At 39.4% G+C, this 219,160-nt stretch overlaps 10 protein-coding genes, 1 long non-coding RNA gene and 3 other non-coding genes across 24 annotated transcripts in view; 9 read left to right on the plus strand and 5 right to left on the minus strand.

The window, feature by feature from the left end:
* crispld1a (cysteine-rich secretory protein LCCL domain containing 1a) overlaps window positions 1–3,060 on the minus strand; it is a 12,967-nt gene extending 9,907 nt beyond the window's left edge. Inside the window, exons 1-2 of the mRNA XM_067486929.1 lie at window positions 2,796–3,060; window positions 1,934–2,324 (exon numbers count right to left, since the gene is read on the minus strand). Coding sequence (XP_067343030.1) covers window positions 1,934–2,194 — 261 coding nt within the window. The 5' untranslated portion in view covers window positions 2,195–2,324; window positions 2,796–3,060. The remainder of the gene's footprint in view (window positions 1–1,933; window positions 2,325–2,795) is intronic.
* A 9,867-nt stretch (window positions 3,061–12,927) lies between these two features.
* Window positions 12,928–18,656, minus strand: pi15a (peptidase inhibitor 15a). Its single transcript, XM_067486980.1, has 6 exons — window positions 18,436–18,656; window positions 17,960–18,284; window positions 17,156–17,274; window positions 15,825–15,957; window positions 15,624–15,739; window positions 12,928–14,611 (listed from the first exon to the last, which is right to left on the minus strand). The coding sequence occupies exons 2-6, from the start codon at window positions 18,233–18,235 to the stop codon at window positions 14,476–14,478; spliced, it is 780 nt and encodes a 259-aa protein (XP_067343081.1). The 5' UTR covers window positions 18,236–18,284; window positions 18,436–18,656; the 3' UTR covers window positions 12,928–14,475.
* A 29,802-nt stretch (window positions 18,657–48,458) lies between these two features.
* Window positions 48,459–53,048, minus strand: gdap1 (ganglioside induced differentiation associated protein 1). 2 transcript variants are annotated; one of them, XM_067486902.1, is made up of 6 exons: window positions 52,832–53,048; window positions 51,792–51,981; window positions 51,117–51,290; window positions 50,767–50,861; window positions 49,824–49,938; window positions 48,459–49,733 (listed from the first exon to the last, which is right to left on the minus strand). In XM_067486902.1, exons 1-6 carry the CDS (start codon window positions 52,988–52,990, stop codon window positions 49,384–49,386), a joined length of 1,083 nt encoding a protein of 360 aa, XP_067343003.1. In that variant the 5' UTR covers window positions 52,991–53,048; the 3' UTR covers window positions 48,459–49,383. The 2 variants fall into 2 exon arrangements, with proteins under 2 accessions (XP_067343003.1, XP_067343002.1); XM_067486901.1 differs by having other exon boundaries at window positions 48,459–49,736; window positions 52,832–53,046.
* An 822-nt stretch (window positions 53,049–53,870) lies between these two features.
* jph1a (junctophilin 1a) lies at window positions 53,871–85,563 on the plus strand. Of its 2 annotated transcripts, XR_010911742.1 has the most exons (8): window positions 53,871–54,126; window positions 54,243–54,742; window positions 57,170–57,938; window positions 72,177–72,295; window positions 78,729–79,465; window positions 79,667–79,763; window positions 79,918–80,136; window positions 82,552–85,563. XR_010911742.1 is itself a non-coding variant. In XM_067486541.1 (7 exons), exons 2-6 carry the CDS (start codon window positions 54,364–54,366, stop codon window positions 79,745–79,747), a joined length of 2,085 nt encoding a protein of 694 aa, XP_067342642.1. In that variant the 5' UTR covers window positions 53,871–54,126; window positions 54,243–54,363; the 3' UTR covers window positions 79,748–79,763; window positions 79,918–82,323. The 2 variants fall into 2 exon arrangements, 1 of the variants encoding a protein (XP_067342642.1); XM_067486541.1 differs by lacking the exon at window positions 82,552–85,563 and having other exon boundaries at window positions 79,918–82,323.
* A 2,052-nt stretch (window positions 85,564–87,615) lies between these two features.
* eloca (elongin C paralog a) lies at window positions 87,616–89,791 on the plus strand. Its single transcript, XM_067486863.1, has 4 exons — window positions 87,616–87,747; window positions 88,350–88,377; window positions 88,611–88,754; window positions 89,282–89,791. The coding sequence occupies exons 2-4, from the start codon at window positions 88,374–88,376 to the stop codon at window positions 89,470–89,472; spliced, it is 339 nt and encodes a 112-aa protein (XP_067342964.1). The 5' UTR covers window positions 87,616–87,747; window positions 88,350–88,373; the 3' UTR covers window positions 89,473–89,791.
* Window positions 89,792–95,800: 6,009 nt separating this feature from the next.
* ube2wb (ubiquitin conjugating enzyme E2 Wb) lies at window positions 95,801–103,705 on the plus strand. Its single transcript, XM_067485335.1, has 6 exons — window positions 95,801–95,911; window positions 96,704–96,795; window positions 99,197–99,299; window positions 101,021–101,176; window positions 101,272–101,347; window positions 101,503–103,705. Exons 1-6 carry the CDS (start codon window positions 95,897–95,899, stop codon window positions 101,514–101,516), a joined length of 456 nt encoding a protein of 151 aa, XP_067341436.1. The 5' UTR covers window positions 95,801–95,896; the 3' UTR covers window positions 101,517–103,705.
* Window positions 103,706–104,739: 1,034 nt separating this feature from the next.
* Window positions 104,740–186,917, plus strand: stau2 (staufen double-stranded RNA binding protein 2). 3 transcript variants are annotated; one of them, XR_010911681.1, is made up of 16 exons: window positions 104,740–104,890; window positions 107,078–107,285; window positions 108,128–108,258; window positions 108,602–108,761; window positions 111,342–111,477; window positions 126,443–126,602; window positions 131,033–131,140; window positions 137,390–137,602; window positions 137,989–138,126; window positions 140,235–140,363; window positions 142,696–142,753; window positions 148,513–148,874; window positions 157,071–157,184; window positions 161,162–161,287; window positions 184,328–184,393; window positions 185,469–185,622. XR_010911681.1 is itself a non-coding variant. In XM_067485332.1 (15 exons), exons 2-15 carry the CDS (start codon window positions 107,087–107,089, stop codon window positions 185,502–185,504), a joined length of 2,010 nt encoding a protein of 669 aa, XP_067341433.1. In that variant the 5' UTR covers window positions 104,740–104,890; window positions 107,078–107,086; the 3' UTR covers window positions 185,505–186,917. The 3 variants fall into 3 exon arrangements, 2 of the variants coding, with proteins under 2 accessions (XP_067341433.1, XP_067341434.1); XM_067485332.1 differs by lacking the exon at window positions 161,162–161,287 and having other exon boundaries at window positions 185,469–186,917; XM_067485333.1 differs by lacking the exons at window positions 157,071–157,184; window positions 161,162–161,287 and having other exon boundaries at window positions 185,469–186,917.
* Window positions 140,370–159,396, minus strand: LOC137104348 (uncharacterized). 3 transcript variants are annotated; one of them, XR_010911684.1, is made up of 3 exons: window positions 157,976–159,396; window positions 142,669–143,016; window positions 140,370–140,963 (listed from the first exon to the last, which is right to left on the minus strand). It is a non-coding gene; the product is annotated as an uncharacterized lncRNA (long non-coding RNA). The 3 variants fall into 3 exon arrangements; XR_010911685.1 differs by lacking the exon at window positions 157,976–159,396 and adding an exon at window positions 157,766–157,972; XR_010911683.1 differs by lacking the exon at window positions 157,976–159,396 and adding an exon at window positions 147,515–147,945.
* A 3,599-nt stretch (window positions 186,918–190,516) lies between the features above and the next one.
* On the minus strand, window positions 190,517–202,003 carry rdh10a (retinol dehydrogenase 10a). Its single transcript, XM_067485334.1, has 6 exons — window positions 201,346–202,003; window positions 200,689–200,924; window positions 193,883–193,981; window positions 192,809–192,954; window positions 192,061–192,192; window positions 190,517–191,947 (listed from the first exon to the last, which is right to left on the minus strand). The coding sequence occupies exons 1-6, from the start codon at window positions 201,629–201,631 to the stop codon at window positions 191,824–191,826; spliced, it is 1,023 nt and encodes a 340-aa protein (XP_067341435.1). The 5' UTR covers window positions 201,632–202,003; the 3' UTR covers window positions 190,517–191,823.
* Window positions 202,004–205,209: 3,206 nt separating this feature from the next.
* rpl7 (ribosomal protein L7) lies at window positions 205,210–208,602 on the plus strand. The gene is made up of 7 exons (XM_067486723.1): window positions 205,210–205,358; window positions 205,839–205,938; window positions 206,067–206,233; window positions 206,538–206,675; window positions 207,617–207,726; window positions 208,112–208,327; window positions 208,556–208,602. The coding sequence occupies exons 1-6, from the start codon at window positions 205,300–205,302 to the stop codon at window positions 208,318–208,320; spliced, it is 783 nt and encodes a 260-aa protein (XP_067342824.1). The 5' UTR covers window positions 205,210–205,299; the 3' UTR covers window positions 208,321–208,327; window positions 208,556–208,602.
* On the plus strand, window positions 206,756–206,847 carry LOC137105104 (small nucleolar SNORD12/SNORD106). The gene has a single exon (XR_010911773.1). It is a non-coding gene; the product is annotated as a small nucleolar SNORD12/SNORD106 (small nucleolar RNA).
* LOC137105105 (small nucleolar SNORD12/SNORD106) lies at window positions 207,904–207,992 on the plus strand. The gene has a single exon (XR_010911774.1). It is a non-coding gene; the product is annotated as a small nucleolar SNORD12/SNORD106 (small nucleolar RNA).
* LOC137105106 (small nucleolar SNORD12/SNORD106) lies at window positions 208,369–208,460 on the plus strand. The gene has a single exon (XR_010911775.1). It is a non-coding gene; the product is annotated as a small nucleolar SNORD12/SNORD106 (small nucleolar RNA).
* Window positions 208,603–208,724: 122 nt separating the features above from the next.
* On the plus strand, window positions 208,725–212,859 carry si:ch211-171b20.3 (uncharacterized). 5 transcript variants are annotated; one of them, XM_067486721.1, is made up of 8 exons: window positions 208,965–208,983; window positions 209,633–209,832; window positions 209,946–209,991; window positions 210,360–210,454; window positions 210,790–210,928; window positions 211,490–211,597; window positions 211,687–211,742; window positions 212,219–212,859. In XM_067486721.1, the coding sequence occupies exons 2-8, from the start codon at window positions 209,643–209,645 to the stop codon at window positions 212,371–212,373; spliced, it is 789 nt and encodes a 262-aa protein (XP_067342822.1). In that variant the 5' UTR covers window positions 208,965–208,983; window positions 209,633–209,642; the 3' UTR covers window positions 212,374–212,859. The 5 variants fall into 5 exon arrangements, with proteins under 5 accessions (XP_067342820.1, XP_067342822.1, XP_067342819.1 ...); XM_067486718.1 differs by lacking the exon at window positions 208,965–208,983 and adding an exon at window positions 209,093–209,286; XM_067486719.1 differs by lacking the exon at window positions 209,946–209,991 and having other exon boundaries at window positions 208,725–208,983.
* Window positions 212,860–219,160: the final 6,301 nt, after the last annotated feature.

A 219,160-nucleotide genomic window follows, 5' to 3' on the forward strand; every position in this document is an offset into this window, starting at 1 on the left:
GAGCACTAAAGCAGTAACATCACTGCTACCTTAGACCTGAGTGCAGCCTAGCAAATTCAAGTTAAACATCCAAGCAGGTGGGGACATTTCTCACAGGATTCAACTTGGTTGTCTTGTAGCACTTCAAACGCTGTTACTCTAGTTAGAGGCAGAGCTGCTGTCCCCCTGAAGTGACTTTAAATCTGTGTAGTGTGTGGATGCTTATCCAGGGAATTCCTGGGGCCTCTGTGTTGGATAATGGCAGAATGGGAACGGAGCCATAGGGATACGAGACAGGGATACAAAGAGTGAAGGCAAAAAAACTAAACAAATGGCACGGGAGGAAAAATGGGGATTAGAATTGATATTATCAATTCAGCCTCTGTGATGATTGCCACAGTGGGTCACCCACGTTATGGTTTAACACAATAGCAGAGAATAACAGAGCTGATGGGCAAATAGCTATGTATATGTGCAAGGATTTGTGTAAGGGTGTGTATCTGCATGCATGAGTGTGCAGGGAGAGCAGGGGGAGCCTGTCTATGAAGTCTTCCAGTACAGTGAAGTTGTGAGGTTTCTCAAAGGTGACAGCAGTTGAACACAAACAGAAGGAAAATCGGAGAAATATGGAGTTGCTTTCAAAATAAAAGCTGGACATTGCTTTGCATTTGACTTAAAGAGTTTTGTGCTTCAAAGACACTGACATGTAGACAATTTCAAAGAAAACGTGAACACTGACTTCGACTAGCCATTGTTACTTTGTGTCCACTAGGTCTTTATTTTCTCATTACCTCTCGTCTCACTCTTATTCAACCATCCCATCTTCTTTTCAGTTACGTTTTACTCTTCTGTTTGCTATTTCTCACTGCCTCTCATTTCTCTTTGCAAATCTGCACCATCTTCACACCTTTAGTTTTATTTACCTACTCTATTCCCTGCTATCTTTCGCTCTCTTCTCTAATCTCACATCCTCTTGTAGCATGTCTCTCTGCATTTCACCCCTGGGTGCCCCTGCAGCTAAAAAAACAGCCAACTGTAACAGGAGCCAGTAGAATGGATCTGTGCACTGCTGGCTCAGCATTTCTCCACTACAGTGCGCCTCAACCAGAAGCCTGCCAGACAGAGCCTCACACACACAAACACACACACGCACACAAACATACAGAAGGGCTCCTTAAATCCAACCTCTCAATTATACAATTACACAGCCCGGCAATTGCCCCCAGCAGGAACTGTTTATTTGCCTTTACCATAGAATAATGCTGCCTTTGGTTCTGGAGCTCTTTAAGTTGAAATGTAAGAATGATAAAACCTCATTACTCGCTGCACACTGTATTGATTTTTAGCGTCCTTAGTGCCTTGGTGGCAGTGCGCTGTGGCGGTCAAGCACCATGTACAAATGTAGTGCATTTGGAAAAGTTCCAGGTCTGTTGAAGCACAAACTTGGAGAAGGTGCAACGTGCCTGTGTGTGTATGTGTGTTTAGTGCAGGAGGTGAGACAGCTGGTAAAACAAGCCCTGGTCCCGTGCTCTGATTCTAATTGCACTGTGAAATGTGATCTGGCGCTTTACCGACACGTGATAAAGGGATAAAAATCAAACAAATGTCTTAGCGTAGGTAAAAAAAACGCCTTATGATTGTGATCATTGGCATGTTGGTGGTAAGTAATTTCTTCTAGCAAAACAACCAAGTCACATGTGCACAGCCTTGTATGTATGTGTGTGTGTGTGTGTGTGTGAAGGTTCATGTGTAAAGGTGCTTAGACGCTGGCATGCTGTATGTGAGTACGCCAAGTGGGACAAGTGCCAGCTGGTCTGGTGACTGGGTCAGCTCACTAAGATATGGCCCACAAATGTGCACAACTCTTAGGGTGTTCAGCAAGGGGTCAAGATTAAGTATAAATTTACAAACTCATGGAAATCAGTCTCAAAGTTTAGCAAACAAATCCACCTACCATGTGTTCCATGTTGGAAGCAGGAGGGTAGACTTGTCCTCTGAGCTTGTTGTGAAGGTCCAGGATGAGCTGTGCATCACTGTCTGTGATTGCCCTCTTCCCCCTCTGCTTCGCCTGCCACCAGTCCCCATCTTCATCCAGATACTTGTCTAGAATCTCCTGCCAGCCTGTGGAATTAGGAAGCATCGTCATGGAAGTGGCTGTCTGGAGCAGCAGGAGCAGGGAGACACCAGTCATCCAGTGCAGGCACACGTGCTTCATTCTGGAAAGTGATGATGACAGTGAATGTGGCAATCCTCTCAAACTCAAGTGGGGTGGATTGGGTGGAAAAGGTTGTTCACCAGCACAACCAGTCACTCTTCTTCATTTACAATGTGAGCTGGCAATGGAGCTGAGAGGAAGGGCAAAACAGGTTTATTTGAAAGACTACAATGAGATTTCTGTATTAATTACGTTGCATAACTTGGTTCAGTATTGAATATGCTTTGATCTGCTTGGTCTAGTGCAATGCCATGGTTACCCTCATGGGGTTCACTAGGGGAAAGCAGGCAGGCTGGGAAAGACTAGTTCAAGTGTGAATGAAAGCAATCCTCAGAAGAGCCTCAAAGCTGTATAAAGACAGTGCTTTTCTAACCACAATAAGCTGTTCAGCTGGAATAAATGTAGTTAAAGTGCACAGAATGATATATTGTGCACCTAATGTATATGAATACTTTTAGTTTAGCTTTTTGGGATGCATGCTGCAGTGCTATCAGAGCCTGATAAAACGAGCCAATGCCTAATGATAAAATGTGAAGAGTAATGCATACTGAAATAGGAATGGAGTGGTGTGATTTAATGTAGACTTTGGAAATAAAATTACCTTTAATGACCTGGAATGGAGCCCGCTTCTTGAGATCCTGACGGATTTCTGGCTGTGGGAAAACTTCTGTAGCAAGAAAAAAAAAGTCCGTCTTCAAAGTTGCAGAGCTCAGGTGGAGCAGTGATAACTGTCGCTGGCCATGTGATATAAGTGAGATGAGATGCGGTCGCTTGGCTCATCAGCTTGAAAGAATGAGAGTCGTTCTTTCTTCCTGGAGGAGTTTTGCACCAAGGACGCTAAAGCATCACTTATCCACATTTTATCCTCAACTTGGCTGCGCTTCGACAGTCCGCCCCTGACCCCGCCTCTGCAAAGGTTGGAAACGTCCCACTTGTTCACGCCAAGAGTGCGCGTCCACGTGAGTGTGTGTGTGTGTGTGCGCGTGCATGTGCATACAGTGTAATATAAGCAGATCTTCCCTCTCTCCATCTTTCTGTGTGCCTCTCTATTGTTGTGCTCAGCAAGTTAAACTTTAGACCACGTGACTAAACAAGAGTTCAGAAAAAAGACAATTCAATAAACCCTCAGCATTGCAATTGCTGTACTCAGCAGTAAACTGACATCATTGTGCTTATTTTTAGTATCAGATTTTCAATATGCTTCTTTAATCTTCCCAAGTGTTTTTTGATGCTTATAGTTTTACTAACAAATGTTATAATTACCCATTGTTGCACAAAAGGGTTGTTTCAACGTTGACCTCTTACCAGGCAACTGGCTTTGGTCAAAAATACATTAACTTGAAGTAGATTTGCATCCTCTCATGAACAAAAGTGGCCACTGGGTACTGATCAGAGGTGATGGGGAGTGTAAAATATGAACCAAATCTCGGCTAATCCCTGAACCTGTTAGTGTTTCCCTGCAAATTCCAGGGTTTGTCTATTGTCACCAGGCTTTTTTTACTTGTAGCTATGGCACATGTGGAAACAGTAGCTAACCACCCAGTACACATGTACTTTCTACAGCAGGACACATTACCTGACAAACATGATAAATGTCAAATGCTCTACAGGAGGACTTTATGCTGGTAGTGAGTTTACTTGGTAGTCTTTTTTTGGTAGATTTTCTTGTTTCTATGACAACCTCATGTTTTTGACATGAAATGATAGACGATAAACCTGACATGACATAACTAATGGGATCTGATATTCAAAATCAATATATTTCCCTAAATATCTCATTTTTGGCATAAACCTAAATGGTATTGTCGTAGCATAATTCATATAAAATGCAAGTACAAGTATGACAGCTATAGTTAAATACACTGCTTGAGTTAATGTACAGTACTTGCTGACGTTCCATCACTGCCCCTATTTGAGATGCAACAGATCAGTGTGAACACTAAACAGATAAATGAAACCCTCTCTTCTCGGTTGCCCCTGCTGTCTAACTTACTTCTGTAAATGTGATACAAGAGCTCTCACACACTGGGGACCTACCACATTCTGAACTTCCATAAACCCTGGGTTTACTGTCTGCTCCCTGGGTCAGTGGCAGGGCCCACAGCCCCAGCCCCAGCAGTGGCCCTCTCTCTGCAGTCAGACCCGGAAGGCTCCCCTCTCCTTCACAACAGCTGAAATAGCAAATGCTCCCAACTCCCAGAAGGGAATCACCACCAAAAACACCCATTCATCTGCTTTAGAATTAATGCTGCTCTACATTCAGGTGTGTGTGTGTGTGTGTGTGTGTGTGTGTGTGAGAGAGAGAGAGAGAGAGAGAGAGACAGAGACAGAGACTGGGTGCATGTGCATTTGACAAGGAAGAGTGAGTAGACAGTGTGTGTGCTGGTACACCTTCATAACATAAATGCATGACACCGCATAAAACATGCAATTTTAAACATAAAAAAATGTTTTATGCATTTGAAGTTTGAAATGATTTAAATTACATAAAGGTAATAGCTGGGATGCACAAAGACTGACTTTAAGAGCCCATCTCTGACCCTCACTATGAAAAAGAAACTGTGTGGATAAAAGAAATATTTACCAACTGCTCTGGGACTTCTGTGATTTACAGCGTGGTAATTTAGGTCAGGCCATGTGTAACAGATGAGACATTCTCTGATTAATGTTTATTACAATGCCTGCCAGTAAATATACACAATTTACGCTTGTGGTGGAGCAATATAAATGATTTCATGCCTGGGCTTCTTGTGCTAGCAGCCTCTTATAAGATTTCTCTCTATCATCCATTCTTTTTTATTGCATCTGTTGTTTTCTACTACTTCTTACTGTGCTGTCTGTCATGGCATGTCAGATTTTTAATTTCTGTTACCATCTGACTCTACACACACACATACACACGCGCACACCCTTTCCCTTCTTATAGCTGTCACACACAACATTTTTTTTCCCATTCCTCTGCTTGTCCTCCTCTCTCTCTCTCTCTCTCTCTCTCTCTCTCTCTCTCTCACTCTGTGTCTCTCTCCTTGTGTTGCTATTTCCCTCCTTGCTCTTTCTATCTCACCCACACAGTCATTGTTAAGCCACAGGTCCAGATGTTCCATTCAGTACCTCCTCCAGTCAGCATGTGGTCGTGCGAGAAACCCCATGAACCCAACTGAATGCATGAGCCATGCCAAATGCCGCATCCACACACAACAGTAGCCTCTGGACACAACAGCAAACCACACAAGCACTCTCGAAGAACACTTTTTGTTGGCCCACGTTATCTGGCACATTGCTCCCTAATGGTTTTGGGTGAGCTGAATTGAGGTCAGAGCGTTGGAACCATGTTGGGGTGAAAATGGGAGTAAAGAGCATCAAGATCATTTGGCAGACGTTCTACATCATTGCCTTCGTGACATTATCAGCAGTGTTCAGCAGAATGCCGCCTCAGGTACACTTCGCTTCGCTTGTGAAGTTTGCCGGCCTTAACAGCCTAGTGGCAAAAAGACGTCAGTGCATCTGTGAGCAGTAAACCAAATGTTGTACAAGAGGTTGTTCTATTACCAGTTTACAGGCGTCACTGTGGTCAACCGTGTTTGGAATGACGTTTTGATGGATGGTCATGAAAGAAACACAAAACAGAAAACAGTACAGTCAAAAAACACCTAATAATCCAATGGCGTCTCACATTCATATGTTTCTCCATTATTTAACATATTTACAGATTATGTTAGATATTATCATTATTCCCTTACTGGCAAATAAATGCACTGCTTTGGCTTTCACCTCTGACTTCTATAATATTATTGCAGTTACAATTAATAGTTTTTTCTAATTGTTTTTCATTATGTAAGCCCTTTATCGCCCTCATGCATTATTGGTGAACTGCAAAATTATAAGGGTTCAATCCCAGTTCAGTGCTCATTTAATCGTACACCCCTTCTTGTTTCAGAAAACAACTCCACATATATTGTTTCATTATTTCTTTATTTGCGAGTGTGTGTGTCTGTGTGCATAAGACATAAGACATGAGTGATTGAATGGGATATGTTATTATATACAACTAGCTGCATAAGCATTAATTAAAAGTTCCTATATGCTACATGTCTTAATAATTAACAATATATTTTCTGAGTTTAGCTTTATTAACAAAACTCACATTAATTCATTATTGCAGACTAAAATGTCTTAAAAATTCAGCTATTTGTTAACATTAAGACACTGACTGTATGCCCCCGTGGGATCGTTTTACTTAATTGAATTATAGTAATGTTTTTCATCTTAAACAATAATGCGTTTACCTTTAATATATTGCCCACAAAATAGCTATAACAAAAGGCTTTGAAGGCAATCAGTCAGGAACTGTTAGAGGGAATAGGACACTCTTTTCATAACCAGCAGGTGTCAGTGTCCTTCAACATACAATCAGGATGCTAAGGATGATAAGTTAAACTGTCAGTAAAAGGGAGTAAAAAGCAAATATTTCTTCTTAGAATGTGAAGCATATAGCGAAAGTGAGATCTGGGAAACTGTATTTCTCCCAGGTTAGGAGGGTGTAGGAGGGCTGGGAGCCGAGTACCTGTGGGCACCTAAAACATTTTTGTTTAATGTCAAACTGTATGAAACTGTTAAACATATCCACCAGAAAGTCCTGCTACACTGTGCCAGATTATTTCTGCTCCAGTGTTCTGAATGTTTAATGACTTGCTCAGTTGAACCAATAAATTTTACAATAATACCAAATATAGTCTGGTCTAATGTCATCTAAATTATATTGAAGAGAGCATTTGTGGTGATATGTGGTTTGCCACACTGAATGTCGGCTGCTTATAAATATGAAAAAGAAGAAGATTAAGATGGTAAAATTGTAGTGCACAAAATCCATTAGAAGGATTCAAGTAACACTATATCATGAGAGTAAAGAGGTCATTGTGCTGTGAACTCATATCAGCATCAAAGCCTCAGTGAGCTTGTTGACATCAACCATAAAAGAGAGATTAGAGAGAAGGAGGAAAGCCCATCTGATTATGGAGCACTTTCCCAGCGCTGTGCTTCTGAGAGGACATTGATTTTGGCCTACGCTCGCAGCTGCAGGATGTCGCTCGTCTGGAGTTCCTGCAAGGCCCTGCAAGGAGGCTAATGTGGCCTACGCCAAGACAAAGACTGCAGTAGGATGTGAAGGGCGAACACAGAATACAGGCCACCTCTTTGCCTTACCTTGTGTTCTTAGACTGAACCAGAAGGGTGATTTCCAGTCTGTCACAGGTTTGGACATATTGTAAATTTCTTCTTTTTGTAGTGCAGCCCAACAGTGCCATAGTCTGACATGTTGGATGTGTAATATGTGATTACTTTTAATGTCATCCATGAGATGGGTATAGACTATACAGGTTTCTAACATAACACTAACATATCTCCTTTCATAAAATGGTATATCTATATTGACTTGTGCCAGATATGCTTATTTAAATTTAACTAGACTACGTTTTTCCGAAGATGAGAAATGTGACCGTAGTGTCTCATTTCATTCTGGCTGATTGCATGGAACCTTAGCACTTGCTTGCGTATTGCTAGAGAGAACATTGGACCATGAAAACCTGGGACAAATGAAACATTTTCCCACATGTTATGGTGAGACGGTCCTAAATAAACTAAATTAAAGACCAAAATAGGCATCTTAGACACCGCAAATGATTTGTGTACCTGAAAAGCTTTATTTTTTAGCCTTTGTTTGAAGTAATGGTAAATCCAACTGCAAAGAAGAAAGACTGCAAAAACACGGCCTGCGTTTAACTGTGGTGCCCTGAGAGATTTATTGTAGCGAAAGGTTTTTAACATGCATATGCCAACGTTTGAGCAGATTCCATAACATGTTTCAAGTAACTGACATCAGGCTTTGGGAAACACGTATGTCAACAGGCTCCAACCTGACCTATGGACATTTGTAGTTTAAAAGTGGTATTACAAATATCTGCAGAAGCTTTGAAAATGTGTTGGAGCGGACATAACATTGATTATTATGCAGATAAAATGTACAGTTTATCTGTTGCAATTTTATTTCACTTGTTTTCTGTCAAATGTCCTGCAAAAATGCGTACAATAACTTAATGTAAATATAATATAATTGCAATATAAATAAATCCCCCGTTGCATCACTTTGTTGAAGAATTTTACCCATAATTACTCCATTGGGCATTTTCAGGATTCGTTTAAAAGTGGTGGGAAAAGAAAGTAAGTGGTGATTTAAGATGATTTAGTTAAGTAGTGTTTTTAAGGTCAAGAAAACAAAAACAAACTAACCAAACAAAAAATGCCAAACTGGACTTTGGTCTACGATTGCTCCACCCCCATCTGCTGATGAAGACTATGTGATATGCTCAGAATCTGCACTACAGTTGCATTGTCAATTGCAATTCAGCTATATGCAATTTGTTATTTCATGTGGTCATATGTGGAGGGCAAACACACCCACCTCTTTGCCTTAGCTTGTGTTCTTAGACTGAACCAGAAGGGTTCAGCAATAATCCATCTACTAAAGTTAGAGATAGATGTTTATCTGGCACTCAGACTGTCTCTGTAGAACAAACCTGTCTAATCACTAATATTTTGTATTTTATTTTTCTATCCCGTGAGTTCATGGTTGCTACAGCAGTTCATTGTTCACATGTTGATTTGGCACAGTTTTTACACGGGATGCCCTTCCTGACGCAACCCTTCACAATTTCTACCACGACTGGGCACTGCACAATAGCCAGGACCAGGGATTGAACCACTGACCCTGTGGTCCATGGCTGATTGCATTTACCAACTGAGCTACAGCCGCCCCTAGTTTTACATAAACCATTATCTGTAACTGCTTATCCTGTTAAGGGTCATGGGGGGTGGGGGCTGGAGCCTATACTAGCTGTCATAGGGCAAGAAGCAGGGTCCACCCTAGACAGGTCGTTCATCCCATTCCATCTCAGGGCCAACACAGAGAGACAAATACAGTCAGACTCACATTCACACCTACGGGCAATTTGGAGTCACCAGTTCAACTAACATACATGTCTTTGGACTGTGAGAGTAAACCACGCAAGCACGGAGACACATGCAAATTCTACACAGAAAGGCCACAGGCCGAAGGTTACTAACCAAACCACATTTATAGTATTGTTAATACACTGAGCATCAATTCCAGCTACAGTTGGACGTCCTCAACTTGTTCGGGCAGAGGTAGTTTTTGGGACAGACCGAGACTTAGACTTAGCAAAGGCTGCATTTCCGATGGTGGAGCTGCAAGGGGAGCAAAATAAACATAGTTCTTCCAGGAGGGACAGAATACAAAAAATACAATGAAGAAGAAACCTCTCCCAGTATCCCCCTCGAGGTAGAGAGAAGCCAAGTTTTCAGCTATTCAGTGCTGAAAGTCATGGAGGGCAGAGAGGTTGTCGAGTACAGAGACAGTAAAGGAAGGAGTGAGAGCAGAGGTGATTGGAAATCTCCTGTAGTTGCACAACAAAAACAACAAACGTCCACACCATTACCAAGTTCCCTCCACAAAATATTACCTCGTTTTATTGGCACTGTGCTCCTCAAATGTTTTCATACCTCTCACCATGGAGTTGGGCAGCTGTTTGCACATTTGGAAACCGATTCGTTCAAACTCACCCACCTCCTGTTTATAATATATTACCATGTCTCTAAGAAGTCTCTATCTTCTTTCCAAATAAATGTTTCACCATCCTCACACTTCAGGGAGACAAAACTGTTTTAGCAATAACACTTTAGCTGACAGATCAGGAATTCACATGTGTTCTTAGAAAAAGTGGTGCACCTTCACATGAGCTTACAGATGCGTCATCATGGCCTCAGTAGATGTTGGCATAGGCTAATAACAAGAACCAGTTAAATTGGATTTATTGCTGCAGCAACTGGAGAATGAAAGTTCTGAAATGAAAACCTATTTCCTCTCTCTGTCTTTCTGATTGAGTTTCCCTCTAACCTCGTGGGCCTCAAGGATTTTATGCTTCTTGTCTAACTATCATAGGTTTTATGAGGAGTTCAGTGAAACAATATAAAATAATAAACCATCAGACCAAGCGAAATTAAAACCAATCAATGTTGAAACATGCTAACAGGTGAAACTTTGCCTCTGAAATGTCTAATTATTATATAATACAATATAAATATGTCTAGATATATCAAAGAATCAGTTGAAGTAGAGTCTCAAAGAAATTAGTGAAAGTTCAAGTGCATAAATTCAGATGAGTAACTTGGAGCAGTTGAAGTAAATTGTGTGGTAACAGTGGAAGTTGTGTAGGCTAGAAAGGCTGAAACAAAATGAAAGCAGACTGTTTAATCTCCTGTGAAGAGCAAAATTTCTGAATTGTCTCAACTAGTAAAGACCTTGAAATGTGTAAATCTATTGTGAGGCCAAAGCACTGTCCAATCAACAGCCAGGAAGCCACTGTATAGCATCACAATCTACCTGGCATAACTTTCAATAACTACAGTTTCAGTTGTCCAATTCTATGTACATTTTATGTCCCTATCTATGTCTGCACACGGTTCATGGAGAATTATGCATTTCAGAGTAAGAAGGCTTCATTTATAGGCTTCACTAATATATATATATAACTCTATAACTATAACATATAACTCATTTCATGAAACTGGTATAACATTCTGTAATTTAATGTATGCTGTGATCTTTTTGTGAAATTTACAAGGCTGACATGAGTATTTAAAAATAAAAATCTTCAAGTTTCAGGTCTGAAACTGTACTTGAGCACTGAGCAGGGAGATGGAGGGCTGGGTGAAGGGTGGAGTGGTTCTGTGTCTAATGCCAGCCCCTAGAATCAGTGCTGGGCTGTGAAGCAGTTTTGGTGTAGTGGCCAAATCACAGTACTGCAATATCTATGTTAATCACGTGATGCATGGTTTCCCAGAAAGGATTTTTCCCACAGAGAATCATGGCAAATAGAGTGGCTATAAAACAGTAAGTTAAGTGTTTGTCTGAGCATCACAAACTCTGAAAATTTAGTCATTAAAATTTAGAATTTCATTTATTAGAGCCATTTTGGAAAGTTTGGAAGAGCTGCTGTTGGTTTTGTTTTATTACCATTTATGTGTGCAGGGAGCCCTAAGGCTCACCTGGAGAAAGACGCTAGTGCACATGCTCTATGGGTCCAGAGACATGTAATTTTTATACCTAGGACCCAGAGTGCGAATGTTTTCAACTATTCGCCACTGGCCACCTTTTATAGGAGTGAATGGGCACCATGTTTTGATCCTGTATCCAGTTCTCATAATACATCCATGTTTTAATTCTACCACTTGTGCAACCTAAAAATTTGTGATGGGTTATAAAATAAACTGTAGACTTACATAAATGGAGAGACTGATAATTTAAAAATCAATGACATGAATGATTTGCACTTATATTGCGCTTTTCTACCTATTGGCTCTCAAAGCGCTTTGCACTGCTTCTTGTTTACCCATTCACACTCACAATCACACACACAGGTGGGGGAGCTGCTATGTCGCTGTCCAACACTCACCGGGAGCAACTAAGTTTGGGTTCAGTGTCTTGCTCAAAGACACTCCAACAACTGCATGATTGGTGGACGACCGCTCTACCTTCCAGCGCCACAGTCGCACAACATGAACGTCTCGATAAGAAGCACACTAGTCCTGAGGAGGCTGAAACTGAGCAGAGTAATTGGGAAATGACGGCCTTTCTATTTCACATTCCCTCTTAACTCATCATTGAATCAGAGGCTGCTTTCATTCTAGCCCAAATCCATATCCCGAACCTTTGCTCTGCCTATGCCACTGAGGAATAATCCAGGTACATGTTGACAGCACATTGTTGTCTAACTCCTCACAGAACCCTGCTCCTCACTCTGTTGATGTGCCTTTCAGTGTTTTTCGCTCCAGTTTCAGCATTTGCTCAGAGAAAAGGCTTTTTCTCATGCATACTGATGTATTCCTCGAAAACTGCTTCTTGCTTCCAGGGACTGTGCTGATGTGTTAGGGCTGGCTTCATTTTGCAGATGAAGCTTCCTAATAAAGAACAGGAAGTGGTTTGAAATCCTCATGCTATGCAGAGTTCAACATGGAAATGTAAGGATTTTTACTCTAGGCTGCAATCATGTTTGCATTTGTACCAACATTATTATATTCACTGATTTGTTTACTTGATAGGCTCTTGGTCTCATGCATTTTGTTTAGCTTTAATGCAGGCTGGCCCGCAACCACATTCTTCAATTCCCTACTGGAGAAAAGAGCAAAAACTGCAGCATCTGCCCGACACATCAGAGCATTTATGTCATTGCATCTCAAATTCCATCCCTCTATTAGTCATTCTTTGTTGCTTTATTTTCTCCTTGTTTCAGCTTTTCTCATACTAGTTGTCTCATCTTTTGAGTGAGGACAATAGCAACATTGGACAAGCTCAAACTAGGTCCCCCTATGTGTGCTCATTTTTTGTAGACAGGACATGGACAGACAGGGACAAATTCAGTTGTTGCTTGTTAGAATTCAGCTGATGCCTTTAGTGTGCAGGATGTGGGATGATGCAATGGCTCTTTAATTGAAAATGAAAACTCAGAATCCAAGACTGATACTTTAGGCAAAATCTCTAATCAATATCAGACACAAAGAAGAGCTCTGACATCTCCCACAATGGATAGTAATACTGTTTTAGCCAATTGCAAACATGGGTTGAATTAAACCAAAAAAAAAAAAAAAACACCATTAAAATAGACAATTTTATTACAAATACACAACACAAGGAAAACACAGTTCACCGTATAAATATGTTGTTGCTGATGTTGATTTAAATACAGTCAGTGCGGAAAATGTTACTTTCCTATTTTGTAATGTATCAAGTCCAACTAATTTCTTTTAATCAAAGTCAACATTTTGGTGTCATCCTGAATATGTTTTCATTTATAATGCAGATGTTTGCCAGAGTCCTTCTAAGTGTAGGAGAGCACAGAGAAACTGCCCTGATTTGAAAAGGAATTCTAATCCATTTGCCAAAATGTAAAAAGTATTTGCTTGCCAACATTGTGCTAGTGGTCAGTTCACTGAAATCTAGTTCAATTACATTCTGCTATATTTTTTTTGAATATTATAAAAGTTGTCATGCAAATGAACCATATCATAAACATTTATATAATACATTTATGTACAGTCCTTTTACAAAACAATGCAAAATATCAATTAAATATTTTTCATATAAAAATGAATAACTTATAGAATATTTGAAGTTTAAAGATAGTCAAGGTATAATGATTATCTACATGTACAAAACAATAATAATTTCATAGAATTTTGGAAATGCACAAACAATTAAGGTGCTTTGAGTGCGCAACACCAAAAATATATCATCTTTACTGCATTTGTCCTTTATAGGAAGACATTTATACTACAAATATTGGTATACAGTGTACCAATACACTCCGTAACATGAATGATTATAAAAAAGATATGCAGGTCAGATTGAGGATATGTTTTCACTCTAACATAAATACTTTATGAAATTTGAATGAAACCTGGTAAATGTCAGGAGGATGAGAAGTCTGCAATGAAAAAAAACCTAATCAGTGAAGGTTCAAACTGCAAATGCACCATGTAGATGAAGATTCAAACTTTTGACAACAGAGCCGTCCTCTTTGCTGACAGATCACCCTGATTGATGTGCTGTATGTTCCTTTTGAATACGGCTTTTGTATGCTGTTGGAAATCCTCTTTGACTTCAATATGAAGTTTGTAACTTCACTGCCGAGTCTAGAGCAGCTACAAAGCTGACACTGTCAGTGCAGGTCTTCCCTCTGAGGTCAAAAGCTTTGATCTTTATATCACAACATTCCTATGAAGGCATGCACACCACATGAAGGTGTGATGCCGCTAGCACCAAAGTGAGCAGGTATGAGCAGCTATGATGATGTTACTGTATGTCCTTAAATACCCCAATGTCAATGGTAAACAAAGTGTATGCAGCACCACATACAGTATATACTGTGTTTAAGGACCCATTATACATATAAATTATTATTATCCATTAAAATAGTTGTCAGTTACCAGCAATTCTGCTAAAAAATAATGTAACAAATTAATTTACATTCTATTTACAAATCATCAATGCGTAATCTTCTGCTGCCTTCAAATGTATGTTTGTATCTTTAAATAAGCCCATATATACAAAAATAGTGTGGTCCATGACTGTTGTGCAAATCCTTACGGGATTAAAATAATATCTCTGTGGTACTGTATGTTGTCAGCTTATGTCGAGAGGAAACCTGTGTTTATTTAAACCAGTGCAGATAGTTTGTCTTGAGAGCAGGGAAGCACATGTTGTTGCTGCAGGAGCCCCCGTAGCTGGGAGGGCAGGCGGAGCAGGGTACACCTACTTTGTAGGGAGCCTCTCCAATCCAGTTACCCCTGGAAGACAGAAACACATACTGTGAATGGGCCTGGGGATGACTACTAAGTATTTTAGGCTAAAACATGAATCTGTAAGCATGCACAGGGAGATGCTTAATGTGGCCATATTAAGTGAGAGCAATCAAACATTCATTTCTGCATAAACTACAAAATGTCTCAAATAATTCAATATTTACAAAATCCAACAGGTCCTCATGCACAGAAAACAAACAAGCAAAGCTGTGGAAAGCAGTAACAGTTGAGCTCATTCCTGACTAAACGGTCTTATTTCAATGTTTGTTTAGTGAGTGTTGGCTTTTGATCATATCACAAAGTCCTCAGTACAAGAAATATAATGGAATCTGGATATAGCCCATCTGCTGATAAAGATCACGTGGAATGAATGAATTTGAAGTTTCCTGAAGAAATGAGTTTCTTAGCAGACTGTATTTTGTGAGCCAATGAAAAATCATTCAAGTTCACATGATATTTCTGGCTGCCATCATTCACAGAACTCTTTCTGAAGACACTGACAACAGTGACCTCTGCAGACTTCAAAGCAGGATTGTACCACAACCCACAAGCTCGAGGGTCAAAGAATGGGGGCCACACATCCAATAAGCTAGATAAATAGGTCATCAGTGTCCTGATTCTGTTACTTGTACATATGCCTCAAGCCTGTGGGATTAATTCATGTGGGTCACGAGTCAGGCATGAGTCCAAACAGGTGATTATTCCATCAAGTTGTTTTTAGAGAATTTAAGTTTCATGGGCCTCTACAGCTTAGCTCATGCAGTGCGAGTTCACAGGCTTGTATTGGAGTTATCAGCATGGGTGGCATTTCACAACTTAGCACAGAACAGAGGGGACTGTGTCGGGATTAAACCTGTCGTCACCCCATCGTCATCAGGTTAACAGGTTCACCAGAATTATCAGGCCTCCTTACAGCATGGATTTTGCACTACACCATTTGGCATGGTCCAAGTAATCTTACAGTTAACTGTCAGTTTATTTGCATCGATATACTTACTTAGGGGAGTAGTTGCACACTAAATAGGTTGCACGTTTCCATACTGAACCCCACACATTCATATTGTGGCACGTGTGAACAGCACAGCCGACTTTGTTGGATGTCGCCCACACCATCTACAAAACCAGAATTCAGCTGTCACTTCATGTCACTGCTGCAGCAGTTCAGTGTCATTATGAGTAAGTCCAACAGTCTATGTACCTGTGTATAATGAGTACACATAGGCCCATAGCATCTGAGGGGGCAGCGAGGGTTGCAGTCACGGGGGTATGGAAAAGAGTAGTCTTTGACCTCATCGTACCACGGTTTTACCAGCTGAAGAATGGATCTGTAGCTGTGAACGAGATATTTATATTTAAAGACAAAACTTTATTGATAAAAATGCCAGGGACAAATAAGAAAACAGTGATAAACACAATAAGTCCTGGGTTCGAATCTGACCTCTTCCCCTGTTTCCCGATGCTCTTGTAGTTAAGAGTTTTTTTTAGGAGTGTGTGTGTGTGTGTGTCTGTTGCCTCCAGGTGCTTGAGTTTCTTTTCAATTTTTTTCAAATTACTAATGGGTTGAGATGACACAAAATCTTTTCTACATGAACGTTTGGTCACAGAGTTGACTTGGCCATCATAGACTATGTTACCATGAATGATTTTTGCTCTGATGCGTAGAACATCTGCTTGGTTTTTTCCAGGCACGTCTGGCCACAGTAGCCATTAAACAGCCTGAAGTTCAGCAACAGAATATGTGCTGCCTGTCAAGGTCATGCTGAAGATACTCCGCAATGTCGGTTTGTTGCCAAACAGCAACAATTTTAATACATGAAAAAAATTCTCCTGGCACTTTTTCTTTTTGTCAGCTGTCCAAGCATGCTCTGTGCTGTGTAACGCTGACTTGCAGTTTTGTTTCCATTCTGCACTGAGATGGACTTAAATTTGACAGAGCCAAAGCACTTCAGCCTCCCATGACTTTGAATGTGAATAAGTCAGAACAAAATCTGTATATAAGATTTTCTGGCCCCTGTTTAGTCTAATTCCACGTCAAAATCCCAGAGTAGGATATTCATCAAAGATATGAGCTCCAGCCAATGGAATTCCAAATATCAGAAAGGTTGTGCTTTTGTATTAAATAAATCTGTTTTTTCATTATTTAAAGGCACAGAATGGTTTTATTGTTAAAGCTAAAACTGTGGAAATCCCTCTGTGAAGTACCTCTGTGATTAGTTATCTGATTCTCATGTTGTTCCGCAATAAAATCTAAATGTGTAGGAAGATGTGAAGATGACCAGTGTTTCCAAGTGGTAAATCGTGACCCACTAAAGGGATGCGTCTATGTCCTCATGGGTCATGAAAACACAGCTCATGTTTATTTGAAGGGCCACAACAGCATTCCTCAAGCAGTCACTAGGTCACAGTGCAAAAAGCTTTAGGAGAAAGAGGATGGGGGCTGCAAGGCAACGACCAGGTTTGCTGAGAAAGTCGTCCCCGAGAGGAGCAGCAGATGTCTGGGAGGGGAAAGGGGAGTCAAAGGTCACTTACCGTCCTGTCCTGACAGAGAGGTTTTGACCCAGGAACCTGAGGAGGTGAGGTGGTCCATGCTCCCACAGGCAGGCATGAGCCCAGTCTTCAGCAGTCTTAGCCAGAGCGTCATCCCATACCTAAACACACAGACACACATGAGTGATGGAAGGTATCAACACCACATCTTCATACGCCTTTGAGTTTAAAGCACTGCTACAGGTGTCATCCATCAAATCTAAGAGGAGGAACGTTAGTCACCTGGTGTCCCCTGTAATGAAGAAGGGATAAAAGGTTCCACAACAGAGAGAAAGGCAGATATCCAAACACGTTGGACTTGTGTACATAGTTTCAGTGGGAATGGATTGTACTCAGTACTCTGATTCTATTTGTACAGTACATCCCTTTCTTGGGTGAAACAATGGTAATAGATAAGTTTTAAATAGCATTAAACCGTAAATTCAATGCATCTTAGCAGCCTTTGGATGTGCAACAATTTAAAATCACATCAGTCCAGTCAACGACTGATTACTACTCTTACCCCCATATTACACTGCTGCAGGCTACTGGCACCAGCTCCACTTCCTTTGGAGGTAACTATTTTGGTGATCGACTGCAGTGCAATCTACTGAACAACTGAATTTGCCAAGTAACACTTAGACATGTATCACTATAATTTAAAAACAAAAACACAAATCCGCCGAGGATTCTGATATTTATGTTTCACTTGATTCGTTTGTGATAAGCCAGTAAGTACAGAATATGACTGGAGCGTAATACTGCGCTGACAGGGCGTGTACATCATTTAAAAAAGGCTTCACTTACCATGTATTCCATATTGGATGCTGGGGGAAACACTTTCCCTCTCACTTTGTTGTGGTAATCAATAATGGCAAGCATGTCGTTCTGGCTAATGTAACGCTTCCTCCTGGTTTTCAGAAGAGCCATGCTCTCTGTTCCATAGCGGTGCGCTGCGCCGAGACTGGTGAAATTGGCAGCTAGCAAGGACGTGGACACTGTAGGAATATTCGTTGCCAATGCACTTGCTCCGCAAGATATGCACACGAGAATGAGGTCTATGGCAAAAAGCTGAGGTTTCATGTTTGATTTTAGGAAACTGCAGACAGAATATCCCGCGTCCTGGATTGCTCTGAAAAGAAACCAAGAAGAAAAACCTAAAGAATTCTGCGCATATACAAGGCAATTCACTTCAAACATGATTCCACCAAGCTCCAAACCTCTCTTGCTCTAAAGTACAGCGCAGAAACACCATGAACATCCATTCACACATTTGCTCCTACCTTTACTTGCGCAGCAGTACTTTGCGTCCGAGTCGCCAAGATAGTAAACCTCGGAAGCTTCTGCAATGAATTTACAAAGCGAGGGGGCTGCCTGGCTGTTAGTGAGGGGTTTTGCGCTTTGCAAACTTTGTGTAAACTTCTGGAGAAGTCCGTCTTAGTCGGTTTATATATTGCAGTGGGAGATGCAGGAAGTGCGCCTAACTCGGAGGTAGACGCACAGCCCCTCCTTGTTACCTGAAACACAGCATCATTTTGGAGACGTTGTGTTTGGTTTCCCCTAACCAGTTCCTGGCAGAACTTGACTAATTTCATCAAGGCATCATCTGCTTTAGGTTTGCACAGCTGCGAGACATGGAAGGACACAAGCAACTGATTAATAAAGTACACCAAGGAGGATGGAGCGGATCAAATGACTTTTAATGCTCTTTGCACCAATAACACAAATTAATTAGACAATTATGATATAGCTTTTTATAATACTTCACAAGTAATAAAGTATGTACGTTAATTGTAATAATGGACCTAATTATTTTTTTATCTGAATTGTTGTTTTTCCAAGGGAATTCTATCTGGCTATACTAACCAAAGTTCATTGCATTGACTTGATTCAAGTACTCAGGGGAAATTAACAAGTACTCAGGGGAAATTAACAAACCATCACATAAGCTCCATAAAATTTGCACATAGTCCACTGTTCACTGTCCAGGACATCCACATAAACTCATGAGTGCATGGAAAGCCGGCAGTTTTATGTTGTAAATCAGTATGAAAGATAGGTTCAAGTGCCCTATCAGTCTTTTTTTTTTTTTTTTGGTTGAATTCATTATACTATAAAGATTACACTTGACCAGTGTGTAGCTCCAGCTGTGGGCAGATGCGGAGCCAAGGAAGAGAAAAAAAAACAAAAACCTGTGCGTGTCATCATTTTCTTTGGCAGCTGGCAAACAAATTAAAGCAACGTGACACAGGAACAGTTTTCCTCCCTACTTTTCTTCTCTCTCACTCTCTTTCTCTTCTTCTCTCAGACAACAGATTCTTTCCCCCAAAAATGGAAGTAATGGACCTTTCAGGTGCTGGAATTGGTAGAAGGGATATATCACTCAAGGATAGTGTAAAGCAAAGATGTTCTGCTCTGTTTCACACAACCCATACCTCTAAGCTCCTACTGTAGTGTTTGTTGTGTTTTTACAGCATATTTAAGGTTTCCCAGGGATAAAAAAAAGTTGAGTTTGAGAATTAATCCCCATGTATTAGTAGAATATTACTGTCTTGTAAACCTGATCAAGAATTTAACTGAAAAATAAATGTCTTAAAAAATATTTTTAATTGGTTCACAGGAGGTTTGGGAATGGGATGTTTGAGTTGACGAGGATTCTCAGTCCTCCAGGTGAAGTAATCTGGATGTTGAGACACGGTAACTGGTTTTCTTTACTGTTATTCCCAAACATTTCAGTGGGCACCCAAGTAGCTTCTTACTAATGAAACAGTTGCCGTGGCCAACTTACAGATGACATTTCCAGACTAAATTTAAACGTAAGTTGGTCTGTATATATGTCATCCTTAACTCTGAAAACTTGTAGTCAAAGGTACGAGTCAAACAGCAACTACTGAACATGCATTTTATGAAAATCCTACCTGTCAATGCACATATTTTAAAATAATTTCCTAAAAAAATATCCAACAATCTATATATTCCAATATTATCCTTTCAATATCTAGCTATGAATTAATTTTGTTTATTTTTTTCCTGTTAAAGCTATGCATCATCACATCTGTTCACTATTTTGACTCATCCTCCCATCTGGTATCAATAGTCAGGTCACTCTGCAGCCAGCCCGAGCCACCAGCCAAAGATTCGGATTGACACGGTGCTGAGATCCTATCTCCTGCTTTATAGCCACATTATAATCCATATCATCAGATTAACATGTAACAGTTTCTCATAAGACTGCTCCACAGCACTTCACGCTATCTTCCTGTTTATTTGGCTGATCGGCTGATCTGAGTCAAAAGTTTAGTTTTATTGCAGAAAAGCTCGAACCACTATTCAATAGAACACTGTACATATAATTAAACATCTCTCTCTAGTTCCCCCTCTCTCTCTTGTACGGACACACACACACAGACAGTTCCTTTATGTGCAGACTTCCCAAGGCCCCAGATGATATTCCCTAAGTCTCAGAGCGCTGGTACTTGTTTGTCTGATGAACCTAGTGACCTCGAAAGAGGTCAAAGCGTTATTATCATATTATCAGAGAAGTAATTAGGGCATTATTAGAGGAGCATGCTGCTCTGAAGAGCTGTTGGTCTGTTTTGTAAAAGCATTCTTTTTCTGACAGAGCATTTATTTACCTACAATATATTGTTCCAAGTTTCCCCCATGCTTTCCCCCCTCTCGAGAGGCCTCTCAAAGCCCAGGGTTCATGCCAGTACAGCAGAGGGGATGAGAAGCAGCAGTGAGCAAAAGGAAAAGCAAGAAAAAGGAATAGTCTGCAAACCATAGACATACTCAACAAAATGTTGCATTTGGTACGCTGCTAGATTTTCAGACAGAAATAGAATTTTCATGAGTTTCATCAGGAATGCAGCAGCATGTGCAGCCATGCAGTGAATGTCCAAGACATCTACGTTTCTCTTTTTCATGTAGATTTAAGCAAGTAATTGTTGTTGGACAGTTTCTTAACCAAGGTCTGGATAAGAGTTCTGACCCACACAATTCAACAAGTAACACAATCTCTTAAGGATGGTTCTGTCTGCTATTCCCGAAATCAAAGCACATGCTGAAGACTTCAGCTTAGCTGTGCGCTCCACCCAAGGCTATTGTTACTGCACTGACCAACTCCACCATGCATGGGAAAGCCATTAAGTAATCGTCAGCATTTGAATGGACGGATGACGAAGAGGTTTAATGTGACTTGAATGACCAAAATGTTTTGGATTTGTCTTAAAAATTAGATAATAAGCTGTGGATCGTGTTTCTCACAGGGCCACTGTGAGCATTTATTCTGTGACTTCATATATGTGGCATAAATGGTATTTCTTTGGAAATAACTTTCTAGCTCTGCTAGAAAGTTAGAGCTAGTGTGCAGCTATCTACAATTGAAAAATAAAATCTACACACTTGTGCCTCAAAAGTTTAGTAATTGATTATTTAACTTAAAGTGTAAAAGAGTAAGAAGTTAGGTTAAGAGATGTTATGGGGAGAGTTTTTGGAAATAATCTCTTCCACTTGAAGTGCTTAGCTTAGCCAACTGTCTCCTGGCTGTAGCTTCATATTTTGTCTACTGATAGGAGAGTAAATATAAGTTATACAAGAGCATCCAAGTAGCTTAGTGCAAAGGCCAAAAACGAGGACAAAGCCATTCTGAGGCCATTCTGCAAGTACAAGACCTGTAAATATTCACACATATATCCAGCCTTTTTTAATTTTGTATTTTGTAACAATTAAAACATGAACATATAACACATTTATTAAGCATAACACATAAAAAAATGCCAACAATCCAAATAGGGAGTTTGAACCTGATTATCCCAGTAAATAGACATTTTATAAATTGTCTTTTGAAAAGGCAGTTGGGGCAGCTTAGGGGTTGTCAAGTTGTGATGTCATGAAAGGGTTTTTGTTGGCCGGTGGGCAAAAAGAAATAGTGACATTTCAAGAGTGGTTTACTTTGGGAAAAAGCCCAGTCTCTAACTTCAGTCTGTCCCTACTGCTTTCTTCCAGATGCAGCTGTTAAGCACTGTATCAGTGGAAGATACAGTTACATAGCAAATACTGTATGTTTCACACAGTCTGCTAACTTACAACAGGGTGACGGCTTGTTGACAGTGAAAAGCCAGTGGGTGAGAAAGCTTCAACTCCGTGTCCCCGTCAGAAGTTCAGGACTTGATTATTACTCCTCCTTTGTCTAAAGGGTAACAAGCACAGTAATTAAGTCAATAAATATCTTCTGATCAGTGCCCTCCCTGAGCTCCAACTTATTTCAAATTAAATTCCTACCTTGTTTAGACTTTATATACGCCAAGGGGGTAATATAATATCACTGATAAAGTAAACCAGTTTTTTCATAGAGTTTAAGACGCTACAGCCCCAGCTGGTACTGTAACTACAGTGTTTATTGCTTAAGGAAGACTTTGAAAAAAAGCAACCTCCACAAACAGACCCAGAGACAATCTATTCCACACTGGATGTTTCGCCCCGTTGTTGTCTAGATACAAGTCAGGCTGCTGTTTGACTGGTCAGTGGATTGTAAGGTGACTTTATCCCCAACCTCAGTCACAGAAATAAAACACTAGTAAAGGAATTTAAGGCAAATATAGAGAGTAAACAGCAGATGACAGTAAGATCGTCTGAGGTTTAGAATAGAAGTCAAAGAACAGTTTTATTCTGGTTGAGATGGAGCCTTCTAAGAATACAAAACAAATAGGGTTAGAAAAGCAGCATCAGAGATATGCAAATACTTATCAGGTGCTTCAGACTCTCCTAACACACCTTGCTATATGTCAGCTGTATATACACAATTAAACACCCCTTTTCTCGTAACAGTGTATAGAGTGTGGGAAAAACCTGAGGGATTCCTCGAGGTTGCACAAGTACCAATGCCAAGTGAGGGGACTTTTCTTCAGGACTAAGTCACTCATCTTGCACATCTATTTTTGACCTGTTACATTCCTTTCCCCTTGGATATTCTCACCCTTCTAGAAGATATTTACAGCCATCTTTGATGCTCAGGCCTTGTAGGCCCGGCCAGAGACGAGCTGTGGTCACACACAGACATTTCTCAAGAGGTTCAGATGTCAGCTGAGAGAGACAGACAAACATGAAAAATCCAGCAGGACCTAAAGTTAGAAGTGAAGTGTTTTTATGATGTATCTTCATGACAGCAGGTAACAAAAACTATCACCTGGGACTCAGGAGTTAGCTGCCAAAACCAAAACAACCCACCTGTTTGCAGAGTTTAACTTCTATGTCAGGAAATCAACTATAACTTCACAGTGTACATATATATATACATACATATATGTATGTGTGTATATATATATATATATATATATATATATATATATATATATATATATATATATATATATATATATATATATATATATATATATATATATATATATATATATATATATATATATATATATATATATATATATAATTATTATTATTTAGGCATTTTGGCTTCATCGCAGCTTTTGTGGTATTTACATTGTTCTTTGCCCACTGATTGAATGGGAGTACTTCGTCTTTTTGGTAAATATGCAAATGGGCTTTCTTGCTGTGAGTTAGGAAACAAAAGGAACTTAGATGTGTTCAGAGGTTGAGGAAACTAGCTAACCCACTAGTTACTGTTTGTGTCTTGCTTTGGCCTCCTGGTCTCCTTTTGCCTGGTATTTCTATTTGTTTGTCTTCTAGTGGCTCTTTCACTATTAGTTCACTATTTTCTTCAGGCATCATTGTCTCTCCTGGTCTCATCAGGCAAATAGGTTTATGATTGCCTCACCTCTGTACCCATCCTCACTGTCAATAGTTGCCACTTTGTGGTCAAGGTCAATGTCTCTGATGTCCAGGAAGGGGGCAGACCTCAGTGCAGCTTAGGACTAGCTATTTCACCTCTGTTTAATGTTCAACAGTTTTTTTTTCACCTGAGAAGAACTCAGTTATGGGACAAGGAGCAGCTGGTCATCAAGCTTGGGGACACACTGGTTGGAGGTGCTAAGTAAAAGACTGGTTCCTTCTACATAACAAAACTCTTTGGGACAACATTTTAGTTGCCCCACTTCACCTGCCTGGCCTGGCCTACATGCTGCTATAAAGATTAAAAAGATTCCAGGGTGAAAACAGATGATATTCAGGAGTGTTGTGAAGAACTGATCTACAGATAGCAAAAGCTCATTGAGGTCATAAGAAATAAGGTTTCTGAAGGAACCTCTTTTATTTCTATTAAAGCTAATACATTTTTGCCATTTTACTCCTAAGTAATAAAGGCAGATTTCTTGCGATCTCCCCCAGCCAATTGGGAGCAAGAGAGGATTTAGATGTTGCCCTGGCTGGTGGGTCAGGCTGTGGCTGAGTATGCCTGGAGGCAGACTTGACAGCAGATGAACTATGAGCTGGGCCTTGGCAGACAGACCCATGTGGCTGAAACTCTCTTGGGCAGCACAGGGCCTCTGAGACCACTGTCCTGGGCAGAAATAAAAATTAATGAACTGGACTGTTCTAAAATTAACCTGTTTTTTGTAATTCTAATACATGATGGAACTGATTTAGAGAAAACTGTTGCATTTTTATACCTCAGCCTTTTCATCTTTGTCCTGGAACCAACCATGATGTGCAAAAATCAGGTTTTCTAAAAATAATAATGTTGCTCAAGATTCATGTTTGGACTGAATCTAAAAACACAAAGTGGAGAAAGGGATTGATTTCTGAAGCATGTGTGAGTGGTTTAAGGCTTTAACCTTGCTTACTTGGCACCTGTTAACAGCTTTTGAGTGGCTGGGAAGCACAGGCAAGTTCGGCAACTAGCTGAATTCGTGTTCAGAGTGCAGCGGTGACATCTGGTGAACTGTACCATTCATCATTAAAGAATATGCAAATTGTTATGTCGGATTATTTTTCATGTCAGCTTTTCTTCCTTGATCCTATTAGAGCCAGTACCTGCTGGAAACCATGCAGCAAGTAGAATAAAACAAGGGATTCCATTGTTATACTCTTGGTTGTTACTTTTTATGATCTAACTACATGTTATTACTACAGAAAACATCGTTAGTGGATTCTTTTACTATGTCTTACAATATAGGTATAAGACATTCATCAAGATGCTAATGAAGCTTAGTTTTTGTAAAAAGTTATAAATTGATCAAACATATCAAACTTTTTTAAAATGAAATATGTTTGTTTCAGTACTTAGTTTGTTGGATGTGAGTCTGTATGCTTTTGTATTAGCTCAGAAGAAGATGAGGCCACGTAAACTTAGACCTGAAACAGACTTTTTTTGTTTCTACTATACTGCCATTTTTCGATTCTTGTTGTTTGCTCTCTTGATTTTGGCCTGGAGGATGATAGAAATCTGGAGCTCAAGCCACAACATCCAGGGAGAGTTCAGAAGGCTACGTACCACAACACTGGAACTGCACAGTCTCTCCAGTTCTCACATTACATGTGAGTAATACAATATCATAAAAGAAGGTCAATATGTACTATGTCGAACAGACTCTGCGTATTCTGAGCTTGGGTCAATGACGTCGCATGAATAGTCGTCAGTCTATCATTAGCAGGCTCTTGCCCAAGCAGTATTCAAAATGACATCAGTGTTTGTGTTGGATCCACCTTATCAGAAAAGCTTGAGTTTTCTTGTGCTCTGTCTTTTCGTGGAAATTATAGATGTTATGGTAAAATGAAGCAGAGTCTCTGTGGATTGCTGGGAGTCCCCCTCTTTTTTACCCTCTTGTTTTCGTGGTGCCCCTTTGTGCCATTTCTTTAGGCTTTCCCAAGTTCTCCTAAGTTGCACTTGTTACGGAGTCTCAAGGTTTGCTTGATATTTCCCATATTGCATGAAAGAATCCACTTGTTGTTTTGGAGCAAGGATGAAATGTTTATTAGATCTGTCAAAGTGTTTGAAAATGCATTTTGAGAAGTTTAGTTGTTGATTTGGTTTGACTCTTTTGAGCCAAACACATTAATCTTTGTTTATCTTCTCTGTTTCCCTTTTGTAATGCTTGAACCCGCTGCGGCAGGTGGCATACCTCGTAAGATTTTATGGCTTTATTCTTGGCTCAGAGAACACACACAAGTTATATGGAGCAAACACTGAGGGGTCATAGTTGATGCACTTTAGTTGTACCACCTGGAGGTACCTGAAGATGGTTTCAAAAAGTCATTCAATGAAAGTTAATCCAATTATGGGACATTTTGTACTGCATCAAATATGTAATTTTATGGTTATACCAGTGGGCATCCATGAGGTTGACATTTGTGATTTTAAGTGAAATTTGTAACTAACTACCAGAAGGACTGCCATGAAATTTGGAACATGCCTCCTTGAACTCGTCTGCCTATTTCATTATTACTAATGTCGGGGCGACTGTGGCGCAGGAAGGTAGAGCGGTTATCCATCAGTCTCACATCAATCTCAGTTGGTTCAATCCCCAGCTCCTCCGGTCACATGTCGATGTGTCCTTGAGCAAGACACTGCACCCCAACTTAGTTGCTCCCAGTGAGTGTTGGCTCATAGCAGCTCCCCCATCAGTGTCTGTGTGATTGTGAGTGTGAATGGGTGAATAAGAAGCAGTGTAAAGCGCTTTGAGTGCCAATAGGTAGAAAAGCACTATATAAGTGCAGAACATTTACCATTTAAATACTTACAAAACCAATACCATTCCCTTGGCCTTATCTGTACTTTGTCTTCAGTGCTATTTTGCAAATAATATCATTTTAATACAATGTTAGAAAGATCAGGTGTGGGATGTTGCAGATGTTGGCCATCTGCACACTTTCCACACTTTGCACACTTTGCACACTTTGCAAATCATTGCAAACTTTATATGTTAAAACATCACCATGTTGGTACAGTGATTTTGAGCATGTTAGCATGCTAATGTTAGCATTTTGTGTTGTTGTATTGCCACAAAACCTTTGAATCCTGCCAAAAAGATAAATCTTAAAAAAACAAGCCACAGACAGTCTTATCTTAATTTATTTCTCACCCCCCGAAAAAAAAGTCTTATACCTATTTTTTCAGGAATCACTTCCTAAACTGGATTAAATTGTGCAGTTGTTATGGTCTTTTTTTGGATGGGGATGAATACACATTTTGTGGTATAATCTGTTTAATTCCAGTACTGCACTACACGGCATTCTGCAGGGGTCACCAACCTTTTTGAAACTGAGAGCTACTTCTTGGGTACCGATTAATGCGAAGGGCTACCAGTTAAATACGCACTTTTGAAATAATAAATTTGCTCAATTTACCATTACTTATATGTTATTATGAATAATTAATTAAATTAATGATACACATCTATGTAAAGACACGGATCATATAAGTGATTTCTCACAATAACTATCAAATGTGATTTGATTGAAAAATTTGATGCAGGTCATTGGTAAGTGGCGCTACGGTGAGCTATTTTTAGAACAGGCCCACGGGCTACTCATGTGGTCCTCGTGGGCTACCTGGTGCCCAGGGCCCCGTGTTGGTGACCCCTGGCATACTGCATACAGTAAGTGATCTATGGCGCCCATGTCATATGGCACAGGGGTATAAACTGCTCCTTTAATGAAAGAACTACGAATTTTGATCACTTGCATGTCTGTAGCAGATTGATGAGAGCTCATCGGGTATTACTAGTTATTAGATTTTCCTAATAAAATATAAATCATTGGCTTCATTTGTCATGCTGGTGTAGAAAGGTTTTTGTTTTGCTGTGTATATGAACATTAACTAGACATGAATAAAAATCTTCATGAGCCCACATAAAAATTTCTAATATTAATGAGCTCTGTCAAACTTTCATTCAAACGTTACATCATATGAAGGACGTTTTGTAATGTTATCTTTTTCAGTCTTTCCACATAATGAACTTTCTTCTTGTTTTCATAAACCTGTGACCCATATGGCGTAAATATGCGCGTGTGTGTCTGGCTGCGTAGAGCATTAACCTGCTTTACATCAGCAAGTGTTTTGTCTCTTCTCTGAAACTTGGTTGGTTTCCCATTGGTTCTCATGCTAATCCTATCTGCCAAATAGTTTCACATACACACACTTGCACATGTTAGATTATCAAATGAGTAACCCCACTGCTGAATGCAGTCTGCGTTGTATGCAAATTACCGCTCAAACTCCACAACATCTCATTACTTCAGCTTGTGGTCTATTTATTATACTGGCAGTAGTTATTCACATGTTTTTCTGCAGTTGGACTAAACATCCAAAGTTCGTCATATCAGATGTAAAGAAAACAAAGCCAGGGTTCTAAGAGGACCATCCAAAGGTCACACTTATTTTTCACATCACCGTATAACTGAAACCGCTCATATAATTTAGCACTGTGGCTGACCTGAGCAGCGTGTTAGGGTATGCTAAATGTATCAGCTTTGCTTTTGATGTACTTGGAAAATAGCTTTGACCTTTTAATTTGTTACCACGGTTATATGAGAGTCCCAGGCAGAGTTTTATACTATCATATGTCTTCAGTACATAATGATCTATTATTTAACAGCAGTAAGAAAATGTTATTCTGCTTTTGTAACCACACGCTTTCATAAGTAGAAAGTACAGTAGGTGTGGAGCTCATAGCTGTAAAGTTCAAGTATATCAGTAAGCTACGGTTCCAAGCAGCTCATACTTCATATAGTTTTTTGTCACAGTTGTCTCACTAAAGACTAACCACAGACCTTGTGTGAAAGACTACTACAGTAAAGTGAATACAAATGCACTACAGATCATGATTGACTGTTTCACAGGAAGCATATTGGGAAATTGGATTGTGAAACTGCTCAAACTACAACACAGCTGATCAAATTTTTAAACATGCCAGAAAACAATGACAGATCATTTTACATGTGTGATCGTTTAAGCTTTTAATCAGGATCTGTGACTGACAATTCCTTCAAACTAAACATTACATGGCAACTGGTCTGGTGGAATTTGGGTCCAATTCTAAAAGCACGCATGGATAACAAGTGAGGGTTCAAATCTGGCTCAATCTGCAGTGTTTCTCTGCTATACTCTATTACTCCAACCTCACAAGATTATACAAACATATTCACTTTTATGTGCGTATCTTTTGCTTTTATTCTGACTTTGTTTGCAATAATTGACGCTGTGAATAATATTGTCATAACACTGGTGTGATGACTTTCCCTGCTGTCATACCGTCCAGTTAAATGTTGGTAACCCAACTGCACTGCACATTTCGCTTTGTTTGATTCAAATTTACAAATGTAATACAATGAACACATTTTATTGTACAGATTATTAAATAAGGAGTCATTTCATTTTTTTAAATTTAGTTTATTTGATAAGTTCTCAGTAAAGTAGTTCCTATGTGGTTAACTTCTGTCACACTTTTATTATTTTTGCTCAACAGCCCAGCTGCTGTGGGCTTCGGCACCTGGAGGGTCTTCTTGTTCAGCTGAGCAAAAGGATGCACCCCAGGAAGCAGAACATCTAAATAAAGGAAGTTATCAAATGGACCATACCAAGAGCTTGTTTCCTTAAGTGGGGGATTCTAATTTCTGTTTTAGGATTTGGGGTTATTTAGCTATGTTATGTTATTTAATATAGTTTTTTTGGATAATATCATATTTTTTCCATTCAGGATTTCAGTTAATTGTTATATTTTGTTCTGTGTACTTTGTGTCTGTTAGTAAGTTTGTTTAGAGATAATTTTGTTATATTCAGTTGAGTCCAGTTTGGTTTTGTTGATTCCTTTTATAGGCCCAATATTTTGGGATTTATTTTCATATTTTTGAGGTAAATCAAAATAATTTATTCTTAAACATCACCTGTTTCCTATTGTCTGCTTGCTTGGTCCGGCACAACTGGTTTGCAAAGTCTTTTGGCCAGCTAATTTATGCAACCACCAATGGTACATTTGTTCATTTGGAGTTAGTTCTGTGTCTGTCTGATGAATGTAAATTTTGTCTGGATGGAGGAGTTGGCTGACAATTATATGAGGGCACAAACTAAAGGATGAGCTGAAAGATGCTAAGATGTTCCAGATGTAAATATAAATATAAATGTTATGGATAAATGGGCTTTTCTTCCATACACCATTCTGTAAAGTTGACATAGAAATGCTCTGTTACCAAAGCTGCACTGCTTGTTGTGACAGAACTATTTTGTTATCAACCAGGAAATACATTGGACTCTCTCTAGGCCCTGGATCAGTCAGCCCAGGGCTTAAACAAATCCAAGCAGCTGCTTGGGTGATTGTATACGATGTATCCCAGCCTCTCCAAACCAGTGCACTATTCCTGTCCATGTTTCCTGTTTAATGTCAAAATGCTATCAAGACTTATCACGAGACAATGCTGCAATGCAAAGTGGCCAGTGTTCACACAAGCTGCACACGCTTACAATTAGAGCAAAGTCTTCCTTCATCTTAGGGAATGGTTTTATAGACTTTGAGATTAAAACCAAACCACCATAGTCTTATCTAACAATATAGGACTGAGGAAAAACAAATACTACAGATACAACCACTACAGATACTTTGCTTTTATGGGATTGGTGCCAAAGGACATAAAATAATTTGTTGGTGATGGAACAACAGCGTGGATGTATTAAAAAACCTACAGCTGTCAGTTTAAAGAGAGCAAATTGTTAGAGGGAGAATTGAATGATATAGGAAAAGGCAGCAAAGTTCAATTAACTGTACAGCAAAAAAGTAAAATAAAGAATTCTGATGATTTCATTACAATTTCAACATATCTAAAGACAACACACAAAACAAAACACACACACACGCAGGCACACTGACACACACACACACACACACATCCTGAAACATCCCTTTGAAGTTGGACTAGTCAAAATATCCAAACTTTCCAAAAACTGTCGTCACTTTGTTAAGCAAATACTTTTATTAGTCCTTATAGATCTTAAATCTTCTCTTTTATGTTCTTTAATTGCATTATTTGAATAACCTTTGAATTTGAACTCATTAACGGTACTCTCTATCCTATAAGCATTTGTAACCTTTTATTCTCACATAAACATAGCATCTGTCTGCCATGTGCTCTGCTAGCTCACTTTCCTCAGGTTGGAAGAGTCTGTGCAGCTCTCCGCAGTTTTTTTGAAGTGGCCTCCTCCATTTTTCAAATTTCCCTGCCCCCGACTTTAAGCCTCTTCTTCCAAAGTTCCACAGCTCATCACAGCTTCCTAGTGCACTAAACCTTCCTTCTAACCCCTACAACCACCTCCCTGGCACCTTGGACTTGTATGACGAAGCCCCTTATTCCACTGAACCTTTTCAAGTTTATGTAAGAATCACCTTTTTATTCTTTAATTTTGTTATTTCTTTTGTGTAAATGGAATTACTCACTTACACAAGACATGTTCATCTGAGAATGTGAGTTTCTCAGTGACTTTTCTGTTTTTGGGAACAGTTCTTTATTTCATTTTACCAGGATGATCAACTCAGTAGCAACTCTGCTTTCCACTATGATGTAAGCTTTTTTATGAGCTTCATTTTTTTAATTACTTCTGCCCAGTAGGCTTCTGGCATATAAATAAAAATAACATGATTTAAAATGCTGATATAAAGATTTTTCAAGTTATGTCTTTGCACGTAGACACTTGGGGACGGAGGCACTATCTTGTGAGGTATCCGCTCAGCTGGGTCAATGGTTAACTTACATACCTTTTGTGTTGTTTGGGTAAAAGGAAGAGGTGATACTTGCCTTTTTATGCCCTGTTCTGCCAACTTATCGGGGTGAGTCTTTACAGAGTCAGCAAAATATAGCCTCCAACGCCTTATCTCAAAGACCCAGGGTTCCTCACAATCCATAAATTCATATGTTTACACAGTCTGACATCAGCTTTGTGTTATTTCTAGATATGAATGAACATTTTTAAATTTTTACATTATCAGTGCAGAACAATCATTGATTGCCAGCAAAAGGTATTAGTTATGAAGTGGTGTTCATTATTATAAAGCAACAAAAATCCACACAGGGAAAGTCAGGGTGGATGTATCAGCATAACATCAGACTATGAAAGTTCATATTAGATAGATTACACTTCTATGAATTGTTCTATCGGGGTAAGTTTGAGGCCTTAAGTAGAAATATTACAAGACAGAAGTTTAATAAAGGTGAAAAAAATGATCTAAATTAAGCTCAAGGTAAGACTTTGCTCAAGGTTAAATTAATAAATGCTTTTTCAAAAAACTAGAGTTCAATGCAAATATGCTATTTGTCATAAAAGCCTGATTTTTAATTCACATCATTTTTTGAAATTGTAGATTTTTATTTCTCTCTTTTGTTAATTACATCCATGTTTTTATTGTAGCACATTTTTCCCAAATGACTGTCATTCCCATCATCTACTAGCATTACACCCTTTCCCTGATGTTAATTGTTATTATTGGATGAACTATACTTCAGCAGAGTAACAGTGGGTTTCTGAGGTATTTCTCAGCACTGTCGTGATGACAAACCTTTCACTGACCTCTGACCTAATGCGCTCAGCCCGCAGACACACAGTAGCAGAGTGATTCCAGATGGAGGGAGTCTGTGGTAGGAAAGGCATCACTGTTTGAGCGTCATCAACACAGTTTCAGGTTTAAATCACATTCAAAGGCTGCCAAATCCCAGTCAAACCAGTGACTTTAGGCGTGATGATTATGGATTCTGACTATTCAATTTTACAATAGGCCCCAGCTTGCCTGTAACCTTTTTTATAGAAAAAAATAAATAAAAGCTGTTTTCATATTTATTTTAACCTGTTAACCTTTTTAAAGCTTTATAGTTTCTGTAAAAGTCATTCCAATCAGTGATTGATAAACAGCATGTGTTTAAGGAAGGATAGTGAATCCACACTATCAAATGACTTCTCACCCAGTTACATTTTCCCTGTGCCAATAGCACAGCCTGCAAGCTTTCCCCTGAATCTAGTCCCACAAGTGTGGATGTGCTAATGGTATAAACAAGTCCATCAATAAGAAAAAAATCACAAACAAATCTCTTTCTCTCCATTCACATGTCAGAATTTACATGTCAGTTGCCATCGTTCTGGTTGAATTTGGTACCGGACCTGGTGATCTGTGGGAGGAGGAGACCCTGCCAAAACAGCTTCAGTTAGCATGAAATGAAAGAAAAAACAGGTTCAACAGTGACCATTCACTCTGGAAAAATATCACATGTTAGGCTGGAGAAATGGCTGGAAAAAGGTGATCTAGAATTCTTCAATTCTTCGATGAGATCCATTTGCAGAGTATCTTTTTCAATTTCTTAATGCTTGGTAAGTTCTCACTCCTAGGTAGGCTGAGCCATAGATTAGGTATATAAATTTCAACATAATCCAGGACCTTTGAACCTTTTGGACAGAGTCAAATTGCCACTCTCATGTATTGCTCTCATTTAATTTTGTGTAAGAAACCAAATAAGCAAATTTCCAATATGTCAAATTCCATTTAGGCTATAATGTGAATCTCATCCCTATTATCTCCAACCTGAAATTTCTGAGTACTTCAACTCCCCTAAAAGAGTGAGCCAGTACAGTGTGCTATTCCACCTGTTATATTATAATTGCAGTTAACCCGGGGCACTACATGTTCATTATTTTTACCACATTATTGTCAGTTGGGTTTATACAGTGTGAGAGATGATTTGGCAATTGAGTAGGAGGAGTATTGTGTGGAACTCTATAGCCATGCTCCTGTGTAGGACTTAGGCACAGTGATGCTTTGCGCTGAATTCAAGATTCCAGATTCAATTGTTGCATTGAATCTTGAATCTTGTTGTCAATGTTGCATGTCAGCGTGCTAATGTTGCACAAAGTTAGAAAGGTGTAATATTATAATGGTATTTGCTAGTAATAATGTCAGGTGTTTTGCATTTGAGTATAAACCAGTATGAATCTTTTACATATTAAGGGTTGTGGGGGTGTTGGATAGGAGTGCCATCATCCTGGGAAAGGCACCATACGCACCGATTTATAGAGACGTACAACCATCCATGCTCACATTCACACGGGCAATTCACATTCATATGGGCAATTTAGAGTTACCCGTTAACCTAACCTCATGTCTCTGGATTAGAAATGCATCAGTAGAATGGATAAAAATTAAAAATAAGTAAGTAAGAAGCACTGTCCCAAGGCTTAGAAACAGTTTTTTTAACTGCTTAAAACCATCCAGAAACACAGGTGAGTATTTCATGGCTGAAAGCATGATTCTGTATCTGCAAAGATATGATATAAAAAAAAAAAACATTTGCCAAGTTGTTCATTTGATACCAGCAAATATATATATTGGAACATTTACTCCTGATATTAGTTGATCCAACAAATGTGGTGAAAAATCTGGAAAGTGCAGACACCACAGAATGTAAACACAGGCCAACTGTACATAAATATCTCAATTTAACATTCAGCTGCATCCAAGTGGCATCTAAGTAGGAATCCACAGGCTGCTGTGCTCTGTTTTAACTGGAAGACTTTAAGCTCCAGATTCTATTCAAATTTCCTTCAGATGGACACAAAGGTGGGCTTTTACACCAAGCTCTACCAGGTGTGAAACTGATTATATAATGTAGAATTCTTTACTATTCATCTGCTAAGAAATAATGTTGTACGGGAAAGTATAGAGAAGAGTCATATTATGTTTAACAAAGTGTTGAGATTTGGTTTAAAGTACACTAAATTGGGGATTTCCAGCCTCCTGAAATTTGTGAGTTTTATTGTGTTAGTGTTGGCTGTTCTGGGAGATTCAGTCCTTTTTTCAGACTATGAGATATTCGTCATATGGAGTGAAGAAAAACGAGACAGCCAGCCAACAAAACTAAAGTCAGTCATCCTCCCAGCAGATGAGAAACCTGGCCTGGTCTCCTTCCATCACTCCCATTTATTGAATTGTCATGGAAAAAAACTGAAGTGGTAATCTTGTTTCTACCCAGAATCTCCAACACCGCTACTCTCACATCACTGCCCTGAAATGAAAAAAGTTTTGCTTTGGTTTTTTTTAGGTTGATTTGGGAGAGTAAAGAAATGGTTTGACATTGTCCAAATATATTTATCAATTTACTTAAAAAGCCAGAAGGATACAACTTCCTTAGAGAATCAAACTCATCAGGAAAGCCTCTCATTGACTAACTTGTATAGCTCACTACATTCTCATATTTAGTATTCCCTTCAAAAATACTGAAATATGTTCTCATGTTTTATTTCCATATTTTAATAGCTAGAGTTATTTTGTGATCATAAATTGTAATGTAGCTAAAATATATATATATAATTATATATATATAAAACATGGCAGCTCAGTTAGCCATCATGCATTTCTTGTCACATTACGTCTTCAAGCAAGTAAATATAATGTGCTACAGTTTGTATTATGATGTAAAAATTGTTATTATTATTATTATTAGAAGTAGTAGTATGTCTCTTATAATTATTTAATTTCAAGTCTTGTTGAGTCATGTAAGTGTGTAGTCATCAATCAGGAAATCACACCTTTTGGAAATTCAAGTTTATTATGCAATAATGAAAATAAAGGCCTGGAGTTGTCAGTCCATGTGTCAGTGAGGTGACCCATGTCATTAAGACCAGGCCAAGGAAACAAACTCTCGGAACTCAACCATATGTGAAGGAAAAGCAGTGGGTGGTAGTGACGTAAAACACACTCAAAGAACATACTATTAAGACCCGCCAAAACAGCATTCCCTTTTGTCGGCTTTCCCTTCCATCACATAGTTTCACGGGTCAACAGGACAAGTGCTGCACATACAGTGATCCTGAACATCATTTAGTTTTTGTCATGTTTCCAAAACAAAAGTACTTTCTGAAAGATGATACATAAAATATTTCTGTGCATGTAAGTTGACTTAACAACTGCTAGTTGGGCTTTAACTGAATCCATGACTGGTTCTTTCCCGAAATCTCTGTGATTCCCCATGGATGTAACTGACGTAACTCTGCCAGTGTTATTACAACAGGCCATTAGAAGGGTGACGCAGCCTGGCACAATGATCAGTTTAGTAAAAGAAGTGCACGAGAGGTTCACACAGACACAAACACACATGAACCATGGCTTGAAGAGATAGTTAAATACAGTAGTGTAAGGCCTGTGGAGATTGTTAAGGGAGGGAATAGGTGCATGTGCGCTGTGTGCCCATAAACAAAATACTATTCAGGTGTGGGAAACAAATTACACTTAATGAGTTAGTGGATAGTTGTCTTGTTCCTTCTCTTGTCTCTTGTAAGACTTTCCTTTGTAAATAGTTTTGAAAATTGCTAAATAAAGTGTTTTCATACTAATATGTATCCACAATTATTCAGATGTGCTTATACTACATTGCAACATTGCTTTACAGTATAAACCTGAAATTAAAAGTCATACGGAATGTGATTATTTTTAGGATCCCATTCCTTATTTGCATCATTTGTGTTTAAAGCAGCATGATTGTATTAGACAGATTCCTGATCATATTTGATTCATCTTTACAGTTTTGGTGTTTGGATTTTCTAAAAGCAAAAATACCTAAAAATACTTAGAGGAAATACTTGGATTTGGTCAGTTATGCAGTCTTTACTGCATGGTTTCTATCATGTGTCACAAACCCTTCACTGACAGTGACTACAGTGTAAGTTCATTTGGTAGGCTGTTTGCACAGGGCGACCTGTTCGACCTTTGCAATGAGAGTGAATAAAACTCAGGAAGCAGGATGCTGAGGACAGGGTTATATTTGTACACCAATAATCCCTTCACTAAACCAGTATACTTGAGAGGAATGGAAATAAAATTAGCCAGCACAAAATATCATCCAACTTAAAATCAAAATAATGGTTACCCACATTTTAGGCCAAGTAAAGCCAAACACCAATTTAACTGCCTGATATACAATCCCTCCCTTACCTCATTTTACCCTTTGGATGCTCGGTTTTACTTTCCTCACTAAGATGCGGATTCCCCCACCCACACCCCCTCCATGTAGGTGTTTCCTTTTGTTTATATGGAACGTTTCAGTTTCACCTCATTCAGCTCGTGATGGGATTTATTTTACTTTGGCTTGTGTCCCAGGACACTGCTATAGTGCTACAGTAGTTAGCCTGGCTGCAGCTGTCTAGGTGAGCTGCAGGACATGAGACCTGTGGTGGCTGGCTTGGGAACAGCGGTCACAGCCTATCTTGGGCTGAGTCTAGTCTGGATCGACACTGGGATAGACAGAACAGGGCAGGGCTGGGACAAGTAGTGGCCAAACACTGAATATCTCTGGCTGACTGAACATAAAAGTTAAAGCGCAGGGTGTGGGTGACAGTGACATTATGGGGAACGGTCCCTATTTCTTTTCTCATCTCCTGCCTGTCTACTTATGTTTTTCTTAGTTTGGCTTCCATGCACTAATGCTATTTATTCACATAATGTTCAGTTGTACATCCTTTCATTGCTGCCTTTAGGAACAACTATAGTGTGGCTCTCTTGGAATCTGAGGAGCCAAAGCCAAAAAAAATCCCATTGACAGCCAATGGGACCATTTTTAATGGCTGACGGTTGGAGCAGCCATCAAAAAAGCGGTGATAAGTTGTATCTCATCATTTTGAATTAGACATAGTTCCCAAGTGAAATGCATTCTTTAAGGGACGGGAGAAAAAATATAATGTCCATGAGACCTATTTTGAATTTGCTTGTCCCCTCTAACTTTCCTTACATTAATCTGTCCCAAGACAAATGTATAGAGAGAGCAAACATACATGATTGTTTAGAGTATGTTTGGTACCATCTGAACTTGATTGTACTACTTCTGAATAGTGGGCAGCTCGGGCGTGCGCATTCCTAATCAAACACACACACACACTGTAGTGTTAGGTATGTTTAAGCTTGCTGCCCATCAATACAAATTGCTTCATAGCACTGTTCTCATTTCATAACTGCAGACATCACAGTGCATTACATTTTCTGAATAATATCAAAGAGTGAGTATTAATTTTCAGTATTATTTTGGTCCCATTGATCAACCGAAACACTGAATAAATCGGCATTGGGAAGGAATGGCTTAGATGGCAGTGGTGTATCATTTTCTGAGAGGACTGACTCAGAGAACTGAAACACAGCACCTACAGATTGTTGGTTTGAGTGCAATTCCATATCAGTGCAAATGTTTGTTAGTATAGCAATGCCATCCAGGAGTGGAGCCCTAACACCAAACCTCCAAAAACATAAAGCCCCTGATGCAACCTCCTGTTTCTCACCTTGAATGCCATGGAGATAAAACAGAGGTAAACATGACTAATTCTCAGCAACATGTGTCATTGATTTCTATGAGACACTGCACCATTATTTGAACTTTTAAATCTGTTTTTTATCATTCTGGGACCTGAGCTAAAAAGTCAGGATCAACAAATGACGTATGACTGGAAACTCTGTAGGTTAATTTCTTTCCAGAGCTGCAATGAAACCCTTATTTTCATGAGTTAAAAAGTGTTATGCATGTTTGTGCCTCTAAACACTCTTCCCAAGAGCCAGTTATGCTCTCCATCTGTACTGTCTCCATCTAGTATCAAATGCTTCCTTCTGTCAGATATGAGTGGAAAATAGATACAGCAAGGTCTTTTTCTCTGAGGGAATAAAAAAGGAGGCTAATAACGAATGGAACCATTTAATGTTGAAGGAGTATGTTTTGATATTGCTCTGTTGGCTCTGCTGGATAAGGTGTGTGATAAGGTGTGTCTTGTGTGACCGTAACTCCTTTAGGACGCACACACCTCATTTACTTCTGATGCTTCCAACTTCGCATTCTTTTATGTTCATCATGCAATACAATACTGTTAAGTTGCTCTGAAGCCCTTTGAAGGTTCGATACAGGTATCTATAAATGTATTACATATTTAAATCATTTACTGTTGTATAAAACCATGTGAAACTAAAAATTATTTTAAAGACCACCTTTTTCCACAATGTTCATTTTATACAAGTAACTTTTTTAGAAAGTAGTACATTAAGTGCCAGTTTCTCTTTTGATGAAACAAAGCAGATCCTCATCGTCCACATGTTGATTTGGCACAGTTTTATTTTTACGCCGGATGCCCTTCCTGACGCAACCCTCCCCAATTTTTAACAGGCTTGGACTTGCACTGCACAGCTGGGGAGGGGAATGGGCTGTTAGGGGTTCAGTGTCCCAGAGACACTTCAACATATAGCTGGATGACTGCCTTTACCAACTGAGCTACAGCCGCCGCCCTTACAATACTCTAATAACTGCAATATACCGTGTTTTTTCTTTTTTTAGAAAAACTGAAATTGCATGAAGAAAACACCATATCAATATTTTTTCACACCCTTGCTCTCCTAATCCCAAATTGGAGTGGATGCCACTAAAAGTAGAAATCTTAAAACCTGCCTAAAATTGTGATCATCACCCAATTCAATTCGAGTACCTTTACAGAACCTGTAAACCTGCACATTATGGACAAACGTACCTACCTGTAGGTAGATATATTCAGTTTTTCATTTTTCCAAACACAGAAGTTGACTTGAGTAAAAATTGGCTCACTTATTCCTACTGTACAGTAGCTGAACGTTCTGAAGAACGCTGTTAAGGTAAACTTGGGTTGAGATTATTTTATTACACTGAGTTTGATCACAGGCTGGATCGATTTCCAACACAGCAGCAGTTGCTCCCATAAACGTGAATTAATGTCAGCTTCTGTGGTGGAAATCGGAATCGGCAGGCTTCAGTCCAGAGCAAACCACCATGTAGTTTGGCTTCAATGTCCTCTCCTCCTTAGGTTTGGCCAAGAACTACAACAGATACTGCCATCAACTACAACGTTATGTGTAAAACAAATTGATAAGGAGACTCATACGATTCATTTCTTGTCCATAAACCCTGATGAACAAGAAATGAATCTTGTGAGGAGGCCAAGTGGCTATAATATGCAACAAGGTCTTGATCTTACATATGCAATGTGCCTGATGACACCTTACAGGAAGGTGTTCAGAACAAATTCATTTGATCATTTCACTTGCCCTTGTACAGTCATGGTTAGCACCTAATTTCCCTGCCTGTGGACTTTAGATTGAGAACTCAGCAGCAGGAAAAAAACTTCTCTCCACTTGGCTGGTGTTAATGGGTTCAGGCTACTGAGAGAACACAGAGCGCTCTAATCCTCCATAGTTACAGCCATGTCAATAAAACCCTGTGCCATTTAATACCAGTCTTTGTAACAAAGAAATACTGCTGAGACACATAGCCAAATGAGAAACTTTAAAAGGCCTTTTTATTTTCAGTTGAGGCAGCATTTTCTAGTTTTTATTTTACAAGTCAACATAATTGGAATTGACGTCAAATAAACAAACGCAAAAGAAGTGTGTGTGGATCTCTTTGTTACTGGTAGTAGAGATGGCACAGTGCAGTTTTTCTTGTCTTTTGTCTTTTGTGTCTTTGCAATAACTTTAAACAACCAGAGTTGTAACTACAGAACTGTATTAGACATGTTAAGCGTAGCATTGACCTTTTCCATCGCACCAAATAAATAATGAAACAATTGGGCGTCTTTGATTTCTCGTTTTGTTTCAATACTCCAAGTGCAGGGAACATTAAGCTCTGGGATTGTTATGATTTTCTAATTTCTATTGATTTATGTATTACTTTGTCTTGGATAATAGTAGCTCACACAGAAACTTAATATTTGGTTGTTTGTTTCACAGCAGTAAGTCATTATGTGCATATCTACATGGACTACAGCTGGGTCCAGAAAAGAAAGGCTGCAAAATCCTGCAGCAGTAAAGAGAAGGATAGGTTTCCTGGGAGGCCGTTGTGAATGTGAATTGTATTGCAGTCGTCTCTCTTTTCATTTCCTTTGCTCCTCAAAATACTGCACAGCACACCTTCTGTTCTCCACTACTACAAGTTATAGTGCACCGCATCTATGAAGCAGATCTCGCTTTTTTATGGGAGGTGCTGTGCCGGGATGTTTCTGTGGCAATGAGCCAAGGCCACCAAACACAATCAATGTTAATGATATACAGTAAAATAGGAGCTCCTTCGGTTGCTTTTGAATGCTGTGTGGCTTGGTGGATAGTTCGTTTTGAAACAAGTGTTTCTCATTATGTCGAGTATTGTGCTTGGCAAGGAGGCTGCAAAAAATCCTGCCAATGCAAAATCTTGCTTTCCAGTGCCTGCTTAGAATACCATATATAATTTCACCTGTTATCCTGCTCAATTCTCAGACATAATCCACACAGTCAGCATGTTTTTTATGGTTTTTCAAGTTTTTTTTTTTTTTTTTTGGTTAAGTGTCTTATGGCTGATACCCTGTGAAAGAAAGTGCTTCATGCACGTACATCAGCATTGTTTTTGTCGCGGTTCAGAGCATAATATTAAGATGGTCTTTGTCCCCATGTGACCTCAGTCGTTTCAACTACTTTACCATAATGCACTTAGTATCAAAAACATCAAGTACAATGCTGAAAAACAGAAAAAGACCTACTGTAAGTCTCTCCTTTTGTTTGCAAAAGAGCATGACCAGTTTGGTATTGATCTTCAGTTGGTTTGGAAATGGTCTGAATATTTAAGCTTTGTTCCATCTCTGTTGTTACACTGTGTCTTAAATGGGTCTTCTATTTTAATAGCAGTTCAAGGGTAGCACTTTAAAACATAATACATAAATTTTACTGTTTACTGATACTGTTTCTCTCTCTCACACACACACACACACACATTTTGGGTGCATTGGTTTTTGAGTCTTCCCATTGCCATTGAATAGTACTATAATAGTACTAATAGTACTATAGTACGCTCTGTTGTATGGGACGAGCTGTGTTAACTGTATGACTCAGCTGATATTAATCAATTCCTGACTTCAGTTTTCTTTGCTGCCTTATGATGTTGAGTTTTTACATTTGTACAATGTTGTACGGTGTGTACGGTGTGTTTATGTGTTCAATTTAATAGAAGAAGGGAACAAACATTAATATGTCCTTGTAAAAAAATAACGTCTTAGTGCAATTAATAGCATTATTACAAAAGGAAACTGATTTTCCAATGAGATCAAGCAGCATTGTCTGCTTGCATGCGTCGTTTATGACTCGGGGCTTTGCTGCATTGATCTGGGGTTGCGTAGACTAAACTCAGCACAAATCAATACAGTCATTTTTTTCTCAGTTTCCACTTTGTACTGTATAGTCAGCAAAGACATACCAGATCGTCCTCACTGCACTTAAACGATTGAACCACTTACAGTAAGACTACACGGGTCTACATTTGAAGTTTTTCCCCCACTAACACGGCCTCATTTTGAAAATATATGCACTCAAAACAACACATATTTGTTTTGTGTTTTACCAGAAACGCATTGTCAGCAGGAATGTCACTAATGTTTTTCAGACCATATCAAGTGCTACTTTAGCAGTAAAGCTCTGTGCCAAGATAATATTATAGTTTGATAATAACTGGGCATATTGAAATAAATATTATAGTCCCCTGTCAGATTTTAAAGTTAGAATATAACTACAAGCTGTATGTGCTTTTATTTAGATCATTTCTTTTTAACCAGTAGTCTGTATATATCATTACATGCTGGAATGTCCTTGAGCAGTAGTGGTTAGTGCTGCTGGCTCCCAGCTAGACGGTCCCCTGTTCAAATCCCTGGCTGCCTGTGGACTTTCCGTGTGGAGATAGCGTGCTCTCCTCGTGCTTGTGTGGGTGTCTTCATGCTACTCCAGCATCCTCCTACAGACTTACATGTTAGGTCATTTGGTGAGTCTAAATTGCCCATAGCTGTGAATGGGAATGTGAATGGTTGTCGGTCTTTGTAAGTCTCTCTGTGTTGGCCCTAAAACAGAGTGCCGTTCTGTCCAGGGTGTACCCTGCCATCCGATGACAGCTGGGAAAAGCTCCAGCTCCCCCTCAACCCTTAAACGGATACAGTAAGAGGCTACAGATAATGGATGGATGGATGGAATGTCCTTAGTGACCAAATCAATTTATAAAGCAATGCTTCACTAAGAGTTCAGAGTCCTGGACAGCTCATAGGAAATTAAACTATATTGCTGATGTTTCCTTTGTCTGCCAAAAATCAAATATAATACCTGGGATAATCATTTCTGCTTAATGCAATCCCACAAAGCCTGTGCTGAACAGAGGGACAATTTAGACAGTTGTACTTGATATTTCCGTAAAGCCACGACAAAATCATTAAGTACTTAGTACACAAGCTAAAAACCTGTTGTACTAAAAACCTCTGCTACCAGCAGAAACAGTAGCACGTAAACACGTAATTCTTTTCTCCTGCCAGCAGGGCTTCACGTAATGATTCCATATTGTGCATTGATGTTTAGCGCTACCGCTGCACACAACAAACCAGTTTTTGGCAAGAGAAGAATCCGATCCCTTGCTGGCTTCCCCTACCAAATGGGAGCAGATTGAACCCAGGTCCTGCTATTGGTGGCCAGGTGCCTTTTACCAGAGTGACACTAATCAAGTGTCCTTGTGAGTGTGCAACTGCCTTACATGATTTATTTTCATGGGGTGATTAAAAGTTAGGCTGACTGGCACTGACACATTTTAACAGACGTTACCGTGTGACATACTCATTAGTGGCAGTTAGTTTACCTTCTGTCCTTGGCCTTTACATTGACTCTCGCAGCCTTAGCAGATGACAGGTGCCACATAACACTTTTGTTTATCTGTGAATGTCAAACCCTATTCGGGGGCATGTTAGAGGAAGTATTTTTAAAGCAATAGCTGGGCTCCTTATTTGCATCAGATGTGTCTATAGGCTTTCTGAACTGCCTGTACACTTTCTCCTTAATGATCCAAAATTTAACACCACCTGTCAAAGCTGTACACTTTCCTTGCAAGCAGAAATGAGCTTAAAGTCCTGGAAAAATTATTCCTCTCCTCATCTCAGATCTGCACTGGTATCGCTGTGGTTGATTTTCATGACAAACCCCCGGTGTACAAAAAATTCATTAACACAATAAAAACCCAGTGGTGTGTTTGACTCGGCCACATCTGGCCAATTGAACAGAGATTTATAATGCAGCAGGTTTGCGTTGGGTATCATCTCTCTTGTGCAGCAGTGTTTATGTAGGCCAAGTTTAAATATTTGAGGAGCACATGTGGGGATGAATGGTGGCACTGGATTTCATCATAAAGCTGTGAAGAGTGAGCCAGCGGGGGGTCGTTTTAACACCAGTGTCAACATCATGAGAGCCCACCTCGGTCGACTCAGCAAACACTATATCGCAGATGCTCTGAAAGGTGACGCTGCTTTCTGGAAAGGTCCGGTGGTTTTCTCAGAACACTTACGATGGTGCCAACAAACTTTGGCCATCCTAATTCTGAGTAGAGTGTCCAAAGTAACCTTAGTGGGAAAAATAGGAGAGAAAAGAGCCGGACAAAGGTCTGATACAGCAACAGTGCACATCAGACAATAAAGAGCATAACAGCTGCTGCTCCATTCACTGAGTTAGTCCACTCTGCCGTGTCATTTCTGTGTCTATTGTGTCATTATGTAATGTCACTGTAGACACAAGGAACAAATGAAACTCCTCATCTTCTCTAACAGCTTTTCCATTTGTCTTACCCAGCCAGAGGACAAGAGAAATTGCAGATGTGATGAAGAATATTGGATGATGCTTCGTTCCTCTGGTTTTTATTACAGTTTTCCCTCTGTCCATGACATTTCCTACAGTATATCCCTTCTTTCCTCAAATCTGCTAGCACTCACATCACTGTGTTTAATTGCATTGAGCATCTGTCGAAGTTTCCATGCTCCCCCTTACTCTGTTGCCGAAGTAAGAGCCACATCAGGCAGGGTTCTTTTTTTGCTACTGCTGTGTGGGTTTCTGTTTACCCAGCCTGCCTGTCTGTGGACGTCCAACGCAGCTCACACATCATCACCCTACTGTCCACCTGCCTCGCTCACTGCAAACAGAGAAGTTTCAGTCCAGCAACAAAAGCCCGCTCTGAGAAAATAACCATTTCATTTAAGAACAAAATGTATTGAATAGTAATGATAATTAGTCGTCTTTTGCATATTAGAGGTTTTAATTTCTTTCCATCTGTGGGTCATTTGCCTCAAAGATTCATGATTTTTTTTTTCTTTTACTTTGTTTCACTTGCCTTGACTAAGGTCCTCTCACCTGTCGCTGTCTTTTATCTACATAAATCATTTCAACTCAGTGTTTATGACTTCTTTGTCACTAAGCTTTTTTATTTCCGTCCATCACTCTCAGCCAACCACAAACACTCTACCACAAGCCATTATCTCTCTATATACTTTCTGATTGTCTGTCTAAGGGTGTGCATTTCTGCAGGGGGGGTTCTATGCAACGCTTCCTTTCCTAAAACATACATCTTACTACCCCACCCGTACCCCTGATGTAGACGCTTACTACTAGGAAAATCAAAAGAGAAGAGCACAGTTCATAAGAAAAGAAGGTTGAAATGGGAGAGGGAGAGGGAAAGAATTAGTGGAAGACAGTGACGTCCTCAGACGTGGTTGATTTTGTTTATTTAAATGGCGCAAAGACGTGGTGTACAGCTCTGTGTTAGTGGTCTGACCCATTGCCAGTCACCATCTCTAACGTACACCATGGGGGTTTAAAGACGCTCTAAATGGGAATACAAATAATCTACCAGTTGGGCTACAAATTATGGTTCAACAGAATCTTTGGTACTGTGCTGACTCAATGCTAATGCCACATCATCAACGATGTCAACTGCTGCATGGTGTCTCACTGGTATTGTAGAACCTCTCGCACTGTTTGGACCTGGCTGGCTGGGGGTCTCAAGGTACATTTTGAAGCTACTGTGCATGCACCTGGAAGCTGTCAAACTGTTGTCCATCTCACAAGTCCAGGTCATTGTTCATCTAAGTCAGCCCACAGTCCAAAAGACCACCATAACCCTTCAGGTGGGGGTCTTGTTTAAAATAAATCACCTCACCTTTTCAACTTTCCATTTGGTTAAGCAGGTGAACAGACAAAAAGGATCTCTATGATGACAGCAGGCTTATGGTTCCACCTTCAAACATGGTCTTACACTTTTGCCTTTTTGAGTCCTTCAGACAATCATCTAAAGCAGTATATCTCAATACCAGTCCTCAAAGACCCTACTTTGTTTTTTCTCCCAACCACACCTGTCCTGCCTTCCACAGATTACCTGGATCAGGTGTGTTCATTTAGACACAATTTTGGATGAGGGTGGAATGGGGAAAGACAAAGTGAATTGACATCTTTGAGCTGCTGACTGGCAGAACACACCTGATCCATGCACTGTAATGAAGAGTGGGTAGTTATAAGACAAACAGAGCAGGGGTCCTTCAGGATCTGCATTGAGAACCACTGCTCTACAGTATTGTGACCCATTGTTAGGCTTTTCCATAAAAGCATCATGATGGCTCTGCTTTCCTAAAACTTTGTAAAATTTGTTAAATTACAAGTTGTGACAACAGGCTCAGCACATTTCCAAGCTGAGTTCACTGTTGATCACATAATTGCAACTTACTGATACAGCTTGAAGGGCTCCAAATTAGAGATTTTTACAGTAGTTGCCATCACATCACCTATAATAAATGTAAACCTATCTTATTCAAACTCCCTTTATGAATCTGGCCCCCAAAAAATATTTAGTAGATGTGTCCAAGTCCCTAACTGATCTTAATCCTGCAGATTGCAATTTGGAGATGTCACAATTTAAACATTTCAAAACTTTGTTTTGCCCGGTGAATTATTATGATTGATAGTTCAAGTTCAATGAGGAAACTTGCCTCATATAATGGATTTAAGAGAACTGCTAAGGCCGGTATCCCCATATCAGTAAAGCCAAGCAAGTGAGCATTTTGTATAAACATTTGAAACATGTCCTTTAAATATCTTTCCGAATTTATCAAAAATGTCAGAGCCTCTTATAAACATGTGACGCAGTGTTTAGAGCAATTCAAATATTTTGTTGTAAGTTTTTGGCCAAGTTTTTGAGAACTGTTCAATGATACAGTAATAAGGTGACAGCTTTCTCTTATGTTACATGATATATTGACTCTGCAACAAAGAAATAAATCATTGTTGTTTTGCAATCTGTGTGCAAACAACTTTATCCAATTATTATGAACCACCTGTTGGATTTTAAACAACTGAATATCAAAATGTCAGGACCAATCATTTGTACAATACCTGAGCCTGTCCAGCTCCAACAAGAGGTTTATTTTGTCAGCTGGCTGGATCACTTTTGGCCGCTAATGTCACCCAACATGCAGCAGTCCACACAAAAATGCATTCATGCGAGTGACAGCAATGCTAAAATGATATGCATAACAGCCTGCATATTGTTAAAAGAAAAGCATTGGGTTTCAAAAAAAAAAAGGTCATTTGGAACCTGCAGACTCATAGTGTTCTTGCCCCATCACTCTTAACTATAATTCTCAGAGAGAGGACTGCTGTTTGGAGAAACACTGTCATCTAGTGGGAACTACCATGCATCTTTACTCCCCTTCTTTCACTGATATACAGCATATTGTCAAGTATAATTATCTATCACAGTTATTAGGCTTTGAAATCAATCTTATCATGTCCCATTATAGAGTTCCACTGGAATGTATTATACATATTAGCATACTGTGTTACTAAAAGTTATCTTTTTGTGGCGTTTCTGTGGTAAACTTACACCATGGATTCAGCAAACAGTCCTCAGTAAGGGATCTGTGGGAACAGAACCCAAGGATTTAAGATGACACTTGTCAAAACAGGTGGATTGGTTTATTTGTGTTTAAAGCATGGCAACAAAAAGATATATGCATTTAATCTTTATAAGTTTGATCATTTCTCCCTCAAAGTGACACCTGTGTGAAGTAATCCTGTAGCAACAATGATGTCATTTTGGTTGCTATTTACAAGGGAAAGATTTTCCAGAGCTAACACGCTAGTATGAGGTTGTGCTCCTTTTGACAGCTCAGCTCACATGTGGCTTTAACACGTGTAAGGCATTTCTTTGACAGCTACACTCCCCAGCCCTCTGACCACTAAAAACAAAGGCCAGACTTTGTTGAAAGGTCTAGCATGTGTCTGTTTTATGTGAGGCTGGAACCCATGTGAAGACGAGTAAAAATCAAAGCTTCCCATATGTTGAATGTCAGCCTTGGCCTGAACGTACTGACTGGGTAAACAAAGTACTGTAGATTCAAATTTGCACTGAGACTCCCATAACTGTGATTAGCTGTCTACATTTTTCTCCTGCATGTTTTGATGAGATCCTGAAATATTTGCCTTATATAATAGCGTGTTCAATGTTGAGTTGTGATTTTTGTTGCCATCCTCAATTATTTTTGATAGACAGGAAATACTGCAGATTGTTTGAGAGCTGTTTAATCTCAGTCAGATGTTGGATATTATGTTCTAGAGAAGGTGTAATTGAGATTGGATAAGCATTCATTCAGCTGTTTTTACACAGACAATGCTTCAAACTATTTTCCATCGGTCATACTGGAAAACATGAGGGCAGGTATGATAACACGAAGTTCCTACAGAGTCTCAAGTCAAATGTAGACACACAGTTTAACGTGCAGTATCTTAACTGTTGGCAAATCAGACAGAAAGCAGGCAGGATATCAAAGACATAATAAATGTAAAAGCTGTGATAAGATTAAACATACTAGACTGTTAATAATGGTTTAAGTACACATAAAGATGTCTGCAATGACCACACTGGTGTTTTTTGTGTCTGGTGTTTGTGTGTCACGCTACAATTATAAGAAAAGTTTATAGATATGTATTTTCAATTTGTGGCAAAGGAATGGTAAATGAAGCTGCTTTTGCATGGCTCATAAAATCCAAGTGCCCAACTGAACAGATAGTAAAACGATTTCATCTTTCAACATAATTTATCCACAGCTACATCAACTAGAATGCAATTCTATTGGGCAGCTGACTCTTGATTTATTGAGTTTGAAAAGCATATCAGATACCATATCTGGGATTCAAAATACACGTTAGAAACACTAGTATGGCCCTTTGTGTCAAACCTTTGGTGTGTAATGCAGCAGTCATTGAGGATTGAGGATTGCTAAAATTGGATTTTGTGCAACCAGCAACACATAAAACAATCAAGGTCTGAAAGTTAATCACATATTACTGATGTCTATTAATTGATCATATTCCGCTAAGTATTTTAATTTGAGAATATTTAAATTTGTTTGTTAATGTAGGTGACATTTTTCTTTTCCACTTTCTTTCTTACCCCCACCTAAATTGTGTTCCAATTCACCTCAACCTCCCTCAGCTGAAGGCAGTCAGCCTCTTCTTCATGTAAAGGAAACCAAGGTATGTCGCTCCTCCCAGAATGCCTATCAGCAGAGTGGTACCGGCAATAACCGGCGCGTTTTTCTTGGCCAGACGAAAGGCCACAGGCAGAACAGCTGAGATAAGGATGTTGTTGACGTGACCCAGAACTCTCCTGAAGGCTGGGCGCTCCACAACACGCTCATAGTATGTTTCCAGGTTGACACGGTTGCCGTTGCCCCAATAGCGACGGGAGAGGCCGAGGAACTTGAGGCGGTGTAAGGTGACTGCCAGGGAGACGTCGGCCATGCTGAAAAACTCTCCGCACAGCCAAGACTGACTGCCTTCTTCTTTAAGATAATGAGGACAGAGAAGCACACATCTTAATATTAGTGTCTTGTGTTGCTTTTAATGGTTTGCTGAGGTGCTGTGGTTACCTGGTGTTTCTTCCACCCTCCTCTGCAGCTCTGTCTCTACCTGGTCCATCACATTTTCCAATTCGTCCAGAAGCTTCTTCAGGTACTTCATGTTGTCATGATCAAACAACTTGGACTGCAAAAAAGATTTTAATGAATGTTAATTCCGATACACATTTTAGACAGAAATGTATGTTTAAACGGTTCAAGGATTTCAGGCTGGCCAGCAAAAAGGGAACAGATTTGTCTGTTTTGCTGCGTGTCTGTGCCTCTGTGCAGCTATTGTTTATACTGTAATCCACATACAGCAATATGTTAGTGGATGATTCAATACATTAAAATATGTGACTTACGTGTCAGAAACTGAGATATGGAAGCTTCTAATATTTTGCTATTTAAATCACAAGAGTTTAGATGTTTTTAGCCATTGCCTCATTTAGTTGTGTAGACCCAGACAGAAATACCAAGATGGTTGTTCATCAAAAGGTAATTTTTTTTCCTGTTTTTGCTAAAACAGCTAGGGGAAAATCTGGTAAGTCAATTTAGCTGCTAAATCTAGTTCTGGCCATTTCACCAGCTTTCACCGGTGTATTAAAGGTACCTGTAGCTGCTTTGTTTTAGTTTTCTTAACGTCTGTACGTGGCAGACAATGGTTTACAGATTACCAAACAGTCCAGCTCCTGCAGCTTCGGCAGTAACACAGAATCTGCTTTGGTTTTCAGCTCTGTTACTTACTGCAGATGGTACATGCTGGTTTAATGAAAAGTGCACTTCAATGGCTCTGATCCCAATTGTACGATGTAAAACAGAAGCCAGCTTCCAGGCTTTATTCAGTTTTCATCAAATATTATTTTATAGTGGTTTTTTGGAGGCAGCATTGGTGTTCCCAATCTTCAGTTATTGTTAGTCATTCAAAAAAGACTAGATTTGTATATTCAGCAGTCTGTAAACTTGAAAAACTCACTTTCAAGCGTCTCTGTTTTGCTATATAAGCGTCTTTTAGCTCTGGGTTCTGCTCGGCCAGTTTTTTCAGCTCAGACTCTGTGTTTCCAATCTGTGCTGTCACACAAAAACATACAAGTTTATTAGTCATGATGAGGCACTCTGTGGTTTTAGGTATTATGAACTTTACTGTGATCCTCAGATATGTAGTATATAGAAATATTCTCTAGATATGTTCTAGAGATATATTCTCTTCCTAACAGTAGCACATTAACAGTAAGAATAAAGCATGCAGTGTATGTGTCCATAAGTACATATTGTAAGAACACTAAGTGATATTTTACTACTGAAGTGCATCTCAGTCCGTCTTACTTCGTATGCATGTGGCAGCATACGCTGGTATGTGTGAGTCCACTGTGATCTCAGGGTGGAGAATGCAGCCATGGGTGTAGGCATCCATTTGCAGTGAATCCAGTAGCTCCCTGTAGTGCTGCACTCGGTGATAGTATGTGCTGCCCTCTTCAGGGACCAGCTTGGGAGTGCCTTCTGGAAATGAACAGTGCATGAAAAGGATGGTTTGTCTTTGTTTCCCTAAAAATCTCCCTGAGTAAACCAAAGCAGGTCGAAGTGAATTCTACCACAGACAAGAGACATATTTGTTTCATTAAACCCACAAAGGGGACTATAAAACACTGAGTCTTAAAACACATCAAATTTTATTATCTTAAATAGTTTCATGCTTACCAGATTTTCTTTCTCTTTAAGGTGACTGGATGAGACCGTTAGAAAAAAGCTATTATGGATCAGTGCATCCCAACAGAAAATGGAAAATGAAATAAAATAACTGAATGAACATGTGATTGAAAAAAAATCAGTCATGCACAATACCAAACAAATGTAACTAAAAGTTGCTTTTTTTAAAAAACAAAACAAGAAAAAAAAGAAAAGTATGAGAAAATGTAGCACACTCTATTCAGCTTATGCTATAGGGTATTGAAATCATTAGTTGACCTCTGGGGCTGTCAGTCATACTTTCTTTAGTCTCACCATTGAAGTTCTGCTCCAGGTAGTCCATGATCTGCGTTGGGTCGCATATGATGTTGTCATTGTGGACTAGAACTGGTACCTCACCTGTAGGATTCAGATGCATGAACCAGGGCTCATTGTGTTCACTGAGTGGTAGGCTCACATCGTACTCTTCACAGTGCAAACCTTTTTCTGCTATGGCCAGTCGCACCTGAATAACAAAAACAATTGCTTTGACTGTAGACATCTCATTGAATTCCCATATATGCCTATTAATTTTTATTAATTTATTAATTTTTAATTAATTTATTAATTTATTTTTTTCTCTTTAAAGGCATTTTGAATTGATGTACAAACAAATCTTTGTGCGCCACTTCTGCTTTTTGCTCATGTGAAATGTTGCACCTAAAATCTCATATAAATGCTCAGAGACGGTTTACATAACAGCCTAAGCAATGCTACTGGCTTCTCTGTTTCAAACTTAGCTGCTTGGGAATCTGACACCAGAGGTTTTATGCAGCCATTGCTAATTTTCTAAATTTGGTAAGGATCATGTTTACCTCACACTTTAATAGGACTAGGACAAGGTTTTCTTTTAAAACTAATGTAAAGACCCATTGAATCCATCAACAACAAGCGCAACTATACAAAGTATTAAATGAAGTAACAACACTGTGTGTTTCATTGCGTGTTCGTAGAAGTACTAAATGGTTTTACTATATGTTCTGTTATGGATATACTGACACAAATCATGACTGGAGGAAAAGTCCAGATCTTCACTAGAACCATCAACGTACGTTCAAGAGATAAGATCTAATGCGGAGCTGTCCAATAAACAGTGGTGCTGAAACGTTGATGGTGACAGTTAAACAAACTGACAGATTTCAAACAAACATAACTAACATAATGTGTTGTACATCAGGTTAGAATTAAGGCAAAGCATAAAAGTGTGGATGAAAAAAAACCTTCACAATAGCAAACATGTTTCACCAGCAACCTGATGAAGCCCATGATTAGGAGCTGTCTACTGGTCTGTGGTGCTGAACCGTTTTACCACCCACCTTCTGAGAATTGAAAGACTGAGTCCAGTGATAAAGCGTTAACTTTGATTCGCTTGGATTTTCAACTTTGTCACATTGCTGATGCGCATCTTTTTCTGATTCCTTCTCGACGAGAGCAGCTTTCTCATCTTGGTTTTCAGAGCTGATTTCCGACGCCATTTTATCTGCTGGTAGACTTCTGTGAGGGGACAAGTGAGGGCCGTGCAGCAATTCACAGTCAACATCATACACCCCCTACAGGCTCGGAGTGTCTATTGGTGTCTTTAGTACAAAAGAGCTGCAAAAAAATAAATAAATATATATATATGTATGTATGTATATATATATATATATATATATATATATATATATATATATATATATATATATATATATATATATATATATATATATATATATATATATATATATATATGTGTGTGTGTGTGTGTGTATATATGTGTATATATGTGTGTGTATATATATATATTTTACTTCAGATTAGCTTTAGGGCTCGAGTCGTTCGTGGTGGTGGTTCAACCACATACAGGAAGTATTTACTTATACTACAGTTTCTACACTACACACGTGACTGCATGCTGTGCAGTCTTCAGCAATGGGATACCAATATTTGCACAGCAGAGGTCGCTATCATCTATTTCTTTGATACGACACTTGGGGTTCCATCAAATATTACTGTCAAGGATGCAGATAATAACTATCATTTAAAATCCGGTGAATTGAAGATACCTTTGTTTTTTATTTGTGTGATTTTGATCAAACCTGATTTGATCCAATTAATGTCAATTGTTCTTCTCATCAGGTTAAGTCTCATTAATATCTCTAATAATAAGAAGATAATATTCAAAAAAACCTAATTTGATAAATATTTGGGTTAGAGTTTAGGCTTGTTGGTGCTAGATACTGGACAAATGCTTATGATCCATAAACCTACACAGGTGCATATCAGCAGTATCCATAATTACTTCACGGAACGTGCCCTATAAATATTATTGTAGCTAAAAACCACAGACAATAGACAATAATTCTGTAGATATTATGGGAAATTTTATTGTGGGACTTCATGAGGCGCGTCTTCTAAATGCTTAGCGGGTTTACCAGCGGGGAACAGACGTCCAGGCTCTTTAGTGAGGCGGGGGGAGAGAGGAGAGTGGGAGGTCCCTGTGATGTGACGTCGCCGTTGGCCCGGTGTCTTTCTTCTGTAGGGACTCAACGCCTGCCTCTCTCCCTCTGTGATCAGTGGGTGAGAGGGGGGAGAGAGCAACACACAACGGAGAACCCGACGTGCGCCTCCGGTAAATGACACCCACCATTCATACCTTTACACTTACGCATGCCTTTTGCATGACATGCCACTGTCTGGAAGTACCCATCCACTATTCTCACTCTTTTATTTTTTGTTCCTCTGCAGTCATCATCCTGTTGGCTCATCCTTTCATCACACCACCGGTCCTGGATCTTCCAACCTCGGTCCTGGAGAAGCCTGAGTCTGCAGCAGCGCAAGAACCGCTTTATTTCCAGCGTTTATCTGAATGACGGGCGGAAGGTTTGACTTCGACGACGGTGGCACTTACTGCGGAGGGTGGGAGGATGGCAAAGCCCACGGACACGGCATCTGCACCGGACCCAAGGGCCAGGGCGAGTACGCCGGGTCCTGGTCCCACGGTTTTGAGATAGTAGGGGTGTACACCTGGCCTAGCGGGAATACATACAAGGGCTACTGGTCCCAGGGGAAGCGACATGGGCTCGGCGTGGAGAATAAAGGAAAGTGGATCTACCGTGGAGAGTGGAGCCACGGTTTTAAGGGTCGGTACGGCATCCGGCAAAGCCACAACACACCTGCTAGATATGACGGCACCTGGAGCAATGGGCTGCAGGATGGATATGGGATCGAAACCTACGCTGATGGCGGTAAGAACCCCATGTCTTTTACATGTGGCCCGGGGTTTGTTTAACATGTGTCGCTTTAAGTGATGATGCGTATCAGCCTGCTGAGGACGCAAAGTGAAGCAGGCTAATAGAAACACATTGATGCATAAATCTACATCCGATATGAGCTGTGTAGAAGCTGAGATTGCGCACTGCGCACTATCACCTTCCTGAAAACTAACACTTAGAACCCTTGTAATGTTAACTTGTTGGATACCGTCCAAGTTAAAACTCTCCCTTCATTCCAAGGCACATCTAATTTGGCACGTCTCCTTTTGACAGTGGGAGGAGAGCGGTTCCTGTTGCCAGCTCAGTGGCACTATGCCGCATCTAGGAGAAGTTTGGAAATCAAATCAGACCAGTCCGTTTGGAGCTAGCTATAGACAGACTATCACCTACGTCTGTGTGATTTTCACATTTGAACCTCCATTGCAAAAATTTCCAGTGTTTCCAACCTTTTTTCTTACATACTGTTGAAAGTGTTTCTTTTTTTGTTTGTTTGTTTCTTTTTTTAGTTTTTTGTTAAAACTGGTACATGTCCGTTGGAAACAAGTGAAAATATTAATCCCTTTGGTGACAATTTGGACTCCTCATCTGTGTATTCAGCCATATTAATTCGCACATCGGACACAGTCTTTCTGATGAGTCAGCACAAGGCCTCTCCCAGAGCTTTTATCTCACTCATTGCATTCACAGATTGAATTTGTCTGCAGGCAAATGCAGCAAGGGATGAGCAAGACAATCACATCCCAATAGCTTAATACAACAGCCTAAAAGTATGGGCCTGTTGTCTTTTACAGACAGACCTTTCTGCTTATAAAGCATACAACTCATTGGGGGATTAGTGAGCATCGCCTCCCCTAACAGCTGCCTTATGGTGCAGAGTGAATGCCTCACATATGATGGTTACAGAGGGATGGGCTTGGGAAATCAGCTGATCCTAAAGGATCTACACAACATCTGGCTGTCTGACCCTGCAACATCCTGATAACTTGATCCGCAGGGTCGCCTAATTGAACTGCAGTGCAGAGGCAGCCTGTTAATCTAATGTTGTTTATCCATCTAAATTCCTTCCCAGGCTGCTGTATCATTTTCTCTTAGAATCTCACCATTATGGCTTATTTTACCCAATTGGTCAATGAAATTTGAGCACTGGATTAACAAGTCTTATTAGGATCACGATTGTAACATGGTGCTCTGAAGAAGCTACAGTAGGCCAGCACATACTCACTGGGCTCAGCAGCACCAAATGGGATTAATGAAGTATTCCTCTCATTATGTGACTCATAACAGTTCCCTGTTGTCAGAGACAAACTGATGGTTGGTGAATATGCCTACTGGCAGTGGGGGAGTTAGTAGCCGCCTGAAAATAGGCTCATAGCTGAGTGATTCACATTCATCCCAAGTGATCCTCAGTATCAGTATCTTAATCAAATCTCTGTGATTGACTTAGTTCATAGTCCCAGATCTGACGTGAAAGAGAGAAAACATTTTTATTAGCTGACGTACTCGGCACCCCTACAGCAAGGCGCCTCCATGTTCCCACATGTAATGCTGATTCAAGGACTCAGTGCTTATATAGAGAATATCAAGCCCACAAAATGCAAGGTGCACAACACGGAAAGACGCCTTTTTGTGGCCACATTTACTAAAAGAAGTACAGTCACTGTAGCTAAGAGGGAAAATGTCACCCAGGTATGACCTTAAAGCCTTTTCAAACAGTCAGACTGCCCATCTGAACCAACACTACAAATACATTTTTTTCCCATCCATTTTCATGCCAGAAGTCGTACAGTGGAAGTAAACCCTGTGAGACAAGACAGGCCTAATTTATTTTGTCCTAATGTTGGTATTAAACATAAGAGTCACAATCATGTAAAAATAGAAGAGACTGTAGCTTCTCATGTCTAGGGTCAAAGATCTTTCTGGAAAATGCTATTTATATCGGTCGACCACAAAGTTGGAGTTTCAAACTCATGTCAATTTACATTCTTTCGAAGAATTGGCTCTGTATGGTAAATACACTATGATCGACTTTAAATAGAGTTAAAACCTTTTTTAAGATGACACTTTACAATAATGTAAGATAAACTATGTAATCTGCAATTGTTTTAATCCTGTTTGAGTTTTCAAATACTGTATAACAGTATTCCCCAACATAGGGTTCAAGACCCTTAAACCGGTCACAGGATAAAGGTCTTGGGACTATTACCAGGATAGAAATAAGAACATAATATACTTCTGCTGCACAAGATTGTGTATTTTTTCTGTCTTATTACACTTGACCATGCGACATGTGATACAAAGTTACATATAGTAAATGCTTCATTTAAATTGTCCAATGACACTAAAAAGATTAGGAGACACTGCTTCTTAAGATCCCTTGACCTGTTTCTTTGTGTTCCTCAGGTACCTATCAAGGTCAGTGGATGGGTGGGATGCGGCATGGCTACGGCGTGCGACAGAGTGTTCCCTATGGCATGGCCACCGTCATCCGCTCTCCTCTTCGTACATCTCTGGCCTCGTTGCGCTCTGAGCAGAGTAATGGAGCCGTGCTCCAGGACCTGTCCTCCCCTGCAGACACGCCAACAGGCAGCCGTGGGGGCTTTGTCCTTAACTTCCACTCAGATAGTGAGGTTGTCACTGGCAAGAAGAAAGGCCTGTTCCGCCGAGGTTCACTCTTTGGGAGCCTCCGGCAGTTGCGCAAGTCTGACTCACGGACCTCAATCTCCAGCAAACGCAGCTCTGCACGCAGCGATGCCACCATGAGCCGCATAAGCTCCAGTGATGCCAACTCTACCATATCCATTGGTGACGGCGAGCTGCCAGATGAGGACCTACCTCAGGAGGACCATGTGGATGCCACCACAACTGAGACTTACATGGGTGAATGGAAGAATGACAAGCGTAATGGATTTGGTGTTTCAGAGAGATCCAATGGGATGAAGTATGAGGGAGAATGGCTTAACAACAAGCGCCATGGTTACGGATGCACTGTTTTCCCAGATGGCACCAAAGAAGAAGGGAAGTACAAAAATAACGTGCTGGTGCGTGGAATAAGGAAGCAGTTGATTCCTCTTAAGAACCCCAAAACCAAAGAGAAGGTAGATCGGGCTGTGGAAGGGGCACAAAGGGCTGCAGCCATTGCCAGGAGTAAAGTGGAAATAGCAGCTTCCAGGTACTGTGTTTATGAGTGTGTGTGTGTGTGTGTGTGTGTGTGTTCGTTCATGCCTCTGTATGTGTGTGTGGGTGTGTGCTGTGTAAACCCACCATTATTTGACTAGTGAAAGCAGTTGCCAGTTTGACAAATATCTCCTCATCTGATTGAAGACTCACTCTTGTGTAAGCGGAGTCCCATAACAGCTCCGACCTTTGTACTTCAACAACGGTCAAGGCTTTTGTGAAGCCAGTGTGATCATCCCTGGAAAGGGGTTCTGTTTCTATTCTCTGCCCATATCTTTCATTCCCAGGGAGAGGGGTCAGGCATCTTTTCTATGCGTGTGTATTCTTTGCCTCTCTGTGTGTGTGTGTGTGTGTGTGAGAGAGGGAATAACTTGTGTGTCTGTGACTTCATGTTTGTGAGCAATATAGTCATACCTGCTCCCATGCCAAGTGCGTCTTGTGTGCGCACTAATGATACCTGCTCTTCCTGCCAAGCATTGCTCTGATGTGGCAACTGCTCTTAACAGGTGGATGAGATGTGACCTTTTCATTCAAAGCCTCTCTCTTACTGGGACACAGTTCAGGGTACGAAGCATCACTTCAACATCCCATGGTTTCAGAGATTCACATAAATTTGCATGTATGATAACGCAAGTGTAAAAGTACCGATGCAATTATATTATTTCCAGATGTTTCACTCTGGAATGCTATTAATTTTGTAGGTGTGTTTTTTTTCTGGATTATTGAATAACTCTTTTTACCACAAAATGTTCAAATCATATTGAAAATGTTATATTGAATCATATTGAAATTTCCTATAAACCAATGTGATAAATGAAACCAATTCTTGTTTCATTCAAACAACAACCCAAAAGCCAAATATATTTCATTTACTGTCACAAACAACAAAAAGAGCATTTTCATTTAAAATTATGCAATAATTATTAGATAATCAAAATACACTAATATCTAATTATAGCTTATTACTTTTTTATTTAAGCTAGTTTCACTGAGAGCAAAATCTCTGTTACTGTTAAGTCTGAAACTGCTTCCTTAGAGCAGTTGGAGTTAAAGAGCAATGTCTTTTAACTTGTTTGCTATTGTTGTAGGTTGTAGTTTAAAAAACATCTCTAGGTGACATAATCCGGATAAGCACTCTGGGAGCAGGTTAACCAAGTCAATAATCTCTGTAGCAAGAGAAAATGGATCTAATCATCTAAAATTAAATTACATATATAGTTTTAAGAGTGTATTAATCTTTTAATCTAAAATAAAGTGGTGAACTCCATAAAACCATTTTCAGATTTTATTTATTATTATTTATTCCTTTTGGCTGTTTTTCTAGTTAAACAATAAGGAGCTTTACTTTCTATTGGGTGTTTTATAGTAAATATCCTTTTGGCTCAGTTGGTAGAGTGGCTGTGTACTGACCATAGGGTCAGAGGTTCGTGCCCCGCTCTTCCCAACCACATGTCAAATTGTCTTTGGGAAAGACCCCCAACAGCCCATCCCCATCCCCAGGCCGTGCAGTGCTGGTCCCAAGCCTGGTAGAGTTTGCGGAGGGTTGCCTCAGGAAGGGCATCCGGCATAAAAACTGTGCCAAATCAACATGTGGACAAAACGATCCGCTGTGGCGACCCTGAACTCACAGGATAAGCCGAAGGTCAAAAAAAAAATTTTTTTTTAAGTTCTTTATTTTAATATTTTGTAGGCTAAACAAAACAATACCATACAACACTCAAGGGAGTGAATAAATGACTCAATACAATGACTCAGAACTAGGCATTTACAGGAATAAAGAAACATCATACTAGGACTGAATGCATGTATGCAGATTACATAATATGCATTTAACATGCTTAGTATTAATAAGCCTTTATACATCTTTAATGTTTGTTTTTGTAAAGCCCAAAGAGAAAAATGAATAATGTTGGGACAGAGAGCCATCTGATTTCTTTTGCTGTACATTAAAGCAACATTGACAGTAGAAGGAAATACATGACCTAATGCATGGTGCTAAGGCAACAACAGTAAAAGCATTCAAGCTGATACAGTGTTTATGGTCACGAACAAGGTCCCTTTCACTGTGGTGAGTGATCAAATTGCCGACTGGTACGTGCCGCTCCATCATATGCTGCTGGAAATCTCAAAACAAGCTCTTTTTGAGTGTGACTGTGTTAATGCAGAATGGCAGACTGGGGCAGTTGTATGCAGGTTATGTAAGTTTTTTCATACAGTGCATGGCAAAAGATGCACCCCTATCGATCCGCTTCTAGTCACGTGATGCTCTGTCTTTGAATGTGGAGTGCACCCAGTGGGAAGGGGAGGGAGACAGAGCATCCGAAGAGGCAGAGAAAGCATCAATGGATAGAAGAGAGAGAGCCACGGGCTATAGTTTGATGGGATAAGATGGGAGATGTGGAACGTTTTTCTGACCAAGAGGTTTCTGCAGAGTCTGAAAGTGGACAGAAATTAATAAAAAAAAGAAGAGAGTTGGATCAAAAAGACAACAGAGACATCGCACCCAACCCTCCTTACTGAACCACTGTGAAGAGGAGCTATCCCATTAGCCCCTGGGGTGGAGCTGATGACCTCATGCTTGTGATTAGCCAATCAATAGAGAGCTAGTGTGGTGGAGTGGAGTGGAGTGGAGTTCTCTGTCCCTCATTCACAGTTATGTTGGCACACTTATCTGAGTAAAAGTACTGCACACACATCACTTTCAGTTTTCTCTCTGCCCATGCCCGTGTGTGTGACTGGGGTGTGTCAGAGGCCTGTGAACTGAGATAAGTCACTGAGTTTATACCATTGACAAGTTTACAAACTACAGTATTATGTGTTATGCTGTATACAATTTCTTTCTACTTTTTATTTTTTCACACTTCTGTCACATTTACCAAGCAAATACCATGAAATTTACTTTACAGATGGGGGATTACATATTTGGGTGGAACCTTTGCAGATCTGGCATGTGTGCATGACCAAAGGCTGAACTTAGTTTTGAACTAATGTAATTCTCAACTGAGTTTGTTTTTAATTTACATAATGTATGTTTTTAATATTAGTATTATGTAAAGTAATGGCATCAGTCATCTTTAGTAAAAACAATTCTATGTTATGTATATAAAGTTTGAAAGCAAGAATTATGACATCATTGCTGTAAAATGTTTGATATATTTTCAGACTGTAAATATGAAACCATCATACAATAATGGCTCCATGGCTCGTAATTAACTCCTAAACAACTTCCATATTTGATATATCTATATACATTTATTGTAAAGAACCCTTCTCTCTCTCCACACAGGAATCCCTCTCTCTCTCCCTCACACACACACACACACACACACACACACACACACACACACACACAAAGACAAACACTTACAGTCAGAGTGCATGCAGTGTGTGTTACTCTACTAGTGTGTCAGCAGTGAGTACTGACTAAATAAGGCAAGGCATCAGTTGGCTTATCAGCACCAGCCAGGAATATATACCGGTCCCACCACTGATATAGAAGCCCACCATCTCACTGACATTATCATCACAGCCAAATGCATGTGTTTGTGTGTGTGGTGGCGGGGGTGGGGTCCATATAGACGGGAGGCAAAGATTTAAAGAGAATGGGAGAACCTTTGTGTATGTGTGCGTTTGGTTGGGAGAGATGAGATAAGGTTGCTATTTGGCAAGACAACAGAGGAAGTGTATGCGGTGTGTTTGTGTGTGTGTGTGTGTGTGTGTGTGTGTGTTTGGTACGTCCGTGTCCAGAGGTGTTTGTTTATCACCTGCTGTGGAATGGCCTCAGCCCCTGACCAGCTGCCCCTTTTAAAGAGACTTATACATCACCCTGTGTTTCAACATGTGAACAAACTAATCCCGACACATCATCTAAAGTTCCATTTTGACGGTGACTTGTCAGCTTAAAAAAAGAGTAGAGGTGTTTGGGTTCATTTTGTCTATGTCTGTGCCTGCATGCGGGCCATGTTGGTACTTTATATACAGTAAACTATGTCAAATAAATCCCTTTATGAACTAAATAAACTAATGAAAATAAACAAAGAAGCAATGAAGCGAATCTGTAGCGGTGGAAAGAACTGTCATCTGTCAAGAACAGCCATCTGAATCATCAGTAAAACTTGTCACACGAGACATTATACTGTATTTATGATCTTACATATCTCATATTACATGCAATGTGATGGTGTGAGGTAACACCAGTTTATTGCTGACAGAATCAAATGCTCGTCCACCCACATAAAATAACTGGCCCCATGTACCAGCTAGTACATACGAAAGAGCTATAAATAACGTAGCTGATGGAATGGCACGTGCATCATGAAATAGTTGAGCAGCTTTCAAATGACCTGCAGTGCAATCAAATGCCAACTTCTAATGGCCTCTTATTCTGTACTTTATTATATTATCATTAAATATTGTTATACATGGCAGCCTGGAAGATGTAAATGTACGAAACCAGAGAAGTGAAGAAGAAGAGAAAGATCAGACAAAATCCAGCTGAGCCTTTTTTAAAAGAATTAAATCATCATCTTTGTGTTTTTAAGAACATATATAGAACATATTGTGTTCTTGATTCCATTGGTACCTCATTGCAAAACCTAATCACGACCACCTGACGTAAGTGAGTAATGCAGGAAGTCTGATGGATTTGATGGATCAGCTGTGACTTGTAATCTCTCAGAAAATGTTTTCTGATGCTTCTCAAGAAAGACTGGGATGAGTCAGCCAGGCAAACAGGTAGACACATGGGGCACAGAAGGGATTTATGGGGCGTCCAAGAGTCTTATACAAAGGTTAACTCACTCTAATAACTCACCTGCGATCATGAAAGACTTTATACTCCTTGTACAGATAGTCTTACCCACTCCTCTGTTTCCTCTACAGTGTTTTTCTAACTGAGCATGTGAAGAGTTTCCTACAGTGGGATAACTTCATTTTTAAATACAAACATGATCCACTGCTTCTGTCTTTTTTACTTTCAATCATGTCTAATTGTAATTGTGTATGTAAGAAAGATAAATGACAGTCAGATTCAGCGGAGTGGGTTAACTGCTGTATTAGACACGCTGTGATTTCAGATGCACAGAAATAATGAGTGCAAATGCTTCTGTTCACTAAGCAACAAAAGTCTCAGAGGATTTCGTGCTGCTTGTGTGTGTGTGTGTGTGTGTGCGTGCACTCCGTTGTCTTGGGAATTGATGTGACAAGAAATTGTGCAAAAATCCCAAATGTCAAGGTGCACTCCTTTGCAGCTTATGTCATTCTATATTTGCATTTATGTGAGTACTAAACACACTGGAGTCCACTGGTGATGAGAATCAGGCAGAAATAGAGTCTGTAACAATGGCCTTATCATCGCACTGACAATGTGGCTGAAAGTGCAACAGTTGCTGAATTTTAAGTAATAAAATGAAAACCTGTTGACTAAGTTTTGTAATTAAGTTATTGTTCATGTTGTGCTCTGTGCTCAGCGCACAATATGCCACCACTGCTAGGAACTCCTCAAAGTACCATGTAGTGCCATGTGCCATGTAGACTGTGACATTATTTATATGACATAGTTTATGATACGCAATGGAGAAGTGGAGCATACTGTTTTCCCCAAAACAGCCAATGTTATTGAATTTTATTTATTTGTACAATTACATCGGTCGGCTGTCTATTTTGGTGGTCTGTTACATTATGTTGAGTTTTGTGTGTTACCCTGTTTAACCGTCCTTGTGCAAAAATATTACGGTACAAACATGTAATATAAATAAAAATTACTCAATTACATTTTTAAATACACGCATACAGTAAAGAATGATAGAAATAGTGAAGTCAGCCAAAATGGCAATCATCAGCATATTTAAACCACAGAGAACAGACACGTTTCACTTTTCTTTGTTTTGCCTGGAGCAACGCTTTTTTTACTGACTACCACAGCAGTGTTTCTTTAATCTCTGGATACTAATGTGCCCCACTAAATCTGTTCAGCCACTGTGATTGGCTAGCTAGGCCGCTTTCACTCCAGATGTTCTTGGATTGGATTGTGGAATTATCACTTCTCTTGCTGATTTGGAGTATTGCTTTCCCACACAGAATCCCTTCATAAAGCATGCAACCACTCACATGTATAGATAATACTGTGTGTGTGTGGCTGTGTTTGTGATGCATGGAAAGGATTTTGTGTAGATGTGGACAGAAGAGTGCAATGGGTGCATTTTATCAATCACTGGAACTTTTGCACAACGATGAACTGGATTAATCTATAATACACATAGTGTCACTAACATTTGCAATTAATAATACTCAGACATTAGTGCATACTGTGTTTTTGGCTTATGCATGAGTTGTTTTGCACTTCCTCTATTGATTCGATGAAATATAACCGTAAAAGATTGTTTGGATGTGCAAAGACTGCATCACAATTTCTCAGCTGTGGGCAGATGTAACCTAATGCTTCTTTTGTGGGCACTGAAGAGGAAATTGATGGTTGTGCGTACAGTGTTGTGCGTGAGCGAGAGTGTACATGTGTAGACAGTGAGTTGAATAGTGGCATGAGATTGATAGAGAGAGACTACAGACCATAATTAAAACTATTCCTTAAGCTCAAGTGGTTGCCAGGCAATGTGGCCTTTACTCACACAGGTTCGGCTTCGGATCAGAGGAGTGGCTGTTTGTGTGTGTTTCTCTGTATTTGTGTTGCCTTGTTTTTAGCTAAGTTGAGAAGTATGGTGCTTTATTATTTTGTTAAAGTGGATTTATATTACTTATACAGAGTACTTATAAAAGAGTCGTAGTGTGTATGCGTGTCCGTGATAGTTTGTGCACGTGTGTGTATGTGTATGCATGACTATTGTTATATAGTAGGCTGTTTGGTGGGTTTGTACATTTGCACATTCACCAATACAGGCCAGATGCCTGGTTGGATGGCTTGCTCAAGTATCTCTGTTGGTTGCCATGGTTACTGCCTCACCATCGTCATAATCATGTCAACCATTTGTTGGATTTTTTTTTTCTAATAAAGGAGCAGAGACAAGAGGCGCCATTAGTTCAACATTTGAGTCATTCCCTCAAGGCTCGTGTATCATGCATGGCTTCAGATTTACAATAGATTACACATATCATAGATCTTCTCCTTTTCTCACGCTGATTCCCTGATCTTTGTAATGGACCTTGTAAACTGTTCATGCAGATTATTTATTTTTGTATGTGCAAGTCAATTAGCATTAAGAGTCATTTGCTTGAGAAGTAGCCCATGTTTCTAAGGTGTACGGAAGTTGAAAGCTTTTGCATGTGTCTGTATTTGTATGTGTGTCATGTAGTGTTTGCATAGTAATCTAACACCAAGTTGTGATTTGTTTCACAGTAGCCATGTGTCTGCACACACAGGTTTGTGTATGTGTGTGAGTGTGATGTACAACCTCCCTGGGTTAAGTTGCTTAAACTGGCAACTCTTTGGTTTCCTAGCAACTTGTAAACACATACAGATACTAGCTTCTGACAACATAAAAAATGGGCTGATCCCATCCTCAGGTTCACTTTGAAAGCACAATACTAAACAATACAATACAAATACAGGTGAGAATACCACAATGCAGAATACAGTAAAATGTATTATTGTATTTCCATGTCAGTTATTTGAGCTTTAAAACACATACACACACACGCAAAACATTAACTGAGGTCAAGTGACTTAACATGTAGTATATGTAACATGAGAGACTAGTGTCCTAATATTTTTTTTTAATTATTTATACAGTGGTATAAAGAGGTTTAGGTTACATTAGTTTGATGAACAAATGTTCTTCTACCTTCTACCTTCTTTTTGACAACTGTAGCTAACGATGTTCAAAAAACAGCAAAATAAATTCCAAGCTTCAAAACTGCGGGGGTCACATCTCTGTTTCTTTTTGTTTGTTTGTTTGTTTTTTCAGTTTATAGTTTAGCTTTTTGTGCCATTATCTGTAGCTATATACAAGAACAATGTTTCAGTTTATTCTATGTATTTTCGCAGTATGTAAGAAGTACCACTATACACTGAACACATTAGGCGAGTGTGTATCTGAATGAAGGCTATCTGAGGTCTTGGAGGAGGGTTCAGCCCAGAGCTCCTGAGTAGAGAGAGCACCACTGGGAGATTAGGTCTGTTTGTAATCCACAGCCAAAATTTCTGTATAAGTATGAGGATTTTTTTCAGTTTAATCAAAACTGATTCTACTTATTCTTCTTCCCCGAAATGTGATCAGAAATCAGTGTTAAGAAGCAGGTTTTCAATCTGTCTGTACAGCCTTTACATCAGGAGTAAACATGATCAATGCCTTATTTCAGGATACATGGAAATCTAATGTGAAGTTATATTATAGTTTCTTCTTTTTTTCTAAATGTGTAACCCTGCTAAACACAGTAAAATATGTTCACTGCTTTACTTTGTGACATGAGAAATTGCAAAGTTAGCGTTAACAGCTGCTGCTGGTGCAGAACTAATCTTTGCCACACAGGAGCCAAACTCTGCTACTCTTTCACTACAGCCTCCAACTGCTGTAACTAAAGTCACAGCAACATTAACAAACTAGTGGCAGCAACAACTAACACATGCTGAGCAAGTCCCGTCACAAAGACCAAACTGATGTCAAGCATCCATCAAACTTCTGATAACAGGCCAACCCTCACATTATTAAATTAACTAGTTTCTTTGTAATTGTAAACGGTTATGCTACAGCTGGATAATATTTTACTGCCCAACACAGAAAACACATGAGCAGTAGAGGTGCTAGTGGGTGGACTTCATTGCCTTTGGACAGAGCCAGGCTTGCTGTGTTCTGTTGCCACCCTTACTGTTACCCATCTGCTATAGCTCTAGCTTTATGTTTGCTGTACAGCCACAAAAGTGATCTTAATCTTCTCATGAAATTCTTGGCAAGAAAGAAAATAAGCATTTCTCCAAAAGTCTAATGTTGTTATAGAGCATGGTGCATTTACTGCTGTTCAGCTGCTTGCTTTTCTCTTGGGAGTCTCTAGATATGATCAGTATGTTCCCATCCTTTCTTCTTTGTCCTTTTCTTCTACGGTCTGACAGATCTATTCATTACAAGACAGTCATGTATTGTTTCCTACTTATTGTCTTGTCCTATTTTCCCGCAGCCTGTGTTATGCTTTCATTCGTGCAAGTGTTGTTCATCTTACCACACCATGTTCTAGTGCCTGTACCTATCATTTATGCTGCAGCAGTTCTCTGTGTATACTGTGTATACTCAGATAGTTCACAACATGACAACCACTGACAGGCGAAGAGACTGTTAACAATAATCGTCTTGCGACAGTGGAACCAGTCCAACCGCAATGTTGGACTGGATATGTTGGAAACAGGAGAAATGGAAAAGCGTAACAATCTGAGAGACTTTGAAGGCGCCACATTATGATAAGCTAGATGAGTTGGTAAGAGCATCTCCGAAACATCAGGGCATGTGGGGTTTTGTCTGTACGCAGTCCTTTCTTGGACCAATTTTAGGACAAAAAGTGGTGTAAGAATGGACAAGTGGAGAACTGGTGACAGGTGCACCCAAGGCTGATTGACGTACATGAGGAGCCATGGGTACTTCATCTGGTTTGATCCCACAGATGAGCTAGTGCAGCACAAATGTCTGAAAATGTAACCCTGGCCATGATCAACAGGTGTCAAAATACATAGCATATTGCAGCGTATGGCTCTGCATAGCCATACGCCGGTCAGAGTGGGCACTCGATCATCAGAACTGGATGATGAAGCAATGGAAGAAAAGATGCTGGCCTGGTGAATCATATTTTCTTTTTATTCACGTGGACTCGGCCGCGATGGGTTGAAGCTGTCTTGGCGACAGAAGGAGACTTTATTGGGCAGGTGCTTTCAATGATGTGACTGATCACTTTATGTGCACACTGTGTGATGGTAGGTTAAGTGAAATATGAGGAAAAGCTTTTAGATTTCTTATTCAAAAAGGGTGTTGTTTATGCTGGGCTGCTCGGTGAGTGGTATTGATTTTTGATGCTGCTTTTCTATTTTTAAGTGTGTGTGTGTGTGTGTATATGTGTGCGTGTGTGTGTGTGTGTGTGTGTCTGTGCTTTTACAGAAAGGAGTAAAAGAATAGAATGGAGAAAGAAGTGAGATAAGCGCAGAGCCCTGGCCTGACACATCACCAGGAGGTCGTTAGAAGTGAAATGCTTGAAGTACAGAACGCTTAACTGCCTGCTATCTGTTAGACCATGTCCTGATGCTCTTATAACACAGTAGCATGCCTCATTTTCCAAGATAAAGTTAGCTTTTCTCATCATAACAACCTCTCTGTCTTACATTTTAAATCCTCATTTACTGCAGCCATTGTTCCCCAGCAATGCAGTCCCTGGTAATATGATTCCAGACCTCAGCTCAGGAGTCAGTTTTAGGTAATTACTAATGGTGTCAGTCATGCTTGAGTAATCCTGTATTAACACCATCCAGGAATTCAAGACATATTACTTGCAGAGACAGCTAAATGGTAATTTTTCCAGACTTTCTGCATTGTTCTCAGCTGCTGAAGTGGACCTAGGCACCGTTAATGACATTCATTTGTAAAGCAGACCTGTGAACTCAGAACAATAATTTCACTGGTGCATTTTTGAAATATGACTCTTAAAATATAGTACTTTTCTTTTGCTCTGTTGACTGTTGAGTGCTGATGTTTACCTTAGACAGGGGCGAGACTAATTTGTATCATATTGTATACTGTACCAGTCAGCATTCCAGTTACCAAGCTTGGACTGGGGGGGGTGATGGGGAGAAAGAAGATGAGGAAAAGAGAAAGAGGAGAGGGGTATGTAGTTGGAAGAAGCAAGGAGGGGTGGAGCCACCCAAAAGGCAAAGAAGGGCATAGAACTGTGTCAGCAATTGTAAGAGAGGTTTCTGGAATAGGTTATATCCTGGGGAGTGATGGACACTTGGGAGAATGTGCAGACACAAACACAGTCACACGTTCACTCACAACAGGCACTTAATACACTGTACTGCATTCTGAGGGAGACCACGGTGCTGTATGTGAAACCTTAGGGTTTGAAATCTAACCCTACAGTAAAATTAGAGAGGCTGACATGCATAGCTCGGCAGTTCTAAATACTCAGGAGCCTTCAGAGGGGCAATTTGTACCACCGCTCAGCTCTGTCTTTCTCTCCTTCTTTCATTTCCATACCTTATCCATGATCAGGGCTGTTCATCATTTTCCCCATTTGTTTAACTTGTCCTTTTTCCTCAGACACACAGGCTTGCATTCCAAAGAGAGAAAGAGCATCCACTGCACTGGCTGCCAAACCGACTGAGCACTTTGTCACAGTAATGAAACCGGCAGCGATCTCAGTAATCATCAAATGGAGTATCACTGAAATGGAGCTCTAGTCCAAGAGGAATTGCTTCAAAGTGATTCCTCCCTTCTATACTTTGTCCAAAGTTTTACAAACTGTGTGTGTATGTGTGTGTGCAATATTTGCATTTGTGCAAGCAGGTGCTTTTTTGGATTTAAATACCCTGATTTGCTTGGACCAATCCCCAGCACTCAAAAAGACTGGGTCGTGTGCACAGCGCAATACTAAACATGAACAGGTGTTGCTTTATATTCAGAGACAGTTCAGCCGCAAGTAGGGATGCTGCAGACTGTCTGACAAGTTATAGAACTCCAAACTTTTTTAAAGGTCAGTCGTGAGCTTGCATATTATTGCCTACCCAAACTGTCTTTGTTCGGCTTTCGTCTCTTTGGGTGGAGTATTTTAAATGACTCCTAGTAACGTGTTGGGACATTTGTAGTGATGCACCCACAGATAATTATTTCCCTACTCAATTTTTAATTACCTACGCAATTACTTTCCACTACTATTGTATTGATTTTACAGCCACGGGTTTGACTTACTTTCACCACATATGTGCACTTACCAACACGAAACAGCACATATGAAGTTAGAGGATAACTGGTGAACCCAGTGTAGTGTTTAGTCAATAGGAGCTAGATACTTCCCTCAAAGCTAAAAGCAGAGTTAACGGTGGAAGGTGTTGATGTCAGTTGCTAGGATTAAAAGTGTGTCTAGTGTACAATGAAATTCTGCAGTCCCAGGAAGAGAACCAACCCTTTCGCCTCTCCTCTCCACATGCCCATGTTTTCTCGCCTTCTATTTCACTCTCGTCTTGTCCCGCTGCTCTATCACACCTTCTACCCCCATCATTCTCTGCCTGTCACCTCCCACCACCAGACTGCATTCCTTCCTCTATGCCCACTCTACCTCAAAGGGAACTGTTAATATCTTTAGGATATGTCCTGGGCATGCTGTATACATCCATGATGCAGCCATACCTCCTTTCACTTGGTTGCACATTGCACAAATAGAAACATGTCTTTCCTTGTGGCAGCATGTGTTGCAAGTGGATGTTGGAACGATGCATGTCAATAGTGTGATGTAACTGGAAGGCTTTAATGACAGTACAGTGATTTTAGGTTAGACGATGAAGCTACATCTGCTTTTAGCCGCATCAGATAAATTCCTACTTGTTTGTTTTAAATTGTAGCAAGAGACGGAGCATTGTTGCTTAGACTATGAGTTACTGTTAAGAATCCTGTAATCTGAATATTTATCTCCAGCTGGTCAGTGGTTTCTGGAGCCTTTATTGTGCATAAATACAACCTGAGTGTGTCCTTTGTCTGTGGGCAATGCAGGGACTTATTTCTGGAGAGGAAACTGTCCATCTTTCACACCAGCATATGGCTCCTCATGCATTTTTATGACTCAGCTTGTCAAAAACAGCACAGCCGACAGTCCAAGGACAGAGAAGAAGTCAAAAATAGAGACATCTGTCCCTTGGGGTCATTCTTACAAAGACGCATGGAGGGACGAGAGAGTGCGGGGACGTGGGGGAATAAGGGAATGCAGTGTCAATAGATGTCTGAAGATGGATAAAAAACAAAAGCATTGATTGAATAAGAGAGACTGTGGTCAAAAAACGCGGGAAAGGAAGACGGATGAGTGAGGTTAAGCAGGTCAAGAGGCACAGCTGTCAATACTTACATGATACTTGTACAGCCCATGTCAATCCTTGCATTTCATGTTGTGTTGTCGCTTCCATTCACTTTCTGTTTATACTGACGTGACTAGTTCACTGGCTTTAACTAATGCTTTTTCTATCATTGCATTTTTTTAAGGAACTGTGGTGGGAGCAGGTAGAAACATTCCCCCTGCCCACTGCACGCACTGCTACACACACCTCCTACACTTATGACTCTCAGATTGTTTTTAATGTTTGTGTACAAAGTTTTCAGGGGATTTGTTAAGCGGGTCACCCCCCCAGTCTCTGTCAGTCTCGTCGTGGTACACTCCCATAATACCTCACAGTACTAGCACTAAGCTCACATTGATCCCAAAACATATTACTCATCTGCCTTTTGGTTTTGAACACCAGCATAGTATAGTAGATGTGGAAACAAGCTTTCGTCACGCTGGCATTTGGACATGTATAGTATTGATTGTTTCATTTCTATTTCAAAATTCTTGGAATTTGTTTTGAGCCATTTATTTTTGTATATATATTCATTTTATATAAATTGATTAGCTTTGCAATTATTTATTTACCTGATTTTACTCTGCTTTCATAAGAGACTTAAAGTATCATGTGTTTTTACATTTGTGTGCGTTTTGGGAAGGTCTCCCCTCCGGTTCAGCAGTAGTGCAGTGCTCTAGACTGGATTAAGGCCCTGCCCGGTAGTGGCTGTGCTCCATTTGGAAAATCAGGATTTGGATTTGAGATAGAAGCACACGAGGAGGTGTGTTATGTCCAAGAGGGACAGGCCAAGTGATACAGGTCAATGATGATGAGAGAGAGGGATGGATGGAGGAGAATTGAGATAGATGGACATGCATGTCATAGCAGTAAAGTCTTAGACCAGTATTTTCTTTCATAGTGAGTTAGCAAGAATTTGAAAAGTGTCCTTGTATCTTCGTAGTAATGTGTTTTATATGTGTGAGGAAAACCAGGTTTCAACCACAACTATTATTTCTTTCAACCACAACTATTATTTCTGTCACTTTTTGTCTTTTCTTCCAAAGAAAGTACAAATACAATGACACCAAAGGGTCTTTATAGTTACGTGTTGTATATGTGTGAGGAAAACCAGGTTTCAATCACAACTATGATTTCTGTCACTTTTTGTCGTTTCTTCCAACTCACCCTGAAATTCTAATGTTGTTTTTCTTTGTGTTCCTACAGAACGGCCCATGCCAGGACAAAAAGTGAGGCTGCAGACCAGGCTGCTCATGCTGCTCTACACGAATCTGAAATTGCCAGGGCAGTTGCTAGCGAGCTCTCCCCTAATTTCTACCAACCAGGTAACCTTTAACAACAAGCTTTCATACATAGCACAAGTCTTTTGTCCATACAAGCTTGTCATGTGATCTCTCTTGACACTTTCCTGCCATGCGAGTAAGAGACACTAAGACTGCAGGTGCAATGAGGGATTGTGGAGGAGGTCTGATGTCTTCAATTCAATTGGGAACTACCATGATTTTATTATTTCAAGTGACTGAATTAATCAAGCATTGTTTTTGACAAGGATTATAGAAATGATCAGACAGGACTGCCCCACAGATGCAGATGCATTTATTGCTTTAACTGTTTCCTGGAGGAAACATATGAGTAGCACACCCCTAACGGTGAGATATTTTTCTAGCCAAGCTATTCTCTGCAGTGCATCTGCACTACATTTTTATTTTTTATTTTTTTGTATTTTTGGTTGGTTGTATTTTTGTTTGGTTGTATTTTTGGTTTTTGGTTTTGTATTTTTGGCAAACCCAGGCAACCAATGTGTCCATTCGAATTAGTGTTTCTTTGAGGTACTGTAAATAAGGTACAATGATTTGTAATGGTTTAAACAGTTTAAACAGTGTATGAAAGTTTGTAAAAGTCCTGTTGTGAGTGCAGTAAAGCACAGGATTCTGGTGTTCTAGAAAGTGATATCTATCAGCACAATGGAGGACTGTGCCTGCTTAAAGCAGGTTACTGTATTCTGAATGAAAGCTTTGTCTCCTTTTGTTACACCTTTGTGTTGGTTGTTGTGTTTTTTAGTTCCTACCAAACTTGTCCTTGGGTGGAGTGTAGAAGTAGTTTGCACACTACAGTGTATATGTGATGGTGAAGGGAACCTACCAGGGCGTCCTGTGCCCAGTATCAAGCAGTTCTCATCTTTCTTCTGCCTAAGGTTTAACAGGCACATTGCCATTGTATACAGCAGCTCACAGCACAGGGTGTTGACTCTGCTCTGTTTAGTTCATTTACAAGGTAAGCTGAGTTTTACAATGCAATGCCAGAAATGTAATACTACATAAATAGTGAGATCCTTGTTAAATAGCAGTCATGAAGGTGGGGTCGGAACACAAAAGGCCACGCAAGGTGGATGCATAAGACAAGGGTCTAGTAAAATTTAGTTTTTAATTATGCACTGATTTTGTTTTTGATAGTACTATGATGGTACTATTCTCTAAAATTTTGCCATTTCTAAAATTATTTCCTGAAGTATTTCAGTTCATTTTAAATAGTGTCTCTCTGAAGAATGGCCTCTATCCGTATTGGTCAAAAATGTGCTAATACATATGACGGGGCTGAATCTTTTTATTTATTATTCACAGGATAAGATGTATACCACTCTCCTCTCTCTAGCTGTTCATTATATATTTAGCCCTATGAGCTAGCTGACCTTGGGCCCTTGCAAAAAGCCACCACAAAATAGTGAGTGACAAATAGATTTACAATGGGACCCATTCAATCATGTCCTTCCACTAAGCCAGAGAAATGGTCAGGCATGGCCAGAGACTGCGGCTTGTTTGTGTTGTGGAAAACCATGGTCATGCTTGGCAGGCCCGGTCATCTCTGAGTTCACAAGTCTGCATGGAGCGTGTTCTTGCCTTATAAGTCAGAGCATGAATGAGATAGTGGATGATGTAATAATAATTTGCAGCACAGGGCGAAATCTGAACCATTTGATAACTTATGTATGTCTGCGTGGCCCAGCTGAACGCTAAACACAGGCACCTGTAAACAGCCACGCACATTTCTCATTATAGTTCCCATAGATTAATTTTATTTTTAGTTCAAGAAAGACATTTGCATAGGATTTCAGAGTAGTTTTGTTGCTGGTTTGTTGCTGGTTTGTACTTTGGTGAGGTTTATCACGTTGATGTGTAAACAATTTTCCCTATTTGAAGTAAAACGATCCCAACAGGTGGAGAGAAAAGGATACAGTGGGGGAAAATTTACCAACCCGGTGTAGAAGTGTTCAATTGTTGTTCATCTTGTCTGTCTTACTGTTACAGATGAGTGTGACTTTATCAAATTAACCTCCTCTGCATCTGCTTCTACAGTGGAAATATTTTCACTTACCTACATCCTTCAGCTTCTATTAAATCCTGTAAGGTAACAACCATGGGTCTAAACTCTTTGTTGTTTTGTAATTGGCATTTTAGCCAGATAGCAGATTATCACACAGAGTGTGAGCATGAACTTCAAAAGAGAGGAAAGGATCAGAGGGAACAGGACCCTGACCTTTATGATTGGTTCACACACAGCACCCTGTAGGGGGAGCAGCAAGGGTCCGTTAGGCGTGGCCTGTGACGTTAATGGACTATATTTGGTGCCAATGTGTGCTCACTGGGATCCAATGGAGACATAGCTGAAATCCTTATGCACTGAGAGGAGCTCGGCCCCGCGCTTTCCCCTCTCTGGGGCTGACGCAGTGCAGCTGTCCCTTCCTTTAGCCGGTAACTGGAGGGGACGGGGGTGTGGGGTGGAGGGCCCAGCAAGGATCCCTCTCTGCCCTGTTTGACCCAGTCAAGGTACACTCAGACCAGGTGGAACCATAAAAGCCTGGGCCCGTCAGTGCTGAGAACCAGACAGGAGCAGGTGCTGCTTGTAATTATAGCAGCAGGTGTTAGATGAGTAGGTTTCCCGATAGTTCTGCTGAAGTTAGACTTTATCCAACAACTTTTTATGTTCTTATGACTTTCCAGGATACAACACTGAAATTGTATAAGATCTGTTTTCAAACTAATTTCCAAAGTATCTTTAAGATAATAGCATGTCCCATTTGAAATAGTAGTGACTTCACATGTAATGAAAGGAACATGGGACTTAATGTTCAGGTGATGATGGCATATTACTGTTTGAAACCTTTAATTTATCATACAACTAAAACTCGAGTCTAGATTGAAAGCCTTAAAAGAAAGAATGTAGATGAATGTGGAAACTGCGAACACCAGCTTTACTGTACTTTTTGGACTATAAGGGAAAGAAAAACTACTGGGTGTAATATACATACTATAAGGCATAAGAAACATTTTATTTTAAAATTTGTAAAAATTTCCAAAAAAGTGGATTCATCCATGTGTAGATATTGTGAATGTAAAAAGCCTGCAAAAGTCCAAGTTTTCCATGAGCATTTCCAGGTTCCTCTTTCTATATGCAAACAGATAATGCAGATGGCATGTTTGTCTGTATGAGTGCAAATGTATTTGTGTATATGTACATGCATCTGTGGTAGTAGATGTGTCATCGCCAAACAATGATAGCTCCCCCCTGCCCATCTGCCATTGTGAGTAGGAGGAAGAAAGGAATCATAAAAAAAAGATACTGTAAATGTAAATGCTGCAAATTAAGTCATGAATTGTACAGTAAATATGAGCATATAGAGAGTATGGAGGCATCACAGCCCACAGAACAGATGATTAAACATATACGGATATTAGATTATTCATATTACAATGTGAATAAACAATATAATCAAAAATATTATGAACAAAGAACCCAACTAAGTGCCTCTCGCTGCCACATTATAGTTGTGGTTGAAACCAAGACATTGGTATATTTCCACACGTAAACACTTAACCTCTTTGATAAATGCTTTGTGCATCTGAAAAAATCTAAAGGAAAAACAGCATCATTCACATAGGAACGACACCCTTGCATCAGTTTTTTTGTCAACACTATTCAAGTTTTTTTTGCCCTTTCAACACTGTGTTTGTAACATTAGATTATAAACTATTGTCAATTGTCATTTCAACTCGACAATGTCGACAGATGTGATAACTGCTTATACTGTACTCCTCCCTACACACACACACACACATGCACACACACATCCAGTTTTCAGTGAAGCTTCCCTCTTGTTTCTGCTGTTCTTCTCATATTAAGGTCAGTGGAGGTTAGGCTGGATCTTATAACAGCCAATCCATTGTGTTTTGTGCAAGTGTGAGATTGTGTGTGTTTTGATGACTGTGCACTAGAGCAGAAAATGTAAAGTGAATTAACATGAACAGAACTGGCAACCTGCAGCTTAAACAAATGCCTGTAACAACCTCAGAGAGACAATGATGAGGTTAGCAGATAAAAGACATAATACATGTTAGCCTTTCATGAAAAGAACTGAATAGAAGATGGAAGTTGTTACACATAGGCGAAATAATCCTTTTAAGTGCTGTAACTCAGAACTTCATCTGTGCCTATTTGGGTTTGTGGTGAGTTTTAGTCATGACTAATTCAGGACCACTAGACCCATTTTAATGACTCTCTTCAGAAGACTGCAGACGCAGCCCAGTTGATCAATGTTCAGTTAAAAGAAACACAAGGATCAATTTGGGTAATTGAGTCTCAGTACATTTTACAGCTGACCTGGCAGGATTCCTCAGTATGTCCAGTATGTCCAGGCCATATTCACTCACTCACTGGATCTACACATGCTGAAATATCTATAGGAAATTCTATATTATCTATATATATATCTAGATCTATATAGATATATATATCTATATATATATATATATATATATATATATATATATATATATATATATATATATATATATATATATATCTATATATATCTATATATATATCTATATCTATATCTATATCTATATCTATATATATATATATATATATATATATATATATATATATATATATATATATATATATATATATATATATATATATATATATATATATATATATATATATATATATATATATATGCTTTAATTGTGGTGGTTTGTGGAATGTGTCATGGCAATAGAAGTGTAGTTGGAAGTCTTTAAAATGTTTTAGTGCTGAAACCATTCAGAAAATGCCTGGAACCCATCACAGGAATCTATTCCCAAACAGAGTGAGACTGCTATGAAGCCCCTAACTCTTATTAAGTAATGGTGTGAAATTAAGATCTGCAGATATATTAAGCCCCACAGATGTTAAAACGTCCACTCGCCTCTTTGTAGTGGGTCTTATTGGGTGTGCCGCCTATTAAAACAAATTAGGAATTCCACACGGCTCTAAAATACTTTAGGCTTATGAGTACTGAGGCCCAAAAGATTCTGCGATAGAGCCATTTACACTGATATGGGAGTGGATACACTTGTTCCCTTGTAGATGTGATGTTTGCCTAATTGTTCATAGAAGTAATATGTGTGAAATTTAAATCACTATGAATTTGTTTTCATTGAATTAAGGTGGGCAAATGTAATAGAGGTCACACATGTAAAAGACACCCCTCAAATCCATTTGATTGATCTTTGAGATTAGCCAATTATCCTGCCCAATAACTGAGCCAATACCAAAAGCATTAACATGAATTAATTGGACTCAGATCACCTTACACTGACTCTGTATATAGTTTATAAGCAGTAAAACCAAATAAAACACTTTGAAGTTATAGCTTACAGTAGTTATCTATCATCACATTAGTGCCTTAGATGTTTTTATTTTTTTCTTCTTCACCTTGGTTTTATTGGATGCAAAGGATACTTTTTTGTTCATGCTACCTTTATACTTCAAACAAAGCAGCATTGCCTCTACCTCTCTAATTTAGATGAAGTGGAACAAAACAGACAAACAAAGAGCAAAAAGGGGAAAAAATATGGTTTTATAATCATATGCAAAAACTAATTTACATTGTGTAAACATTACTGGGGCTAAGGTTCTATATGTAGTAGTAATACTAGTAATATTAGATTTGAGAGAGAAATTACAGTAGAGTTATAAAAAGTCCAGCCTTTATTTCCAGTCTTTATTTCTGTCTAGTTAAGGGGGAGTTTTTCGTTATCCAGGCCTTTCATGATAACAATATATTGATAAAAGAGAATGACTGATGATGATCAGTATGCAGATGAAGCTTCCTTTGTGAAAAGATGTTTGTGACCCTGCATTAATTAGTCTGTTCGCTTTGTTTCCCTCTCTCCATCCTTTAATCTTTGCAGAATGACTGCATATATAATATTGTTTCATGAATATTTTATTTGCACACTTAACTATGCTGTAGGGCCTACAGCTCCAGCAGAAGTCTAACTCACGGTGACACTATTTAGGCAGGTATGATGGTTAGAATTTAACAGTACTGTGTTTTTCAAATAGCATTAGCACTAGTTCCAGGGTTGGTCATCTCCTATGTCATCATAGTACAGTACATGTACAGCACAGTGTAGTATGTTAGCTAGGCAGCTGTCAGAACTACTTTGTTTTATTTATTAGTTATTATTCCATCAATTGTGCAAAGAGAATTTGTTTAAATCCATTTAAAACAATTTTGGTCCACAACTAACAAATTATTTAATTATCAACAAAGCTGCTCAGATTTTTTTTAGTTAATTATACCAAAACACAGTTAAAATCAAATGTCTATTCCAGCTTGATTATTTTTCAAAATATCCTAAAATATCGTCCAAAGGTTTTGTTTTTTCTTTGTCTTTCTGTTAACGTGTGTCCCCTCTCTCACCTCTACAGGACCTGACTACATAAAACAACAGTTAAAGGAGCCAGTGGAGATTAAAGAAGTCCCAGTGGAAAAGAAGGACAGCTCCCACAGAGATTCTCCGCACTTTTATCGTAAAGGTACTACTCCTCCCCACTCTCCTGTGGTCAGTCCTGAGGGCACACCTCCCCCTTCACCTCAGTCTAGCAAGAAGAAAGGTCAACCTGCCAACAGCAGCGGCCGCAAAATCAGCAAAGAGGAGAAACCTTCCCGCAAGACGAGCAAACAAGAAGAGAAGTCAAGTCATAAAACCAGCAAGGATGAGCGGTCTAGTAGAAAGCTGAGTAAAGAAGAGAAGCCGTCTGTCACTGATGGTCCTAAAAGTTCTCACGTGTACACTGAGGCTCCATCTAAAATCACTAAAGTTCAACAGTCAACCCAAGCATCTGCTCCCCCTCCGAAGCCTCCTGCAATTCCCGTCAACGGCCAGCTCCACGCCGAGTACCACAGTTACTATGTCAAGGCCCCTACAAGGGTCCCTCCACCCCCGGATCCAGAGGACTTTCTAGAAGAAGAGCCTAGTGCCCTTGCTCTTGCACGTATGCCCCCACCACCCCCTAAGTCTTTTAGTACCCCCACTCCTAAGCCACCCTCCATACGAGAGAGCAAGAGTGACCCGAAACTCAGGAAGCAGGATTCCCTAAAGCCAAAGAGCCTCACAGACTCAAAGAAAGCCAGTATGGAGATTGCAGAGAGCACAGAGGAAACGGTAAGTGTCCGTGTTAAGGATAAACTTTTTCAGAGAAATATTTTGACATTTGGCTTATGTCTGTATGGTAACGTTGGTCAGAAGTCTGTTAGCTTAGCACAAGAAGTGGACACATGGAGAAATGACTAGCTTGACTCTGTCCTAACATCTAACAGGTTGTCTAGCAGCATTTGATCTTGATCACAATGTTATTTTTTGCAGGGTCCTAACTCCGTCCTTGTTGCTATGGTAATGCTGTTGAATATCGGCCTTGCGATTATATTTGTCCATTTTCTGACATGATGATGCTGTTTCTCAGGTAACTTTGTTTATTTTCTTAAACACAAAAACAAATAAATTCAAGATAAATCTGCCCTTTTTACTCATATCTTGTGTGGCCTGTGTGCCGCAATCTGTGTCTTAAAATGTGACATGCAGCCATTTGAATCCAAGCAAACTGTTTTATGTTGCAGTGAAACCATGGCAACCGGCATAGTTGCAACACCGGCCTTGAAAAATGAAAATGGCGCCACTCAGACACGGGGGTGGCCGTAGGTGTTTGGGAGTCAGCGCGAAACCGAAGAGAATCGGGAGGGAGGCACCACCACCACCACCAACAACAACCCGTCAGGGGGCCTTCTTTAGGGCCAGCCCCGTGAATTAGCACTCCTTTGGCTTCTCTAAAAGCTGAGGTGAAATGTCGTGTCTTGTGAAAGTTTTTTTTTTTTTTTTTTTAAGTTTAAAAATGCAACCAAACATACACAGTCTGAAAAAAGAAGTAATTGAAACCCGCACATGTGATGATCCAAGCACTGGCCTCTGTGGCCCACTCCCACTGCCTTGGCAGTGATGTCGGTGGGCTGACGGACTTTGCTGGAAGAGAGTGTGGATATGCACTTTTAGATGACGGGAGCAAACAGCTGCCTTTCTATTTTGCCATCTGACGTTTTGATGGGGAGATGTGAGCCCGGTGGACCGGTGGGGGGAGGACAGTCTCAGCGGGAGTGTGCATGGGTGTTCAGAGCATTCGGAGCGGAGGAAACTGGGCAAGGCCGTTGCCAGCAGTCAGTGCTAGCACTGTCACTAGCCAGTCTTACTCTGTTAACTCATCAATCACCACAGCTTTGTCAAGCTCTGTTCTTTGCAACCCAGGGTACACTACTTTGAAACACTCCCCGTGCATGGTACACTTTTAACATTTTGTTTTTGTTGTATTGTAGCTTTGTCCATTGTTGTTCTCTGAATGTCGAATACCTGCAGTCATATGCTTGTAGTTGGAAAGGACGTTTCTCTTCGCAGAATACGTAAAAAAAAAAAAAATCTGATTTCTCTTGTAATTTGGAAATTTATTTCTAACACTTGAGTTGTGATTTGACATCATACATGCACCTCCTTGAAAGTGCAATATGTTTTTTTAAACGTAAGCTTATTGTATATTTTACCAAAACAAAAAAGGTTGTACTTATAAAAATTTTATGTTCCACCTATTACAGTTTGAATATTGACTGGGGAGAGCGTTGATTACCAGCTGGCTTTGCGTTTAGGAAGCCAGCTAGCTTGCTTTAAAGGCAGCTAGCCCTGTGAGAGTGAAGTATACATGTCTTATGTTATTTATTAAATCCGAAGGAAAATCATTTCATTGTACTGCGACACATGTCTAAATCATATTGCTTTTAGTGAACCACTATCATGTCAAAAGGCCCAGCAGTGCTTGCTTGCTTATGACACTGGATCTAAATGGTCTCGTGATGAATATATTTCAGGTTTAGGCCATGGAAAATGTGGCACCAGGGAGGAGAAATGCCTTTAAATGTCTTTAACAGTACTACTGTTTACCTCAGAGAAAAGATGAGGAATGGGGGGGGTAAGGGAAAGTGACGCCATCCTTGTCTTAACTTTGTTATGTGGGGGAAACTCTGACTGTTTGTCATCACCTGAATCATGCTTTCAGCTCGCCTCATCATAGCTCGTAGCATCATCGCAGGTATGGCATGTTTGTTTGATTTTAAAAGTAGTTATTTATATGGCTGACATGTATTGTCATGACCACAGAGACTAATTATTTATTCACTCAACAACTGATGTATTTGTAAACACTGGTCATCATCAAAAAGGGCTTTAACATGGCTACGTGTTTAATTGCTTGGAATATTATTGTTTTTTTCACTCCGGTATATTTTCTATTACAAAATGAGCAGGACGTTACATTTGGAGCAGGATTCGACCTATTAGAACCATTCGTATGACTACTAGAAAAACCACCTACTGGATTAAATTCTGAATTTAGAATGGACAGTAAAAGCAGACCAAGGACATAAATAATTGGAAAATATATCACACAGTCAGCCGCCATCAGACTGAACAACATAAAAATCAGTATTCTTTCTTCGCCCTGTTTCTGTGTGTTTTCCCCATCTTTACACAAACATGGTGAGAACAGGCATTTCTGAGGCTTTAACTGAACAGCCTGTTTATTTTTTTTTTAAATGCATTGCATGTTGAAGAAATTTCTATATAGATTATTATATACTATTTGTAAGGATTTTTACAGAGCACAATCCAGAATCTGGTATGAGTTGGTATTTTTCTAACAATTTGCACACCTGTATTTTGACAATGAATCTAACTTGTTTGTAATTGGTAATGTAATGCACATGATAATGTTTGACAGTGGAAAACAAATACTTTATTTCTTAATGGTTGTAATGTATGTACCATTTGGGGAAAGGCAGATGTACTTGTTTAAGTATTTTAGGAATTAACGAGGAACTGCGGGACACTTTTGATATCCTGAGGTTCATGTTGCCCCACTGATTTGTGCAAAGTCTTTGGAGATGAAGTTATGTGTATAACAATAAAGATGTTATACTGTTATAGTACATTTCGTGCATTTCTAATATTTTTTGCACCGACATCACCATGTTGTGATATTTTTCACTAAACATAAATTACTCATTGCAATGAATAAAATACAAAAAAACAATACTGCTCAACAGTACAACAAATATAATCCATTAATGGAACATACACAGTTACTGATACAAATTTCCAAAGATTGACACTTGTCTTATAAGAATGTATTAAATTCCATTCTCATGTACCTCCAGGTTTCATCATCTCATCTGTGCTGTGCGTCCTAGCAATGATGGCCTCATGTTGACCTTCTCATAATGAGATCCGAGGGGAAAAGACCAGGCATGAAATCAAAGTATCTTCATTGGGGTCTCACATTAGCTTTGCAAGCACAGGCAGGTGCCACAGTTTGTCTCGGGTCAGTTTGTACTGTTTCCACCGCTGATCAGCCTTGGATTAGTGTAGTGTTACACCATCAACGACACCTGCCAGGAGTCAGCAACGCCATGTCCTGCACTTGTTGTGCCCTCTGCCCTGATGCCTGCAGACACTGGTAAACCTGCAGGGAGTTTTCTCATCTGTTTTAAGTTTTAGTTGGCTGCGGCTCTCTCAGTAAATCCATCATTTATGATACATTTGTTTACATGTAAATAAGAATGTATTACATTGAACCTGTTACTTCCATGTGCAGTTTTAAATTTATCAGCTACCATTATTAGAATAGGACAGGAATACTATATGGACGATAGCATACTGTATAATCCTGGTCGTGGCACTTAAAAACCCAATGTAAAGCTTAACTTGTCATTAATAGTATATAATATCTGTTACTATTCTCATTTGGCTGAGTGTGCTGGATAAGGTTTAGTTGCACAAGCAGTCCTGGACAAATATAAACCAAAACCTTATAAGTGTATCCCTCTCTCTTGGAGGCCATTTAACAAATTCTAGCGGCAGAAATAATTTTGACCTCAGTCAAGAATCTAACCTATCATACCCATATTCAGGTGTATGTTACTATTTTCTTTATGAGCAACACAGCCGTGTTGATTCACTTAAGCTCAACTGTGGACAACAACAGAATAGTAACACCTCATCTGTATTTATTTCACTTGATCTGAACATTGACCTGGACCACAATCTAGGTGCAGGGTCGCTTATAATATACACAATCGATGCTACAAATCAATTCGGGCTATGTGAGGGCCCCATTTTGCATATGCATAGTTAAGAGCAAGTACATGTATATGTTGACTTTAAGTGGGGCCTCTTTCTAGCTACTTACGAAGCTCAATGGGGTTTTTTGCCTGTGACCTTGCCCCTTCACAGACTGCCACTGGTAGTAAAGTGTGCATGTTTATTGCTGCTGTTTGATGAAATATAAATTAACTAACAACATAGTAATGTTACTTTATTCTTGGGGCTTAAACGTGTCTAGCAGATGTCCACTGAGAAGAAAGCACACGTTTCTCAAGTGTATATTTAACTTTCCCTCTCTGAGATCAAGGCACCAATTCTGAGTAAAAAGCAGCTTGGTTGTGCTTCTAAAATTGGATTAAGGCTTGTAAGCAGGCAGAGGATATCAGTGGCCAGCATTTTTCAAAACTGTTGCTAAGACATTAGTATTAAGCAGATCCTATTCCCATACCCTGCATAGCTAACTTAGCTTAGCATCACTTCACCTGTTATATTTATGCAAACACCCTGCCATCTAAAGTACTCTATTACACTATGTGCTAATGTTCCCCTGTGCTTTGTTTTGTGGGCACATGAACACAAGAGAAGTAATCACAATCATGCCACATTTGTGCAACACTTGTTTTGTGTCTTGTTTATTTACTGACATGAATTCTGATTTAATAGGGGTCTGGAGGGTCATCGTGTCATTTGAGTTTAAACAACCAAGACCTCACAGTGTCTTAACCTCAGGCTATTGAATTTAAAAGGTTGTCATAGCCATGCTGTCTGTCTGTATGCTGTTTGACGCTCTCATCATATGTGGATTAAGTAAAACATTCTTATCAGGGATATTTCACATGTTCGGAAAATATAGTTTTTCCCAGTCCCAGTCTTTGCTAATCACTAGTTTGTCTTAATGTTTGCATAGGATCATTTTTATTATTTATTTATTGTATTTATTACATTGTATGTGTGATCCCTTTCAGTCATTTTCAAACCTTTTTTTTTTAAATATGTAAAATTCAGTCCCTATTGTTCTGTGAAATGTTTTTTTTGGAAAACAGCTGTTCTACCTGTGAACTCATCCCCGCTGTGTTAGAACACATCACATTACATAAGCACTGTTATGTTGGTTAAGCGGGGCTTTAGTAATGCCAATATCAACCATCAGCTTGTAATAGCATTCCTTATTAATTTTTTGACAGAACTATTTCCCAGACATTATGTCCATCCAAGAATCACACATGACAGATGTGTGTGCTGTGTGAGTCAGTGTTCAATCTACCACCAAATGACATTACTCTTTGTGTATTTTACATTTTGTGATAGCAACTGAAAGCATCCATAACATGCTACATTAAATTATAATAAAATCACATAAACTTATTTAAAAGATTGTTAGCAGCAAAGAGTTTTTAAATCTAGTTGTCCTACAGTATATGCCCACACAGAAACAACTTGAACTCCTTAAACAAGTGGTGGCTGGAATTAACCAAAACTGATTGGGCAATTTTTCAGTCCTGACTTTGTAGAGCTTAGAAAGATCATTTAAGGACAATTATGCAATTTTGGGGTGCACCTTAACAATTTCCTGCAATCTGTTCTTGAGGGTTATTTATACAAGCAAACAAAGAAAAAGGTAAAATATGCCTTGACATTATTTATGTGATGTGTTTTCAATAGATTTAAGACAACAATGGAGGTATCTGGTAGACAACCAAGCTAATTTAAGCTGCAGGCTGACATGCAACCAAATGTGAAACGTTTTATAGTCTTTGTTTGCATTTGATTGTGGACAATATTAATTTAGAAAATGGCCACAGTTATCCTTCTTGATTTAGTAGTAGATCATGCTTGCAATTTGACTTCACTGCTTTGCACTCCATCTGCCATGTGCCTTGCACTGCTTATTTACTTTATTTTACTTATTTTTATTAGTATTACTCTTCAATGCCCTTATTGTATAGTTGTATTTTATATTTTTATATTTATATGTGATCATGATTTTAGGCTCCACTGTTAGTATTATCTGTACGCACCATGGATCCGAGAGAAACACAATTTCAGTTCCCTGTATGTATGTACTGTAGATGTGGAAGAACTGACAATAAAGCTTGACTTGACTTGACTTGAAAAACTTATTGATAATAGTGCATATTAATAATTACTTTAGAAATAGTTACCTTTCATCCAAGGAGAAAACGTGTTTGTGACATGTCATGGGTTGCTGATGCTTCTCTCTCTAGCAGAGGTTCATAAGATTACAACCAATGTAAGAATTGTAGGGCACTATAACTTGCTGCGGGCAAAAGGGGCAGTAGCCTTAAATTCACTGTGACAAGCTTTACCATCTTTTCAGAGAAGAAATGCCCAAAGACATTTCTCCCCCATCTTTTCCTATCATGACAAAAATGTGACCTGGTTCCATTATCTAACAAAGCCAATGTACTGTTCATAAATCATCATTAGTTGACATTTGACCGACTCGAAACTTGGAATTAAAATGGGTGATATTAAAAAGCATAAGATCTACTGCCATACCCACCTTTACATAACCTTTTGCATTTAATGATGATTAAAAAAGGGGACAATATATAAATCAAGTATAAATCGCTGAATAATGGTATTTGTGAGCCTATGAAAATGTTGTGTTCACTGTTTGAACACCTAAGATGTCAAACAAACCCAAACACTTAATTTCACTCATACAACTGACAATTGCCAACTGACAAGAGTGTGTTAAGTGTGTTAAGAAACCCTTTTCTGAGTGCCCGCAGCCCTCTCCCAAAATAGAGCTCAGAGCAGCTGCAGTGGGGTGGGTTGTATCAGAGAAACATCAAAGTGCCCGCCACCACTCGCCTGCTCTGATCATAAGCACTAATAGTGTAATAGGGGACTGGAAGGTCAGTAATTGTTTGTTGTTGTTTGTGTGAGTGTTTCTCAGTGTGTGGCCTGTCTGTGAGACTCAAGAGGCAACACAGAGTCAACAGGCAGGGGCCTACTAGACGTTTCTGGATCACAAATTGACAGCATAGCTAAACCTGGTATTACTTTAAGATGTGTACCAGGTCATCTATCACCTCTGCACAAGTCACAAATGACTTCTTGGGTATCAATGAGCAAAACTAAACAATTTAAACAGATCAGTCTTCTAAATGCTCTTTTAGAGTCCGTTGTCAAACCCTAAACATTTGTGTGCAAATCAACAATAATGAGGGGACAATGTCTAAACACTCCTTATCATCGTCCGTCATGAGCATTATACTTCTTTAGAATGCACAATTTAAAGGCACACTGACTAGTCTCTTAGTGTCACAGCTCAGACAATTCTGCCAACATTTGGAGGTCTCAGATTTCTACAGTCTTTCTGCAGATGTTCAGACAGTATCAGGGCAAAGTCACATTCTGATTCTGACCATCACTTCGGACGTCCCGTCTGTGATCTATGACAGACACCCCTTCCTCATAATTATTATATGATGTTATGACATGTAATATTTTTTCGATGGTAGTCACAACAAACTTAATTATTCGTTTTACAAAAAGAGCCACTTTTTGTAGCTATTGTTCAAATAATTGAATGTATAGGTTAATTGGCCTGCCAATTTCTAATATATCTAACCGAATGACTTTCTTTCTGCTTGAACTTTGGAAATGTAGAACGATCGAAGTGCATGCCTTGTCTATTTTTTTCTTGAATCTAGATTTATAGGCCTGTCTCTGTCATGTCCAACCAGCACCTGCTCTCATTTGTCACAGTATGGTGGACTGTTGGGAAGGTTCTTCTGAAACACAGGCGCCCCCCACAGGGTTGACATGATAATGATCAGTACTAAAAAGATTGTCCGCAAATCACCTCGAATTTACTTGTATTGTAAGCTCTTTAATATAATAAGAAACACCCTTATTTATGATTATAATTGACCGTGTAAATATTGTAAATGTTCATTACACAGAAATATTACATGTTTTGCTCATGTATTATCTTTCACACATTTAATAGTATAATGCCACGCATGTCTTCTCGGTACCTAAAACAGGCATTGGCCAAACATTAAACTCGATTTTGACTTTTATGTGTGAGATTTTTCTTCAACAGGTAGGATATACAGTTGACTAAAGGGGGACCACTTTTTTGAGAGCGAACTTCTACGGAAGAAATTGATCGCGGACCACTGTTTGTACAAACTGGTTCCGGCTAGCAACAGCTTGGTAGTTAACGGTAGCTTTAGCTGGAACGTAATCTCCACTTCACATCCTACTATTGAGTGGTAAGAAATTATGTTGTCAATTTGTTACACTCTGTTGAGTGCTGGCGTGTCTGGATTTTCGGTCTGTTTATTCGATATGAGTTTCAAACACTTAAATTAAATCTTTTGTCATCAAGGCGTTCGCTAGCTGGAATTTCGTTAGCTAGCTGCGAGCTCGCCGAGAGACAGTTTTATTTGACTAGTGCACGAAATTAGCACGAAATTAGCCGGAGCAGAGAAGTCTTAGTTATGGCTATTTAGATCAAATTTATTAAGCTGTGTAACGTTTATATGGGTTAGCTGTTTGTGTGATCTAGCTTGATTTACACTCACTGTTTAAATTAAGTGGGGGTGAAAGTAACCTTAGGCCCAAGTAACCATTACCTAGATTTACATTTAGTCATTTAGCAGACGCTTTTATCCAAAGCGACTTACAAGTGAGATACAAGGCAAGCAAAGATCAAAGCCAAACATCAAAGAAAAAGTGTTTATGTTACGTAAACGTGTGTGTGGTGGATTTATGCTTCAGTCAGCGTGCACTTTTATCGTCTATATTGTTTATTACATAGAGGGTCGTATGACAGGAGCTGTCGGTGAGATTTTGTATGTTTGTTATCTTTCAGGACTAATAGAATTTCTTGAACAAGATGGGTAAGTTACTACTGACTAATTTTATTTTATTTTTTAAACTTAGTGCTTCGTGTGTGCTGAAACTCAAAAGTTTTATTTACAATAATTATTATTAGTTGTTGTTGTTGTGATGTCTCTTCAATAGCCAACTGCCTGTTCCCAAATTCACTGTGTGTGTGTGTGTGTGTGTAGGCATGCACGGCCACATTTGGCTTACACCTGCTTTAGATTTGGCTGTTTATGTTGGCTCACAGATGGTGAAGAAAGAACCTATGGTGGCTGTGAAGGGCCCGATGCCATGTATGTGAAGTTGATATCATCAGATGGCCATGAATTCATTGTGAAAAGAGAGCATGCCTTGACATCTGGGACTATCAAAGCCATGTTAAGTGGCCCAGGTAAAGATTTGTTTGACTAATTCTAAAAGTAACACACGTCAGTATGATGGTTCTTCAACTCTATTTTAGCTGTAATATTTTTGTTGCCACTATGAAAAATTATGTTTTGTTCATTGTACCAATTCACGAAAAAAGTCATCTCAAGGCACTTGTGAAGAAAAACCAACAAATCACTGCATGAGCATAGAATAGGCCACAGTACAGAGGGGGACTCCCTTTAAGAGCCCTCTGACACAACCATGCTCATGCGTTGACCAGTTGAGGTGACTGTAGAGCAGAAAGAGAAAAAAGACCGACAAATTGACTTGTGTTCAACACATCTATCCAGTCCACTGCAACATGTCACTTTTTTTTGGGAAAATGTGTATAAAAGCGATACTTTGCCTGCCACAGATTTTCTAATATTATTTCTGAAATGCCATACATATTTGCTATGATCATGTACCTGTGCATATTAGTTGCTAGCCTTTTGTAGAAGAATTATTCTCTGTATTGTTTTCTAAACCCCCCCCCACCCCCATCTGTAGGTCAGTTTGCTGAAAATGAAACCAATGAAGTAAACTTCAGGGAGATTCCGTCTCATGTCCTGTCCAAGGTCTGCATGTATTTCACCTACAAGGTCCGTTATACCAACAGCTCCACAGAAATACCTGAATTCCCCATTGCACCAGAGATCGCTCTGGAACTGCTCATGGCTGCAAACTTTTTGGATTGCTAAAGTTACAAAGATAAATTGAAAAATATTTTAAGCTTCTACTTTTTTTTTTTTTTTTGAGTATTTAAACAGTTTTTGTTTACTTAACATAAACATTAATATGTCAATCAGCACAGTGTTTTCTTCTTTTTCTTTTCTTTTTTTCACCTGGTATTCTGTCAGAATTCTCTTAATATTAAAGGATTTCATTTTAATATAACACAATGTTATAGCAGGCTGCATCTCCTGCTCAAGAAGAATGTGATCAATGTGACCCCTTCCTTCTTCAATAATTGTTCCTCACCTATCAATCTTAATAAAGATATATTTGGTGAGTACTTCATTTACAGTTGCTAGCTTGTGCCATATAAAGTACATCTGACTTTAAATGCCACTTTCACACACAATACTTATACTTCTGTGGATGTGTATTTTGCAAACAAAAATTGAGCTGCGTTGAAGATGTTAGTGCTAGTAGGAGATGAGTCAAAGTTTTTGTTATCACAGTAATGTACTAACAGACAGCAACCCAATAAAATGAATGATTTCTTTTAAAGGTATTATTTATTTAATTAATTAGCTTTTGGGAATGAGCAATGAAGATTTTTGATTCTAGTGGTAGTCAATAATGTGGGTATACTGTGACGTCAACTATGTTTGACACCATGGACAATATTATATTTCAGTTGCACCTTTTATGTTTTACAATAGACAAAGTGAAAGAAACTGCTTTAATGATCTGTCAGATTAGATGTGGTATATATTGAATTTCTGACGTAGCCATGGTGCCGCATATTGGGAAAGTTAAGAGATACCAGGTACTAGAAGAGCTCTTAGATGAAAACACCTTGGTATGCACATACCCTCATTCTGGTATGAATAAAATTCTACCAATCTGGTATTTGAAAATCAAACAGGAAGAAACAACTGGGAGTGACCATTGCCCACTTTTGTGCAAAATCAACATAAATATCACTTGCTATAGAAGAGAGGCGGGTATAAATGGAATAAATTACAAGTAGAAGATGAAAGATATCTGAGTTGGACTGAATCCAACTCAATGCAAAGTAAAAGTGAGAAATAGAAACAGCATATAAAATGATGAAAAGAAGCAAACAGGCAGTAGTAGTCGAAACCTATAATGCAGAAGGAGAAAAAAGGACATACTGATGTAAAAGTAATGTGACTCAATTGAGGTCACTACAAAGAAGTGTGGGGATGAATGAGAAGATGGGAGGAAATAGGAGAAAATGGAAGTTCCCTGAACTTAGTAGGAATAAAGCAGCAGCAACTAGTAAAGAAAACTGCTGCTGGTTAATACAGCATGTAAGAAAGAATTGGAGAAATTACTGATGTTTACTAAATTAAGGGAGGAGTGGAGAATCTCAGTAAACTAAAAGTGAGCAACAAAAGATCTCATTAGAAAACCAAGGAGAGATGTAAGCAATCCAGCAAACTATAGTAGCACGATTGCATTGACATCACATGTATGTCAACTAATGGAATGAATAGTTAATGAGAGGGTAGTGCGCTTTCTAGAAGAAACAGGCATAATGGCTGCATGTCAAACTGGGTTTATTAGAGAAAGGAGCACAATGGATCCTGTGTTATGTCTATAGGGGGAAGTAAGGAGAGCACAAGGTAATAAAAACACAGTCTCTGCAGTGTTATTTGAAGTTGAAATACTGTACATATGACATGTTGTGAAAAAATGGATTGCTGATTAAATTACATACAGTGTGAGTGGAAGGCAAAATGTTTAACTGGTTTAGGCTTTTTAAAATTTTCTGTGCAGGTAGTAGACATATAGTGTAGATCTAAGCTTTGAGGGTATGTCCAGGGGCAGTGAGAATCTCACCAGTGTGTGCACTGAAATGCTACTGTGTTACCATAGAAAAAAGCTGTTGGCCAACTATTAAAACAATTTGGGAGGCTATAGCGATAGCCACCCAAGGAAAAGAGTCTTGGAATCCTGCTAGAAGAAAGAAAGAAAGCTCAAAAAACAAGCTCGGGTTGGTTGGTTGGTTGGAGACCAAACAACAAGAGAGTGGGAGTATACGACAGAGGATTTCACCCAGTTGTAATATGGCCTTTGAGGCCTTTCTGAATCTTCTTTTCCTTTCGGCTGCTCCCTTTCAGGGGTCGCCACAGCGAATCATGTGCCTCCATCTAACTCTGTCCTCTGCATCCTCTTCTCTCACACCAACTAACTTCATGTCCTCCCTCACTACATCCATAAATCTCCTCTTTGGTCTTCCTCTAGACCTCCTGCCTGGCAGCTCCAACCTCAGCATCCTTCTACCGATATATTCACAGTTTCTCCTCTGAACATGTCCAAACCACCTCAATCTGGCCTCTCTGACTTTATCTCCAAAAAATCTAACATGAGCTGTCCCTCTGATGTACTCATTCCTGATCCTGTCCATCCTCGTCACTCCCAAAGAGAACCTCAACATCTTAAGCTCTGCAACCTCCAGCTCTGCCTCCTGTCTTTTCTTCAGTGCAACAGTCTCTAAGCCGAACAACATTGCTGGTCTCACCACCGTCTTGAACACCTTTCCTTTCATTCTCGCTGATACTCTTTTATCACACAACACACCTGACACTTTTCTCCACCCGTTCCAACCTGCCTGCACTCGCCTCTTCACCTCTTTTCCACACTCACCGTTGCTCTGAACCGTTGACCCTAAATACTTAAAGTCCTGCACCTTCTTCACCTCTGCTCCCTGTAACCTCACCGTTCCACCTGGGTCCCTCTCATTCACACACATGTATTCTGTCTTGCTGCAGCTAAGCTTCATTCCTCTGTTTTCCAGAGCAGACCTCCACTTCTCTAGATTTTCCTCCACTTGCTCCCTGCTCTCACTACAAATAACAATGTCATCTGCAAACATCATAGTCCAGGGAGATTCTTGTCTAACCTCATCTGTCAGTCTGTCCATCACCAGAGCAAACAAGAAGGGGCTCAAAGCCGATCCTTGATGCAGACCCACCTCCACCTTGAACTCCTCTGTCACACCTACAGCACCTCACCACTGTCTTACAGCTCTCATACATGTCCTGCACCACTCTAACATACTTCTCTGCCACTCCAGACGTCCTCATACAATACCACAGCTCCTCTCTCGGCACCCTGTCATACGCTTTTTCTAAATCTACGAAGACACAATGCAACTCCCTATGACCCTCTCTGTACTTCTCCATCAGCGTCCTCAAAGCAAATACTGCATCTGTTGTACTCTTTCTAGGCATGAAACCATATTGCTGCTCACAAATGTTCACCTCTGCCCTTAGCCGAGCTTCCACTACTCTTTCCCACAACTTCATTGTGTGACTCATCAGCTTTATTCCTCTGTAGTTGCCACAGCTCTGCGCATCTCCCTTGTTCTTAAAAATTGGTACCAGTACACTTTTCCTCCAGTCCTCTGGCATCCTCTCACTCTCCAAGATCTTGTTAAACAAACTAGTCAAAAACTCTACTGCCACCTCTCCTAGACACTTCCATACCTCCACAGGTATGTCATCAGGACCAACTGCCTTTCCACTCTTCATCCTCTTCAATGTCCTCCTCAAGCAAAAGGATCAGCAGTAGTGGTTCCTATAGTTACCAAATGTGGGTCAGTTAAAGAATTTCAAACTGACGGAGTGCATTTACTGTTTGCAGTGTTAGTGAAGTTAGAGTGGGTACAGCAGATACAGTAAAACTAAGTATGCATCAGGACCAACTGCCTTTCCACTCTTCATCCTCTTCAATGTCCTCCTCACTTCACTCTTACTAATGACGGAGTGCATTTACTGTTTGCAGTGTTAGTGAAGTTAGAGTGGGTACAGCAGATACAGTAAAACTAAGTATGCATCAGGACCAACTGCCTTTCCACTCTTCATCCTCTTCAATGTCCTCCTCACTTCACTCTTACTAATCTTTGCTACTTCCTGCTTCACAACAGTCACCTCTTCTACTCTTCGTTCCCTTTCATTTTCCTCGTTCATCAACTCTTCAAAGTACTCCTTCCATCTTCCCATCACACTACTGGCACCTGTCAATACATTTCCATCCTTATCTTTAATCACCCTAACCTGCTGCACATCCTTTCCATCTCTATCTCTTTGTCTGGCCAACCTGTACAAATCCACCTCTCCCTCTTTAGTGTCCAACCTAGCATACAAGTCCTCATATGCTCTTTGTTTGGCCTTTGCCACCTCTATCTTCACCTTACGCTGTATCTCCCTGTACTCCTGTCTACTCTCTTCAGTCCTCTCAGTGTCCCACTTCTTCTTAGCTAACCTCTTTCTCTGTATACACTCCTGAACTGCCTCGTTCCACCACCAAGTCTCCTTGTCCGCTTTCCTCTTTCCAGATGACACACCGAGTACCCTCCTACCTGTCTCCCTGATCAAATTAGCTGTAGTAGTCCAGTCATCTGGAAGCACCTCCAAACCACCCAGAGTCTGTCTCAGCTCCTCCCTGAAAACTAAACGACATTCTTCCTTTTTCAACTTCCACCACTTCGTCCTCTGCTCTGCCTTAGTCCTCCTTATCTTCCTCACCACCAGCATCATTTTGCACACCACCATCCTGTGTTGTCTGGCTACACTCTCCCCTACCAATGCTTTACAGTCACTGATCTCTTTCAGATTACAACGTCTACATAAGATGTAGTCTACCTGAGTGCTTCTCCCTCCGCTCTTGTACGTCACCCTATGTTCCTGCCTCTTCTGAAAGAAAGTGTTTACTACAGCCATTTCCATTCTCTTTGCAAAGTCAACCACCATCTGACCTTCTGCGTTCCTGTCCTGAACACCAAACCTGCCCATAACAGTCTCATCACCTCTGTTCCCTTCACCTACATGCCCATTGAAATCTGCACCAATGACAACTCTCTCACCTCTGGGGATGCTCTGCATCACTTCATCTAACTCACTCCAGAATTTCTCCTTCTCTTCTAACTCACATCCTACCTGTGGGGCATAACCACTCACAACATTGAACATCACCCCTTCAACTTCCAGCTTCAGGCTCATCAACCTGTCTGATACTCTTTTCACCTCTAGAACATTCCTCACAAAATCCTCTTTCAATATAACTCCTACTCCATTTCTCTTCCTATCTGACCCATGGTAAAACAACTTGAACCCTGCTCCTAAGCTTCTAGCCTTGCTACCTTTCCACCTGGTCTCCTGGACACACAGTATGTCCACCTTCCTTCTCTGCATCATGTCGATCAACTCCCTAGCCTTCCCTGTCATAGTACCAACATTCAAAGTCCCTACTGTCAGTCCTACATTCTTAGCTTTCCTCTTCTCTCTCTGCCTACGAACACACCTTCCTCCTCTTCTTCTTCGTCTTCGACCAACAGTAGTCCAATTTCCACCGGTACCCTGTAGGTCAACAGCACCGGTGGCGGTCGTTGTTAACCCGGGCCCCGACCGATCCGGTATGGAAGCCTTTGTCACGATTCGCATGTTTGATTTGGCATGTGTTTTACGTCGGATGCCCTTCCTGCCACAACCCTCTGCATTTATCCAGACTTGGGACTGGCACAAGAAGACACTGGCTTGTGCCCCCTTGCGGTTGCATTGAATACTAGCAGCTATCTAAAAATAAAGCAAAATAATAAAGATGTTGACTTGATTAAGGAGTACTATAAGTACTCAGACTGATGAGTAAAGGACCCACTTACACAAGCAAAAGGATCAGCAGTAGTGGTTCCTATAGTTACCAAATGTGGGTCAGTTAAAGAATTTCAAACTGACGGAGTGCATTTACTGTTTGCAGTGTTAGTGAAGTTAGAGTGGGTACAGCAGATACAGTAAAACTAAGTATGCATATGTAATGATGTGTGAGCACTCAAAGGTTTTAAGGCTCCGGTTAAGCCAGTAATAGTCAGAAATGTTACGTGAAATGAAGCAGTTGAAAAAGAAAGCCTATAAATTATTATTAGTTCATTTGAGAGTAAAAGCATAGTGTGGAGGAAAATAAATCAGCACTGGCAACGGTACTGGGATAATGCAACAAAATAAAGGCATTTCCATGCTTACAGATTAAAGTAGGTGTCCTGAGAAGCAGGGGATTAAAGACAAAAGAGCTGGACCCACTAAGCTTAAAGTATGACGTTATTATTAAGAACCATCAGACAGGATGCTGTGACAAGTGCCAAGAGAGACTGTAAAAAACATTTTAGTATAATGCAGGAAAGATAAAGAAGAAAGAATAATATTACATTTACAGAAAATAGGGCCAGCAGAAGTCAGTGTTGCAGTTATAATGATGACTAGATGTAACACCGATAGGAGGCAGTAATAAAACTTAAAGTATGCGAGCTACCAGAAATCCTCAACAACATCAACAAAGAAGAAGAAGAAGAACATGATGCCGACTTCTCCGGTCATGTGACTCTCTGACGTACCGTCCTCCACTCTGCGTTGATGCAGGGGGGGGGTTTGTATCATGGCGTCGATGCAGGTAAGCATACAATTGACAGCGATCGCAAAATTGCAGTTTACCTGGGCTTTATTCCGGTTTATCCTTGTAGCTTTTGAGCCACTTCATTAACGTTGTGTATTCGTTATAAGCAGTGATGACATCAAAGTAAAAAAACAGATGACATTTAACAAACTGCTCAGATTTAGCGCTTAGTCTATGCTAGCAACACAACGTAACGTTAGCTTACCTCCATCAACAGCATAAAGTAAAGGCTAGCATTGAAACTAGCTGCCTCTATGTTCATAATTTGCGATGTTTAATGTTGCGGGGACATGGAGAATATAATCCAAAGCATGCGATGTTAGGAGTTAATTTATTTTGGTTTTTGAAGTAGCCCTGGCTCCTATTTGTCGCTGACATTAGCAAGCTAACGAGCCAGTGCGCAGATTGACCAGTTTTCCTGTTGTGCTGAACAGGTGTAACGCTATCGTATTCAGCGGCTGTGTCGAATCGAGGTGATCTCTGCCTTATCAAAAACAGCCTTGAAGTTAAATAAATGAAGTCTACTGCTTATTTGCAAGCACTTGTTGTCAAACAAATCATTTCCTACCTGTCACAAGCCGTTTGATTTATATGGCTTAAAACTTAAACGAGTCAATGAGGAGATTGTAATAGTCATTAACGTTACGTAAACTATGTTGTCTTTGTATGTTTTTAACTTAGCACTGTGTCTTTTAATATAATAAACAGACCGGCTATATGTTATCCTTTATTGGATACGTTCTTTAAAGTTGGGTCATTCTGTGATAGAAACCACATTCTCTCCAACAGAAAAGGCTACAAAAGGAATTATTAGCCCTGCAAAATGATCCACCCCCAGGAATGACGCTCAACGAAAAAAGTGTACAGAACACCATTACACAGTAAGTGTTTTTGTTTATTTTATCTGATTCAGGTGTCGCAGCCTGAATGACACTTTCAAACAAAGTACGTCACCTACACCTAACTACAGTAGTTACTGAGTCATGCATCTGTGTATAATCCTGCATCATGACTTGGTGAAATGACTTGTTTCATCACTCACACGGTCAGAAAGAAATGTTGATAGTGTGTCACACATGCAGTGACGGTAACCTTTGCACTAGCAGTGTTAGGAGAGGTTGTTATGGTGTCAGCGACTGGTGAGGGAGAATTGTGGTCATTCCAGTGACTGGCAGCTCTGGCCCATCAGTAGAGTGTCTCTTATGCACAGTGTCACTTATCCATTTAAATATTTAACAGTGGGCATGCAAATCAGGCTAGAATAGCAAGGCAAATAGGCTGTTTATTTGACCTTTCTCTCTGGGTGTCTAGGTGTTCCCTTAATTGGATGTATATTCTTGCTGTATGAATCAAACTGTGTCTAATAGGCAGTAAGAATGAACTGAGCTGTAGTTGATGGATTCAAAAGAAATTTGTGGCTGTCATTCAAATGTTTCTCAGCTGCAGGTCTGCAGCCTTGACTTTGGAAGTCACAAACTTGTTGTTCTTGTCAAAAGTCTTCCAGCGATGATTTCTGGGCTCTTCTGCTGTCATAAAGATATACAATATATGTTGTAGTGCATGTGGGTGCGTTATTAACATCTTGTAAAAATCTAAGATGTCAGTGTCTCTGTCGTTGGATAACAATGGTGGAGGAATGTTATGTGTTTGGAATGACGGACAAGTCTCCCAACCAGTTCTACTGGCTTCTTTGTCAACACTGACAAAAAATATGATGTATGGGGTGTCTTGCGTCTCAACATGGATGATGAAATGTGTGTCCTTATCAAATTGATTGACAGTAGGGGGCTCACAATGATTTTATCAATCCTTATGCAGTAAGATGTACAGTACATACTGTTTTCCTGTTTAGCATTCAAGATTACTTTATCAAACGAACAGAACAATCACTGTTTTTGGCAACAGTCCTATTTGCGTGATGGTGATAAAGTGAACATGTGTTTTTTAGTTTTATAGCTTTTGTTTATATAGTACACTGTAACACTCACTGCTCATTAGATTACTCTTTTAGGTGATTGTAATATTGGGGATGGATTAGTTTCATGATAGATTGAGTCAGCCATTGCAAACAAGGAAGCTGCTGCTTTAAAAACACTCATGTGTTATCAGCCCCCCCCCCCCCCAAAAAAAAAAAGTTTCACTCAGTGGCTGTTATTTTTGTTGTCTGGGTCACATAATCACTACGCTGTGGGAAATTTGAGTGAATTGAGCATAATGTCCTTGGAGTCTAGTGTGGGTTACATCAGGTGCAACTCAGCATCATGTGTACTGCCTCCATATCCTTTCAGATACTGTGACCTCCTCTTGTTAAAGTTTTAAAAAGACTGACCTTGTAAATCATGATGTGCCCCTTGGTAGATTTTTTAAGAGACACTCAACTGTAAGCCCGAACAACAGCCACAAGTCTCTCTGGTGTCCTATCAGCACTGCCTGCCTGGAAGAAATTAGGTCAGAGATTGAGAGGCTGCCGTAAATGTTCCTTTTTCTCTTCCTCTGAGATTTCTGCTGTGAGCAGGCATTCCCCATAAATGTCCTGCTCTGGACTTGTTTGCCACTGAAACTACATCTAGCCCCTTGGGTGTAGCCATATTGAGAATGTAGATTGTCCTTGATCCCAAGATCCAGTATCAAGACCCTATACTTGCCTGTCATCTTCCTCTCCGAGCAGCACTGAACCCCTCACAGCTCGGTCAGCACAGTTCTTTAGCCAGGCTATAGAAGCCGAAATAGATTGTTTCCTGTGAATCAATAGAGTATCACACTATTACTAAACCACTGTCATAACCCAACTGAATATTGAATGTCATGGAATAAGTCTGACTAAAAGCTTTTGATTATACACTTACTGCTCCAATGACAGCTGATATTGTGAGTGATTCTCTTTTTATATATATTAATGAGACATGAGCCATAGAGATTGTTTGGCACAGGTTACTATGTACAATAAAAATAAAGATAACAAATGTTATTAATTATTAGTATTGTCTACGTTGGACTTTTGGACTTTGTATAGCAATAACAGTGCACAAAGATTAATTTCCTATTAACGCACAACATTTCCTATTTAAAAACGTTAGCATTAAATCACTTTAAGTATGTAAAAGTAATTATGTAAAAAATCAAATGGTCCATCGTTTAGTCAAACTGCTGAATGTTTTTGTGATTAATAATTCCAGACTGAATCCTAAATTGAATAACTAAAAGCCTAATTAAAGTGTTGCATAACAGCTATCAGCTTGTTTTGTTCATGGTTGATATTTTAATATTATGCCTTCTTTCTAGGTGGATTGTAGACATGGAGGGAGCATCTGGCACTTTGTATGAAGGAGAGAAATTTCAGCTGCTTTTCAAATTTAGTAGTCGATATCCTTTCGATTCACCTCAGGTAAGTAGAGATTGCTGCATTAGTACTAGGTCGGCACTATATTGGAAAAAACTTATATTGCAATATTTTTTCTGCATTATACATAGCAGTATAAATAATCTAGTCATTTTTACTAGATGATTAGAATAGCTCAATTTGGAAAGAACTGATCAATCTAGAATGATTGGGCGGAAGTTTGTCGTTGGAACACAAATGACCTATCCTCCGTTCGGTTTTTGAATGCCTCGTTAAAGAAGGGAAAACTGGTGGCTGTCTGAGGGTCTAGGGACTTAGATCGAGTAAACAAAGCATTTGCCACTTTTCACTTGTGTATTAACAACATTCATGTTCACATTCTTTACTTGCAAACAGACCCCTTCAATTGACTGTTAACTGAAAAAATGTGCACATTCAATAAACAGTGCTTTTGTATCATGTCTATCTGCAACACTGGGTATGCATCTGATTTCAGTGCATCAAATACATAAGTAGGTGAGCACTGTGACTGGTCTTCTGAAGTGATTTTTGGAGGTAGAATAAAAGAAATTTGACTTACATGAAGCATAATGGCTCGACAGTTGTTAGTGAAATGGTGCTCGGCTTGGTAACACAGGAGACAGGAATCACTGACAGAGATAACGGTACAAAGCTCCTGCTGAAGCCATGTTTGAAGGGATTAGTTTAACTCGACAATCTTGTTTCACTCATCATGAGCCTACAAACCTAAAAATAGAGAATGAAGCAGTTTAGAGAAAATTACATAAACTGAGCTAGTTAGCTATTATCCTCTCAGATAGGAAGGACAGGCTGTCAAAGTAGTCCTCTGTTTGACTCCTCATTTCAGTGTAAACTGCTGCAGTGGATTATGCTTGTGAGCTACTCACTCTCAGTTGCTAACTTTTGTGCCAAAAGCTTGTGGTTTCCATTTTTGCGGAGCTTTATTATAGATATTAACATGCACTGATTTAATAAAAGCAGAATTGCTACTGAACATGTTGCAGTTTTTAATATTTATACCAAATGTCCTCCTGAGCAATGACTGGCTTTGTTTCAATTATAGTCCTGGTTGTTTGGCAGCATAGTTTTCTTCCAGCGTAAACAAACTCAAAACATTTTTGAGCTTAAATTTTAGTCATTGATTTCACAATCTGTCGATTTGCAACAGTTAATAAAATGTTTAGAAAAAGTGAAGTGAAAACAGGGAAACCAGTTGAACATATTAACCATAATAACTACCAGAAATACACATTAACACAAAGGAGACAAACAAAGACATTAATATTAAGATGGGAAAGAAACATAGATTAGCTCTTGTTTCTGTCTGGTCAGCTCTTTGCTTAATGCCCCTGAGCTGTGCAACATTGTGCAAGCAAGGAACTTTCAGTTGTCTTGATTTTTGGAATATATTTTCAGCATTTTCGGTCTGTTCCGCTTTTTTTCTCCAAAATCAAATATGTTTGTCCTCAATTTCCTGTACCCTCCCTAACCCAATCCCAGCCTGTCTGGTCTAATTTCAGAGCCTTGTGTTGCTATAGAGGGCTACATTTTGAACTTATGTAGTCTCGTTAGATTAATTGATATCAGAAAATAAACATTTTTAGGACAAAGCTGTATTTCACTGCTTTCATTTCTGTGTAAAATATCTTTATTTCATCATGTACTCAGCGAGTACTTTATAAGCGCGTTATCATGACCTCTTCAATGAATTCTCTCCGTCACTGATGTTTGTTTTACTGTCACAGGTAATGTTTACAGGAGAGAATATACCAGTCCACCCTCATGTGTATAGCAACGGTCACATCTGTCTGTCTATTCTAACGGAAGATTGGTCGCCAGCCCTCTCAGTGCAATCGGTTTGTCTTAGCATTATCAGCATGTTGTCAAGCTGCAAAGAAAAGGTAGGGAAGCTGTTATGATGCCTGAGGCAAATGATTTATTTACCTGATAAACTAGATACATGTTAAATATAAGTGCTCTTTTCTGTTTTTTGCAGAGAAGACCACCTGATAACTCCTTTTATGTAAGAACATGTAACAAAAATCCAAAGAAGACAAAATGGTGGTATCATGGTGAGTGATTTTGTCTTGACTTTCTTTTGTTTTTGTTTTTGTTTTTGTTTATTTTTTTTTTTTTTTTTTGTTAAGCTCACAAGTAAAATAAAAAAAACAACAACTAATTTCTCTAAATATGATGTAGTTTAAATAATTTTTGTTTGCCTTCACAGATGATACATGCTAATTTACTAACTTTGTAATAATCATAGAAGAAAGAAGTCCTACTGACCTACGTAAAGCACTTTTTATTCATTCAGTCTCTGAACTCTGACCTTTGACTGGAACAATGGACACCATTCGCAGGAGGCTCTGAACTGCATTTAACCCCCTCGGCAGTTGGATGCATGTTTAAGTTGGTTGTAAAATAGAGAACGAAAATATCAGAACGCTTAGTTGCACCCAAGGAGGATCGGCAAGAAGGTAGAATTGCAGAGAGCGAGAAAGATGGATTTATAGTGCGATTATTATAATTCCTGTTTAAGATTATTATTGTTAATTTTAATTTTTTTTTGCGTGTGTGGGTGCATTTTAAGGTCCTTGTGTTGTGCAATAATAACTGATGGATGCATGCTTGGGCCTACAAAGAGTAATCCAAAAAATCTAGTCATTTTCTGGAACGGATCTAACCATCATAACCCCAAGAAAATGCTTCATCTGTTGTGTTTTGTTTTATTTTATTTTATTTTTTTATATTATTATTGTTATATGCACTGTGAAAGTATCTTGTTGGAACAAAAGCACTATTAGTACATTCATTTCCAACTTGCAGTTATACTGTAAGCAGTCCACTTATTTATCAGGTTAGTTTGTAACCACTAGAGTATACACAGTTCTTCATCTTCCAACTTGAGGCCTGTTTGCAGTTCTTCCTGCTGTTGGACAGAATGTCGGTACAGATGGGAATAAAACAGATACAATAGCGCTCTTAGTCACCTAGCGACTTCAGTGTGCGCATTTTTTTTCCTGAAGTTGGACTGAACAAGTCCATCCTCGGAAGAAGCACCCTCTCTTCCATTTAAAGAATGTCTGTAGAGAACATTGTCGCATGATCCATTTATATTTTGTGTGATAGTTTTTTTTTTATCTCATGCTTTATTCTTCTAAAATGTTTGATTCTTTATGTCTTGCGTCCTTTTTTGTACATTTTTGACCTTGAAAACTTTGAAAAGTGGGGTTATTTTTGATGGGTCAGTATAGTTTTCTTTCTTTTTTGTATTTGTTATTTAATTTAAATATGTTTTGATCTCCAGCACGATAGTGAATGAGGCAAAGGGTAGTATTTCTAGAAGTTATAAAGACAAGGCTTTTGTAATTTTTTTTCTTCCCCCCCCTGGTCAGAGTTTTGGCTCAGGTACTTTTTTCAATAAAGAGATCACCTCTAAAAAGATACTTATCAAATATTTTGAATTTAACTATATTTTCACCAAAAGAGACTGTTATGTTGTAAACTTATAAAATGTCTGAAACTATTGTATATAAGTTAGACAAGGATGCATTTTGCTTTACAGCAGAATGGAAATAGTGCTTTATTTCACTGGATGTTGGTCGGCATCTTTTGCTAATTGGAAAGTGTACAGTCAGCAACAACTGTTGGTTTTAAGAAAAAGGAAAAAAATTGAGTAGTTTTACGGTGGGGGTGCATGCGATTTTAAACCCTACTTTTTCTTATTGGCATCAGACATTGTGAAAACTTTAAGTCTTTACATAACTTAGGTAATGGTTTATAGGATGGATGTTAAAAACCTCGCCTCCAGAGGCTTTTTGTCTTTTCAGACTTTAATCATTACATTCCTGAAGAAATGTTTATCACCATCCGGTCAGAGATACTTGAATCTTCCATCTTGGGTTGTTAGTGTTGCATCTGCTTTTTTCCAGGTTCTCGCTAAGTTTCTTGAATGGACTTGAGTGAATGTGATGATACTGTATACTGTAGAGAAGATTACCACAGCACACCACTATCTCAAAACTATATTGATAACTTAAAGACATCTATTTAACCAGTGACCTTTTTGTTCTTTGCTTCTTTAACACTCTTGTCTGCTGTCACCGTGCTGCAAGAAAGACAGTCAGACTGACATGATTGTTTAAAAGTAGTCACAACAGCATTAGTGTGGGGAAACAAAAAAAACACTTGCTAAGGAATATGTTACAAGAGTTTGGATGTGAATTTTTTTTCCTAAATATTTTCCTTTTTTGCTTTCTTTCTTTTTTCCTCAATGTGGTTTGAACTATTAGCTTGCAGGTTGTTCTGAGTGATACACTAAGGGGGGTTTGCTATTTATATTTAAACATTTGTTTTGGGATGTGCAAGCTCCATGTAATAGGTGCCTGTTCATTTTCATAATCAATAATAAAAGCAAAGATTCACTTTTATTCAACCTGGATTTGCAAAGTGATTGAATATGAAATGTATGTTGTTGTTGTTGTTTTTCCCTTGCAGTTTTCCCTATCTCTTATGTTGGGCTAAATTAAAGCCAAGTACCACTTTAAGGAGAGTAAAGGGGGACCTAAAAATGAAAATATCAGTTAATATTTTTTGTACTTACATTGTACAAACTCAGAAACTATGTGCAAAAACAATAGGCCCGTGAATTTGCGTGCTGTGTCAGCAAGCAACGACAGGAATAACTGTGAGTTTCACATGACATAGATTTTGCTCTGTCAAAGAGTGTATTGGTCTTTTTACTACTGAATATGCAGATGGAAATTTGGTTTAGAGGCACCATCTACTGGCAAATGTAGAAATTGTAGACTTGATGATGATGATAGATCCTTTTAAATGTGCTCCTCCTTTTTAAAATGAAAGTTTCCCAGGGGATTTCATGTTGGCCACCTCTACCCGTGGGGGACGCGCAATCAACTCCACCAATTACTACCCAGGTGGAAACACACTGCCTGTACAGTGAGCTTCATCAATCAGAGTAAGGTCTGTGGGTAAGAGACATGTACTCAACTCTAAGGTGAACACCCCACTGCCCACAGAGTAAAATCCAGCCAGCTACTAATGTTTTCCTTTTCTGACCAAAACACCCAGCTGATTAAATGTATAATTGAGCTCAATAATGAACCTTCTGAAAAAAAAAGTCCAAGTTATCCTTTTTCTTTTCAAATTATAGAGTCTGCTGATACTTAAGCTTACATACATCTGCTGAAAATACAATTATGCAATTAAAAAAATCTCCAACATCAGTAATGTTTGTAGAAAACCGGTTGGAAAAGGTTTATTTTGTTGTGAATCAAAGTACTGTAGAACCGAGAAAGCAAACCACGACTGAACCATCCTTATCGCCGCGGGGGTGGCTGGTTCATTCAAGAGTCGCTTCTAATCTGCTTAGCTGTAATAATGGGCAAGTTGATGATTTGCAATGTTTATTACTGAACAAATAAACAAGCCCAACTGTATACATGAAAGAAAAAAGCGATCCGTCTTTTCCATATAAATGGACATGTTTCCATTTGTTACCCCCGAAAATACCGCGGTCTGTCCCCTCTTCCATCCAGTTCTCTTTAGTGTTTGCCGATGTTGGAGGTGTAACTGGGGTCTGGCCCTGGACAAAGGTAAAAAATACACTAAAATCTTTGTCCCTTTGTTGTAGGAGAGTTTCTGGGTCTTTCGTCATGCTGTCTCCAGCCGGTGTATGATGTTGAGGTGAAATGAAATTCCCTAGACTTTCGTAGAGAATGGGTCGGTAGGGAGATGCTAGCAAGAGGGGCGCTCGGCCGATCAGCCATGATGAGCTTTAACCGGCTAAAGAAGCGTAACTGGAGGTAGCTGTGCAATGTATATTCATCAGGAGGAGTCCCGGTGACTTATTCATGTGAGCCCGAACGCTTTCTCATTCTGTTGCTACGTTTTAAGGAGCTGACATTTACAGGAAATATCGTTTTGTCGTTGGCAACGTTAGCTTCCTGCTAAGCTGCAAAGTTAGGTTCAGGGGTGGCAAACAGCCCTGTAGCTCTGTCAGTCAACCCGACCTCCACATTCAAGTTACTATGGAGCACGGCCATGCGTTTAGCTTAACGTCTGAGATTGTGTCGAGCATGTTGGTGTGAGTTGAAAGATGAGCAAGAAACGTGGAGACCATGAGAACCAAAAGATGGGAGGCACAGAAAACTGCAGTGAATTAAGGTCACTCGCAGTGGTATGAGTATAGTCGACCTTAGTTGTGTTACAAACACGCCACTAGTTTGTTGTTTACACCCACCGTGACCACCCACTATATATAATGGACATAGATATCAACATCTGTACGTCAACTTTGATTTCAGGGTGAAGCACATGAAAACCTGAATTTTAAAACTGCCTTCAGGCAATACATAATACCTCTCCTCAATTTATATGTCAACCCTATCATTAGTTGTTGATATTTCCGATTATTTCAAGGTCACATGTTGATTAATGACCTGGTCTGACACCTGAAGCAGCAAGACCCTAAGATCTGTGCCTGACTCTTTGGTTTAACCTCTTTGGTAATGTAAAAAGAATTGTCTTTGTTTACCTTGACCTGTCTTGGCCATCTTGTCAAGATGTTTTCGTACAATTTGTACTTATTTCATTTGATGCATGAAGATTGTATGTACTCAATCTTCATATTTCGCTGATGGAAAAAAAATTGCTGCATATCCTGTTGCTTTTAATGCAAAGCTATAGGTGCGTAATTTAATTTACCAAATATTGCATGGATACATGAATAGATTAAAAAGTTCCTTAACTTTTACCATATTATGTTCGTGGTAACCACTGTGTACTCGATGTAGGCTCATGTACCTGTCTTCAGTCTCAAATAAAATATAATTGAATGTCCATTATCTTGTTCAGGCTGCTATCACAGTATTCCCTTCTTTTTCTGGGGAGCTTAGTGGCAGTAACATGAGCAAAGCGCCTTCAAATAAAGGTTCATTGTCTGGGTGTATTAGCTGCCAGTGGATCAGAATGTGAGATAGGCCTGGGGCCATTCGGTTTGAAGGCTTTGCCCCCAGAAATCTGTCAGATGACAATGAAAAACTTTTATATTTGGGCAAAAACTGTTTCGGAATCGTGTGCTTGTGTGCGTGTTTGTTTAGTCTAATTGTTAAGGGTTAATGATGTACAAAAAAAGAACAATCAACATTAATACCACCTGGGGGTTTTAGTATAAAAGAAATAATAGAAACCAAGTATTATGAACTGAGTTAACGTATTATTATGGGTTAATAACTACCTGTCAGCACACAGAGTTGTCATGATATAGTAAAAACCTTTGGCCTTTATTATTAGTGTATATGTTTGACATAATTACTATATTCAGTGATGTTTTCTTATTGTGGTACAATACCTTTTGTACAGGTAAATGTAAATAATCTGCTTAGTACTTTTACTTGAGTATAAAATTTGTGGTACTTGTAGTGCGGAACATTTTATAAGCCGATATGTGCTCTTTTACTTAAGTATTGAGTTTGTGTGTTTCTACCACATCTGCACACAGTGTATCATATTTTGCTGCATAGGGGGCTGCGTAGCCACAGTCTACTCAGTCCCCATGCTGACCCTTGTCTTCTATGACATTATAAAGAGCACCGGTATTAATGTTATGTCTGATTGGTGTATGCTGTATACTTAAATAGGGACTCAAAAATTCTACATTATACATTTTTTTTATTATTTTTAAGTAAATGAGACACAGAATTTTCTTACTGTTGGAAGGTAAAAAAAAAATGTGATTGCAGTCTGACAAATCCAAGTTGTTAACTGCTGTCTTGTTTTAGGAATAGAGCATGGCTCAAGTGAAAGTACAGACCTCAGCGCCCCTGGCTGGTCCTGGCCTCTCCCCTGGAGTTTCCTCCACGGCCATGGCCAGCCCAGGCTCCCTGGGTCTGCAGCCCTCTGTCAATGGCACAGGCCCGACCCCCACACCTGCCTGCCCTGCTCCTGCAGTCGGATATGGGGACGCCCCTGTGTCTGCCACGCCACCAGGTAAAACGCCAATAGATTATTATTTTACAAAACGTTGTGGTCTTTGTTCTGGCACTGTGCAGTTATTCAAATGATGATTTCAATTATGATTATGGCTCGCAACAATAATAAAAACAAAATAATCTAAATGGGATGATCGTTGTGCACCTTTTCATTTAACAGTGATGCTTTGGTTTTGTGCGCTTAAGTTAAGGTTGGTTCAGATTAGACTAAGGAAAAGACGGACACTAGAATCTACTCCTGAGCTTCAGAGTCTAATTTTACCTGTAAGTGGTATCACAGTGAATAAGTGAAACAGGGGCATTATGGAGACACACAAATACAAACTACGGTTATATAAAGTTATATCGGATGAAAAACCAGCAAAAACATGAAAAACTCCCGAAACGAATCTTACTCAGGCTGTAACATTTAGAAATTCCAAATGCTTGTTCTTTCTAACGTTTAAAAAAAAGTCCACATCTTAAAAGATTTTTTAAAAAGTTACATTACATACAAGATTTTCAAAGTCAATGAGTAATGCACTACTATTTATCTTTGCTATGAGCCATGGTTTAGTGTGACGATCATTAGCCTGAGCCCTTCACATCCACTGAAGAGGGGAAACTGTTTTAGCAATGCTGCGACTGTCTTTTTTGTATGAAAGAAGTACAAGTGATATTAGTTTTACACAGCATTTCTGTTTTCAGAAATGCGTTAATATTTGAAAATCCCATGCCAAGCCATATGATCTGTCAATCAGTCAAAACATTATGAAAGCTATTCATGCATAGAGTTCAATCAAATTCTGCTAATATAACCCTGCTGCTGTTCAGTGTATTTTGCTCTCTGCTCTGCTTCAGGCCCACCCCAGGAGAACATGGCAAACCCTAAAGAGAAAACTCCAATGTGTTTGGTGAATGAGTTAGCCCGTTTTAATAGGATCCAACCACAGTACAAGCTCCTCAGTGAGAGAGGGCCTGCACACGCTAAGGTGAGGAACAATACAGAAATCGAAACTTGTAAAATTATTTGCTTTAGCTATTGAATAAAAGAGTACTGTTATAACACTAAAGCAGTCGCAACTTTCCAAGATCATTGATGGTGTGAAGGTAACTAATGTGTCGTAATTAAAAATCAAAACCACTTTAGTAAGAAGTCAATGCATTACGTTCAATTCTATTTTTTAAATTAGGGTTGTAATGAAATTTTAAATTTTGACTATGTTTTAAAAGCTCTTATTCTTTATGCTCTTACCGTACGGATTCCAGAGGGATGTTGTCAAAAATGTCATTGCTGCCGGGTAATATCTCTCCCACTGTGTGTCTTTGTTCCAGATCTTCACAGTGCAGCTGACTCTTGGGGAGCAGGTGTGGGAGGCAGAAGGCACCAGCATTAAAAAGGCCCAGCACTCCACAGCCGCCAAAGCACTTGCCGAGAGTGTTCTTCCCAGGCCAGCGCCCCGCTCCCCTAAAGTGGATGTCAACAGCAACCCAGGTACTGCAACCACAAAAAGTTTTTTTTTTTTTAAGAAAATCATTTTTGCTAAGCAATGTGGGGGCGGCTGTAGCTCAGTTGGTAACGCAGTGCCGGTGCAAGACCAGTAGAAATTTGGGAGGGTTGTGTGAGGAAGAACATCCGGTGTAAAAACTGTGCTAAATCAACATTTGGACAATGATCTGATGTGGTGACCCTGAACAGGGGATAAGCCGAAAGGACGGGTGTATGTATGGGTGTATTTTCCTAAGCATTACACCAAGTTCTGGTTTTAAGAGTAGTTTGTTTGAATTGTGATGTGCTTTTTTAATATTCAAAGTAGAATTCTCTTGGAATTCCCTCATCCATTTTCAGCTTGCATCTTGCTGTAGTTTGTGGAGTATTTCCATTGCTTTTTTAAAGTATTTATCTGCTTTTAGCTGAAAAACCCCTTCAGATGGCACAATCTTTTGCAGTTCAAATAAAGTCTCCTGGATCTGGTCATATAACGAAGGAGCATTAAAACCAAAGATAAGACAAAGATTACAAAAATCACATGGTGTTTCTAAGACCACAATACTGCAAGGGTGGAGCACTAAATGTGACAATCAGCGCTGTACTAATTTGAAAAAACGACAAGCTCAAAACGCTAAAACTTAGCCTTTTACCTATTCACAGCAAACCGCAGTTTATAAACCTGGCTTTCAGTAAACTTAGTACACACAAGCAGTAAACACAGCAAATTCTCAGGTTTGCAATAGCCTGTACAGCAGCAGGTGCAGTTAATGCTTGCTCCCTACATGGGGCTGTTAGCATGCGGGTAGTTTTCCCAACTGTAATGTATCTTGGGGGTGTCACTCCACAAGATGATTTAATGTTCCTTTAAAAACTTATGTTTTTGCTCACTTTATCTATGTTGTGAAAGGGGGCCTGGTGGCTTAGTGGTAACGCATTGGGTTGGGATGTGGGTACGAGTCCCATCCCACCAAGTGCGGCCCAGCCCAGCTACCACGGGTAACCTTGGTGTCGGCCTTGTTGCGGCAGGAAAGACATGCGGCATAAAAACTCCTGCCAAATCAATGTGCGGAACAAGTTCTGCTGTGAGGACCCTTGAAAGGACAAGCTGAAAACCGTGGATCAGTTAATACTGTTGTGAAAATGAGAGTGTGTGGTTTTGTTGTATGTGTGGGTGTTAAATAAATGGTCTGGTTTCCCATTTAAATGGGTTCCTAGGAGGCTCTGCTCCGTCAATGTTCATCTTGGAGATGGCTGTGGCCAAAGTATTTGGAATATTAATATTAGGTTGCAGTGTGAAATTACGTGTTGCTTTTCTCCTACACTCCTTAACAAAGGAATAAATGCAGTTTTGGTTCAGGTGTATAGAGGTTAAAAAATAAGATATAAAGAAGAAAGTTAGGGAATAATACAATACAGACTCATAACATGAGTTAAAATTCATGCATTTATGTGTCAAGTGAGTAACTTCCACTAAAACTTGAAATACTTCTTTGTTGTTACATTAGTGCCCTCTACTGTTCCTTAATTTCCAAGATTTGTGTGGTGTTTAAAAAAAATTGTTTTGTGTGGTGTGGAAAAAGGCTTTGGATTTGGACATCAATGTTATCTATTTATAAATAAGCTATAATAAGCAATAAATATGTAATAATTACATAGATTAAAAATGGAATAATTGATACCTGAATGTTTTTCCTGAGCCTTGATTAAACAACTAGGATTTTACCGAGAAACACATTTTTACAGGGAATGCATTTGTATTGCGTTTAGAACAGACTTTGTCACAGCACTGGCATCACAGGAGCTCATTGAATAATCTTTCCTATTTGTGCCTGTTTTGCCTTTTTGTCATTCATAAAATAAGGAATATTTTAGTAATTTCTTAGATTTTCACAAGTGGGAGCAGTGGGATTAACAGTGCATTCATCAAGACAGGTAAACATATATAAAAGCTACTATTATTTAACATTGATTTTCATTAATAATGTCTGCAATAACATTGTGGGACTAATAACTAATTACTGTGCTTTTTAATTGTAATAATATACTCATGAGCTCAGTATAGAATAGTTCTATAGATGTAAACTATCTAAGAGTGAAATAAAAATATGCTGTGCATTCATTGACATCTGAACATATACATTACATTTTATAATAATCATTTACATACCAATGTCAGATATACACTTTACCTTCTTGACTGCCATATGTCATAGTGACCTATGTCCATGTTTGTTTTTTTCAGTGTGAATCTTCCTTGTTATTTTGACAGTGTGTAACTGCAATGAGAGCCTTTAGAAACCAGAGTCAAATTCCTTCTATGCAAACACATACTTGGCCTAAAAAATTTTTATTTTGATTCTTATTCTTCTCATGTTAGTACATTGTAAATGTTACTGGATGGTTATTGCAACTTTTGAAGTCAGTTGGTGAACCTTTTATTATACCTGTTTCCAGAGATCTTTTGTCTGCAGTTATTAAAGTTTTGTTTTGACAACTAACTGTGTACTTCAAATGCTCAGTGCTCGTGTTTTATTCATCTTGTATCCTTCATCTCATTTTCTTTTCTCGTACTTGTTTGCACAGGCAGTATAACACCCACAGTGGAGCTGAATGGTCTGGCCATGAAGAGAGGCGAGCCAGCTATATACAGGCCTTTGGATCCTAAGCCCATGCCTAACTATAGAGCTAACTACAATTTCAGAGGGATGTTCAACCAAAGGTAAGTGCCCTAAGGTGAACTTAGCCTGCTTTCTAAAGCTACATTCTTCTTCTTTTCCTTTCGGCTGCTCCCTTTCAGGGGTCGCCACAGCGAATCATGTGCCTCCATCTAACTCTGTCCTCTGCATTCTCTTCACTCACACCAACTAACTTCATGTCCTCCCTCACTACATCCATAAATCTCCTCTTTGGTCTTCCTCTAGACCTCCTGCCTGGCAGCTCCAACCTCAGCATCCTTCTACCGATATATTCACAGTTTCTCCTCTGAACATGTCCAAACCACCTCAATCTGGCCTCTCTGACTTTATCTCCAAAACATCTAACATGAGCTGTCCCTCTGATGTACTCATTCCTGATCCTGTCCATCCTCGTCACTCCCAAAGAGAACCTCAACATCTTAAGCTCTGCTACGTCCAGCTCTGCCTCCTGTCTTTTCTTCAGTGCAACAGTCTCTAAGCCGAACAACATTGCTGGTCTCACCACCGTCTTGAACACCTTTCCTTTCATTCTCGCTGATACTCTTTTATCACACAACACACCTGACACTTTTCTCCACCCGTTCCAACCTGCCTGCACTCGCCTCTTCACCTCTTTTCCACACTCACCGTTGCTCTGAACCGTTGACCCTAAATACTTAAAGTCCTGCACCTTCTTCACCTCTGCTCCCTGTAACCTCACCGTTCCACCTGGGTCCCTCTCATTCACACACATGTATTCTGTCTTGCTGCGGCTAAGCTTCATTCCTCTGTTTTCCAGAGCAGACCTCCACTTCTTTATTTAATCTAGCGTACAAAGAGCCTATGCTGTAGACTGCACCAGTCTGCACTGATGTGTCTGCATAACTCTGCAAATACAACGCCGAAACACTAGATAGCTCTGCAGTTTTTGTGTACTACGAACAATGGGGACTGAAACAGATTGTGTGATGTTGAAGTTGAACCTAATAGATGTTACTTTTACTTTTACTAAATTACCAAAATGCAGAAAACAGACATGACAGCAGAGGAGGTGGTCTGTAGGAAATGCACAGTGAAAGATGCAATTCTGCTAAGGGGATACCTATTGTGTAGTTACATTTTGGGGGAGGTGCACATCAGGCGTAGATTATGCACACAGAAGAATAACTCAAGCTTTAAGTGTTCACAATTTCAGCTTAAAAGTAATTCTTAGAAATACCTCTGTCCACATCAAAACATAAAAGCAAAGGTAAATTTACATGTATGCATTCTGCCTCTTTGAGTTGACAAAGCCCAAGATTTCTGCAATACATCCTAATTTGTTGTTGTTGTAATAAAGTGGCCATAAACGTAAATGACTCCTGTACTATGTGATCACCTATATCAGTGTTACACAACTATGGCTAAGTATGGCTTTTTTTCTTTTTTCTGAATTTATTTAAATGTATCCCTTATGGGAAAGCTTCGTTTGGGGTCATTAAAGCACTAACTTAATGTGGAACTGAAGAGTCTCTAAAATGCAGATGAGTAAAATAGGGGATTTGAGATACAGACAGTTTAGTATAGATGTGGTCTTCATATATTTCCCATGGCCTTAAACAGCATTGTTCCTTTCATCCCACTGGCTCACATGTGTGTCAGACATGGCCCTCTACTCCATATGTTTCCAAAACTGATGAATATGGTGCCCTTATGGGGTCTTCTGGCACTCAGTCTCTGTCAGCTTTCTTTCTTCCCTTAATTTTTTTCTGCTTTACTGGAGCCACCGCGACAATTCCAAAACCCATAAAAATGCCAGAGATGTGCAATTAATGTTCCTTTCTCCCTCAGGAAGGAATGCTTTTTAGGATTTGAGATGTGAAGTTGGCGTATCCCACCGGGTTATCCTTGGAACTAGTTTTATTAGAATGTCTGTTTAATATAAATATTATTTTACCCTAGTAATTTGTGGTGTCTTTAGTTTTGTAAATATTATGATACAATTTTTAATTCAGAGGCAAATTGACAAAAATTGTGCATACAGTTTAGAGAAGATGAGTTATATTCAGAGAGCACACTGTTCCTGAGACTATCACATTCCATAAAGCCAGTGTTTATTCACATCAGCTTGAAATTCAGTCCTTTTCAGAAGATAGAGACTCCCCTCCAGATGGCAGTGTTTCCTCATTTTAAAAGTCCTGCCAAACTGCTGTTTTACAGTGATGCTGCACCAATTTTGTCGGACTTAATTTAGGATTGTGGTTCAATCATACGATTTTATACACAGTATTCTCTGCACTGTAATGTACAGGATTTAAATGCAAAAATGTAATTATTGAAGCCTCGTCCTAAGATTAACGTATGTGAAACATGAGAAGTAAGTCTGTTTTGCTTTTTGTGTTGTCTCATTAAAGTCCTAAAGTAAGGGATTATGATGTCAGATGGGTGGGATTTTATTTAAAAAAATGTGGATATGTTGCCAGAAAAAGTCTGCATGAGTTGCAGTGTTGAGTAACTGAGTCTAGTCAGCAGACCATCTAGCAGCTGGCTCACATCTTCTTCTATTTGATCCGTGCAGAAACAAACAGGGGGTGAAAGACAAATGTCTGTGGGGTAAAGGAAAAAACTTTTTTTCCCCAACATCCATCTGTCAGTGTCATACATCACAGTGATGAGTTTCTAACAGACAGGTAGGGCCTGTCTTTTATGGTCTGTTTTGTTTTCTTATGCCTTTTTTGTAAGCACAACAGCAAAAGAGAGGTGTTAGGTGGTGTGTGTGTGTGTGTGTGTGTGTATGTGTGTGTGTGTGTCTGAAACAAAGAAAATACACAGGAGTGTATATATATTATCCCAAGGTCACTTATGTGTTCATGAGGTCTTATCTTAGTGTAGTTGTGCCCTGGATAAATGAAAGCGAGACCTTCTTAATACAAATTTTCTTCATCAGATGACTGACTGTATGGCAGAGTGACAGGCCATATCCACAATTACTCACTTTAATGATGCTGCAGGGAAACGAAGGTTTCCATATGCCCATGTCCTTATCTATTATGATGAATAAGAGTGATCCAGAGTCATGTTGATGGAAAATGTTACCATTAAAAGGCCAGCCTGGCTCTGATCCATCAGCGCTGTAATCACCACCTAGACCAGTATTGATTCATTCAGAAAGTGCCCTGATGAGAAAATATGGCGATAATATGAAATGTGCATTTATCAGCGTCTTAATGAATCTTATTTATGGCGAAGGGCCTGTGCATAATTCCTTACCATCCAAGTCCACAATTAAATCGGTGATTCATCTCTTAGCGTGCAGTCATAACCACACCATTGTCAATTCCCAAGTACTGAACGTACTCAGAATAATATGTGATTTTCAGTTGATCTAATTAGTTACTGGCATATAATGCAACATTACATAAAAAATCAGCACAAATGATTCACAAAACAGCCATTGCATCAGTAAAATATTTGTGTTATCAAGAAATGTGGTTACATCAACGTTCGTGGACAATCCCTCATTCCTTTTGTTATCATTGGAACACCTGATTTCCAGTGAATCACACTGGACTCCTCCAGTATAGACATTGATGGCACTCCCAGCTTTCCTCCTGCTGCTCTAATCCCAAGGGGGGCGGGGGCGCCTGCATCCTGCATTCCGTCAGACATGGAATTTGGATAGGATTTTCCCCGTTAGAGCAAAGCACAGCAGTCAGAAGTCACCCACCTCCTCCCATCCCTCATTTGGTTATAATAGTAACATTATGTCAGCTGGAAGAACAGTGGGCTGAAAGGTGGGGGTGCGTTGCTCTGTGACATTTCCTCTTGTGATAGTGTTCAGATAGTGAGCTGACCCTTATTGCTTTCTCTGTAGGAAACAGTGAGGGACAGTGGGTCACCTCTGCTGCTGTGTTTATTACTTAGATTCTGTTGTACTGGCCAATGGCCTTTTCTTCATACATGGATTAACAGGTTAGCTGGATAATATTCCTTGATCTAAAGTAATCTGGAGCTTGCTGTCCTGGCGACATATTCACGGGCTCAGACCTGCTCAGGAGTAGGTTTATTTTCATGTTTTGTCAGTGTAAATAAGATAATGTGTTGTATTTGAACAGTGTTGTTCCAGAAGGACCATAACCCATTCATGTATCACAGGCAGCGGCCAGTATTTGTGTGTCCAAGTGAGTAGTAGGATAATACAATTCATACATAAAACAACATATTTTATTAATTAGCATTAGGTTACCCATAAGAAACTCTCAACAGTACGGGCTAAACAGGCCGCACAGGTATATTTTGGAACTTCACTTTCACCTATTTTCAGGTTTTTGTTGTGCCTACACTGCGCACATTCTCAATACTGTGGAGAGATTATGAGTCATATCAGAAGGCATGCAACTGTGACCACTGTAGGGAATAACACTTAATTTATCACACATTTTTCATCCATTATTTCTTAATTTTGCCAAGTCAAATCCTAAAATTCTTTACAGTCTCTAGCTTAATCTCTTACTCTGCTGGTGTGAAAAATGCTCCCTCTCTCGCCCACTCTTTCCATTTTAATTAGGACGTAGCCAATGGAAAACCTGCTGATTATTGTTTCGAGCGTCAATATATATGGTCTAGTCAACAACCACAAGAATGTGCAGTTATTTCAGATGATTGAATCCAGCTTTTCTAATCTACTTATGTTTATTTTTGAAGAGCCAACGGAGCCACATAACCTTATCCAGGATTGCAACATCCAGCATACAACAGAGAAAGTTAGCAAGCATAATGGAGCACTTAGCGTTTAAAGAAAAGAGCACTTCCTCTATAAGGTGGTGAAGATGGAAAAAAAATCTTGGAGAGTCAATGTAATTTCAAATCTGAATTTGCTCTCACTAGGTGCCTGGGGTATGACATAAATACTTATGTCCTGTGATTGCTGATTGCATAATCAAGTAGCTTGTTAGTAAAGGGCCATAACAACTTTATATGGTAATAATATGCTAATACAACTGGCCATGTTCTGTAGGATGTCATTTCACCTAATTGGGACACCATGTGCTCTTTTGTTTAGTCAGACATCCCACATATACATTTTTTATATCTATTCTATGATCATAAGACAAAAAGCTGCTGCCAAAGCCAGAAAGCAAGATAGTAGAGAGGAGTAACTTTTTATTGAATTAATTTTTTTTAAAAATCCCTACATATCTGCATAGATCTGTAAATCAGATACATTTAAACAGTTAGAATATAAATTACCATAGCAGACATGCCAGAAAAAATGATCTGTCCAAATTGAACAAATGGGTGTAAACTCATAAAGCAGTGTGTTATTGGGGACACTGGGGGTGGAGAATTAGAATACCGGTCCAACATAAACAAATGCTTGGAGTGATTTGTATTCAACAGACTCGGTGACACAGAAGTCTGGTCTCTTCTTTTATCTTCTTTGCTCTGTGTGTAGTTTAATGTTTGTGTATTGCTGTGTGTCCTCCTCTCCTCTTGTGTCATGATGTATTTAATGTAAAACTGAAACTGATATCTGAATTAAGTTCCATAGAATTTCCTTTCTTAATGTTGCCTTTCGGCATTTGGCAGGGTTAGTAGGACGACTAAGTGGATTTCTTCAGAGGCTTGCATCCGTATGTTTGTACGGATACACACCACATACGTGTGTCTTTTCCCTGGAAGCTGGACACGTTTTTTATTTTTTATTTTTTATTTTTTTGCTGAACTCAAATAGATTTGTCTTGCCTTCCGAGTAGCGGTGCAAGATCAGTGCTGAGCTGTAAATGGCTATCAAGAGAAAAGGTTGACTGTTTATTGAGAGATTTCAGGGGTTGACCGACAAGAGCGCTCTATGACATGTACCAAAACATCCACACCCACTGCTGGCGTGCATCATCATGGGTGGTCAGGACTTGGAATGTCAAGAGTTGAGCTAAATTTGAGTTGTTCCTCCTTTTGTTTCAAAAGCTGTGAGATACCATTTGCATTCCATCTTTTGGTAATAGATAATTTGTCCCTAATCACGTGACTCAAGCACAAAACATTAACATACAGCGCATTTGGAAGTTTTTTTCCCCCATAAGACGCTGCTGCTCATGCATTTCCCACATGTTGTCACATTGTTGGCATCAGCTACCTCGTAGTGTTATTATGCAGCCCTTGTACATGCCAGAGAAATCACATTCGCCAATGTCTTTAGCAGCTCCTGCAGTACATTTGGTATCTTCAGCTTTAAAGTAAACGAGAACTGTTACTGTTATTGACTTGGTACCAAAGTATTAATTCTCGTCACATTCCTAATCAGGCCACAGTGTGGTTTGTACTGCATTTCCCCCTGTTGTTGCTTATCAACTTTGCAGAAAAGCAGCAGTTTTATCACCTTTACTCACTATATCAGCAATTTTTACACTACTATATTTACGTTAGTAAATGAATGTGTCAAGAGTTAATGATCTCTGTATATTATATTCTGAATATCATCATATTACATTAGATTATCATAAATAAATCATTGCATAAGCAGCATTTTATTTGTGTTGCTGACTACGGTGGGACTACTTTTACCTACTTTATATACTGTTGATAGTTTATTCCAGTGTTTCCCAATAATGCAGTCACTGATGGGATATGGGATAGAAAACGGTTTTCTTTAGCTTAAATTACACTACCACTAGATATACTGTTTGATATGCCTTTTACGTATCCAGGTATTTTATAGTTTCTACGGCCTATTACTGTTTGGGGACCAGTCATCTTCCATCATTGTAATGCTTTTAGTTGTCAAAACAAAGTTTGTTCTGCTAAGTGATATGGCACTTCTTTGGTGGTCCTACAGTTTAAAAGTTGACACAGAAACAGGTGAATCTGAGCAGCAAATGTGCATCTCAGATTTGGTAACTGGCACTGTATTGGTTCTTTAGTAAAAGCAAACCCCTTGTCTTTTTAGGGAAAACTGACTTAACCAAACAAAATAAGCAGAGAAACCAGCTAGAAATCACCGTGACTGGTTATCCTAATGGTTTTTACCCAGAAGGTCTCTGAGAGAGAGGGGGTGGGGGGCTACACCCGATTTCGAAGAACCATTAGTCAGTCAGTTTAATATGTTGTCCTAGAGAAGTTTGTTCTAAGTGGCAGGATAATCATTTGTTGTTTTGAGGAATCCTAACACATAACAAATTTATATTCTACGAAAATGGAACAAGAGCTTTTACTGCATTTCTAAAGCAACTGATTTCCCCTCTTGATGACAGTAAACCTACAACAGCAGTTCAGAGTGTATTTTTATTGAGGGCAGTAGACTCTGGTTTTAGACCGATCCTCAGCCACCCGGAGTTGACTCTATAAAAGCATAAGGGCTGTGTTTATTTATTTATTTTTTTTACTTTTTTCAATCACATACTGTCATAGCTTTGCACGTCTTGTTATGTGCTGAAGAGTGCACACAGCTAAATTTCTGTCTGATTATCAAATACTTGTTCCTTCTTCTTTATTACTCACCCTTTGTTTTTGTTTTTTAACCTAGTACTCCTATTTGTACTTTTTTTTTTTTTTTTTTTTTTTTTTGGATGCTGCTGGTCATTTATATTACTATAAATCTATCTTGTTTGCAAAATAAAGCTTGTACAAGTACCACTGTGAGTCAGCAATAGTGTGACAGTAGGGCTTTTAAAAATTTTACAAGTGGGTTGATTTCTCGTGACTCAGGCATGGAAGGACGGAACCCAGACAGAACATTCATTACAGCGCTCTCACAAAAAGAGCTTTAATCTTTCTGTTCAAAACTGAAACCACAACAAAGTGAAAAGAAACTCTCTTTTTTAAATAATTTAATTAAAATAAGTTATGAAACGTCTAGCTGGCTGTTGCCAGTGAAGGAACATATGAGACACCAGGCAGGTGTGACAGTTTGAAAGCATTGGGTAGTGAGACAACACACAATTGACTTACACACTTTTACAGCTGACAGATTTTTGTAGTAAACATTGAATTTATTATGATAAACTTTTACTTCAATCTTCAAACTGTAATGCTCCAACACTGACACTTTGACTTTAAATAAACTATATTAATAATCCACCTTTTTTAAATATAGAGAATGAATATAAAGAATGTAAGTCTTATGTCAAGGTCATTTTGCACTTTGGGGTTCTTTGACACTGCTACAGGAACAAACTGTTTCCTATCATCATTTTAATCCCGTTAATTAATTGTTGTTCCTATTCTGTTAAAAATCATGGTCACTTGAATGCCATGTGTTTGAAGTTTAAAACTAAGCATTTAATTAAAAGCTTGTAGTTTAGTAAAACATAAACCTGTACAAGAGCAGCAACAGAGACATGGGTTGATGGAGAGATAAGGAACATTCTGATTTGTTGGAAATTAATGGAAAATCTTCTAATAAAGCACACTGGAAGGAACATATTTTAACAAGGCAGCAACTGAGGAAATTGCACAATTTTACTGTCACTGCACGCTAGACATTTTTGTTACTGTTGTAAGCATGGGGCTCACATTTCAGTCAAATTTGTAAATGTGTGGCAGTTCAGGATCTTAATCTTCAATATTCACGCCAGAATGTGAGCAATCACAATAAAAAAAAAACAAAAAAAACACTGGATCTGACTAGAAAATTGGAATAAGCATTAAGGCTTGTAAAGTGAATGTAGCTCTAGTCTGATAAAATGCAACATTTCCACAGATTTGTTTTTTTCTTTGTTCACATTTAGTTTTTTGTTAGTTTTATATTGTCTTAGTTTTTCTGTTTGTGTTTCATAAATGGGTATAAAAATATTAATGTGCAGTTACAACCAAAGAAATAATTTCATTAATTTGAAACCACTTCTCCACCACAAAGGATCTACTCCCATGTGGATTAGGGTCCAAGAAACCGAGCATGGCAGTGAGTGTTTTCAGCGCTGTGTTTACTTGACTACATGGACTGTTTTCTCCCACCACTATGTATTTTCTACATTAACAATTGCGTGAGGCAGTAGGGAAGGAAAGCAATCAATGACGGGTTTAGAATGAAGTATGGATGTTGGGAGGGAGAGAAAACAAGTAAAGGTCTGGCAAGAGATTGGAGGAAAGTGCAGCTGGTGGAGAAGTGAGCTGTCCAAGTTTCTTTTTTTTCCCCCCCAAATTTCAGTCACCCTTTTGTTCCCCGCATAGCCTTGTCCCCATTACAACACTGTGTGGCAGTTTGGGGTGTGTGTGTGTGTGTGTGTGTGTGTGTGTGTGTGTGTGTGTGTGCATGCCCATGTGTCTGATCAGAGTTCATTGTATACAAATATCTGTATGCATGTGTAACTAGTAGATATTTTAGTTTGGTGGTCAAGGTTAATGACCCTTGAAGACAAAGTGGGCAAGCACACTCCCCTATGTCTTGTTATTTATGCATGTTTTGTTAACCCACTTTTTTTAATAGAACACATATTTTCCCATGCTATACACAACAACCACCCACAAGTCAATTGATTTAACGTTTATGTTATTTTGGTTAAAAAGTAAGGTACTAATAAATGAATTACCATTTTGGCTTGATGTTTTTTTTTTTTAACCATATAATTCAATGAACGATTTACACATAATGGAAATTGGACAGTTCAGTTTTAGATAACCCATTCACTCTATGTCAGATCACCTTTGAGAAAGTGGAAAGCTTTATGTAAGTTACTTTAAGGGGGTAACCCCCTTTAAAATTACTTGAAACTGTTGTCATTGGTGCAGCCAGTTGGTTTGAGAAACAACATATTTGGTTAAATGGAGATTTCCTGAGTGCAGTGAATTTGATCAAAGGCTTGTAGTCTAAATACATCTGTATGTGGCAGCTCCAGTTACTGGTGAATCAGTATCCTGCTCAAAAAGTACACTGTGAAGACAATAGAACAGTAAAAAAATTTCCCAGTCACTAAATTTCTCTTGGAAGAAACATGTCACAGGTAAAAATCAGCCTACAGCAGACTGTCCTCAAAAACTGATCGAGCAAAATCCAGACAAAGTTGGATGTTTATTTCTTCTGACGTTGTTCCGAGTTCATATGGGAAATACGCTTAAATCAAACTCATAAAACTTCTTAGATACTGCACCCGATACCACTTTACGTTAACCTCACATTGGTTGAGCAGGTAAATGATAAGGCAACAAAAGTAAAACCACCTGCAATCTCTGCTCTGCTAAAGTCTTAGGATCCAGTCTCTGATTTTTCTCGGATTTGGGGGTTTGTCTGCCAGTTCTGTCCAGTCAGTTGGTAGTTGTGTGCCGCTTCCAGATTGTCATTAGCTAGAAACAGTCTTTAAGTATGAATTGTCAAGTCTTTGAAAGCGAGTCTTCAGGGATGTCTCTAGCTTGCAGCTTCAACCTAGCTATTTTCATCAGAAGTAGCTGCTCAATGTCTCTCATTAGCTTAACTTTACAGTGGATTGATGAGGGTTATAAAGTATTCATATCATTACTCAAATGTTACTACTTATACTTGCTAACATTGGTATGTCTTAATAGATATGATATTGTCTTTTACCGGTACAGAAAAACTACAGTATGTATAGTACTTTTGTGAATGGGGTATTTTTTTGTGTGTCTTTTGTTCTTAAATAGATAGAATATTTACATTATCTTCTTGATGTTACTTAGTTTAACATTTGATAAAACTAGAGGCTGCATCTGAGGCTGTATATGAAAATATGCTAAAAAAAATAATGAAAAGGTCACAGTAGTCCGATGTTATTTAAATTGCTCAATACCAAAGGAGAAAATAGTTCCCAGGAGAAATATCACCCTGTTGTTTATAGTAAGAATTACAGCAGCATAATTTTTTATTTCTGAGTAATACAATGTGTGGCTTACAAATGTCTGGATCTTTGAATGTGTCTGTGTGTTCATACATGCATTTTTGAATAGCTACGATGAAATATCCAACCTGACTAACGAGGTCCACATTAAAGGGATCCGCACAAAAGCTTGTGCATTCACAGTCTAATTATTGAGGAGTTAAAATTTGAATGAGTTGTGCCGTCAGTCTGCCTTCATCCCCTTCCTAAGTCATTCACCTAGGTTTTCCCAAGTACACATACACACGCTCTAATTTTCAGACGTGTTTTCCTATTTATTTTGCCCCTCCCTTACAGCAGTCTTCACACCCTCTCTATTGGTGTCCTGGTCTAGTTCCCCCTCTGTAGTAACAGTAATAACAAATAATCATTGATATTAAAGAACAAGCTGATCTAGCTGACATGTGCTGATTTTTGCACTCACTGCCGTGAATTTCAGCCTTTTTTGTTTGCATGATTATTAATGTGTGTGTGTGTGTGTGTGTGTGTGTGTGTGTGTGTGTGTGTGTGTGTGTACTTGCCTGTGTTCTTGGCTGACTTGCTTGTGTGTAAGCCACTACTTTCCCACGTTGTGGAGAAGGGTCTCCCACAGGCCTCCCTCCACATCTCTCTCTTCACTCTTTCTTTCCATTCTTCTTTCTCTCCTTAATAATCTCTCTCAATCTCTGACTTTCTTATCCCTCTTTTTTTCATCTTTGCACCTGTACTAAGCATTGCAGCCCCAGCTGTTCCCATTTCAGATCAGTGCTGTTGGCTAAAGCCCATGTTGCACTTGGCATGTCCTCTGAGGCCCTGGGGCCACACTTGACGTGCAAGGGCCAGGCGGGCCCCACCCAGGGAAGGCTCCCATGGCCAGGAGAAGCTGAGAGCAAACGCAGGAGAGGAGGGCTGTGGGCTGGAAAAAGAGCTGCTGGTCTGCATTTTGGGAGTAAAATGCTGACTCACTATTAGGCCTGCTGGGCAGGAAGGAGATTGAGTGAGAGAAGGAATAACAATTTCAGAGGAATGATGTGTTGTCAAAATTGCTGTTAGTAAAAAGGCAGTATTTCGGGGGGGGGGGGGGGGGCGCATGTCGACATTTAGCTTTATCAGCTAAGTTATCCCTTAAACTTGATAAAGTTCACACAAATCCACTTTGCGTTTTTAGTCAATATTCACCATGGCTTCAGTTAGTTAAGATAACATCTAAGTAATTGCTGACATCTGGGAGAATGGTGACACCGCCATAGTGGAGTATGTCCAGAAAGCAACCTTGACATATGATCTCCTAGGTTTTTCACTGTGTATATATAAAACTGAAAATGAGCAGACCTGCAATTGCAGTCATTGTTGTAAAGTCTAATGTTTACAGGAGACATTTTGACTAATAATACAGTTACTGTACCTTAGTTTTATCTTCGTATTAAACATTGGAGTTTATTTAGAACGCGCATGACCTTCTTTATCCTCGTGTTTCTTGCTCTGTCTGAGCAATGTTTTTACATTTTCAGATACAAGTCATTGAAGTGATGTTGCTATCGACAGTACGACTGGTGCCAAAATATGAAAAAAGGTTCTAATATTTAACTGATCTAAGTTGTACCCACTTCTGGTAACACTAGCTAACCTTTTCCAGTCCTTTCAGCCAGTTCTAAAGCAGCTTTACACTGAAGCCCTAGCAATACCCTAATTTAATAACATTGAATTTAAAGATGCTCCAATGTTACAAAAATACGTCTGGTGATATGACCACTTTTAGCCATGTGAATAGCATTATTTTGTTGGTTTATCTTATTCTTTAAGCCAGAAATGTCCTAACAACTATTTTAATGCCAAGAAATTTTGTAACGATTGTGAATCTTGATGACTTTTTTGACTTAATCCAATGGTTTGGTTTGTTAGCAAATAGCTGCAAGACGAATGTCATTCTAAGCCAAGTCATTGGTGATATAGGCATTACCTGAACGCATCACTGCACATCCTCTGGGCTGCTTGCTTGGATGTACATTTAAATTGCACAGGTGGTCATAATGTTATGTCTGATTTGTGTATGTCTCAATCATTAAACACAAGAATCTAATGACTGCTGCAGTCCCAAATAGGACGGTGTGGTATAGTTGAATATGGTTAGTAAGTAAACTCATGGACAAGGAAAAGCTGCCTCTTATTTGTTTCTTTTTTCTTTTGTATAAACTGAAGAATCTCCATTAGCTACTGACTCTTGTCACATTTAAATGCTTTGACAAAACATGAAATCCTTAAATACATTTTTGCACCAGATGTAAATCGAGGCAAATTTCCATTAATATCAGTAGGTGCTATCCATATGTGTTTACCACATATGGCAGTTTTATGTCTTTCTGAATTTACATGTATACTGCCAGAGAAGAAAGAGAGCAGGGGATGCATATTAAAAACTTCAGATTCCCCTTTTCTTTTGTTAGCTTTCCCACTATTTCTCTTTCCCTGTCTGCAATTGGGCAGACATTCTCAGCCATTCTCCCCTTGACCCAGGAGGGGGTATCTCACACGTGAACTTGCAGACCTCTAAATCTCTTCAGTGACAGCTCAGTCCCGCTCTGTCAGTACCCAAAGAAAGAGAGGAAAATCTATGTCCAGAGCCAGAAGAAAGAGGAGAGGATATATACGTCCATGTGCTTTGTTAGGCATCCCTAAGCTGAGATTCAAAAGCAAACCATTACTCAAACAGTTGGCCAACAGGCTATTGTGCAGTAATTGACCCTGATGAAGTGGCAGGCCTTTAATTTGGGAACAGTGTGAATTAATAACCTTGCTCTGTGTCTGGACCTCTCCCTCCCCTGTTTTTCAATTCAATTTAACTTTATTTATATAATCCCAATTCACAACATAGTCATCTAAAGTACCTTATGTAGAGAAAACCCAACAAATCGTCTTTGAGCAAGCCCTAGGCAACAGTGGAGAGGAAAACTCCCTTTAACGGAGGAAACCTCCAGCAGAACCAGGCTCAGGGTGGGCGGCCATTTGCTTTGACCAGTTGGGGTGAGTTGAATGTGGAGAAAGAGAAGCAACGACAAAACACTGGGCAGGTTGGTAGGACCAGTAACTCGCACTGGAAACACAGCTCCAAGGCTGGTGAATTCTGCAGAAAGGAACAGGGAGAGGGAGACAGAAAAGCTAAAGCAGAAGCAGAACTACGGGAGAAAGAAGTTAATGTCATGCTGTAGTGACATACAATACAAATGCATGAGGAGAGGAGAGAGGGGAATAGAGTGCAATCGGGGGGTCCCCCAGCAGTCCAAGTCTATAGCAGCACAACTAAGAGCTGGTTCAGAATCACTAAGCTAGCTCTAAGTATAAGCTTTATCAAAAAGTAAGGTCTAAGGCCTAGTCTTATAAGAGGATATCTGACCCTCATATCTGATTTGTGAGCTGTTTCCACAAGAGAGGAGCTTCATAGCTAAAGACTATTTTATACTTTTGAAAACTTTGAGAACCACAAGTTGACTTTCTGGGATTGAATTGTATCCTGACATAGTCAGGATAATTTCAGAAAATCCAGTGTATGTGTGAAAGGGGCTTAAGTTTGGGTTCAGTCCCTTGCTGAAGGACACTTTGATGCATGACCAGAAGAACCTGCTCCATCTCCTGAGCCAGAGTCAACCTGAGTACGGCCAAAGTTATGCCATCTATCCTAACCGTATGTTTAGCCGTATGTTTAACATATTTCTCTAATTTTAGGCCCAAATCCCCAAAAATTGGAATCGGTCCTATAGATAAGATACAAACCAACGTAGTGCAGTTGCTTTAATCCCAATTACATTTTCCAGTCTTTGTTTTAAAAAAAAAGTAAATAAATAAAAATATGTATTCGGTGGTGTCAAATGCAGCATTAAGGTCTAAAACAACAAGTATAGACTTGAGTACTTTATCTGAAGCCAAGAGTTTCCATTGAGAGAGCCATTGGTGACTTTCACTAGTGTTGTTTCTATACTGTGTACTCTAAATCCTGACTGGAAATCTTCAAGTTATTCCTGTACAGGTTGTCACAATTCTACTTTTTCAGGTATTTTAGAAATAAAGGGGAGAATGGATATTGGTCTATAATTTTCATTTGCTTTTATGTCTGATATAAATCAATATTGAATGGTGTAAACAGATGATGTCTTACTGTTTTATTGTTAGTCTGATGAAAACTGTTTGATATTAAATATTTCCGTATGCATGTTGTTTCTGTTCATTCCAGGTACCATTATCCTGTTCCTAAGATCTTCTATGTGCAGCTGTCTGTGGGGAGTCATGAGTTTATTGGCGAAGGGCGTACTCGCCAAGCAGCTAGACACAGCGCTGCCATGAAGGCACTTCAAGCCCTCCGCAATGAACCTATTCCTGATCGGCCACCACAGGTAAAATGCAAACACAAATGCTTACACTACAGTTGCATATTAGTTTAACGTGTTTTAATATATGAATGATCTTTAAAGCTACAGTTTGCAGTTTGTGCTAGCTTTAGCATGACACTCGTAATTACAGATCTGCTGCTGCAAAGATTACTGCTATCTTATTGTTTTAAAGGTGTAGAGTCGCTCAAAAAGAGAACTGCTGGCAGTGTGGCTCAGAAAGCACCTCCACAACAATTACACCCTGTGGCTTTAAATAGACTTTGCTCTGACTGATCCTTTTTGTGGCTCCTGGACATAACCTGTTCTTGCAAATGGGCAATGTACTTAGTTGGTTTCATTAATGTAATGCACTGTACGGAAACCTGGAACATTTTTTTATGCCATTAGTAAACGGTCTGCACTTATATAGCGCTTTTCTACCTATTGGTACTCAAAGTGCTTTACACTGCTTCTCCTTCACCCATTCACACTCACAATCAAACACACACTCACACATCGATGGTGCTGCTATGCAGCTGGCCAACACTCACCGGGAGCAACTAAGTTGTGGTTCAGTGTCTCACTCAAGCAAACTTTGACATGTAACTGGAGGAGCCGGGGTTCGAACCAACAACTGTGGGATTAGAGGACGACCACTCTACCTCCTGCGCCCCACTCGCCCCATGAAAAATTGTTTTTGAAATAACATTTCATACTAACAAGGCTGTCTAAATATTCTGCCACCTTATGCACGGGTCTCTATTGAAAGTTTCTGAAACCTGGATATTTGTGTGATTTTATTCTTTTGATTTGTGGCGGCATAATTTATGTGTTTTGACTAAACGGTTAATGGCTTTAGCTCTAGACTATAGCTGATCTGTTGACATTAGACATTTATAAATGTGGAAAAGATTATATTTGACTAAATGTAGTTAGCTGTGCAACTTTCATGCATTTCAAACTGAATCTGGTTTCCCCCACAGAGCCATTTCCGTTCCAGCCTGATGGTCTGATCTTTATTTATTTTAATAAGGATAATTTTTTTCTTCATTCAGTCTACCTTCCAATTATTGCGACATCAACCCTTTAGCCATTTGCCACCTTGTGACTGCTGTCACCCCAGTTGACTTTCTCTCTTTTCAACCCCCTGCAACTTGAAATCGCTTCTCTTAATGAAAAGTCAGGATTTGCACTGCTGATCGGTTGTTTCTCTCCCTAAAGGTGCTCTTAAGAGTGTTATGCAGTTTTTGCAGTTGCTAAGATGAAAGCGTAACCTGCTTTCATCAGATTAGTCCAAATCCACCTCATCTGCAATTACTTTATTGAATAGTTTAAGCCCTGCAATCTTCATAATTTTAATTTGCACCTACCCCCACAAAGACCTTTCTGCATTGTAATTGGTATTCCTTGCTGTATTTTTTTGTTTGTTTGTTTTTTTTGTGTGTGTGTGTGTGTGTGTATGTGTGTGTGTGGTGGGGGCTTCTTTCTGTCTGGCCTCTCCCAGTCACTGTAGCTCTCCCTCAGGCATAGCTCTTAACTGCTGTTATCATCTCCCACCGGAAATCAAATTACCCCATATCCTCACCACCTTGCATTGCGATGGTTATTCAAAACGCATTGGCTCCTCTCACCTGCCTGATTTGCTGTCTTGTGGCGTCGGGCTTCATAAATGAGCTCTTTGTTCAGTGTTGGTTCTGAGTCTTGCTTTACAAATTGAAGCTCATTGTGTCTGCAGTGTATGTCTGTCATTCAGTCTCCACGAGTGTGTGTTCCTACTTGTGTAAATCTGTGGGTGCCTCAGGCTGAAAGTGTTCCTTTTCACCATAGGCTGTCAAACCCTTATTTTGAGGAAGGCCACAGCTAAATGTCAATGGTATAATATCAGTGTATATGCACAGGTAGAGCAACAACATGTAACTCTAGCAAACACAAAACACTTTGTAGGGCTTCAGGCTATAAAGATAATAATGAAACTTCTGACTAACTCCTAAGTCCCCCCCAGTGGGTCACAGTCAGTGGTTTTGCTGGGTGGATTTGATGCAAAATCTGCATCATTGCTCCCTGAGAGAGAAGAGAAGACAAATGTTCCATGGTTGGTTGGCGTGAAGGGAAATATATTTAGATAAGATAGAAAAGTTACTAAGTAACTAAGAACTTTGTTGTTTTCTGCTTTTAGAATCCCTTCTTTCTATCCTTTGATCTAGAATGTTTTTCTTCTGTTATAAAATAAATTGCCCATGAGCATAGATCATACACTGTCGCTGTTTATTTAAACAGTGACTCGTTCAGAGCATTAGATGGTTTCTTATCCTGCTCATACTTTTCTCAAGACTGTTTCTAGCACATTCCTAAGTAGAAACGAAAAGAAGCAGGGTTGTCCATAGGCCTCATGTTATCACAATTTTTCATGTCATTTTCAAATTTTATCCTTCCTATATTTGTGAAAGAAAGCTGCCAACAATCAATAGTTTGTTCATTTGCCAAAATAAAAATGATTGAGATTTTATGACAATATGTCAGTTGAGGAATCTTTCTGAAATTTCAGGTAACTCTCTAGTCTAATTAATGGCTAATGTAGCTTAATTCAATTTATCTATATTTATGTAAGTTAGCTATCTTTGCAAATTCTTTAGTTGTAAAATGGTGGCTGTATTAGTTATGTCTGTTTCGGAAATCTCACTCTGATACAGAAGAGTTGGGTTGTAGCTTGTGTGGTGTTACTTTCTTCACATAAAGTGCACAAAACAAATTACATGATGAAAATCATAAAAACATAATATAATGAAAGAAGATGATTTTGAGATATATTTAAATATATGGGCTCACTCTAAGGTTGCTCCCACATAAAATACATTCATCTTTCATCAGTATGAAGCTTTTGCCCCAGTGTATTACCACTTGACTGTTTCCTGGGAAATTCAAGAGATCTCACAGCATGAATCACACATCATATCATGACACACAATAAGACATCAGGGAAGGAAAGGAGCCCAAGGGGAAAGACCACAACCATTCAGATTTAATCAGACAAAGAGCTGGACATAAGAAGATAGGGATCGAGACAGCACTCTGCATTCCCATAGACAACTGGCACCAAAAAGCCCCTTGCTATATGGCTGATATGATATGATCTGCAAGGCATGAACTAGGGATTTGTTTCATTATTAGTGAAAGGGACAGCTTTCAAGACTTTATTTATAGTCATGTAATCTAATTAAGAGCTGTTGAAAAGTCTTCTTATAGCTTTAAACAGGTCAATTTTTAAACATAAAACCTATTATAACATTATTATATATTATATATATATATATTAAACTTCCTAAAGGCTCAGACCAGTTCTGTGGTTTAAAATTCAGTAGAACTTCATAGAATTGTGGGAGTGTTATGAACACATAACAGTTTTGTTATGTCTACCTGGGTCAAAAAGTATGTAGTTATCCCATCTACTGGTGCTTTCCCACTGCCCGTCAGCATTGTTTCCTTTTGAGTCCCTGTTCATTAGTTTCAGATTTGAGGAAGATGTATCTGGAACACAATAACTATTTAATACTCATCCGTTTTGTTGCTCTTCCCTTTAAAAGACATTTTTTTTTTACAGAGGACCACCAGTCATGTCCTGGAATACTGAGTTCTTGATCTCATATCAGATAAGGATTATAGACAGAAAACAAGGCAGGCTTCTCATTGCAGCAGCTTGGCGGTCCTCCACACCCTAGGTGTGTAATTCTACAGTATCTTCACATTTATTACAAATAAAAATCAAGAATAAATAATGAGTCATTGACCATAATACTCTCTTTGAATTTAAAAAATAAAAACAAAACTCAAAAGTATGGTATGTAACTTTTTCAAATTTATATATTTAAGAAATATGGTCCACAACATATCTTATTGTTGAAGTGCTGCCATAGTTGAAGAGAAGAGATTCCTTTTAATAATTTTCATTATTTACAGGAATTTGACTTTTTTTTTTTTTTTTTTTTTACCAGTCCTTGACCATAATTTATTTTTAAAATAACAATTATACAAACCATATGTGCATTTGCTATTATGTTTAAGAAAGAAAATTATTCTTACTCATACTCTTTTCAACATAAGATGATGCATGCGGTTGCACCCAACTGTACAAGCCAGGCTAGCCTAAATTATTTGGATTCTGTGCTAGTAACCACTTCTTAGTAGAAGTTACAGTTTGGGTTACTTTATTTAGTGTCATACCTGACAATTTCTGAATAGTAGATGTACATTCACATGCCCACCACCTTTCATTTGTGTGCTTGTATTCAGGATGGATGCATTCAGATTTGTCAGTTGTAGTTGTGTTTTTTTTTATTGTTATTGATTGGATATCACAGGAAAATTTGATAATGTGAAAATATATTTTACATGCTTTAAATTAGTGGAAGAGACCCTTTTAACTTCCAGTTAAATACTTTTAAAATATTTCTTTCCAGAACCCAGAGGAGAAAGGGGAGACTGAAGAAGGCACTGATGCCAGCAAATCAGAGATCAGCCTGGTCTACGAAATTGCCCTCAAGAGGAACTTGTCAGTCAACTTTGAGGTGAGAAAGACATGACATCCAGTGTGTTTATATGAAATTGAGAAATAAAGATGCCCGAATTTTTAAGAGAACTCATTTCCATGAACTGTAGTAACTTGGTTACTGTAAGTTCATGTATAAATGTATCAGATCAGCAACAGGATTTCTCCTCTACTTCAAACTTAATTTAAAAGAAGGTTTTTAACACCTAAACAAGTTTTATTGGAGACAGATGATTGTAACTAGGTTAGGTGCATGAAGGAACATGTAATAACTCACTGGGTCCACAAATACCCTCGTAAGTATGGCCATGTTATTCCCTCATCAATGGTACCACTATGAATTAGGTAGTTATCTTCCTTCAAAATAAAATTACAGATTTAATGGAAAATGAGGGTAAGTCTGCACATTTAGAGAATTTATGAGTAGTAATGTTTTTTCCTGGTTTTTGAAATGCCACAGTTCTGTAAGTATTACATAGACTAAACAACCCATTAGATTTGCGAAAAAATAACATAGGGCAAGCTGAAAGGAATCCCACTGATAACACGCTAATTATACTGAAATGTGAAAATTCTAACCTAATGTGTTAACCCAGTTTGCTTAATTTTTAAATCAGTGAAGTAATTTATCTCAAATATAGGTACACAAATGTTTTATTTAGTAATGCTATCTTTTTAGGCTTGTGGAAATTTTTATGGTCTTTTAGTTTAGTGTTCTTGGGCTGTTGTGAGACCGGTGACGTGGTCCCGGTGACTCAGCTGATAGGGTGCCGATTCATGTAACGTTATGGATTTGTGTGTCTGGATTTATATGTTGCCAAGTACTGTGACATTCATTACTTTAATACTAGTCAGCTTTCTGTATAGTCCCACAAACCATCTTAAATGGAATTATCAATATTTATACCCTTTTATAACCCTTTGGATCAGAATTAAAAGATAAATTAATTTGGCTATACAAGTGAACCCTCTATGGAATTAGATTTAATCTAAAAATAGTCACAATTCATCTATTTAAATATTTTTTGTTTTTACCTGTGGGATCTGTTTTGTTTTGCAACACATGTTTTAGGGCTGTTGCCCTATGGTAAAAAATTAGATCAGAGTAGTTGAAACAATCACTACAGAACAATTGACATTTCAATATCTTTACTTTCATCTTTACACAGTTTTTTCTGTATTCAGACCTCTTTTGCAAGAGAGATCTCTATCTCATTGAAACCACTTCATTGAATGAAGGCTCTATAGGTTCAGCTTTTGAATATCGAGCATCAAATTACCTTAATTTCACTCCATTACATAAAAAGCGTTTCCAGCTGGAAATGATCAGACTCTACTAACTTCACTGCAGTGCTTGCGCAGACATTATACTTGTACTCACTCGCATATGTGTTGAGCAATTTGTCACACACCTGCAGCTGACTGTGACTGAGTTGCATTCCTCCAACATTTCCTCACTGGAAGGGTTTTCAGTTTGTTTTTTTAAGCAGACATCTGATGTGAAAATCAGTTGGTCACTGTCATTCGCAGCGAATGTCCAGTCTTCCAAATCCAGACAGCATCTCGTCTTTTGCAATCAAAAATGACTTTGCTGTTATTAGCAAATGATTAAGGTTTTTCAAATTTAGTTTATGCATTTCCTAAGATCTGAGCAAAGGTTGTAATTTGGTGTAGGCAGCTCCCCCTGCTATTAATTATCTGTGGTAAACCCTGGAGAGTTTTAAGAATTTAAAGTTATTTAAAATAAAACTCTTTATTTAAAGAGTTTTATTTTAAATACATACATTTTCCTGTGTACGCTCTTTAACACACGATGCAGTGACCATTGGGGCAAAATTAATTTATACGTGTTAAGCTGCATTGCCTTGATTGGTGGTTTCTAAATATTCATATTCACAGCTGCCTCTGGGAAAAGCTTTTTGGCAATAGTTGGTTGGTGACCTTGATAATTTTACCTGGGAGCTAACCAGTGGTCAGCTGCCTGGCTTAAGGTTTTTATTTTTGCCTAGTATGGCTACAGGGAATCCCGTGACTGCCTTTGTAACCTCCAGAACCACTGCCCCCAACTTTTTAGTGCGTCCTTACATGACCCACTGGGCCGGTTCTGCTTGGCTTTCACCATATCTCAGCTGACTCATCTAATACTCTCTCCCTCATTGCTCCCTCTTCTTCTGCGCTCTGCAAGGTGCCAGAAACAAGGGAGGCTCGGTTTACTTTTTTGGCCCCCTCCTTTCCTCCACAGAATCCCTCCCTTCTGTCTCCCTTACCATCATTCTCAAAAACCAGGGTGTTGAGACTCTCTTTTACACTACTCCTCTCTTCTTTGTTCAGAAAGACAGTTGCTCATTAGAGCATGGCATGGCTATCCTTCTTGGAGTTAAATCTGTCAGTTAAATCTGGATTGATGTAATTCATTATCTGTCATGTCTTTGTCACTGTCAGCAATTACTCCTCTTTCATTTTCAGTCCTTCCAAATTGGAAGCCGAGAGCAGTGGTTTTTAGAAACAGACCACAGCTGCATTTCTCCAAAGAATCTCTCTTCTGCATGCTGTCAGTCTGGAGACTGGCTGTTCATTACTGCTGTCTGATGAGCCGTAAATCTGTAAATTCTCTCCATGTGCTTTTTTCATCTTTGTCTTATAATCATCATTTCTTTATACCTTTGTCAACTGCTAATATTATTTGCGTTTTTAAACTAATAATGATTATACTTCACTCTTTTTTGTGGGGCAAATTAATAGTTTAAAAGTTGAAAAAGTTCAAAATGTTTTGTTTGCTGAAGTGCCATAGCGAACTAGTCTGTCTGAAGACCATGTTGAAATCATCTCCTCCCTCTCTTGGCACAACATACCTTTCTCTCCCCCCTCATCCCCCTGATGGCTCTCCAGCAGATTCTCTTTCATTCTCAATCAGCTTGTTGCATGCAATATGCTCTCATGCTGCCACTACTCTGTGGCTAAAGACCAAGTGTGAATTACATGCCTCTATGGGTCTGTTTTTGCCAGTTGGGTCCATTACATTAAAACTCATTAGACAAAGTTTGGCCTCATCTCCCTTTCTGTCATGTCACAACCCTTTCACCACCTCTATGTTGGTGCCCTCAGAAGAATTGATATTTGCCACACTGAAAATTAATTAAACTGTTGTGTTGACACATATACATACACAATTACACATTTACAAATCCTTTACAGTAAACCATAATGGTCATCTCCCATGTGATTGTCTTTCACAGCATCATGTTTACATCTCATTTCAAGTTATCCGTGAGTCACTTTTAGCGATTTTCTGCTTTCCCATCTCTCTGCAATGATGAGGGTCGCTGCCACCCCGAGAGCCAGTTGGCTCGCTTAATTCCCCCATCAGGCAATATCACACAGAAAGATGAACCAATCTATAAATCACAGCTTGTGTGTTGGATCAGAGGCTGCCTTTCCAAGGAGGACACAAGAGAAGGGTGTCCGAGCCAAGAACCACCCATCTCAGAAGAAACAGCTTCCCTCAGGGCATGTCTGTCCACCACGCGTCACAAAAGAGCTTTTTTTCTTTAACCAATCCCCACTATTGTGCTACAGAGCTCCCATAGCCTCTGCTTCAAGAGCACCTGAGGTCTTGCATACACAGATCAGGGTATTAATGTCTCTAGGAAAAGAGCAGACCTCCCATGTTTGAAAAAGAAGACTTGAAGGGACGAGATCTGAAGGGGGCTGCATAAAATGTCAACATTGAATGACCAAGCTTTTCCTGTTAAAATCTGATCTTTGCAGTAGGTGGGAGATGGGTGTGTTAGTTTGTTTGTTTGCATGCGTGTGTGCAAGTGTAAATGACTGTGTTGAAATCCCATCGGCATGGTGCAGATCCTGTGTCGTCTGCCATGAGACTGACTGCAGCTCGTCTGCCGCCATCCTTGGCCAAGAGTGTGTGGTGTGTGTACAGATACACACTTTGTCTCGTACTCTTTGTTGTTTATACCATATAGTATTGGTAACAACGCTGAAATCTAATGAGTGCATCACTTGTTCTGAGGTATTGGTGTTTTCTGGTGTTCCTCCTTGAATGGAGCATTAGCCATTGTGTATTTGGTTATAAGAAAAAAAAAAAATTAAAAAACACCTTTGCCATTTTTTTTAAAGAACAGTTCTGAGAGGGTTCAGTTTTGATACTGTTTTACAGCACATGTGGCACTCACAATGACTTACTATAGAGACCCTATATATTTTCTAAGCAAACATTTGGCATTTTAGGAAATTGATCTTTTTTCATAACAGTTAAAGGATAGGATAATTTCCACGTTCACATCTGTATACAAGCAAAGGCAAATAGCGGTTAGTTTTGCATAAAATCATGAACGGGGAAAACATCTAACCTGATGCTGTCCGAAATCTGCCTGTCATCACCTCCAAAGCTCACAAATTATTGCAAATGTTCAAAAAGTAAAGCATGAAATTTACAATTTGTCATGTTGCAGGGGGCTGTGTGCCAAACTATTCTTGGCTAGTACGAGTACCTTCCTTGAATCTTTACTGGTTGCTTGACAAACCAGCATTGACATGTGACATACGTTCCTGGTGGAAATCAGAATTGGAATGTGGTCACATTGTTGCTTGTCAATAAAGTTTCCCTAATTTTAAAGGAATTGTTTCTTAGTAAGAAATGGTGGGTGCAAAATTTGAATTTATGCAAATGTGTTTTCTGGAGCAATAGTTTAATTTTTGTCTTGTTTAGCCTTCCATCCTTCTGTACCACAAATCCTGTAGAACTGCACATTCTTAAAGTATCTTGTGATGACATGACATAAAGGTCTTAAGTAATTTAGAGTACAGCTATAGAATTGAGACCACATTCTCATTCTCAGATCATTTGTATTCTCCAAGTGACATTAGCCCTGCTGGCTGGTCGCTGGTCATGTGCAGTGTCATTATAGACACAATCAACAAAGTTGAAACAATTCAGAAATGAGATGTATTTAGTCCCATTGGCTGTTGTAATGTACAAGAAGCTGCCATGTTAAATTTCCTTTTTATGGTGATGAGTAAGACCAGAGCAGATCCCCAGAGTGGGAGAGAGTTTGGCTGTTGCTAGCTTGGACAGCTTGTGCTCCAAGGTCTTCCTGCAACACACATCTCTACATACTGTACACTTAAATTTATTGTGCAGGAATGTTAACAGGCTGGCAGGTACATTGACAGAAAACACGGGGCCACTGTCAGCAATAACAGTGTCCTGCAGTTGTCAATTTCTGGAGGATTTCTGTAATTAAAGTATGTTGTGATTTTGCTTTTCATGCTCTGGAGTCTTTTTTTCGTGTTAGTTTGTTTTCTCATCTTAGCTTTAATTGGATGAAACACTAGTTGAGCAGGTATAGTGTTTTAGGGAAGGTATAGTATGCAGACACAATTCTTAGCTCTCTTCATGCCTGGAATTTGTCTTTCTTGATCTGTAAAGTATTAGGAGTGTTCTGCTTATCATTTTTACCTGTTTTATCCATCACTGGCTTTAACTCAACTGTTTCTACATTGCAAGTGTCTTGTTTTTTGTGTTTTGTTTTGTTTTTGGTGCTATCTGTACCACAAATTCAACTCATAAAAAAGGAATAGGAAAGGGAAGGGCCAATTCTTGAAAGTCTAAAGAAACACTTCCACACAGTGCTACAGGTAGACCGAGAGCTAGGGATAACCTCAGCAAGCTAAGAATCGAAAAAGCATCCACATTAGCTAAAAAAATAAAAAATAAATTTGGAGTAAGTGTGTGTAACCTAATTCCTTCTCCACTGTGTTTTTCTAAATGCGTTTGAGAACCCCACCTGCTACACACACTGTTGTCGGTCTTCACAGGAAGTAGATGTGATTGTAGAAGCATGACCTAACGCCAGCCGGTGTTTGTTTTAGGTCTCCCAGGTGACCAGAGGCTAGAGGAAGGAAACCGAGCCGTCATCACCAGAGACTGTCATCTAGGAACATTTTACTCTTCATAAGAGTGTTTGTACGGCAGTGTGTGCATGTCTTGTATATGAATAAAACACGCATATGGGTGGGTTGCGCTGGGACCATCGAGAGCAGATGTTTTGGACCACCTGGTGTAGCTGCTTGCAGAGCGCAGTGCACACACTCCCTCATATATCATGGACAACAAAAACACTTGCACATGTTTAGATCCATTGTGTTTTTGCCTCTCTCTCTTTTTATTGTGTACAACTTGGTATGAGAGATTATACTGTACATTTAATTGACACAGGTCCCTTATTATTATTATTATTATTATTATTAGGTGTTAAAGGAGAGTGGCCCCCCACACATGAAAAGCTTCCTGACCCGTGTCACAGTGGGGGAGTTCTCAGCTGAGGGTGAGGGTAACAGCAAGAAGCTGTCCAAGAAGCGTGCTGCACTGTCCATCCTGCAAGACCTAAAGAAGCTGCCTTTCATTCCCACTGTGGAGAAACCCAAGACACACTACAAGAAACGTACCAAGACCATCCTCAAGGTACTGCAGCTGGGCTTGGGAAACCATGAACTTGGGTGTAAAAGCATGATTTCATTCTGTAAAGCAAAATGGTCATGTAATGCATAATTTTTTTTTGATAAACCTAAAGAACCTTATTTGAAGAATGGTGAAGAGTCAGAAGGGTTGTTGCTGAGCTGTCATAAAACACTTCCAGCACAGCAGTGTCACTAACATTAAAGAAATTTGTGAAATACATTGAGAGATTTTACTCTTATTTCCTGTTTTCCTACTTGTCTTGATATCCTTTGCATTTATCCAACTTAGATAAATCTTGTAAATTATTGATATGCAACTTTAATGATCTATTATCAGCCGATTAGCAACAATTTTAAGAATACAAAAAACATTTCCTCTTAACCTGTCAGACAGGACCAGAGTATGGCCAGGGCATGAACCCGATTAGCCGTCTGGCCCAAATCCAGCAGGCCAAAAAAGAGAAGGAGCCCGAGTACCTGCTGCTCTCTGAGAGGGGGATGCCTCGACGCCGGGAGTTCATCATGCAGGTTAGAGATGGATTTGTTAAATGTCTTTTCATTTTCTCATCTATTGTCACAGTTCATGTTTCAGTATATGCTTGTAAATGAATCTTGTTCCTTTTAAAGTTTTGTAAATGCAGTGTATTTAACCGATAGCTTGTCTGAGATGGTAAAGTTTAGGGGTTATTTGTGCTCAGGAAGAACAGGAACTTGGTGATCATTTACTGAATTTTACTTTAATGGATAATTGACAGGATGCAGTGAATTTATACATGTTTTGGAAGGTGGTTCATAATCCTTTTTCTACATGACTGCCTTTTTATCAAGGGGAGAACAAGCCAGTGACAGAACAAGAATAAATCCTCTGTCTGTGTAAAGGCAGCCAGGGGCATTATATAACCTCTTTTCCCCAGATCACATATTTTCTGGTTTGCTTCTGATGGGGTTCACTATTTCTCTAAGGTGTACACTTTAGTTCAGTCCAGTCACTCTTAGTTATACAGCCAGACTTTAAAGTACTCTTTTTTTCTTCTTTTTTTTCAAACAAGGCTTGATCTCCTGTGTTGAAATATTTTATTTTCTTTAACAATGTTTGTTAAAGAAAATAAAAAGCAGTAGCTAAGGCAGTGGTCCACGGACCACAGGGTCAGTGGTTCGATCCCCGGTCCTGGCTGTATGTTCAAGTGCCTTTGGACAAGACACTGAACCCGTAACAGCCCATTCCCATCTCCAGCTTTGCAGTGCTGGTCCAAGCCGAGTAGAAATTGGGGAGGGCTTTGTCAGGAAGGGCATCGGGCGTAAAAACTTTGCTAAATCAACATGCGGACAATGATCCACTGCGGCGACCCTGAACTTACGTGATAAGCCAAAAGGACAAAAAAAACAAAACAATATTGCTTCTTAAAAAAAAAACCTCTTAGCTCTGTTTTATTCATTTTATCTGTTTTTTTGTTTTTTGTTTTTTTTTCATTTTCCTATCAGCTCTAAAGTTGCAATGCTAGTATTAAATACTGATATAATATTGCTTTCTGTTCAAGCAATGTAAAAGATTTTATTGAATTAATGTGCTGCAAATGTGGAAACTAAAGCTAAACTCAAACTAGTAGTACAGTTGTTTCCTGCTTTTGACCAAATATAGAAACTTGAAAAAAATAATATTTTTGAAACATGTAAACGTGATTATTACATAAATGTAGTTACACACAGTAGCTAAGCTATAGATTATATGTAAATGAAAAGCTGCTTTTCTTGTTTTTTTGTTTTTTGTTTTTGCTCTTTTTGGTACAAACAAAAATCTGAAAATTTTCTAAATCTGACAGGGTTGCAGGCATGAAAGACTATTCTATCAAACAGTTTTAAGAGTGAATGTTTAGATTTGCATGGAAAATGCTGAATTGCAGTGGTAAGTTGTGGTGTTTTGCTAGTCTTTGGCTGCAATTGCTGCTTTTGCTACCATCAACAAAAATGAACCCAAGCCAGCGAAGTCTATCTTTAAATTTGTTGACAAACCACATAACAATTGCAGTTTTCTATTGCTCCTTCAGTCAGACTCTTGCTGTTTTTCTTTATATTTTTTCATCTTTTGTTTAAACCCATCACTTGTTCCAGAAAAAGGCTTTGAATTGCTTTTAGTCTTTTAAAATGTCAATAAAAGATAAGTTGTGTTTATTTTTGCAGTTTTCTTTCCAGTTGTATGTTGTAGCTTACTTGATGCATTTAAATGAGCACTGAGTAAGCATGTTAGACCACTTTGAGTAAGTGCACTGAGGGCTGGCTGTTCACAGGCTTTGTCTTCCAGAATGTTATTTGTATAGTGTAATTGTCTGTTTGAATAACATAACAACATCTGATATTCTCTTGGAAATATGTGCTTACATTCTGTGTAGACAGATTATGTTTTAGGAGCACTGAAAAACAAACACTTCACTTTGTGTGCAATGTAAATTTCCCGGGTTACTCGGTCCATGAAGCAAAGTGTTTTTGCCTAAAAGTGAGAGAAAGTCATGGAAAACAGTATTTTAACACATTAGATGATCCACTAGCACTGGAATGAGGTTTTACTGACTTTTACTTTTATATTCAAATCAATATGTTCATATGACTGTGTGCATGTGTTTGCATCTGCACACATGTAGGTAAAGGTGAATAATGAGGTGGCCACAGGAACAGGACCCAACAAGAAGGTGGCCAAGCGGAACGCAGCCGAGGCGATGTTACTGCAGCTGGGATACAAAGCTTCCACAGTCCCTCAGAACACCAACGAGGTACAAACTTATTGCTTCACGAATCACACAAAAGTTGTATAGTACAGTGCCTTTTTAACACATGTAGATCAGACAGTGGCTACAGAATCAGGTTCAGAGTTTTCATTTCTCACATGTAAAAGACAAGAGATTGTCAGAGTCAGAAGCATTACATTTAAATTTAGTCATTTAGCAGACGCCTTTATCCAAAGCGACTTACAAGTGAGGTACAAGGCAGCAAAAATCTAAGTCAAGGAGAAAACATCAACGCAAAGTCCTATCAGAAAAGTGTTCACAATTCGAGATGCAAGTGCTAGAAAGAGCAGAAAGGAAGGTTTTTTTTTTTGTTTGTTTTGTAAATAGATTGACGTGCATAGGACGATGCGGAAGAGTTCCGTTTTCAGGAGTTTTTTGAATATTGGGATAGAGTCTGCTGAGCGTGCAGAGTTTGGTAGCTCGTTCCACCATCATGGGATCATTACGCTAAAAAGTTTTGCTTGGTGTCTTCCGTGCGGTGCTGGGACCACCAGACATCATTCGTTGTCAGACCGCAGCGGGCGGGAAGGACTGTAGAGTTGAATGAGTGAGTTGAGGTAAACGGGAGCTGTTGAGTTAACCACCCTGTAAGCAAGAGACAGAGCTTTGAACATGATGTGAGCAGCTACAGGAAGCCAGTGTAGAGATGTAAAGAGTGGTGTGACATTGGTCCTTTTTGGCTGATTAAAAATGAGGCGAGCTGCTGCGTTTTGGATCATCTGCGAGGGTTTGATTGTGGATATCGGTAACCCCATCAACAAAGTGTTGCAGTAATCGAAGCGTTCAGAAGCAAGCAGGAGGCACAACAATTACAGCACAATGAAGCTGTGAATCAAAAAAACTAACAAAGAAAAAAGCCTTTTGCCTGATAGAAAGGTCGTCAATAATCCTTTTCATTTGCTTTGAATCCTCACAACAATTTGGGACAGAGCACTATGCTCTCTCTACGCACAGGCTTTAGATCTGGGGGCTCGGAGGATTTAGTCCAAGTAATATAAACGTAGACATTTGCATTTTTACTTACACCTCCTGCAGCTTTGTTTGTTTTTAAGTTGCTCTAATGTTAAAATGAACACATTGTTTCAGGCAGACAAAAGAATGAAGCTAAAGGTTTTACAGATTACCTTGAACTCTGAACATCAACTGTATAAATTGTATTTTTGTACCAATGTGCACAAAAGACACATACACTGAGATCTTATATAGGACATATCCCAATTGGTATTCCAGTCATGCTAGCAGCAGAGCTCTGGGGATGGTAATGTTGGTCTGTGGGTACATGTACAACTGCATGCTGTAGGATTACATATAGAAACACTAGGCGCCCCCCTTATTTAGCCTATACTCTTCTTATCTCTACAGCCTCTACAGAATTCCAAATAAACTGATACTAAGTTGGTTCTCAGATTTCTCGTGAATACCAGTTCAGCTCACCTCTTATGTAACCTGTTCACGTCCTCTGAACTGAGCGCGTTTTGCAAGCAACCATTGATCGCTATCATCTTTATTCACCTCGTTTTGTTTTTAATCTCAAGGGATAAGAACCAGATAGAGATAATGTTATATAATCAGGCTTTCTGTAGAATATTTGGCTTTCCCCAGACAGCTCATTAGTAAGGTGCTAGCTGCTGCATACAATATACTGTACTGAAACCATAATGAAACGATGACTCATTTCTCTTGTCAAAATGACTGTTGCTGTCATTGTATCCACAATTCTCATAGTACAATATTAAGAGTTTTAGTTTGATCAGCTTTAGTTTCCTGCAGAAAACTAAATAAAAGGCCTCACATTAACTTTTGCACTGTGAAAATGCTCTAGGTCCATGTGTTGTTCCGTGTATGAAATGTTAAATATAGCACAAAAAGACTAAGTAAGACATGGCTGTACATTCATTGACAGCTCTTCTCTTCAGATCTTTAGACAACCCAGAGCTTTTTAGAATGAATATATTTATTTGCCATGCTTATGTTAGGTTTATAGCTTAGCTTGTCTTTTTTTGTCACACAAATGATTTGTTTTTCTGTTTTACACACGTGTTTTTGCTTCTGTGTGTGTTTGTGCAGGCTGACACTCATACCACATCAGAAGTAACACACTGAATAAAGGCCTTTTTTAGTTGCTAAACCTTGACAACCCCCCTAATTAAGTAGCTGGCCTAAACAGACACTAGCCTCTTTAAGCATCCCCTCCTGTGAGCACTCGTCTCTTTGTCGCCCAAACAGTAGGAAGGAACTTGTCTGACATGCGTGAAGAAGCTGTCTGTTCAACGATCTATATCTTTCTTACCTTCTCCTTTTCCCTTCATCTCTACAGATGGATAACAAAGGCTGGAATGGACAAAAGGCGCCTTTTACTGAAGCAACAAGTAACAGTGAGTATCCACACGTCTCCCTGGATCTCTGTCCATTTCCTTCTCCTCCTCCTTTCCAGCTCTCCATTGCTCCCTCGTCCTGCAGGTGCTTTTAGCCGGCGAGATGGCCCAGCGTTTAATCTCTGTGACTGTTCAATGGGCCTCTGACTGTCAGCTTAATCGTCCGTGAGTCCTCGTGGGGAGCCTGCAAATTCAGGCTCCATTCACAGAGACTTACAGGGCCGGCAAACTAAGGCCCTCCGGGGAGTCCCCCCACGGCCTTCCTGTGCAAAAAACATAGCCTTTCACTTAGGATTAACACACAAACACACAGGAGTGAAAATGCACACACACCTAGCCTTTATCCTACACAAAGAGAGAGACAACGTGCATGATGAGGCAGAATCTATATGATATAAGGATTTATATAAAGTAAGATATATCTAACCACTATATGTTAATCAACACTGGAACTTAAAGGTAACTTAATGATACAAATTAAACTCATATTAACCTTTTTGTTCTGGTATAGTATAACATATTTCACATGAAATCTACAGTGTATATTTGTTTATTACTTTATCCTGCAATGTTGGGAAGCCAGGCAGGCCACCAGTTAGGGTTAGGTTTTAATATTTCAACAATTATTGTCATAATGTAGAGCTGCACACGAGCTGCTAATGCTAGCAGACTGTAATCATAACATTGACCACTCTGATAAACCAGAGAGTGATTTGAGGAGACATGGAAGATTACAAAGTAAGTAAACTTCTATAAACCAATAGTAATTTTACATAGTGTTTTACCAGTTTTTCACTCTGTTGGTTTATGGTTTAATTGGCTTCGAAATAACTCCTACAGTACCTAAGCTGTATTCACACTGTACTGTTTGACTACAGCTTCAACTGTCACGGAAGCATTTTATATCCAAGAATGAATGGAGAAAGAAGGAAACAGGAGAGGAGAAAGACAATGCAAGTGAAACTTACAACATACAGAATCCCCCAAAGTGTTCCTTCCAAACAGAGCTATTTAAGTTATCTGAGGAAGATTTCAATATTTTCTTATATTAAATTATACGGAGAGAAAAGACAAATTGTAGTGTCAAGTTAATTCAACTAGTTTTTTTACTCAAATGTCTTAACAGCTATTTGATGAATGTCCATAAAATTTTCTACTGGTTTCATGTACATTTGAATTTGCTCAATGCTTAGTAAACTTGGTTTTAACAAAATGTATGCAAACTACCTTGGTTAATATTATATTTTAGCATGTTGCCATTGTCATTGTGATTATTTTGTCAAATTGAAGCCAGTATTTACCTTAAACCAAAAGCCGTCTTACAAATCTGGTAGAAATTTTTTTTTTTTTTAACTCTTGTTTTTAGTTTGTTTTTATTGTGCATTAAAAACCAATATGTCCAAATGTTGATGGCCAAACCCCCTTTTATAACTTACAGATGTTGATATAGCAACTAAGGTCCCTCTTGCTCCAAAAAAGCTAACAACTTGTTTACCTCTTATGTCAATCTGTCTTTTTGGAAAATAAACTAAATATGCACCAAATTTTGAGACATGGAAAACACTGCCATCTCATCAATCATCTCATTAAGAAATAAAGCATTTACATATGCATATTTCCAGACCCAAAGCTGTTTCATGATATGTATGAGATGTACATTTGCATAGATTTTCTATATTAAAAGAAGAAGGAGCAGTTTATCGAACAACAGTCTGTGAAGGTGGAGCAGAAAAGAGGAAAATAAACAGCTAGCAGTATTGGATTTGAAATCACTGTTGTCACTTTATATTGCGGCTTTTGGCGACACGAGGCAATGCAACTTAAGTCTGGAAAGGAAAACGGATGTCAAGTTACCTCCTTCTTATTTTGAAAAGTACAAAGCACATTGGGAAGACTAATGACTTGGACTTGCTTTGTGTGCTCATTGCGGGTCCAGATTTGATATACAAATATCCAGATGAAAGTCTCTGACACAATTTCGATAGAACTTAGATCAGTGATTTAGTCGTGTTTTCTGAGAAATCGATAATCTAAATTGTTGTTTAGAGATAAATGATTGTTGTTTGGTGAATACCATTTTAGTGGTTGGGGTTTTTATGCTAGCCTAAGTTTTACCCATTGCCCAATGCCTCCAGAGCAGAGCTCCCTGGCAGGCACAGTTTTCCTTATATGGCGATTATTTCTATTCTTGGCTTGGAGCATGTCTGGTCCAATGCCATTTCTACTCACAGTTTATCTCACACTCAGCATGAAGCTTAACTATCTGCTAATTACCTCTTTAAAGTTGCCCAAACCACAGAACAGTCAGATGATTCTAATGTGTAAATAATGTTTATTGCATAAACACCATTTACAACTCATTCAAACAGATACAGCTGGTCTTAGTTTTCCCTGTGTGTGCATGTGGGTGTATTTGTCTTTTATTTTTTTCTTTTTGCTGAATTGATTTTCTGAAGTGTCTGTTGCTTGGATTGACTTTGCAGCGGGAGTAACTAAATCAGTTTGCAGAACTGCCACACACTCCCTTAAACTACGGCAACAGATTGACTGTAACTTTTTTACTGTGATAAACAGTGCTAGTTGTAAAATTCACTAAACAAACAGAAACGGGATAGAATGGTCTGTCTTGAATCATCGCCCCGCTGTCAAAGTTCAAAATGAATTAATTTTCCCTCTGGATATTTCCACTGCAGACTCTCGACAAAGTTTAACATAGCTGAGTTCCTTCTCACTAAGTAAAGGTTTCTGTACACATCAGTTTGTGTGTTTAATGCAGAACATGCATATGTGCAAGGCATAATTCACATTTTAATGTTAGCTTTATGCTGTTCCTCCAATCAGTGGTGTGTGGCTGCTGTGTGCCAAGACAGAAAATGGAAACTAAACATTTGTGTGATGAGAGAACTCAACAAGACCCCATTAAATTAAAAAATAAAAACCTTTACAGGTTATACACTTTATGATTTTAAAATTAGTGTATTTATTAACACCAGTAGTTGCTGGTGGTACATGCTAGCCTGGTTTAATACAAAAGGCCCCCGAGTTCAGTTTAGGGGCAGTAAAAAGACAACCACTTTCTCAGAAAAAATCTTGTATCTCCCTTTACAGCACAATTATAGCACATTCAGAAAAATGTCTTCTGCATTGTCTGGATCACATGCATACTTTGGCATTTGATATTGAGTATATGTATGATGTACGATGTACGAGTCCTCAGAGTGACAAAATTACATTTCTATGCCGTATGGCTTTCGCTAATTATGTAAAATTGCTCTATAGAAAGAGAATGAACACAGTGAATGTTTAGCTGGGATCAAAATGCTGGGAATATATTGCACCCAAAATGGGATTTCATTTTTAAGGAGAACTTAAAAAGAGCAGTATGCTCACAGCTAGACAATGGGGTTAATTGTATAATGGGTTCATTAATTTTAGCATTCTTGCAGATACACAGAGATTCCATTTTTCGCTCCGTCTTTCAGTTCTACTTCCACACAATACACACACACACATTGTGCTTGTGGATGCCTTAGGTGTGTGTGTGTGTGTGTGTGTGTGTGTGTCCTTTGCCCTGTGTGAGCTGTGGGATGCAGTGCAACAACAAACGGGGTGGTTTAGAGACAGGAAGGGAGCATATAAAGAAAGACGAAGAAAAAGAAGTAAGAGTATTTTTCTCCCTTCATTTCCCATGGGTATTTCAACAGGGCTTTTCACTCAAGTTGCCACATTTCATTTCCTGCTGTGCATATGTCTGTGTGTATATGTGTGTCTGTGCATTGTGTGCATGTGTGAACTATGTGAAGGTCTTGCTCCACCGTGGTGATTTATAGCAGCGGGCTCCGGCCCTATCTGTTTTTGATCAGTCTCATGCTTGGCTCTGGCTTCCCTCCAGTGCTCCCCTGGCCCACCGGACGCCAAGCCTGGGTGGGACCCCTCAGAAACTGCCTGGAACCAACACCACAAACACACTCTTCCTTTACTCTTTCATTCCCAACTTCTCAGCCTTACTGTGATCCACCTCCTGCTCTCTCCTTTCTCTAACTTGCTCCCACTTCATGTACACAATTTCACAATCGCTGTCCAACATCCTCACGCAGAAATGCACTCCTTCACTCTTACTAGTTCACTCTCACTGTCTCTCCTCCTTTGTCTCACTTTTGGTCTTTCTTGCTCTCACGCTCTCGCCTGCCATCTGACACCAGCTTCAAGCACTCAATCACATGCAAACATCCTCACATGCGCACCCATGCTCACACATGCAGGCAGTCACACACACACTCAAATAGATTACATTCACTGCTCCCCCTTAAGTACTCTTTGTCCACTGCTGATGTCACGTTGGCTGACACCTTTCATTTTTTATGAAGTTATAGTCCGAATGCACAGGCCTGGGAATTTTACTAGTGTAAATTCAAATTTAAATTGTCATCAGGTTGGGAGGGGGGAAAAAATCCTAGCAGTTGTGTCATTGCTGGCACCAGGCAGTTTGTTGTAGTATGAGTAATAAGTCCTGGATTTCATTGCTGTTTCCTTCAGCTTTTCAACTTCATTGTTCATAATGGGAAATACTGTCTGCAGGTTCCCAGAAACCTTAGACCAGAGTAAGCTAAAACTCTTTGTCTGTGTGTGTGTGTGTGTGTGTGTGAGGGAGAGAGAGAGTGAGAGAGAGAGAGAACAGGAAGTAGCCCGTCAGTTACTCCAGCACTTTCTCCCAGCTGTTGGTCTGTACGCACACACAAACAAGCCCAGAGCCTTACTTACAGACACATACACAGCTGGTCTTCCTGTCTCTGGTGACCTTGGCCGGGCTTCGAAGGCACCGTATGTTTTTCACATCCACTCATCCCCAGCTTTCCTTCCATCTGAACTCACTCCCGGCTTATCTTCTCTTTTACCTTTTCCTCCTTCACTCCTCTCCTCTTTCATATTTCATACTTCTTCCACTGTTAATGTCTCTCAGTGGTTTTTCGTCCTTCCACCTGTCGTGACCATTTCGGGATAGTGATGTCAGAAGGCAGGAAGCCAACATAAACAAATGAAATTTATCCAAATGGTGTGGATCGGAACAAGGTCTTGGAGCACTGTAGTGCTCAGCTGGCTAGAACTGCAGCATGTCTGGATCTAGCTGATCTAGTCCAGTTTAAGAAAAGATGGTGAGACAACAATGGTTCCTCAGCCTCTCTGATCTAATTCGCCTGGGAGGTTTCCTTGAGCCACCAGTACAAACATGCTTCAGACTATCGTGCATGCATTTGCCAGTGCTGTTTCCCATCAAAGATGAAGTCATAGCTGCTCTGTTGATATTGGTAGATGCACTGTTTGTGTCAGTGTGTTTGTAAGAAAGAGGCTGTGTGTGTTTCCCAGCAGACACTTTGATAGTGTTAGGAACTGCCAAACCACATGAAACTGTCATCTACGTTTGGTGATGGAATGCCATTTTGGGAGCCAACACACATGCGTATATACACACAAGTTAGGCACAGACACGAGCACAGTTACTCCCTGCTATTGTTTGGTAGTGAGTGGCAAAGGAAATGTGTGCAATTAATGATGACTCTTAATAATTGGAGCTATATTTATCCCCCCCTCCCCAACAAATCTCAATCTTTTTTTGCTGCTTTATAAACATCATTTCTAACTATTTATTTTCTACCTAGAGTTCTGCCTTCTCCTTTCATCTCTGTCCATTTTTTTTCTTTTATCTTACCCTTATTTTATCACTGTTTTTTCTCTCCTCCCCTTTTCTTTGATGACTCCAGCACAGAAAGGCCTTCTCCACCTCAGTCCTGATGTCTACCAGGAGATGGAGGCCAGCAGGAAGCAGGGGGGCAGTGCTCCAGGCCCTGGTGGCAGCGGTAGTAGCTCAGTCAACTATATAACATCCAAAGACATGGGGCCATGCTCTGCCCCACTGCCCCCAGGACACCCTCCATACTACAGTGGCTCCGCATCCTCACCCAGCCCGACCGCTACAATGGCTCGGGAGCTGCTGCTTAACGGTCAGGCAACCACAGCAGACACCTCCCTCCCAATGAAAGGGAAAAACCCAGCCCTGGCCTGTGGCGTCTCTGTGCAACCTGCACAGCAGCTGGAATACCTGGCTCACATCCAGGGCTTCCAGGTAAGAAGTATACATGCAGCTCAAGGATTTCTGAAGATCCCGAAACAATTATAAAATCAATCTTAAGAAAAAAAAAAAAAAAAAAGGTTCCAGTCCTAGATAAGCAAACTTATTTACAAGCCACAATTAAATACAGGTAGAACATCCCAGTCCCGCTTGTTTTGGTTACCTCATTTGGCCTTAGATGTGTTCTCAAATCTCAAAAACATGGCTATCGACTGTAACTTTGGTGACCAGTGTTATAACATATGGAGGGCCACAATTGCCTGAGTGCCTTAGTTGTAATTAACAATTCAGATTTGTTGGAATGGTTTATTCTATGTAAAAGACTTATCATAGAGGCCTCCATGATGATGGGCATACAACTCTTTCTCTTGCTCAGTGTATTTCATTTTTAGCAACACGGTAAAAGCTGCAGACATAGTGTCATGCAGTATGCACGTTTGATACCGTGACAGCACAGATGTTAGCTTGCCAATGCATGAAAATATATAACAGTACTCTTTAGGAAAGCCTTTCAGAGGAGAAGTGAGCAAGGAGAATGCTGCTCACTCATGTCAACCAAACTTGTGTGATTATAAATTGTAGAACTGCTCTATTATACACACTGTCCTTTTTCTGGGTTTCTCTGTGCACATTGTTGTCGGATTATGAATTTAGTGCTAGCAATGAACCTCACAGGTGCTTCTGTCATTAATAGACTGGACACACACAGAACAAACACATGTACTCACTCTGTGTGTGTCTTTGTCTAACAGAGAGGCAACTCCAGTTCGGTTTTAATCTAAGACGGCGCATACCACGCCACTGATACCTGCAGATGCTTTTTATCAGTTTGAGCAAAAACATTTTATCTTAACCTGCAGAGGGTTCTTTTTAAAAGCCTTTGTTATTGCTCTGAGCCTTCCTGTGTATGTGTAACCTGAGAGAGCTCTGCTGGCTGGCCAAGCCCAAACACACTTGTACATATGTGCACACACACATACACACACAGCAGGTTCTGTTTAGTGGAAATGGAAGAGTTAGGCTAAGACTTTTTCTTTAAGTCCCTGTCTGTTTTCATACTTACTTTGCATAAATCTGCGATACATTTTGTTTATGCATTTCTCTCAGTAAATACGCACACAAGCATGAGTGCACTCACATATTTTGATGTGTGTGTATTTCTTAAGCTAGGAATTCAGGCTGTAATTGAGACATGAAGACAATATGTGTTTCATTGAGGGGATGTTTCATATCATGTGGGTCTGTAACGAGAATCTCTGGTTGCCCACATAGCCATGTTAGGCAGACTTTCTAAGGCTTATGTGTTCTTAAGTGTTTTCGTGGGATAAACCACCACAGATTTCAGATGTTTTTGCCAGAAACTGCACTTGTCTGCTTTTCCACTGGACATGTAATGCATTGCTTTTAGTCAGCCGGATTTCTCTCAACCACACTCAACAATAAACAAATGCTCAGATGCACCGTAAGATTTCTCTTGTTATATGATAATAGTCTCTTGGCCTGATTAGTAACTTTGTTTTTTGTAATCATGTTATCTAAGTGAGTGGATTAGAGAAACCGCCCAAAAGTGGATTAAGGGCAACTAAACAAGCATAGAGGCCATTCTCATAGTGTCTGTGTCATCCATCTTGCTCCACAGACAAAGGCCTACCTGCTAAGCACCTCTTTTTTTTTATTTTTTCTCCCCCCCCTTGATTGGAAAATGGCCTCTGGTGGACTCAATAACCAACAGTACACATGCCAGCTTTTGAGCAAGGATGCTGGCACTTAGTCTAGTGTGTTTGTATCTGTGTGTATTTCCTATTAATTTGGCTGGTGTGTTGTTGGCATAGATGATATATATGCTGGAAGTAGGGCAGAAACAAAGAAGCAGTAGGTAATAGGCAACACATGGACCAAGGATGAAGTACTGAGTAAGAGCCATGTAACAGACTCTTCTGCTTTGCCCTTGTCCATGCGTCTGTCACTTTGCTCTCTCTGGTTTATTATCATATTTTGGTTGTTCTGGACCTCCATCAAAATCACTTACTCTAAACCTATTTCTTTCACAAATGTACTAGCTTTTTAAGTTTTCTTGCTGTTGAGAGATTTTAGAGATACTGAAGGCATTGCCCCTGAGATTGAAATGTCCAGCTGCCCACTTACTTTGCCATCACCTTTCTGTATTGATTCACAGACTGTTTCTGCATACAATGATTTAGCTTTTGGCTATTTTTGAACAGAGCAGGAGATTTTTATATAGAATATCAATGATTGATTAAATCTTTTTTATCAATACCTTACAAAGGAACCATAGTACACAGCTGGACTAAGACAAATCTACTGCTGATGTATTCTCTTTCATGCTTTCACACTAGTTTGCATTTATCAGAGCAACTCTCTCTGTCTGCCCACATTTTAATATGGGCTGGCAGGGCTGCAGTGATTTAAAGGCTGAGTGAATTTATAATAAAGGGTGGGTTAGGTGGCAGTGAGAAAAGAAGTGTAGATTAAAGATTATTAATAAATTCTCCAATTTCTAGTTGCGTATAGCCAGTAGAAAGGCAATTGATGTACTTAGATTGGTCATTGTTCTGTTCTAAGCATGAAAATATCAATTTATTCTAATGCTTTTCATTCTAGTGCGTATGCATGGATTTCTGTTGGGATGACTTTATCTAAGTTAGTTTATTTAGCTCAGTGGTAGAGCATGGAGTTGGGATGCAGAATGCAGCAGGTTCAAGGGCCACCTTGGCGTTGGTCCCGAGCCAGGACAAAATGGGAAGGTTGCGGCAGGAAGGGCGGTTGATTTGACAGATTAGATATTTTAATCAAAAGCCAGGCAACAAAGGTGAGTGTTAAGTTTGTGATTTAAAACATGAACATACTGTATGTTGTAGTTCTGATAATCTCAGGCAACACTAGAAGCTGCTTCACCAAATGTTTTTGTCCTGCACTTTGGAACAACTTAAAGACTTGTGCTTGAGGATCTGAGAACATGAACTGGTTCATAAACTGGAAGCATGTCAGAAGTAGGCTGATGCTTTTAAAACAAGTTAAATAATTTTATTATCAACGGAAGGTGACAGGCAAGCAGTTTACACAATTTTTAAAATAGGTGTAACATGCTGCACTTTGTTTGTGTTATTTTTCATTTGCATAAACACTTTTTGCATTATGGCGACTTGCATACACCTGCAAACCTGAAAGATTTGATTATTATTTGAGTGTATTGGAGATGGTGGATTTTTCAAACCCTGAGCAAATTTTGAACTTAATCATTTATCCCTTCATAGGTAAATGATCTTTATTACTATATTTGAGGTAGGAGATTTGGTGATAAAGTTTCATGGTGTGGAATTGGGATAATTTAGGTTTTGTTTGCAATAGATAAATGGCATCTACTAAATCAGTCAGTTTTGTCCCTCAGCTAAACCCAAAAGCACTCATACAGAAGAGATGGCAATCAGCTGAGTTGTGTTATCAATCCATGAAACCTTAACTTGAGATTCGAAGGAAAAAGGGGGCTGTATTTGTTGCTGTGCTAGAATCCGAAGTTGTATGTTGGGAATCCCAAGTTAATGAAAACACTGTCTTTGGCTGGTGGTTGATGTTGAAATCCATTCAATACAGTTCCCAGCCTTTCTCTCACTTTCACATTGTTGTTCTCTCTTTCCACTTCTTTCTGTGGCTATAGGGAAAAACCACTTCAAATGGTGCCAACCACGCCTTACCTGGCATTTACTGCCCTCTTTCCCCTGTTATTTTTTCCCCCACTCTTTTACCTCCCTACCCGATCTCCCCTGCAGACTCTCATCTCTTTATGTTAACATCAAACACCTGATCGGGTGCAAACTTTCAGATTCCAACAGTTTGTTTCCAACCACCTTGTCATCATCTCATTCCTCCACTCTCTGTTTACTCTGGGATTTGCGTTAGAAAATACATTTTGGGATGGCTAATCCTTCCACGTTTGATTTTTGCGGTAGGGTGATGGCCTCCAGCTGCGCTCTGCGGCATATTTGTATGAAGAGCGGTCTTCGAAAACAAGTTTTGTCGGTGGTATAAATCAGGCCGTTAATGCTGTGCTGGCTCAGCGCGTAGTCTCTTTGCTTGCATGGTGGCCCTCTGTGTGCGTGTCAATGCATAAGCCTGTGTCTCTTTGTGTGTTTGGCAAAACTTGGTGATGATGTTTTTACACGACAATTAAGCCCATTTGCAAACTTTTAAATCAAATACCCTCAATTGCCAGCACAGCATATTGCAAATTTGAGTATGCAGCTTTTTTTTTATTTTAACCTGCTTTTGTTCTTTGTAATTTGATTGCATTGATCATATTTCATGTAAATCTTAACACTGGGCCATGATAGTAGTTCTGCGCCAGCACAGTCCCAGCATGGGGAGCTGGTGGGTGTGTTAACCTGGCACTTTGTTTGGAATCAAACGGTTCTTTTCATTATCTGCACACTAGTCAATGTTCTCAAAAACCCTCTGGCCCGCATTCTTCCATCAGTTGAAAGCTTCTAATGTCCTGGTTGAACTCTTTCACAAACTAAAAACAGAAATTAAACAAATGTTTTGATCACAATTTAATGATGGATAATAATATAATAAAAAAAAAGGTCTGTTGTGCCAGCTTCTGTGCCTAACTCTATCTGTATAAAACACAAATAATCAGAAAACAGTGGAAAGTTGTAATAGTAACGTCTCAAGAGTGTTTTTTCCAAGTGCTACAAAATAGCATGCAAGCTGTTGAAATCACATTTTTCTACCTCATAAGAAAGAATCTTTGGATCCATTTGAATCTACTCTGAAAGAAAATGCTTGGGAAATGTGGAACATTCACCTTCCTGTTGAGATATAGACATAAATACCATTCTCATGTCTGTCTGTTAAATATGGAATTACAGAATCTGGTTACTTTAGCTTAGGGTACTGACTAGAAATGCAGGACTAGAAAAACAGCTAGCCTGACTAATTCCAAAGTAAAACAAAAAAAAAAACTCTATTTAGGTTGGTAATCTCACAGTAATAAAAAGCCAAAGTCACTGCACCCAGCAAAAAAATAAATAAATAAAATGGCCTGGCCCATGTTTTCTTTTCAACTGGTCTCTCAGCATATCTCGTTTTACCTAGAAAATCTATTTTTGTGAAACCGAATTCTCACTACTAATCTGGCTTCAATAGAACTCACTTTGTGTCATTGTCTTTAGACTTCTCTCTGTCCTTCAGGTGAAGTGCACCTTAAGTTTTTAGAGTAGCAGCTTTGTTTGCCTTGCCATTATTAGAAGTGAAAGGTATATTAACAGTCAGCCTCAGACACTCTTGACCCTGAGGTCCCCTCTGAAGTGGCTCAGCATGGACCACTAATTGCTTCTCACCAACAATGAAAACTTTCCTAGGCTGAAAGGCCTTGTTTATTATAGTAAAGTCAAAGTTATTTCCGTGCTCTTTGACTCTCTACATACTGCGTTCGGCCTAGTCTGGAATAAAGCTCTTACTCCTTCAGTGTTTGTGCTCTGTGGTTTATCAACACGCCTTATAAATATTGGTTTTGTAGTAACTTTTACATCATTCTGGAACATAGTCATATGGAAATGGTCTTCCTTTTTGTAAGGTATAAGCCAAGAGTTTTGGCTCAATCTTCTTATTCAATTGTATTCATTATTTTCTACATGACAGATTAATACTGACAGCAGTACTATGAAATAACTAACACAGTGTAGAATTAAGTGCTAACAAAATATAAACATTTAATTCTTCAAAGTAACCATTTTTTGCCTAACAGCCTTATAGAAGTTCTCACATGTGCAGAGAACTGCTGCTCAACCCAAACTATCTGGGATTAGTTCATGTGACTGCGGAGACAAGGTCATCTCCTGTGTCACCCCATCACTCTTTTCCTTAGTCATATACTATAGCCCTGTAGCACCCCCACACTAATATACCAACCTCATGTTGTAAAATCAAAGCAAACCGGCATGTTGGCTATTTTATTAGCAAGGCATTGTTGTGGATATTTGGAAATGACACAAGTTAAATGATTCCCTAATAATGGCACTAAAAGAATTGTTAATGAATGACTTTGTTGTGTGGATACATGAATGCCTGCACCAAATTTCATGGCAAATTGTTAAATAGCTGATGAGAATTGCAACTATATTCAAGGTAGAAAGGTTAATTATACCACATCAAGCATTCACAACTACGGATGTTCTTACGCATAATGTAGCGGTCATTATTTTTATAGTGGTAATAATGTCTTAATTTATTTATTAAAAAACAAATTTACAATAAAAGTCAAGCCTCTTGGTTACTTGTGGTGAGAGAAACCTTTAATTTGTGTATATGCCCTCACAGACAACAAGTAGAAATTTGATATATCAAAGCACATATCTCTTCACAATGAGAGGCTAAATGAGAATGTCCAGAACTGTTAAAGGGCCTCACCCTCAGCTGGAGGTCCGACAGCTGAAAAAAGTGCCGGACGTTCAGGCAGCATGATTACTCCATTCACCACAGGCTCTCAGTCACACTGCCTAAATGGACTAGCAGGCTGGACAACTGCACATACGCAGAGACTTTTCGTAGTCCTGTTCATCACGTGCAAGTTTAACTTCCAAGATTGAAAAATTTGTATTTCAAGTTGATAAATACATTTTAAACTTTTAAACAATTGCATTTATAAATCTTCCTTATTTTTGTTTCATCCGCTCTCCTTTTCTCTCTGCCTCTTTTTAAAGTCGAAGTCTGGAGAATTTATTAGAGATTAACTTGTCTGGGAAGGTTTTTTTCCACAGCTCACTTTACTACCGTCATTATTTATACACATAACAGATAGCATTCCACAATATATCTCTTGGACCCATCTCCTCATCAGCAGGTATGTGTGCACATATGCTGTATATCACATCATGTCCATTTCCCATATATGTGTGCCTGTGCACATGTCCATATCACTGTGTATATGGACTGACTTCCATGGAGCACACACTTTCCATGTATGATCATAGTGACACACACTTCACTCTAGAAGCTTGAAGCCACAAGTCGTACGTCTGCACATGCATGGGCATACATTTGTGTGTATGGTCAACAAATTGTAGCTCAAATAAGCTGACACTGATCATGTGAGGAAAGTGCACAGGGGGAAATGTAAAAACTCACATGCATGCATATACACATTTTCTCCTGATTAAAAGAACATAATAACTTAAAACTCCTCAGCCAATGGAGACAAACTATTACGCACACTGCACATAAATTTAATCCATAATGAGATCCACATGTTTAACCATAGCTTTCTGTATAATAATAGCTGTTATGGGCCTAACACATTGATTTACAAAGATATGTAACATGGAATCATGCATCACGATTACTGCAAATTATTTATTTTGTTTATTTTGGCTTTAAACATTACTTTATGCGCGATCGTGGCTCAGATAACGTTGAAATTTCTTTTTTGTTTTGGCTGACTTGTGTAAGGAGTTTCTGCTAGAGGTACTGTTAAGTTAAAAGCCGTGTATCTTCATATCTGCTAGCTTACTTTTTTGTTTACTCATTGAAGTGTTAAGTCTTTTTAGATCATTGCTTCTGTTTGTCTCTCCGCTTCAGTTAGATATGTCTCTTCTTTTAGTTTTCCTACTTTAGTAACTTTTTGTAATTTATTAAGATGTCTGCAGCTGTCCTGGACATAAGTAGGCCAGGCAAAGACATGCACACAGCATTCAAACATACAAATACAAAGACACGCACGAAGAGAGAGTAAGTGAGAAGTAGGGCAGACAAGCAGGCAGTATTACTAAAAATCTTTGGATCTCACGAGCAGACTGTCTCAGAGGAGCACCATGTCATTACAGTCCTGGTTGCACAGTATATTGGAATGCTGTCATAGGGTTAACCTGTCAACAATCAGGGGTCTATTAGTGATGTCGTCACTACTCCCTTGAGTGCCCCCTCTAAGTCGCCAATGCAAACCCTTACATTCATTCCCTCCATTGCCATTTGTGCATGGTGTGGGATAATTGTCCACAAATGCTCTATGGTAGTAATTAGACATGGAAGATTTACTCTTAAGCCAGTCACTTTCCAAAAAACCAGTGTATCCTGCTGCAAACTTCAGCTCTCTTTCATAGCTACTCTGATTTATCCTTTCTCTTATTACGTTTTGGGTTGTTCAGATTGTCCACCATTTGCCTTCATTTCTAGGTGCAGTACAGTGATGCACAGAGTGGCAAGGATTTTGTGACCTATCTGACCCTCTCCCCTGTGCAAATGACTTTCCATGGCACCGGGAGCACCCTCCAAGCCAGCCATGACCAGGTATGTGTGAATGTGTGTGTAAATGATGGAACTGCGGGTGTCAGGTATAGTTGAATGCATGATAGTTTGTGACGACGGAACTCCAAAATCAGATTTTAGGGATTACAATATTTATTAATATGGGTGCTTATAACTGAGTAGTCTTAAAATCAAAAGATATAGTACATTAACAGACGGGCCTTATCATACCTAACACTTGCTTTGGTTTGCGAATAGGGCTCTTCCCTGACAAACACAAACATTTTGCAACCAAGATATTTTACAGTTAAATAAAGATACTTTTATTTTAGTTTTTAGCTATTTAAAATGTTGAAATATACATGCACATTTTGCCATTAAAAGTTTACTGCACTGCAGTTTGTTTTGCCAACACGCTGATGTTGCTGATGATGATGTCTGTGACAACCTAATAATGGCTGGTAACATCAGCTGGGCTCTACTCTCTATGATGTGCTTATCCTGGTTCAGTGAAGTGTAGCATAAAGTTTACATAGTACATTATGAAGAGGCAGCAGCCCTCTGTCTTTTTCTATCCTCTAATTAACAGAGAAGCCTTGGCTGTGTGGTTTATTATTACTCACCAGGGCATCCGAGCCACCTGTGATCACTTATTGCATTTCTTCTACAAGCCTCTGTTCCTCCCACCTACAGCCAGCAGATAACCATGATTTTCAACCCCAAAAAGTAATCCCCATCCTGAATCGTACGCAGTATCTTGACAACATGCTATATCCCTCGTTCTCCCACCCTCCCTCTCTAGTTTTTTCACTCACTCAGTCTTGCGTACTTACCGAATTCAGAAGGAGTCTTTGTCTTATGTTGCCCAAGCAGAAAACTAGTTGCTTACATTCTATCATCTAAACATAGGACAACCCTTTGTTCAGCAGTCTTCAAAGTTTTAATAAAGAGCTGGACCGCCCCTGAAAGGGACAGCTGACAGGGGGCTAGTGCCGCCACCGCTAACTGAGAGCCAAGCCAATATAGGCCAAGCAGGTCTGTGTCCTCGGGACCTGTTGTTGCCAGGAGCACTGGGGCATGACCAACTGTTAAAGAAGGCCTTTCTTTTCCTCTTCTCAGTACAGTGAGGAGTACAGCCACAAAGGGAGCACCTAACAATAAAGGGTCACCCTCATAAGCCCCCAAACTCTAACTTTTTTTTTTTTTTTTTTAAACAAAGTAGGCCTGAACACATCACAAATTTGGGCAGTTGTATCATGATAGTGATGCAAGCTCCCGTAAGGATAGGATATTTGTGGGTATACTAATCGGGTCCTCTGAGTTACCTGTGTGTTCGAGAATCTAAATCTCGCTGGACACATTTGTCATCGATCCTTCATGTCTCTGCGTTACTACATGTTGGCCTTGGTACCCACAAATGCACTATCATCTGTGTAATTAGAGATTGTAAATCTGATGAGATGGAACAGAAGATCTCTTGGCAATGAAGTGATAAAGCCGTTCTTGAAGCTTGCTATGCACATGCGGCTTACACAGTAGCATGGTAACTCCAGTCCATTTCATCTCTTCACCTCTCTTTGTGAATTTCCTGTGCTCAGGTAGAGAGAAGAAGGTTTACAAGAAGATTAACAGCCAACAAAAAATCTCTATCTATTTTCAAAAATCTCTGTGAAAATAGACTTTTCAAAATAGCACATGATAGGGGGGAAAACAAAATCTGGATTCATTTATCAGTTAGAAGTTTGGCGATATTGGGTTAGATTTTCCTATTTTAAAAGTGTTTCTTTGCAAACAGTGTCTTTTGTGTATTTAGTGAGGACTGTTGTTTCTGATTATTCTCGTGATTTTGTTTGGAATTCTTGTGGTTTTGTCTTCATTTGGCAACATGCGCAAATGCTTAACAAATTGGTTCAGTCTTTGTTTTGGTTTAAAAATGTATTGTGTCAGATTTTTAATGAAAACTTATGGGCCATAAATAAGAAAAATAAATGTCGGCGTAGATGTAATTAGCTTACATGTTAACAATAAACGATGACTTGATGAAAGAACACATATTATTCTAAAACTTTTGGTTACATATCCAAATAATCATTTAATCTACTGAGTGTACAACAGTAGCAGTACTAACAGTGGTAACAGTACGTAAAGGAACTATCTGCATATTGTGTCATCAAAAGGTCATCTGTCCCTTCCTACCATATGTGCTGAAAAGCTGGGGGGTATATAGTCATTGAAATACAGGTTCACATAGCTTCACAAGAAAGGAAAAAAAAATATATATATATGTGTGTGTGTGTGTGTGTGTGTGTGTGTGTGTATATATATATATATATATATATATATATATATATATATATATATATATATATATATATATATATATATATATATATATATATATATATATATATATATATATATATATATATATACACACACACACACACACACACACACACACACACACACACACACACACACACACACACACTATAAGCCAGGCTTCTAAAACAAGTCTGAGGTGTAGGCGAAATCAGAGTACTCTGATTTCAGATTCGGTTAGGTAAGTGCATGCAAACAGAGTCACTGAGTAGCAACTTCACTTCAGATAAATAAGTTGTGTGAGAATCCATTTTAATTTATTTGTATTGAAATCCTAATAAGAAAACACTTATGACCAGGACATTGGGCAGCTGTGGCTCAATTGGTTAAGCTCTTTTTGCAGTCTTTAAGCAGTCTTTGAAGAACAGTGTCTGTATTTTGACTCTGGTTTGCTCCTGGCCACATTTTTAAGGACAAGGCACTCAAACCCAAACTGTGAGCAGCCTGTCCACAACAATTTCCCCACGGGGATGAATAAAGTATATCCAAAAAATGTAAATTCCCCTATTGACAAGCTTTTGCAACTGCTACCATTTCATGTAATGCTGACATTGAGTTTTCTGTACATGTGTTTAACATATTGTATGTATAAGGGATGCAAGGTTATACCTAACATTATAATAATGCACATTCACCTTGTACAAATGTCCCTTCATCATCAAACAACATTATTTGTGAGGGACTGTGTAAATTAATTAAAAAGGAACTAATTTCTGTGTGCATTAAATTATATAATGATAAGAAAAAAACTTTGTTTTACTCTTTTTGCCATTTCAAAAATAAGGCAATACAAAGTTTTGCTTTTATTTGCTGGTATATGGATGGTAAAGGGTTATTGATTACCTTTTGAAGGCAAAAAGGTGGTAATCTCAGAGTAAATTGTTAGTATAGCCTTACAGTAAACATTAGGGATCACAAGCAGAGGTGTTGCCATCATCATTTTTACAATGGCCTGCACTTTATCAACAAGTGCTAACACACACATGAACCTACACATCACCACACACAAACAGTGCTTAGGAGCCATAATCCTTGTGCAGACATTCTTGGAGGGCCTGTATGTGTGCAAAAGATACAACTGAGTGCTCTTTCTGACCTCATGTGCCATCTACTTGGTGCCATCTGACAAACACATGTTGGCCTGAAGGCTGCTAGAATAACTAAAACTGGCCTGGAGCCAAAGATGTCTATCAACATGTCTTTTTGAAAAATTATGGGTTTATTTTTTTTATTTTTTATTTTGTTTTACTATAGATTATAATTTGTTGAGGCATTATTTTAAATACATTCATGACAAGGAAAAAACTAACTTTGACAGCTTTTTAACAGAAGCACTGATACAGTATTTAACCCTGGTTTTGTAAATATAAAACCTGTCTCATATTCAGCTGTAGCAGCAGCTTATTTTATTTGGCCTATTGTTTGAAGTGCTTTCAAACTAAGATTCATGAGTTTCTCCATGACCACAAACCCCAACAAACCTTTTTTCTGTTTGCTCAAAAACTCTCAAAGATGTATCAGTTTTGCTCAGTTCAGCTGATACTGTATCTGTCACATGGCCAAGTTATAGGCCATAGCCTTGGGATATATTTAGATTTTTTTTTTTAGACAAGCTGATTTCTGTGTTTGTTCTGCAGAGCTGAAGTAACTTACTGGCAGTCCTTCTTTGGCGGCAGTGGGACACCAGGGGGGCCGAAGCCCACTGAGCTGTGCGTGAGGTGTCGCTGGTCCAACATGAGCGGCCCACAATTGAAGATGACAGGGTGACTGTTGTCTACCACCACCAGACACTGTGTGTCTGTGTGTATTTGTGTGTGCATGTGGGGTTGTTTTGCGTGCAGTAATGTCCTCAGCTGTGCCACTCCAGCTCCTAGGGGCCCCATCTCCCAGATTGTCAGCTGTGGCTGCTTGAATTTTCAGCAGTAAGAATACATGTGGCTGATTTGATATGACATGTTGGACATGGCATATTAGGATTAAAATGTGTCGTAGATATGCTTTCAGGTAATGAGGCCTGCTTTTTTGGATTTGTTTCCTGCGAATAGTATTGGTTTCCAGGTATCTGGTGATTCTGAATATTCTCTCTTCTCACTGCAATTTGACATCTAGCTGTTATCAAGCAAAGTTTTTCATAGCCTGTCTGTGAAAAGACTTTATGTACAGAGATAGTATGATACCTCTTGTAAAAGAGCCTTTTACAAGGCCAACATTACTTTAACAAGACACCATTTGGTCACATGTTTGCTGTCTTGACTGTTTCTGTTATCATTTTGTCAGATTCACAAACACATACAAATGACCATGCCTGGTTACCCAGTCCTCTCTACAGAAAAAAACATTGGGCAGTTCTGCTAAAATTAATTGGGCGTCTGATCTTGTCTCTGGTATGTGGATTTTGCTGCCAGCTGAGCTGTGATGTGAACCAAAGATAAAGGGACTTGGTTGTAGGGAGTTGATAATGAGGGCCACTGGTGAGCTTGTGTTTATTTACATGTTCACACATTCCTACCTTTATTTGTCTGTAAATATGGTGTAGATTGATATAAGCCGTGAAAGACCAGATTAACAGTAGGAGAGGATGGACTGAGTTGTTCATGACCATCCCACCAGTCACTCCCTAGCATAGTGACTGCTGGGATGGTCTTCGAGATCCCCTACAGAGATCTGGAGAGGGAGCTGCAGAGGGTTGGATGTTGTCCATACCTTCTGTTTGAAGTCTTCCTTCCCGACTGGAGTGCAGACATCACCACAGGCTGGGCTGCTCTAGGGGGGGTCCTGCTGGAGTGTTACCCAACCAACAAGGCAGCTGTCGGACAACCTCTCCTCCCCATTTATCTGTCTTGTCTGTCTCCTCTTTATGTGCCAGTGTTGTGTAAGCAAACACAGCACCTGTACGTATCCTAAATCAATCTATGAGAAGAAAACAGGAGAGTGGTGCCTAATCTGCATTAACAGGAGCTAAAGCTTTTGAAATAATTTGTAGCAAAGATTTGCACATTTCTGACTTTACTGATGACTGTCTGCCTGTGCTGGTTACATATGATTGTTTATATTTATATGTCAGAAGTGCAGGGATGCATCCCTCCTTTTGTGTGTGTGTGTGTGTGGTAAAATTTGGGACAAAGCAAAGGGTGCAAAGAACTTTAAATCACCATAAATGTTTGGGAATTAAAATATCAAGTCACAGCCATCATCTAAGGCTTTCTTTAATTGTAATGGTAATTTAACAAGCTATGCTCACATCTTAGGAGACTTCATGCTAATCTACATTTGACCTCTCCAGTAAAATCATATTGTAAAATAACAAAAATATATCATCACTGTCTGATATTTGTATGACTTGCATTGACATGGCATAAAAAAAATATTTTGGCAAATTTCAAAGTCTGATGCTATAAAAACCTGAAAACAACCTTACCTGTATGTCACTCATGGAATCAATCATGGAAAAAGAAAGTATAGGCCAAAAAATACACTATATTGCAAAAAAGTATTCGCTCACCCATACAAATAAGTTAATTCAGGTGCACAAAGCCAGGTCCATAAAGACATGGATGAGTGAGTTTGGTGTGGAAGAACCTGACTGGCCTGCACAGAGTCCTGACCTCAACCCGATAGAACACCTTTGGGATGAATTAGAGCGAAGACTGCGAGCACTGTGTATTATGTATTTCATAAACACACTCTTAAACCTCGTGGAAAGCCTTCACAGAAGAGTTGAAGCTGTTAAAGCTGCAAAGGGCCGACGTCATATTAAACCCTATGGATTAAGAATGCGATGTCACTAAAGTTCATATGGGTCTAAAGGCAGGTGAGCGAATACTTTTGGCAATATAGTGTATATTAGCATTTGTACTGTAAGAGAAACCACTAGCACTTATACTACTTTTAGACAGACTTTAGTCGATAGTGTAGTTGCACACACTGATAAATCTGAAAATCAATGTATTGTAAATGTATTGTATGATGTGGCTTTCTTTCTTTTATATTGAACAATTACTTTTTCACTATAAGAAGTTCACATCATATAGAACCAGTGAAAGAGCAGAGACCTCCACTGGTCTCCATTAAAACCATCTTTTGAAAGAACTCATACCTGGCCTCCTTCGCCAAAACAACCTGAGCCAGGACTCCCACTGTCAGACCTATTTAACCCTGCTGCACCCCCTACCTTTACCTCACCCTGTTTGTGTCTTGGAGAGGGGACAAAGTGAAGCATCTATAGAGATCCATCACTCCTGCCTGTCTTTCCACATGCCCTACTCAGGAAACAGCTTTCCGACCAGGAGATTAGAGTGTGACGGGAGAGGTGAGGAGCAATGAAAGAATGATGGAGCAGGAGGAAGAGGGGTAAGAACAACCAAAGTAGCAACGAGAGGAACTGAAGACAACCAGGAGAGAAATTGATCAAGTGGAGATGTGAGAGATTGATGAGAAATTGGGAGAGTAGTGACTTTTTTTTTTTTTTTGGGCTCACCAAAGAAGCAGTGACCAGTAGGGAAAGACCAAACGTGAACTTGCCCATTAAGGGACATGTTGATAGCTCCAAGTGGCCCCTTGGAGCATTAACATGTCTGTTAAGGACTGACATGGTGTGGAACTGAACACACACATGGACACTTGAGTTGTACTGGATTTGATTTACTTTTAACAGAACATGGAAGTGATTTATTTAGACTTCTACATGACACTTGTTTTAGTCATACTTTAGGCAGACTTTGACTTAAAAACACAGCATTATTACCACTTGTTATGATCTCTCCTTTTACTAGGCTACTCCAATTTGTCTGCAGTCTTAATCATGTACATGCACACTTGTAAAAAGAGAGAATGCAGATTGTATGCATTTAACCAGGTTTCTAGGTTAAATGCCTCCCTTTCCTAATTACAGAAACTAGCTTTCCTGCTAACATGATAGTCAAGAAATCAGCTTTCGTAAGAAAAACTTCTGTAACAAAAGTACAGGTAAAAGTTCTTGTTACTGACCGTAATCTGCAGAACACAGTTTTAGTTTATTTAGGGGGTGTTTTTTTGGCAGAAAGAAAGAGACATGAAAAATTTAAGACGGATTTAAAAAAGAGCGAGAAAATGATGCCTGGTTTATTTGTGATTTAGATAAACTGGCCCTTTAACATCATAACAAAGCAGCTGGGTTTGTGTCATGTTGTCTGAGCAGTATGAATTAATACTGACATGTATCTCCCGTGCTAACAACATTTCAAGGGATTTACCACTGCTGTGCTTGTGACTAATGTCATGTTATGGTTGTAAGTATCTGTTCAGCATCAGCTAAGACTTGAATGAACACAGAAATATATCACCTAGTTTTACTCTTTAGGCCTTCAGAGATTCTGCTTACTAAAGCTTTAAGTCTCATGCTGTGCATAAATACTCCATGCCCTCTCACAAGAAACTGTAATTATGCACAAGTGTTGGCTAACCAGATAATAGCTTATGAGCTTCCCAAAAAAAAAAAAAAATGCTTGTGACTGTGCCTCAGGCTGTTGGCGTCCCTTAATTTGCTATAAAGTAATGTGACTCTTTTCAGTCGCCAGACATTTGTAAAATTGTCACTGAAATATATGGTGAGCTTGACAGATAGTGTTACCCTGCCTGCCAGTTTCCAGATTAAATTCTATAACCTGGAGTCTCTGAAGTTGAATTGAGATGTGATACGTTGAACAAAACATTGAGAAAATGCACAGATCTGATAGAAGAAATCAAAAGGAAATGATGGCCGAACCATTTCAAACGTATAATTTATATTTATGTGTATACAAATGAATTGTTCCCCCAGCCTGTTGATCGTATACCTATGAGACCAGTGTGATTGATTTAAGGCAACCAGAAGTGTTAGATTCATTATCACCTCCATGCTAAGAGGAGCAAGATGTTTTGCCAGTAGCCTTGCAGCCTTTAGTCCTGTTATGGTCTGAGTGTGTGATTTCCCACAGCCACAAACATTTTGCAAGGATAAAAGTTTCTTAACCAATCACACCTTTCTTCACTCATCACCCCTGTGCGGGGGGGCATAAGCAAGCCAAGCTGCTAATTTGCTACCTACTGCTCTTTGGTTTGGATCTCAGGCTAATTAACTTGATGCCCTTTGATACAGAGTGATAGTTCGCCTCGCTGTAAAGGTCCCCAAGATAAGTGCTGGGTATTTCATCTTTTCCCTATTTTGCCATCTTTCCGTGACAGTGTGTTAGTTATGTCACCTGTGGAGAAAGCACTTTCTCTTACAGCAAAACAGTTACGTATTCACCCTGCAAAGGTGAACATTTCTCATTTGTTTCATTATCAGCAATTTGCAGTCAGTTTCACACTATCTTGTTGAAGTAATCCGTATTCCTCTATTTGAGCCCTTTGAAAATTCACTGTTCGTATGATGGTGAAATGTATAAAGCTGCCCTAACCCTTGATCTCCTGCTCTCCAGAATAACATCTCAGAAAATAGATAAAACCACAAACCAGCACCAACACTTTTCCCACTCCTGTAGAGTTGCACAATGCATTGAACTTATATTGTGCAAGTCTGTAAGAAGAAGCTCTGAGTTTCAAAAGCCATTTAACTTGATATGTGACGCGTGTCTTGTGGTTAAAAGCTTCTGAGAATTAATCATTACAGAGCGCTCCAAAAGCAAATCACACACTGACAGTAATTGAAGGCATACACATTTACCTCACAGGCATAAATGCAAACACACACACACACACACACAGACACACACACAACTACTTAGACAAACGCACACATACACTACACAACGACCTGTATTGTTTGGTTGGAATTACACGCTTTTGTTGTTTTCCTGACTTGATGAAATTGGATCTTACAGATACTTAGATGCTATTTGATTGTGAACGTTGTTTTTAATTTCCATTGTATATAATGTGATTATAGTCTATCTTAAATTACAGGCTATCACTCAGATTTCGCTGACAGGTCCATGGTCGTACCAGATAAGGCCCCCAATCCCCTTCTGGCTGATACAAAATTACTTTAAGTGCAGTCATGAATTGGGCTCTTAATGACCCTTGGTGTTGGTGGGAGTTGGGTCATAATGTCCCATGTTAGAATCAGTGCCCTGTGGCTGCATACTCACTTATGGGAAATGAGTGTAGCGACAGGAGAATGTTTTTCTGTCTGTCTGAGCCCCCCTCTTTGCCCTGCTCCCTTCCCTCCCCCATCTCACATCTTGATGTTAACACATTCTCAGGCCTCAAACTGCAGACATTTTGAAACACTCAAAACAACAGCCACATCGGGGGTTAACACCAGTTACAACTAAGGTGACTTACACTCCTGTTGTTTAAACAAACACTCTGTGTGTGTGCGTGTTTGTGTGTGCATGCACTTCAGTCTGGCTGCCTTATAACAGTATCAGTGTGATTTTCCAAATTTCCTCTAAATAAAGTCTCACATGACAGCTTGTGTACTATTTAAGATTCAAATTCAGCCAAACCATTTGCATTTAAAAGAGATGGGAAATGATTGTGCAAACTAAACTGTCTTTATCCAAATGTGAGAGAGAGCTCTCAAATGAAATTTGAGATGCATTGCATTTTTTTAAAGAGATCAGCTGTCATTTTACATGTCTTAGCTAGCTCATCACCAGGCCGGCCTTCTCTTTTTCAGTTAATAGAACAAGACTTAAGCCTTTTTTACACATGTGCAATCCATAGCTGGCCAGACTTTATCTGAAAGTAGTGTATTTGAGAACGTAAATGTTAAGCCTCTTTTGCACATGCCCTGGAATCCTGTCGTTCTCTGGACTTTATTTGGAGGTGGTTCGTTTGAGAACGCAAATGTATGAATGAGACCTTCCTAACATTATTCTGACTTTATCCTCCGAGCCCCCTTGTACGAAATGTGTATAATGTTTTTGCAGCATGCTACTGTATCCTGAATCATGAGAAGGATTTAAAGTCAGGCATCTGCCATGGCATTTGAGTTTTTTTAATGCATGTCTTTGATGCGATGTAAACAAAGCACTGCATTCTTCAGCCTTTCTATTATGTTGTGCCTCTTGTACAAGCTGATCCCTCAATGAAATCAAGCACAGTTTCTTGAACGATCTCCCGCTGGGTGCTACATGTAGGAAAGGCAATGCATGAAATGTCGGGGCTGATTTCTCCAGACCTTGTCCGGGGTTCATATGTGAAAGAAGCTTCACAATAAGACTTCTTTATTAGGCACCATGGCATCCTTCTTTTTCTTTGACACGTATCTTCAGAGTGCTGTCAGCAAAGTGCTGGCAAGCATTTATTCTCAACATGATCAAGCAAGTTGCTAATTTACTACAATGCACTCTCGGTTTGTGTTGTATTAATGTATTTTAATGTGAATAGAATTTTTAAATTGGCTTAAAGTTTAAAAATCGCATGTTTTGGTTTCGTGTAGAGTTAGGGTCATGAAACACAATCCGACAGTCAGCTGTAAGCCGAATTGGTCCATCAGTCTAGTTTTTGTGGTGCCACGATTCAAACCAAAAAAGGATTCAGCTACATTAGAAATTATATCATATCTACTTCTACAGTTCTTTTTTTACCTCATTGTGCATTGTGTCTTTTGGATTGATCTTGGCTAGGTGGCCATGTCTATGAAGAGTAGCCACAGTATCATATCATCTCTTTTTATAGACAGTAGTTAGGCAATATGTCTAACTTTGGACTGATGAATAAGTCTTTGAAATCACTCTGTAATCCTTATCAGCTCCATGCAAATCAACAGCTCATCATAGACATACTGCAAGAAAACGTCAAGACATTATTCTGTGTGTGAATAATGTCTTGGTGATTAAAAATATAATATCATAAAACAGAAAAACCCTTTAAACCCGGGGATCTAGCCACTCATGGCTAGATCCCCTGGCACCACCTTTGGCTGCTCACTGCTATCCCCCAGGGACATGGGCTAAATGCGGAGAACACATTTCATTGTAAACATGTATGTGTATCATGTATATGAGCTGGTTTCTCAGTTTCAGCATTTAATGTGTTGACTATTCCTTTAAATCAAATTATAGGTAATGCATGATCATTTTATCCCGGTAATTTTACACAGCATCCCAATGTTTTTTCAAAATGGGATTGTAAGTTGACTAAAAAGACAAGTATACAGGACAAAGTTGCTACAATTTAGTCTAAAGCCTTTTACACGTGGACTGGAATCCTGAAATTCTCCTCAGTTTCATTTGAGAATGAAAATGTCTGAGTGGTTTATCCTACAAGCCCAATAGCACAAAGTTCAGATTATGTTTATGAGCCTCTGTTTGGAGCACACTGCTCTGTCCCAAAAACATTTGGAGGATTTGAAGTGAGTGAATGGATGTGTTGATGACATTTTATCAGTCGACTTCCTGGTTATCTTTTTTTTTTTTTTTGCTTTGATGTGCTGTAAACAAAATGCAGCTTCTCATGGCCTAATTTTTTATGATGTTGTGCCTTCTGTAAGTGCTGGATACTTACTGAAAACAAGCAAGTTTCACCCTTAAGATGCTTCAGACTCAGACGATCTCCCGCTGTGTGTGAAACACAACTCCAGACAATGTCTGGAGCTAATGTCTCTGGACATTTTTCGGAGTTCATATGTAAAAGAGGCTTAAGTTTGTACCTCTTTGAAGTTAGCATTCTGTAGAATAGCAGTTGAGCCATTGCTTTGTTGATTCTCTGTGCAGCCAAGATGAATATGACACATCAAATAAATAAAATGGGATCACTTGAGAAATAATAATGTTTGTTTTAGAACCCTAATTCCCAAAAAGTTGGGAAGATGTAAAAACTTGAATAAAAACAGTATACAATGATTTGCAAATCTCATCAACCCATGTTTTATTCACAATAGAACATAAAGAACATATCAGATGTTGAAATAAAGAAATTTTACCATTTCATGGATGGAGAATTTTGAATTTGATGGCAGCAACACATCTCAAAGTTAAATAAGGGGCAAAATAATCAAAAACAAATCGGGGAGCATTTGACAACTAACTAGGTTAATTGGCCACACGTCAATAACATGACTGGGTATAAAAGGAGCATTTCAGAGAGACAGAGCCTCTCAAATTCAAAGATGGGCAAGGTTCAATAACCTGCGACAAACTGCTCCAAACAATTGTGGAAGAATATCAGAAACCTTTTCCTCAACATAAAATAGCAAAGACTTTGACAATCCCACCATCTACAGTGTATATAATATAATCAAAAGATTCAGAGAATCTCTTTAAGATGAAGTGGCAGGAAGACAGATGCTGCAGATGCTTTTTTGTTATTTGTTTTTTTTTTTTTTTTGCATGTTGAAAGTGCAGAAAGTGCTGCCCCTTATTTATGGCAGTTTTTGAATGGTGTCATTAGCCTAAGTAAAACCAGAGTTATAAGTAGTTTGTGTGTGTTCAATTGCGCAAATTTGTTGAATAAAACACTTCCAATCCAATATGTTATTACAGTATGTCAATATGATAAAATAACTCTCACAGATGAGGTTGTCCTGAAAAATTTATTCAAGAACGACCACAATACCCATAATAGTGTGATTTAACCCTCTTTTTTTAAAGTGAGAACTCTTACGTAGCATAGTTAATAAATAGTTGTTTTGGAGGCCCCCTTTTCCTCTGGGACATATTCTCTATTTCTAATTTCCTTCTACTTCTCTTTTAGCACAAACTGTTTTCCTTTTCTCTGTCTTTCTCTCTGTGAGTCCCCCCAACACACACATCTCCCTTGTGCCCACTGAGTAAATGTGGAACCGTGTGAGCCTTCAGAGGGACTTTGAAATGAGACATGGCTTGGACATCAGAGGACTCTGCCACTCTAAATGAAACCTTCTTGATTTATAAGAGAACAGGGAGTGGGGGGTTGTTTCCAAAAGCACACAGGGCCATGAGGTCCTCCATTAGTACCCTGACCCCTGTTTCACTGGCCCAAGCATTGTATAGGCATAGAGGAATGGAGGGAAGGATGGATTCTATGCATGGGGTACTTGTGTGTTAAAGGTTTTATTTTTTCAGTTTTACCATAGAAAGTCTGCTATTTTCACCACAGAGAAAGCAGAAATTAGAAACCCTACCACTATCATTTGTCGGTGGCCTGTGGTGTTCTTACTTAAACATCTGCTGGTTGTTCGTGATCCTTTGCTCAGTTTTGCCCCTGCTACCTCTTTTATGATTCTCCTCACAGTTTTGCTGTCCGAAATCAATTATCGGTCTTCATCACATGTTAAAGTAAAGTGCCTTCCTGGTGTTCACCGTTTGTTTGCCATGTAAAAATGTGATGTGGCTTGTAAATACTTGCACACAGCCTCTGTACTGTACTTGCTTTTGAGAGTGTAAAGGGTTGACGTTCTTACCTTTTTTTATTTTATTTATTTTTTTGCCATAATGGCACTTAGAAGAGAGTGCGATGCTGCTTTTATTCTGCAAATAAGGCCCACTAGGCCTGTTTGTCATCATTTCAGCTGCCCTTTGTCTGGCCTTAGCTCAAGTCTTTATTTGCAGACTGAGTCCATAACATAGCTTTATTTGTTAAGATGGGTTGCACTTTTTTATGAACAATTTGCGTCAGGCCTGCTGACTTTAAACCAACTTAGTAATGCTTTTTGCTAACATCTTAAAAAGGTGTGTGTTTTCAGTATTCAGTTACATTGTTTTCCCGTGCAGGCACTGTATTTTGCTAGTTACAGTGACCCAAGACCTATTCATCAGAAAGCCTGGTTGAAGGTGTTTATCTAGTAAGACTTCGCTTATGATATGTAAGCACACTGGAATTTATTGTTTTCAGTAAACATGGCTTATACCTAATCTGTCCCTGCAGTACACATTGCCAGTTGCCATAGGAACATAGTAGGGTTTTCATAACACTTCAGGGGCTCCCTGTGGAATGATGGGTCTCAATTGGCCCCTGTCACACAGTGATTTGCAGACTTACTCTTTATTTCTTGGAATTTAAGTAGACAAAAAGTCCATATATATAGGTGCAAAAAGAATGCTAGCTAATGAGAAACAGTCACTGTGACATTGTGGGGCTCTATACCAAAGTCTAAACACTGTAGCACATTTTACAGACAAGTCTCTTGTGTATACGATGGTATTAAAGCTCTGAAATGCAGGAAGGAGCTCAGGGAGTAAAGGAGGAAAAGACAAGAGGATGTGTAAATTGCTGTCCGAGTGAGCTCCCTTTTATGTTTTCGGGTGATCTTTTCTGCCAGGCAGCCAGGCTTTCATACACGCTGCTTTCTCAGAAATGAAAATCTAAGGCGGTTGCGATAGAGAGTTGGGGATAATTGTATACTAGGTTTTTACAGTAAGGTCTTTAGCTCCCCTCCACTCACCTTTTGTCTTTACCCCATCATAATCTTTACTATATTTCCAAATTCCTTTCCGCACCTGTCACTTCTGTAAATCTTGTAATTGACTTGTTATACAAATGATTTTTAGGCATACTAAAGTTCTGAACTCAAGATAACCAGCAGCTCATGTCACTGATATAATATGTCTTAAGGTCAATTCATACGTCTATCTTCTGTCCACACACATAAACATAGACACAGACCTACGCATAGAAGAGAATTATAGTTAACAATAGCAGAGGGCCCTGCTGTGCACACTTCCCAAATCTCAATAACACATGCGGAGACGTGCATCAAACAAGAGGATTGGATAATGTCTGAGGCTTGATTGAAACAGGAATAGGCCTGAAGAAGAAGAGTGGAAAAGTAGAACAAAAAACATAACTGTTCCTACCTGTCACATGGATTTTATATACATTTTTAATATGTTGTTTAACATATTCTATTGTTGTACTGCTGGTTTATTCAGTCTTTAGTATATTCATTTTGTTTTTACTGTTTTCAGATGTGTATTTCAACTTAAGATTTTATTTTTTGTTTCCTAAAAGGAATTTTAAAAAATGGATAAGAGAGGCTGTTTTTGATAGCATACTATACTTCCCATGGGTAAGGACAACTGAAATTGTTTCACCATTTGATCTTTGAAATGGCCACTCCTGTTACTTCTTTGTTTAATAACAACAAAAAACAGGACATTGTAGTTCTGTCTGTCGGATACATCTGAGCAATAAATGCAGAAAACAAGGTAACTCCAGAGGCTTCACATACTTTCACTTGTCATTGTAATTTTGTGCCCTGTACATCTGTTAAAGTCAGTTCAGTATACCACACCTCATCCTGCCAACCACGGTGAAACCCACGTTTAACGTTAAACGTGATACTGCCCTCTTGTGGAAACATAAGTCTGACCGTGCAAGTATAAGAGGAACGCGTGTAGACGTATCTGAGCCAAGGTCCGCGTGGATGTTTAAGTGTATTGACGAAGTATAATTTTGCCTTTAATAACCACTCTAAGAAGCAAAGGGACTCATAATGCCTTTCTCGATTGTTCAGCCGGTTTTAAATACAAAGAATATTTTAGCTGCCATCTTCTGCCCAGTAATGAAATAGTTGAATTCTCATTTTAAAAGAAGTGCTAATACCAGCCAGCAGTTCTCTTTGACATCCAGGCTGTTATCTTACTAGTGTACTGTGTTTAACTTTTTTTTTATCTATGCAAATGTGATTAGGACCTTGAATCCTGCCACTGGTGTGGGCTGTTCATACTTTCATGTTGGATAGTAAAGGTCTTTTCCTTCAGTTGTGTAGCAGCCAAGCACATTTGCATCCCCACCCAACTCTTGGTTGTACCAATGCCCACTTTAACTAGACTTTGAACTACAGTACATCTCTAGGCAAACAGTGGGCTTTTGTCATTTAGAATACGGGACAGTGAAATTTGGCAGGAAAAGACCTGTTAAAAGAATCACATTGTTGAACTTTGACACAAAGAGAAAAGTAGAAAGGAAAAGGAGATTAGGAGACAGAGGAGAACAGAAAAGGGAGAGATTGGATGCCCCTTGGGACTGATCACCATCTCTTCACCGATGACAGAGCAAGTGCCTGAAGGGTGGCTTTTCTTCCTACAGCTTTGCTTATCATCCCCAGGGCAATTTGAGGATTATAGAAGCTTCTCCCTCTGGCATAGAAAGGTCCATCTTTGCAGGTTAAGATGAGTTGATAAAACACTGCTGTGCAGTAACTAGGGAAACATGATGAAAGAAGATAATAACCACACCGGAGAGTCAAAAGGGTGTTTCCCAAATTACCAACCATGACTTCACTAGCCCACAGAGTGAATCAGACTGACATTTGATTAACTCAATCACAGCAATGCTGATAAAGCAGCATTATTTTATGTTTGTTACACATATAGAAGAGAAGAATAAATTGTGAATGAATCATAAAGGGATAGAATATCCAGGTTTCATTGAATGGGATGCATATTATCTTAGTCAGTGGTCATGTTGGTGAGTCACTTGCCTTCAGGCTATTTTTCTCTTTTTACCCAGTATCTTCTCAGGCCATAGTCCCATTGCTAATGCATTCTTCATGCCCTAAATCTCATCTGAAGCTGTCCAGTCACTGATTCAACCTTGAAAAATTGAGCATAGCCGGATACCCTTGCACATCTTCCTATGGGTAGAAGGTTCCTCTGTGGTAATGTGTCATCATCTGCATTGCTGATAAAAAGGGAAAGTGTAATACTTTCTCTTCTTGGTCAAATAGTGTGTCATCTTGTCACTGTTTATCCAGTCTTTTCTTACAGTGCTGGAATTTTTATGAATCCTTCAAATTTCCCCAGTTTCTACATAAAATATCACTAAAAAGTGATCAGATTTTCACATCAAGTCCTAAAACTACATAAAGGGATGATTATTAAACATATAAGAAAAAAAACATTACATGTATTGACTTATTGTGAAATATCATCTAAACACCTTTCATTGGGGAAATGATCATATTTTAAATATTTTTCCGTTGCCAAAGTATATGAACCTCTAGTATTATAGAGTCTGTCATTTTAATCAATGGGATCGCATAAGGTGTAAGTCTAGAAGGCCCTGTTTCCGGGTCTCCTCTATCAAAGAATTTGTTAGTGTGCCGTGGCTCAAACAATGGAAATAAAATTAAATTACATTAATTTCACTCTGCAGTCAATAACACATCAAATAGAATACAATAAAGTGGTAAATATCATTGTGATTAAAATACGCAATAAAAATGGATGATTAGGAATTAGAATAAATGAATAATAAAGTTCTAATTCATGAGAAGTGAGTACATGAGACTTTTTATTTATTTATTTTTAGGTTTAAGTGCATAGGAAGTTGCGTAATAATTCCGTCTTCCAGCTTTCTTTGGGTGGGATAAAGCTGCTGAGCTAAAGAGAAGAGACACAGTTTGCTGGCAGAGCGGAGGGAGCAGTTGCAGAACTGGAGGGGGATGTTTTAGATAGGAAGGTGCTGTTGAGTTGACTACTCTGTGGATGAGAGTCTGTACTTTGAATCTGATGCAGGTGGTTACTGAAAGCCAGTGCAGAGATCTGAAAAATGTTGTCATGTGTGTCCTTTTTGGCTGATCAAAAATGAGACATGCAGCTGCATTTTAGATCATCTGGAGGGGGTTGATTGTGCGGGATTTTAGCCCCGTCAGCAGTGCGTTACAGAGGTCGAGACAAGATATGACCATTGCCTGCACTATGACTTGGGTTGCAAATTCAAAAATGTTGGGTCTGATTATTCTGATGATGTAGAAAGAAAATCTGCATGCCCTAGAAATAAAGGTAGTGTGGTGAGTAAAACACAGCTGGCCATTAATGATAACCCACAGATTTCTGGAACACTTAATAGAGACAATCACTGAAGACCCTATGTTTATGCTGAGCTTAAAGAGATTTAGTTAAAAATGTCTCTCCCTCATACAAGCAGAAATGCCAGAGAGACAGGCACTCGTGTGATGAGACAGTTGAGTCATCTGGTGAACAGGACAGGAAGAACTCTGTGTCGTTCTCATAGCTGTAGAATTCCAAGATTTGTGGAATTCAAATTTTATACTGTTTCTGAGGCTAAGTATTATTAATTTCATTTACTCGATGTTTTTCTTTATATTCTCTTTTGCTGTGACTTTTTAAATATTGAAACTCAGTGATTAGATTAGAGTTTCATAGAAAAGTTTGATTGTGTAATACTAGTACAATGCTATCATGGAGGCTGTCTCTGCTGCATCTGCTTTTTCTCTGAGATGCTTTGCTGACAAGGCAGTAGTATGGTATGCCGAGGTGCTTCTGCCCCTCGCCCTTTGCCCATGTGTTTTTTATTACGCCCTAGGAGGTGCCATGCTCTGCAGCTTAGTGATGGGGGGAATGAAGCAGATCTTTTTGGCCCAAATGACGCATGACATGGCACTGCACCCCGGGCCCTTATTTATGGCTTTCCATGTCAGCGAAGCCCCCCCCACCCCATCCCCAGGGGAGCCCTACAGCAATTACCAACAAACTTAGCTCAACCAGCATTTAGCACTCATCAGAGGCCTGGGAGAGACACAAATTAAACAAGCAGTATCCACCATAACCATTCAGATGACTGCAATGTGACAGCATGCACACATGACTGAGAAGTATGCAGAAATCAAATATATTTACTCTTAGGAAAGTGTATTTAGCTGTATAACATTTACTGTTGCACAAGAAGTGAAGCGGCACATATGAAGTGCGACTTCAGAGGAATTAACGTCATGTTAGGCTTCAGCTATGCCACTGCCAACATCACACTGCCTATTTTATGAATGCTTCTATGTGTGAGAGGATGTGAAATGTGAAGAGAGAGTGAAGAAGTGTTTTGGTGTCAGGATCTGAATGAAGTTTCTCTGTTGTTACTCAAAAATCCATGTACATATAGCACCGTATTACCAAATAGACACATACGCTGCCAGCAGTCATGCACACACAGGTGTTCAAGCTATCCGGAATGTTCCAGTGATCCATGTCCAGGGTTTTGATGTGGGTAGAAGGGCAAGAAAAGAATTTAGAAGAAATGAAAGCCAAAAGATGAGAAGAAGTTTGAGTGTAGATGACAGAAGGGGAAAAAGCAGAAGAAAAGAATCTGCAATAGATAATGTTTAAAATTTTTTAATGAACATCAGAGGATGATGACGCGATGGCATGGATGTGACAATAGAGTTAACACAGGACAAAAAGATGGCTGGGATTTTCTTTTCCCTGGTATCTCATATTTCTTTGTGCTTTGGGGAGTGAGTGCATAGAGAGGGAGCACTGTCATGGTTTTATGTGGCCTTTTGAAAACAGAACAAGCCCTCTCCTGAACAATATATCCAGCCTCAGAACTTCTCTGACAACAGGGCACTCATCTTTCCAACTTCCCAGGTCTTGACTGTAAAACACCCTGTTTGAAATTCACTTTGGTCATTGTTTAGTCTAGTGAACGTCCCTTAGATCACCATCGTCAGCAGCGATCCTGCTCCCCTTCATGTTGTGCCCCCTGCCTTGCAGCAGCTCAGAAGTAGCCACCCAACATTAATCTAACTCATTCTAGTGTTGTTAAGATTTGACAGCAAGCATGGTATTCCAGAATAAGTGGATGAATGGTGATTGTACAATTGAGCAAACAAAAGCAAGCAGTTTGGGTTACAGTATATACACCCCAGCATTGTCTCAAGTGCTAAAGAGAAACTGGTAGAAGTTGTGAAATGATTCTGTGGTTTTGTGTACTCAGCGGAGTGGAGTGGTGCTTGGTGTAAGGGGAAATGCATCTCACTAAATATTTTTCCCGTAAAGGCTCCACTTGCATTCCATCGTTTATTCAGGTGGCAACAAAAGTTAGACAAAAATCTGCTGATCATAAAAAAAGGTATCCAACTAACAAATAGTGTGTAATGATTATGTAGGTAGTCACTACTCAGTCACTAGGTGCATCAAATTTGATCTAGATAGATTAAGTTGTTAAGTAATATGACGATGGAGCTCCCCCTCTTGTCGTAGTGTCCTTGAGTAAGACAGTGAACCCCAAAATAGCTGCAGGCCATCAGCCTGGCAGCTCCACCATCACTTTGTAGCCAGTTTCACTTATGAAGTCCAAGCAAATGTCAGGCAAAATCCTCCTATTCTATCACTCGACTACAACAGCAGTTGTGTAATAGAAAGGCCATCAACACACCCAGTCATTCACTTTAAATCCTCCCGACAATTAGAGACAGACAGTGACAGCGGGCTACATGCACTAGCTCACACACACGAAAGATAAAGTCTGGATAATGTCGGGAGCGTTTCACTCGGACATTTACGTTCACACATACACCCCCTCATGACAAAGCCAGGAGAATGTCAGTGCGCGACTGAAAGGGGCTTGTGAGTCTGTGCGTGATTGTGAGTGCTGATGGGTGAATGAGAAGCAATGTAAAATGCCTTGAGTATTTTACATTAACTGTAGCTTTACCTGAAGCTATAGCTTTATCTTACTTTAAGTACCATTGATTGCCTCTTTAGGCTCTACAGTGCATGTTGTCTGCGCCTCTCGATCCCGGGTCCCACTGTAAATCTTTGTTAGTCATTTACCCAATTCTGTCCAATCGGCAGTTGTGTTCTCCTTCCAGACTGTCTCAGGCTACAAACCTGAGACAGCTGGTGGAAACGGTGTTAGCGAATCATCAGGTGTGTCCCCAGCTTTCAGCTGCTATTTGCTATTTTAACCCCTGCTATTTGGACTAGCGGCTTGCCCATTGTCTCTCATCAGCTAAATGTGCAGTGGATTGAAGAAGATTTTACTGTCCAGTGCATACTACAAGCTTAAGTTTTGTACTTGTGTTGGGACTCTGTATTGGGAAGTACTCAAGTGTAAGTACTTCTTCTGTCTGGAAAAAAGAGGTATCGACACATGCTTACATAACTTAAGTAACCCAGCTAGAATCGGCTTTCTTGAGTAAGCTGCTCCTAAGTGTCATGTAAACCAAAACCTGCTTTCTGTAAAACCTGATTTGCCCAGCTAGATTTCTTCGGCCATGTTTGCACGTAACTCTGTTTGTAATTGGCTTTTTACAAGAGCGAATATGCAGGACAAAAGGCTGCAGACAATAAAACTGAGATTTAATGCCTCATTGTTTTTAAATTAAGGTCTGAAACTAAATAGCACTTTCCACCACAACTCAGCTTGCCTCTTTTGGTTTTTCACCAGGCAGACGTTGTGGATAGTGCCTGGTTTTTTTTCTTTTTGTATCACCAAAGTTGACCGCAAGCTCTGCTCTGCTAAAGTCTTAAGATCCAGTTGCTAACCATCATTCTCAAAAAGATTATTTTAAACATTTAATATTTATGACTGATATCATCGACAGCTGAGGAAGTCCTACATCTACATTAACTACAGTTTTACTTGAAGTTTCCTTTGTTATACAAAGCTTTTTATCTCCATTTTCTGCAGTAGACTCTACAGTTTGTGGTGTTCATACAGAATTTCACCCCAACCACGTGCTTTGTTAACGTTTTCTATTCTTTCTTTTTTTTTCGCAAAAGTTGTTCTTGTCGATGCCACGTTTCTTTGGGACAATAAACAGGCTAGGATTTCTTAAATCTTGCAGGGTTTGTAGGGTTATTTACCTTTGAGCTTCCAGTCGATAGACTGCTAAAGGCTTGGAATCTTTGACAGCTGGTGGAAAACATGTTTAAATGTGAACTTTCCAGTATTTGAAAGTCTTAGTTAGGCCTTAGGTGTGTCCACCTGATGAATAATAAGGCGATGACAGTGTCTGCCTGTGTCTAAAACATAGGTGACCTACACTCTGTATTGTCCATGAATGCAACAGCGCAGCAGTGCAATGTCACAAAGTAGCTGTTGCTAACAGAAGGCTAAAGTTACAGCTTCTGCGGATAAGAAAAATAAGACTCAGCTCAGCTGCATGTATATGCTGATTTACAGTAACCAGGCTTCTTATGGGTTTGTAAACTCCTTCGCTGGGTTTTCTCATTACCTGATTTCTCTGAGTAACCTTGTTACTTAAGTGTATGTATAGAGTGATGCAGGATCAAAGCACAAATGGGAGATAGGCACTAATACCCATAGCCTGGCCTTTAGATTAGTTAAGGGTCATTTATTCCGACTAGAGTGTACATGGTCAGAGAAAGTCCTGTGAACCAGTATCTGGATGAGATAAATATAACACTGTATTCTTGAGACTAGGTCACTGGGTTAAACCTTAAGTTGATGTCTGCACTTTCATCTGTATCCTGCACAGCAGAAGCAGAATCTGAACGGATAAAGTCGAGAGAAAAGGCAAAGTAGGACAAAGTTCCCTATCTTCTTCTCTTCTCAGTATGGGAGACTGAATTGATGTGGTTGTGGTCTTCACCTCATTAGGACCTCCCTGGTGTCTTTGATGGCTGTTAAGGGCAATAGGGTGAGGTGATGGAGACTGAAGGATTGAAGACTCCTGTTTTCCCAGTAAAGATTTCTTTGCTATTTCCTGCTCCATCTCTTGCCTCCTACCCTTGGTCTGTTTTTGTTTCTTCCACATAACCTCCTATTTTTGAAAACTTCATTGCTTCCCTGCAAGGCAGTAGTCCATCAGTAAGAGTTGACACACGGGGCTGATTTGTCAGGGTCAGTGTGATTCAGTGATCCATCAGATCCATCAAGGAGATTCTGTAGACTCCAGGGGGACTTGGCCTTTGTTTGACTAAGCAGTTGATGGAAGTGAAGCCTTTGTCAGAGAAACCATTAGGAGCCTGGCAGGGTCAGAAAAATGAGCTGCCCTTGTCTCTCCACATCAGGAGCTCAGCCACGGTCGCAGATCCTCCTCAGACACCGTCACATTCAACCTCAGTTGGTCCAAGTCTTTGAACTAGGAGCATCTAGATAGATGACACCATGTGTGAATTGGCTGTATGGTTCTTCAGGTTGACTCTTAGTCTTGGATTGATGGTGAATGTTTGCTTGTTATCTAAAGTTGAAGTGCAGAAAGAGGATAGGTGAAGAGAGAGTGATGGGGGTGACTTAAGTAGTTGTCCCAAACCCAAGGAGCTGCATTTATGTGAGCATATAAGACTGTTGAGAAGTAATTTTTTTCGCCACAGCGGATCATTAGTGCACGTGTAGATTTAGCACAGCTTTTATGCCGGATGCCCTTCGTTACACAACCCTCCTCAAATCCTACTGGCTGGGGATGGGCTGTTCGCGTGCAGTGTTTTGCCCAGTTACACTTTGATACTTTGACCTATGGTTGGTGGGCAGCCACTCTACCAACCGAGCCACTGTCCTTCATGGTGAGAAGTTAATTTAAGTTGATTATCTTATTTCAACATCTTTGACACTGTTCTTATGAAGTGTATTGTTATTTTTCTTGTTGTTCATTTAAATGGCACCAAGAAATTTCTCTTTTTACTGTTGCTTCGGTCCTGAGTTGTCATGATGCTTTACCATGCACATGTGAAACAGGTCCGTGTATGGTTTCCAGGTGCAGTATAAATTGAAGTCTGCTCATGTCTGTGGTTTGAGTCCGTGTTTGTTAAAGGACAATCAATGTTTGAATTGGCCTTCACCCTTTTTTTGTTTTATGAAGGAGACTGAACACCTCTAACGTGTGCGTCACAGCCTCAGACTAAACATAATCTTGTGGTGTTGATGCAGTGTAGCGGCTGCCTCTAACGATGGCCAACTTATCTCATTAGAAAAATAATGATTTAACTGACTGCCATTCCCACAGATAGTTTCAGTATTTGTCTTAGGCTCTGTGTCCTTCACTGAGCTGTTGAGTACAGAGATTGGCTGCCTCTGCCCTTATGCCTGCTTGTCGTATATCAGCAGTGCTGCCACCGTCAAGCCCCCTGATTTATGGTTGTTTATCTACAGTCACCCCTCCCTCTTCCAACAGATGGGCTCTGGTTATTTACTCAGGAAAAGAAAGGTCCCAAACTGATTGAATAAATACTACAAGAGGCAATCATGGGGAAGTTGGTTGAGATTACAATTTACTAGTCACAAGAGTAAAATCGAGATTGATTTGATTCTTTATCAGGTGTGACGCTGAACGTGTCTCCTAGAATAATCATCCTGCGTTAAGTTTCCCTCTTATCTTAACTTTTTCCACTATGTGTAGACAGTCCCAGTCATTGTGGGATGACATGATAGAACTGCATATATACGAAAATGCATCTAAAATCCTATAGTATTGTATATCAAGTCCCATGATATGATTTATATTTATTAACAGTGTGATTGTAAAAACAGTGTTCCTACCACCGTGTCACCTTAAATCTCTGCAAGTATTAGCTCTAAATCTCACTAGCTGTCAGATCTTCACACAGAAAAAAAACACCATTGGCCCATAAATTGTCTGTTACAGACTTGGAGCAGCTTCAGTTGATTTCCAAGTCTCTTGAGGAAGGCCTTAAGAACAACCTGACAGTATCAATTTTTCAAACCAGCCTATTATTGTTGCAAATTTTTACTATCTTTAAGCATCACATATTTATTTCCCAATTTGATAGATATGAACCAGATTTTGACCCTTGCACCTGTCAGTCATAAATTATAACTCCTGGTTTATGTTTCTTTCAATCTGATGTTAAACACTTATTAATTATTTTGAAATCAAGCACACAGATATGTTTGTAACATGCTCCACTGCGTATTGCATTCCATATGGACACATTAATGTGCCATGCAGGGGGATTTAAAATGTCTTTAGATTAAAGTATGATTAATGTTTCCTCTCAGTGCATATTATCTTCAATACAGTTATTCACTTAGAGACGGCTAACTCTGTGTGTCCCAGAGTACCGGAAAAATGTCTTACCACTCAGATATTGTTCTGAAGAGAATACTTGATAGTTAGCAACAGATACCCGATACAGCTAATAAGAACAAAGCATGGCACAACATTGGTGGTCTTTATAATGAGGTAAACTTAGCACTCATCACATCTCACTCATGTGATGAGCAGAACTACTTACACCTTATCTTGACTCTGAGTAACTAGTGATGGGGTGTCTAGGATCAAGAATAGTTTAGATCCCTGTACTACCAGATGTGTGCAGAATAATAAAACTGGGCTGTTGTGATTTTTCTTTCTTTTTTTTCCAACATCTTGAGCATCAAAATGTGCAGGTGATGAAAACTGGTAAATTGGAAGACTAAATCGGACACAAATGCAGCCTTGGTGGATTGTAAAGTAACTCAAAAAAAAAAATTTAAAAATGGAGCGTGAAATATCTAAACAATCCATTCATTTTTGCATCCATACATTACACTGGATAAAGCCATTACTGGATATTAAAGTTTTATTGTAATGCTTTAAAGCTTTTCAAGGATCTTGCTTCTAAGGACCTGCATTACCGTGTTGTCATTTAAATGCTAAATTCACAGAACTAAACGGAAATAGATATACCCAGTAAAATTGTTGCCTTAGGACATACATTTAGAATGTAACTGCGATGAATCGTACATGTAAATAAAAGTTCTTGGTGTTTTAAATCGCTAATTTAATCTTGTTAGTAAGCACAATAGCACATCCACGGGTAGAGCTTTTATTGCGCGGATTATTTACTGAATGAGAAACGTGCTACTACTACTCTCTACTAACTGTATTTACATGATTGGCCGCTCATGATGATTTATATGGAAGGCAGAGGTTTACACTGCCAGAATGCAAAGCTTCACACTTAACTTTAGCCTATTTGTCAGTATATATATATATATATATATATATATATATATATATATATATATATATATATATATATATATATATATATATATATATATATATGTATATATATATATATGTATATGTATATGTATATGTATATATATATATATATATATATATATATATATATATATATATATATATATGTGTGTGTGTGTGTGTGTATATATGTGTGTGTGTATATATGTGTATGTATGTGTATGTATGTATATGTGTATATGTGTGTGTGTATATATATATATATATATATATATATATATATATATATGTGTATATATATGTATATATATATGTGTGTATATATATATATATATATATATATATATATATATATATATATATATACACACATATATATACACACACACATATATATACACACACACACATATATACACACACACACACACACACATATATATATATATATATATATATATATATATGTGTGTGTGTGTGTGTGTATGTATGTATGTCTCCAGGATAGACCCTCCTCAGATCTTCAGCTGGCACACACAGGTGGGAGATGAGTGGAAAGGAAAGGAAATCATGGCATTTTTGATCCTAGCTTGGCACTGGGGAAACATCGATTGATTTAAGCTGCATAGTGTGAATACATAGAAATATAGACAGAGTGTAGTTTTAATGGCATGGCTTTAAGTCACTAAGCAAGGCTGATTGTGATTTTGAATGAAATTTTTCAGAGATAGACAAATTCAGAGCTGCTTATTAAATAGAAAATGGAAGGCATTGTCATTTTGTGCCGATAGTGTCCCCCTTAACCACGAATTGGGCCTAAATTGGTAATTTAACAACTAGGAGTAAACAGTGATACACACAAATATGTTTGTTGTTATTTACGGTTATGTGGTGGTATCTGTCTCATTGTTTTATAGATATTTCAGACCTCCTGCTAGTTGTTAAGCTGTGGTCGCAGACAAATCTTACTCAGATTGACTTAGGAAAACACAGAGCAGGGAAAACATAAAGTGGGAATGTTAACTCAATAATGCTAAATAAACAGTCGGCGGAGAGGAGCCAAAGACAACAGAGAGTGAAGGGAAAGTGTCCTGCTGGCATCAGATTTCCCAGAGTAAGTGTTATTTGAAAAGCAGCTGAAGGGTGACACTCACTCTCCTCCCACCCAATCTCCCGTTCTCCCTCCCTCAGTCATTCAACCATCTGTTGCTCTTTCTCTTCTCAGGCTGCTCTAAGTGCCTTGAAACAGCTGTCGGAGCAGGGACTAGACCCGGTGGACGGCCCCATCAAGGTACGGATTACTCAAAAATGGCAGACAGACGCTCCACAATTCTTCAGTGGTGGATGTTTTACTAATCAGCTAATAAATTGTAGAGAGATGCTTGCATGGTGAGAAGCCACATGTGTACATATGCCAATGTTTTTGCTAAATATTAGAGCTGCAGCCTCATTAGCTTCCATTCCCACCTAAACACAGGTCCCAACATTTCCACTCAACATTTGTCTTCAATGGGAAAGCGACAGTAGGCGTCACTTATCAATACTTTGCATGAGTGCTGTCACCACCATGGCGTAGTCATGGAAAAATGGGGAGCCTTCCCTACATACCTCCCCTTGCCTCCCTTCAACCTGTATCTTCTCCAGGATGTGGAAGGGAGGGAAGGAGGAAGGATGAAAACGGAGTGTGTGCTAGGAAAGTAGGAACATGGGGTTTTTTTTGGAACCCAGGGAGGAAATCGCTCAGGCATTTCTTGAGTAATTTCAAAATAGGTGTGGTCTGGGTCTTTTTTTTTTGTTTTTTTTTTTGTTTTGTTTTCAGCCTCACATCTCATTCGAAGAGAAAAGGAACAAATGGGGGAAAGAAAACAGCAGCATTATAACAGCTTCATTGACAGGGGCAAATATGGCAACAATTACACTTTCACATGAGAAGTAAATCAATCATTACTCACTCAGGTTTTTCCCTCCTCTGTCTCTTAAACTTATTAACTTGCCCATATGCTGTTAGCACATTCTTGTTCACTCACCATCAGATGATTACAGTCATAATAATGAAAATATATCTCTTCCCTTCGAATCAGCTGCCTTTCCATCCGCTGCACCCCATGCAAATCTCTGGCTTTATAGCACTTTCTGATAAACCCACAGAACAGGAGTCACAGCTCTGTTAGTGTGAAACAGGTTGAGTTCAAGGACTTGTTAAGTGTCTCGAGTCACAGCACTTTCAATTTCTCTGGAATTTTTCTTTTACAAGAATCACCTTCCTTGTTTTGAAAAGCTGCAACAAATGACCCTGGGCAGGACTGATTATTAACATCAGTCCTTGGATGAAACCCACCTTAACACAGTTTCATTTGTCTTTTCAGTCCAGTGAACCATGTGGGAGAGAGGACGGACATTAAACAGACTAACTCAGGCACCACCACTCAGGTCTGCAAGGATTCAAAGGCTGTCGTCTAGGAGCTGACAACCCCAAACCCCCTCCTTCGGCATACACAAACCTGACACCCCACCCCCACCTGCTACCTTTGCCCTGGTATCCCATAACCTACAACTCTGTGTCCCCACTGTCCTTAATTCCTTGACCCCTACCCCACGATTGCCAATGTATCCTGCAAAACCTGTCAACATGCAATAGGGTGGCCCGAGAAATGACTGACTATAACATCATTACCTGAGTCTATGTGAAGACAACGCTATCTTAATTATTGATGATTTATGTCAAAATTTAGAGGAAAAAAAATAAAAACTGAGATAAATGCATGGTACTGTATGAAATTAAGGGAAATCCAAAGTGATACACAATTTTCCCTTTGGATAAATGTCTCTTGGTATGGTTAAAACATATGTACATCATACCATTGTAATACAAAAGAAACATTTTAGGGGAGAAACCAACTTGCCTACAGTAGTTTATTTTTCGGGGGGATTATGTTTCGGTTTATTTTTTTTTTCTTTTGTTATTTTATTAATCTAACAATGCTTGAGTACTGTATTTACATCTAACAAATGCCAGTGCTGTGAAAGTTGTAGTTGTTGTCTTCATATATAGTCACCCAGCTTACCTTGTATGCTGACATAAAAAAAAGAAGAGTTAATCTATCTAAATGGATGTTTACTTGCAAGAGTATCATATTCCAAAAAATAACACAGAAAACTTTTTTCATGAGGACAAAACAGACAAAACTTATGTTAACAAAAATCACTAGTCTCGACCCAGCCAGGAGTGAAGGTTGGACCAACCTTTAACTCCGGAAAGGTCTGCCTACCACTTTTTAACATGACTCCCTCACTGGCATAGCATCACTGGAGCATCACCTGACCAACAATAGGGGTAGAAGTGCCACCATTGTTGTACTTTTTATCTAGAATAAGTGGCCAGTTGTATCAACAGTGGCTATTTTTGTGTACTTTCTCTAATGCCAGTAAACTTGTAACGTAAAGTCCAAACTCCAGAGAGTTTTGTGCAGGCTGCATGTCCTCCAGTGAGTGAAGTTCCCTCCATTCCAGTGATTTTGTGTCAGTGCATCATCCCTTCTCTCCCCCAAACCCCGCAGTTTTGTCGATCATATCTACACCCATTGTGTGTGTTGTATTGACCCGCAAAGGCATCAAATGGGTGCTTTTAATGCCTGCATTCAGGAGTGCATCTTTTGAGCAGAGTGAGCCTGTGTTTAATCGCAGACTCCCTCGACAAAAGGCCACTTTTGAATCACTTTGTTCACTGACATTGAGGATGTCTTCTTCTTTGCTGTGTGTGCAATGTGTAATAAGGCTGTTTCTGTTACTGAAATGCAGTAAAAACGTGAAATTCATTTTTTTTGTCTCAGTTCTTCACCTATAAGCAGGTGTGAAAATAACAGCTCACTCTGAAAAACTACCCCATTGGAAATTTCCAGTGTTGTCATTGTAATTAAATGTACTTTTTACACATAGTCTGAAGCAAATGCTCGACTCTGTGAGTAAAAATGAGGAACAGTGCAAAGACAGTATCTGTATACTGCATATTGTGTAATAAAACACATCATTTCTGGTTTTTCACACCACCATGTAAACCACCAGTCATCCATTTATTAGATTTGTCACCACAATTGGGTTTGCTCGCCTATCATGCAGTTATCTAAGTTTCAATCACTGGACTTTGTGTTTCAGAAGCTCGTCAGAAAAGTGCTAAGTGGACCTTGAGATTAGATTTTTTAGTCATAACGCAACTCACCACATTAAGAATGAATGCTTCATTCAACCACACTTGCCCTAAGGGGAAGTACCGTTTCTAAAAATCCACAAAATATTTGCTGTAAACTAATTTCTGCTGTGAATTGCAACCCAAGGTGCAAAGAGATGTGATGTTAAAAACATCACAGCTGGTAAAGGTGAAGTCAGTTTTAGCACCTTAATGTACAAATGGATGTTAAAACATACATACATTAGAAAGTATTAGCTGATTATATTTTATCTGCACCTGCAAGTATATTTACATATACACACACAAAAGAATAGTATTTCGTATCATATACCTCTTTATTTAAGGCTATAAAATATGGTATTGTGTATAATTTCTACATTATCAGGTACACTCTGTCATGATTTATGTTCAAAACCTACCCAGTAAATTTCTGAGCAGCACCTGAGCAGAGCAGTTTTAATCAAACTAAATGATTTGAGCAACTATCGTGGATTCTTTGTATGCCAGTGAGTTTTTAAAACTCCAAGACAGTTTTTGTGTTTTGATTCAGAATAAAATGGACTCCAAACATCTATCATAAACAAGGAACGTACCACCCAGTACAACAGTGTCTTTTTAATAGTTTCGACAACAATGGATCCCTGTGACACAGAGGCATGAGCTGTAATAGACGTTAGCTCCAAAGGCAGTAAAAAGAAAAATACATACAAAATCACCAGCTTTGTCCTTTAAAAGTTGCTTTGCAACATTTTGCAGGACACCCTGCAGATTTGCCAATATAGTCAAAGTCTCATATGTAGCTGCATGCCCAAAAGTGACTTTCTGAAGACAAAGATGTTGTTCCGTTTCATTTCATTATATGTTAAGGTAAAATATTGTTTCTATTTTTCAAATGGACACTTAATCTTTAACTTTATTACAGTTTTCTGCTGCATTGCTGCATCACCTTTACTTGATTCCTGTATGTAACTCACCTGTGCTGTTCTCCAGCATGGCGACCATCTCTGCACCACCAAAACATCCAGTCTTCAATTTCCCATAATGGGATGAATAAGCGAACAGGACAGCGACTGTCTTAATTTAACGTCACTGACTAATGGACTCAGCTGGCAGCCACATCTGCTAGCCATTGAGGAGGGCCAAAGCTGTTCACACACATTAGCAACAGATCTCAATTCCAGAAGCTTGTTCAGGTAGTGGCAGACCAGCTTGAGGCCGTGTTGGACCCAAGATTAATTACTTTGCTCTGACCAGCCAATATGGGAAGTGCCCAAAATAGAACAAAATCAATGGGACTGCTGAGATTGTTCATGGCGTGCAAAAGTGAAATCCAGAGTCATTGATTTTTCCATCTGAATTATGTCCCATTGACCCTCTTGAAGTCCTCTAAATCCGAGCCTTATTAACAGAAAGATTAATGAATGAGGACAAATTCTATCCGTTGATAAATGTACAGAAGCGATTTAAGCCAAAATCTTAATAGTTTTCTCAGTCCTTGATGAGTCAAACAGATTTGTATGTGTACTTTACCACACCTCAAAAAGGTCTGTTTTACACCGTAGCACCTTTGAGCTCCGTAGAGTCCAAACAGCAGCTGAAAGTGGCTGCACTTGCTGTTGAACGCTGTTTTACACAGAGGGATGGAAGCTGTCAGCACAACTCTTACTCATATTAGAACCAAACTGCCACTGAGCAACTTTATCCAGCCCTGATTAGTCACAGCACAGTAACACTGCAGGCTGCAGGCTGAAGCTCACAGCTCCACGCATCACTGTAATGCATTAAGGACGATGAACAATCAAACTATCTGGAGGATTGGTGTAGTCTCTGTTACTTGCCGGATAATCAATTTGTTCTGTGGAGAGATGAGTGTCTCCTATCTCACAGATACGTGTGTGTGTGTGTGTGTGGGGGGGGGGAATTCAACAGCTTAAAGATTTTTGAAGGTAAAACTTTATTAGATCTGGGAATTAGATCAATTCCAACACGTATCATCCGTGAAGAAGTCTGCTTATTTGAGACATGTCTGAATCAGCATTTAAAATCTTGGAGCTCTGCGTTTGCTGTGTTTGGGCTGTAGGACTGACCTTGTACTCACTGGAGTAAAGGCAGTGGTAGGTGAAGGTCTGAGATCAGACAAGACATGGCAAAGGCCAGACACCAAAAACACTGAGTTTTTTTACATTTAAATGATCAATTCCCTTGTATATTTAGGAAGCTTCTTGAATAAATAAATAGGCTCTGCAAAAATATGTTTCACTTAATGTTACATCACATGGATGTTTGACCACTTCAATGTACTGGTTGTTTCACATTTACCTACAGAAGCCATTTTCCTAAAATATCAATTTTACCTTTGTAAGAGAACAAGATTTGCAATCAATTGTGCTTAAAGAACTTTACAGTAAAGTTTGACACATCATGTGTCCAGCTGTCACATTAACAATATTTGGATATTCATATGTTGTAGTCTTTTTAATGACAAGTTCACAGTACAATCAGCTCAGCAGATTGAGCATGTGAATCCACATCTAGCTCATGACATCTTATTGTGATACTTCGCTGGCACCAATTAGGAAATGTAGCTTTTTTGTTCTTGCTTTTCTTTGAGGAAGTAAAAGGTCAGGGTCAGCTACATAACAACTCCAGTAGAAAAGGGAGGAATTTCATTGTTGTTGCTCCCAGATTTTTCAGCAGTGCAGACAGTTGCCAGAACAGTTAACCCATGAAGTGCCTGCCATGTAGGCCACCAAAGCTCTGACTTATTCTTGTACTATATTTAGTAGAATGAAATAAAATTAACAGCTGACTCACTGTTAACTCAGAACATGACAGTTTTTGTATCCGCTTTCCTTCTTAGTGGGTTGTGTGTGACACCTCACTCTGAGTATGCATGATTATTACAAGCATTTGGGTGATCTTTTCTTTCAAAAGGTCACATCTGCTTGTTGTGTACATACAGTATAGTATTTACTTACAAATTACTCATGTCTTCATCTGCCAACACCCATATCTAAAGGGCAGTCATCTGACTCAGTGTGGCTCAATGCAGGAGTGATATAGGTGACAGTGATATAGGTCAAAACAGATGAATGGGCGGGTCATCAGCAATGTGTCCATTTTAATTTTGAAGATTACGAGAAAGTGTGGCTGTACAGGCAGGAGGAGAGGCTAAACTCCAGTTGAGAATTCACATGCTGGCAATCAAAGTAAAAATGACAGACCATGTAATAATCTAAATCACTTTATTAATTTAAGTTAGGTATAGACGCTAAACACTGGAACCACATTTGCTCTGCTATGGAGCAGTCTTCAGAAAAAAAAAAAAGTTATACTGTCAAAAAAAAAAAAAAGGCAAAAAATGAAGAGGTAGAGAATTTAGGCTCATTACTGACACTGAAGGAATGATGCCTATTGGAATGTAGTTGAAATTCAAAAACTCATCCCAAAGTTATATAAAATATTTATCTATCAAATATGGTGGAGAGTCATTTTGGGATACTGGGGTATTCACAACATTCAAACATTTACATTTCACTTTAACTGGACATAGTGGACAGTGGACAGGACAGTTAAAGTGTTACTTTAGAAAGAGTGATAGGAAGATATTGTCTTTAATACATTTCTGTCACACGTCATTATTGGGATTGCTGTCACCTGCAGTTACAGCTTTTTTTTTTCTCCATAACAAATAATATTGGTAACATAAATTTACAATATCAACACATCCAATCTTGTAATGTGAGAAATAAAAAATGCACTTCCTGTTGGTTTCTCCCAAAGCAGTACATTCTGAAAGTGTCACAATCTTAGTTCAACCCAGGACATTGACTCCCTTCCTCACTTTCATTACGAGACATGGTTGAGCCCCATTAAAGTGGAAATATTTAAGTCAGCCACAATCTGGCCAGTAAATGTCTCATTTAGAATGTGCATTAGAAACATATGCTACATGTTTGTGGCACAAATATGGCAAAATGTAATTACTGTAACATTTTTATCTTACTTTACTATTGAAAAATTACCCCAAGCTTTAATCAGAGCTGTGTTAACCAATGCAAACCAATTTCCTGATTGAAAAGAGCCTCTTATGGGAGAGCTGGCAGACAAAGAAAAAAATAAAATAAAATCTGAAATTACAGTGCATGTCTACAAAAACAAAATAAAAAGTGGAAAAATAGTCTTACTGTTTGTACAGTAACATACTGTATATTTTCACAATGACACTAAGGCTGGTGACTACAATATGTAAATATAATTTGATACCTTTTCTGTATGATTTCAAAACTAGTGACACAGTATATAGATTTTTTTTAACAAACTTAAAAAAAGACAAAAACAAAGTCAAATAAATCCTTGTGTAGTACACAGCTTTCCTTGTTCCAGAGGAACAATATGGTAAACCTTTGCATTTGCTCAATGCAAGTGCACCAGTCTAAAGTCAGTCTTGTTTTCTTTCTTCCCCATTTTAATTCTCAGTGGTTGTTTCCTCATGCTTGCAGGTATAACCCTGTTCATGGTGCAATGAGTGTCCCCTAGATTCCATTTTTTGCCTCATTGTTGTTCATGGCCTCCTTTCTTTGAGCTAGGAAGGGATACATACACTTGTCTGCACCTAGGAACCGGTACATGCACACTATGGCCTCAAAGGGGAGGATGCTGCAAAGAGAAAGAAGATCAACTACTCCAGTACAGTTTACAGAGTTCCCATTGATCATTGAGGGGGTTCATGTACAGGGTGTAATATTCTTACGAGAGAAGAGACTGCTCACCTTTTCATAAAGTTAACCATGTAGACAATCCGAGGTGTACAGATCATGGGCTGGTCAGTGAGGATGGCTCTCATGGCCTGTTTCACACAGAACTCTGGCTTCAAGGGAGGCAGAAAAGGCTCAATCTCCTTCCTGGTGAGTACAATACCCATTTGGTTACATTTGGCAGCTGAAAAGTCAGAAACACTAAATGCACCTTGATTAAAGCTGGTTAAACTTTGTTAGAAAAGCCATTTTATAATGAGATCAAGGAGAAGAAAGCAGGCTGAGAGCTAATTTACTTTTAATTTACTTTTATTAGTTCAATGTTGAAATCCACCTTAAAGTAGCAATAATTACATTAGATTATAGTCAAACTAAGAATAAAGGCGGTAAACAGTTCTTGTACACAGTAATAGTGATTGCTACAAAGTGAAGCCAAAGGACATGCCACCTGTTAACTGTAACCATGAAACAAAGGACTGCAGCAGCAGAGGGCAGGGGCTCAGCCCAGGTGCACCTGGTGGTGAGGTTTTCCCTGGGAAAGTCGCCCTCTATGTTTAAATAGAGTGCCTACTAATACAAGTGACTTTATAATGTGCGCAACAAAACACAACCCGTCAGCTGCTGCTTTGAAGTTCAACAAGTGTTTGTGATGCAATTTTATGTGGTAAAAATGACAGAAGACCAACTCATGCCAGGTGCTACTTTTCTGTTTAAGTGATGCACTAGCAAACAGTTACATTGTCCAGTGTGCACTGAAGCTAACCTTATCCTGCAGCCTTTGAACATTCCCGTGTCGACTAGGTAAGGGCACACCAGAGTCATGTTGATGCCATCCTTCTCAGAGGCCTTCAGCTCATGGCTCAGTGACTCGTGGAAACCAATGGCACCAAACTTACTGGCGCAATAATCCTAAGAGAATAAAGAGAGAACAGGTTAGCACTGTAAAGCTCTGTCCCTGCCCACACCCAGGGACCAAAGAGAACATTCTCAAACATGCCTCTCAGGCACAGCGGTCCCCCCTTGCTGTTAATGATACAGCCACAAAACCAGAGCGAGCCTGGCCGCTGTTCTATGGTTTCATTATCATTCTTCTCCTGTGCATCAGGAGACTTCTCGACACGGAGGGAAGGTTTTGATGTGCTTCGCCATAGGAGTTTACATAAATAAAAAGGGCCACAGCAAGTGGATAAGGAGATTTGATTGTGCCCATATTATAGGTAAAGGTTTGATCTCTAAAATCACATTGAACACATTTGCAGGAAGCACAATAGGCTAAAAACATGGTTCACTAATGAACTGATGAATAATTGTACAATAAAAGCTATAAAACAAGGGCAAAGAACTATTAGAACATCATTCTTGATCTAACTAGATCAAATTTTCAACATCTAAGGACAATCAGTTAACTTCCTTTGTGTATTTGCATATAAATATGTGTAATATGCATTGAATGACAAAAAGAAACATTTGGGAAGAAGAAAAAAAAACTATAGGAAGGAAAACCAAAAGTGTATGTTGCCGTGAGCGGAATACTAAGCACCACGCTGTTCACAGCACTGATGAAGATGTCTCTGTCTCTTGTGGAGCTGTCATCTTATTTTGGCCTCAGCACCAAAGTCCCCCCACCCAACTGCTGCAGATAGACAAATCTATAAGAGGCTCCCCAATGCTCATCTGTGTCCCTTAATTTAACGGGTTGAAGGACAACTAGAGAAAGGGGGCCTAACCTCCCCCAGCCCAGTGTCATTCCTGGCACGCTGACTGCTTTTGAGAGAATCACTGGTTTTGGATGGTGGGAATGATGGGATGTGCATGTGTTGTTGTGTATGATACTAACCTCCACTCCAGCTGTGCTGAATAAACCCAGGGAGCTGGCAACTGTTACAATGTGACCATGATTCAGCTCCAGCATCTTGGGGAGAAACGCCTTGGTGGTCTGGGGGAAGAACAGAAAAGCAAAGAAAAAAAAAAAAGGGGGGGGGAGGTTAGTCCACTTGTGCAGTTTGTCTGTGCCAAAGCCCTTTGATCCTCTCTGCCTCCTTCTTGTTTCCCCTCCTCTCCATGGTGATGCAGAGCGAGGCATCAGAATGGGAATTCATAACAGACACACACACAAAAAATGCTGGGCTGAGCACTGGAGTTGCAGCATTTTAATGTAGAACACTACCTATTAAAGTTCAAGTTTTTCTATTGTGGCAGGAGTCAAATATTGGGGAAAGACAAGGCTGAGAGTCTTCTCCTCTACAGGTAATCAGTGACCCATCAGGAATGAAGTGGGTGCTGCCTGCGCAATCAGTTCTTTTCCCACGCAGATCTGGTGCCCATCGTTGGGCCTGCCTCTAAAGAGTTGGTGACAACACCAATGTTCACTCAACACTTCCCTTGATACATTACAGCCTATCATCTACCCGCAGCCGTGCACCCTGCCCAAGCAGCGGCGAGCTGAACAATCGGTAGCAGGACGAGCTCTGAGATGAAAGAGTTTCACCAGAGAGCCACGTGGGAGCCTAGTGGTTCCACTTGGCCCATCCAGTGACACCGAGGTGGTGAGAAAAGGAACACCGGGAGGGAGATTGAAACAAGGAGATTTAACGAACAGTTGATTAACTGAGGGTTCCATTCCACATTCTGTCCGTCTGCTGACTCTGGAGCTGCCCTGGTCACAGCATGAGCCAATGAGCAGGTGTGACATGTGACAGCAGTGATAGGAACTGACCAATCACTCTCCCACTAGGAGGTCTACGAACCACCAGCAGGCCTTTTGTTAGCGGCACTGAGTTGGCTATTCAAGTCAGAAATGCACTGCAAAAGTGAATGACAATAAATGTGGCTGCAACATTTTTTAAAGGGCACTTGGCTTGTCAACAAAGCAGAGAGCACCTTTATATTACAACATGAGAGTCATGATAGTGCTGAAAGAATTAGCTGATAAAATGGTTGTTGTACAAGCAGAGAGTTATTTTAAAAATTTAATTTGAGATACCCAATCACTGATGGATACAGTGGATAAAGTAAACACCTAATTTTTTGTAACCAATTCTGAGACTAGATTTGGCATTTTCATTTCTACTTTGCAATAATGCTGTGTTCATAAATTGAAACCGTTTTATTGGTCGGTACAGTATGTGAGCCTGGTCATATTCAACCTCATCTGTAAACATTTGCTGGAGGGGAGCACGGAGCCAGAGGGAGAATGGTACCAGGTTGTACTGCCATGAAACCACTGGGAAGGGAGGAGAAAACCTTGCTAATAGTGCATCCAGAGATTAACTGCATTGGACTAGCTTATTTCTGCTTCTATGAGAGACTTTAACTCTGTTGTAGATGGTTTTTGTCCTTGTTTTGTAAAGCTAATAAAACTTGTAATAAGTCAATTTTTCACATAGAAAGTTAAGAGGATGACTTCATCTGCTTGGTGCGTGATATAGCCAGGTACAGTATAAATCAACTGACTGAGCTCCAAACATCTGCTCTTTTTCAGGACACAGATTTTCAAGTTGGTGCAATATTCAGCTCATCAAATGATGGGGCCCAATGAGAGGGAGCAAGAAAACATGAGGCCTGGGCAAAAGCTGAGAATGGCTTCTGCGAGCCAGAATGGCAGTGGTTTGGGGGGGGGGGGGGGGGGGGGGGGGAGGTTGCGTGCAAATGCAGCATTAACTCAAGATATGCCCATACCTGACATGAGCCAGTTTCCCACTCCCACAGCAACTTTCAGAGAGCAGGGAATGACTTGATCTGGCACAATACTCGGCAACTACAGCCAGCACTTAGACTCAACTGGACATTTTTGCTGAGTGGTCGGAAAAATAAGGGGAACTGGTGGAATAGAAATGCTGGTTCCTTCAGCTGGAGGACAGGGCTAAACGTGACCAACTGTCCCATCTCTCTCCCACCCTCTTGTGATGTCCCGCTTCTCACTGCAGCTCTGGCATGTGGGTATGACCCGCGCTGACCTCTCCGACACAAAATGTGTGAAGGCAACCAGGGGCTCGTGTCTTACTGAGCTGCCATAATTGGGTCTCAACGCTCCCTTGTTCCACTAAATTACCCACTGACACAGCCAGGCCTCCTTGGCCTATGTGGGGGTACCCTGCCCGCTGCACCCCCTAATTGGTGCATGCCTCCAGGAGTCACACAAGTTTCTTGCAGCTGGGGTGTCAGGCTGCATTAGTGCTAGCGTCTGACCAAGAGGAATATGAACAAAATATTGGCCTTTGCATACGACCAGATGTCTGTTTAATTGGACCGACTTGTTCCTGGACAAGAGAATGGAGAAGAGAAAGTAAAATGCCTGAGTTCAAGCTCTCGTTTGGTCCTACAGCAGTTTGGGGAATTAGAGTGGGTTGAGTTTACTGTTTATAGTTGATACTTGGTGCAAGTTGGTCATGTTGTGGTGCTACAGCTGAATAAACCACAAAAGCCATAATGGTTTTCCATTTATGTATAAAGTAACCACTTTAGGAGTCCAAGGAAGTAGTGGTATCAATTTATTACTCAAAATAATATTAGTTGAAGCCCAAATTCCATCGTTCTAGATATAACAGATATGTGGGGGAAGTCACGGGTAGCTCCTCTGAGGGGTACAGGTGCAAGAGTCCTCAGGAGGGCCCCCTATAAAACCAATCAAGTAGGACCCTTCTGCCTGGCTGCTTCCTTTCTCTGGCTATAGCAGGAATGCAGCCTGCGGAACTTGGCTCCTGTCGCCTGGCATCTTGTCAAGCTGATCCACAGACAAGAAACCAATTGTCAGATAAAGTGGGTCAGCAGCAGCTTACCATTACCCTCTCGCCTTGCCTGCGGATGGGACGGCACTGCCTTCCTTTCCGCTTTGCTTTCTTCTGCTCTTTTCCCGCCATGTCAATGTCGAGCGCTCTGAGCTTTCATGTCGTCGCACAAGAGAGGTAGGATTTCCACAAGCTGCTTATTGTTCATAAACCACCTGTTGGATAACTCGCTCAAGATGCTGAGACAATTTCCTTTCATGTCATTCCACTAGACGTGCTAATCCTCAAACAAACTCTTCTGACACAGTTTTTAGACGTACCACGGCAGGGTATGCAGTCATTGCACTGACGCTAAAACATCACAAACAGCCAGCTGGACTAATTGAAGCGTCATCCAAATTTATCGTGATTACTGCCTGCCTCATCAAAAGAGAGCAAAGGACTGAATCATAACTCTGTGTATGTGAGTGTGTGTGTGTGTGTGAGCAATGGATGAACAGAGCTGGCTTCTGACTCGCATGCAGCTGCACCCACTGCCTCCAAATCAAGTTGGGAGGAGTCAGAGAGGCCTGTGGAAGGAGGACAGCGGAAGCGTGGAGTCTGAGCTGAGTCTGTCTCTGTCTGTCTGTCCTACAAGTGAGAAGTTGCACAAAATAAAAAATCTATTGAAACCCTTTCGATTTGCTACTTCTACACTCTGCTTGAAATAAAAAGCTTTGAAACTGCTGTCATGTTGCTCTATATTTTTATATAATCCAGATTTTAGGCTCCACTGTTGGTATTATCTGTACGCACCATGGATCCGAGAGAAACACAATTTCAGTTCCCTGTATGCATGTACTGTAGATGTGGAAGAACTGACAATAAAGCTTGACTTGACTTGAAACTAGGTGTGCGAGATATTTCTCCAAGTGGCTGGAAACAAGGAGAGGAGGTGGAGAAGTTGTGGGTCGACAATACATGTGATGTTTTTTCCGAATGTACAAAGTTACTATATTTTGCGAAGCAATCACTCTGCATAAGCTGAGATACCTGAACACAAAAAGAAAAAAAGCGCCACCATTCAAGTTTACAGCATAACATGAGTAATGAAAAGCTGAATGGCAGTATCAGAAATTATGAATCAACCAAACTTGTTCCTGTATTGTAAATCAAAACAGAAGTTCTGAATGCCCCCCCCCGAGGTGAAACTGACAGTTTTGTCATTTGTAATATTCCTGTGTCAGCACTGTGTGGAATTCTTTCAAAGCATTTTACCACAAAAAAGAAAGACTCTACATAAAACTGTGCATGACTAGCCCCCAGACAGTATTTGTTGAGTGATAAACCGCAATTTATAAACCCATTGTTCAAAAAGATACAAGCTAAATCAAAGGTTTGTATAACATACCACCTGCATGCAACTATACCATGTTTGTGTAAGACAGAAAAGTAGACAGGCCCCTGTTACTCTAAGCGCTATTCATCTAGCTTGTGTCTTTAATGAACCACATCCTCCATTTTGGTTGTCACCATTCATCAAGTTCCTCTTTCATCTGCTCAAACCCCTATTAAGAATCCAAATCTGCCACCCAACCACTGGATCCTGCCTCCAAATCGTGGACGTAAAAGAACACAGAGGCACATGAATAGTTGAATGGAGCCTCCATTAGGAGGAAATGCACAACCTGTCTGACTGACAACACAAGAAATCTTCACGCTCAATTAGGGAGCTTCAAATCACTGTGGTTTCATGGCATCATTGAGAATGCACATGTCCATAAAAGAAGAGCTGGAGGCCACAGACTGAAATTGAACATCATCCGCTTCACTTGACACATTGCTTAATATATTGTGACAAATACAATCAAAGATGAAATGGTCAATTCAGAGCCATGTAACCAGACGATGGACACTGTCCCAATCTTTGCAATTTACTCCACAGCAGGCCTGTAAACCAATTTGTGCACAGGCATTACAATAGTGCAAAGCAGGCGACAGTAACTAAACTACGCAATAAAGTCTTAATACTGGTTTAGGATTAGAGGAGACTCGATCCCATCAGTACAGGTTCTCTCCTTACAGAATTTTTGATTGCCTTTGCAAACTGCAGCCACTGTCTTTTCCCAGTTCCAAAAAAGCCACACATGACTGTACCCATAACCGGGGGGGGGGGATATCAAACTCGCCTAAAAATAATATTGCATATTATAGTAAGTGTAGTAATATTGTATTACTTTGAGATAAGCAGCTTTCTCATGATACCTTTGTTGCTTCATCGTGGGTGGAGTGAGTGATCTTGTCATTGTGGTAGTTCTATGATTTTGTCAAAAAAACTGGACAGACCGCTGAATCCACTGAAGCAGATACAGTTAACTAGAAAGTTTTGTTGAGACCGACTGTAGTTCAATGCCAATGCCCTTTAGCTGTGAATGTAGCCTATTGTCTTTATACTCATATCCTCATACAAATATCTTTGGTGTCCTGCTCTGTTAAAGATTGGCTGTTAATCAGCTGGTTTGTTTCACTTGAATTGATTCAGCATCCCTTCCACCCAAGGCCACGCTGTTAATCTTTCAACAAAAGTTTTGTGAAAAGGGTAGAAAAATGTTAATACATGGTTCCCCTGTTTTCTTTCTCATTGTAAGTTTATCGTAGAGGCAAAAACATGTTTCAGAAATGAACTGGTCCTGTGTTCATTAGGCCTAGAGATGAAAATGAAAAGACAGCATTATCAAAGCTGACCTTTGGGGATTTGAGGAGATATAGGTCAAAATGAGAAGACAGAGAAAGCAAGAAGGTGATGGAGATGAGAAGAGCAGATAGTGTCCACTGCATCCAGGAGAGGATTAAAATTATATCCCTGTGCTGTTAAATATGAAAACTTACTGACCTGATCACATTAGACTATGTAGAGTAATTACCAGGTATTACAGCAGAACTTACTCTGAATTACAAAATACAAACCTAGCATAATCACAATTGTTTTACAAATAATGTTTATTACACTGTGGAAGGTGAGATAAGTGAGGCGTCATGTGGAAAGGGCCTGGCAGTGAAAACACTGGGAGAGAGAAATTAACAGAAAGACACACTCACACACGAGGAAGCAGGTTATATGGATTTTTCATTGCAACATTTAACTTGATCTTAATGAATTACTGCTTGACAGATAATTTAATTAGTACATGGAGATCAGAGGACTATTTTTTCAAGCTCAGATTTTGGACCCGTGTATTTCTAAAACCCTGTGCATGGCCATGAACACTAACAGGCAGTTAAAACACCTGCCCTGTTTAACACAGCTGCAGTTTGTTTATTTAAAGTGCAACACGTTCACTCCATCAAGTCCACGTAGCCTTTTAGATTAGTATTCACACTGAAAGGTCCAAGGAATAGAGCCAGAGTAAAATATGATATACAACAAATCACCGCCTGCCAACAAAATGTGGCGAGCTGATCTGAGACTGATCCAACACGCAGAACAGAATCCCCTGATTCCAGCGCGCTAGTCAGATTTGTGCACAAGAAAGGATAGGAGAGCGCTGACATAGCATGGGGATCATCGGTGATTGGGGCTGCAAAAGAGCAGCAAAAGCAAGGCTTAAGAAGCTCAACCTGTGACTTTGCTCTGGCAGAAGATAAGCAGAGCTGAAATCGACACATGCAAGGCAACCATTTGTGGAAACACACACTTAAACCTTGAGTTTGGCTCACAGAAGGATAAGATAAGATGTATATTGGAGCAGAAACATGCTTGTGAACCAGGCATCACAGTAAATAATCTGTTAACACTGTGTTCAAGGAAAGGCAGAGATATAGATTTTAATTAAAACGTACAGTTTAGGTAATCTTTTTTTTTTTTTTTTTTTTTTGTATTTTAAGCGTTATTTATTGGGCTACGTTGACAAGATTAATTGCCTGTGCATCAACTCACCCAGAAGTGTGCATGGCAGTTGACCACCATGGTGCGCTCGATCAGCTCATCAGGACACTCCAGAAGGTGATGGCCAGAAACAACACCGGCATTATTGATCAGTATGTCCACCTCCCCCACCTCTCGACGCACCTTCTCAGCTGTAGAATACACACTCTCCCGCTTTCCAACATCACACACATAGGTGTAGACCTGTGGCTGGAAAGGCGGGACTTCCTCTACCCCTCCAACAGGTCCTGAAAGGGGGGAATAAAAAGAGAGATAGGAACAGAGATTTTTAAAATGAATGAAAGAGTTCTGTTTTTCAGGCGTCCAGTTATTGTAACTAAACATTCTGAATTACTGCGCGTTATTAGATTACAAAAGATACATTCCTAATTTTGTGTGTGGGGGGAAACTACTTTTAGAATTTAAATGATTTAAAACTGTAAGACTGAGCACATTTCTCTGTAAGGGCAGGGAGTAGCAACCATGTGTATTGTCATATGAAACATTTCCGTGAGTGTAAACTGCACTGTCTATGAAAGAGAAAAAACAAATAAAAAAACAAATAAAAGGTTCTTGAAACAGAATTTGCCACTGCAGGAACAAATCCACTAAACACAACAAGCCTAAAACCTGTTGACAACCTACTTGCGCCATAGAAAGCAGACTTACCGTCTTTGGTTAGATCAGTGTCCAGTTCGTGGTATATCTGCCGAACCATCTCCGCAGTTTCCTCGTTGCTTTGGCTGTTTATGTCCCATAACACCAGGATCGCTCGTCTCCGAGCGAACTCCTTGGCAAAGAGACGCCCGAGGCCGCTTCCAGCGCCGGTGATCACGCACACCTGTCCCGCCACGCTCTTTTCCTTGGGTCGTACAACCCATTTAGCCCCGGCCGTCACAAAAGCCCAGAGCACCTTCAGAATAACCACGAAGAACTCCGCAATGATAATCATCATCTTCTCCAAGCTTTCCAACTACTACACTAAAATGAGCAGCGGAAGACGCGCAGGGAAGGTTTCCCTCTGGCAACCTGTTTGCAGCTGATAAGTAGCGTTACGCCGACAAACTTAGACACAGTGCAGGCAGGAAGTGCCAACAAACACTCAAAAGTGGCGAGAAAAAAAGGCAAATAGGAGCGCAACGTCTGAGCGATAAGGGAGTTCACATGCGGCTTCGCCAGAGTCCCGTTGCCACTAAAAAATACGGTCGCACTGCGTTCTGGACAGATACCGTGACTCGAGCCTCCCACTTCCTCTGCTGCTCCTGCACTCATCTCATCCTCAGCCGCATCTCACTCCGCTATTTATTCAGTCCACCCATCAGCTTAAGACTCTGGCTCCAATAGGACAGAGTCTTAAGCGCCTGTCAGAGTGAAGCGCCAGGTCCATACACTACGTGTGTGTGCGTGTGCATGATGTAACCTCATAGACGCAACAAAACACTTCGTCGCGATGGTTTTCCCCCTGATCACTATGTCAAAGGAAGATCCCCTTTCTTCATTATTTCAAGTATTTATATAGAGAATGTCACATTAACCTTTTTCTAAACCCTTAATTCCTGGTTATGAATAATACTGTGATTAAGATTTTCAGAGCATATCAAACAATTAGACTGTCGAGGAGGGTCCTGTCATCCAGGTCAATGTCCGTCCTGCACTGAACAGGACAGGTTTAATAGCTACTGCACTTCATTCATAAGTATTCTAAGAAATATTCTCTACGTATTCTAAGAAATATCAACACAGATGGGCAAATGCCTCGTTATTCAGGAAGATGTGATAGCAAATGCCCTAGATGGACAGCAGACACAAGTGGCAACAACGGGCACAGCTGGGGGGCTGTACAATCGCACGTTTCCAGTCCTGCACCTATGAAGTCTTCTTACGGGGAACACTGTGTTAGATGTTCCTGCTGTAAACACGTGTGCGTCACATGCAGTTATTAGATTTTTGCATTCAAAGCTGTTTGAAGAGAGAGGAAGAGTAAATTAGACAAGGTACAATAAAATAGCCCAACGTGTAAATAGAGGTACGGTACTTGGGACTGAATCTCAAATTCAAATTTATTGTGCATCTTTAACGGATGCTTTCTGCCTTAAAGTTAAATATAGTTTTGAACAATATGTCTTGTTTCCATAACCTTGTACATCACACTACTTGAATTTTGCAGTTTCGCAAAAATGTTTTATTCTGAGATACTGGCTCCAGCTGACAGATCAGCAAAGGAAACGTCCTCACTACGCACAGTCTTTGGACGTGAACGGTGTGATGGCTCCCTCTGCCGTACAACGTGCGCACAACCATCACCTGTGGAATGGAAATAGAAAAAGCAGCAGACAGTACAGTACAGTAATGTAAAGAGCAAACGCATAGGAGGCAGATCCTAATAGGAAGCACAATGAATGTTTTATTTAGTTATTTCCTGCATTTAACGTGTAAACTTGTACTTAGTACTTAGAAGTAGTCGAGACTTGTTCAAAGCAGAACTGCTGTGTAGTGTACTGCACAAATCTACTGTGTAACGTTACTGGTTGTGTGTCAGTGTGAGGCCTGGTGTGACTTTGCTGCTCATGTTGTACAGAAGCAGAGAGCATGTAAGCAAGAGAAACCCTATGAATTTCTTCCAAAACCACATGTATGAGGGTTTACACATGGATTTATGTTTTTTTATTTTATCCGAAGGAGTATAATTCCGTTTGGTATTTATTTTTGAGAATTTCTTCTTATTATTATTATTCATATTATTATATTAATTATTAGTATCAGATGCAGTAGTAGTATTACATTAACCGCTCTCTTTCCATGTGGGCACTCCCACAAAGTGAAAAGCATGAAAAGGAAAAATGCTATGAATGTCTCATTGACCTTTACATTTAGTAGAGGCTTTTATCGAAAGTGACTTACAAGTGAGGTACAAGGCAAAACTAAATCAAAGCCAGGAAACAAAGCCATGAAAATCCCACAAACTGGCCGAAAGCGTGAAAATGAAAGAAATACTATGAATGTCTCATTTACCTTTAGATTAAGCAGAGGCTTTTATCGAAAGCGACTTACAAGGAGTATGAGGCAAAAAAAAAAAAAATCAAAGCCAGGAGAAAACATCAAAGCAAAGTCCCACCAGAAGAAGTGTTTACACTTCATGAGATGCAAGTGCAAGAAAGAGCTGAAGAGAAGTTTTTAAAATAAAAAATAGATTTAAGTGCATAAGACGGTGCAGAAGAGTTGTTTTCAGCTGTTTTAAAAATAATAATAATACTGGGGCTGACGTTCCTGAGCGTGCAGAGTTTGGTAGCTCGTTTCACATTTCTTCAAAAATGAGAGAATTATAGTTGCTGACAAAAAACTGCTCAGACTTAGTGCAGGGAGGTGTGATCTTTCTCATTACATGATATAACAACGCAGAACCAGGCTCACTACAAGTCTGTGACACCCCTTCTTGGTGATTGGCCTTATGTTTGGATGGAATCCTTACCACCACTTTTCTGCCTTCTCACTATGTGCACTATGTCTCACTATAAAATAAAGTGTTACTTAAAGCATATAAGTAATGTAAAATATAAAAATACTCCAGTAATGTAAAAGTACTAAAGAACTACTACAGTCCCTGAGAAAGCTTACATTTACTCAGCCAATTGCTGACTCTCCATTCTAACAGTTTTCAATGACAGAATCCTTGCTCTCGTTTGTCTAGGTTGTAAATTAGTACTGTCACAAATTAATTTTGTGCTTTGTGTGTGTACAAAGTCCAGCTTCTTCAAATCGGTAATTATGGACAATACAGATGTAGTTGTTTCATGTACTGTGTAACCACTGTAATAATATACTATTATAAACATTTAAATTTTGCAGCATATTTTGCCACAGTCTGATTTGTCATTGCTTGCAGTCTCTTCAATATTGTGACCTTGATTTCTACTATATCACCCTGTCCTATTGGACCCACAGCACGCTGCAGTGTTTGGCTTATAAAATACGCTGAATAGTAATAAAACTGTGTTTTTGTGCTAATGATGTTTACTTCTCTGTGTATCTGCACTTGTACTGTTAAAAGTAGCATGAATTGGGACGGAAAATGTGTTACACTGCAGCCATTTTATTTTACAGGTCCCTTTTCACTTAAATATCTTAATACTAGCCTTATGTGTATTTGAATATTATTTTACTAATTCCGTCAAATCAGTGGACATGCTATCGTGCAAGTAAAAATTTCTACATTTTTTAACAGCATCTCAAAGAGGGCAAACCTTTTCCATTCATCATTGTTTCTAGTGTTGATACAGTACGTCAACAAGCAAGACAGCGCGCAGGATTTGAACACGCAGCAATAACCGTTTGATCTGTGATCTGTAGAAGAACTGCCCTCTGAAACTGGATGCGCCTAAGTACTGTACAATACAGACCACTGACCACTTACGTCTGGTAATATGAGTAATTTAGTGCCGATAACCAAATGGATCTTTAAGTTTGAATCTGACACAAGTCTTATTCAAATATATTAAATGTTTTAGTGATTATTAGATGCCCCGTAAACCGACTCCTGGTCCACTAAAAGAGCCATAAGTCCCATCCATAGTTCGTAAAGGCTTTCGAGTCAGGCAGCTGGGAGGACAGTCCGCAAAGGTCTTTATGTTGCACATGCGCAAAGGAAATTTCTCTTTCTCGGTGGACGCAATGGCGGATGCAGAGTGAGTGTTTGCCACAGTATTAAAATCTAAGCACATCCAGTGCTAAAATAAGCATCTTTAGTGATTTTATAACTCGAACAGATTGCTTAGCTTGCGAAGATCATAGTATTCGCAGTATTGTAAAGGATTATGATATTTGTTGTTGTTATGGTCACTTTATGCTTATTGTGTGTAGCCGGGTAGATGGGCACAACATGGCTGTCTACTGAGCTCCTGGGCACACAAGAAGGGGCTTTTTCTACAGTAACAATGAAAACAAAGCTAGGAATAAAGTTGTTCACTCTTGCTGTCGTTATCGCTTTATATACACACTCAATCTAGTATTAATAGGACCAGCAAAACACTACGGAAGCCGGTTAATGTTAGCAAGCTAGCGGCGAGGATGAGGCGTTTCAGACCACTAAATGAGATTTGTGAAGTACCGCGACGATGTAGCTATACTCACTAAAAGGGTCACAATGTTTTGTCTTTCTAAAACAGAAAAAAGGTTCCTGCGGTCCCTGAGAGCCTTTTGAAAAGGCGAAAGGCCTTCGCAGCCATGAAGGCCGTACGTATCAAGAAGTTGTTGGCTGAGAAAAAGGTAAATTTGAGTTACGCGCTTCTCTGTTGATTTTTTTCAAAAAGCTGAATCTAGACCCACACACGTGTCAGCGTGTAGATTAACATGTCAGTATGGGTGAAGTTACATTACTGCTGTTGTGGTGTTAGGCCCGTAAAGTGACCAGGAAACTGATCTACAAGAGGGCTGAGAAGTACCACAAGGAGTACAGGCAGATGTACAGACGTGAAATCCGCCTGGCTCGTACTGCGCGCAAGGTTGGAAACTACTATGTGCCAGCTGAGCCCAAACTAGCCTATGTCGTCAGGATCAGAGGGTAAGTAATGTTCATCATCTAGAATCAGAACTTAGTGACGCATGCATTGGAAAACGTTACATTTCCATACTACGTTCTGAGTAGATATTAAACCAATTAATGTAAATGTTGTACTTCAACTTTTATTAGTCTATATATGCCTAATAGTTTTGTGGTTGATGATGCTCTCTTTCCCCGACTTATCGACAGTGGTGAAGCAGATCTCTAAATTAAGCCAATTGAATTCTGAAACCACAATCCTCTTCACAATAGTCTGAAAACGGATACAGATATGTGCTAATAAAAATCCCCATTTGTTTTCAAGTATCAATGGTGTGAGCCCCAAAGTCCGCAAAGTTCTTCAGCTGCTCCGTCTGCGCCAGATCTTCAATGGTGTGTTCGTCAAGCTGAACAAGGCTTCGATCAACATGCTCAGGATTGCTGAGCCTTACATCGCTTGGGGGTAAGGCAGTTATTAGATCTGTAACAAAATCACATATGTTCTTAAAGTCGTCCTGAACTATTAAAAAGATGTTTGTCTGGAATGTGGTTAATGATGCTGAACTTTTTTCCCCATCATATCGACCATGGTGACTACTGTCTGAAACTAAGCCAGTTTTGTCTGAAACCACTTTCCATGACATTGAACACTACTTACTAATGGGATGTTATTGCACATTTGTATTATGACGAGAAGTCATAAGTTATTGGGTTGACGAGCAAAATCTGAGTAGCAATGTCAATACTGTGTAACATTCCAGTGTGTGCAAACCTTGATGAATATGACTTGAAGATATCTTTAAGCATATTTCCCCTCTTGTCACAGTTTAAAGATACAATATGCAACTTAAGCAAGCCCTAGCATGAGGCTCTAATTCGATCCACTGTGCTCCACCCAGCCATCCCCATTGCTTCCCAGCTATACTTTGCCACACTTTGCACTCAACTTCAATTAGCTGTTGTACATAATTGTAGCACTAGTACTGTGAGCCATGTCAGAAACCTTTTTAGGGTATGTGTCTAAGGGTCTGGATCACAGGACACTTTGTCAGCATCTCTCCACATGTTTTGGTACCCTCTCCTGATTAAATGCAAAACATGGTGGGTTACTGTATTCAATTAGTGATGCCAGACTAGGTTCTTTGTCTTTTCCTGCTGATTAAAGACATGTGAGTCTCCTTATTTGTGTTGCATGCTTAAAGGTGATAATGTGAGCTCTCATGATTAAGTGTTAAATAATTACACCTTTTAAAATAACCTGTGGAATAACTCGCAAATTGTATGGGTACACAAATTTAGATTTTCAAATACTCCTTAAAAAAATTCTAGGAACCTGCTATAACACGAAATAACTAATCCACTTTAGGCTCATTACATAACTTTTATTATCTACTGTTCCTCCAGATACCCCAACCTGAAGTCTGTGCGTGAGCTCATCTACAAACGTGGCTATGGCAGGATCAGGAAACAGCGCATTGCCCTCACTGATAACGCTCTGGTGGAAAAGGCCCTTGGTATGGAAACACAAATGTATTTTATCCTTTATTTAATTACTAAATGCCACAGCATAGAGCCTCTTAGAAGAATGATCTCTAGAAAATGTGCTCATCCAGGTAGTGCTATGGTTTGTTTGTTGCTCCAAAGCACTGCTTGCAACAACATCTATTTTAAAATGTACTTTTGACGTGCTGCATGTGGTTAATGATGCACACTTTTTTCCCCGTCTTATCGACTATGGTGAAAAAACTAAAACTAAGCCAGTTGGGTCTGAAACCACATGTCTACAGCAAATCAAGTTGTCATGACTTTAGTATCAGCTCCTAATGTGCCCTGTCAACTTGGAAGTGTATTAAAGCTGATATGCAATTAGATGTTGAAACTGGATGGTTTAATCTGCAGGCAAATACGGCATCATCTGTGTTGAGGACCTCATCCATGAGATTTACACAGTTGGAAAGAACTTCAAACCCGCCAATAACTTCCTGTGGCCCTTCAAGCTGTCGTCACCACGTGGTGGTATGAACAAGAAGACCACCCACTTCGTGGAAGGAGGAGATGCTGGCAACAGGGAGGATCAGATCAACAGACTGATCAGGAGAATGAACTAAAGTTTTGGTGAGTTGTAGGAACAGTTTTGTAAAGCAGGCAGCTCATTAGATATGGTTCATGATGCATATTCTTTTTTCCCCATCTTATCGACAATGGTGAAATCCAGCTGAAATAAGCCAACAATGTCTGAAACCACACTTTTGATTAAGCTTCACATCATCCTGTACATATAGTGTAACTGCATCATTTTTGATTTCTCTATCTATAACAATGTTTTTGTCCCTCCCCCCCCAGGTATACCAAGGACTCAAAGTGTAAAATAAATATGGAAAAAAAACGTCTTGGGTCTTATGTGTTTTATTTTGTATAAAGCTTTACATTCTTTATTCTTCTTATACACCTATATGACAATAAAATGACACATGTGGAAGCTGTGCTCAGGATGGAGACTTGTTCACAAACAATCCTCATGTCCTCTGGTTTACGTTTGAAGTGTCTTTTAGCAATACACTAAATCCCAAGTTGGCTGTGTGGTTTAAAATGAAAAGAAAATGCAGGTTTTATATAACGTTAATGTGATCCAAAATAAAACGCTGGGGGAAGTTGGTGTTCAGTATCTTGCCCACCTCTAGGGGTTTTCAGCTGCAGGAATGTGTCCTGGGGGATAAATGAGGTCCCTTCTGGTTTGTTCATTGCTAAGGGTGCTCACAGCTGTAACTCAGGTAAGGAAGTTGTCCACGAACCACAGGGTCAGAGGCTCGATTCCATATCCATCCTTGTTATATATCGAAGTGACCTTGGGCGAAACACAACCCCATGTTGCTCACGGTGGGGCAGGTGAGCACCTCGCAATGCAGCCACCGCCATCGGTGTGTGTATGTATTGGTATTTGAGAAGCAACATTGTAAAGTGATTTTGATAAAAGCCTCACGAGTGGCCAGTCATTGGTATGTAAGAACATGCGCGTGTTTGGACACGGTTCGAAAGAGACAGGAATCGAACCGCCGACCCTGCGTTAGGGTTAGGTAAGTCCTGACCCACAAACGTCAACAATACAAAGTAAGAAATGAATGGTAGAATAATTTGGGATTGAAGGCATAATTGTTTTTGCGTAGTTAGCATATGATTTAATGCACCGGCTAATCTGATAAGCTCAGTTAGCTCGGATCATCTATAGCTGGATAACGGGTCCAAGTGCTGTAGGTGTACGTCTATAAAGCCTGTTTCCATGGTTACACGGTGACTCGGTAGCGGGGAGCTCTTAGATGCACAGCCTGCTCAGGGATGACTGGTTTGAAACAATCTTCCGTGACAATGTCGAGGTGTGTTTTTGATCTAAAGTCAGGTTATGTGTAATAAAAATGTTTGTAGGACATCCACCATGATGGCTTTCCAGGTCAACGCCAAGGCTTTAATTTCGGAGGGAAGCTCAAGTTGCAGCCAGCGGGGCCCCGGTGCGCCTGGATATCCAATATACCGGAGCTTCGGAATGAGATCAGGTGGAGGACAAGCAGCGCTCAGGCCAAACAATCATTTAAGGAGGACATTTCCTGTGATACCGCCGTTGAGCAGTGAGTAAACCGGTCCACGCATGTGCTACCTGCCATTCAGATGCAGCTAACCAACTGGGTTTGTTAGCCCTGTGTCTAATGGGCGCTGAGAACCGTTCGTTTCTGTGTTGCAGCTTCCAGGGATGGACGAGCCTTGGTAAGCGGCTTCGTGGTTGGAGGGTAAGATGCGGCAACAATATGTACAAATAGCAGTTGTTTTTTTTTTCTTTTTTATACCTCAGCTTCACGCCACAATTAAGGCCAATTATTTATACATTATAGTCAATGCAGCTCGTCTATCATCACAACATCTGGACAATAAATTGCTAAAAATAGGCAACGATCAGTCACAACATTAAACACCACCTAACTAATAGCATTGCCCCAGACCACAGTGCCCATGTTGACCCCGTCACCCACCCGAACACTGTAGTAACTCGCGTAGTAGTTAAATTGATTTATACACCAAATACACTAAAATAATGTAATTTCGGATTTTTGTGTGCCGCTGCTTGAACGTTATTTCTCTGTCCTCAATCGATGTGTAGGTCACCTATCTTGGTCAAAGAAGACAAGCTGCAGTCTCAGAACAATGACCTGGTTAAGGACATCTGCCGGAGACACTTTCTATATGATAAACAACGTAAGGCATAAAACGAGTTTACATTTCATTGTTAAGGTTGAGGAGATATGTGGAAGATTATGTGCATGTTCTCACTCTGAAACGGACTGATCTAGGCCAGGGGTTAAATGTGAGGATTGTATCTGCAGTGGAACCTGACGGCCAGTAGGTGGAGTAGTCATGACGCTTAATGACAGCTCAGTGGCTGCAAGTGGGACATTACATACAGTTCTTGAAAGTTAAGATTTACCGTATTTTTTTGTTTGGTTGAAAAAACTTTAAAATATACGTTTTGGAAATGTTGTCTCTTCATATAAGATGCTAGATGTGACTGGCCCGAATGTCATTATTTTTAGGTGCCAGGTTAGAGAGGGCCAGAACTGTGATCCCTCCACTGCCAAGACAGTATAATGTGCACAGACCTGGCAACCTGTATCCCTTCAGCTTCTCCAAGGAGCTTTCCCACAGCCATGCAGGGCAGCCCTTCACCCTGGGGTAACCAGTGCATTAATGTCACTCAGTCCTGTAGTTGAGGCTGTACTGTTAATAGCATATTTCTGCAGACAGCTGCACTGATTACACTAATTATACTGAGTCACTGTTTTATATATGACACATTAAAAGAATATGAACAAAGAAAACTGCAGCCCAATGGAGTTAATATTTTGACACACATCATTTGTCACAAACACAAGCTTTCATGCAGATTGCTTTTAATGTTTAATTTTCTGGCGACAACAGGTGCATGATTATAGACAAAATACAATGGCGCAATAATGAGACAAATATTTACCACGATTAGTCATTCATTTGTTTGAACAATTTAGTTTGCTGGCAATTTAAAAAAAAGCTGTCTTCACTTTGAAATAACACCCTTTTAATGAAGTATGGGAGAAGCTTTCTGAATTATCTTTTCAAATAAAATGTGTGGGTCTTTTTAAACCTAAATAGAAATACCATTAGACTAATGCCAAAGCAGTCAGCTACTTTACAAAGGATGTTTTTAAATAGTTCTACATTTCATATGTTCATAATTATCTCAATTTTTTCTTCCAGCTACCCCGAAAGATATGAATTGAACATAAATCCAGCCATCCTCTTTCCGCCCACTTTATGCCTCAATGGCAGAAATGTCTTCTCAGCTGAGAACTGCAAGCTCAGCGGGTATGTTTGACCCCACAAACTAAATTTGACCAAGCCAAATCTTTACTAAGCTCATGTTTCTCTCCTGTTTCTGTCCTTCTGTTTTGCAGGCCTAAGGTGAATTATCCAGCACACAACCTACTGACTGTTAAAGACAATCAAAAGAGTGAGTTAATACAATGCTTTGATCATGAAATCAGGACTTCAGTGCAGTTTTTGCCCAAACTCTGCTATTTGATGTAGTGTTAACAACTCAGGCCAGTGTGCCTTTTAAGCGTAGCGAGTGAAAAAGAGAATCCGACATTCATTTATTGCCAGCAAATATGACAAGGATTTTTCAATTGTCCTTTGAGCTGCATTATAGTCAGTTGAAGACAAGGGGTCACTGTTGTCATTAATGTGTCATCAACAAGTGTGGGGGTTCTGCTGACATACTTTAAGTTGTTGGCCCAAATTTCCTCTTTGACACTGAAAGTACCACAGTGTTTTTTTTTTTCGAAATTGTATTCCTTATGGTATTAATACTCAAAGAACCACTTGTGTAATTTTCTGTGCATCTCTCAATGTTTTATTGTAAATTACACATTTCTTTTCTCTCCCCCTCGTGTTTTCCCGTCTGACCCCTACCCTTTTTCTTCCTAGCCTCTTGCAATACAGAGCAGTCCTATCCAGACCCAATGGTCAAAGCGCCTCACTCCTTTATCCAAAGGATATCTGAGCTGTCCTCTTTGGAAGGTGAGACTGTGAGACAAGAGAAGCTCAAGAAAATGAGGAAAGCCAGAAAACCTCCATCCTGACAATCACCCTCTTCTCAGTCACACCAGTCAAGGATCAAAACCTTTGAGTCTGTGCCAACTAAGTCTGAGCAAAATAAAACATTTCAGTGGCTTGTTCTAACTGCGTGTTTATCCTCAGTGATATTAATTTCTTGCTTAACATGGCTGGTCTTTATATTTTGGGATTCCTGACCTAAGCTCTTCTCTTTCACTGACTACTCATAGTATTTGCTGTGGTAAAGTGCAGTATTTGCCACAACAACAAATGCTGATGATGCGTGTTATATAAATTAAATATTGTATGACTCAAAGCTTTCCACATTGCATGAAAAATAACAACTTTGACTTTCCTTATGGCTTCTAATGGCTGTTATGTAATACTGCCATATTTGTTGCTGTGTCATCAATATGTTGCACCATCTAACTTGGATCTCATTATGACAGTGTTTCAAATGTACAAATGAAAGTGAAATATCTTTATACATATTAAATAGTTTAGCAAAACTATGATTGTGCCTTATTAAATGTCTTCCTGAAATTAAACAAATGTATTTTTTGTATCTAGTGAACTTTTTCTCTTTTGTGAATCTTTGTTTTCCAGCTTGTAGCACAGCACATACTTATGAAGGGAGTGTCGTCCTTCTTTTACCACATACGTACAGTATATATTGAGCAGCACAATAATCAGAATGCCTAAAAGACTGAAATGAAACAAAATCTGCATTCCATATCTACAGAACAGACAAAAAATTGTTCCCCCAGATCCCAGAATGTGGTGCTTTCCCACATAACACATTGTTTGGTTGCTGTATGGATGAATAGTCTCGTTCATTGTATTCCACATAGACACCAGTTACAGCAATTGTCTGTTTGTTTAGAAAGGAAACGAGGACCTCATTACTATGTGAGGATGCAGCAGATGGGATTTGGGGTCATTTGGGATCTTTTTTACTGAGTCTGCATTATACAGTAGATAAAAATTGGGGCAGCACATTAAACAGCTGACCTTCATTTCGATCTTGCATTTTAACTCCCTTAAACATGCTGTTCATAAACATTAAAAACGGAACAAGAAATTCAAAATAAGTAAATATGTCCAAGGTTAAAGAGTTTCAGTTCTTCCTCTGATTACTGATGTGTGTTATCGCCACACAGCCGCCATCCTCAGTTTTAACCAGCACTTATCAGCGTGTCATGGGGAAACGAAGCCAATATGGCCACTTTGCTGCTATTTGATGGATGACAACATCCTGCAGTCTTTCACTAAAATCATTTAGTGTGTAGCCAAGTGGGTCTAAAAATGACACATCAAGGTTTCTTGGTTATCTTGAAAGACTTTCAAGAGGCTGATTTTTTATCTTTTCATTACTTTTTGACATTTTCATTGCTAAATAGAAACATTTCCATTCCAAAATTGCCATAGTGGAGACAAAGAAACTCCTGGGGAGGGAGGGGAGAATAGTCCACAGAGTAGATTAGAGTAGCAGAAGAGTCTTCAGGATTCACAAAATCAAGCGTTTAGAGGCTGTGCTACTTTAAAACTCAACTGTCAGCTCTATTTAATTTCAGGGAGTGTCTCACTGAGCTCCCTATTAAATACAAATGTGACGTTGTGTAACGTCAGGCTCTGTGTCTCTCTCTCTTCCCCTGGATAACAAGGTGTGCATTTCAGGGACACACACTGACCTAGAAACTCAGAGCCATCCCCTCATTCATGCTAACTGAAGGGGCTGTATTCACGCTCAGAACGAAGGCCGGGTTCTTGCAGGGATTTTACCATCCCTTTAAAGTGTAGTGGGAAAAAAAAAGCCAAACTGGAACAAAGTGTCAACAATGAAGGCTTTAATAAGAGTGGTACGAGGGCAGGCCTGCAAGTGGTTTATAGTTTCATTATAGTTCCACAGAAATTCTGAACAACCTGGATGAGACCAAAAGTGCAGTGCTCATTTAGCTCGTTTAAATCTACCAGGATGAATTATGGATCCATTGATGGACTGTGGAGCTGCTGCTGATGCAACGTACTGCACTTATTTTACTTTGATATAAAAGGGACGTTCAATCTTCAGCAAAAGTTCAATTTTATATGTTAATATTTTGCAGACTATATTTTTGCAGACTATAGTTTTCATCCTGGGGTCTGGGGCCATGGGGTGCCTCAGACAGTGTCATAGGGGAACTTAGAATAAAAAAAAAATCTATTACTAATAATAACATACAATTTTATAAAGGACAGTTTGTAATAAGACATGGACATTTTGTTTGCCATGACCTCTTGCTAATTGCCTGTCAGTAAAAACAATTCATACCAGCTCTAACTTTATATATAACGGTGTTATGGATCTTCTCATCTGTCCTCCAGAAAGTAAATGCTATTTCCAAGAATGTTGAACTATTACTTTAACACTGATGTTACAATGCAGTGTTTATTATGGGCACAATCTCTTACAACACACCCAAAGTATGATTTATTAAAGAAAAGAAGAAATTTAAGAAAAACTTACAGCCAGCTATTAAAAATATTTAATTGCAAAGACTTTAACTTATATTAGAACCTTTGAAAGACAGCAACCACAATGACCAAAAAAAAGAAAGAAAAAAGAAAGAAGAAAGCAAAGCAACCAAGCAGCATATGTCAACATTATCTCCTGGTCCAATAGTGTGTCTGTGTACTCACATGGGGCATTTGGAGGTCAAATCTTTGTCTTTGCCATTATATTAACACAACAGCACCCAGAAGCCAAATCTACAGCTTAGTGTGTCCCAGATACTTACAGGTTTCTTTCCTTGTGTTGAAGTTAATCAAACATGATCATTTTTATCCTTTAAGAATGTTTGCATACATGCTTTTGCAGCTGCCCGGTGAGGTGGTTTTATTTTCCTACTGTATATTCCAAACCTCAAAAGACGTTATTGACAGGTATAATTATTTTCAGGTGTACGTGAGATAATTTGTACTAAAAAAGTATTCAGACCCATTTAAATGTGATTTTAGAGAATTTATCACATGTTCTAACATGTTGGAGTATTTTATGCATCTGGCGTAAAAACTGTGCCAGATCAACATGCGGACCAATGAGCCACTGTTGTGACCCTAAACTCACAGGATACAAAAAATATATATGCATTTACTTTAAAACTGTCCAAAGCATAGCAAAGCATTTTTATGGCTTTACACTATTATTAAATTTTTTGTAGCGTCCCTCAAGGTTTTGTTAACAATTCTTGCTGCATTATTAAAGTGTAACTTAATTGGAGCATAAGCTGGGCTTCATTTAGCCTTCTGTTTTGTATAGGGGCAAAAAAACTTATTAGATCTGGTGTTAGTCATTTCAAACCCTTTAAGGTACAATGTATAAGAAATTTGATTTAAAGGATTGTATGAAAAAGAGAGAACTGTTCAAAGATAAAAGTCCCATAATAAGGGTGAACAAAAACATCCTGCAGTTTTGTTCTGCATCTCTTCACACATTTCATATTTTATGATTTTGAGAGCACATTTTTATACCTTTGCAAACAAACACTCATCTGAAAATCAATAAACAGTTGTTAATGGATGGATGAAAGAATTAGTTTAAAAAAATATATATTATTATGTTCACTGTTAATGTATCTGTAACTAGCCATTTGTGTTGATTATTATCTTAATAGAAAGATACTTTTAGGAGACAGGGTGGTCTTGTGTTATTCATCCACTTTGCGTATGGCTTAGCAACACACACAGGTCTAAAGGCGCTGACCTACCAGCACCATCTGACATTTCACAAGATGATTAATGAAATACACTGTTATAGATGCCCCCTCTCTCCAAATCATCATCATTAGGTGAAGTTTCATCTCTCTCAGAGACAAGGGTCAGTCCCACTTCACACCCACACATCTTGCTTCATCTACCCACCAGTACTTCTAATATGTACTTATTTGCATAAATATGGAAGTATTTGCAAGTAAAGGTGACTGCTGAGGGGAAAGTAATGAAAGTGATGATGGTCAGGTCAGGGGAAATCGTTTATTAGCATCACTGTCTTTGTTGTCATTACACTGGCACTGCTTCAAGGCCAACCAGCCTGCAGAGCCGCTGTCAGAGTCTCATCAGTCCTTTCTGCAGCATGGTCCTGGATAATCATCTTAACATCCATAAACTATCAAGTGGTAATGACCTGTAATAACCGGAGCATCATTAGTGGGATGTACTAGATGGCTCATCGCATAAGTGTGATGTGAAGATCAAAATACTCATTCACACTTGTGCTGTACAGTAAGATGTTAGGTCCAATCAGGCAACGTATGCCGCAGTAGTTTACACTTCGATTCACCTGTTCAGCCACTATTTCCCAGTTCAGACCCTATCTGAAAGCTGTGATCTGATGGCACAGGTCAAGTCAAACATCTGCTTTTACGACTCTTTCAATAATGACTCATGCAGTGTCTTGTGCTTGTCATGGTTGGATACATCATTCACAAGAAATTAAATAAAAGTCTCTGACACATCCTCAAATACCATCCTATGAACAAATACATATTGCCAACTGTGGTAGTGATTGATAGGCCATGTTGCCCTCCTGCACATCCCTGACCTTTATTACTCTTACCTCACTTATTACACTTTTATACTAATATAACATAGTTTTATTGGAGGGTTTACTATTACTAATGATTACTATTTATATTCACATTTTATTTTGTACTAAGTATATTCTATTATGTTGTTATTCATATTTTTGTCTATTTGAGCATTTTTAACTGGGTAAGCTACTGGACGCCTTACATTTCCCTCGGCGTCTATCTACTTGGTTACACATACCAAATACTGAATCTCAGTTACACATGCACAGATAAGGTATGAACACTCCCTTAAGTACCTTAAGATATAAACTCAAAGGACAGTGGACAAAGGCTCCTATTCATGAGATGGAAACTGAGTGTACTCATCAGGAGCAAACAAACTTGGCAAATTAGTCTGACTAACTAAGATATTGTGTAAGGTTGAGTGTTCTGTGGTCATCATATTTTTGCTCTGTTACTTTTGGTGTTTTATGCTTTTTTGGTTTTGTACATCATCACAAAAGTGAAACATCAACTCAAAAAGTCAAAAGATGAAGTGGACAAACTGAGCAGCATGTATTTGCACTGTCGTTATTAAAGTCAAGCAGTAGAGGCTTAGTGAGCATTCACCTTGTTTGAGACATGATTCCCCAAAAGTTCAAAATGCTTCCATACACATGTACTGTAAGTGATACAGGGAGGGTGTTGTCCTGGCCAGAGATGACACCATCAGCGTTCCTTTGCAACAAATGGTGTGTTAAAAAGATGAATTGTCAACAAAGGTTTTGAAACTATGACAACCGAGGTCAGGTGTTGCCATGGAGACAGCCAGTTTGCATTCCCCATATAGACGAGATAGAGCTAGGCTTCACACTGCTGTCTCTTTGACACCCAGTGCACGAAGAAGAGGTATTTTCATTCCTTACTAAATCCAATCAATCTCTTTATCTGTATCCTACCATCTCTGCTCTCGTGTTTGTCAGATAAACTTGGGTGCGTGTATCATGAACTCAGCTTGTTACAGCTCAAAGATCATGTCTCAGAGTGTCCGCTGAGTTCATTTTTCTCTCTACTCACATACACTAAGGAAGTTGTAAGCAGGGTGTATTACTGTGGGAAGTCTGATTGTCTGTGACAAGTGCACAGTCAGGGCAGGAGGTTCAGGGTTGGGGGCCTGTCGGATGTAAAAACATACATATGTTTTGATATGTACTTCCAAACACTGAAACAAAACCAACCATAGTAAACAAGCAAATGCAGCTGGAACACATGGATCCATGAATGGAAATAAAAATGCACTTCCTTTATGTAATTGTTACATTTACATTGAATCCCGTTTGTTTTCAAAAAATAAAGCCTTACACACTACAACAACAGACATCTTCTCCAACATGTACTAACTAGGATTATGAAGCATATAAAAATATGTCATTTAATATTTGCAGATTAAAAGGACCAAAAGACAGGCAATAGTGCTACTTCTGAGGTCACTTTGGGTTCAACACCGTCCAACTTTTAATATATACTGATTCAGACATATGCTCCTCAGTGATGCCGCTGCTGATAATTATGGTGAAGATGAAGGCTATTATTGTTGCTTGACCTACCATACTAAGAAGAAGAATCAAAGGACCTAAAGAGACCCCCCTCTGCTCTCTCCGAGCTTGTTTATCAAGATAGCAGAGGCAAAGTTTCTAGATTATTACAAATATCTGTTCCTTCTGCAGCAGTAGGCATAGGGAGGCCTCATTGCCCATCAGGGCTCCCTGCAGAGGCCTCATTTGTTTCCCATGAGCTAGAGGAGGACCTGCACAAATAAAAGCTGACCCTCTTCGGAGTCAACAATACCCTCAGACATTCAGGGTCTTGAGCAAATGTTGACAGTTAAAAATGCTTTTTCTTGGTGAAATGATACTATATGCCTTAATTTTGCTTATAGGAGAGTATTTGTCAAGTACTGGAGAGTTTTCGTTTCAATAATTTGTTTTGCAGTAATGAAGAACATTTTATTTTGCTCCACATGAATTTAAGCAAGTCAATAAAGTAGAGTGGGCTGTTATTAGTGTTCATAGATTAATTTAGACTTTCCCAGACAGCATTATAAAAGGACACATTCAATTGTCCTGTTAACCAATCCACCGTCTGTGAGGATCCCCTACATACTGACATGATGCTGTCTCAGTAAGATCACTGGAAAAACACTAGTGATAAGTTCCATCATTAGGTTCTGAGGTAACATCTTTTGTTTTTGCATCTTTTTTCATTT

This window comes from Channa argus, chromosome 19 (assembly GCF_033026475.1).
Source record: "Channa argus isolate prfri chromosome 19, Channa argus male v1.0, whole genome shotgun sequence".
NCBI classification, from domain to species: domain Eukaryota; kingdom Metazoa; phylum Chordata; class Actinopteri; order Anabantiformes; family Channidae; genus Channa; species Channa argus.

Excerpts from the sequence above, each read along its gene's own strand:
- pi15a (XM_067486980.1), bottom strand. The coding sequence starts at position 18,235 with ATGAAACCTCAGCTTTTTGCCATAGACCTCATTCTCGTGTGCATATCT. Across the intron at positions 17,275-17,959 it reads CATCCAATATGGAATACATG|GTATGGGATGACGCTCTGGC; the intron begins GTAAGTGAAGCC and ends CTGTGTGTTTAG. Across the intron at positions 14,612-15,623 it reads GTGTGCAACTACTCCCCTAA|GGGTAACTGGATTGGAGAGG; the intron begins GTAAGTATATCG and ends TCTGTCTTCCAG.
- gdap1 (XM_067486901.1), bottom strand. The coding sequence starts at position 52,990 with ATGGCGTCGGAAATCAGCTCTGAAAACCAAGATGAGAAAGCTGCTCTC. Across the intron at positions 51,291-51,791 it reads CCTGGAGCAGAACTTCAATG|AAGGCACTCCCAAGCTGGTC; the intron begins GTGAGACTAAAG and ends GTTCATTTCCAG. Across the intron at positions 50,862-51,116 it reads TGCTGCCACATGCATACGAA|CACAGATTGGAAACACAGAG; the intron begins GTAAGACGGACT and ends TTTGTGTGACAG.
- jph1a (XM_067486541.1), top strand. The coding sequence starts at position 54,364 with ATGACGGGCGGAAGGTTTGACTTCGACGACGGTGGCACTTACTGCGGA. Across the intron at positions 54,743-57,169 it reads CGAAACCTACGCTGATGGCG|GTACCTATCAAGGTCAGTGG; the intron begins GTAAGAACCCCA and ends TGTGTTCCTCAG. Across the intron at positions 72,296-78,728 it reads CCCTAATTTCTACCAACCAG|GACCTGACTACATAAAACAA; the intron begins GTAACCTTTAAC and ends TCACCTCTACAG.
- eloca (XM_067486863.1), top strand. Across the intron at positions 88,755-89,281 it reads AGCCATGTTAAGTGGCCCAG|GTCAGTTTGCTGAAAATGAA; the intron begins GTAAAGATTTGT and ends CCCCATCTGTAG.
- ube2wb (XM_067485335.1), top strand. Across the intron at positions 96,796-99,196 it reads GTACAGAACACCATTACACA|GTGGATTGTAGACATGGAGG; the intron begins GTAAGTGTTTTT and ends CCTTCTTTCTAG. Across the intron at positions 99,300-101,020 it reads ATCCTTTCGATTCACCTCAG|GTAATGTTTACAGGAGAGAA; the intron begins GTAAGTAGAGAT and ends TTACTGTCACAG.
- stau2 (XM_067485332.1), top strand. The coding sequence starts at position 107,087 with ATGGCTCAAGTGAAAGTACAGACCTCAGCGCCCCTGGCTGGTCCTGGC. Across the intron at positions 107,286-108,127 it reads TGTGTCTGCCACGCCACCAG|GCCCACCCCAGGAGAACATG; the intron begins GTAAAACGCCAA and ends GCTCTGCTTCAG. Across the intron at positions 126,603-131,032 it reads TTCCTGATCGGCCACCACAG|AACCCAGAGGAGAAAGGGGA; the intron begins GTAAAATGCAAA and ends ATTTCTTTCCAG.
- rdh10a (XM_067485334.1), bottom strand. The coding sequence starts at position 201,631 with ATGATGATTATCATTGCGGAGTTCTTCGTGGTTATTCTGAAGGTGCTC. Across the intron at positions 192,955-193,882 it reads TCAGCACAGCTGGAGTGGAG|GATTATTGCGCCAGTAAGTT; the intron begins GTTAGTATCATA and ends TTATTCTCTTAG. Across the intron at positions 191,948-192,060 it reads ATGGTTAACTTTATGAAAAG|CATCCTCCCCTTTGAGGCCA; the intron begins GTGAGCAGTCTC and ends TTCTCTTTGCAG.
- rpl7 (XM_067486723.1), top strand. The coding sequence starts at position 205,300 with ATGTTGCACATGCGCAAAGGAAATTTCTCTTTCTCGGTGGACGCAATG. Across the intron at positions 206,234-206,537 it reads TATGTCGTCAGGATCAGAGG|TATCAATGGTGTGAGCCCCA; the intron begins GTAAGTAATGTT and ends TTTGTTTTCAAG. Across the intron at positions 207,727-208,111 it reads TCTGGTGGAAAAGGCCCTTG|GCAAATACGGCATCATCTGT; the intron begins GTATGGAAACAC and ends TTTAATCTGCAG.
- si:ch211-171b20.3 (XM_067486720.1), top strand. The coding sequence starts at position 209,610 with ATGTGTAATAAAAATGTTTGTAGGACATCCACCATGATGGCTTTCCAG. Across the intron at positions 209,992-210,359 it reads AGCGGCTTCGTGGTTGGAGG|GTCACCTATCTTGGTCAAAG; the intron begins GTAAGATGCGGC and ends ATCGATGTGTAG. Across the intron at positions 211,743-212,218 it reads TGTTAAAGACAATCAAAAGA|CCTCTTGCAATACAGAGCAG; the intron begins GTGAGTTAATAC and ends TTTTCTTCCTAG.